This window comes from Pleurodeles waltl, chromosome 5 (assembly GCF_031143425.1).
Source record: "Pleurodeles waltl isolate 20211129_DDA chromosome 5, aPleWal1.hap1.20221129, whole genome shotgun sequence".
NCBI lineage: Eukaryota > Metazoa > Chordata > Amphibia > Caudata > Salamandridae > Pleurodeles > Pleurodeles waltl.
Window position 1 is genome coordinate 1,314,928,845 of NC_090444.1, and position 288,358 is coordinate 1,315,217,202.

General features: G+C 44.1%; 1 protein-coding gene across 1 annotated transcript; it reads right to left on the bottom strand.

Moving 5' to 3' along the window:
• Nucleotides 1–307: 307 nt before the first annotated feature.
• Nucleotides 308–220,774, bottom strand: LOC138297384 (actin-5-like). The gene is made up of 10 exons (XM_069236764.1): nucleotides 220,383–220,774; nucleotides 156,760–156,866; nucleotides 152,165–152,194; nucleotides 109,275–109,287; nucleotides 107,079–107,180; nucleotides 88,702–88,894; nucleotides 54,846–54,970; nucleotides 46,956–47,125; nucleotides 45,549–45,682; nucleotides 308–540 (listed from the first exon to the last, which is right to left on the bottom strand). The coding sequence occupies exons 1-10, from the start codon at nucleotides 220,437–220,439 to the stop codon at nucleotides 308–310; spliced, it is 1,164 nt and encodes a 387-aa protein (XP_069092865.1). The 5' UTR covers nucleotides 220,440–220,774.
• Nucleotides 220,775–288,358: the final 67,584 nt, after the last annotated feature.

Sequence of the window (288,358 nt, forward strand, 5' to 3'; positions counted from 1 at the left end):
CCAACAGCCTACACACTTTATTTCGCTCTTCGCAGTATTTTTGCTGAAGTTTCACATATGGTGCTTCTGCATCTTCTTTTACCTAAGTAGTCCTCTCAATTGTGCATGGCAGTGATTGCATGTATTAGCAAATAAAAAACAGATTCTTGGCAGTAGATGCGGCTGGATGCAAGAATGTGCCAAATTGGTAACATTATTTTCTGGTTATATTTTTTAATTCAAACTGGGTGTTTTCAAATAAATATAAATTATAATATTAAATGGTAAAAACATATATTTGTTTTTTCTAATTAACACAGAGTAACATTTAAAAACATCTTCTGTAGACAATGTCTGAGCCAAACTCATAATATTCGTCTCTGCTGATCCAGGCTGTATCAAAAGAAGGCAACCGTGCCAAAGAGGACCCTCCAATCCATGCAGCAAATTCGTTATCAGGTAGAACTGCAACAGACACAGAGTCCACCAGATCTAGAGGCATCATAGAACAAATTTCATTTTGCAGTCGTAAAGAAAATCCAGGCAGTTGACTGCTTCCGCCTATAGAAAAAGGATGATATAAAACTGAAATCATTAATATCAAGCTTCCATTTCTGCACTAATGCATGCCGCAGAAGCATTTACACATTACTAATCATTCAAAAATATATTTGCATATTTGACATTTTTCCTTGTATCGTGTCACTCACATCCGATTCACAGAGACAATTTATAAATCTGCATATCCTTAGGGGTAAGCCACTTTCCCTGCGGCCCTTAGCACCCCCCCACCGCCACCATGTGTGCGCCGTATTTAAAATACGGTGCACCGTGGCGCAGGGCAGGGGACAATAGTGTCATTTTTCATGCCGATATTGGTGCTACTCCTGCAGAGTACATATGGGCCCATTCTAATGAATGGAAGCCCCCTTTTAACGCCTGCTCTTAGGCACGCATTAAAAGTGCCATAAAAAATGGCACAAGGAAATCTCATAGATTTCCTTATGCCATTTTTCCGGCTCGCCTAATGAGAGAACACTTCCTTTGCATACATTATGCCTGGCGCAGATATAATATAGCGGAAAGGGTTACAGAGTGGCGCAATGCATGCATTGCGCCACTCGGTAAATACAGCGCAGGATTTCAGCCTCGTTGGGCCACATTAACATAAAAATAATTACGTTAATTTTGCGCAAGGTGGCGTTAGGGGACTATAAATATGCCCCCTAATACCTAGCAGCATCCGCTTACATTCAGTAGGAACCTTGCACATTGATACCTGAGGCTCCAGAGGCATAACGCCTGCCCAAGGTGAGGATCCATGGTTGAAGATTAGAATCCCTGCTAATGGTGGGCATCACTGTAATCTGCTGCACCCCCGGTTACATTTGGTAAATGCCATGGCATAAGGTGGGTATTACGGACATCAGGCGCCCACTTGATATTGAGGTAACCATTTTTGGCATAAGGTCATCATTCATGGCACTTGAAGACCCCTCCTCGCAAATGACAGGTATCCCTCACATGTGGTGACATCCCCTACTACTGGTAATCCACCAGCATCCGCGAACACATCAAAATTCTTGTGACCTTCACATGCATATAGTGGGCCTCAATGGCATTTAACATTGACACACGCGAGAAAGTATCTCTAGATGTGGCAAGCAGGAAATGTCCTCATATGATAAAAATGACAAGTGGATATTTGTGTATTAAATTAATGTAGCTACAAAAAAATAAAATAGAATTCAAGGGAAAAATGTGTGTTTATTCAGAAAATGTTGTTTAAGGAAAAATTCGTCTATGTGAAATTTGTAAATAAAAGTTTAATTAGACAAAACAAGCATCTTAATGTGTAAACACTGCGAAATAAGAAACATATTATACATTATCACAATAATTACAATGTATAATTATGCAAATTATTACTTTACTTGGCATCAATCTGTAATAAACCAATTATTTCTTCATTGAACATATTAACTGACTCAGTGAAATAACAAATAGATTTGAGTTAGGAAATAAAGCAGTGTGTCCCTTTTTACCATGCTATACGTTAGAAAAACAGGATTGAGTATCCTGTGACTTGCTGTTCTGAATTTAGTATATTTATCAAATACTAAACATTGCCTTTCCAGAGTGTGTATTTTCAGAAAATGGGAAGTGAAGTTTGAAAGCCCAAATAGATTCACTCTGACCTGGTAAAATATAAACTATTTCTTAAAGAAATTAACCAACCAGTGTGAAACTTGTACTCCAACTGCAAGGCACAAGTGTGATTTGATCTCAGTGGTCAAAAAAGCAGAATAGTCATAACAAACTGAGAGGTCCATTTTCTATATACGTTTTGAAAATCACATGTGACACCATACAAGACGTCACCTTGCACATGCCTCAAGACGAGGGAATAAAAGACCCACACTGGTAGACTAAATTTTTCTTATCACAAAAGCAGAAGACATTTCCAATACCACCTCATAACACAGGAGGGATAAGGACAAATAACAAACTTCCCTTAAGGGAGCTTTCTTTCGCAAAGAAATATACTGAAAGTGTTAGTGGATTTTCCTTCTCTGAAACCCCCAGTAAAAAAGTCTAAATAGGAGTAGTAACTATCATGGCAGAAGAAGCTTCTCGGTGAATTCTCAGGATTGCCAAACTTCTAGGGTATGCAGCTCATGTAACATTTAATTCCAATTGTTTGTGGTGAAAGACATCATTATTGTGCTAAAGTGCGCAGCGTAGAGAGGACATTTCAACTGCCAAGCCAACCAGGGTTCACCCTCATTCTAGAGATTGCCACCAGCATTCCCGTTTCTGATACACGCAAGACGAAATTCAACACAACTAGCCGACAGTTCATAGAAAGAGTTATTTAAACCCCTCTTATTTTATAAAAAAAATCAAAAAATTATAGTTTCAGGGAAAAAGCTGGAAAGTACTGGCCTTGAGGAATATGAACCACACCTCTACCAGCAGTCTCCTTAGGAGGCCATTAGTATTCTAAAAGAGTACCAAAAGTAAAAGAGCATCAGTAACATGCATGTATGCAAGCACAGAAAGCACATTTTGGATATAAATCTTCACCACTGATAAGTATCCTGCACCTATATCAATAAATAAAATCCTCATCTCCGACGAGATTGTTCTTTATGGTACACAGCAGCAACCCCCTAGTAAGTACGATGTTGTTGATCGTGCCAAGTCAGATCCACTAAACTGTCCATGTTCTGGGTTCGCAATGGAATCCATCCCATGTGCTCCTCAGTGCAGATTCTATGAATCAGCCAGAGTCAGAATCGAAATCTGTCAGAAAGTTAACACATTATTTTTGGGCGTCTAAAGGAGATGAAATAACTTTAAGATTACTGTGCTTTCTAGAAGCCTTAACACCGCGAGGCAAAACGTTCAAAACAACATTAAGCTGTCAGCTTCCACGCTTCTACGTACATTAAACAGTAGCTGATAAGTCAGGCATTACGAATCTCGCCTCAGAAGGAATCCACAGTTTCTAGAGGAAGATTCTGCAAAATATTCTCTTTTAGACTTAGTTGGTGCAGGTCATGCCTGACACATAGTTTGTATCATCACAAGGCGCATGACGAACAGTAGAAAATTACTGACCAAAGTTTTGCTTACTTCCAACTAGGTAGAGCCCAATTTACAAAACCTCTAGCAAGCCCTTTTCCTTCAAGCCTCTGCTCGGAGAGCTTTCACATGTTAAGTTTTTTTGGAAAAGCACGTACTTCTATAGGTACGACAGGTCGCTGCTAAGGAACTTTGTACGTTTACTTTTACCTACAGAAAAGCCTTTTCCTACTTCCACTCGTTTTCACCACTGCTGCATGAAGTCTGTCATTGTAGCATTAGTGTAAGTCCACGAAAATATCTGACCAACTCTTATGGATACCTCTCCTGTCTACCGCCTAAGAATATGAAATCTGTGTAACCTTTGGCTTTCCAATCCTTCCTCTTCCACCTAGATCGATCATTATATTGTGAGACTGAGACTCTACTTAAAAGGGCATTCTATTTAAAGAATTCATGAATGCCCCATCAGAACCATTGTGAAACATACAAATTCATAGCCAGTTTGTTTGTACATTGTGCTGTAACTAGCACTATTTAGTTCCATTCACACATTTTCTCAGGGCGAGAATTCCCATTTCTCCTCACACCATAGGGAGGGGTCAACTCTTTTAGAATCTCTCATTTGTACAGAGTAATTTAGGGCAGCTATCTATGTCCCACCATTTTGAAAGTTCACAAACTGCCAGTGGTTTAAGGGTTTACAAACAGAAACAATGAGCAAGAAAAATCCAGTAAGCTCGAGAGAGAAAATTGGTGAATTTGCCAAAAGAGTGCCAAGACATACATTAGACACACCAAACGTCAATGATAGGATATGAAGTTGAGAACCACGCCTGCACAAACAGCAGATGACGGAAAAGGACTACAAAGCACTTAATGGACTGTCAAAAGGACTGCAGCAAAAGCAATGACCAATGATCAACATACACATGAAGTCTAATTTTAAATGCTGCATCAGACATGCCAAAACGCATGAATACACCCATGAAACAATTTAAAAGAAGCCCTGAACTAACAGCCAGGTCCACAAAACTTCATACATGTGTTCAAAGTGGTAGCAATCACAAAATTGACAAAGTCATAGATTATTGTGGGGAAAAGGGTTCTTTAGAAAGCTGCATCTATTATTTTTTGGAATTTATGGGAATAATTATATAGCAAAGAAAGTCACTGGTACATAAAGATCACCCACAATTTTTCCGTTTCCTTTGATCTTTTTAATCATTGGTGTGTATTTAGTTTTAGTCTGGCACAATAACACTCTTTAAATAGCCATCATTCCAGACTAAGTCAAAACATAAATATTTTTGATTGGGCAAACTGTTAAGCCTTTAAATCAACACAGCAAGTTTGAGTGTGAAATTAGAAGAATAAACAAGTAATGTTTATCTTGCTGTCAAGATTATTTACTTTTGTTTATAGTTAATTATGATATAGTCACCACCATTGTTGCTACATGCGATGAAAGTTTTTCTCAGTGTTGCAGATGCGTGTGTGTGTGTATGTGTGTGGTGGGGGGGTAGGGAGTCAGTGTGTGAACAGGGTAGAATGGTGTTTCTTTTATTAAGGTGGTATACACCCTCATGGTAGGAATGGGTAGTATGTACTGTCTGATTTGCTGTGCTGGCTGGTGAAGGCTATGTTTTAGTTTCCTTTATAAAAGTCGGGGAAGCACTTTTTAGAGATTCAAAGTACTTGTAATAAGCAAAATAAGATGCTGGGAATTTCAATTATTATTATTATAATATTTCAATAAACTGACATTAGCACTGGCAGGCCCTAAACTTCCCAAGTCTTGCACAATTACTGCTGTGTCTGGTGAATACAACGCTGGACTTGGGCTTTGTGCAGCCCTGTTTTGCGTCAGCACCCTCAAAGCACAGGAATGCACATGAAAGTCCAAGTTCTGTGTAGAGGTGGCCTCCATCATTGCGCTCTGACTTTTAGCTTACCCGGCAGCTTTACAGTTCTCATAGAGATCTTTTGGGCATGGATACTGTTGGACCTGGCCCTTTTTGCGGGTTCATCCCCAGACTTTTTGCCTCCTTCCACCTATTTTTTTCTGGCCTCTTGCTGTTGGCTCTAGGACTCTGAGCACTTTATCATTGCCGATCAGTTCTAAAGTGCAGGTGCTCTCCCTACTAAAGTTGGTATGATTGACTTATACCTATTTGGAATATTTAATTTGCCTGTAAGTCCTTTGTACAGTGGTATCTCTATACCCATGGCCTGTAAATTAAATGCTACTAGTGGGCCTGCAGCGCTGCTTGCACTACCCACTGAAGTAGTCTTTCAAACCTGTCTCAGGCCTGCTAGTGCAGGGCCTGCGTGCAGTTTGCTGCCACAGGGGCCTGGCATCTAAATTTACTTGCCAGGCCCAGAACTCCCCTTTTACTACATGAAGGTCACCCCTAAGGTAGGCCCTAGCTAGCCCTATGGGCACGGTGCTATGTATGTAGAAGGCAGGACATGTGCCTAGTTGCATGGCCTGTCCTGGTAGTGACAAACAGCCTATTTGGTTTCTCACTACTGTGAGAGCTGCCTTCTCATAGGATTGTATTGCCTTATGTCTAGGGGGTATTGTCTGATTTATGAGGCATAGCGTAGGCATGTTTGGTATGGTTGTAATAGTAGTAAGAAATGTTACTTACTGGTGTAGATGGATATTTTTATCATCATTACAGAAATGCCACTTCTAGAAAGTGACAATTTATCTGTGCTTATGACTGGTGTTGCGCAGCTTGATTCCAATCCACATCTGGGCAGAGTGGCAGTTGGGCTTTGTGCATACTTTTCAGACAGCCTGTACACAGGGAGGGCGGAGGTGTAACTGGGGTGCATCTACATTTTGAATGGTCTTCCTGGGCTGAGAGAAGGGGGAGACGGGGCACACATGCATCTACAAAGGCTGTGCACTGGCCTCACAAAAAGGGCCCGTTTTCCCCCAACTGATGTTTGGAGCCTGTGCTGGAGGAGAGAGGGGGCTCTCTCAGAACCATTTGTAACTGGTTGGAACCTCCTCTCCCCTTCTTTGGTAAACCACTGCAAAACTGAGTATAAGTACATGTGATTTTTCCCCACAATTTGAGACACTCTGGACTTAACTTACTTGAAACTGGATACAGAATGCGGCTGGAGGGACTCACCAGGAACTGCCTTGGACTGTAGCTGCAGTGCTGACCTGTGACCTGCTAGGTCACTTGGAGGAACTGCCACTGTCTGCATCCCTTTGTGCTGGCCTGCTGCTGAGCCCTGCCGCCCTGTGCTCCATCTTTTGTGTCCCCTGGGGCTGGGTGCTGTGGCACCTGAACCTCTGCAACTGCTTGCTGCAGCACGTGAGGAGTGCTGCTCGTGCTCTCTGGTCTGATGGGCGTAGTGCCTGGCAAGCACCTTTTTCGTTTAATTAACTAGCGCATCGAGAAGCGCTTTACTTCTCATAAATATGGCGCCTCAAGTGCGCTGGGTTCCCTTTCCTCTTCGTGCATTGGAGCGCTTTCTGCCTCTCTCTCAAGGGAGTAATCATCGCAGCGACCCGGGTGTTTCTGCACCTGGAGCACGAGGGGAAGAAGGAGAACGGGAGCACAGTGTTGTTGTGCCCCCGGGGACTGGGCCGCTGTAAGGAGTGCCCACGGGGCATGGACAGGCACCACCTTTTGTGGAGATCGCTGCCGCAGCCCTGATAGAGTGCTGCGTCTCAACGAAGGAGTCAGGGAAGAGGGCGGGAGGATCTCCCTGCCAGAGTTCTCTGCTCCCAAGACCGGTGGGCAGAATCCTGGACCGGGCGGGGTCTTGAGCTAGGTGGCTCACCCCCACTCGTCGTGCTGAGACCCAGGATACGCAGTCTCCAGCCCTCAGTAGTGAGACGGGGCTGGCTGGAGCCACCCTTCTTGCCCCATGCTGCACTCCCATGCCAGCGAACCGGGATAAGGAGAACTGACCAGAGGGGAGGCTCCCAGTTTCCCTACTGTGCTAGGGGGCATCTGTTGTCGCTGGGCCCTTGTTGTTGTTGCATCCTTTGCCTCCCCCCTCTGGGAGGGCCAGTCGTGGCTCGAGGGGGGAGGGCCGCATAGACCTTGGGTGCCTGGGTTGAGCGCGGGCCCTAGGAGGGGCCCCATATAAAAACTGGAGGTGGTGTGTGCCACCCCCTCCCCCCAATAATCAGTGTGGCCCCGTTTAGCGCAGAGGAGCACAGGGGGCCCCTAGTTCTTCATGCCACTAGAGGTGCCTCTTACATCATAAGGACAGGTATAACTTTACTGGCAACGTGCCGTTTTGGGGCATCTGTGTTTAGTTTAACTTGCCATATGATGTGCCATTTGCTTGCTAATGTATTTTCTAATGTTCCTTTTATGGGCATTCCAGAATAATATGTTTTAGGACTTGCTATATGTTTTCTAATGTTTCTGGTATGGGCATTTATGATACTTTCATGACGAGTGCATTTTTATAGTAATGTTTTCCTGACTCCTGTTAAGTTTCAGAATAATGAGTAACCTGTGTGTTATATGTGACTACTGCTGATCTCTGCAGAGTAACAGTATTATGTAACGTTCTGACAACTGCTTGGGTAGCAGGGTACTACTGACATGTTGCGTTTGTTCTAATAATGTTGTGTACAATACAGTTTATTTTGATATAACTTGGTGTTGTGTTTCATTTGTGGTGGGGATAGTGCATCACATGTGTTTTGTGTGTTGTGCAAACGCTTTATACACTGCCTCTGGGATAGCCTGACTGTTTGTGCCAAGCTACCAAGGGGGTGAGCAGGGGTTATCTTGGGTGTGCAACTCCCTCTTCCTGACTAGAGTGGGTGGGTTCTGCCTGGCTTAGGTGTATACCCTAGCCAACCAGAAACTCAATTTCTAACAGATACACCTGTGAAGAAGCCAAGGACCCTCTTAGGCACAGTTAAGACCAGTGGCGGCAGCTGCAAAGCTAAGGTGGTGGGACAGGGGTGTTGGGAGAATAATAATAATGAAAATAAAAAAATTAAAACTTACCTGTCGCTCCGGACCTGCTGCCGGCTGCCTAAGTGCTCCTCTCCTCCCGTCAGTCATTGGGGCACAAAGCACTGGCTCCTATTCCAGACGCTGCTCTCATGCTATACCAACCATGAGAGAAGCACCAGGGTTGACCTGAGCGCGCTGGTCTAATGCTCGCTCAGGCACAGGGAGCCTGTGCCATTTTTCAACCTGGCTGTGTAACACAGCTGAGTTGGAGAAACATAAGTGCACATGTCGGTTTGGCCACTCTAAAACGGCCGGCCAAACCAACTTGCTCACTTTACAGTGCTCACCACTCCTCCTCCCTGCCATGGTCCAGCCCCGCTCCGTCCACCCTAGATTCCATGGCTCAGACAGTGATAAATAAAATGATACTAAAATTGTTTGATTATCATTTATTTTTCACTGCCTGACTCTGAGCAGGGAGGGTGACACTCCTCCTCTATTACGGAGGAGCCACCCCTGGTTAAGAACCTACATACTTTATTTCCCTAAATCAGGCCTATTCACCATCCATTTGTTGTGCTGCAGTTGCCATGTACCATTAAAAGAGGGTAGCAGTGTGCTATCCGGGGTGCAGAGAGGCTTAAAGTCTTTTACCATCAAACTGTAGTTCATGCCGTTCTTGGTTAATAGCTGGTGTGAGGGAAGGAGTGATTAAATGTGCGAATAGCTTTCTCCTTTTCAGCTCTAAGCTCAAATGTCCCATTTAGAAACTATTATTATTGACAACCGTAGTAATAATAAGCAATTATTCACATGTATGTATGACAAAGAGGGCATTTGGGAAAGATTGTATTGTAATTGAGCTCATGTATGGAAACAGGTAAGTGAACAAGAGTGAGTATGATCTGAGTCTATCACAGGACCTTTGAAATTGGAATAACAGCGCCCTAGTGCTCCACTGTAGGAGAAACCACACAATATTTACACTTTCCTCCCTGCCCATAAAAAGGAGCACTTCCCTTTACACTGTTTCTGACTGCCCTGATTTGTTGCACGCTACAGGAAGAGTCATATTTGGTTCAGGAGTGTGAACAGCTGGCAATGTTCACTTCTGTCAACTTTCGGAAGCCCTTTAAAAATATTAGCATCTTTAAGAAATTCATAAGATTGGTGAAGTTTTGTTATACATAAAAAAGATTCAATCTCCACGAAGCTGGTTTTGTAGGAGAAAAGTTCTGCTGGAAAGTTGTTCTCAATTTAGCAATTGAGTCCCCAGCCAAGCAAGTGATTACTTTCCGTGGGTTTATTCACTGTCTGTTCTACTCTGAGGATATGGGGGATAGAAAGGACAATGGAGTCCAGCTTGGTGTGCACTGAAATTTCAGCCTATACAAGATGGGGACTGTCCTGGCTACCTTGCATGAGCAGTTACCTGAGATGGATCACATACGTAGGGTCTGGCCCTTTGTTTAGGGCAGTTGTATGATGGAACCACACATGCCGGAACAATGCATGCCGTGGTCGGAACCACGACCGCGTCGTTTCCATGCATGCCTTTACCATGCATGCCTTTATAGCCAATTTCGTTGTAAAAGCATGCCTAGGAAAGGCATATGTGGAAACCGCATGCAAAACAGCATGCGTGGTTCTGTCATACAACCCCACTTCCCTCACCCGCCGTGAGGCCCAAAACTACCCCACCCATAAAAACTAAATTACCCAACCCCCCCAAACCGTGCCCCTAAAAACTAAACTACCCTGACGCCCCTAACCCTAAGCCCTAAATCCACCCCACCACTAAAAACTACCCACCAACCGCGCCCCAACCCCACTTACTTTACCACATCCTCTTCCGATCCTTCCTCTTCCTCTCTCCTCCATCCTCCCACCCTTCATTAAACCTTCCACCACCCCTTTAAAAATAAACTACCCAGCTCCCACTCTAAGCCCTAAATTAAAAAAATACCCAACCACCACTCCAACTCCTAAAAAAATAGCCCGACCCCTCCACCCTAAGCCCTAAAAAAATACCCAAACCCCCTACCCCAACCCGACCCCATACCCACCCAAATCCCTTAATGCACCCCCAACCCTGCCCCAGCCCCACTTACCTCACCGTGTCCTCTCCCCAACAATGCATGCCTTTTTCTGTGCCTTAACCATGCATACGGGTAGTTTAGCACATGCGTGGTTAAGGCACAACAAAGCCATATGGTGTTCGCCATGCGTGGTTACGCTTGCGTGGAAAACATCTGCGTTGTTCGCAAAACGTTATTAAGGACGTTTTCTGTTTAGTGCAGAACCATTTGATCATGAACACTAAGCCAATGAGGAATTTGTGAGTCATACCGTGTGCATAATCACAGCATGCAACCTAAGTAAAAAAGGGGGCATGGATAAATATTACTCCAGCTCTCTGAACACATGCTACATTTATTCGGTTCAGAAGTAAGAGATGCCTTTTGTTCTGAACAGAGTAGATTTTACAGAAATGGCAAATAGGAGTCCTCTTGCAGGGTACATTTAAAAAACATGTGCCACTGAATGCAGAATTACAGTTCCCATAAAGTCAAACCCTCACAATTTCCAAGGAGACAGTGGCCATCTGAGATAAGTGTACATTGTCTCATACTTGACACCTCCTTGCTAGGCAATTGTGGTACAATGTTGCTGGAGCCAGGACTTGCTTCTTGCTACTGGATTCCATTAAGAAGAAAACAGTTGCTTGTCGAGGATTGTTTGTATCAACAAGTGGATCACAGATATGAAACAGTTTTGTTAATGAAAATATATAAATTTGAACTTATGATGAACTTTTGAAACTAGACTTTAATTTACTAAGGAGTCTAGGAGTCTGGCCTGGTGTGTGGTGGGTACCTTACACCTTATACCAGGTCCAGATATCCCTTATTAGTGTAGTGCAGTGCTTAATTTGTGTTTGTTGTTTCCGGTGCTGAGCACCGGCACTTATTTTTGAGGGCCGGGGCTTATTCTTCTGCCTCAAGCATACACATATGAGAAAGACGGAGGATGGGGAAAACGAAAAAGCGTCGCAAAGGGAGAATGTAAAAAGCTGCTAGAGTGAGCTGAAGGGCCAGGGGGTGGCTTTAAATGGATTGAAGAGGCCCGAGATGGCTTCAGGATTACGCCACCTCAGTATTCCGTGTTCCCACATTTAAGTGCAGCAGCTGTGTGTTTAAGAGGAGGGCTTTGAGCACTGGCACGTTTTTATTTACTAATTAAGCACTAGTGTAGTGTATGCAGTAGCTAGAAGCCATGCTCTCTAGAGGGAGCTGTGGATGAGCAGCCAAGGCTTACCTAGGAGACTTGCAAAGCTCATGCAATACCACTGTAGTCACACAGTATTCACACACATGAAAGAAATTACTCACTGTTACAAAAATAAAAGTATTTTATTTTGGTGGCACACATACCAAAAATACCACAGAGACTATACTCCCTTAGGAGGTAAGTAATGCACAAATTATATACACTAGTATGCAGAAATAGGCATAGAAATAGAAAACAGTGCAATTAGTGAAAATCACAATAGGTAGAAATGGGCCCAGGGGGAGCACAAACCATATACTAAGAAAGTGTAATGCAAAAGTTGGTCTCCCACCTAGGCAAGTGTAGTGCATAGAGGGGAGCTGGGAGTACTTAGAAAGTCCAAAGGTAAGTACCAGAACTCACCCAACTGACCAGGAAAGCAGGAGTAAATCACAGCAAGTTTCCTAGAACACACACAGAAGCAAGAAGAATTATGCAAAACCCAGAAGAGACTGCAAGACACCAACAGTGGATTCCTGGACAAGAAGAACTGTGGAAGAAGGGGACCAAGTCCAAGAAGCACAGAAGAGTCCAGAAAGAGCAGAAGCCCCTACTAACCCGGATGAAGGTGCAAAAGAAGAACCACCGGTGGAGAAGAAAAGTCAGTACTGCACCCAAAAAGAAGAAGTTGGGTTCCTGGAGGGTGCAAGTGATGTCCCACGTCGGATGGAGGATTGCAGTTGGGTTTGCATCATCCGAGTCCGCCAACAAGCCTTGGCACACACAAAGCTTGCGGTTACCAGAAAATGGCACAGCCCGGGACCAGGAAGGACCAGGTGGACTCTACACAGGAGGAGGAGTCATAGAGACCTCAGCAGCTCAGAGAGCCCAAAGAAGACCAGGCAGCGCACACAGGAGTCCCACAGCACGAGGACAAGAACAGTGCAAAAGAGGCCCCTGCAGCACTATGACAAAGGCTCCCATGCCGCTGGAGAACCACTCAGGAAGCTGTCCGTCACAGGATAGAATGCTGGGGATGGGAGCTACAAGATGCATGAAGGACTTGGAGGAAGGGTGCCAACAGGCCTTGGCAGCTACAAAAGATGCAGTGCACGGGGTACTGTCTTGCATGGGGAGGCAAGGTCTTACCACTACCAAAGTGGGACAGCTGGAAGAGAGGACCATCGGGACCACTTCAGCCCACCACCTGTGATGCAGGATCCACGCAGCTCTGCAGGAGAGGGGATCCACTCAGCTGGTCGTTGTCTCAGTTGGTGCCTGCTGAAGCAGGGGAGTGACTCCTTCACCCCAAGGGAGATTCCTTCGCTCTTCTGATGGAGGCTGAAGATGGGCTGTATTCAGAGGATGCAAACCGGGAAACTGTTGCAGTTGCTGGCAGGAGCCGGAGATACAATGTTGCAGAAGGCGTCTTGCTTCATTGTTGCAGCTTGTAGAGTTCCTGGAGGGTCCAGATGCAGTTTCTTCAGTGAGAAGTCGAAGTGGAGGATGCAGAGAATTCCTGCTGGAGTCTTGCAATCCGAATCTGAGGAACCACCCAAAGGAGAGACCCTAAAAAGCCCTAAAAGGGGGATTGGTCACTTAACCGGGAAAGCACCCATCAGGGGAGGGCTGTGCCATCACCTGCTGGCACTGGCCACTCAGATGCTTCCAGGTTTCCCTACCAACTGTGAATCCAAGATGGAAAAAACCCAGGGACCCTCTGGAGGAGCTCTGAGCACCACCCCTGGGTGGTGATGGTCCCTCCCCTTTCCTTTGTCCAGTTTTGTGCCAGAGCAGGGACTGGGGGTCCCTGAACCGGTGTAGATTGGTTTACGCAAGGAGGGCACCAAATGTGCCCTTCAAAGCATTTCCAGTGGCTTGAGAAGGTTACCCCTCCCAAGCCTGTATCACCTATTTCCAAAGGGAGAGGGTGTAACACCCCTCTCCCAAAGGAAATATTTTTTTCTGCCGTCCTGGGCTTGAGCTTTTCAACCAACAGGAGGGCAAAAACCTGTCTGTGAGATGAGAGCAGCTGGGGCTATCTGGGAAACCTCAGAAGGCTGTAATGGCAATGCTGGGAGACCTCTAAGGAGCCCCCAAAGTGTATGGAATCATACAACCAATGCTTGCAAAAGCCTTGGGGTATGATTCCAACATGTTTGATACCAAACATGCCAATCTTTGGAGTTACCATTATGTAGCTGGACATAGGTAACTACCTATGTCCAGTACTTGCGTAAAATGGTGTCCCCGCCCTCACGAAGTCCGGGAAAATGGTCCTGGAGTTCGTGGGGGCACCTCTGCTAATGCAGGGGTGCCCTCACACACAGGTACTTTGCACCCTGCCCTCAGGGCTGAAGGGCCTGATGTAGGGGTGACTTATAAGTGACCTGGTGGAGTGAAAATGGCAGTTAAAGGGTGCTTGCACCTTTTCACATAGGCTGCAATGGCAGTCCTGCAGAAGCCTTTTTATGGGCTCTCTATGGGTGGCAAAATATATTCTGCAGTACCTACTTACCATATACTAGGGATTTATAAGGAGGCACCAGTATGCCAATTGTGGGTGAAATACTGTGATAACAGTAACTAACAACCAAATTTAATGGAGAGGGCATAACTACTGGGGTCCTGATTAGCAGGATCCCAGTAGACACAGTCAAACACACTGACAAACAAGCTAAAAGTGGGGATAACCAAGCTAGAGAGAGGCTACTTTCCTACAAGGAGTTACAATGGACACCTTAAAGTTGTATTGTAGAGGAAAACAAATTTGAACTAATTCAGAACTATTGGAACCAGGTTTTAACCTACAAAGAATAGTACAGACTATTCTTAAGGTGTGTTATTGCTAGCAAAAACAAATCCTTGAACTATTCTTGAATGCTTAGTAATTCAGTATTTATTTACATGTTAACAATTTCATGAATAAGGCATTAGAATTTCAGCACCTTATCATTGCTAGATTGAGGAAAACAGGATATTAATAATATCTTTACCTTTCCAGTTTATACAATTAGAGACTATAATTCATGTTAACAAAGTGTGTAGTGACAATACGCATACAGAGATCTATATGTTTGTCAGTTTTGAGATACATATTGCTCCAATGTTTAGTTTTCAAGAATTACCAGTTTCATACATAACTGCAGAGAGTTAGTTACATAATGATATTGTTGAGGTATACATATTCACAACTGTAGTTATGTTGAGTTCTGTGTATGACAGAACACTTAAGATGCCTTGGAGGAACTCACTACATTCACCTTATGGCAGGGAAGAAGGGGCTGAGTGGGGCTAAGCGTCTTGCCTTGGTTTATTCAGAGTTTGTTGCCTCAAACATTTAGAAGTTACCTCAAGGTAAGTTTGAGATTCTACTTAACAATTCAACATTACAGGATTTGGTGGCTTTTTACCCATCAATCAACACTATGATGATTCTCAGTATCATTATTAATGAGAATGTCTAAGTACAATCAGCAGTAACTGCTTCTAGCTACTCAGGCCTTAAAGAGAGTTTGTTAGTGCACTCTCCTCTTTCTCAACTGTGTGTCTATAGTCAACGTACTCGTGTCAACATGCCATCATTGCAGGAAGGCTAATGGCTTCTAAAACTTACTACGATGTCCAGTCCTATTCGTTTATATTTGTGGAATGAACTTTAAGTACCCATAATTGCTCCAGGGCGTGGAGGAGGAACATCATGCCACAAAGAAGCCCTACATGGGCCCTAGGAAAACACCTGAAAAGCTGTCAGGTTCTAACCCAATGTGATCCATGAAATTGCAGAGCTGAAAATGACTCTTACACCTTAACTAGGAACACATGGCAAGAACTCTTCAGAATATGCCCAGAATTGTATTTAGGAACAGATGACAATAACCTCCCCAGAATTGCAGCAGTGGTACATTGGCAAAGTAGTGTTTGCCAATACTTTAGCACATCTATTTTGGAGAAAGAAACTGTAATAAACCTACTGGGCAGTCTGTTTCAGTGTTATAAGGCATCCTTTAATAGTGATTTCCCTAAGAATGTCCTCTTTCCATGACTAAGTGGAAGAATATGAATTTAGTTAAAGGGAAGGCGGATCTGCAAACCTGTCCTTAGGAACCTGGGGTTCACTAGGCAGTGAATCAGGTAGGCCTTAAAAAGTAGATCTTCCAAATGTCCTGGGTTTTGGATTTGATAACCTGACACTGCAGAAGAAAATTCATCATAAGCAGCTAAGTAGCACCCTTTTATGAACGGAGGAAATACCAGCAAGGCATCCAAATCTGATAAATGACTGCATATTTCTAAAGGTCATTGTAGCAAGGAATTCACCCCGTAGTTATGAAAACGGTTACAAGGCTCAACCAAAGCCTGGAACCAAATACTATTGATAAAGAAAGTGGGTAGGAACCTATTCTAGCACTCAGCCTTAATAGCAGAAGCAATATGAGTTAGAGGAAATCCTTGGAAAGAGTCCATGAGGTGGAACCCTCCACATGTTACACTCTCTCAGAGACTGGAAGCAGTTGTCCCAATAATATGAAATTTTGCCACAATCTTAGCAGGCCGAAGTTGAAAAGGGAGGCAAAGTAGTCCAAATCTACACAAGGCATACAGTGGAATTATGGGTCTACCTAAATATACTAAGTAAAGTGAACTATGTATGGTAAAGCCTCCAAACCTGCTGGGAAGGCTACAAACGCAATCCAAACCATCTGAATGAATGGCTGTCCAAGGGAGAAAACAGCTGCAGAACAAAATCTACATCTAAATTATTTTCCATTTCTTTGGAAGTGCACTCTGTCAAGGCAATATGTACCAGATAGTGAAACTCTCTTTTAAGGGACAGGACTACAGGGATCCACTATAGGAGACATGTAGAAAACCTGTTGACTTAATGGCCACCTTTTGGCTGGATGCCAGCACTAGTCAGGAGTCCTTGGGTTTTCTTCTACCAGCAGTCAGCCATAGTCTTCTCCTTCTGTAGATAGGTGGTGGTGATGAGATGCCAGTCTTAATGGTGCAGTAGCCAGTGAATAAAGTATTCCCTTCCCTAATCCTATTCTCTTCCAAATTCCCCATCTCCTTTTCCAACATGTCATCTTTTGGGTTACTATAGACCTTCCCATAAGCCCTAAAACAAAATGACTCCCACTATTCTCCAACTGAAGATGCTCTGGTGCTTCTTCCAGACACTCTCTAAAGAGATGAGGTTTCCATACCTCAGTCTGGCCCACAACCAAAGTTTCCCTCCTACCGGGCGTGGAACCGGAATTTGGCATTCCCAAATGAAGGGAAGAAATGTTAAAACTGCCATTTGTTCTTCGAACTGTTCCTGCATCCTTCACCGCACCAATGGCTAATCCATAACTGGCCACTTGTTGCCAAAACCTCTGCCTTCCTGTGACCATAGTTCAAGCCAGTGTTCTCCAGGTAAAGGGTAATTAGCAGCCACCCCAAGAGATGTATTATGCCTCCAGTGCCGGGCCTTTCTGAAGATGTACTCTCGGTGAGCAACCTCTGACTATGAGTTGCCCTAGACTCCCAAGTTTTAACAGTCTTGGTCTGTCAGTGATAAGGGTGACCCCTTCCAGTAGCTACAATCCTACCAATACTTAAAATCGCATAAGCAGATGGTGCTTTCCAGAAGGAGTCCCAGAGGAGGAAAAATCCCGACGGTGAAAACCCTCTTAATCGCAGAAAAGTTCTACAAACAGTGATAGCCAGAAGATGAACACCATAAGGCAGAAGGCAACAGGAGACACAGGACGAGGAACTTCAGGAATGCTTAACAGGAATCACTAGAGGGAGCAGGAGTGAAGAAAACTACCACAAGAGCGAAGAGGTGTTGCGACTCAAAGAGAAAAAGAAAAAATTGCCTTTTTTACTTGTAGAACAGGAAGTGCATCACAGAAAGGTACAAGGTACAAACGCCATGATGGATTGGGAAGGTATACTAAATGCAGGTGGAGCTGTTATCTTAGATTGGGCTACTCAGTAAACCAGAACTCCTCACTAGAGGACTCTTTGAAGAAGAAGTAGAAGGGAGAATGTTGGGACGCTGCATTCTCTCCCCCCTCCCAAGGAGATGAATGAACTCACGGGAGATGGAACCGGCAGTCTGGCCACCACGAGGTAAGTTAATGTGAAAGGAGATGTGGTGGACTACTGGCCCCTCCCTTGTTGCCCAGAAGCTGCTCCTCATGCGCACCTGCTCGGGAAAAGATCAAGGATTGCTGCTGGGTGGTGTAACAGTGTGCCCCCTCCTCAAGATCCTGGGTTTGTTCAGAAACTGTCGAAAGAAATGACGAACCAGGACAGGGGCATGGACAGGAGACTCATCTTCTCAGGAACATTCACTGGGTGGATAACTTTTCCGGTGGATCCAATACTGAAGCAAGAATCACATTTTTCCTGGACCTCAAACTCACATCTCCATCCACCAGAAGCAATGGGGGTTAATAAAGAGGTGATGAAAAAGATCACTGCGATAGATTTCCAACTGTAAGGAATTGAACAAAGGATGGACATTCCAGGACAACAGCAACTGAAACTTGAAGGTGATTAGACCGATCATCTGCACAATCTTCAAGAGACCATAAAAGCATGGTTTGAACTTATTCTGAGAAAGATGTGCAGGCAGAAATCTGGAAGAGAGCCACACCTTGTACCCAGGGTGGTAAACAGAAGAAGTACACCAATAGGCATCAGCAAAATACTTCATCTTCTGTCTAGATGAATGTAGATTACCCGGAATCTACAGACAAACGATCTAAAGGCATTGAAAGAAACTAGCAGCTGCAGGAACAAAAAAGGGAGGCACTATGAGCAGAGGAAAAGGATCTAGGATGTAGACCATAAAGACAAAAGAAAGTAAAGGTGTGGACTTGGTGGCACTATGGAGAGAGTTATTATAAGAAAATTCTGCCAAGGAGAAAAGATGGACCAATCACTCTGAGTGGAATTACAAAGCAACAGAGATATTGTTCAAGACCTGGTTCAGACGCTCCATTTGCCCATTAGTTTGTGGATTAAATCCAGAGGATGGGGCTACTTCAATTTATAAGAACTTACAAAATGGAAACTGAGGACCTCTGTCTAAGCTGATAACCTGAGGAAACCCATGAAGATGTAAAATCTCCTGCATAAAAATTTAACAAAGGTCTTAGCTGAAGGTAGCTGTTTCAGAGCTGTAAAATGGGCCATCTTTGAAAAGGAGTCACCTGTCACCATAATGACTTGGTTTCTAGATGATGGAGGTACAGCAGTAATGAAATAAGTCGATATTGTGTACTAAGATTCAGAAGAGGCTGGCAAGCGGTGAAGTAGCCTAGAAGGTCAAGTATGAGAAGGCTTATTTTGAGCACAAACGGGAAAGGAGCTAACATAGAGCTTTATGTCATCTTGAACAGAAGCCTACCAAAGGAGCAGGATAGCAGTTCACTGGTAGACTAATGCCTCTTTGGCCAGTAACAAGAGAACCATGACACAATTTTAGTACTTCGAGTCTGAGTGGCTTGTTGGGTATGAAAAGAGATTTCCCCTTGAACAGTAAGTTGTTTCTTTTCCAGAGTTGTCCTAATACTTTGCCTTTCTTGGAAATCTTGAAATAATTAGCTTAATCTCTATTCAGGATATTTGAACAACTCTAACAATTTGTTGTGGAGAAAAGACTTTCAGAATGAGGAGAATGGTGAATGTATACCTTCAAGAGAGAGTGTCTGCTAAAGTGTTCTTAGTGCCAGGAGCGTAGATGATAAAAAAGTTGTATTGATTGAATAAATAAGCCCAGATGGTTTGTTGGCTATTTCTGTGCATTGCATGTTCCAAAGACATTGAAGATTACAGTGATCAGTTCATATTTCAAAGAGTTCCCTGGCCCCTATTAGAAAATGCCTCCATTCGTTGTAGGCCATCTTCATGGCTAGAGTTTCTCGTTTCAGAACTGAATAGTTTTTTTCTGATGCTGATTGACTGTGCCATAGACAGAAGAAGGGATTTTCTAGTCTGTCGCCATCCTGTTGTTGAAAAAGGACAGCCCCAATGGCATGATCAGAAGTATCAGTCTCTATAATGAACTTTTTTGTAGTATCTGAATGTTGGAGTACTGGAGCTTGAGTGAAACCTAACTTTAGCTTGTAAAAGGCAGCTTCTGCTTGATCATCCCACTGAAAGCCATAATGAAGCATCTCCTTAGGGAGTTGACTGATATCACTGGTTAGTAAGGTAAACTTCCTAATGAGCTGACAGTAGAAATTCACAACGCCTAGGAAACACTGTATCTCTTTCACATTAGAGGGAGCAGGCCAGTCAAGTATGGCAGATACTTTTAGATGAGCCATGGATATTCCTGGGTCATTTATTTCTAAGGCTAGATATTCTATTTTAGGCTGGTCAAATTCACACTTCTCCAGTTTACAACACAAATGATTTTGACAGAGCCACTCAAGTACTTGACAGACATGATGATGGTGATGTATTAGATCCTTTGGGTAGACAAAGATATCTTCCAAGTAGATAACAATGAATTAGTTTAAAATGTCGGCAAAAACATGATCCATAAAACATTGAAGGGTTTCTGGGGCGTAACTCAAACTGAAAGGCATTATATGGTATTTGAAGTGTTCAAAAATGTTCAAAATGGGTCCTAAATGCTGTCTGCCACTGTTACCCTCCTTATTCCACAATGGATGGAATGTACCGCAGAGGTCAAAATTAGTGAAAATCTTGGCTCCCCGAACAGATTCTAGAATGTCCTTGATGAGGGGCAATCGATATTGATCTTTGATGGTAATCATATTTAAGATTTACACATGGTCTCTGTTCTTTGTTTTCTCAGGGTCAAAAAACATACAGGCTCCAGTGAGTGAAGAAGAATACTTTATTAGCCCATTCTGTAAATTCTCCTCCGATTATTTTGTCAGGATCTCCTTCTCCGACTCAGATAGGGAATAAATCCAATTGAAGGGATCTATAGCTCCTGGTTCTAAGAGAATGGCAAAATCGAACTCCCACTGTGGTGGTTAGGGCACCTCTTTAGGTTTTTGAAAAAGAGTAGCCTATGCTTGGTCAGGAGCAGGAAGCCCTTGGAGGATGTTGATTGAACTATTATTGCTTCCAGGATTGTTTAGAACTTGTTTGGGAGTCCAATAGCCTTCAGTCGAAAAACAGAACTGGTATCAAATATGGGAGGACAAAGATATGGTTCTTGTTCACAGTTTATAAAAGGGTTATGGCGGACCAGCCATGGAATTCCTAGTATCAATATATGATTAAGAGAGGCAATCAGGTCAAAAACACTATTTCACAATGTTTTCTGAAGATGAGTTTCATATGTGTTGTCATCTCTTTAACTGGACTAGATGCCTGGGTTGTACCATTAACAGTTTGCACGTGTTCTGATGTCTCCTTGGTGATCCTGAAGACCTTTCTTATAAGGACCAAATAGGAATCCAAATATATTCCACTAGCTCTGTTATCAGAAAGGCCAATGTTTGCGTGACCCACGCAGCTGGAAGCTCCAATTACATGGGTAAAAGGAACAGTGAGGCCTGCATGTCTCCAGAGAAAACAATCAAAGGGCTAATAGATGTTCCTAGCCTTTCCTCTTTCAAAAAGGATGGGAACTGAGGTTTCTCAAGGCCTTTTAAGGATGTACTGGACAGCCACGTATCAAATGCTCAGATGAACCACAAAATAGACACAGGCCAGGCCTACGGTGATATTTTCTTTCTGTCTCTGAAAGAGGTCCTAGGTTTAGAGCTATCTGCATGGGTTCTTGTGAGAAAAGACCTCTATTTGACATGGTTAGCCCCCACTTGTTGCCTGGTATGTGATGTAGCCTAGAAGTTGTTAGTGCCCAGGGCCCCTGCTGATCTGGTTCCCTGGGCCAGAGCTCTTTCCATAAAATGTTGTGACGCATTGGCACAATTGGCAACACCTTTAGCTGCCACTATAAGTTCCTAGTAAATGGTACCTAGGTACCCAGGGAATGGGGTATTAAGAGTAAGTCCCTGAGGGCAGCAGCACTGATTGTGCCCAGTCCTACCATTATTGGCTGAGTGTTCTGGTGCAAACCAAAAGCACAAACTGGACATGGCACCTGTATGCCCTGCCCACTATACACTGCATGCACTGTGGGTAAGCCACTCCTCTGGCAGGCCTTCCAGCCCTAAGGCAGCGTGCACCATACTGTATGTGAGGGTGTAGTTGCATGAGCAATATGCCCCCACTGTGTCCTTGCCAAACCTGAGACATAGTGAGTGAACAGAGCAGCCATTTTAATACAAGTGCTGGACACTGGTCAATACGAGTTTCCCAGCTACTTGATGGCCACTATGAACAACTCATCAAACAAATCAAACAACTCAGAATGATTAATCCAAACTGGTACCAGTGTTGGTTTTATTATAAAATATACCCAGGGGTCACCTTAGAGGTGCCCCCTTCAAAAGCTAACTACCCTGGCATGGTTGGTGACTGGTCTTGACCAGCCTGCTACCACCATACACAAATCTGCACCCCTGGGGTGAGGGCCTGTGCCCTCTGGGACGCAGAACAAAGCCCTTCCTGGGTGGAGGTGCTAACACCCCCTCCCTCAGGTATGTGCACTGCCCTGCCAGCGAGCTTCAAAGGACTTACCACCTTTGAAACTCAACTGCCAGGCCTGCTGCTAGCAGCAGATGGCCGCCCTGTCAAGGCCCAATTCCTCGGAGTCTGTGCGTTGATGATTTAGAGGCCCACCTTCAGGCAGCACCAACTCAGAATGCTGTAATAGCACTGATCATTGGAGCGGCCAGGCGGGGGGAAGGGAATTAGGATGGGGAACAGCCAGGAGGGAGACCTAAAAGGAAAAACTGTTAGACTTACCATAGAACAGCAATCACAGTATTTATAAATCAAACAATATAAAATTGTAAATATGTTTTCCATCAAACATATTAAATAAACTAAACTCCCTATTCTCACTTGACAATCTAATAATTGGCACTCCAAACCAACACCATAATGTACCAGAGAGCATATGTCAGAAACTCAGAAACTCAAGAGAAATAGTAAGTCCCAAAATAGAAACCAGGAGATCAAGGGTTAATATCACAAGAAAATTGTTCTAAATAGAAGTCTACTCATTTTCTTTTTAGTGATTACAAGAACGAACGAGATGCTGCAAAGGAAAACGATTACAAGGTCAATTCTCTTATTCTATTTAACATGTGTAAAACAAATAGCACAAGCGATCCAAAAATCAATAAACAAGAACAAATGTTATTCTTTAGCAAAACGGCAGCTATTTGGAAAATCAATAAACAAGAACAAATGTTATTCTTTAGCAAAGCGGCAGCTATTTGGAAAATCAATAAACAAGAACAAATGTTATTCTTTAGCAAAGCGGGCTCACTTTGAATGAGTTGGAACACTCGTTATTAGTTTCTCTAGCAGAGTCTGGAAACGGAGTCAGCTTGATGAAGGCTCCAGAATAGTGTGCACTGGAGATTGGGTGTGGCTGGTCTATATAGCAGAGCCACACCCTAAAAATGGCTAACCTTGAGGGTTGCTGGGATATGTAGTCCCAGATACAATGTGTGAAGGGTGAATGCAAGTCAGCCACCACCTAGTGCTTCCCCCTGGCCAATGAACCTTGTCACAAAGGGGGCGGGAGGAGAACCCTTTGTGTTTAAACAGAATGGAACAAGTACATAGTTTATCCTCCGATAACATGGGATTGAAACCGCGCCAACACCAGTGTCTGACAGTACACCACCTCCCCGAGCGCAGTTGAAAGCCAGGCTTAGTGGGTTGAAGACGATGAAACTGCAGTATCAGTTGCAGAGCATGTACTTGAGTGGCGGGCTCCCAGGAATTTTCTTCAGGTCCAAATCCTTTCCATGCCACTAGATACCATAATGAGGACCCTCGAAATCGAGAATGTAAAATGGCCCGCACTTCATATTCCCATTGCCCTTTCACCAATATTGGAGGTGGACGAAATATGCTAGAGGAATTGGCGGGTTTCAATAAGAATGTAGGAAAGACCGGATGTATTTTTAAAGAGGGTGGTAGTTTCAATTTGTACGTCACTGGGTTGATTTGACGAATCACCTCATACGGACCGATGAATTTAGGATTAAACATGTTATGATCTTTAAACATAAATATTTTTGTAGATAACCCGACTTTGTCCATTTTCTTTATATATTGGACCGATTTGATGTTTCTTATCATATTGCAATTTGTAATCTGCTTTTGCTTGTTGCAAATTGGTTTTTAATCTTGAGTGTATTTTTACCATGTGAGATAATGCATCTTGGACCGCGGGTAGAGTTTGAACTGTGATTGGCAAATCAATTGGCAATATTTTAGGATGTCTACCATATACTCCATAGAAAGGGGTTTCTTTAATGGAAGAATGGTACGAATTATTATATGCCAATTCAGCGAGCCAAAGAAGATCAGGCCACGTTGTAGGGGCGTCAGAAGCGTAACAGCGCAAGTACTGTTTTATAGTTTGGTTTAACCTTTCTGTTTGACCATCAGTCTGTGGATGGTAACTGGTGGGTAGAGCAGAATTTATCTGTAATCCTTTGCACCATGCTTGCCAGAAACGGGCAGAGAATTGTGTTCCTCTATCAGAGAGAATGGTCTTGGGGAGTCCGTGAAGACGGACGACATTTTGGAGGATAAGGGTGGCTAAATGACTAGATGTTGGTAGACCTTTACAAGCGATAAAATGTGCATATTTTATGAAACTGTCTATGACCACTAAAATGGTATTCTGATGACATGCTTCTGGAAGTCCAGTGATGAAGTCCATGCTAATATGTTCCCAAGGATGACTTGGAGTTGGCAAGGGGATTAACAATCCTTTTGGTTTATTGTGAGTGTTTTTACAATGAGCACAAACATCACATGATTGTATGAAAGATTTAATATCTTTAGAAAAAGAGGGCCACCAGAAGTATCGTTTCATGAGATCTATAGTCTTTTGAGGACCTGGATGTCCTGCTATTGAATGGGTATGTAACCACAGAAAGGCAGTTTGTCTTAAATCTAAAGTTGGTAGAAAAACTTGAGATGCATATAATGTTAAGCCTTGTTGGATGGTATACATGGTACCTTGTTGTAACCATTTTTTCCATTCTGTAATATGAAAGTATGAACCAATGAGGTCAAGAAAGTCTTCTGCAGCTATTAAACATAAAACCTTTGTAGGATCTATGATCGGTTGTGGTTTTGTTCTTTCGTGCGAGAGAGAAGAGTCTTGTCTTGTTAAGGCATCTGCTTTTCTATTCTCCGTGCCAGGTCTGAAGGTTACAATAAAATCATATTCTGAGAAAAATAACATCCATCGTAGTTGTCGAGGAGTTAACACCCTAGCTGAGCTCATGAATTGTAAGTTCCGGTGATCAGTGTATACTGTGATTTTATGCTGTGTCCCAGATAAATAATGCCTCCATTCCTTAAAAGCGTCTCGAATTGCTAATAATTCTTTTTCAGCAATAGTGTAGTTTTGTTCAGCAGCATTCAACTTTTGTGACATATAGGTTACAGGATGTAATTGCCCTGTATAGGGATAACGCTGTGATAATATAGCTCCTATTGCCACATCAGAGGCATCTGCTTCTACAATAAAAGGTTCTGTGACTCTAGGGTGGGCTAGAACTGGGGCAGTAGTGAAGGCTTTTTTGAGTTCAATAAAAGCTTCATTGGCTTCAGTAGACCACCGAAAAGGAATGTTTTTACGTAACAATCTAGTGATAGGAGCTACTTTTAAAGAAAAATGGTCTATAAAACGCCGATAAAAATTTGCAAAACCTAGAAAACATTGCACGTCTTTTACTGATTTAGGCGTAGGCCAATCATCTACCGCTTGAATTTTTCGTTCTGTCATCAGCATCCCATCAGGAGTTAGAGTTACACCTAGAAATTCTACCGTTCTGACATGGAATTCACATTTACTTAATTTACAGAATAAACAATGGTTTCGTAAAGTGCGTAATACTTGTATTACATGTTTTCTATGAAGATCATCTGAATCAGAATAAATCAGGATGTCATCAATGTAGACAATCACAAAAATATCAAGATACTCTCTTAGTACATAATTAAGAAAATATTGGAAAGCAGCAGGAGCGTTACACAGTCCGAAAGGCATTACTTGATACTCAAAGAGCCCATAACGAGTTTTAAACGCTGTCTTCCACTCATCTCCCTCGTGTATACGGACCAAATGGTAGGCTCCACGTAAATCCAATTTGGTATAAATCACTGCACTTTTGACTTGGTCTAACAAGACGGGGATTAACGGCAGAGGATATTTATTTATTCTTGACAGTGATTTTATTTATCACTCTGTAGTCTATACATGGTCTTAACTCTCCATTTGCCTTTGGTACAAAAAACAAAGGAGAAGCTGCAGGTGAACGTGAGGGGCGGATTAATTTGTTTTCTAAACATTGATCAAGATATTCTCGCAGATAAGAGTTTTCTTTTTCCGACAAGGCGTATATTCTGCAATTTGGTATGGCAGCACCAGGTAAAAGGTCTATTTGGCAATCGTACGGCCTATGAGGAGGTAAAGTACTTGCAGCTTTCTCGCAGAAAACATCAGCATACTCTGAATATATGTCAGGTAAATCAATAGCTTTTTCTGCTGCAGTGGCTATGTATTGGGGTAATTTTTCTTGTCTATCATGCAAACAATTCTCTAAACAGAATGCAGAGGAAAACTTTAAGGTTTGTTTTTGCCAATCTATGTAAGGATTGTGCAGTATTAACCAAGGCATACCAAGTATAAAGCCATATTGAGGGGCTTGAATTCTATCAAAAAGGAGTTTCTCAGAATGATTATGACCATCAATATCTTGACAAATCGTGCGAATGGAAGAAGTACACATAGTTACTGGTCCTCCGGATAATTCGATCCCATCCACGGCTTGCACAATTTCTGTTAACTTTTTTCGTACACAAGGAAGTTGTAGGGTTTTGACTGTTTGTGAATCTACAAAATTTCCTGTTGCACCAGAATCTATTAAGGCTTGAACTTTTTGCCATTTCCCCAAAACCAGGATTTGCATGGAGATCCATAGATGTCTGATATGGCACTTAGAGTCAGAATGTACTGAAGGGATCATTAAACTACCCAAGAGGTCCCCTTCTTTGATTCTTGGGTGTCCTAGTTTTCCTCTGGATTATCTAACATGGCTATCTTTTTCTGTGGAGTGTTTATAGAATCTGTTTTATTTATTGGTTTGGCTAGACAATCTCTTACAAAATGTCCTTTCTTTCCGCAATAAAGACATTGTCCATTGCGACAACGAAGATCCTTTTCCTCCTTGGTTAATGGTTGACGGAGAGTTCCTATCTCCATAGGTTTTCCCACGTTCCCCGATGATGTTGAAGATAATGGATTTCTGTATCTATCTTGATACCAAGTGTTACGCTCAGGGCGTTTTTTGTTTCCCTTACGTTCAGTAAGTCTATGGTCTAATCTCAAAGTGAGGTTAATTAGATCCGTACATGTTTTGGGTTGTGGATCTATTTGTGCCAGAATGTCTTTTAATTCCTCTTTAAGTCCTTGATAAAAAAGGGCTGATCTCTTCTCCTCTGGCCAAGAAGTCGCTACTACCAAACGATTGAAATGAGATAGATAAGAGATAAGGTCTTTATTACCTTGTTTTAACTCAAGAAGTTCTCTGTCAGCCGACGTGGTAACAGCACGTCGATCAAATACTTTTTCAAATTCTTCAACAAAAAGATGCCAGTTATATAATAATCGACTGTCTTGACGTACCAGAGGGACTGCCCAAGAAGCAGCATCACCAGACAAATACAAAATGAGAAAGGCTATTCTGGACTGTGTATCCGGAAAAGCAGTAGGGCATGTAAAATGCAACTCCACCTGAGTAAGAAAAACCTGCACTTTTGAAGGGTCTCCTGAAAAGCGTTCGGGAGCCGCAAGAGGAATCTGTGTAGGAACATTCACAGATATATTACTAGGAGGTACACGTGGTTGGGGTGTGGTCCCGTCTACTTTGGCTTTTAACTGCGTCACCTTTGTGACTAAGGCCGCTGTGGTGTTTTTAGAGTCTTGGAGTTCTTTTTGTAATTGTGTAATATCTTGCATCACTGTATCTAAGGTGGCCATCTTAAACAACAACCACACAGACCAAGAGGAATGTAAAAACACGTGGGCACACTATTCTGTCAAGGCCCAATTCCTCAGAGTCTGTGCGTTGATGATTTAGAGGCCCACCTCCAGGCAGCACCAACTCAGAATGCTGTAATAGCACTGATGATTGGAGCGGCCAGGTGGGGGGAAGGGAATTAGGATGGGAACAGCCAGGAGGGAGACCTAAAAGGAAAAACTGTTAGACTTACCATAGAACAACAATCACAGTATTTGTAAATCAAACAATATAAAATTGTAGATATGTTTTCCATCAAACATATTAAATAAACTAAACTCCCTATTCTCACTTGACAATCTAATAATTGGCACTCCAAACCAACACCATAATGTACCAGAGAGCATATGTCAGAAACTCAGAAACTCAAGAGAAATAGTAAGTCCCAAAATAGAAACCAGGAAATCAAGAGTTAATATCACAAGAAAATTGTTCTAAATAGAAGTCCACTCATTTTTTTATTTTTAGTGATTACAAGAACAAACAAAATGCCGCAAAGGAAAACTATTACAAGGTCAATTCTCTTATTCTATTTAACATGTGTAAAACAAATAGCACAAGCGATCCAAAAATCAATAAACAAGAACAAATGTTATTCTTTAGCAAAACGGCAGCTATTTGGAAAAATCAATAAACAAGAACAAATGTTATTCTTTAACAAAGCGGCAGCTATTTGGAAAATCAATAAACAAGAACAAATGTTATTCTTTAGCAAAGCGGCAGCTATTTGGAAAATCAATAAACAAGAACAAATGTTATTCTTTAGCAAAGCGGCAGCTATTTGTATTCAAGGCAACATTCTAAACAGTGTTGCCGGTTAAATAAAGCTGCGCGCTAAGTCAACATGCAACTTCTCAACTTCGAAGGTCGGAGATGAGATTGCAACTATTACAGTTGCTTAGTAACTGACACAAACACCATTAGGGAAAACACCAATGGAACGGGCTCACCGTGAACGAGTTGGAACACTCGTTATTAGTTTCTCTAGCAGAGTCTGGAAACTGAGTCAGCTTGATGAAGGCTCCAGAATAGTGTGCACTGGAGATTGGGTGTGGCTGGTTTATATAGCAGAGCCACACCCTAAAAATGGCTAACCTTGAGGGTTGCTGGGACATGTAGTCCCAGATACAATGTGTGAAGGGTGAATGCAAGTCAGCCACCACCTAGTGCTCCCCCCTGGCCAATGAACCTTGCCACAAAGGGGGCGGGAGGAGAACCCTTTGTGTTTAGACAGAATGGAACAAGTACATAGTTTTTCCTCCGATAACATGGGATTGAAACCGCGCCAACACCGGAGTCTGACACGCCCCCATTGCAAACCCCCACTTTTGGTGGAAGCAATGGCGGGAAACTCAAACAAAGGACAGGAGGCATGGCTCTACCTAGCATGCACCACCCTTAAGGTGGTGCATGCAAGGTGGACCTGCCATCTGATTTTCCTCCATCTTTGATGGAAGGAAAATAGCAAATCAGGTGTAGGGAAGTGACCTCTGCCAACCGGAGGTGGTCACTTAGTGGGTGTAGCGACCCTAAAGTAGATGGCCATTGGCCACTACCCGGTTCCCCATAAAATGCCTACTAAATACAGTATTTAGTGGTCATACCTAGACCAAGAACTCAGATTTGACAGACAGAAGAAGACCAGCAACAAGAAGATCCAAAGGCACAAGAACTGTGGACCTGCTGCACTAAGAAAAGTGCCAAACTCTGCCTGCTGCACCCAGGACCCGACAATCGCTGCTGAGGAGCTGCTGGACAACTGGAAAAACTCTGAAGCACCTGAGAGGACCTCCAGGCTTTGCAAATTGCCAGAGAAATCCCTCCAGAGTGGAGGTACAACTCTAATTTCACAAGGAAACAACAAGCCAGTGAGGTGCACTTCACTGACCAGATGCTAACTCTGGAACAGGACATTGCTGCTGGACTAAACTTCACACAAAAGACTGTGAGGACAAACCCTACCAGTGTGCCAAGTTTTCTGGCACTGCACTACTCAGCAGCTAAATCACACCAATACCTTGGGTATTGGCCACCTAGCTTCAGACATCCTGAAAAATAGCCCACCTGTGTGTGTAAAAGGACCAGGAGGAAGCCCCAGTCAAGGGCCTTCAGAAACAACCCTGACCTGTGATGCGTGGTGCGTGGCAACGTCACAGACCATGCTGGCCACCTGGCTTACGCACCTCAGAGGCCCCAAGACGGGTGAGCCTGAGGCGTGTGACTGGCTGGGCAGCGTGGTGGTGCTTGGCGGTGGTGGCTGCCGGTTCCCCCATTCTCTCCCCTCCCCCCTCACCTGACCTCAGGGACATAGAGAAGCCGCCCAGAGCCGGAGGCTGTGGCTCGCAGGTGTTGCACCAACATCAGGGCTGACCAGAGGTGCGGCCTGCTGCGATGGCCCCTCTTGCCTGTGGGAGACGGCATGGGGGCACGGTGAGCGACTGGGGCCCAAATGCCGCTGGTGTGCTGCTGTGATATGGGCTGCATGAAACACATTGGACGACTGTAACAGTGAGCTCACCCCTGGATCCTTTTATTGCTACATACACCATATACATATCAGACATCCAGGACACGCCTGGGGCCAATATTGTGTACTGCTTCTGCTCCATAAGCACCGTTAATCGCACAGCTCCTGGACAAGGGAATCACATTCACTGTTTTTGCCTTGCGGTGGACCAGCACCAAGACTGCAGGCCCTGCTCCGCCTTAGTACACCACGGGCTGATATTGGTGGCACCTAGTGAGCCGAGTACAATGCTGGTGGCGTCCTGTGGCCCCCACTCTCTCCCTGACATGGGCTGTGGTCATCCAAAGCAGCAAAAATTATTATTTCCAAAGCAGGCGCCACCCAACATGGCCACTGCGCCCCGTGGAGGGGAGGGGTGGTGCCAGCGGTGGCCCTTCCTGTGATCAATCAGTGGGTACAGAGGATATATTGGTGGAGCGCCGTGCTGGATTCCGTATTGACACTAGATTTGATTCCCTGACTGCCAGGCTAGATGGTATGGGGAGCAGGCTGGAAAAGCACCAGACCCGCTGGACGGGGCCAAAAGTCGCATCTTTAACATAGAATATGGAACAGTAAATTTATTGAAGCTTCTTGAAACAATGGAGGGTAGGCTAAAAGCGGTAGCATTGAAAAATTAGGACCTGGAGGCGAGGGGGGGGCGCAACAACCTGTGCATTTCTGTAATCTCTGAATCCAATAATACAGGCTGTCTGGACATGTTTGTGGAGAATCTGCCATCGGAATTGCTTGGCCGCCATTTGGGGCCGCGACCCACCCCTGGGACTCCCGCCCGCCTCATCATGGCCTGACTACTGAATTACAGGGACTGTGAAACTCCCCTTCGCCTGGCCGGGGAGAGGGCCCCCCTGCACTATCAAGATGCTGTTGTGTTCATATTCCCTGACTTCACGCCCACGGTACAGGACATTAGACGGAAGTACTTAGAGATCAAGTGGATGCTTCGTAACATATCTGCACTATGGCATGATCTATCCAGCCAGCCTATGAGTGGAGGTGAATGGTAAGCCACGTTACTTTGACAATCCCTGAGATGTTATGGCATTCTGCAAGCTACAAACCAAACATGGCTCTTCTGTCGCATAGGTTCTCATTATCCTAATGAGACTACTGGATTTGGATGGCAGAATCACCTGCATTGTAGGGTCCTGAGTACAATCTTCCACCATGTGACACCTGTCGGCCCAATCTGGGTTTTTTGGCCCACTAGCAGTGCCTCATCTCCACCCGACAGCGGGTATGATTGTGGCAACTGGGCGCATGACAGAGAGGACTCCTCAGGGGAATCTTGGCCCATCAGATCTCATCCCTTTCTCTCAGTTACATTAGTCTCACACAGGCAAAGACAAACAGAAGAAGAGTATAGTTCAATAAGGTTTATTGAAGTAACTGCATCTTAGATAAAATTGCATGTATTGCAGTAACTAGGATGATAAAACATACTAGAAGCAAAATTGTGACAAGAAGAGTGAAACACAAAAACAGTCCCACCTTACTGTCACAAGGAATAATATATATATTTCCTACCTAAGCTATGTTAGAGCACAGCGTGATAAGCCCTAATCTGCCCTTCAGGTTCCCCCCTGGGAATGCATCATCCCCCATACCTGAGCAAGGAAGCCTGTTTTCTAAAAAGACACCGTCCCCATGTAGGCCAGGGATTCGGCAGTCTAAGCAAGCAGCTGTAACAAAGACGTTCAGCAGTCAGCATGCAGTTGTGGTCATCTGGCTGGAATCTCCCTCTAATATGTATGGGACAGAGAAGTGTTTTTATAATAAAACAGTTGATGTTCTAAGAAAAGGTCCCTCTGTAAGGATATATATGTTTCTGTGAATGTCAGAGACAGCATACCACTTTTGCCAGCAACACTATCTGGCTGCAGCCTTGAGGAAAGCACAAAGTGAAATGAATGCTGTGCTAAGAATGTAATGCTTTCCTAAGTGAAAGAACAACCAGATAAATAAAATAAAATAACACGGAAAATGTGGCTAATGATAGAAAAACAAAGCGTTACTGAATAAGACCTAGTTTGCTAAAACAACGTGTCTAACACATAGCTAAAATAGCTATACAACACTTCGCCCAGTGGGACCACGCCACTGTATGAGAGTTTGGAGGCGGGCCCTCCTCTAGCATGGATCTGCTGGGCCTGCCTGGGGAATCATACTCTGCGCTGTCCTGATCTGCCTTTCTGAACTATATAAGACCATAACAATTTGCATTGCTCTGTAACTATATTATATTGTTTACAGTATGCCCGTTTTTTCTCCAATATGCAACTAATCATGTCTTTCTGTCTGGGCTTGCCTTGTGGCTCCGTTACTACACCCACATGGTTTACACAGTGATATCTGTTGTTCTGTTGGGATTCCCCCTGTTTGGGATTAAATGGGAATGACTTGGCAGTTTAAAGCCAGGTGTGGGAGGTGAGTGGCTTATTTTAATTTTGTGGAATATAGTTTAAATGTTTCTTTGGTATGCAATGCAGACCATAGGTTTACCTCTTTATCTCCAAAAGATCACACATTTATTGTGCATGGTGAATAGCATTCCTGTAGCTAAGCAGTCTCAGGACATCACCTTCATGTCACAGAACATTCCTGACCTCAATAACCCGCTTAAGGGCAAGTAGGTGCTGTAACACCTCCATAGGCACAACATGCAGGTGGATTTCCTGCAGGAGACACACCTATTCGTGGGCATTAGGTCCTTGTTAGCTTCCGCCTGGGGCTCACACTGTTATTTTGATAATTATAGCACTCCTGTGGGGTATGCATCTTGGGACACAAGAGTGTCTTATTTCACCTCCTATCATCCTACTCTGACAGGGATGTTAGGTATGTTTTGGTGGCGGGCTACTTGATACTCTTAAGATTTTGTTAGTAGATTTTATGCTCCAAATGATGACGCACCTGATTATTTTCATGATCTCCAATCCCACATTGATCACTTTGCGGTCAATCACATTCTACTTATTGGCGATCTTAATATGGCGATGGACCTTGCACACTTCGGCATCCAAATCTCAGTCCCTCTGTGCTCTAAAAGCCATCTGTGAAACATATGCTCTACATAACCCATGGAGATTATATGGTACTGATTCACTAGCCTATACATTCCACTCAGTGTCCCATGGCACATGGTCGAACATCGACAATTGGCTCCCAACTAATATTGTCGCCCAATGGGTCTCCTCTACCAAGCACCTCCCCCGCACACTGTCAGATCACTTCCCAGTGCTGACAACACTTGCTATTCCAGTGTCTGGGGGTATCGGAAGGTTCTGGCGGTTCCCGGACATGGCACTCCAGGATACACCGTTTTGCACTGACTTGAGCGAAGCAATAACAGAGTTCTTATGATTAAATGAGGGATCGATGGACACTTGGGTGGTGTTCTGGGATGCGTTCAAAGCATACATCAGGGGCATCTCCATATCTAAACACTCTGCTGTATTGTGTGATATTCGCCGGAGTCTCGCATGGGTAGAGGTGCAGCTCACAGATCTTGATCGAGAGATCGGGGCAACTTGGAAGGGAAGAAAATGACATGGGTAAATGCATTTTGGCACACAAATATGGGAAGGGTGACAGACCCGGGAAGACTCCGACTAGACTCATCCATCCATCGTATTTAGCAGTACACATACTCAAACTTAAAAGATCAGACGGCAGTGGGGCCATTGGTACGGCAGAGGTCCAGTCTGAATTCTATACATATTACTCATGGATATACACTGGTCACCCAACAAAGCCATGCCCGGCCTTACATAAATATTTAGATGAGCTAGCTATGGTATGGCTCACCTCTGCTCAGCAGCAATTCCACAGTGAGCCCTTTTCCACGGAAGAGGTCATGCAGGCAATAGATTCCCTGGAGGGGGCACGTGCCACAGGACTTGATGGGGTTACGGGTACATTCTATAAACATTATAAAAACATACTGAGCCCAAGCCTGGTCTCGGTGTATGTGGAGGCACTTGTTGCTGGGGTACCCCCCACAACAATGTGCGAGGTGGTCATTATCATTCTGCTGAAACCCGGCAAAGATCCTCTCTATTGTAAGTCATATTAAACCCCTGTCTATGCTTAATCTTGACAATAAAATGTTGGCCAAAATGATTGCTACCCCTCTCTCTCTTTTATTGGACCAGATTATTTATTCTGCTCAATCTGGCTTTATCCCACATTGTTCTACGTCCTTTAATCTCTGTACTACTTTTGCAGTTTTGCAGTGCTCAATAGAATGTCACCAGAGATACCAGCACCTGTTGCCCTACTGGATGCTGGAAAGGCATTTGACTCTGGAGTGGCCTTTCCTACACGCTGTTCTCCGCAAATTAGGATTTCAGCGCAGATACACTGCATTGATCTCGTTGTTGTACGCGCAGCCTGCAACCACTATACAATTTATATTCCCCATAACGCGGCAGGGATGCCCCTCTCCCATTTGCTTTTCATAATGGCAATGGAGCCCCTTGTGCGTCACCAGCAGGAAGGATATATACAGTTTACTAGCGGGCCACTATTGGTGTCGCTCTATGCAGATGATATATTACTATTCATTCACCACAGACATTAATCTAAAATCCATATTAGATGAGGTAGTCCGTTTTGGCACATTTTCCGGTCTAAACATCAACTGCAGTAAGTTAGAACTTTTCCCGCTTACCTAAAGTACCCTTCCGCCTGTGGTCGAATTTCCCCTCAGATGGTGTGATGGATCCACAAAATTCCTTGGCGTTCACATTCACAGGGACAAGAACCAGGTCATACGGTTAAATTATAGGCCTGCCATTGAGAGGCTGACCACACAGGTGGATAGATGGGTGAAGCTTCCACTGTCTATGGCAGGCCATATATCCCTCATTAAAATGGTGGTTCTCCCACAATTTCTATATCTTTTTCTGAACATCCCCATACCCCTCACAAACTCTTTTTTTGCCCCACTCCGCTGTTTGCTCATTAGGCATGTGTGTTTGGATAGACAGCTGCTCATTTGCTGGGAAATCCTTACTCTCCAGTATGTGCGGGATGGCTTTGGTGTCCCCCACTTTCAAATGTATTATCTCATGGCACAATGCCATTATTCATACCATTATTCATACCACTGGTTCCACCCTGATGCACATATTCCTTACGCTATTCCCGGAACTTGATCTGGCCTCCCCGGTCACCTTATGCTATCTGTCACCTCAGGGTGTGCCGCTCTACCGTAAAGATATTCATACTCTCTCCACCCGAGCTGAGCCAGGCACAGACTGGTTCGCCTGTTTCAGAGCGACAGATTGTACTCCCCAGCACTGACACTGTTAAAAAACCCTATTTTGCCTATCACGCAAGAAACGCATGTTCAATACACCTTCAAATTATTCAGTCTCCACACAATGGGTGATGTATTCCCCAATTACCATATTTTTTCACACAGAGTCGACACACGCTTCGCCAATGGCACTCACTTGCAACACTTCGTACTCTGTTGATTGCAGTGTGCGTTAGGTGCACAGTATACTATTTATCTGCTAGCTCCGGTTGACTTCGCTCCTCTCACTCTGGTCATTGCAGCGGATTCCAGAGCACGATTGGTTTCTAAACTGTACCGTGTTTGTATTGACATCCTTCCTGTCTCCGACAATAAGCTCAGAGAATCCTGGGAAACAGATCTAGGACAACCCTCATCCCTGGAAATTTGGGATGCGTGTTGCGCACAGAGTCATTTTGTCTCTTTTAATCATTGTCATACACATTACAAATTCTTGAGGAGAATTTACGTTACACTGAGTGACATTGCCCGGATTGACCATACTCGTTCCCCTGCTAGCCTAAAGTGCCATGCACCCCTTGCTGACTTCCCACATGACATAGACTTGCCCAAATATCAGGTGCTTTTGGTGTGATATGCTTGACTGTTTGTCTAGTATCGTGGGGTTGCCCTTACACCCAGATCCACTCTTGGCCCTTTTGGGCTATGCTAGAGATCTGCCTAAAAATATTAGGCGCCTCACCACTACCTTCCTTTTGCTGGCCAAGCATGAGATAGCTCTCCTTTCGGGCACCAAGGACACACCATCCGTTACTAAATGGCTTACAGTCTCACATATTGTGATAATACCAGTGAACTTTATGCATCGCTTCAGCCTTAAACATCCAGACTTCAGGATATTTGGCAACCACTGATGGACTACTTGCGCACACTAGCCACTACTCCCCTGACCTCGCAGTCCTCTGCTAAAACATGATGAACCTTTGACACTGCCATAATTTATCAAACCAATTCACCTCTGTGTGACTACTTCACCATTTCTTTATGATACTATTGGATTTCCTGTTCTGCACTGTCATGTTTATGCCATAGACTTTTTGCCATGCTTTCATTGTCTCATTTTATAGTGTGTTCTAGAACAATGATTATCTACTTGAACATGGATCAGATTAGCTGTACTTGCATTGCTATATATCTTTTGAAAAATGTTAAATAAGAGTTACAGAAAATAAACAACCCGGATCTCCCAACAGAGAGCCCCGGTTGTCCTGCAATCAACCCTTGAACCGACTTACCTACTGCTTCTGAGGGCATCCTTGAGCACAGCCTTTGGATCACTGATTCACTCTGAACCAGGCTTCTCTGTGCCCTGCACCAAATAACCAGCTGTGCTTTAAGGGTCCCCCATCCCTTGCAACCTCTGCAATCTAAGGGGACCCCAAGGATTCCCCTTTAAACTTACCTGTGCAGTGCTTTTCCAAGTGATCCCCCGCAGTGGCCGTGCACAAGCTCAACAGACTTTTCCCGCTGCTCCCGCCAAAACCAGGAGCTGCCCGAACTTCTCCATCTGGCACAGTGTGCCCATCAATGGCCTTGACCAACCTGCAAAAGAAGAACCTGGTAAACCTACAGTATGATTTTATATGCATTTTTAAAGGTTATCCTCCATTGATTCCTATGGTCCATAATTACGCACAAAAAGACTATTTTTATTAAACTTTAAAAATTAATATCTCGAAAAGTACTTTCAATTCTGATGATCTAGGTACTAACATTCTCATAAAAATCTGAAGTCATTTTACAAATTGGCCTTGAGGTATTCCTGTGAGTGCATGAGTTGCAAGATTGATGCTGTGAGTACAACAAATGCTTTGCACTTCTCCAAGACTGGCCTAACTGCTCGACCAAGCTACGATAAAAATTAGAGCATTAGTTGGTCTAGTTTGTACCCCTGTAAAACAACGTGTGGTTGCCTGGACTCTGCACAATGCGCCTAGCTTTGCACACTACATAGAGGGCCAACCTCATTCAATTCTTCACTAGAAGAGGCATATGGTTCTCTCAGAATGGCCTCTGACTTCGAGGCAGGTAATCGGGCTCCCTCTAGGCCAGAGGGTAGTCAGGATTTATGTAACTCAGAACTCCTCGCTAGAAAATTCTGGTAAGAAGAAGAACTAGGGAGACTATGGAGATGGTGACTGCGTTCCCCCAACCAAAACCCCCCAAGGAGTGGAATGGACTTGCTGGAGATGGTATTGGTGGGCTGGCTGCCGTGATGTAAGTTTACAGGAACGGAGACGCGGCTGCCCACCGGCCCACCGGCCTCTCCCTCGTTGCCCAGAAGCCATGCATCTTGCCCCCTTGGGACTAGCAAAGCAAAATACAAACGCTGTGGGATAGCGTAACTGGATGGACGAAATGCGGAACCAATCAAACATTCACCCCCAGTCACAGATCTGGGTTTAATCCATCCATTATTTTGCTCACCATGCCACCCCAGTTTGAACCCAGCCATATGCAAATCAGTCTTGACCCTGTTCCACATGGGAACAGTCCAGCCCGAACTGCCAGGCCAGGTTCTCCCTGGACCGGAAACAAGCATCCTGGGACCGGTTTCGGGGTTTCACCCCTCTTCAGCCAGGCTAGCTTGAATCCAGTGGCACAGTGAGCCCGGGACCCACGTCTGGGCATACCCGGCGCACTTAGGGCGGCAAAAGCAAAGCAAAATACAAACGCTGTGGGATAGCGTAACTGGATGGACGGAATGCGGAACCAATCAAACATTCACCCCCAGTCACAGACCTGGGTTTAATCCATCCATTATTTTGCTCACCATGCCACCCCAGTTTGAACCCAGCCATATGCAAATCAGTATTGACCCTGTTCCACATGGGAACAGTCCAGCCCGAACTGCCAGGCCAGGTTCTCCCTGGACCGGAAACAAGCATCCTGGGACCGGTTTCGGGGTTTCACCCCTCTTCAGCCAGGCTAGCTTGAATCCAGTGGCACAGTGAGCCCGGGACCCACGTCTGGGCATACCCGGCGCACTTAGGGCGGCAAAAGCAAAGCAAAATACAAACGCTGTGGGATAGCGTAACTGGATGGACGGAATGCGGAACCAATCAAACATTCACCCCCAGTCACAGATCTGGGTTTAATCCATCCATTATTTTGCTCACCATGCCACCCCAGTTTGAACCCAGCCATATGCAAATCAGTCTTGACCCTGTTCCACATGGGAACAGTCCAGCCCGAACTGCCAGGCCAGGTTCTCCCTGGACCGGAAACAAGCATCCTGGGACCGGTTTCGGGGTTTCACCCCTCTTCAGCCAGGCTAGCTTGAATCCAGTGGCACAGTGAGCCCGGGACCCACGTCTGGGCATACCCGGCGCACTTAGGGCGGCAAAAGCAAAGCAAAATACAAACGCTGTGGGATAGCGTAACTGGATGGACGGAATGCGGAACCAATCAAACATTCACCCCCAGTCACAGATCTGGGTTTAATCCATCCATTATTTTGCTCACCATGCCACCCCAGTTTGAACCCAGCCATATGCAAATCAGTCTTGACCCTGTTCCACATGGGAACAGTCCAGCCCGAACTGCCAGGCCAGGTTCTCCCTGGACCGGAAACAAGCATCCTGGGACCGGTTTCGGGGTTTCACCCCTCTTCAGCCAGGCTAGCTTGAATCCAGTGGCACAGTGAGCCCGGGACCCACGTCTGGGCATACCCGGCGCACTTAGGGCGGCAAAAGCAAAGCAAAATACAAACGCTGTGGGATAGCGTAACTGGATGGACGGAATGCGGAACCAATCAAACATTCACCCCCAGTCACAGATCTGGGTTTAATCCATCCATTATTTTGCTCACCATGCCACCCCAGTTTGAACCCAGCCATATGCAAATCAGTCTTGACCCTGTTCCACATGGGAACAGTCCAGCCCGAACTGCCAGGCCAGGTTCTCCCTGGACCGGAAACAAGCATCCTGGGACCGGTTTCGGGGTTTCACCCCTCTTCAGCCAGGCTAGCTTGAATCCAGTGGCACAGTGAGCCCGGGACCCACGTCTGGGCATACCCGGCGCACTTAGGGCGGCAAAAGCAAAGCAAAATACAAACGCTGTGGGATAGCGTAACTGGATGGACGGAATGCGGAACCAATCAAACATTCACCCCCAGTCACAGATCTGGGTTTAATCCATCCATTATTTTGCTCACCATGCCACCCCAGTTTGAACCCAGCCATATGCAAATCAGTCTTGACCCTGTTCCACATGGGAACAGTCCAGCCCGAACTGCCAGGCCAGGTTCTCCCTGGACCGGAAACAAGCATCCTGGGACCGGTTTCGGGGTTTCACCCCTCTTCAGCCAGGCTAGCTTGAATCCAGTGGCACAGTGAGCCCGGGACCCACGTCTGGGCATACCCGGCGCACTTAGGGCGGCAAAAGCAAAGCAAAATACAAACGCTGTGGGATAGCGTAACCGGTCCCAGGATGCTTGTTTCCGGTCCAGTGAGGACCTGGCTTGGCAGTTCAGTCTGGACTGTTCCCATGAGGAACAGGGTCAAGACTGATTTGCACATGGCTGGGTCCAAACAGGGGTGGCATGGTGAGCAAAAGAACGATGGATTAAACCCAGATCTATGACTGGGGGTGAGTGTTTGACAATGTTCAGCATTCCGTCCTTCACTTGTTGTTTTTGCTTTGTCGCCCTAAGTGGGAAGGGTATGCCCAGACGTGGGTCCCGTGCTTCCCATGCCACTGGATTCAAGCTAGCCTGGCTGATGAGGGGTGAAACCCCGAAACCGGTCCCAGGATGCTTGTTTCCGGTCCAGTGAGGACCTGGCTTGGCAGTTCAGTCTGGACTGTTCCCATGAGGAACAGGGTCAAGACTGATTTGCACATGGCTGGGTCCAAACAGGGGTGGCATGGTGAGCAAAAGAACGATGGATTAAACCCAGATCTATGACTGGGGGTGAGTGTTTGACAATGTTCAGCATTCCGTCCATCACTTGTTGTTTTTGCTTTGTCGCCCTAAGTGGGAAGGGTATGCCCAGACGTGGGTCCCGTGCTTCCCATGCCACTGGATTCAAGCTAGCCTGGCTGATGAGGGGTGAAACCCCGAAACCGGTCCCAGGATGCTTGTTTCCGGTCCAGTGAGGACCTGGCTTGGCAGTTCAGTCTGGACTGTTCCCATGAGGAACAGGGTCAAGACTGATTTGCACATGGCTGGGTCCAAACAGGGGTGGCATGGTGAGCAAAAGAACGATGGATTAAACCCAGATCTATGACTGGGGGTGAGTGTTTGACAATGTTCAGCATTCCGTCCATCACTTGTTGTTTTTGCTTTGTCGCCGTAAGTGGGAAGGGTATGCCCAGACGTGGGTCCCGTGCTTCCCATGCCACTGGATTCAAGCTAGCCTGGCTGATGAGGGGTGAAACCCCGAAACCGGTCCCAGGATGCTTGTTTCCGGTCCAGTGAGGACCTGGCTTGGCAGTTCAGTCTGGACTGTTCCCATGAGGAACAGGGTCAAGACTGATTTGCACATGGCTGGGTCCAAACAGGGGTGGCATGGTGAGCAAAAGAACGATGGATTAAACCCAGATCTATGACTGGGGGTGAGTGTTTGACAATGTTCAGCATTCCGTCCATCACTTGTTGTTTTTGCTTTGTCGCCCTAAGTGGGAAGGGTATGCCCAGACGTGGGTCCCGTGCTTCCCATGCCACTGGATTCAAGCTAGCCTGGCTGATGAGGGGTGAAACCCCGAAACCGGTCCCAGGATGCTTGTTTCCGGTCCAGTGAGGACCTGGCTTGGCAGTTCAGTCTGGACTGTTCCCATGAGGAACAGGGTCAAGACTGATTTGCACATGGCTGGGTCCAAACAGGGGTGGCATGGTGAGCAAAAGAACGATGGATTAAACCCAGATCTATGACTGGGGGTGAGTGTTTGACAATGTTCAGCATTCCGTCCATCACTTGTTGTTTTTGCTTTGTCGCCCTAAGTGGGAAGGGTATGCCCAGACGTGGGTCCCGTGCTTCCCATGCCACTGGATTCAAGCTAGCCTGGCTGATGAGGGGTGAAACCCCGAAACCGGTCCCAGGATGCTTGTTTCCGGTCCAGTGAGGACCTGGCTTGGCAGTTCAGTCTGGACTGTTCCCATGAGGAACAGGGTCAAGACTGATTTGCACATGGCTGGGTCCAAACAGGGGTGGCATGGTGAGCAAAAGAACGATGGATTAAACCCAGATCTATGACTGGGGGTGAGTGTTTGACAATGTTCAGCATTCCGTCCATCACTTGTTGTTTTTGCTTTGTCGCCCTAAGTGGGAAGGGTATGCCCAGACGTGGGTCCCGTGCTTCCCATGCCACTGGATTCAAGCTAGCCTGGCTGATGAGGGGTGAAACCCCGAAACCGGTCCCAGGATGCTTGTTTCCGGTCCAGTGAGGACCTGGCTTGGCAGTTCAGTCTGGACTGTTCCCATGAGGAACAGGGTCAAGACTGATTTGCACATGGCTGGGTCCAAACAGGGGTGGCATGGTGAGCAAAAGAACGATGGATTAAACCCAGATCTATGACTGGGGGTGAGTGTTTGACAATGTTCAGCATTCCGTCCATCACTTGTTGTTTTTGCTTTGTCGCCCTAAGTGGGAAGGGTATGCCCAGACGTGGGTCCCGTGCTTCCCATGCCACTGGATTCAAGCTAGCCTGGCTGATGAGGGGTGAAACCCCGAAACCGGTCCCAGGATGCTTGTTTCCGGTCCAGTGAGGACCTGGCTTGGCAGTTCAGTCTGGACTGTTCCCATGAGGAACAGGGTCAAGACTGATTTGCACATGGCTGGGTCCAAACAGGGGTGGCATGGTGAGCAAAAGAACGATGGATTAAACCCAGATCTATGACTGGGGGTGAGTGTTTGACAATGTTCAGCATTCCGTCCATCACTTGTTGTTTTTGCTTTGTCGCCCTAAGTGGGAAGGGTATGCCCAGACGTGGGTCCCGTGCTTCCCATGCCACTGGATTCAAGCTAGCCTGGCTGATGAGGGGTGAAACCCCGAAACCGGTCCCAGGATGCTTGTTTCCGGTCCAGTGAGGACCTGGCTTGGCAGTTCAGTCTGGACTGTTCCCATGAGGAACAGGGTCAAGACTGATTTGCACATGGCTGGGTCCAAACAGGGGTGGCATGGTGAGCAAAAGAACGATGGATTAAACCCAGATCTATGACTGGGGGTGAGTGTTTGACAATGTTCAGCATTCCGTCCATCACTTGTTGTTTTTGCTTTGTCCCCCTTGGGACTAGGCCAGAGATTGCTGCCGGGTGGGATGCCAGCGCAACATCCACTGAAGGGCTGAGAGGCAAACCAATTCTAAACTGATTTTCTCATAGTCAGCGCAAAGTACACTTTTTAAAAATCAGACAGGGAAAGATGGGGGTGGGAATGACAAAAATGATGATGTCATTTCATACAGTGGTGGAGGGAAGGACCTGATGTGGAGGTTGATTTCAACCCCTAAAGCAAGCTCCACTTAAATAACCAATAGGCCCTCTGAGTGTCCTTCTTCCAGCATTAAGTCAATACATTATCTGAATTGTTTGTCTTTGAAAATGCAATATCTTGCTTCTGACGATAGAGAGTGTAAATCCATGAAATGGCAGCAAGTGAGAGTGCCACAGCACAAATACCTTTGTGGGATATATTGCAATAATTAGGTCTTCATTATGATTCCCATGCATTTAGGTGTGTGAATAATAGGAGGCCAAAAAGAAAATGTGTTACTTACCTGTAACTGTAGTTCTCCAGTATTGGAATCTTTCATAGATTCACATGCTTGAATCATTCCCTGTCATCGAGATGGGAGTCCCCGGTGTATTATAATAGCAATGTAATGATAACTAATGTGTACACAGGCCTAAGGTCTGCCACATTAGTAGTATATCCTTGGAAAAGGATAGTCCCTTCATTCCCTGGATATCAAAAGATGTCTCAAATTTTATCTGGACAGGACAAAAAGTTTTAGGAAAACAAATCAATTATTTGTATCATTCAGTGCTAAAGTCACAAAGCTGCAGGAAAGCCCCTGCGCAGAACATTGCATACATATTCCACTAGAGCTGTCGCAGCATCCACTGCGCTCTTCGCTGGTGTACCCATACAGGACATTTGCAGAGCGGCCAGCTGAAAGTACATGTACACTTTCAAGACAGGCGGTGCTGCGGCATCTGTTCCAGTAACGGTGAGCTGAGTTATTCTCCTTTTTATTCTCCTACCCAGTACAATGCTCATCACATTGTATGATAAATAAGGTTTCTTTCTTTTACAATACATTGGTTGTCGTTTAGTACTGTGTAATAATTGTTTTGTTACCATAGCAATTAATCATTTAAAGCTTTCTTTTCAGTTCATAGATTGCATCTATCAAGGGATAATAATGTGTTCATCATACAATGTGCTTCACTACTGCTTGCTACTCTGATTCAAGCATGCAAATCTATGAAAGTTCCAATACTGGAGTAAGAAAATTAGTTACTTACCTGTAACAGCAGTTCTCCAGTATTGGAATCTTTCATAGATTCACATGCAACCCTCCCTCCTCCCCTGAGAAGCTCACTGTTACAGGTTATATACCTCATTACTTCAGCACTCATGCTTGGGGAAAATCTGAGACACTGGAGCTTCTCACAGGAGTGTTCTAGAGGGAAGGGCAGTCTGATTGGCTGAAATCTGCTTTGGGTCTTTTTTCCCAAATAGACAAGGATAGACTACTAATATGGCAGGCGTTAGGCCTGTATACACTTTAGTTATCATTACATTGCAATTATAATACACCGGGGACTCCCGTCTTGACGACGGGAATGATTCAAACGTGAATCTATGAAAGTTCCAATACTGGAATAACTCTGATTTCCATCGATTGTGTCACACCTATATCTTGGGATACAACATGCATACCTGGGAGTCCTAGGTCTGACTATGCATTAGTGGTTAGTATGGTGTGGAGGAAGATGGGAGGGCAGAGCAGGTGAGGAAAGCACTTGCTACTCCCTTCGTTGTGCAGAAGTGGGATGGGCAGAGGCATGTGCAGCAGCTGTCTGTAGCCCCCGCAGCACAACACAAATCTCTGGAATCTCCAGTCCCAGGACTACTGGGCCTAGTATTTTCCGACCTGGTAACTGTGAACCTGGAAACGCTGAGCTTCTCTGAACAGCCTACAGCCACTCCAGGATACCCACAGCAAGGGACTTGGTCCCTGGGTGAAAGTTTTTTATAATTTGTTATGTAGTTTCCCTTGCGCAAGAGAAGATTCAAAAAGTGTTACTATGGCTATGACTAAAGTAGACAATTACCAGTGGCAATCCATCCATCATTCATTGTGTTGCCTGGGTGACTTTGCCTAAGTGGAAGGGATATGTGTAGACATAGGTCCCGGACTGGCTGTGCCATAGGACTCAGGCTGCACTTTAGTGAGAAAAATAACAGGACTGAAACAGGTTTGAAGATGCTTGTTTTTAGAGTGCATTAGATATTTGGGTTGGGCTGTCCTATTGGAGTGGGAGCAAGACTTTCATAAGGTTGATCCCTGCCTGTAAAAGTTACACAGCTAAACATATTAAAATATATTACAAAACGTGTGTAGAAATTGTGCCCTTCGTTATTCCTAAATCATTGCTGTTTATCCGCTTGCACCAACTTACAATATTGTCTCTGCTTATGAAGGTAACTCACTCTTAATACTGTTTTTCACTTTTTAATTCTGCTGTTTTAGAAAGGGATTAGAAACGAAAAATATGTGCATACTACCTGAGAGAACAATATTTTCTGCAAAGGTCTTCCTTAAGTCTACATCAGAACGAAGAAGGGAGCGAACCAGGCTCTCGTGAACACCATAAGTATGTTTCCCAGTTAGTTGTGGCTTGAAGAAAACTTCAGCTGTTCTACAAAACAAAAACTCAAAAGATTGAGGAAGTTATATTTGTCAGACTTTCAAAATAAATAAAAAGACATTTCTCAGAAAGCAAATTGCTCTGTGTGCACTGCAATAAAAAATAGCAACCCAGTGGCCTCCAGACTTCTACAAGGAGCCAGTAGAAAGGGACTGACTTTTCATAAATACTGTTGCACTAGAAGGACCTGCAGCCCACCCACCACCTGAATACTTGAATGGCTAATGCCCCACATTTTCCTCGTACCTTCAGGATTTGCCTTCTCTATGTATACCTATTCAAGCATGGGGCAATATTCCCAAATACAGACAGATTCTTCTTGGCTCGGATATCCACCTGTTTTTAACCAAAAATCTGCGGGGAGTAACCATCCTTCAAAGCAATGGTAATCTAGTAAGAAGCCCTTTGTCATTAGAAAATGGCTGAATAGGCTTATCCATGGCCAGCTCTGGCTCTAGCCCATTTGCACGTTAGCCTTCAATTTTCTAAAATGATACATTCTTATAAACCCTCACAACTCCCTAGTCGAATGAGGTGGGACACAAGATTATTTTTTAGCTGTGCACTGAATTTTTTTTCATCTGCACCTACCTCTTGAATAGCATAAACATTTTTTGTAATTCTGTTACTATCTCACCACCCTGCAGAAGCCAGCTTTTACAAAGTGTGCTTTCACATTACTTGTTTTTTCACACTTAATCTGGGTTCTGTCCAAGGCCAGAACTTAATCAATACAGTCCCCGTCACCTGATCCTCATCATGCTTATCAAATAGTCCAAAATACCGACAGGCCCTTACTAGGACTGAACATATCCCAGCTAGAGTCCCACCATACCTGTGCACTTAGGGCTGAAGCCAGAGCTCAGAGGCATGCCTCTGACAAGGCTGACTAGGTTTTTTGCATACCGGCTCACAGTTCCTTTGTTTCTGATATGGGTTATTAACCTAACGAGTTCATACACAGAACACCGACTGAGACAGTAGAGCTGTTCCATTTGCGCCGCCCAACAGATACACTGCTCGTTTCTGTGGTTCATGTGATTCAGATAAGCGACCCCTGTCATGGGTGTCATCAGCAGCCTGCTTCTTTTCCTATCATTGACTTACACTACACAGTGATGCAGAATTTGCAATATCAAAAACCTTGTACCTACAGCAACTCATTTATATTTGAAAAGAAAATTAGTAAAGTGGTGTTAGACACCACCAAACCAGGTTCAGATGGCAAAGCATTTTATTGGGAAAAAGAATGTTCAGTAGTTACCTGAAGCGCTCATCACCTAGAATGATGGTTTGTCCATCTGGCAAAGTGTAAGGCACATCAGAAAATGGTTCGACGTCTGCATTTATGGCTACATAACAGCATTTCTCCTTCATTTGCTGGACAATTTCTCGTTTGGCACTTGCTTGTAAGGCACCTTTCTTCTCCAGTAGCTATAATCAATAAAGACAAAAGCTGAAATGAGAATGTGGTTGCCCCACTCTGCCCCTCCCAGTCCTGCCTCAAGGATGCAGAGTCTGGTTGGCTGTAGGGAGTCATGTCAAACTACTATGCAGGTTACATTATTATCATGAAGTAGCCACTTCTCCCAATGGTAGGTGTTTCACAATGTTTTGCACAGGTGGATTGAGGCAAAATAATATAGAAACAGATATAATTGATACAGGTCAGAGGGGATCAGATGTAGATATCCAATTTTCATATAATGCTTAAAACTGGATGCAGGAAGTCCATTCTTCTGTGTGGTTCCCAGACATTTTGCTGCTTTGAAACTAGACACGGGTGTTGTAGGATTCTTTGTGTTGGGAGATTGCTGACTAGACCCAGTGCATGCGTTCTACCTTTAAAATCAAGACAAAAGCACACCTTAAGTAACTTGTCATCAGAATACTCCAGTGTAATTGTGAAAATATATACCACATCTCTGTATAACCCGCTTCCATGACTTAACAGGATACAGGGAATCCCTAAAAGTTAATATTATGAGAAATACGTATTTTTATATAAATAAATTTACATACAACTGTGTTAAAATGACTACCTCAAGCTGTGTCATCATGCTGTCTTTTGTGTAAGACAAATATAGTTTCTATTTAACTGCAACGAACTGAAGACATAAGAACCTCAATAACTTCCTCCGATTCCCTGAACTGGAATGCATACTGGAATATTAATGGCTCATGCAATTGTGCATTAACATTTGTACACATAAAAAATATCCCTTCCGATTCGGTCCTGTTCTGTTACAGGAACTCTGGCTAAACATATAACTTCAGTCTCTAAAGATCAAACAAATGTTCAAAAATAGTTCAAAGGTAATTTTCAAATTGTGCATAACTTCAAGGTACTCTTCTGAGAGGCAAAACATGAATCTTCCAATCCTTAGGGAACTAGAGGCCCTGATACCTGAAAACCAACATCCATGTAGTTAGGTCTGGCATCACAAATTGCCTATAAAGGACTCCAGGCACCCCAAGGAAAGTTATACCTGAAGATCCAAGTCGGGCTCCATCCCTCTCGATGTATGACAGCACCTTTTGCTGCTTCGTAAAGACACCTCAGTTCTGCAAGAGGCAGACTGGGAAAAAACAGGCAGACATCTTCTACTTTTTCCTGGTCTAGTTGTATTCTGATGAACATGTCACATGTGATGGGAATCCATTTCTATGATGTGCAGAAACTTGTGACTGGTGATACCTCCTTATCCAGTCATAACAGAATTCATACAGCCCACCCTGTTATAATTTTACTCTGACTCTTACCTTTCTGCAAGTGACTCCCAGAAGCCCCTACTCTGGGCCCATCCAAAATGGCAGACTCATTGTGCCCATGAACAGTGCTTTGAATTCCCACGAAGAGATTGTCCTAGGGAAATGAGGGGACTAACTTGAAAACCACCCTCGCTGGTTTTAAAACCAAGCTTCAACCAGGTGGTAACTAAGGCAGTTTGAGAGTGAGGCATCTTCAAATGTTCCCTGATATTACATCACTGTTGATGGGAGTGCTTAAACTTGTCTCCCACTACTGACTGAGACCAGCTTATCTAAAAGGCTTCCTTAGCTACCTCAAAGATTTAGGAATGGGCAGGACAAAAATATGAAGTATTTGGGAACGTGGCTGCAGCAGGAGATAGAGAGGTCCGCCTCTCCATTCGATATGTGACTTAAGTCTCCCTAAAAGAATACCAGGAAGCAATTCAGTGTATCAGCCTGGAATGAAATTGACTTTGCCCCTGACCTTCCGGTGACTGTGAGGCAGGACAGTTTACTGGCAGGTGTTTTTTTGCGTTTTTGAGATGTGGCCGGTGTGCCCCTTTGGTTAGGAACTTTCATTACACCATAGTTCTTATGGACATTTTTTAACTGAAAAAAAGTAAAAATTCATATCTACCCTAATCTACTTTTGATCTTAATTTTGCTTTAATCTTTATACTAAACTGATTTGTTTCTTGATTTTAATATCGTTTGGTTTTATTTAAATACTTAGCATACATTTCAGTGGCCCACTGATTAGTTTTTGGACCTTGCAAGGAGCTAGATTAATAGTTTGGCTGGACCCTTCTTCCAAATTAATAATCCAGAATCTCACACTGAGGATTTCTCAGTTTCTAAACCTACCAGTTATTACAGACAAGCAACGTGGAAAACGAGGAGACACCACATTATTTGGTCAAATAGACGGTCTGAATCTAGACCAGGGCATATCCTAAGGTAAACTGATCATAGTCCAGTGTGTGGAGTCAGAGTGCAAAGGCCACAAAGCGCTGCTAAATAGGACTGGCTCCCATGACCTTTTCTGTTTATTTATGATTTAGTTATTAAAAACGATTAAGGGAACCATTTTCTTTCCCATATATTTCTACCCAGTATGCCCATTGTTTGCCTGTATTTGCCACTCAAAACTTTAAAAATTTCCTGACTGAATCACATAAAGCAGTGGTAGATGTACTGAGTTTATGTGGGTCATCATTATTTCTCTGTATTAGGGAGAAGGACCCCTTTCATATAAAGTTCTGCTCCTATGAGAACCCCAGATCCGAATGCTGACATTCTGTGACTGAAGCATGAGTGTGTAGCACATGAATGGTAGAAGGACTCTCTGTGTGGTAAAGGTCTAACTACTGGGACTACTAGGATACATTTTAGATGTCTCCTGGTTTAACATGACATGGGATGGAGGGTTGATACAGCTTCACCACACAGTGGAAGTGTATCAACTACATTCCTGTGGCTGGAGGGTGGAGAGCCTAGATTTTGGAGTGAGAAAAAAGGAAACAGGGCTCCCCTTTGAAATGTAATTAGAACCTTGTTAGTAAAAGAATGCTGATTAGTTCGTCATAAGTACTTCCATTTGGTAGATTGTAGGGCTGTGGGGCTGGACTGTAGTTTCAGTTTTTCAAGGTAAGGACGTTTTTACAAAGGCAATGTCTGTCCTTCTGTACGTTCCTGATTACAGCTTCATGCAAGCTGATGGTGGCAGGGGCAAATATCTCACACTTCACCGTGCCCTTGTTTTGAATACTCCTGTATACCAACATAATTTCTACCTGCTGTAAGAGCCATTACTTTGCACAAGGACTGTGTCTGAGGAAAAAAACAGAAAATTACATTTGAAAGAGAACTGACCCAAACTGGTTCTTAAACCTTTGGCAGTGGGGACATTCTGCCTGGAAAATGTGTATAAAACTAGGATCCCAGACACCCGACTTTGCTGCAGTTCCATGTTCTTTATGACAAATGAAGAGAGTGTTCCTAAGAGTACTTACAGGAGTGCTGCACGATCAGGGCTGGTGTCTGGATGACAGCCAGTCTCCCAGAGGAGAGAGGGTATCACATCAATTGGGCAATTCCCGCTGGAGGATCTGAGGGTCTGCCTAGAGCCTAAGTACATTTGTGCTTTCTGAGAGAGTGAAGGAGTGTATCTGATCCTGCAGGAGGACGAGGTAGTCTATAAAAAGAAGCCCAGAGTGTTCCTGACTTGCTAAAGAAAAATGTGAAGTTTGAATGAACACAAGAATGTGAAGATGCTTTTAGACAAATCAAAGGTTATATAGTTATTGATGTGAATTTGAAACCTTTTAATATGAATGATAGATCAATTTTGGTGACTGATGCCAGCTTGTATGGCTTAGGAGCAGTTTTAATACAGGAGGAAAATGGGGAAAAAAAGAGTATTAGCTTTTGCTTCTCGTACTGTCAAGGGTGCTGAAAAACATACATTGCCATTGAAAAGGAAGCCTTAGCATGGTGGTGGGCATTTGAACATTTCAAGAATTACATGTGGGGTAGCTCCTTTGAATTAAGGACTGGTCATAAACCTTTGGTGGAACTGTTTTCTGCTACAAGGTGCTGGTAGAGCTACACCAAGATTAGCTAAGTGACTTTATTACTTGCAAGAATTTTCCTTTGTTGTTAAATAGATCCCGGGACACATGAATGTTAATGCTGACTGTTTGTCGCGTTTGCCCTTGGAGACTGATGAGTATAATGTTCAACTTGAAGTGGATGAAAGAAATGACATATTTGTAGAATTAGTATCTGAATGTTGTAAAGAAGCCATTGCGAAGAATGACTGGATGTCAGAGACTGGATTGGATGAAGAGATGTTGAAAAATCAAGAAATGTTTGTTTGAAGGTTGGCCAAGGGAAAAATCTAGGGCTTAGTTGTTGGATGGATACAAAGGTATTTGGAGTGAGTCAATGCGTAATAATGACAAATTGTATTGAGGTCACAAATTGGTTGTTCCTGAGACACTGAGGAAGTGATTGGTTGAGTTGTTATAAACTAGGGAACATTTCTGGTTGCCGGGCATGGACTGAATGACTGAGGGACACCTGAGAGATTGCTTACCTTGTAAATGGAGTGATAAGTCTCTCAAATCCCAGGAAACACCAATTACGTACATAGAATTTCCAAAGGGACCATCACAGAAATTACGTTTGGATATTTGTGGCCCATTTTCAGTGAAGGGATGTTCGGGAAAGTATGCTTTAGTATTGATTAATTACTTTTCCATGTGGCCAGAGGTCAAATTTGCGCATTGCGATACTGATACTGTAATGGAATTTCTGGTTGAAGTGTTTATGCGTGAAGGGTGGCCAAAGGAAATAATAACTGATAATGGTCTGCAACTTGTGTCTGTTCAAATGGAGGAATTTTTAAGAAGTAATGGAGTTAAGCATCAACACACAGCTTCATGTCATCCAAGGGAATACGGCTGGGTTGAGAGATTCAATCGAGTGTTAGCGGAAAGTGTGCACTTGATTGTGTTTAGTGATCTGCATTGGAGGAATGAAAATTCAAAAGATGTTGTGGGATTATAGAACCACACCCCATTCAGCTACAGGTGTTAAACCTGTTTATTTATTAAAAGGAAGAAACCCCCATTCCAAAGTGTATCCTGGATGGCCGTTTGGTAACAGAGATTGGTGATGATCTAAATCAAATGAAAGACAGGGTGGTGAGATACCAGTGAAGTTATCAATTAAGACATGAAAGGGGAATTAATTCCAAAATGTGTTCAGTTGAAGAGGGTGGTTGGGTTTGATAGAAGAAATTAAGCATGGGTGGGAAAGGTGATACTTTGTGGTCAATCCTATGCAGAGTATTTAAAGTTAAGGGAAATACCGTGGTATGGGAAGGTGGAGACTTTTGGAATGTAAGGAAATTGACGAAATGTCATCCCACAGAAATGATGGATGCTGTCATGGCATGGATCAATATAATTCCATGTGAGGCAATGTAATTTATTCTAAGTGAATACATTATTTGTAACAATTTAATGTAGGCCAGATACTGTACCTTTAGCTATATTTGTAGGTGTTGCTATTTATGTTTATTTTTTTGTTGGTTATTTTTGATTTTCTTTTTAGGAAAGGAGATATGTTGTATTTAGATATAAGCCATGGGATGTGGAATGGTGGGATAGAATGGAAGGGTGGTGTGGATTCTTGGGGGTGTCAGTAGCTGCTGGAAAGGAGATCTGGATGATGTACTTATGATCTTCAGAAATAAAGATATATATACTTACCATATCTGAGAAGACATAGCCTTAACACTATTTAGCTTTCGTTTTTTTAAAGGTATACCATGTAAAAGACATAGATGGGAAAATTGTAAAGGTTTCTGGCAAAATTAAGGGTACTACTTCACACATTATGGGACATATTTAGAGCTATGGTGCCTTCTGTAAGTGTAGTTCTAAATGATTTGTAGATCAGAAAACTGCATGTTTTGGAAGATTTTTTGGCTACTATCACAGTTAGCGCATTCATTGCAGTAAATACAGAAGCTATAGCAATGTAAACTATGATATTAGAGAACAGCCATGCTTTAGGTATCTTGTTAGGGAAGGAAGGAGTCTGTTGCACGCTTCTTGCTCAGCAATCCTGTACTTATGCGCCAGAGGTAAGTATCCAGATTAACACGTTTATAACTAACATGACAGATATTTCTCATGAGGTATTTTTTGCTGTTACAATTTGTGTAACTTTGAAGGATGCAGATAGAATCTTATATTATTTGCTTTGTGGCACAAGAACATTTTATTTCGAGTCAAGCTGGAGTTCTAATAATTGTTGAATACAATTTTTTTTTCTTCTTTCCCATGTGAATAAATATTTCCCTTTCTTTGTGAATTAATGAAAGGCATATTCAAGAGACACTTGCAGTGTGCAGACTAGTCCATGTATTTTTTGATGTTACAGTTTGTGTAACTTTGAAGGATGCAGATAGAATCTTATATTGTGAGAAACCATGAGAACACATTGAGTTTAATTGTATAATTCTGTTTTAACCTAATTAGACATTCTTTTGAGAACTCGGTGTAGCTGGGTAAAATGTTAGTGTTGTGTTTCTTTAGAGCAGATCAGATTAAAAAACAGCAGAATATTTTTAGGGTGTTCTTTCAGAGGGAGAGGACTCGACTCTCTTTTCCTTTGTTTTTGCCTTTGAGGCTCCTTCCATAATGTTTGATTTAGTTTCATTGCCTATTAATTGATGCATAAGCATTCTGATTATAAATTGCTACTAACTTGACTTTGCCTTCTGTAATTAACATTTAGAAAACCTTCATGATTTGACACTAAAATATTCCCTGTAGCTTTTGTGCAGCCTAATTTGCTTTACCTAAAACTGAATGTATTTATTTGTTGACTAGGTGTAGGTGTGGAGGACCAAAATTCTTAGGGGATTAACACCACTTCTGGTCCATCCAGAGAAGCACTTTACAGCTCTCAAATGTTCATTAAAAAAAAGCCAGCACTAATATGACCAAAATGGGGATGGAGTTAGCCCTTTATGCCAACACAGCAAGGGAGGGACTTTGAAGAACAAGCCTAGTTGTTTGTTTAACACAATGGGTCAAACTCTGTTAATGCTAGGCCAGTGAAGATAGCAGGTTACACTGGGTAATCAGAACATTGTCGGGCAGGCCAGTTTCTTACACTGTCAATGCAGGAATTACTTCTTTTTGCCCTTTAGTTTTCATCAAAAGCTTTAGCAGAGAGGTCATGTGTTTACTCCTGAAACTCTGTTTCCTTTAGTGTGGGGTATCTGAAAACGCCTTTTAAAATATACTTACAAAATAACATAGGAAAGAGTGTAGGAAGTATATCGGGAGTCAATTTTCTAAGGAGATGTGGGTAGAAGGATGATATATTTTATAGAACATGCATCTGCTGGAATTCTGGTGGTTAAAGTACCGAAGATTACCTTAGGTGACTACAGCTCTAATCCTGACGGCCCCAACGAAACAAGCTGTGTGATCGTGGGTAAATGGCTTTATCTCCATATCATTTATTCCCCTAATTTGTAGGAATGCATTGAAATGAATTGCTATAAGGCACTTAAGTGCCCCTGGCTGACCTTTATCGCAGATACCACCACAGAACTTCGGCAAGGTTTCAAAAACATAAAAAGAGAACTTCAGACAACAGCAATACCTACTAACACAAAGGATACATGTATACCATTAATACCATGATTAAAACACTTCTAGGCACAGCATCTAAAAGTCATGCTTTCTTAGCCACAAGCTCCCCTCCTCCCAGTGGAGAAACTGTCTTGTTAATGTTTTTCGTCATGTTTAGATTCAATGCTGATTTTTGTCTCTAGTAACTCATAATACACGTCTGACAACAAACATTTACTAACCTTTCTGAGATAGTTAGTGAGGTCCTGCCCAGCTAAATCCACTCTTTGAACTGCATGATGAAGAGCATAACCTTCATATATAGGAAGTGTATAAGTGACTTCATCGCCTGATGAAAACACAACACCTACAAAACAAAATAGTAAATATGTTTACCCAAAGTGCCTTTCTAAGAAAAGACAGATCTTACTGACAAGTTTATGTTTGTGTCTGCAGAATGAAATATAAATGTGGCATTAAGTAAAAGACGAGCAGGTTCTGTTATTTGACTAAATTCAGGAATAAACTGATCCATTTAGACAATTTTCACAATAGAATCTAAGTATCCAATCACTATTATTTGAAGCACTGACCTTTAGAGCTTCTCCCATTCCAGGCACCAAAATACGATACGTCAGGCATACATTCTGAGATAGGGCATACGAAAGATCCACAATTGATCATGGTAAACATGAATTTGTCAGTCCTTTGAAAACGTGACCCTAGACACCTAATTTCCTTATTTCAAGTGTAAACTGAAAACCTTTATTTTCTAATTCATCAGGACCAGCAGATTGTGCCTAAAGACCTAACTTCTCTATTTCAAGTGTAAGCTGAGAACCTTTGTTTTCTAATTCATTGGAATCAGCAGATTGCACCTAGAGATATGAATGGCTGTAACAGTGCATTAAACATTTTCCTAATTAGTTAATTTGCAACCTGGCTACAAATACACAAGCATCTTTTATTGTTCTGCTATTAGACATTATCTTGGGTATGTCTCTTCTAATGTTTATGTGTATGTATATGAATTTTCTATAGTGCAAACCTAGCCACAATGCAGCACAGGGCTGTACATGGACACAAACAAGCATAAAGTCAACAGGTAGTAGGAGAGGAAGCTGGATTGTGGACGGATAATGAATCTGGATTAAAGAGGAGAGCTGACAACTCTTTCCTACTCTGGAGCATCATTGAGGTGGTGCTGATGGATACAGGGATGAAGATCCAGGTCCTTGGAGCATAGATGGCAAAGGTCTACTGTCTTGTTTTTTTTCATTTTTACACTTCTTAGTCTGCAGTTTGATGGTGCCCAAGCTGCTGGCATGTGACAAGAACCAGCAGAGATGGCAAGTTTGTCGGCAAGATTAGCAGGGAAGCTGATCATGATGGCCTTGTAAATTATGTAGCTGGATTTGAAGATGGTGCAGGATGGCAAGGTCAGCCAATGGAGTTCCATTAGGATGAGAGTGATGTGATCATGTTTCTTCAGGCCCTGGATGAGATGTGCTTTGGTGTTAGGATGCTTTTAAAAAGTGCTGCAGTGTGATCTGGTAGACCATGGAGCACATATAATTACCATCATCTAGATGAGAGAATACTTGCTTGAACAGCAGTTCTGAAGTCTCTGTCTTGTCTCTGTCTATAAAGCAGAGGACTCTTTCAAGTAGAGTTGAGCATCATATGCATACTTGTGGATATTGATGCTATTATCTGTGAGGAGATCACCAAGTGGCTCCATGTTAAGGTTAAAGGAAATATTATGGAACACTAGGGGACTCCACAGATGACAGGGATCTTTTGAGATCTGGTGGTGCCCATCTGAATAAATCCCATTCAAGACTCCATGGTGCTTATGAGGGTGGAATGTCAATGGTTTTGAAGGCAGCTGAGAGCTCCAGTAATGTCAGGAGGTAGGTGTCATCTTCATTTGTGGTGAAGAGGTCATGGTCTACGGTGTGTAAATTAACGGTCTGTGTGCTACTGCACGATCTGAAGTCAGACTGTAGTTGTGCAGCAGGGATCACTGACTTTGGGATAGATTAAGAGGCCGGTGGTGTGAAGACCGCCAGCCTTGCAGCTGTAGCAGACATTACAGGCAGACCTGCCAACCTTCCCCGCCAGGATCAGTGATCCCAACAGGCTGACGGCAGTGCGGGTTGCAATCAGCCAGGGCAGCGATGAAGTCAGCGCTGCCCTGCTGATTACAACCTTGTTCTCTGCCAGCCTTTACATGGTGGTATTACCGCCATGAAAAGGCTACTGGAGAACAAGTGAAGGGGGGCCACAGGTGGCCCCTGCAGTACCCCTGCCCAGCAACCTCGAAATGCACACTGTCTGCTGTTGTAATGGGGCAGCTGGGGAGGTCACATAATCATGGCCCCGTCAGTAGTTTGGCCGACGGGTGTTTCTGTCCGCCAAACTCTTAATGAGCCCCATAACACTAGTGCATAAAATAGCGAAACACAAAAATATTGTTAAAAAAATATTGTTAAAAATATTGCCTTCCTATGCTTCCCTAAGAAAAGCACAAATATGGAGAACGCATACTTCGTTTCTAAAAATATTGATTTCTAATTATATCCAAAACAAAAATATTGAAAACAAAAATATTGTCACCTTTAAATAAACATATAATATGGCAAAAAATGGGTTCACACAATATTGGCTACAATAATATCACCAAAATAATTACAAAATCATTATTCAATAATAAAAAACACTTAGTAAGTGAAACATTTCAAATAAACAAAAACACTTCATAAACATGTTTAAATAAAAAATATACATATTACATCACCAAATTTACCCCGCAAAAAAAAAATCTACATTAATAACAATATAATAAAAAAATTGGAAATAACTATAAACATTTATACATCAACTTGAATATATATATTGGCAGCATACACAGATAGTGAGTAAACACACGTTGGAAATGACTCTGTTTCAACTATGACTGCAGTGCCTTTTGGGATGCATTAAGCTGTGATTGACACACAAAGTACTTCAGTCTGACTTCATTTTCACTTGTTTTCAACGTGCTTTCAGGAAAATGCATTTTTACTAAGATTAATGAATTAAAGGGTGCTTGCTTTTAAAAGCATGAGGTCACTTTATCTTGCAAATGTTGCGCACCTCTGAGAAAGGCTCCTGTGAGAGTCGAAACGCATCAGGACATTAATGAGGCAGCCACTTCGTAATGTGCAATTAAGCGCCATGTCATCTATATATCGAGCATCAGCGCAGTCTTTGGTTTTTTGATATTTGGATTCTCCATTCTTTCAAAAGCTGAGGCTGCCCTGCAGGGAGTTGGGCCCCTGTAACGTGGAGACTTTTGTGCCCTGGAGATATATATACACTCTGACCTCCCGTCGGGATCCATGATCCTGGCGGTGCTGGCTGTCTCCTGGGTGTCCGACGGCCAGGATTGTAATCCGGCAGTCAGACCACTGGCAGCGTGGCGGTCCAACTGCCATGGCGGTCCTCGGACCACCAAACACATAATCAGGCCCTAAATCACATGGGTTACACCTACAACCAAGAAAGCACATTTATCGTGAGGACACTTTTTAGTACCCGGGTTGGGCATCCCTGTTTTAGCTTAATTTCATGGCATGTTCCCTTTATGCATTTATACACATTTTTAATCATGTTTTAGCCAGCCTGCTTTTTAGCAATCTGTTTCAACAACTCCGTTGAGGAGTCAGACAGTCATGTTGAGGTTGTCGTAATCATATTTCACCCTGAAAAGTTTGGAGGTTTTGGTGAGGTACTGTGAGCTAGCCAAGAGTTAGGCCAACAGCTGCCAAGTGGCATGGGTTGCACTCAGTCGCCCATGCTCAGTGAACTGCAGAACACATTGACAAAATGTGAATTAGAAATGTACCAAATATTATTCTAATGCATGCTATGGGAGGATCACTACAAAATATGTTATAATTCATATAAGAGAACACAACCTTACACAAAATGTGATATCAATAGAAGTAAGGGAGGTATTGCAGGATTTAAGAGAGGAAAGCTGTAGCTCCCATGACCCTACAACAAAAATCCTAAAAGATATACTAATGTCTTCAAGTACATCACAGGGCAACTACCATCTATACCCACTTTAAAACATTTAATTGCCTGAACTAAAAAAGCCACCAGCGATACTCCTTCTGTCCTTAGACGATACTGAGACATAAAAATACCTGAACATTTAACAATGATGCCATTAAGAGTAACCTTTCCTTTTATATGATAACCTAAACAATGAGAAATAAGCCCAATATTCTCCACAGCAAATATCTTACTAAAATTAAGCCACTGTCAAACCTAGATGGCCGAAGGGACATTCGAAATGGGCCCCAAACATTCACTCAGAAATACACCATATATGGTGAACATCAAAACACTACTATCTCTTTTATATATGCCCTATTACCAAATAAACAAAGCAGCACTTACTAACTATTAAACCTCATTAATCCCTTCCCCGCCAGGGACGTAATGGTTACGTCCATGGCAGCGCCCGTGTGGCGCCATGGACGTAACCATTACGTCCTGGGACTGGCAGTCGAGGGAAGCGCTAGCGCTTCCCCCGAGGGCCGTCCCCCAACACCCCCAGGCCAGGGCTGAAAGGGGAATCCCTTCCCCTTTCACGCCCACCCCCCCCGCCCACCCCCCCATTACGTCAGCGCGCGATCGCGCGCTGATTTCATGGAAAGGGGGAAAGACGCGCTGGAAGCCATTTGCTTCCAGCGCGTCTAAGGGAGAAGGTGAGTTTTTCACCTTCGTGCGGGGTGGGGGTGCTCTGAGAGAGGCATCGAGGGAAAGGAAAGGGTTTTCCTTTCCCTCGATGTCTCTTTGAGCATTCCTGCTGCCCGATCGCGATGCGATCGGGCAGCAGGAATGCCCACTAGACACCAGGGATTTCACTATGTGTGTGTGTGTTTATTAGTGTGGGGGAGCGACCCCTTGGGCAAGGGTCACTCCCATTTGGGGGCAAATGTATTTTGCGTCGTTTCTGCCCCCCTTGGGGGCAGATTGGCCCTATTTTTAGGCCAATCTGCCCCCAAGGGGGGCAGAAAGCCACTAGACACCAGGGATTTTATTGTTGATTTTTATTTTTTGTGTTGGGGGGCGGCCCCTTGGGCAAGGGTCGCCCCCAGGGGCCCTCATGTATTTTTGGGCAGTTCTGCCCCCCTTGGGGGCAGAGAGGCCTATTTTTTTTAGGCCTTTCTGCCCCCAAGGGGGGCAGAATCCCAATAGCGCCAGAAAGATATGTTTGTATGTGTGCTTTGTGTTGGGGGGTGGCCCCTTGGGCAAGGGTCGCTCCCCCCGGGGGCGCAATGTATTTATCGTCGTTTCTGCCCCCCTTGGGGCAGATTGGCCCTATTTTTAGGCCGATCTGCCCCCAAGGGAGGCAGAAAGCCACTAGACACCAGGGATTTTATTGTTGGTTTTTATTTTATGTGTTGGGGGGCGGTCCCTTGGGCAAGGGTCGCCCCCAGGGGCCCACATGTATTTTTGAGCAGTTCTGCCCCCCTTGGGGGCAGAGAGGCCTATTTTTTTTAGGCCTTTCTGCCCCCAAGGGGGGCAGAATCCCAATAGCGCCAGAAAGATATGTTTGTATGTGTGCTTTGTGTTGGGGGGTGGCCCCTTGGGCAAGGGTCGCTCCCCCCGGGGGCGCAATGTATTTATCGTCGTTTCTGCCCCCCTTGGGGGCAGATTGGCCCTATTTTTAGGCCGATCTGCCCCCAAGGGGGGCAGAAAGCCACTAGACACCAGGGATTTTATTGTTGGTTTTTATTTTTTGTGTTGGGGGGCGGCCCCTTGGGCAAGGGTCGCCCCCAGGGGCCCACATGTATTTTTGGGCAGTTCTGCCACCCTTGGGGACAGATAGGCCTATTTTTTTTAGGCCTTTCTGCCCCCAAGGGGGGCAGAATCCCAATAGCGCCAGAAATATTATGTTTTGTATGTGTGCTTTGTGTTGGGGGTTGGCTCCTTGAGCAAGGGTCGCTCCCCCTGGGGGGGCAATGTATTTATCGTCGTTTCTGCCCCCCTTGGGGGCAGATTGCCCTTATTTTTAGGCCAATCTGTCCCCAAGGGGGGCAGAAAGCCACTAGACACCAGGGATTTTATTGTTGGTTTTTATTTTTTGTATTGGGGGGCGGCCCCTTGGGCAAGGGTCGCCCCCAGGGGCCCACATGTATTTTTGGGCAGTTCTGCCCCCCTTGGGGACAGATAGGCCTAATTTTTTTAGGCCTGGGGCAGAATCCCAATAGCGCCAGAAATATTATGTTTTGCATGTGTGCTTTGTGTTGGGGGTTGGCCCCTTGGGCAAGGGTCGCTCCCCCTAGGGGGGCAATGTATTTATCGTCGTTTCTGCCCCCTTTGGGGGCAGATTGGCCTTATTTTTAGGCCAATCTGTCCCCAAGGGGGGGCAGAAAGCCACTAGACACCAGGGATTTTATTGTTGTTTTTTTTTTTATTTGTGTTGGGGGGCGGCCCCTTGGGCAAGGGTCGGCCCCAGGGGCCCATATGTATTATTGGGCAGTTCTGCCCCCCTTGGGGGCAGATATGCCTATTTTTTAGGCCTTTCTGTCCCCAAGGGGGGCAGAATCTCCATAGCGCCAGGGATACTATATGTGTGTGTGTGTGCTTTGTGTGGGGGTGTGGCCCCTTGGGCAAGGGTCGCCCCCCCAAAGGGTGCAATGTAATCTGGGCGATTTCTGTCCCCTCCCCTTGGGGGTAGATTGGCCTATTTTTTTTTAGGCCCATCTTCCCCCAAGCAGAGAAGACTAGACACAAGGGAAAATGAAAAAATGGTTAGTGGCGGAGTGTTTGTCAACTGGCGAAGTATTTGCTTTTATGATAATAACAGTTTTTCTCCTTTTTGTTCTAGTTCAAAGCTTTTGCTGACTTTGCTGTGGCTTGTTGCAGTTTTGGTAGTAGTTGTTCTGCGGTTTGTGTAGTTGCATGTTTTAGGTAAGTAAATAAATTTACTCCAAGTGAGTATTGTTGCAATGCATGAATGACATGTTTGTAGGTGGTGTACTGAATGCAGGATTGTGTGTGAAATTGTCCTTAGAGTTATGCACAATGATTATTGTGTTGTCTTATGTCTAAGTTGCTTTTTTTTTTCTCTTTTTAGTGGGATATCGTTGGTGATTTCTGTGGCTGTGCAGAGTAGTTGCTGGTGAGTCAAGCTTTTTCAGGCAAGTGAGCAGTATAGTTTTTGAGTTTATAATTCTTAGTGATAAACCTATACTTTGTTACTTATCTTACACAGTGCTGGTTGTTGGTGGTGTATTTGTCCAGTTAATTTTTGTAGGAAGGATCATGGCTAGCCGTAGGATGACCGCTCAGCAGGTTGTTAGTGTGCTTTTTCAGGTTCAGGTCCTGAACTCGCCCCTCACGACCGCAGCACCAACCTGCTGCCTTCTGCCTCTGCCCCACGACCACGCTGCCGTCTGCGTGTTCGAGGCCCTCCTCCACCCGCAGGCATCCTCCTGCGCCTCATCCCTGGTGGCTAGTGGGCTCACTTGACCCGAGTGCCGCTTCCGCCGTCCCGTAAGTTTGTTTTTCAGCTTTTTTCCGCTTTTCTGCGCCTCGCCGCCGGCGCTTTTTGCCCCATTGTGCCCCCCTGATTGCTGTCTCCCCGATCGTATTTAGTGCCAGTATTGTGTCCATATTGTGTTTTTTCCTGCATTTGTGACTGTTTTTGCCCGATTTCTGTGCCTTTCGCCCCTTGTGCGCTCCTCGACCCCAGCCGCTGCTTCCCTGCGGCCCCGCCCCCCTCGCGCCCCCATTTGCCGCTCCCTCCCGCCTCCCGCCTCCCAGCTGCTCCTCCCTCCCCCCTCCCTTCTTAATGGCTGGCGCTGCGCGTCGCCAGTGAGCGAGTTCGGACCTGGTTCAGGTCCTGAACTCGCCCCTCACGACCGCAGCACCAACCTGCTGCCTTCTGCCTCTGCCCCACGACCACGCTGCCGTCTGCGTGTTCGAGGCCCTCCTCCACCCGCAGGCATCCTCCTGCGCCTCATCCCTGGTGGCTAGTGGGCTCACTTGACCCGAGTGCCGCTTCCGCCGTCCCGTAAGTTTGTTTTTCAGCTTTTTTCCGCTTTTCTGCGCCTCGCCGCCGGCGCTTTTTGCCCCATTGTGCCCCCCTGATTGCTGTCTCCCCGATCGTATTTAGTGCCAGTATTGTGTCCATATTGTGTTTTTTCCTGCATTTGTGACTGTTTTTGCCCGATTTCTGTGCCTTTCGCCCCTTGTGCGCTCCTCGACCCCAGCCGCTGCTTCCCTGCGGCCCGCCCCCCTCGCGCCCCCATTTGCCGCTCCCTCCCACCTCCCGCCTCCCAGCTGCTCCTCCCTCCCCCCTCCCTTCTTAATGGCTGGCGCTGCGCGTCGCCAGTGAGCGAGTTCGGACCTGGTTCAGGTCCTGAACTCGCCCCTCACGACCGCAGCGCCAACCTGCTGCCTTCTGCCTCTGCCCCACGACCACGCTGCCGTCTGCGTGTTCGAGGCCCTCCTCCACCCGCAGGCATCCTCCTGCGCCTCATCCCTGGTGGCTAGTGGGCTCACTTGACCCGAGTGCCGCTTCCGCCATCCCGTAAGTTTGTTTTTCAGCTTTTTTCCGCTTTTCTGCGCCTCGCCGCCGGCGCTTTTTGCCCCATTGTGCCCCCCTGATTGCTGTCTCCCCGATCGTATTTAGTGCCAGTATTGTGTCCATATTGTGTTTTTTCCTGCATTTGTGACTGTTTTTGCCCGATTTCTGTGCCTTTCGCCCCTTGTGCGCTCCTCGATCCCAGCCGCTGCTTCCCTGCGGCCCCGCCCCCCTCGCGCCCCCATTTGCCGCTCCCTCCCGCCTCCCGCCTCCCAGCTGCTCCTCCCTCCCCCCTCCCTTCTTAATGGCTGGCGCTGCGCGTCCGCGCCTGGACCGCGCCCAGCGCCACCCCCCCTGGTCCTCGCGCCTCCCGCGCCCACTTCTCGGCCGAAGAGCTCCGCGCCCTCAACCCCGGGCCCTCCACTGAATGCTTCCGGGCATCCCCGAAGCTCACTAAAGGACCTTTCTCCTGTCACATTCAGAAGGCTCCTCAAGACCTGGCTCTTCGACCGCTAAACAGCCTCTCCACCCCCCCCCACCTCAGCGCCTCGAAACCCTAACGGGTACATAGCGCGCTTTATAAATACTATGATTGATTGATTGATTGATTTTTGAGTCATCTTCTGACCATGAATATGAGACTGACTCTGCATCTGAGGCAGAGGAGGAAGTGCAGGATTCTGGAAGTGAATTTTCAGTCAGAGATGAATCATCTGATGATGAAGCCACTCTCAGTGCTGATGAAGGGCCTGTTTTAGAGGAGGACAGTGATGTGCCAATGGTGCAGGAGCCGGCGGCTGAAAGGCTTCCCATTGGAAGACCTGACGCATGGGTTGCACCAAACATGGAGCAGCCACAGTTGCCTGCGTTTACTGGTTTTCCAGGGTGTCGAGTTAATACGGAAAACTTTTTGCCCGTCAACTTTTTTGAGTTGTTTATGGACGATATATTTTTGGAAGAGATTGTTGAGCAGACTAATTTGTATGCAGAGCAGTTTTTGAGGGACAACGCTGCCAGACTTAGGCCACACTCTAGAGCTAGCCGGTGGATTCCCACAAATCTGGAAGAGTTGAAAAAGTTCTTGGGTTTAACTTTTTTGATGGGGCTGATAAGGAAGCCATCGCTGTCTTCATATTGGTCTACTAGTCCCTTGATGGCAACTGCTATATTTCCTGCCATCATGAGTCGTAACCGGTATGAGCTTCTTCTTCGGATGTTGCATTTTGTAGATAATGCTTTAGCCTTGCCACGAGATCATCCTGATTCTGACCGTCTTTTTAAGATTAGACCTGTCCTTGATCATTTGGTAGATCGGTTTTCAGAGATCTATGTTCCAGGGAAAGAAATATCTGTAGATGAGTCTTTGGTCCTGTTCAAGGGTCGTTTGGTTTTTAGGCAGTACATTCCTAGCAAGAGGGCACGTATGGAATTAAATTGTATATGCTGTCAGAAAGTAGTACAGGATATGTTTATAATTTCCGGGTCTACACTGGTAGGGATTCCAATATTGACCCCCCCTGGTTGTCCTCCCACTTTTGGAGTTAGTGAGAAAATTGTGTGGGAACTTGGTAGACGACTGTTTAACAAAGGTCACCATTTATATGTAGATAACTGCTACACTGGAGTTCGGTTGTTCAAGGAGTTGTTCAGAGTGGACACTGTTGCTTGTGGCACAATCCGCTCTAATCGGAAAGGCTATCTAAAAGAGCTTGTCTGTAAAAAACTTGAGAAGGGACAGTGCAGTGCCTTGCGGAATGATGAGCTGCTAGCTCTGAAATTTGTAGACAAGAGGGATGTATACATGCTAAGCACCATCCATGATGAGAGTACTTCACCTGTGGCTGTTTGGGGTCAGGTTGCCGAAGTGCGCAAACCTGTGTGCATCTTAGACTATAATAAGCACATGGGTGGTGTTGATAGAGTAGATCAGAGGTTAGAACCTTACACTGCTGCTCGTAAGTCTTATGTGTGGTATAAGAAATTAGCGCTTCACTTGTTCCACTTGGCAACTTTTAATGCTTTTGTTGTGTTTAAGGATAGTTCTCCAGAGTCAAGGATGACATTTGTGAAATTTCAGGAGTCTATCATAGCTAGCCTTGTTGTGCTGGAACAGGCAAGAGTTCCTAGAGAAGCAGTGGTGGAGGATGTGGCTAGATTGAAAGATCGTCACTTTGCTGAGCACATTCCTCCCACGGCCCAAAAAAACTTTCCTGCTAAGAGATGTAGAGTCTGTGCTCGAAGAGGTATCAGGAAGGAGAGTAGGATGTACTGCCCTGATTGTCCTTCAAAGCCTGGGCTGTGTGTGGGTGGCTGTTTCAGGAGCTACCACACACAGAAGAATTATTGGGAAATTCCGTGAGCGTAAACTGGTGTTTTATATTTTTATATGTTCGGTTTCACGGTTGGCATTAGTCATGTATTCAGTTAGAGCTTTTGTGTTTGTAGTTTTGTACTAATTTATGATTAGTGGTTTCTTTGTTGTTTAAAAACAAAAAAAAGGGGATGGCATGTGTAGGGTGGCGCTTGGCTGGTGGCGTGGGTGGGGTGGCGCTTGGCTGGCGGTGTGTGTGGGGTGGCGCTTGGCTGGCGGTGTGTGTGGGGTGGCGCTTGGCTGGCGGTGTGGGTGTGGTGGCGCTTGGCTGGCGGTGTGGGTGGGGTGGCGCTTGGCTGGCGGTGTGTGTGGGGTGGCGCTTGGCTGGCAGTGTGTGTGGGGTGGCGATTGGCTGGCGGTGTGGGTGGGGTGGTGCTGGGCTGGCGGTGTGGGTGTGGTGGCGCTTGGCTGGCGGTGTGGGTGTGGTGGCGCTCGGCTGGCGGTGTGGGTGGGGTGGCGCTTGGCTGGCGGTGTGTGTGGGGTGGCGCTTGGCTGGCGGTGTGGGTGGGGTGGCGCTGGGCTGGCGGTGTGTGTGGGGTGGCGCTTGGCTGGTGGTGTGGGTGGGGTGGCGCTTGGCTGGCAGTGCCGGCCAAACGCCAGTCCACACACTCATCAGCTGGTGTGATTGCTGTATCAGGCATGTGGGCGTATGAAAGTGATGGGCCCTTGACTGGCGCTGTCTGTGGATCGAGTCTTGTAATGTGCTGGGCCCGTGGCTGGCGGCGTGAATGGTCTAGTGCATGTCATGTATGAAAGGTGTGTGAATGGACTGTAAAGCGGTTGGTGCCTTGTCGTGGCTTTACAGCTCACGAGCTGTGAGACATTGGTTCAGTTTTTTGGCCTTTCAGTTATTACCAGTGCATTTCACTTTTGTGAAATCTCTTGTTAATAAAATTTGATCTACTGAACCATCACTCACCCTCGTACGAAATCCAACCAGTATGTGTGGTACAAATGACAAAACCTGCTCCGCTGTAATCAGGCGTCGCAGCACACTTGAGACACGCTAGGTGACTCGGGTGGGACCCAGATGATGAAGCATGCCACCAACTTGGTTGGTGGGTGAGGGGTCTTCTTCACATAACCTAAGTGTGTTTCTTTTCACAATTTTAGTGTTTGGCACATCACGGACGTATGTGCACACATCAAAGTGATATATTCCAAAAATACCTGTGTTTGGGGGGGAGGGCCCACCTATGTTTTTGGTCCTGGGTGCGGCCGTCATGTAGGGAAACCTACAAAACCCAGAAACTTTTTAAAACTAGGCACCCCAAGGAGTCTAGGGAGGTGTGGCTTGCGTGGCTCCCCCAACATTTTCTTACCCAGACTCCTCTGTAAACCTCAAAATTTGCATAAAAAAGCATATTTTCCTGATTTTTCTTAGTAGGATCACCGCTCCAGCACAAAATTCCTACTCCCCAGTTTTCCCCTCAGTCTCCCAAGTAAAATGACACCTCACTTATGTGGGTCCCCAAAGCAGAGTCCGTCTAAAGATGTATAAAAGAATATGCCCTTATAAACTTGCTGTGCTATCCCTTCTATCCCTTCAGGTTTTGGGCCTTATTCTGTTGCAGGCACCTGGCCCACCCACACAAGTGAGGTATCATTTTTATCGGGAGACTTGGGGGAACGCTGGGTGGAAGGAAATTTGTGGCTCCTCTCAGATTCCAGAACTTTCTGCCACAGAAATGTGAGGAACATGTGTTTTTTTAGCCAAATTTTGAGGTTTGCAAAGGATTCTGGGTAACAGAACCTGGTCCGAGCCCCGCAAGTCACCCCATCTTGAATTCCCCTAGGTCTCTGATTTTCAGAAATGCACAGGTTTGGTAGGTTTCCCTAGGTGCCGGCTGAGCTAGATGCCAAAATCTACAGGTAGGCACTTCGCAAAAAACACCTCTGTTTTCTTCCAAAATTTAGGACGTGTCCACGTTGCGCTTTGGGGTGTTTCCTGTCGCCGGCGCTAGACCTACCCACGCAAGTGAGGTATCATTTTTATCGGGAGACTTGGGGGAACGCTGGGTGGAAGGAAATTTGTGGCTCCTCTCAGATTCCAGAACTTTCTGCCACAGAAATGTGAGGAACATGTGTTTTTTTAGCCAAATTTTGAGGTTTGCAAAGGATTCTGGGTAACAGAACCTGGTCCGAGCCCCGCAAGTCACCCCATCTTGAATTCCCCTAGGTCTCTAGTTTTCAGAAATGCACAGGTTTGGTAGGTTTCCCTAGGTGCCGGCTGAGCTAGAGGCCAAAATCTACAGGTAGGCACTTCGCAAAAAACTACCTCTGTTTTCTTCCAAAATTTAGGACGTGTCCACGTTGCGCTTTGGGGTGTTTCCTGTCGCCGGCGCTAGACCTACCCACGCAAGTGAGGTATCATGTTTATCGGGAGACTTGGGGGAACGCTGGGTGGAAGGAAATTTGTGGCTCCTCTCAGATTCCAGAACTTTCTGCCACAGAAATGTGAGGAACATGTGTTTTTTTAGCCAAATTTTGAGGTATGCAAAGGATTCTGGGTACCAGAACCTGGTCCGAGCCCCACAAGTCACCCCTCCTTGGATTCCCCTAGGTCTCTAGTTTTCAGAAATGCACAGGTTTGGTAGGTTTCCCTAGGTGCCGGCTGAGCTAGAGGCCAAAATCTACAGGTAGGCACTTTGCAAAAAACACCTCTGTTTTCTTCCAAAATTTTGGATGTGTCCACGTTGCGCTTTGGGGTGTTTCCTGTCGCGGGCGCTAGGCCTACCCACGCAAGTGAGGTATCATTTTTATCGGGAGACTTGGGGGAACGCTGGGTGGAAGGAAATTTGTGGCTCCTCTCAGATTCCAGAACTTTCTGCCACAGAAATGTGAGGAACATGTGTTTTTTTAGCCAAATTTTGAGGTTTGCAAAGGATTCTGGTTAACAGAACCTGGTCCGAGCCCCGCAAGTCACCCCATCTTGAATTCCCCTAGGTCTCTAGTTTTCAGAAATGCACAGGTTTGGTAGGTTTCCCTAGGTGCCGGCTGAGCTACAGGCCAAAATCTACAGGTAGGCACTTCACAAAAAACACCTCTGTTTTCTTCCAAAATTTAGGATGTGTCCACGTTGCGCTTTGGGGTGTTTCCTGTCGCGGGCGCTAGGCCTACCCACGCAAGTGAGGTATCATTTTTATCGGGAGACTTGGGGGAACGCTGGGTGGAAGGAAATTTGTGGCTCCTCTCAGATTCCAGAACTTTCTGCCACAGAAATGTGAGGAACATGTGTTTTTTTTAGCCAAATTTTGAGGTTTGCAAAGGATTCTGGGTAACAGAACCTGGTCCGAGCCCCGCAAGTCACCCCTCCTTGGATTCCCCTAGGTCTCTAGTTTTCCGAAATGCACAGGTTTGGTAGTTTTCCCTAGGTGCCGGCTGAGCTAGAGGCCAAAATCTACAGGTAGGCACTTCGCAAAAAACACCTCTGTTTTCTTCCAAAATTTAGGACGTGTCCACGTTGCGCTTTGGGGTGTTTCCTGTCGCCGGCGCTAGGCCTACCCACGCAAGTGAGGTATAATTTTTATCGGGAGACTTGGGGGAACGCTGGGTGGAAGGAAATTCGTGGCTCCTCTTAGATTCCAGAACTTTCTGCCACAGAAATGTGAGGAACATGTGTTTTTTTAGCCAAATTTTGAGGTTTGCAAAGGATTCTGGGTAACAGAACCTGGTCCGAGCCCCGCAAGTAACCCCTCCTTGGATTCCCCTAGGTCCCTAGTTTTCAGAAATGCACAGGTTTGGTAGGTTTCCCTAGGTGCCGGCTGAGCTAGAGGCCAAAATCTACAGGTAGGCACTTCGCAAAAAACACCTCTGTTTTCTTCCAAAATTTTGGATGTGTCCACGTTGCGCTTTGGGGTGTTTCCTGTCGCGGGCGCTAGGCCTACCCACGCAAGTGAGGTATCATTTTTATCGGGAGAGTTGGGGGAACGCTGGGTGGAAGGAAATTTGTGGCTCCTCTCAGATTTCAGAACTTTCTGCCACAGAAAAGTGAGGAACATGTGTTTTTTTAGCCAAATTTTGAGGTTTCCAAAGGATTCTGGGTAACAGAACCTGGTCCGAGCCCCGCAAGTCACCCCATCTTGGATTCCCCTAGGTTTCTAGTTTTCAGAAATGCACAGGTTTGGTAGGTTTCCCTAGGTGCCGGCTGAGCTAGAGGCCAAAATCTACAGGTAGGCACTTCGCAAAAAACACCTCTGTTTTCTTCAAAAATTTTGGATGTGTCCACGTTGCGCATTGGGGTGTTTCCTGTCGCGGGCGCTAGGCCTACCCACGCAAGTGAGGTATCATTTTTATCGGGAGACTTGGGGGAACGCTGGGTGGAAGGAAATTTGTGGCTCCTCTCAGATTCCAGAACTTTCTGCCACAGAAATGTGAGGAACATGTGTTTTTTTAGCAAAATTTTGAGGTTTGCAAAGGATTCTGGGTAACAGAACCTGGTCCGAGCCCCGCAAGTCACCCCTCCTTGGATTCCCCTAGGTCTCTAGTTTTCAGAAATGCACAGGTTTGGTAGGTTTCCCTAGGTGCCGGCTGAGCTAGAGGCCAAAATCTACAGGTAGGCACTTCGCAAAAAACACCTGTTTTCTTCCAAAATTTTGGATGTGTCCACGTTGCGCTTTGGGGTGTTTCCTGTCGCGGGCGCTAGGCCTACCCACGCAAGTGAGGTATCATTTTTATCGGGAGACTTGGGGGAACGCTGGGTGGAAGGAAATTTGTGCCTCCTCTCAGATTCCAGAACTTTCTGCCACAGAAATGTGAGGAACATGTGTTTTTTTAGCCAAATTTTGAGGTTTGCAAAGGATTCTGGGTAACAGAACCTGGTCCGAGCCCCGCAAGTCACCCCATCTTGGATTCCCCTAGGTCTCTAGTTTTCAAAAATGCACAGGTTTGGTAGGTTTCCCTAGGTGCCGGCTGAGCTAGAGGCCAAAATCTACAGGTAGGCACTTCGCAAAAAACACCTCTGTTTTCTTTAAAAAAAATGGGATGTGTCCACGTTGCGTTTTGGGGCGTTTCCTGTCGCGGGCGCTAGGCCTACCCACACAAGTGAGGTATCATTTTTATCGGGAGACTTGGGGGAACATAGATTATCAAAACAAGTGCTATTGTCCCTTGTCTTTCTCTACATTTTTTCCTTCCAAATATAGGAGAGTGTGTAAAAAAGACATCTATTTGAGAAATTCCCTATAATTCACATGCTAGTATGGTCACCCCGGAATTCAGAGATGTGCAAATAACCACTGCTCCTCAGCACCTTATCTTGTGCCCTTTTTGGAAATGCAAAGGTTTTCTTGATAGCAATTTTTTACTCTTTATATTTCAGCAAATGAATTGCTGTCTACCCGGTATAGAATGAAAACGCACTGCAGGGTGCAGCACATTTATTGGCTTTGGGTTCCTCGGGTTCTTGATGATCCTACAAGCCCTATATATCCCCGCAACCAGAGGAGTCCAGCAGACGTAACAGTATATTGCTTTCCATAATCTGACATTGCAGGGAAAAATTACAGAGTAAAACGTAGAGAAAAATTGATGGTTTTTTCACCTCAATTTCAATATTTTTCTTTTTCAGCTGTTATTTTCTGTAGGAAGCCCTTGTAGGATCTACACAAATGACCCCTTGCTGAATTCAGAATTTTGTCTACGTTTTAGAAATGGTTAGGTTTCTGGGATCCAGCATTGTTTTCATGCCCATTCCTGTCACTGACTGGAAGGAGGCTGAAAGCACAAAAAAATGCAAAAATGGGGTATGCCCCAGTAAAATGCCAAAATTGTGTTGAAAAATTGGGTTTTCTGATTCAAGTCTGCCTGTTCCTGAAAGCTAGGGAGCTGCTGAGTTTAGCACTGCAAACCCTTTGTTGATGCCATTTTCAGGGGGAAATCCACAAGCCTTCTTCTGCAGCCACTTTTTCCAATTTTTTTGAAAAAAACGAAATTTTCACTGTATTTTGGCCAATTTCTTGGCCTCCTTCAAGGGAACCCACAAAGTCTGGGTACCTCTAGAATCCCTCGGATGTTGGAAAAAAAGGACGCAAATTTGGCTTGGTTAGCTTATGTGCACAAAAAGTTATGAGGGCCTAAGCGCGAACTGCCCCAAATAGGCAAAAAAAGGCCTGGCACAGGGGGGGGAAAAGGCCTGGCAGCGAAGGGGTTAAACATAAAACAATTAACTATTACCCAACAAAAATAATCATAGAATTTGAACAAGCTATGATTCACACCGTATTAAAAATGTTCCCAAACACTGCTATGCAAGGCTATTACTATTATTTCAATTACAGCATATGAAAACACCTCCAACAATTTGTAGAATATGCTATAAACAGCCAATTTGCATTTGAAATAAAAAAATGATAGCACTAGCCTATGCTCCTGTCACAGAGATAGCTAATTACTGCAATTTACCAATAGAAAGCCCTTTCTATCAACAAAATGAAGACAAACTAAGCCCCCTAATGGATTATTTCAAATACACTTGGATTGGCAGACTGCATCGCTCTTGACACAGATGCCAACTTAAATTCCAAATACCATAGTGGAATGTCTATGACAGCACCTTGACACAGGAAGCCAAAATAAACAATGCAGCGGAATGATGGCACAATACCTTATCAATCCACACTAGGCAGAACCCAACCTACAAATTGAGCAATGTGTTGATAAAATTACACCTAAATGTAGTGAACAAACCATAAAAATGTATGACATGCTACAATTTAACCCCCAGGGTGCCTGGTGCGAGCTGGTCTCATCCTCGGCCATGGTTGCCCTGTGCAGAGGACGAGACCAGCTTGTACTGCACCCAGCCCACGGGGGGAGCACTAGTGCTCCCCCCGTGGGCCTCCCACCCACACCCCCATCAGGGATGGAAGGGGAATCGCTTCCCCTTCCACTCCCCCCACCACCCCAGTGACGTCTGATGACATCAGCACGCAATCACATGTTGACCTCATCAGCGGTCATCTCCCATCAAGCTGGGCTTCCAGCGCGGTAAAAAGAGAAATGCTTTGCATTTCTCTTCCGACCGGGAGGTGGGGCAGGCAGAGGCATGGAAGGAAAGACCTTTCCTTTCCTTTCATGCCTCTGTAAGCATTTCTACAGTCCGATCGTGAAGCTGTCGGGTTGCAGAAATGCCCACCAGGCACCAGGGATTTTTTTTGTTTACTTTCTATTTATGTATTGGGGGAGCAGCCCCTTTGCAAGGGCTGCTCCCCGGGGTGGGCAATTTGTTATTGGGCCTTTTCTGCCCCCTCTGGGGGCAGGTCGGTCTATTTTAATTAAGCCGATCTGCCCTCAGGGGAGGCAGAATCCACTAAACACAGGGATCATTTTTTTTTATTTTATTTACATGTGGGGAGTGATCCCTTAGGCAAGGGTCACTCCCCTGGGGGCAAATTATTTATTGGCCAAAGGATTCTGGGTAACAGAACCTGGTGGGAGTGCAACAAGTCACCCCATCTTGGATTCCCCTAGGTGTCTAGTTTTTAAAAATGCACAGGTTTGGTAGGGAAAGAATTGCTGTTTTTTTCACCTCAATTTCAATTTTTTTTTATTTCAGCTGTTATTTTCTGTAGGAAAACCTTGTAGGATCTACACAAATGACCCTTGCTGAATTTCGAATTGTGTCTACTTTTAAGAATTGTTTAGCTTTCCAAGATCCAGTATTGGCTCACACCCATTTCTGTCACTAACTGGAAGGAGGCTAAAAGCAAAACTAATTGGGTATGTCCCAGTAAAATGCCAAAATTGTGTTGAAAAATGTGGGTTTCTGATTCAAGTCTGCCTGTTCCTGAAATCTGGGAAGAGGGTGATTTTATCACCACAAACCCTTTGTTGATGTCATTTTCATGGAAAAAAACCACAAGCCTTCTTCTGCAGCCCTTTTTTTCCCATTTTATTGTTTAAAAAACAACATTTTTGCTGTATTTTGGTTAATTTCTTGGTCTCCTCCAGAGGAAGCCACAAACTCTGGGTACCTCTATAATCACTAGGATTTTGGAAAACAAGGACAGAAATTTGGCATGGGTAGCTTATTTGGACATGAAATTATGAGGGCCTTAGCGCAAACTGCCCCAAATAGCCAAAAAAAGCCTGCCACTTGAGGGGGAACAAGCCTGGCAGCGAAGGGGTTAAAGTCAAACTCTTCATAAGCAACAAATGAGTAGATTTCGTAGACATAATAGCCAAAAGCATGTTATGAAATAAATAAGTAACCTACAGGAGTCCCAAAGGAATGTCACAAAATCTAAAACAAGATGAGAAATCAATTCGATATAAAGAATAAACATAATATTTTATTACATCAGTCTAAACTTTAACTAAAATGCCAACTTTAACGCAGACTGATATACTAAAATAATATGCAAATTATTTAAATGAAAAATGTGAACGTGACAAACCAGAAAGCTCAAAGAACAAACTCAATACATTCTGTAAAATAAATACAAAACTTTAACTATATATTTCCATATAACAATCATACAAACAGTAAAACATAACATTTCCCACCTGAAAAAAATAAAAATAAATACAACTTACTGTTCAGTAGCTGCAGATCTTCTGTATCTACGCAATCAAAATTAACAATCCACCAAAAATGGAAAACTATTTTCTAAAACAGCCCAAAAAAAATCAAAAATGAAATAAATCCAATAGACATGCCATGAAGCAATCCAAAGTATGTAAGAACCATTAAAAACAATAAAAAATGTTTTTAAAAAAACAGAAACGGTCCCAGAAACCCCCCAAAAAGGAAATCATAGCAAAATAAAAATTGGTTATTATGAACTAAAAGTGATTTATTTAAAAAAATAAAAAAAAAACTCCCACTGCCCATAGGACACGCTCATTGACAAAAACTTGTAAACAAGAAAACTATAAGAGAACAGGCATTTTGCAGGTTCCACTGCCCCCTTTTTTTGCACCAATTTGGACTATTACCTGCTGGTTTTTGACTCAGAGTACACTGTGGTCTGCCAACAAAACCTCAGTGCCAGTGTTCTGACTCAAAGCAAAGTATATGTTAAATTGGATACACCCAATTGGCAAGGCCTGACTTACTTATTAGACCCTAGTATATGTACCCACGGCATGTAAGGCAGAGTGGCCACTCAGGGCTGCAGCTCTATTTTTGCCACCCTTCGTGTGACAAGACCCAATATGGCTCCCAGCCTGCCACTGCAGACTGGAAGGACAGTGTTTTTACTATCAGATTGACTTTGCCATTTAAACAAATGGCAAAGCCCCCCGTCCCTTAACATTATATGTATGTCTTCCCTAAGGAAAGCCCAGAGAGCCCTATTACAGAGAGCTGTATTTTGTAAAGTGAAACATATATGTTTCAATATGTTTGACAACAGCACTTCCAAATTGTCATTTTGCTGTGGATAAAGTTGGTAGCCACATTGACTAACACAGGGTTACTGGGTGACATCCCCACCAAGCTAACTTTTGACTGGGACTACCAAACTGGGTCATGTAGGATATCAAATTAATTGTGACATTAAACGAGATCTGATGCTTAGGTCAAAATTAATGCCACTATTAATAGTTGCACAATTTTAGAAAAGTTACCACTTTATTACTCTGTGCTGTGCTCGTCTAGCACTCTCACAAACACACACAGGCAGCTTTCTTACTGCCTGGGGAGAGGTGTGAATGACTTCCAGGATCAAGGACGAAGGCTGTGGCACAGTAGCGAGGTGTCACCTCCTCTGCCAGAATGTCCACTTAGGGGATTAGCCTGGATATGTGCTTCAAAGGGGAAGCTGCCTTTGATGGGCTGCTTGGCCCAACACCCCTGAGCAGGATGCCTTTTTTCCTTGTAGATAACACAGAGACAGGGCCAGAGGTGGGAACTCACCCCAAGCCGGTTCTACCATGGGTTTGTTGTCCCCAGGTAGCCACACCTTTAGGTTGGATATCCTGCTTCTCACGATTAAGGAAGGGTTGTGCCACCTTGAAGGGGGCAAGAATGTGGCATTCTGGGATAACCAGATTTCACAAATCACAAGAACTTGGTCACTAGGTAAGAGGGGACCCAGTAGCCCATTGGCTACTGACCATGTGGTCTCCTCAGGGCACTTTCCTGGGATAAATATGGCAACCCTGGCATGTGACCCTCAGTACTCGCTGAACCTGGAAAGAGGACAAGAAGGAGACCACTCTCCACTTATTGGAAGTGCACAAGGCGAGGCTACGATGTCGGAATGACTGCATCTGCTGCACTTTGTGCTAGTGGAGTTTGGACCCTGTTCTGCATGCCTAGCTCAGGGAAACACTAATCTCTGACCCCATTCTGAAGCACAGACTCCAAGGGTCAGTTGCCTGCCCCCCCAGAACAGCTCTGGGGACATTAAAGCTTAAGAAGCCCAAGTCGTATCAGTGGTAGCCACCGCTGAAGTCATGCCGCTATCGGACACCGGGTACCCCCAAGGACTATTCGGAAATAGACAAATGGTGCACCCCTGTCTGCTGGACTTGGGAGTGTTGGTTGTGACCGTTTACGTCACCTGACACCAGCCTCCATCAAAGATTTGCACAGTGACCGCTATGTTGCAAAAGCAGGAGGTCTGCATCAGCAACCCTTGAAACCCTGCATAGAGGACTTTGTGGGACCATGAAATCCATGACCAGTGTCATCCCCACTCACATGTGGACTGAGGAGTCGATTGGACTTCACCCGCGCGGTCTGCACAGCATCAGGAGCATCCTTGAGAATCTTTGACACTGCATCCCTCAGAATCAGGACCACTACATTATCATCTATGGCAGTCACTCTGTAAAGTTTGAACTTTGCTCTGAAAAAAATTCTGGTGGGCAAGTGACTGTCCAAAGTACCTTCTCTGGCCCCCTGGACCTCCGTCCCACCAGACTTGTTCACCCAACTCGGGCCGGAGTTGCCGAATTAACTCTTTCAAACTTTTAAAAAGTTTCTAAAGTTTTTGTTGACCAATGCTTGTTTGCATTTGATACTAAAGTTATTTATTCCTTTAAAAATCGACATCTCCAAAACCCTCCGGTGAATTTTGATGGCCAGGTTCTCTAAAGATACATAAAAATCAAATCTATTTTTTTTAACCAGGTGTCTTGTTCCTTTTGTGTCTTGTGGCTTTCTTATTCTGTTTTTTGGTGTTGTTAAATGCTCTACACATTGATTCTTTGCTAAGCCTTACTACTCACAGCCACAGCTACCCCAGGTTGAGCTTAAGGTTGAGTAAACATACCTGACTCGACCCAAGATGGTAGTTGTGAGTGTACTGCACGGTAGGGCTACCCAGCCATACCATACAGTACACACCAAATCCTCACAAAACACCCCCTGTAAAACACATAAAATTCCCAAAAATACATACACATTAAACTTAATCATCATAAAATATGTAACATAACGTAATATAACATAACATATTGAAACATTACTAAAAAAATGTACAAAAACCCCAAACTACACAGTGATAAAAACACTAATATTAATACAACTAAACGTACAAGCCACCCACAAACATCACTATACAAAACCTCTAGACCTCTCCCCTAGCCCCCACCCTAAAAACCGTTTAAAAAACCTTTAAAAATACCTTACCTGTTCCAGCAAGCAGCAGAACCTTACCATGATCTGGATCCCAAAAAATAGACAAAAAATGACACAATTAGACTACATAACAGAAGGTAATGGTAAAACAAACCATAATGGCCGCTAAGTGAGACTATGAGCACGATTACAAGTTTGGCGGTCTGACCTCTGCACTACTGGAAGTATGACCGCCAGATTATAATCCTGGTGATTGGACCACCAGGAGCCCGCAGCCTCTGCCAGAATCAGGGATCCCAACGGTTTAGCAACAGTCGGAATCGTGGTCAGCCTGTCGCGCCGCGTGGTGCGGCGCGAGCCGAATGTTCGGCACAAGCCGGGCGTTCGGCTGGGGCCGCACAGCGCGTTTCTAAAATGCGGCGCGCCCCCAGCCTTTCATGCACTTTTCGAGGCCCCAGGCATTGCATGGGGCCTCGCTCTATCGTTTTCCACCGCCTTGCTGGGGTCTCCTGACCCCCCTTACCTGTTCTTCTTTCTTCCTTCTTGTCCTCTTTCTTTTCTTCTTTCTGGGGTCTTTTTGTTGTACTTTTTTTATGTCTTCTTCCCTTCCCAGGTTACCTTTCTCTTCCCAGCATTCATTGTTCCCTATTCTCTATGGTTTCTATTCTGTTTTGTTCTATGTACCTCTCCCTGTCTAATATGGTGTCCTTTTACTTCCTGTGGGTCACTTCCTGTCTTTTGGTATATAAGGGCTGTGTTTTCTTCATTTCCTTGCGCTGCAACACTTTCTGCTCAGTTACTGTCTTCGCTCCTGATTTCCTCCCCTTTTGGTTCTGGATTTCAGCATTCTGTGTTTCCTGACCTTTGCTCCTTTTGGATTTCTGTTTGTTTGTTCTTGTTTTTTCCAGGAATCTTCCTGTTTGGAGGTTTTCCCCCTTTTCCTAAGGGTTTTTTTCCCTCTGGCGCTATTTTCTGAAGGGCACGGTCTGTTCTTGGCGTCTCCATTGCCTACAGCACCGTGGCTACCAGAAAGAGTCGCCCCTTTTTGGGCCAAAGTCGAACATTGAAGATCCACGCCACCAGATCTGCAAATTCCAGGCGCAAGCAGCACGTGAGTCGTGACAGATTGCAGCGCCCAACCATTCCGACGTCCTCAAACACCATGGATGACTCAGTGGCGGCTGCTGCAGATCCGGAACAATCTCTTTTGACCACGATTCAGCAACAAGCTCAGGAATTGCAACAACTACGCAATGAAAATGCTGCGTTACGACAGGCTTTGGCTCTCCGCACCAGTGATGTTCCAACTATCTCCGCTTCCACCCCTTGTTTCTCTGGTGAACCAACCAAGCTTCGCGAGTTCCTGGATGCATTAACAGTGTACTTCGCCTTCCGACCTACCCAATTCTCCCACGACAGGACCAAGGTGGGTTATCTTATCAGTGCCTTATCCGGTCCAGCCTTGGCCTGGGCAACCCCGATGGTGTCCTCCAACGACCCGGTATTGTCGGACTATTCCACCTTTGTGAGTCGCTTCAAACAGATGTTTAGCCGTCCTGGATTGGAAGCCTCTGCTGAAGAAGCCCTATGTGACATCCAACAAGGCTCGCAAGACGTCCTGCAATATATAACCCGTTTTCGTCAGCTGGCGGCAGAGACCACTTGGGTGGAACGTACTCTGGTAACTTTATTTCGTAGAGGACTCAAAGAAGAAATAAAGGATGAACTAGTACATTCTACCAGAGCAGAAGAGCTTCGTGGCCTGATGGATCAAGCACTGTCCATCGAATATCGTCTTCAGGAACGGAGATCGGAAAAGAAAAGGAGTAGAGGGTTTTCCCAGCCAAGTAGCTCACGAGCTTGCCTACAGCGTTCCGAGGAACCTCGCACTCCTGCTAGAGACATCGAAGGGGAACCCATGTAGGTGGATACTACCCGAGGTCCGCTCTCTGCTAGTGAACGAGAAGACAGACGCAAGAGAGGGTTGTGCCTGTACTGTGGTTCTGCTGGTCACATGCTTCGTACCTGTCCTGTACGTCCGCCCAGGCCTTCGGGAAACGCCACCTCCCGTCCTCTGTAAGAAGGGAGGGGACGGGATCTACAGCTATACCTTCCATCAGCTCCTTTAATGACAATACAACCGCCTTGTTCATTTTTCCTGTCCTGTTACAACTTCCTGACGGTCGTCAAGAAAAGACTATGGCATTACTAGATTGTGGTGCTAGTGGTATATACATGGACAAGACGTGGGCTGCTGCTCACCAAGTTCCTACACAAGCAAAAGAAGTACCCGAACAGGTACACACCGTGGATGGATCCTTGATATCCTCGGGTCCTGTAGACACCACTACCCTGATGTTAAGTCTACAGGTGGGAAACCATCAAGAACACATTTCCTTCGATCTTATCACGTCCCCCAACCATACCATCATTCTTGGAATTCCGTGGTTCATCAGACATAACCCGTATATAAATTGGGTAACCCGGACAGTTTCTTTGTCTTTGCAATTTTGTCATGAGAACTGTTTTACTTCCGACAAGTATTGGTCTCCGAAAAGATCCTTGGATACTGAAGGTGCCACTGGTATGTCCATTAATACGGTCCAAGGGGTCCCAGACCACTATTTGGAGTTTCAGGATGTTTTCCAAAAACCGTCGAAACCTGTGCTACCTCCACATCGAGAATATGATTGTGCTATTCCATTGGAACCCGGCACAATTGTTCCTTTTGGGAGGATGTACTCTCTCACGGAACCCGAAAGAGAAGTTCTAAAAGAGTATCTGGACGAAAATATACAGAGTGGTCTTATTGTTCCATCGTCGTCTCCGGCTGGGGCTCCTCTCTTTTTTGTGCCCAAGAAGACAAAGGATCTTCGTCCTTGCCTGGATTTTCGAGGTCTGAATAAAATAACAATTAAAGATCGTTATCCTTTGCCTCTCATCAGGGACATACTAGAAGCTATCAGAGGGGCTCAACGTTTTACTAAATTAGATTTACGAGGAGCTTACCACCTTTTACGCATAAAAGAAGGCGACGAATGGAAGACAGCTTTCAGGACTCCATTTGGCCATTTTGAATATAGGGTTATGCCGTTTGGCCTCACTAACGCCCCGCAATCTTCCAGAGATTTATGGACTCAGTGTTTTCAGACCTTCTGAATCAGACAGTCGTGATCTACCTAGATGATATTCTTATTTATTCTAGAAATCCTGAACTCCATTCTTCCCATGTGAAACAAGTTCTTCAAAGACTTCGTGCTCATCAACTATTTTGCAAACCAGAAAAATGTGAGTTCGACATGACGGAAGTCAAATATCTGGGCTATCATTTAAGTCCCACTGGCATAGCTATGGATCAAGAAAAGGTACAAGCTATCCTAGAGTGGCCTTCTCCTTCTTCCATAAGAGAAACACAATGTTTCCTAGGGTTAGCAAACTTCTATCGACAATTCATTCTAGACTTTGCCAGACTGACTAGCCACATAACTCACACCTTAAAAAAGGAAAATTTTAAGAAAGGGTTTGTCTGGACCGAGGCGGCTGAAGCAGCCTTTCAAGAATTAAAGAGAGTCTTCACCCAAGCCCCCATCTTGAGACATCCAGATACCACCAAACAATTTATAGTCGTTACTGATGCTTCTGAGAGAGCCATCGGAGCTGTCTTACTCCAACGACAAGAGGATGATGGTCTTGAACATCCTGTTTTCTACTTGTCTCATATCCTTTCCACAGCTGAACAACACTATTCTGTACTGGAAAGGGAATTATTGGCTCTGAAAACAGCCTGCCTTGAGTGGAGACAGTTTCTGATGGGTTCCAAGGAACCATTTGAGGTGAGGACAGACCACCGTAACCTACAATGTTTACGAAATTTTGTATGCCAGAATAGTCGTCAGGCCCGCTGGGCCTTTTTCTTCAGTCAGTACGATTTTTTTATCACATATATTCCTGGATCTCAAAACATTCTGGCTGATGCTCTGTCTCGCCGATATCCAGAGTGTACTCCTTCCTCATCTCAGTATCTTCTGGAACCCCGTAAGATCATTGGAGTGGCTCAGTCTTTCCTGGAAGAAGTACAACTGGAATACGCCAACCTATCGGACCACGACATTGAAGAACTAAGACCATTAATACATAAGAAACAAGGATATTTTTATTATCAAAACCTGATATTCCTCCCCACTAACAAGGTGCAAGAAAAGGCATTACAAATGTGCCATGATTCACCTGTAGCTGGTCATAGAGGCATCAAGGCCACACAAGAACTTCTTTCACGATTTTTCTGGTGGCCTACCTGGAAGCTGGATGTGGAAAGATACGTTCAGGCCTGTCCCATATGTGCCCAAATCAAGATACCCCATACCAGACCGGCAGGATTACTACAGCCTTTGCCTGTTCCACCGGCCCCATGGCATACCATCTCTACTGATTTTATGTGTTCACTCCCACCATCAGCAGGAAACCGGGTCATCATGGTCACGGTGGATTCTTTCACGAAGATGGCTCATTTCACTGCCCTGAAAAGGCTACCCACTTCTCAAGAACTAAGTCAAATATTCATTGATCATATCTTCCGTCTCCATGGACTTCCACATACCATAATATCTGATAGAGGACCTCAGTACATTTCCCGATTTTGGAGGCATTTTTGTAAAACACTAAATATTAATAGAGCCCTGTCTTCAGGATTCCATCCTCAGACCAACGGCCAGACCGAGCGTCTGAACCAAGGACTAGAGCAATATCTTCGATGCTTTTGCAATTCTACCCAAAGTAACTGGAACACTTACCTCTCTATAGCAGAATTTTCCTACAATAACTCAGTCCATAGTGCCTCCAAGGTCACTCCCTTTTTCTGTTCATATGGTTTTCATCCTACCTCTTTTCGTACTTCTCCACAATCCAACTCTCCTCTACCCGCTATTACCTATTTCTCCAAACGCCTTCTCCAAATCCATAGACTAATTCGATCTAATTTGTTACATACCAAGAGATATATGAAGAAGGCTGCTGACAAGAGACGTGCTACCAATCCAGACTATCATCCGCAAGATAAAGTCTGGCTCTCCTCCAAATTCTTACCCTCACGTCTTTCTCAAAATAAGTTCACACCTCGTTACTATGGGCCTTTCCGTATTCTTCAGTTGGTCAATCCTGTCACTGTCCGTCTTCACTTACCTCATACATGGAAGATTCATCCGGTCTTTCATGTTTCTCAGCTTAAACCTTATGTGCCTGACCCTTACTCACGTCAGTTTCCTTGTCCACCTCCTGTACTCGTGGATGATGTTCCTGAATATGAAGTACAGGAAATTTGTGACTCTAGTCTTTTTCACAAACGCCTTCAGTATCTGATTCATTGGAAGGGTTATCCTCTCAGTGAATGCTCTTGGGAAGATGCATCTTCTGTTCACACTTCTCGCCTGATTCAACGCTTTCACCGTTTATTTCCTCTCAAACCTGGCCCTTCGGGAGGGGGACCTACTGTCGCGCCGCGTGGTGCGGCGCGAGCCGAATGTTCGGCACAAGCCGGGCGTTCGGCTGGGGCCGCACAGCGCGTTTCTAAAACGCGGCGCGCCCCCAGCCTTTCATGCACTTTTCGAGGCCCCAGGCATTGCATGGGGCCTCGCTCTATCGTTTTCCACCGCCTTGCTGGGGTCTCCTGACCCCCCTTACCTGTTCTTCTTTCTTCCTTCTTGTCCTCTTTCTTTTCTTCTTTCTGGGGTCTTTTTGTTGTACTTTTTTTATGTCTTCTTCCCTTCCCAGGTTACCTTTCTCTTCCCAGCATTCATTGTTCCCTATTCTCTATGGTTTCTATTCTGTTTTGTTCTATGTACCTCTTCCTGTCTAATATGGTGTCCTTTTACTTCCTGTGGGTCACTTCCTGTCTTTTGGTATATAAGGGCTGTGTTTTCTTCATTTCCTTGCGCTGCAACACTTTCTGCTCAGTTAGTGTCTTCGCTCCTGATTTCCTCCCCTTTTGGTTCTGGATTTCAGCATTCTGTGTTTCCTGACCTTTGCTCCTTTTGGATTCCTGTTTGTTTGTTCTTGTTTTTTCCAGGAATCTTCCTGTTTGGAGGTTTTCCCCCTTTTCCTAAGGGTTTTTTTCCCTCTGGCGCTATTTTCTGAAGGGCACGGTCTGTTCTTGGCGTCTCCATTGCCTACAGCACCGTGGCTACCAGAAAGAGTCGCCCCTTTTTGGGCCAAAGTCGAACATTGAAGATCCACGCCACCAGATCTGCAAATTCCAGGCGCAAGCAGCACGTGAGTCGTGACACAGCCATGGTGGTGCCGAGTTCAGCACTACTGTGCTGCTCACAACTTCCCTTTCCATCATACTTTCCATGGTGGTGGCACTGCCATGAAAAGAATGGTGGAAAGCCAGTGCTGAGTGCCAAGGCACCCTTGGAATGCGCACTGTCTGCTATGCTATGCAGACAGTGTGCATTTTGAGGGTGCTGATGTGCGATGGCATTGGCTTCCGCTCCCTAAAGGAAAGGAGGCCAATGCTGCCACACTGTTTTACCAGGCTGTCCGGTGGAAACGTCGTAATGTGATGTTTCCGCCAGCCAGCCCGGTGGAAACATCGTAATATGACAGGGTGAGGCCGCCGACTTGACGCCAGCCTCATCCCCGTGGCTTTGCGGTCTGACTGCCGGACTGCCAAGGTCGTAATCAGGCCCTGTGTCTCCCTAGAAATGAATGGGGGAAAAAGTAAATATGTTGAACAATTGTATTACAACATGTTAAAAAAATTAAACATGTAAAACATGTCAAAATGTTATAAAAATGTAAATAAATTACAAAGCATAAATTAAATAATAGTATAAAATAAATACAATTATTTAATATATACTAAAAACTTATGTTAAAATGATGTTGAAAATATGTATAAAACAATTAGGAAAAAGTTAAAAATTGGAAAATGTACAACATGTAATGCAATTTAAATATGATTTACATTTTTTATGTAATAATAAAAAAGTAATAATTTTTTTATCTATATATGTTTATTTTTAATTTGAAATATATATTTTTAAAATGTAAAAATAAAAATAACTAAACTTTGAAAACAAATACATTTACAAAAATGTTAGTCTTTATTGTATAAAATATGTAATTAATAAAAAAATCACACTCCAACGTAAACATTTTTTAACAAAGTGTTGGTCACTAAAGGGGTGACATATACTATTCCCGCTGCAATCTATACCAATTTGGGGAAGGTGTTTGACACTTGAAAGGGTGACATTTACTATTCCCACTGCAATCAAGAATTTGGGGAAGGTTTTGGACACTAAAGGGGTGACATATATTATTCACACTCCAATCTATACCAATTTTAGGAATGTGTTGTACGCTAATAGGATAACATTTACTATTAACGCTGAAAACTAAAGCGTTCCTATCTTACAAAGCAAAATCCTGGCCCTTCTCCCAGAGACCAAATCAGAGATGAAACAATAAAGAAAATAGTTATTTTCTTTATATATGACCCTTACTCACTCTAGAAGTGGCATGCTTCATCATCGGTCCATCTCAGCCCCTAAAAGCCAGGGTGGGCTCTACCAACATTCTGGGAGCACTTAAAAAATTTGAGAGCCAACTAATTAAAATTGGTGGACACTAAAGTGCTGTCATTTACTATTCCCACTCCAATCTAAAACAACTTGGGGAAAGTTTTAGACACTAACAGCGTCACATTTCCTATTCCCATTCCAGTCTATACCAATTTATTGAAGGTGTTGGACACTAAAGGGGTGGCACTTACTAGTCCCACTCCAATTTAAACCAATTTGGGAAAGATTTTATACACTAAAATGATAGCTTTTATCCTTCTCTCAAATGTAGAACAATTTGGGGAAGGTGTTGGACACTAAAGGGGTGACATTTATTATTCCCACTCCAATCTAAGCCAAATTGGAGAATGTGTTGGACATGAAAGGGATGAATTTACTCTTTCCACTACCATCTAAAACATTTTATGCAAGATGCTATGAACTAAAAATGTTATGCACACAATCATTACTCCATACACACACAAAATGTAGGATACATAAAAATAAACTGAAGTTTGTTTTAAAAGCACATTGTCAAAACTTCAACCTATATATTTATATTTAGAAATTCAAATCTGAAAAACATTTTTAAATGCTATTAATAATTAATGTATTTTTAAACTATGAACTACCATTCCTAAACTTGGAACCATAAAATAAAAAATAAAATCATAATCCAAAATTAACAATGATAAAATTAAAAAAATAACACCAACCTTTAAAGTATAAATGTAAAACAAATACAATTACATTATAATTGTCAACATAAAAAAACTTGAAATATTTTAATTCCCATTATTTTTATACATTAATACAACTAGAAACACAATTTTTTTAAATGTCATTATGAATAAATCATCTGACTAAAAATTCAAATTAAAAAAAATAACAAACATATAGAATAAAACACACCACAAATTGTTACATACAAAATAACACAATCATTACTCCATACACACACAAAATGTAGGATACATAAAAATAAACTGAAGTTTGTTTTAAAAGCACATTGTCAAAACTTCAACCTATATATTTATATTTAGAAATTCAAATCTGAAAAACATTTTTAAATGCTATTAATAATTAATGTATTTTTAAACTATGAACTACCATTCCTAAACTTGGAACCATAAAATAAAAAATAAAATCATAATCCAAAATTAACAATGATAAAATTAAAAAAATAACACCAACCTTTAAAGTATAAATGTAAAACAAATACAATTACATTATAATTGTCAACATAAAAAAACTTGAAATATTTTAATTCCCATTATTTTTAAAATGTCATTATGAATAAATCATCTGACTAAAAATTCAAATTAAAAAAAATAACAAACATATAGAATAAAACACACCACAAATTGTTACATACAAAATAACACAAACAATATTACATACAACGATTATTCTAGAATGATTATTTTTACAACAATATTAATAATAACATTTAAAATTATAATTTTACCTTCAATATTCCTGTTGATATTTGTGACATTCCAATTTTCTTGACACACTATTTTTGTATCACAGTATTTTGTTTCAGATACTTTGTCCAAACACCATTCAAGACATGGTTATCATTGATGTTATCTTGAAGTTGAGATACTTTTTCAATGGCCTTGCTATTGAATGCTAAGTGAGTGATGGACGAGTAGTGGGCAAGGTAAACAGGGTCTAGTGTAGGTTTCTCTTTGAGTGAAAGCATCTGGCCTGCCTTGAAAGCTTCTGGGAAGATGTATTGAGTGAGGGAGGCATTGATAATGAGAAGTAGAGAGTGTCCCTAGAGAGAGCTTTGATGAAGGACCAGGCTAGGACATAATGGGCCAGATGAACAAAGGGTTTAGCATTTGCAAACCCTCTGCACTGGTAAATCAGAGGGTTTGTAAATGCTAAAACCCTTTTTCCTATGCAATAAACAAATTTAGGGATTTGTAAAAGTGATTCCAAATTGCCTAATGTGTTTAGAAATGGATAGCTATTTCGTATTTGGAAGGACGTTTGTAGGCGTCACTTTCGAATACAGAATAGGTATGCTGTTTATTAATGGTTTGAGACCAAAACCAGGTTGCAAGACATTGATATTTTACAGACACCTCAAAGGAGGTACTAACCCGTTTGCAAAAGTGAAGGGGTCCTCTTGATACCCCAGAGCCCTGGGTGAATTTAAAAAAAGGTTTGTTTAAGAGGGGGCATTGGTCCACTAGAACATTGCCACCTCGTAAGCAAAGAAAAAAAAGAAACTTCTATTTGAGTGCATCCCAGAAAATGTGAATGCATTTAAAAAATAATGATTGCTTCAATTTAAAGCTTAAAGCAATCACAGATGTAGCGGTCTGCAGACCCCAGCAGGTCACCATCCCTGCAATGCTAGCAAATTGGAGTGGGTTGCAATTTATTCATGAGTTAGGTCAAATTGCAACTCACTATGATTTATTTTTTTGCCAACTGACCTATTACTACATAGGTCAGTTAACAAAATACCACACTGGTAGCAAATATAGTGGTCACAAATTGCGACCAGTGTTTTGTGACCAGTGTTTAGTATGCCTTGCCCAATTATTCTTAAGAAATGGCCTTGATGGAGTTGAGTATGTCAGTGAGATATGGGAGGGATAGGACTTTGAAGGTTGACCATCGCAGGATTAAGGGGTGAGTGTAAGAAACAAAACTGGCTTGGTGTTGTCAATGTGCTGTTGGATCTTCTGTCACTACAGGCAGAACTGGTATATAAGGTCTGTCGTGAGAGGTATAGCCGGCAGGGAGCATGCGGTAACTCGATCCAACTGGATCAGATCCCCTTAGAAAAGTGGCCAAGTCTGGAGATGTCTGGCTTTGGGATCTGTGGAGGGAGCCAAACCAGAGGTCCATCTGGCTGTGGAGGACTAACACTGCTCAATAGTCAATGGTTGGTTTGGCAAACAAAGCTGGTGATTCATTCACATCACTCTAGCACATCAGAGGCAATACATCTAGGGCAGAATTTAGGTAGTACTGGGAACAGACGGAACTACTAACACTCATTGACATTGAACGATTGAGTCCCAAGGTATGGCAGCACGGATATACTTATTGTATCTGATTTATTGTTTCATTGGAAGTGTGCATGAAGTAGTTTTGTTCTGGTACTCTTCACGCATCATTTGAAAATATCAACAGAATCTTGTGGGTTATATAAAATCAGAAGTGTTTGGAACACCTTGAAAAGTTATTAAGGTCCTGAAAACGATTTATGTCTAAGAATTGGGCAGCTTTAATACTCAATAGTTTACTTCTCATACTGCCCGCCTAACATCTTGGCCTCTTAATGCGAGAAATAGATGTATGATCAAAGAATGTGTTATACTGAAGGCATGAGCAGAGCAAAATGCTATTTGAATGTTGGTGGTCCAGAAGCAGGCACAGAACACAGGGCCAGCTTTAGTGCTGGTGGCACCCAACATGACAGTCTTTTTTGGCCCCCCACCCCATGACCTCCGCCTCAGATTGCCTCACTACCACCTGACAAAAGTGCCCCTCATCTCTCCATAGCCCTTCTCTCACATTCATTTCATTTTTTTAAAGGGCTGATAAAGGCTGGCTTTACTAATCCACTCAGCTATCCATCTAAAATACAGATATGTTCTTTGTAGGAGGTATAATAACCCTCTGCGCTACTTTATGGTGAGTCAAACTACCACTGGACAAAACTCAGCTCTCTCTCTCTCTAGCAGGAACATTAATAACAAAAGTTATCTTGACATTTTTATTGCTGCCTGAAAGCTGGATGCACAAGGAACTCTGCAGCAGGTGATTTTGAATCGTAAATTGTTGCTAAACACAGCGCCCTCCTGAGGTCAGTGCCCCCCACACCAGGTCGGCGCCCAGGGCGGCCTCACCGGTTATACTGCGCTTAAACCAGCCGACAACAGGCATTTAACAGGACTCTATAAATAAAGCGATTGAAGGAAACAAAGAATGCTCATTTAATGCACAAGAGGGACATGGTTTGGGGCTCACAATCAATTGACGGTATACATACTAGAATAAAAGTTCATCATACTACCTGTGGTTCTTCCAGATGAATACAGAGCCAATGCTGCCTGCACTGCTACAAAAGTAAAGGGGACTTGGAAAACCTCAAACATGACTTCAGCCATCTGCGACTTGCTCTTTCGATCCATGGCCGTCTCCGTGAGCATGACAGGATGTTCTTCAGGATTAACACGGAGCTGGTTATAGAAGGTGTACTGCCAGATCTGCGGAACATATAATCTTTATTTCAGACTTTGTAACTTTGACGATTACGAGAAACCAATAAAGTGATCTAGGGTCAGAGCTCTTTCAATTCTTAATTGAAATAGACACTGGAGCCAGAGGAGAATATTTAAAGCCGTGTTCTTGTTAAGGTGCACTGCATTGCACGTGGAGGTTACCTCTCGCACAGTAAGAATATGGCATTCCCTCTGGTCACTGGACTCCTACAAAAAAGAAAGCCCTTGTCTGTGCATCTGAATACTACAGTGGGGAACTCATTAATATTTATGAGCCTGTTTAAATAGGTCTACAACTGAAGGTTTGCCACGGCTCCACTGGATTATTACTACAGAAAAGTAGTGTGAACAGCACACACATTTCAGATTACTAATAAATAGATTTAGGTGTCAGCACCAAGAACCCTGGTTTCACTAACTACCTCCATGTCCTGACAACATTTCACAGCAGTCTTTAGCACATTTTATGTTTTTTTGGAATTTTATGTCCATCCAAGATTGCACTAGTTGTGCCCATTTTTATGCACTTTTGGCTCAAGATCCTACAAATAATTTTTACAGTATCTTCAGCTCTTCGACTCACAATATTGCCTTTTATGTGTTGTACACACATTGTCCTTAGTTTCACGATAATCCAACAAATGGATAACTTAATGGAGCGGAACTGCTTACTCGTCCTTTTCGTTTCGTTCAATCAGACTGAACGAAACGAAAAGGACGAGGACGCAGTTCCGCGATTCAGATCCAAGACTAGGAGCCCATCAAATAATATAGGGCCCTTCGTGATTTACCAAATGAGTCTGAAAAATAAGTGGACTCCATGAAGTTATCTGTTTGTTGGATTATCGTGAAACTAAAGACAATGTGTGTATAAGCATATGGATCTGGGATGACTGGTTAACCGGTGCCTATTTGACTTATGGTACATGAAGTGTGTACTTTGTGTGATGGAAGCTTGTACTATTTTGGGTTGTTGTCTATGTGGGAGCACAGGGGAAGCTTGCAGTACTACTACAGCACTGCACTTCTCCTGTGTATGTAACTGAGTAATTCAGTGCCACTGTTTGTGTTTACCAGCTCTGTCTAAAAACAAAGAAGCTTGTATTGCAGCAGCCATTGTTGTACCAGTTAATACAACACTCCTGCTGGACTGGAACTACTTTGTGGGTGTTAATAAAGTTTGCGCTGCCATCTATGCTGTCTCCGATGTATGATATTTGGTGAGTCCGCCCTGGTGTAACCCACGCTTTACCTGTGCTCTTTGTGATAATGATGCTTGCATTGCAACTGTCTCTGTTGCACCTATTCTGTGCATGAGGAAAACTGAGACCTCCGCTTCTTGTGTTTGTTTTCCAATCTGACCAATGCTTTCAGTACCACTGAACGTGTCCAAGGTGTTTTCCCTGCCACTGCACCTTGGGTGTATGTGATGGCCATTCGCACTTGGAGTAGCATGGAGGGGTGGCGTTCTGTTTGTGTGTATTTTGATCTGCTGCTTCATGTAGCAAACCTGCTCTGCATACGATGATATAAAAGGAAATGCCATAAAGGAGATGATTTATCAACTTATTCCAAACTCCCCTATATCGGGATCTTTGCACTCACAGGAATCACTGATCAGGACACGCTATTTATGGACCGTGAACCACTACACTGCCTAACTCCCTACAAGTGTTCGCAGAGGTGGGTGTCTACTATGTCTCCATCGCAGCTCAGCTCAACCATTCTCAATACTCATCTTCTCTTATTTCATGAAGAATGGCTTTAGAACAGCGTCAGGATTCTGATCATATTTTTAAAGATTAAACAGCTAATCCACAATGAAGGCACCCTCTTTCTTGCATTATGTGAGTTAGTTTCCCCATAAAATAATGATCAATGCATTCACTCCACAATATGAATGTATGGTGATCGGGGCCTAGTGGGAAGGTTTCTGGGTGGGGTTCAAAGGGTTGGGTTGAAGGCTGGGGTCAGTTAACCAGTATAGAGACAGCGGTAATAGATATGAACTTTCGTTTTGTGATCATGCAATTTTCTTGCCATTGACTGAATGCATTGCTTGCTAAAATGTGTAAGGGTTTTTGCACCATTGCTCCCAGAAGAAGCTGATTGTTATTACGAACAGAATAAAATTACGCCACTTAGTAGTCTTGTGTCCCTTTTAGAACATTTACTTTCAAGAACGGTGCCCTTGACCAAGATTCACATTTTGACTCCCTTGGTTTAATGCAACGCTAACACGCGGACATTAACACGAAAAAACACGAATATTCAAGAAAATATTCTGCTAAGATTCATGCCTTAAGGTGGTGGCTGCAGCTACCTATGGGGTTGAACTGTATGTACATGTGTATCCATTATACAGATGTGAAAATATCTGCCTGGGGTCATTGCTGCACCTGGGTCTTGGTACCCCAACCCCAGTAACTCCGCTAAGGTTAATAGATTGGTGTAAATAGCGTAGTGAACATTGATGCGCGTTGCTCACTTCTGTATTAGCTCAAGCTCCAGAGAATTCCTCCTTCAATGAACTGTCTCTGTGTCATGACGGAGGCGGTCACAGCAAACGGGGCACATGAGGTTGTGTCGTTAAAGCAAGTAGAAAATATCCTCCAAAAGTCTGGATGTTGAGATACTTTTACATTCTATCTTGATAACAGCCCAGACCAGAAATACCTGGTTCAAAACATCCCAGAACAAGCATTTGCAATGCAATATGTCTCACATTCGCCAGAGTTAGCGCTATTGGTGTTGTAAATGATAATGTCTTTTATTGATGTGTTTGGTTTGGATTGTAGGGGATGTCTGTGGTGTGGAGTGGACATTTGTGGTTCGTATTTTAATTGTTATTTGTGGAACTGTGCAGAGTGGAATTGTATGGTACAGAGTGTATTTGTGTAGTGGAATTATGTAGCAGGATGAATATGTTTGGGTGAGAGATACATAAAATAGATAGAAAGGAAGATAGAGAGGGACTGGTAGTTTACTTAGAAACTGGTGCATGCTTCCCTCACACAGATGGTAGAATGCAAGCTTTCCTCGCACAAAAGGTACAATGCAAGGTTCCGTCACACAGAAGGTACAATGCAAGCTTCCCTCACACAGGGGGCACCATGCAAGCTTTCCTCACAGAGAATGTACCATGCAAGCTTCCCTCACACACAGCAGATAGTACAGCCAGCAGCAGTGCATGCTTCCCTCACACACAGCAGATACGGTACAGGCAGCAGTGCATGCTCCCTCACAGAGAAGGTACAATGAAGGCTTTCCTCACACACAGCAGATACGGTACAGGCAGCAGTGCATGCTCCCTCACAGAGAAGGTACAATGAAGGCTTTCCTCACACATAGCAGACACAGTACAGGCAGTAGTGCAAGCTTCACTCACACACAGAGTAGATACAGCACAGGCAGCAGCAGTGCAGGCTTACTTCACACGCAGCAAATACAGCACAGCAGCAGTGCAAGCTTCCCTCACACACAGTGCAGATACAGCACAGCAGTAGTGCAAGCTTCCCTCACACACAGTGCAGATACAGCACAGCAGTAGTGCAAGCTTCCCTCACACACAGCAGATAAGGCACAGTAGCACTGCAAGCTTCCTTCTCAGACAATGTACAATGCAAGCTTCCCTTACATATGGAACATACACATTGCAGGCATTAACCTGGTAGTAATAAAGTTCCACCAATGGGCAGAGAGGATTCCCAGTGTTGAGGATAATGAAGTAATAAAGTGCTGCTGCTACCAAATAGTATGCATTACTCCCCATATTTTGCCTTTTCTTGCTGCACAATTGATTCATTCCTGCCCTATAATTTGTCTTTTGCCAGTCACATATTGTAATCGTACTGAATATACCACTGATTCAAAAAGACTACTAGGGTTGTGAAAGAAGGCATTTGTTTGGCAATTGAATTTGTATAAAAACATAATTCCTAAATGTGCACCTGGAAGATAAATCAAAACACGGAAAACGGTAAAGCACATGGAAGATTAAAAGCACACAGAAAATAAATAAATAAATTAAAGTACAATTTAAAATGTACACATTTATGCTATTGAAAAAGCACAACCAAGCATTCGCACTGAAGAGAAATAAAAACATGGGGCTGATTGAAAAGCGCAAACAAAATAAAAAGCTAAAGTGTTGTTAACTTTGAAAAGTGGATTTTGGTTTATGTAAGCATAAATTATAATCCCTGTTTAAAATGTTGTGTTTTTTTAGGCGACCTACATTTTATATTTTAAACAAAACAAACAACAATAAAACCACAGCCAAACATGCACACAGAAATTATTATTTCTTTCCACTTTAAAAAGAATTTGTTTAATTTTTGGACCTCAACCTTACAATTTAAAGGAATAAATAAAAAGCACAGTTAAAGGTGTGCAGAGAAGACTATTTTTAAATAAAAAGGGCAGAAGTGTACATTGCAAAATCAGGCGCTGGTTGGAGCGGTTGATAATATCTAAATTACTAGTCTATATAACAAAGCAACCTGCTAACCAGACATGCCAATTAAATACTGAGGAGTCTGGTCACAGCAGGGCTGTCTCCACGTGTGGCACCCACCAAACCTGCACTAAGAGGTGTGAACCTTGTAGTAAAGTATGTTTAACATACTGAAAAGCGTGGCTGCCATATAACGCTCAACTGACATCTCCTACTCCGCCAGTTCTCCAATTGGTATTTGGAACGACAGGTATTTTAGAAGGTGTAACGAGTGTAACGAGTGCTCTCGGTATGTATTCGGTACGGTCTTTGTATTTGTAATTTGTATTTGTATTTGTATTTGTATTTGTAAAGGGAGAAGCTCACCCGGCTACGGAAGTAAAACATGCCTGGTGTAACAAGAAATATATCCAGTCAATAACAATGAATTGCAGGTATAGTGGTGCTTCTGGCAGTATTGACTACTAAACATAATAGTGCTCTGGTAGTTCTAAATAAAAATACGTTACTAATAAACAGCCAGTACGGCTGGGAAATAGAGAATTCAGTTTAAAAGTACACTTTTATCTTACCAACCTTAGTCCTAGCTTATAAACAAATAAATCAAAAAGTAAAGATCGAAAAGCACAGAGAACATAAAAAGCAAAAGCCTTAATCATGCAAAAACCATGAGTTGTTGTAAAGGAAGCCTTCCCAAGCAGGAGCTGATATATATGCCAATGCGCAGTAGCTAAAAAGTAAAAGCCTTTTTGCCACACAAAAAGTGATTTTTTTTTTTGAGACGCTGGTAGAACTGCGAAAGTTAAAAGTGGATCGTCTCAGACGGTCCGGTAACTTAAGTCAATGAAATGAATTGTAAGCATAATAATAGTGCTACTGGCAGTTCTAGTTAAAAAACGAGCTGCTAGTAAACGGCCAGTAGGGTTGGGAAATGTAGAATCCACTTTACAACGCACATGGTTATCCTAGCAACCTCCATCGTAGACGCCAAACCAATGAACCCCAAAGCCCAAATTTGGAAAGCACTCGGAAGGTAAACAGCGAAAGCCTTGGTAACCTTCCCAGAGCAGGGGCTGATTTGCAAAGACATGAAAGATCAAAATCGAAAACCGTGTCCCAAACATGTTTATTATTTTAAATAAGCCTAAATTGTAATTCACTTTGATAAGTTTACATTTATTTTTGCGAGCTCAACCTTACATTGTTGTAGAACAAAGAAACCCAAAACAACATCTGGATGTGCAAACGGAGGAGAAATACATTAATTTTAATTACACTTCAAAAAGTAAATCTAATGTCACCAAACATGTTCTTAAATTGTAAACAAATAAATCAATATCAGAAAGTGCACGAAAAAAAGCATTTTAATTAAGCAGAAATTCGAATCCACTTTCAAAAATGTACGTTCATTTAGACGAGCTCAATCTGCTAAATATAAAAATAACTGCATTCTTTTGTGTGCAAGATTAGTACCCATTGTGCATGGCGAAAATCAGGATCTGCCTGGGAGACAGGAGGCCGCGGGCTTTAGGATCATGCCCGGCCACAGGGCCTCCGCCTCTCTGATGGAGACTGCAGCTAATGTGTGAGGCAGAAAAGCCAGGGAGGAGAAAGGAAAGGGAGCCTGGGAGGAGAAAGGAAAGGGAGCCTGGGTGGAGAAAGGAAAGGGAGCCTGGGTGGAGAAAGGAAAGGGAGCCTGGGTGGAGAAAGGAAAGGGAGCCTGGGTGGAGAAAGGAAAGGGAGCCTGGGAGGAGAAAGGAAAGGGAGCCTGGGAGGAGAAAGGAAAGGGAGCCTGGGTGGAGAAAGGAAAGGGAGCCTGGGTGGAGAAAGGAAAGGGAGCCTGGGAGGAGAAAGGAAAGGGAGCCTGGGAGGAGAAAGGAAAGGGAGCCTGGGAGGAGAAAGGAAAGGGAGCCTGGGAGGAGAAAGGAAAGGGAGCCAGGGAGGAGAAAGGAAAGGGAGCCAGGGAGGAGAAAGGAAAGGGAGCCTGGGAGGAGAAAGGAAAGGGAGCCTGGGTGGAGAAAGGAAAGGGAGCCTGGGTGGAGAAAGGAAAGGGAGCCTGGGAGGAGAAAGGAAAGGGAGCCTGGGTGGAGAAAGGAAAGGGAGCCTGGGAGGAGAAAGGAAAGGGAGCCTGGGTGGAGAAAGGAAAGGGAGCCTGGGAGGAGAAAGGAAAGGGAGCCTGGGTGGAGAAAGGAAAGGGAGCCTGGGTGGAGAAAGGAAATTGTGAGTGCAAGGAAGGAGCACGGGGGGGCCGATGGGGAAGGAAAGCGAGGAGGAGAGATAGGAGGGAGGGGGAGCGAAAGAGAGAAGGAGCAGGAATGGAGTGAGTGGGAGGGACATGAGTGAGTGGAAGCAGGGCCGGCTTTAGGACTGGTGGTGCCCTGTGCAACAGTTTATTGTGGTGCCCCCCCCCAACCCCATGTCCTCCTCCTCGGTTTCACTCACTACCACCGGCAAATGTGCCCCTCATCTCTCCACCACTCCCCTTTCACATACATTCATGTGTTTTAAAGCACTTGTAAAGGCTGGCTTTACTAATCCACATAAAATATAGGGGCATATTTAAGAGCCCCTAGCACCATTCTAACGCTACATTAGTGACATTTTATTTACGCTAATTTGGCATTATAAGGCCAAAAGCACTGTGCCATATTTACAAAGTGGCGCAATGCATGCACTTTGTATCCCTTTGCGCTACATTATCCCTGCACCAGGCATAATGTATTCAAAGGTGGCATATCCCATTGGGGGGGGGGGGCAAAAAAAATCACGCACAGCAATCTGACAGTTTTCTTTGCGTCATTTGTTTCTGGCACTTTAATGCTTGCTCAGAGCAGGCATTAAAAGGAGGCGTCTGTCACTAGTCCCCTAACTACCTCCATGTTGTGCCGTATTTTAAATATAGCGCACACATGGTGGCTATGGGGCGCAAGAAAAGTAGTGCAGCACTGTGTGCAGCGCTACTTTTTTCAAATGTGCCCGATAGGGGCATATTTAAGTGCTCCTAGTTCCATTATAATGGCACATTAGTGTAATTTTTTTTAAGCTAATGTGGTGTTAGGAGGTCGAAAATGCTGCCCCATATTTACAAAGTGGCGCAATGCATGCGTTGCACCACTTTGTCAACCTTTGCGTTACATTATGCCTGCACCAGGCATAATGTATGCAAAGGGAGCATCTCCCCGTTACGGGGCCCAAAAAAATGGTGCAAATGAAATCTGACAGATTTCTTTGGATCATTTTTTTGCAGCACTTTTAATGCCTGCTCAGAGCAGGCATTAAAAGGAAGCTTCCATTGGTTACAATAGGCCTCTGGGTGCTTTGCAAGATTAGCCTCAACATTTTTGATGCTAATCTTGCAAAGTGCCGGACTAACATTTAAAATTCTGAAGCTAGTCCTCTAACTACTGCCATGGTGCACCGTATTTTAAATATGACGCACACATGATGGTGTTGGAAGGGCGCCAAGGGGCACAAGAAAAGTGGCGGAGCACTGTGTGCAGCACCACTTTTTTTTAAAGATGCCCCATAGGGCAGGGCTTAATTTGTACAAAAAAAGGCGCTGGTGCCCAAATGCCTCCTCTTAAACATGTGGCTGCTGCTATTTAATGTGTGAACACTTAATACAGAGGCAGCATAATCCTGAAGCCATCTTGGGCCTCTTCAAACCATTTACAGGCACTCCATGCACCTTCAGCTCGCTCTTGCGGATTTCTGCTTTTTCCCCCATTGTGACGCTTTTTCGTTTTTCTATTCCTCCGTCTTTCCTATATGTGTCTTTTTCACGCAGTAAATGTTTGAGGCAGAAAAATAAGTACTGCCTTCAAAAATAAGTGCATATTATGCTTATGCCAGGCATAATGTATGCAAAGGGGGCAAAAAATGACAAATTTCTTTGCGTCATTTTTTTCCAGCACTTTTAACACCTGCTCAGAGCAGGCATAGGTTACAATGGGCCTCTTGGTGCTTTGCAAGATTAGCGTGAAAATTTTGGACGCTAATCCTGGAAAGCACTAGTCCCCTAACTTCCGCCATGGTGCGCCGTATTTTAAATATGACGCACACATGGTGGCATTAGGGGGCAGTAAGGGGTGCACGAAAAGTGGCGCTGCACTGTATGCAGCCCCACTTTTTGTTAAATATGCCCCATAGTTCTATTTTTTGCAGCAGGCATATTAACCCTCTATGCTACTTTATGTTGAGCCAAAGCTGCCACTAGGCAAAACTCCCATCCCTCTTTTTAGCAGGCACATTAATCACGAGCAAGCGGTATTTTGACATTTTAATTGTTTCTTGAAGGCTAAACGCACAAGGAACTTTTCAGCAGGTGCTTTTAAATTGCAAGTTTCGTAAGTAATTGCTAAACACAAAGCCCCCCCCTAAGGTCAGCACCCGGTGCAGTCGCACCGCCGCACCGCCAAAAAGCCGGCCCTGAGTGGAAGGAAAGGTCAGAATGACAAAGGAAAGCCAAGCAGCTGAGAGGGTGCAGAGAACCCACAAAGTCCCAAAGTGACCAAAAAAACCAGCCTGATTTATAGCCCTGTGCACAGCTAAGCTAAACTCAGAGCTAAAATATTCTGCAAATGAAAGGGGCAGCTTCCATAATCAGGAGTAGGAAACAAAAAAACAAAAAAAACAATACCCTGCAGGCCAGATAAGCAGGACAAAGCATCATTTTCAAGTAGTTGGTCCCTGTGCCCATACAGAAGAAAGAGGGACAAAGAGGCATGACTGACCACCAGCAAGCAATGATTTTGAAATGACACTTAAACTAACAAATGAAATAGCTGGAAGCCACAGAAGTATACAAGCTCGCTTATGCTCGACCTAAAAATGAGCAGGTTATACCTTCAGTTTCAAATGGGTACACTACCAGCACATGATTTACAGATAAATTATTCACTTCACCTATGTTAATTAATGAGTCAATGATTGTTCTGTGGGCAGGCAGAGAAACATCCATGTGTGCGCTTTATGCTTCTTTGCCTTACGTCATTTGTGGCTCCAAAAAAGTGCGCAAACCCCTTTATAAACGTTATGAAGTTGTGAAGTTGTTAATTGTCGGGGTACTAGGCCTTTAGGTTTTATAACTACTGTACCAGCGATATAAAATTCACTTGCAACATACAATCTAACTAGAGGGCTTGGAGGATATACTTAAAACGAAGATAGAAACATTCGTGTGAGGTATTAATTGAGGTCTGAGTTTGCAAAACAACACTGATTGGCGTGATATGTATACTGAAGCTGTAAGGGTTTAAGTGGTGATAGAATGTTATATATTATTTATGTACCTTTTATGTTTTTGTACAAATAACTACGAAATATGTTTTGTTTTGGGTATTATAAACCTAAGTGGAAAATCGGTGTTTTTGAACTGTGTTAGCCAAATGAATGTTTTAAGCATGCTTTACCTGTGCTTTCTGCAGAAAGTTGTCAATGGACTTCTATGATATGAGATACTGTTGCTCAAGACTTGTGGCAATTTTGTATCATTATTTCTGAAGTGCAGCAACTAGAGGTATCATTGCTCCGTTGTAGAGAGATTAATATTTACATTTGTATGAGGATTATTTAGGTGTATGAATTAGCGAGAGGGGACATCTATTGTATTTATCTTTGTGTGTCAAAAATTGGCGGTAGTTGTATGTTGTCAGTTTCAAACACTTTGTACTTTCTTTTTTTTGCCATATTTTGCATGTGATCATAATTCATGAACTTTTTTTTGTTGTGGTGTATTGACAAGCACAAAAAATAATTAAATTGATACTTGGTGGAAAAAAAGATGAGGGTGACAACCTCGTCTTCCCGGAGCTCCGTTTTGCCTATTCATTGAAACCAGTAATTGCACCCCTATTACCTGAAGAATAGAGGACTCCATATAAAGACATGTCCTCTATAAAATAGAAGGATGTTGTAATCATCTACACGCATCACTTTTACTGTAAAAATACCAGGACACAACCCTTGCTCATTTAAGTGTCACATTCAAAAAAGCTCACTGGCCTGGTATTCCACCCTTCCATTAGGAATAACCCATTAATTCAGGACTTCTTTGAGCTCATCTGTGACCTCTTTCCTTCTTTAGAGAATATATTAATCAGAAATCTTAACATGTGTTGCCTTTTATTGTTTTGTAGGGCATTTGCAAGGCAAGGGGGCACACTACTCCACGGTAGTGCTTGGTTTGACGATTGCCATCTGTCACCGTTCCTGCAAGTGTAGTGGTTTTATGTCATTTGTGAGAACCAGAGTTGTGCTCATATCGATTTGTCATTGCACTTATATGTGAGTCTGAAACGTAAAGAAGTGAAGGAAAGAATACTTAAGCATTGAAGCAGGTGAGACAATGGGTTAACCATATGTGTACACATTGTGGCCTACGTGGAAATTGTGTTTTTTAACAGAGACGGCTCTGCCCACGTTGACCTGTGTGTGGCGCTGTGCATATGCATTTGTTTTAGGAAATCTGCGAGAGCAGATGTGGGCATGGAGACATGTAGCTACCTACTATCTGAGAGTGGCCTGTATCATACAGTTTAACCAAGTCGAAAGTGAACTAAACCATGGCAAAGTGTGCTTCCTTGACTTAGAATATAAAACCCAGCATTAGCAGAAAGGGTACAATCTATGTGAATACAGATTATATAGTTGGTTGTAGGATGTGCTCTTCTGTGGGCCTCGCCAAGAAGTGGGGATTATGGGCTCAATTACACGGTATCCTGTGGGCGGGTTGCCCCGGTGTAGCCAAGGGCAAGCCAGGTTAGATATTATGCAACCAGCTTTGTTGACCCTTCTAACTGTAAGCAACGTATTAATGGTAAATAACTAAGCCACCACTTGTGGGAGTAGCGTTCTTTATACAGGCATGCAAGTCCTAAAACATATTAACTAGGTTAGATATTATAGCCACGGTTCCTTAGTACGTTTTAGTTTAGGCAATGTTTAACTTGACTAAAGATGTACTGGTAATCCTACAAATGATTATAATTCTTTGTGCCCAACAAAATACTTTCACTGCAGGTGTGCTGCAAGGAGAATTATAAAGATGTGTACATGAATACAATTTTGTGGCTCTACTTATGGGGCCACGTTTATAATCTGTTCATGTCATATGTCTCACGTGGATCTCCTTTTGTTTCAATGCAGAACCTAGCTGCTTTCACAGAGCATGTGATCCCACTGATGAGGTTCTTCCTATGAGTACGCTTTAGCCTGGTGTTGTGCTAGAGCGGAGACAGCTTTATTGTGAATCTCTGTCAGGATACCTGGTCCTCGGAGATGTTTGCAGGGACTGGACAATAGTGCAGGCTAGCTGAGGGTCTCCTGAGTCACGAGGAAGACAGGGTATACTGACCAGATCAGCTTTGCCTCTTTTAGAACCCTAACAATAAAGCCTCATCTCAACTCAAAGCCTTTCTATATAAACACATCCCCCTTCAACACTGCCAGTCCCTTACTCATGACAAAGGCTCCAAACTTGATTGATCATTGCCAGACAGGAAAATATGGAGACCTCAGAACTTCCTACAGTCAAATCAAACTAACATCTTAACCTACGTATCCCCATGCAGCTCTCCACCCTTTTCCATAATCACCTTATGTTCGCCTCTCCCATGTGATACTGAATGCCATTTTGAAATTATATCAAGACTTGATAACGCATGGTGCTTCTCAGAGCAAGGTGTATGTTTTGCAGGCCTGAATGCTTCTGCCACTCTGGACACACCACATTGGGGTGCGGGACACTCCACATTGGGGTGCAGGCAGGGCCCAGGCAAGAACTGGGAAGGGAAGATGCACTGCTTTGTCTTCCTGGGCCCGCCACACAGAAAGGCTCGGAGTCTACCTATCAATTGACCCTCCCTATTCCTGTCCCAGTGAACATCACCTCATGCTTTCTTACATGCTATGCGCAGGAGAGGGCTGTAGCATACCGGTTTCATCAGGAAGCAGCATCCATGACACCTATTACTGACCCTTAGGATCACAGAACTGTCTGGTAAAGTAGTAGAGAACCTACAGAGGCATATGAACAGGATATGGCCATTTAGAACTTTTCATGCGCAGGTGAAACTGTACATGGGCACCAAGATTGCTCTTAGGCATTTGAGTCTATTCCTGATCATCTGAGGTTGTGCCTGGGAATTGGGAGTTGTGCCTGGGAATTTGTACAAATGCCTGTACTTTGACCGTGCATGGGCATTTCCAGCTATGTGTGATTATGTGTGGTGGCATTTGAAGCTGATCCTGGGAAAATTATGGGGGTTACACACATTATAGCTTCTGATCAGGTAACTGAAGCTGTTCCTGGACATTTAAACCAATATTGGGTCTTTTGCATCTATTCCTTCGCAATTGAGGCATCAGTTTGGGCATTTTGGGGTTTTCATGGGCATACACCGTCCCAAGGTATGAGCTCTCTATCCCTATATAAATCATGGGTGCATGTCTGGCATATTAAGGTTATAAGCTGACATATTCCTGATATATCACAACAGTCCGCATGTTTAGATTTGGAAGGTATCTGTGACAGATTTCAATCTTTTTTTATTGCTATTTTACTTTTGTTGCTGCATTTATATAACTTCAGTAATGTTACTTGACGCCATCTCATAATGGTAACATGTTTTGGGATACTGCAGCCTGTGATGTTTTGGGATACTGCAGCATGACCAACGGTCATGTGATGTCTCTTCTGAGGTATCATTGGGGGTCAAACGGCTTACGATGTCACTTCTACTGTTTTGGGCACTTTAGCAAATTGACATCTGTTAGACTAATCCAACACAACAATCTAAAAGGGCCCACAGATGTAAGGCCACTCTGTACCGTGCTTCCGGAAGGAGCATCACCCACCACTCAATTAGGTTTCATGATAGAGTGAGATAGCGACATCAAAGCAGTGGGATTACCGGACTGTAGCATGTTGTTGCCTACACTTACAAGCCTACACTTATATGCACAGTGCCATTGATCATAGGGAGCCTTGCTGATGAAGCAAGATGCTTAAAGGAAGGCTAAAGCCAGTGCCATGCTTTTCTCCAAACTATCATCAGTCTGAACTAGTTAGAGCATCTCTCCATCAAAGGGCACATTGATGAAGCGTACCTCCAAGGCTCATGAAAATCGTGGGGAGTTCATTCAGGCATGTCCATTTAGCACATAACTCAAACGAATGGAGTGGACCTTTGCATCCATTGAATTTGGAGTAATGTACTATTTGTACCAAGATACTTACATGCTGTGATTAAGTATTTGTTAAAAAATATGAAGCTGTTGGGCAGTTATGCTATTTCACACAGGGCATAGGAAATCCGTTGAAAGGTTAAACTACATTGTTAGATAAGAGGAGGGGACCCCACTGGTCCAACCTTCAGGATTCCCTATCCGTGGAAATTGTGAAATGCACTTTAGTTAATTTTTGCCAGGGTCTGAACCACTAGACGTTCTAATGTAGTGTGCACCCTTAAAAAATAACAACGAAAAGAATCAGCAATGCTTTCTGGTCATCTATATATTCTTGCCAAAGCAAAGAAAGCCACCTGCCAAGCCACACGATAAGTCAAAATAGCATAATTTCACAATAAAAGAAGATGTAGTCTCTGTGCAGCACAGCCTAAAATTTCTGTTAATGGTCGTCTCTGCTGTCTACAGGATTTCCAGGGCATCTTGGTTATAAGCAGGGCAAACAGAAGTCCTCTGAAAACCTATGTACTGCACCTGAAATTTTACCTCTGGGGAGCTTTCCAGCTCACCAGCTTTCTGCATGTGAGTGAGCAACAGTAAACTAGAAGAAATTAAAGTAGGATGTAGTTGATTGCTCTTCCAAAAATTGCACTCATTAAAGGGAAGATCTCAAAACAGACAATGGTGTTACTCTCTGGTAAATGCTGGGTCAGGAAAGGACAATGTAAGCCCCTTGGACCTCTTATGCTTTTTAGCCTTCTCCAAGCGATCTTGAGAATGGTAATCACCAGTGCTTTGAACTTTGCCAAGCTCAAACCCGCTGGCAACATCGGCTCTTCCTTCAGCCTAAGTCACCCTGACACCAACAAGGAGCCAGACAATAACACCACTGTAGGTTTCTGTTTGAGAGGTCGGAAGGTGAGGGACCAACACCAAAAGGCAACTGCAACTGGATACCTTGCTGATTTTAGCGTGCAGTGAAGGAGTGATGAAGGTAGGATTAGCATGTAGTGCCATGGTAATGATCACATTGAACACAGACCGCAGGAAAGAGCTCAAATGGTCTCAGATAATGGGAAAAGGGTACCGTATCTAAGAGAGTCTTGTGAAATCATTAGAAAAAAACAAAGACGGTGGAGCTTGACATGCTTCTCATGAGGCCTGTTTTAACTCTGAGTCTTGTTGTTTGGAAGCAGAGAAAGAAATGAGTGAGGCTTGTGGTGTTTGGTTTTTTTATTCTTGTCCGTGGGCTCAGAAAGGTGGGAGAGTCCTTTGTTACCACCATGCCCCTAGACTTGCAGCAAGGCTGGGAGACATGGCCCCAGTACTTGGTAGTCATAATCTTGGCCTCACACGCCGTAAAGCCTCTGCCGACATTCAAAGAAGGACTTTGAGTTTGATTTTACGCACCACACAAACCAATAGAAATAGGGCACTGCAAATACATTTCTGTACCTGACGAAATGGCCAAGTTCACTTGCAAAGTGCTGCTACAATTTTTTTTTCTACAAATATTTGAATAATGACAAATAATTGACATTTATAGTGGCTTTGCGTGTGTCCTACGGTTTCTGGATTACAATAACATTAAAAGTATGTAATGTGTGCCAGCAGTGACTGACCGACCTGTTGTGGCCCATCCAGTGAGGCAATGGGGATCCATGACATGGGACATTTAGGCGCCCCCCAACTCCTATTGATGGGATTTAAAAATTGTGTATCTGGTGCTTACTGGGGATTTTTCTCATAAGATAATGAATCTGCGTGTTGAAGTAGTAAAAGAAAAGATATGTGTGGTATGGCTGAAACATGTCATTATGACTGTGAAAAAATAAAGGATATTGTCCTAACGGTGTCTCTTGTGCACTAAGCAACGAGTGCAGACGATATCCCTAACTTAAGTAGATCAAGAAAGAAGCTATATTGTGAAGGCAATAGGGATGCTTATTATAAGTATAGTTATTTAGGTTCCGATATTTTACAGATAGACAATGATCTCATTTTTGATTAACAAAATAATGGTGTGTGGCCCAGTGCTCTTTCGTAAAAATGGTGCAAACTTAACTCCATATTTATATTTTGAAGCTAGACTAGTCTAGCATCAAAATATAGGAATTAACATCATTTTTTGGATGAGTGAACCCACCTTGCGTCAATGAGATGCAAGGTAGGTATTCCTATCCAAAAAATGACTCTCAGACCGTAGCACCATATTTATCCCCTGTGCAAAAATGGTGCACGGGTGGGCCTTAATAATGGCACTAAGCCTGTTTAGCACCATTATTTAACGCCTGGTTCAGACCAGGTGTTAAGGTACCTTTGGGCACATTTCCATGACCAAACACTATGGAATGGGCCCACAGGTGCCCACCCCAAACCTCAACCTCAGGAACACGCTCACCCACACCAGAGGATGGAGGACCCCATCCCAAGTAAGTAGGGTAAATATAGGTAAGTATTTTTTAAGAAACATATATAGATGGGTCTAGCATCAAAATATAAATATGGAGTTAAGTTTGCGCCATTTTTGTGTAAAAAAAAGATGCACAAACAGCGCAGAGTCTAAATATGTGCCTAAGTTTGCTAAGTTATTAAGAAATAAGAATATGAAAGATGTACTGTGACTTCCCATAAATATGACCAATAAATGCATTAATGATAAAATATAAAATTGTATTTACGTTTGAAGTATGAGTTTTTATTTGCTGACTAGAATGGAAAAAATGTTGCAGCACCACCAATTTGAGAGAATTGGGAAGATCTATTTATCCTGAAGAAAAAGGTATTGAACTAGGAAGATTTCATCAAAATGTGCATCAACATTTTTGACCCTAATAATCACTGTTTTGGTTGTCTAAGAAAAAAGCAGGTCTTTGATGATATCTCTATGATGGCAGGGATTACTGAGTAAAACAGGAACATATGTGTCCGTTTTGTATGAGCATATATATGTAAAGTGTTATTTAAAAAGAAGGAAGTTACGTTTTTTTTCCACATAAATGAACTATCTGTAACAAATCATTTTCCAAATATTTTAATTAAAAAGATTTAAAAATAATCATATTCATTTTGACATAATGAATGTTACAAATGGAAATAAATTCAGAACAATATACTTGCCTATCTTCTAGAAAAACATGAATGGCATGTGACACTCTCACATTTAACCATGATGCTCAAAGGGGAACTGCAAACAACAATGCCCTATTTATCTTACAGTATCGTCAGGTCTGCCAGCTCCTTGTAGCCTTCAAGGTGATATTTTGGCAATGGATGAAAGCTTCTTGCCCAGCTGGGCAAAGAAACCGATGCTGTAGCTCCAGTCACCTTGCTGCGCTTCCGTCCATCAAAGGGAAAGGGCAGGAACGCACCGTATTTAAGCAATACGGCGCATTCCTGTCCTTCCCAACTGTGCTGGCGCTGTTTTGGCTGCCTAGTGCCAACACAGGCTCCCTTGCATCATGGTACAGAATACAGCACATATGGAAAGATGGAAATCACGAGGAGAAATAAGGATACTTCCCCTAGTTGTGCCTCACCCGGGGAGGCATAGGATTTTGGCACATCCTCAGGTTTGCCACAGTTAGTAAATCTGGTGATGCATCAAAACCCATGGGTGTTGCATAGGAACACCCACCATAATGCCCATGGAATGCCACCGGTTGCCAGAGTAAGGCAATGCCGCGATTTGCACTGCCTTGACTTACTAAATCTATGAGACCACTCAAAGCCACACAAAGTGACTTTGCCTGGCTTCATAAATATGTTTCCATGGTTATCACCGCTGTTGCATCAAAAAGAGTGATGCAACGGCAGCACAAGGGGCTCATAAATATGCCCACTTGTTTTCATAGAAACTACTATTTTCCATAATGCTGTTTTTCTTTCCCTATAAATCTAATTGGTTGAGTAGTTAATAGTGGCTGTCTAAAAATCAAAGATCATTAAAAACAAGACCTAAATTGGCCATTGAGGTTTTACTAGTCAATAAGTTGCGCTATGCTGTGTCAAAGAGACTTATAAAACTGTGCCTTGATGAACTGGACAAATAATTAATATTTTGGGAAATACTACAATAGGCTGTTCTAGGCTCATATATGATGGATAAGCAGAATTAGAAATCCCAGAGTGCAAAATAAAAAATATGGACCGGATGAACAACTCATGCACGGACCTGGGAGTCTTGATAGCTCTGCCATTGAACTCAGTTCTACGTTTCTCTCACAGAGCAAGACATTGAGACAAAATCTGTCATTAGGAGTCTGGAGTAATTCATAGATAAATCATAATTCATAGATAATTATAATTCATAGATACCAACCAGAAATAGAGGTATTTTCATCATTTTGCTTACAGTAAATTTTATGTTTTAAAAAATATGCATGATAAACTGTGGACATTTAACAATATCCTTGGCAGTAAATATGTGGATGGGATGGGAATGGAAGCAAAATTGTCTATTGGAAAATGGCCCAACCCCTGACAATTTAGAACAAGGTGAAACAATAGTTTTAATGAACAATGTACCTGCTCAAGGTCAGCCCAATCTGTCACATTGCCATGGTGCATTGGATACTTGAGGGTGAGAGTACTTCTTGCGTGTTGAGCCTCATGCCCGACATAGATCTCCTTGCTGAAACAAGTTGATTCTGTTCCCTAAAAATATCAAAACAATATCCATATATATCCAAAAACGTTCATTAGATCTGTTCTGCCAACGTTAGCTGTCTGCCCGGCCTCTATAACAAAAACATCATAAAATGAATATGTGCATTCTTATGCATACACAGAGGGGAATTGGGCTAGCACTGTTCAGCCACTGGAATGTTCGATGCCTTTCACATCTTGCTTCTGCTCCAGGACAACATTTAGCAAAGGGAAATGGGTTAGGCCACTTCAACCTCTGGCCAATGGGTCAACACATTTCAGCCATAACTTCTGTTGCTTTGTGAGTGATGGCATTTTGTCTTATCACAGTGCAAATGTGTTAAAACAAGTATACTTTATTGGCATGGCTTGTGGGTCACTGCTTTACTTTTCTCAGTGTCTGCCAGATGCCTTGCCGTTCCTTTAGTAGAATAGGAGTGTTAAACCACTCGTCTTCCAATGTTCCCTTCTTTGTTTGCTCCTTTTTATTTTAAGAGAACCTGGCAGTAAGTACCCTAGGTAGTGCTACTGGGCAGCTCAAAGCGCCCAGCAGCTCCCCAGCCAGTGCTGTTTGGCTGCATCATTGGTATGGAGTGAAACACAGATTTTCAGCCCATTATTTGTACATTCCTTGTCATTTTGAAATGGTAATCTGCATACAGTATTATTGTTTTACTATTCCAAAATGGTCACTAACTTAAAATCAGTGGAACAGTAAGATGGAACAGTAAGACAATAATACACTTATGACCATCATGTTGATTCTAAACCTGATAACCATCTTAGAACTATTTAATTATTTACTTACCGTATTTGTGGAGTGCAAACACTTATCTCAAGAGGGACACCACGGTGCTGCATTGTTGCATGTCCAGCCATCTGATGCACTGGGTTTAGTCTACGAAAAGCCAGGTTTTTAGTTTTTTTCCTCAAACTGACCTGGTCGTCGATGAGGCAGAGATCCAGGGGCAGTAAACTGCACTGGGCCGCAGCCAAATAAGTGAATGATCGGCCTCCCATTCTGACTTTTTTGATGCACTTAGTTTTGGCTAGTGGTAAATTTAATGATCTCAGGTTTCGCGCTGGTTTGTAAAATTCCACCTTTGATCATAGAATTACAGGGCCAGAATGGTAGAGAACATTATGGGTGCGGCAGTGAAGTTTGAATCTGTCTCTCTTGCGAATTGGCAGCCAGTGAAGAGTTTTTAAGCACGCCAATGACGAGCTGTATATGTGTTTGTTGCAAATAAGTTTGGTAGCTGCATTTCGTATCATCAGGAATCATGTAAAGACGAATTCAGCCATACCCACATACAGTACATTTCAGTAGTACAACATACTAGTGATCAGGGCCTGGGCTACAGACTACGATTCTGTGCCAGCTGGGATCCAGCGAAAAGGTTTTCTTAAGAGCTTGAGTAGGCTAAATCATTAGCCACAGGTGGCATTAACTTGCTCTTGCATGGATAACGAGTCGAAAACGCCTACATTTTTTTACACTTGTTTAGGCTCAGGTGCAGAGTTCAGAGAAGCAGGACACCAGGAAGAATCCCAGATCTGATGGGCACCACTGAAGAGTAAAGTCTCTGTATTACTGGCATTAAGCTTAATAAAGTACTTAATGTGCTATGTATAAAAGCCTCCCTAAATGTCCACGCTTAATTATTTTTATTCCAAGCAAATGACTGCCACATTTAAGCAGCAACACATTTTCTCTTATTTTCTTTGTCTTTTGTTTGACTTTTTCAGGTGTATACTTGCAATAAAATACGCATGTTTCTCCAAGTCTAGTAAACTCAGATTACCTGTGTTCAAATCCAACATTCATAGCTTTAAATGTCAATGTCCATCATTTTCCTCCTCGATAACCAATCACTACAGAGTTAGCTCAAGGCCTTTTGGTCCCGCTAGCTCAATCTAATCCAGCTTCTATCGTGGGTGGATCCACAGTCATGCAGCATAGAAACAGCGCCAGCCTCCTTCCATGCCACCTCTGGATAGGGCATTGTAGTCCAAGCTTCCTTCCACCTTCTTCCACTGCAGGGGCCACAGTCGCAGGCATTCCACTGCCAATACTCTAGGGACACATCTCCTGCCTCGAGAGACTGATAGTCTAGGTCCGGCATGTTCCACAACTACTGTGGATACATGTGCTTCATACTGTGTGCCCATGACCAGCTGGGTTGTGTATGATGTTATTCCAGTGTGTCAAATGGGTATAATATGTGATATATGATCCTATACGGTATGGATAGGCACTTCTAAAAGTGGACTTCTAACACACTAGAAATAGAATGATAGTGCATAAGGATGGTGATAACTATCTCACATAAACTGTATTGTAGGTAGACACTTGAACAACAGGGCTATTATCAACTGACTGGTTGACAGTTACTACCCAGTAACCACCAAAGTAGAGCATCATAGGAGGTTTAACCGTTTCTACGTATTGGTGTAAAGGGAAAAGGGAAACAATTGGCCGGAAAGAATCACGGAAGGGGAGTCACTGGAGAAGATAAAAAACAAATGCATTTTCAATAAGGCTTACGGCACAGATGCATACAACAGCACCTCATGTTTGCGGATCAGTGGCACACAGTCTGCAGCTTCCCTTGCCAACAGTGAGAAGCGCGGGCCTTGGGCGCAGATAAACAGTGAGAGCCTTGGGATGATAATGCAGAGCTGGCGTTTTGGATTCGAGTATCGAGGAAGATGGCATTGTGTCTAATATATCCTCACAAACAACTCCCACTGAATGGTAGTGCAATCACAACAAGCATTAGTAGGGAGTAATGGCTGTACATCGTTTTCCCGCCCATGCAGAGTTGTTTCTTTGACAGCTCTTCTGAAGACCCCTGCTCTGCAGCTTACCTCGGCGTCCAGGGGGCTCTGGTGGACATTCAGAACGTTTTATCAGAATTAAAACGGTGGTGAGGGGGCTCCGGGGCTTGGCTCTTGTCGGGTGTATGAATAACTACCGGGCTCGAGCCTCTGCCCTAGGGACTGAACTACCGTACCCCAAAGTCAATAAGCTAAGTGCCCAGGAGGAGCAGTCAGACCTTGGGGGGTGACAGCTAGTTGTGCCGTGGCCAATGAAGGGCCTCACCTACATGATGGACATCACAGTTATCGCATTTCAAAGTGTACGCCCTAGAAAAAGATTTAACTTGTGCTAGTCTTTATATAGTTTGAAAGTTGGGCAACTTTAGAAAATTAAGTACAAATGTTGTGGTCTGGAATTTATAGAAGCAGTAAACTATCAAACTCAAGCTTGGGACCCTGTACTATTAGGGTTACGCATTTTGAGGCCTCATTCGAGAAGTTGAATTAGATTTTTTTGGATAAAACTGATTGACAGAATGATGATGGGCTAGGTCCACCGCGACTTTCCCGGGATCTCGGAGCTTGCGAATGGAGAGAACGGAGGTGTGGAAACAGCGTTGGCGGTACTAGTGATGGTATGAGTGATGTTAGGGTTTTGCGCTTGCACAGCTTATTGCCGCAGGGTGTGTGAAAAGGGTGCGAGGGATTTTTTTCTTTAAAGGATAGCGGAGGTGCGACTCCGAGTGTAGAAGTAGAGAAGTCGTCGAACTTCATAGAAATAGCGGAGGTGCGGCTCCGGGTGTGAGAGTAGGGAAGTCGTCGAACTTCATGTGCGTGTGGCGCTTTGTGCATAAAAAGGTCCACGTGGTTGTTGTTGTTGAGACGGGCCCTGCGAGGTCAAGAGACTCCGGAGTATGTTGATCCATGTTGTGGTCTGGGCGGTTTAGTAGGTTGATCGGGCGTGGTCAACGAGTCGGTACGTGTGTTAGGGAGTGAAAGAAACTTCGACTTCGGGCTTTGACAAGATTCTAAGTGCACTAGAACAGATCATTGACAAGTTGAGAGTAGGTCTGCAGGTCAGATTTGCTTGCGAACGTGGGGACCGAGAAAGACGGAATAGCGGCCGAGGCTAGTGAAAGGTCCCTAAGGTCCTGAAGCGATTGTGTTACCCTTCCTGTAGTAAATCGACAGATCTGTTTTAGTTTTTGGTAGCTCGCGATACATGCAAGAAGTTGTTACGAGAGGAGCTGAGTGAAGGAAGACTAGCCGCGAGGCTTTGTCAGCCGCAGTGTGTGTGAGTGTGACGTCACTAGGAGCCGCGCTGGGATAGGTTGGTTGGAGAAAAGGGTCACGCACGGATTGGACGCAGTCCGTGGGGCTCGATTGGAAGGGGAAAGGCAGGCGAAGAGTATTCCGGGAATTAAAGTCACCTATTGATTACAAATTTTGTGGAATAAAAGTGACCTATTGATTATAAACTTTGTGAAATAAAAGACAAGAAAATGAAATTCCTTAAAGCATTTAGGAGCGCGATGAAGGGGGAGTCTTACATCAAAGCGAGCGTAGGAGAGGAGACGCCGCCCGAGGGCACACCAGCTTACACTGTAATGGAGGAAAAAGGGGTAGCTCCGTGTCTTTGGCTAAAGCAATGGCACAAACTGACAGAGAAACATGGGAGCGTAGCGTTCCCGATACATGGGACATTCAATATAAGGATCCTAGAGAATTTGAGATTCACGATGTATGACATGAAGGTGCCTCCAAGGCCAGCACAGTTTGAGGCTCTAGCAATCTGGGAATTAATGGCTAGACAGCAACAGAAGAATAAGTTTGAAACAAGGATGAGGAAGGTAGAAAAGACACTAGCGGATGCTAGGTGGGATAATGCGCAGAAGGTGTGGAGGTCAGATGTATTGCAGGGGATAAAATTGTTTCCCGCAGTTACTAAGGAAGAAGAGGAGACAGGTAAGAAAGCTACCTGTAAGACAGACAGGAAGTGTTCCAAGGATAGAGAGGACGAGGAAAAATTGAGAAGAGAAGAGGAGTTAGAGGATGAGGAGTTAATAATGCAATTGCTGAACGACCGTCCACCACCTTATGCGGAGAATGGACAAGGTCCAAGTACCAGTTCTGCCCCTCCGGCACCGGTACAGATCAGTGAAACCCAGAGTTCAGGAGCGTCATCGGGGTCTAAGGACCCGAGTTTACTGTTCACCCCGCAGATACCGCAGGTTAGGAGAATATATCCAGATGTGCCCATAATGAAACCAGCAGAAAATTATCAACCGCAGATGCCAGGGTACTACAGCAGTGACAATAGTGGAGTAATGGTTCTAGAACAAACAGTAAGGGGAGTACAGAATGGTCACAACCCAACAATGATACAGGCTGGATCAACTCAGTTTATGATGCCTCAAAAGCAGATGCAGGGAGGAAACGCACATGCTCAGATGACGGGGAGTCAGATGGGCATGCCGGCAATGATGACCCATAGTATGGGAATGAACATGCCTCAGAACATGGGAAATGGACAGAACCCAGACGCAATATCACTACCCATTACTGTAGGTCCACCGGTACCTCTGTACAGTCAGCCTAACTTAGGTATGAGCGGTCAGGGATCAATACTGCAGAAGGGGACAGAAAGGAGGTGCATAGAGAACACTCCAGGGATAACTCCTATAGCGGCTCAGCCAAATGGATCTGGATCCTTGATGGAGTTTAGTCCCATATGTGCTCAGTCTACACTGGTGAGGTCGAGTCCCCCACTGATAATACCTTTAACATCGAATACTGAAAAGTTGCCGCAACCATCAATGGCAGTCGATGTGAATGCTACACTGATGGGGGTAAATGCGCAACAGCTGACACAGTGGTTCAACAGCTTGAATTCCACACAAAGTTCAGACAGTGGGAAAGGAGAAGATTACTTGAATAGGATGAGGCTGAACATGGAAGCACAAGAATTGGTGGAAGGGAATATGGGTGTGAATAGGTTAGAGTCCTACACGGAAGAGGAGCTGAGGTATCTATGTCCAAAGATCACGAAAGAAGTGAACAAGGTACATAAAAGTTTGCAGGAAGTAGCGGACAGAAACGGGATTGACATAGGCAAGACGAAACACTTGAGCAGGAGCTATAGGTTGGATTTTGGGACCACAGATTTTGAACACATGAGGTCAGCAGGTATGAAGGCACACCTTAGAGAATTGTTGCAGAGTGCCCAAGTGTGGAGGTGCTTAGACAAGTGGGAAAGCAGGTGGGTAAAGAGGAAGGATAAGAGGAGGGACAGTGCTACAGAGCACAACGAGAAAAGACCGCAGAGCAGCGAGACAGTAACCATGTTACCAATGAGGGAGACAGCAGGTGGAAAATTAATACATGTACCATGGCACAGAAGCGACATTCAGTCATTTACGGATGATTTTCCCAAACTGAGAGAGAAGCCGATTGAATGGTATCAACAGACTGATAGGTTTGTGAAGCTTGCAAAATGTCTCTGGGAAGACCTGAACACTCTCTTTGAGATCGTGGTTCCGGCAGATTTGTGGGAGGATTGCAAAAGAGCTGTAGGTTGGCCGACAAGTGAACCAGAGAGAGACAGGGAGACGGGTGCACCATCACCTATGGTGATGAGTTTGTACTATAAGGTGATTGAGCATTTGAAGACGAAGGTGGCCGCGAAAAATGTGGATTGGCAGAAGATTGATCGAACTGCCCAAGAGGCTAAAGAATCGATTCATAGTTACTATGAGAGGTTGTTGAAGGCGTTTAAGAACTACAGTGGCACGGAAACAATCGAGGCGAAAGATATGCTTCATTTTGTGTTCAGATTTGTGGAAGGGCTGAGACCGGAGATAGGTCAGATGATAAAGTCGCATTTGATTTGCTGGCAGTCGAAACCGATTGATGAAGTCTTGAATTATGCGAAATATTGTAGCGACGAGATTGAGGTGAAACAGAAGAAGCTGAAAGAGAAGGTGATGATGATGCAACTTAAAGCAGCTCAGACAGGTCTGCAAGGTTTGCAAGGGATGCAAGGGTTCCAACAGCAGGTACCGCAGCCGCAGCCGCAGTTGCAGGGAAACATGCCGTTTCAGCCACAGGCTAGAGGCAGAGGCAGAGGAGGTTTTGTGAATAACGGTCCGGATTTAAACACTGTTGTAACGGGTGTGCAGGCAATGAAGAAGGTGATGCCGTGTCACGTGCGCGGAATTGTAGGTCATTGGAAACGCGAGTGCCCGATGGTGGTGCAGGAAGGTGCAGGTGGAGGTGTAGGTGTTGGTCAGCAAAACAATGATGTCAATGCATTTCAGACAATGAGGGGACCGAAAATGAGAAGTCCAAACCCAAATTTTCAGACCATAAATCAATTGCAGGGATTACAACCTATGCAGCCGCAGCAGATGCAGATGCCTCGTATGCAGATGACGCAAATGCAGCCGATGCAACAGCTGTTACCCATGGTACCTAATCAGCAAATGCAAATACCTTTGGCACCAATGAGTCAGCAGCAAGTGATGGTTCCTCCACAGGTCTCGGGTCAGGTAATGAGTACAAATGGCACCGTACAACAGTTCCCATTACACAGTGAGAGTGGAATAAACAATGTATGGGAGAGTGAAAGCTCAGAAGAGGAAGGAGATTGTGTGCTTGCAGCATCCTTAGAAGTTGATCAAAAGGGTCCGTACGTAGAGGGAAGAGTATTGGGTCATCGTGTTTCATTCTTGGTGGACACGGGAGCCACACGTTCAACTGTTAAGAGTAGTGAAGTACCGAATTTGCCACTCTCAAGGAGGACAGTTCAAGTGGTGGGAGTAGCAAACAGACATCTGACGAACCCAATAACAGATCCGGTACCAGTCAGCATCGGTAACTATCAAGGGGTGCATCAGTTTGTGATATGTGACTCAAGCCCAATAGCACTGTTAGGGAGAGACCTATTGTGCAAATTTGGATGTTCGATCATGTGTTCGAACGAAGGAATAACGATACAGACGAGCAGTGATGGGGAAGAAGAGGACAGTGTAGAGGCAGATGAGATGGAAACGGTAGATGAAGAATATCCTCTGATTTGTCTTTTCCCGATGATAACTGAAGAAGATATTCCAGCTGAATTACGGGAAACAGTCGGAAAAGAGGTGTGGGACATGACAGGGAAAGAGGTGGGATTGATGAAAGGAGTGGAACCAGTGAAAGTGACGGTAAAGCCCAATGCGATCTTTCCCCAGACCCCACAATACCACATGGCACAAGATACCCTCATGAAAGTTGCCCAACTCATTGACAAATTTGTAAAACAGTGGGTACTGAAAGAAGTGTTAAGCAGTCCATGTAATTCACCAATAATGGGACTAATAAAGCCAAGTGGAAAGGTCCGACTTGTGCAAGACTTGAGGAAAATAAATGACATCATAGTCAAATGCTGCCCAGTAGTACCGAATCCAGCTGTGATAATGTTTCAAATTCCTTGCGATGCCGAATGGTTCTCGGTCATCGATTTGTCACAAGCATTCTTTTCTGTGCCTCTTCATGAGGACAGCCAATTTCTCTTTTGTTTCAAATTCCTAGACAGAGTGTACAGTTGGTGTCGAATTCCTCAAGGGTTTTCTGAGTCACCGTCGATATTCAATCAGGTTCTAAAGAAAGACTTGGAAGAGTTAGAGTTGCCATTCGAGTCAACCCTAGTACAGTACATTGACGACTTACTGGTTGCATCAAAGACAGAAAGTGGCTGCACAGCCGATACCATTGCTCTGTTGAACCATTTGGGAAGGAATGGACACAAGGTGTCTCCTTCCAAATTACAGTTCTGCCAGAAGAAAGTGAAATACTTGGGTCACCAAATAGAGAAAGGGTCACGGAGAATAATGAAGGAAAGAATTACAAGTGTACTTCAGATGAGTCCGCCCAAGACGAGAAAGGAGGTGAGGAAGTTCTTGGGAATGGTGGGCTACTGTCGACAGTGGATTCCCAACTTCTCGACTCTAGCGAAGCCTTTACTGAAACTGACCCAGAAGGATGCTTTGGATCAAATTGAGCTGAAAGGAGATGAGATGGATGCCTTTGTTGAATTGAAAGAATGCATGTGTAGGGCTCCAGCTTTAGGTATGCCTGATTACACAAAGCCTTTCACATTGTTTTGCCATGAACGTGATGCATGTTCTTTGTCTGTCTTGACTCAAGCCCATGGTGGCGTAAACAGACCAGTAGCGTATTTTTCAGCTACTTTGGATCCGGTCGCAGCAGCACTCCCAGGGTGTTTGCGCGCCGTAGCAGCAGTTGGTATCAGCCTCACTCAGAGTGAAGGAATAGTGATGGGACACCCAGTAACAGTCATGGTCCCACACTCAGTTGAGATACTTTTGACCCGCTCCCAAACGCAACACATGACCGGAGCAAGACTCACAAGGTATGAAACGATTATTCTGGGCTCACCGAATGTGCAACTGAAAAGGTGCACTACGTTGAATCCAGCAACCTTGCTTCCTGGAGAAAATGTCGAAATTGAGAACGCTGAAGACGTCGAGCATGACTGCCTTCAGGTGACTGAATTTTGCACAAAACCCCGACCGGACATTAAGGATACGAAGCTTGATGAAAATGACCAAATTCTTTTTGTTGAATGTTCATGTCTAAGAGACGGGATGGGGATTTTGAAAGCAGGATACGCTGTATGCACTGTAACAGGGGTCTTGGAAGCGGGATGGCTCCAAGGAGTCTATTCTGCACAAGTAGCAGAACTTGTAGCCCTCACCAGAGCATGTCAACTGTCTGCATTGATGAAAGTCACCATTTACACTGATAGCCAATATGGGTTTGGGATTGTGCACGACTTTGGACAATTATGGTCACAGAGAGGGTTCCTGACTTCTTCAGGATCCCCAGTGAAGAACGGGGAGAGAATAAGGGAATTGTTACACGCTATTCAAGTGCCAGCCGAAGTTGCAGTGGTAAAGTGCAGTGCTCACACGAAAGGACAGGACTATGTTTCTCTGGGAAATGCATATGCGGATCAAGTCGCAAGATTTTGTGCCTTGAACTGTATATTACTGAGAGATGAATGGAACTCAATAAGTGAGCCAGAACTCGAACCAGCTGAAGCATTTGCCTTGAAGGTCATAGATACAATAGAGGAACTAAAAGCACTACAGAATAATGTCAGAGAGGATGAAAGAGATTCCTGGATTAAATCACAATGTATAAAGAGACAAGACGAGTTATGGGTTTCACATGAGGGAAAATTTGTTTTGCCAAACAGTCTCCTATCACAGCTTGCGCGGTTCTATCATGGGCAAGCTCACCTAGGGAGAGATGCCATGATAAGATTGTTCAAAACTGATTGGTTTAACCCCAGATTTCGTCAAGCTGCAGAAGCAGTTTACCATCGATGTGTCACTTGCCAGCAGATGAACCCAGGAAAGGGAACAGTTGTGAACGCGAGTCACATTGGGAGGGCAAGCGGGCCTTTTAGTCGTATGCAGATGGACTTCATTGAGATGCCTGTGCATGGAGGTCTGAAATATGTGTTGGTGATTGTGTGCATTTTTAGTCACTGGATTGAGGCATACCCCACACGTAGAAATGACAGCCTTACAGTTGCCAAGCTATTATTGAGAGAGTTGATACCACGTTTCGGATTCCCGATCTCTTTAGAATCAGATAGGGGAAGTCACTTCAACAACGAGGTGATAAAGTTACTTTGCGAAGCGCTGAACATTGAGCAGAAACTGCATTGTAGCTATCGCCCTGAAGCATCAGGACTGGTGGAGCAGATGAATGGTACACTGAAATCAAGAATGGCGAAAATATGTGCATCGACAAATTTGAAATGGCCTGATGCATTGCCCTTAGTGCTAATGTCAATGAGAAACACCCCTGATAGAAAAACTGGATTGTCTCCGCACGAAATTCTCATGGGCAGGGCTATGAGACTTCCTGCAGTTCCCGCAAACGCGCTTTTGAATATTACAGATGATATGGTGTTAGACTACTGCAAAGGTCTGGCTGACGTGGTTCGCTCTTTCTCTCACCAGGTGGAAGCAACCACCTTGCCACCGATCCAAGGTCCAGGACACGCACTGAAAGCAGGTGACTGGGTCGTGGTAAAGAAGCACGTGAGAAAGTCGTGTCTGGAACCCCGTTGGAAAGGCCCTTTCCAAGTGATCCTGATGACAACTACCGCTGTGAAGTGTGCGGGGGTTCCCAACTGGATTCACGCCAGTCACACAAAGAAGGTGTTGTGTCCCACAGATGAGGAAGTTGAAGCGCTGAAATTGCCAGTGCCTGATAAAACAGTGCCGAGTGCTGAGACAGAACAAAACCGAACTGAAAGCGGACAGGCAGAAGCAGGAGAGAGAGAGATATTATTGGAGAACGAAGAGTCCGACTCACTTGGGGAAGACCAAGGAGAAAGTTCAGACAGCGACGAAGAAGCTACAGGTGACAAAGAACCTGAAGCAGCTGAGGGTAGCAAAAAGCCTGAAGCAGCTGAAGGTGACAAAGAACCTGAAGCCGCCGAAAGTGATACAGAGCCTGACGAAAGTAACGGTGAGGAAGGGCTCGAGAAAGGTGAAAAAGCAGGAGAGCCTGATCAGAAGAGGGCTTTCCCAGAAACAGACGATACAGAAAAAGAAAAGGAGAACGTGATCGATTCCCCTGAAGGAGGGGACAAGGCAGAGCAGAACGAAAAAGTTCAAACCTCTACAGAAAAGGTCGCAGGTCCATCAAATGGACATGGTGCAAAGAGGAGATTAAGTATATCACCAGTAAAACAAAGGTCCGGAGAAGGTTTGAACGACGGAGGAAGACCAAAAGTAAAAGAGAAAAGAAAAGAAGTGTCTGTCGTGATACCAACCTCGAGTGAAGAAAAAGACTTGACAAAAGAGGAAAGTACCAGCGAGGCAGAATCGAAAAGAGAAGCAAAATTGAAAAGGAAAAGGATACCGAACAGAAGGTATTCCGGTCCAGAATGGGCATATGCAGTCAATGACGATTGGACTGACGAGTTTGTATCTCTAAGCATCGAGAACGAAGAAGAGGAAGAGATACCAATAGAAAAGAAACGTTTTATGGACAGTGTTGATTGAAAGGGTGATAAATGATATTGCTTGCTACAATCTAACGTGAAACAAACAACCAGCTGAGACATTGCTAAACCGGATGAGACATTTGCTAAACCGATAAAGACTGAGTTATTGCCGAATTGAGACAAGTGCTGCTAACCGATAAGCGTCTGGCCTCTTGAAGAAGACGGTGTGAACATTGCGCTCGCTCAGCTTTGTAACTGAATTGCTAAATAAGTATCATTTATAAGTACTTCTAGCTCTCTGATTCTATACAGATCATGAGGCAAAGCAATAGAAAGAAATATTGTAAATATGTGTGTATAGGCTTGGTAATTACATGTGTACTAATAGTAATGGCAATTGTGCTTGGAATGCATGGAAAGGGTGAGAATGAGAATATTGAGGCTTCTACTTTTGCTCCTGTTACTGTCACTGAACTAACCGCATTGAAAAGGCTAGCGCTGGATGAAAGACTCTTGCATGATAGGAAAGAGCTTTCGTATAATGTTTTCTATCGCTTACTAACAGAATATGTTGAGACAATGGATGCGAAAGATTGTTATGTGTGTACCCAGATACCGACATCAGTGAAGGAAGGGGTGACATATCACCACATGCCTCTTACATACGGGATTACATGTAGTATAGTAATGTCTAGGTTTTATGGTCAAACTAACATACAGTATTTTTACTCAAATTATGATGTTACCTTTGCTTACGTTCCTATAATAGCGCAGCTAAGCCAGATTGCTAAAGATTGGGATGCAAAAATTATGAGGGAATTTTTCGAGCCAATGCTACCTTTTGAAACGGCTCACGCTCATAGGGAAAATCTTACCTGCTCGCTCTCTGCAGTAGAAATAAGCTTTTTAGATCGCACAGATGATAGAAGGGCTCAAATGAAGGCGAAATTAGAAAAGGAGTTACATAAGAGGACTTCAGTAGATAATTATGATTTTGCTGCAATAAAGACACAAGGGAAAATTGCTTTAGATGCTTGGCATGTAGGGAAATTTTGTATATATCGAGGTGAATCTTATTATGACAACATTTTTGTAGGAGCGAGTGAGTGTAAACACACGTTTATCTTTAAGGCCAAATGGACATTCATGATGGACGGACTTGACCCTGTCATTCCAGGGGTATATTACATTTGTGGGTATAATGCCTATTATCGTCTTCCAAAGGGATGATGGGGAAGATGTTATTTGGGTATAGTGTTCCCAAAGGTTTATCAACTGGATGACCTATCGATGATTCAAAAGACATCTGGATCCCATCGTATCCAGAAAAGAGAGACCGCAGCTGCTGTGGTAGGTGATATATTTGGAGCCATGATTCCTTCATTGGGAGTTGTGCTGAATTCCATCAAAATAAGAAAGTTGTCTACTATAGTGGATAACATGTTGACAAAGTTTTCAGGTGCTATAATCCTGATAGATGCTGAACTTGCAGCGGAAAGAGCTATGACTCTTCAAAATAGGCTTGCTTTAGACATTCTTTTAGCAAAGGATGGTGGTGTTTGCAAAATTCTTGGTGCAAGACACTGTTGTACCTATATACCTGACAATAGTGTGAAAATTAAAACTATGCTTGCTAATCTAACAAAAGAAAGTGCAGATTTGAAGGAACTGAAAGAACCAGGAGTGTGGGAGAAGGTTGGAAAAGGACTTGCTTCAGTGGGACATTGGATTGGGGGAATTTGGAATGGAATATTGATAAAAATAATAGAGGGAATTTTAATAGTGATAATTTGTGTATTTGGAATTTGGGGAATAAAAAGGGGAATAATAATGATTATGGAAAGAATTAAAAGAAGAAAAGAGGAGAAAATTATGAAAAGAATGGCAGAAGAATACAAAGCGCAAACTAGGGGAACTAAAAGGAAAAGAGAACTGACAGAATTTTAATGGAATAAAATTTGTGGGGTTAATTTGTGTGATGACAAGTAGTCATCAGAGGAGGGATTGATGAAGCAGAAAATGAAGGTTTTGATTTATTAACGCATAAACGTAGTGTGAAATAATCATGTGTGACATTAACCGAACTAATAAAGATTGTACGGGGACAAAATGTGCCCTCAGAGTAGTTTGCCAACATTTATACGCGTGCTTTATGTAACGTGGTGTATTAGAATTGCACAAATCTGACATAATCATAAACGTGTGCTACGATTTGCTTGTTTGAAATGCGTTAGCTTAGCATTACTTTAGAGGAGGCTTTGGCCTAGTGGCCTGGTCTCACGGTTTAGATGCTCGTATTTTTCCAATGTGCTATTAAACGTGTATTTCTGCTTGAAGCTGTACTTTTCCACAGAAACTGTTCACATGCTTATCTTAAACTTTCGTGCCAGCCTGGCATATTTTCCCTTTACTTCAAGGTCCACTTGCAGGTGCGGACAATGGAGTCTCTGAAAGTGAGCTAATTGGTAGACAATGTTGCAACTTGCGTACCCATCTCCAAGGATAATGTATGCTTAAGTAAAAGCTTGAGAACTGTCGTTTTTGATTGGACAATTTGAAGCTAACCTATGAACCCTCCAATGGAGACCCTACTGGACTCAAACTGTTGTCTATAAAAACCAGGTGCACGAGAAGAAAGTAGCTATTACCAGCTCGATACCCGCCATTTTGCAGACTTCGTAGCTATTATGGCCCACTTTGCTGCGACGCCATTTTGAGAGACTTTGATGCTTTCTCTAATCGAGAGAAAGAGACTTTAATGATTCTTGCCCTAGAGACTTTAACTTTGATTTGTCCCTTTGCATGAAGTAGTAGTTTTACCTTGCCGCCGTGAGGCAATTGCCCGTCCACCCTGCCCCTTTGTCCCGTCCCATGCTGATCGAAGAACGGTACCTGTGAGACGAAGACTTCCTTGTATGCTGATCGTAATTGGTAAATATGAAAGGAAATTGTAAAATTGCATTGTGTTTCTTTTAGGTAACCAACTGCTGATTTTGATAAGAGCCCTAGCTAGGAGTTTTTTCTAAATTTATGTTGCTAAATTGTTTTTGCATGAAGTCCCACATGCCGATGCTAATTTGAAGTTAGATGAGGATTCCACATGTTGCACGATGCAATCTGAGATCTTGTTATGCTGACTAAATGTACGCAATTAGTTCATTACAGATTATCGTATTAGTGCTTTGCATTGCTATTATCGAATGCCTTGTGATTCAAATGCTACATAGATTACACTTGTTTCGACGTTATGGACAGCTATTAATGTTCATTTATGTTTATCATTTGGTGTTGAGACACATCTATATCGTGCTAGCTTTGTTAATATAGGGAAATAAATTCACTAACTTTGCAATAAACTGGTGTGGTTATTCCTGACTGAAAGGTCAGGGTTCGCCGAAATGTATTCTGGATTAATCGTTAAGTGTTATGTTGATCAAGGTATTGCTTATGTTCGTTATTGATTATTGATTTCAGGAAATTGATCGATTAAGAGTACAGAGAGTTCCCACTTAGTCAAAAGATTCATCGGCCTAAAGAGCGTCCGAACACAGGTAAATTGTTACTACGGTTCGCTCTATCAAGACCAAACACTCTCAAAGCTGCTTACAACTCCCTAGAGAGGAGAAAGGATTTACACCATGACCAGCTTGTGCAGGCATCAATCAGGAACTCTATTAAGCACAACTTTAAGCCTGGAAATAAGCATGTGTCTGCAGAGAGATTATCAAGCGGTATATATGTGTCACAAGAAGTACTGGTTGCCGAGGAGGTCGCTGTTAATCTCAAACATTGTCACCCCATGATTACTGCCAATTAAACTTTTACGTTTTTAGAGACCAATGCACGGAGCTTCGCATGCTGGGCAAGCAGGCCCACGTGAAATGTCCTTAAACAGGAGCTTTATTTTTGAATAGCTGTGGTGAGACCTTGAGTAATGCTAACTTAATTGATGTTAAGAGGGCTATCCCTGGGAAGCACAGAGCTGTGGGAAGAATTGCAATTGATTACATCATGCTGTCTGGCAGAGGTTTCCCTGCATTTAATTGTACAAACAATGTTAATAATACAAACTATGTTTTCTGCCAATCTTGATACATTAATTAAGTCTTCTAAGAAACATGCATTCCTCATTATAGCCTACTTAAAATTGAGAAAAAAATGGGATCTGTGCCCATGTTTAATGGTTTCAAATTCAGGGATGCCTTGGGAAATGAAATTGTGTTTGTTTTTTGGCTACCCTATTGCATAATTAAACGTATGCATAAATCACACAAAAAGCATGGAAGGCTACTTTAAAAAGTCCCTCCCAAAAATTGTTCAAACGAAGGAATTTAAAAGGCCCTATACTGAAACACCTTTGTGAGGATTTAGTAATGTATCTTCAGGAGTAGGCAATGATAACCATCTAAACTCTCAGAATAGGAAGTTGTCTGTGACTTATTTGATGCATACTTAGGAGCAGGAAGCCCTCCCCTCCCCCACAACAGAATCTCCATCAACGACACTATAGTGACTGAAGAGGGAGGAGCTTCACAAATACAGTGGCAGGAACAACGCAAAGGCGGAAAACTTAGTAGAAAATAACCTATGTTTGAACTGTGCGGTGGAAGTCCCCCTCTCTCCTATGCAAAATCATCATTTGGGAAGACATATCATATTACCTCCTCCTCCTTTAAGTAGTGTAAGGAGAAAACAAACAGCTTAGAAGGTAGTGTGGGTGAGATTTCCCATAAGGAAGGTCCTCAGTGTGGCTGGAATTCAGCTGTAACAACTCTTTGTCTCACCTCTCTTAGAAACCTTAATCATAGCACCCTATTAACCCAATTATTATTTTTATTATTATTATTGGGTTGGAGTTTGAGTAAAACTCGTTTAATTTTGAAACTACAGCCATTGAAATGTATTCCACCCTGCCTTGTAAAAAGGTTTGGAAGGAGGAGCATTTAAGACAGAGAAAGGGTGCGTCTACATAACGTATTGACAATGTACATTTTCTTAGCTCCACAAACAATACGCAATTGAGTTCAGAGATGCTTTAATGTAGACAGATATCTAAAACAGTTTAACAATAACTCAATTGGTGTATACGATTACATCTATGGCAGAAATAATAAGGAAATAGATAATATTATGATAATGTGACAAAGGGTGCTGGACTCTTTAATATTAGAAATGAAAAAATCGTGGGAGCGAGGGTGAATAATAATGTCCTTTCAGTCCCTTTTGGTAATTTGACAGGAGAAAAGGTACTCACTAGACCAAAGGCTCTACCTAGTGGATTAATGCTGAAATAGTTTCTTGGTTTTTCTTGGCTTTCATAGATGAACTAGGCAAGCTGATATTGACTGAATAATTCAAAGCTCTATGATTTTGGTACAGCAGGAAGCTGGGTGTGTCACCCCCTCAGGCATGACATTTTTTTATTTGTTTTTCTGAATTAGGTCTTGTTGCTGAACACAGAAGAGTGGTAAGAAGTGTAACCAATGTTGTCACTAGAAAGAAGGGAGTAGACTGAAAAAATAAAATACCCCCCAAACTGAGCCACATGGAACAAAATATCTTAGGTAAGTGAGCGATCCCTCAGGGACCGTTGCACACAGCACCCTCGGAATGCTCACTGTTTGCCACAGCAGACAGTACGCATTCCGCGGGGGCTGACAGGGCCCCTGTGGCCTCCAACTCAGCCTTCCCGCCATCCTTTTCATGGAGGGGACGCCGCCATGAAAAGATTGGCGGAAAGGAAAGTCGTGATCAGCACAGCCCTGCTGTGGTTGACCACGACTTTCACCGCCGCCAACCCGTCAGGATCCCTGACCTCAGCAGAGGTGGAGGTGGCAGTCTCCTGCCGGTCCAACCGCCAAGATCGTAATCTGGCAGACGGACCGTCACCGCAAGTTTGGTAATCTCAGGACTGCCAAACTCGAAATGAGGACCCATGTCCTGTAGCATTATCAGTCTTGGGAAAGACCGTTCTGTGTCAGAACATGTGGACATGAAACCATGCTTTAATAAAAAACTTTAATTGCACTTTCCTGGAGTGCCTGCTTTTCCTTGTGGCAAAAGAATTGACGTTTGGAAATGTATAAATGTAAATACAAATATAATTATTATTAAATCATTAAAAAATTAATTTGAAAAACAATTCTAAATTAATATATGATAAACACATTATGAAAAAAATAAAATTAGTAAATAAAAAACATTTGAATAATAGTTTCTATTATTAAAAGGCCATAATATAGCAATATGTATCATTAATCAATTACAAAAATAATAATTAATTATGCTATTAAGTATTAAAAATAAATTAAATATGAATATTTCTCAAACAATAAAACACACAAAGTAATCTAAAAAATAACCAAAGTAAACTAAAAATACAATATTTTAATAACTATATCCTGCACAATCAAACAAAACAAAAATATTAAAACAATTTAAAAAAAAACAATATTGAACTCAAAAATATTTCAAAACATATTCACATATACCCCTGAAAAACAGTCTTATAAATGCTATAAGAAAATGATGCACAGGTTTGTAATTCCAATCTAATAAACACAAAAAAACATACATTTATAACTGCATATGAGCAACAATTATAAAAAAAACACATACAGCAGATAAAAATTACATTTACTATTCCAAATACCACTCAAACAACATTAGCTAAAGTGGTAAACTATTGAAGGCTCAATATACTATTCCCACTCCAAACCAAACAAAAATGGGGTAAGTGGTGGACTCTGGAAAAGTGAGATTTACTATTCTCTCTCCAATCTGAACAACAGTTGGGAAAGTGATGGACTTTGGAGGAGTCAGATTTACTAATCCCACTCCAACCTGAGCAATAGTAGGGAAAGTGTTGGCATTTGGATTAAACAGGTGTAATAATCACTTCGAAACTCAACAAAATTGGGAAACGTGTTGGAATTTGGAGGGGTCAGATTTACTATTTCAATCCAACCTAAGCAACAGCGGAGAAAGTGTTGAGATTTGAAGGGGTTAGATTTCATATTCCCACTCCAACTCGAGCCATAATAGGAAAAAAGGTGGACTTTGAAGGGGCCAGGTTTACTATTGCTACTCTAACCAGGGCAACAGTATGGGCAATGATGGACTTCAAAGGGGTCAGATTTTTTTTCCTACCCCAACCTGAGCAACTGTAAGAAGTGTTGGAATTCAGAGAGGCCAGGTTTACTATTCCTAGTTCAAATATTAAAAATGGAGGAAAGTGTTGGACTTTGGATGGGTCAGATGTAGTATTCAAATTCCAAGTTTGTTTTAAAAAACATATTTTATCACATTTTCTTTTGTAAACAAGGGACTAGTCAGAAATCTTGGTTAGAGGCATACATAGTGGTGTGGTCAAGCATTGCCCTGGACAATAAGCATTTTTAGTAGCATGTGTACAAAAACTGCAACAGTATATACATGTTCTAGGCAACACCATGACCACTTATGTAGGAATATGAAAAATAAACAAAGAAAAGCGAAATTCAACATTAACCGTCTTATTTACCCCTAACCCCTCTCACACCCCAACCGCCTTTGTACCGTCATGCCTCTGTAAATCTTTAATACACTAAGGGGGTCATTCCAAGTCTGGCGGGCGGCGGTAGCCGCCTGCCAGGCGGGAACCGCCATTTGGCCGCCACGCGGCCAAAATAGCGCTTCCGGCATTCCAACCTTCCCGCTGGGCCGGCGGGCGCTAACCATGTTAGCGCCCGCCGGCCCAGCGGGAAGGAGGCCTGCAACACAGAAGCCGGCTCCGAATGGAGCCGGCGGTGTTGCGGGCGTGCGACGGATGCAGTTGCACCCGTCGCGCTTTTCACTGTCTGCTAGGCAGACAGTGAAAAGCTTCATGGGGCCCTGTTAGGGGGCCCCTGCATTGCCCATGCCAGTGGCATGGGCAGTGCAGAGGCCCCCAGGGGCCCCAGGACACCCGTTACCGCCAGCCTCTTCCTGGCGGTGAAAACCGCCAGAAACAGGCTGGCGGTAAGGGGGTCAGAATCCCCATGGCAGCGCTGCTTGCAGCGCTGCCATGGCGGATTCGCCCAGCCGGGGGAAAAACGGCGGGAAACCGCCGGCCCCTGTTTTCTGACCGCGGCATTACCGCTGCGGTCAGAATGGGCTTGGAAGCACCGCCAGCCTGTTGGCGGTGCTTCCGTCATTCGCGACCCTGGCGGTGTTGGACCGCCAGGGTCAGAATGACCTCCTAAGTGGGATTAGTCTGCATCTGTAGAATCCTTGAACAAGTAGTTGCGAGTGGATAATTCATATCACCGGAATGTGTGTGATGTCAATGGTGTGGGGGTATCATCACCAAAGTGTGGATGGTGATTATAGATCATCTCCCTCCTGGGATTTAAACTGCTCCAGTAGGTCATCCCACACCATTGCTATAGGCTGTTTCCTTAGCCTGCGGTACTCCTCCCTGCGCAAGGCATAGCTCTCTGCCATACCACATCGAGCAACCTCCTCGCGCAGGCCTGAGACAAATGGGCCCTGGGGTTTTTCCAATGCTTTGTGATTTGTCTCTTAGCTAGAAGGAGCGGCAAGTCCACAAACCATGCCATGGTTTTAGGATTCTTAGGTCAGGTATTTATGCCAAGACACAGTGTTCCACAGTATCCCAGTGGGGAAGCCCCATTAGTGTTGAAAGTGAGCTTCTGATATACCCCCAATATGAGGATGGTGAGGGGCCCTCAGCATATGCAATAAGACTGCAGTATCTGTCTGACACCAGGGGCAATTGGGTGATGCCATTGAGAAGATTTAATGAAGTCTTAAGGGTGTCATCTTCACTCTAAAAGTGAGAATTGAATGAATTTAAAGCAGGAATTGTCGGATATCACACAGGGGTATTCACGGAGAAAGTGCAATCCCTTATTGTGTAGGTTGTGGCGTAGATCAGTTTTCCACTGGGTCCTGAAAAGGTCTAATGATGTGCACAAATGGACTTGTAATCCCCTATAGATCCACTTGACAATATATCTACCAATACCCATTTCATAGATCGTCTGAATCAGTGTGTGTTTCTGGTTCAGTTCCAGCTTGTGCCCAGAGGGTATTAACGTATCACAAAATGTTGGCATGTGTTAAAAAAAGAGAATTTGGGAGGCCAAGATACTGTATGAAATCGTGATGGGTCAACCGCTCTTCCTTTGTGAATAGATCCCAACTGCTGAGACCCTTGCAGTTTCCCAGAGCAGCAGCCTTTACAGACGATAGTGTGACCGCTGGGTTGAGCATAATGATATAATAGGAGCATACTGGAGTGGAGAGTTTGTATTTGGAAGCACACTCCTTCAGTATGTGATCAAATTATTCAACAATAATGAAAGATGAGGGGGCTGCACAACTCCTGGCAGTAATAATCTTTGCAGCATGCCTATGTGCAACATGTGAGGGCTATAGCCAATCTCATTTAGGTGGAACCCTGCTATCCAGTCAATAGCCATTGTAACTGTCCCGCTAAGCAGTAGGCTTTAAATTCTGGAGCCCCCATTCCCCACTCTCCGGGTGGCAGCTGCATCTTGTTTAGGCCAGCCCTACATCTGCCTGATCCCCAAATTAGTTCAACCATAAATGTGTTAAATGTTTGAAAGACGACCACAGGGACAACATCTGGCAGATTAACAAAACAGTACAGTAGACTGGTAACACAACCATTTTCGCCAATGCAATCCAGCCCATCACCGATGAAAGCAGCATAATCCAGAATTGTATTTGGGATTTCAGTGATGAAATGGCTTTTGTAAGTTTCCGATAAGTAAATCAGTATCAGTACTATAGCTTTGGATACCAGTTACTGGAATGCATGATGTGCCATACTGATGGCTTGGGTGCCAAAAGGTAGTGTATCTCGGGCTGTAGTGTCTTGGAAGAAGAATATTTGGGAGTTATCATAATAAATACAGAGCCCTCATATGACACCAAAGGATTGAAGTAGAGTAGGTAGTGTTGTTAATTCTGCCTGTAGGACTTGAGTATGCACAATCACATCATCTGCATACATAGAGACCATGTGAACCTGAGGTCCGTGTGGGAACCCTCAGTCAACAACCATTTACCGAAGGCGTTGTGGTAAGGGTTCTACTGCTAACACGAACAACTGTGGGGACAATGGCCATCCCTGTCTGGTTCCACAGGATATTGAGTACTGTTAAGATATGTATCCTCCCATTCTTGCTCTCGCAGTGGGATTGGTATATATGAGCCCGACCCAGTGAATGAAAGTTGTAGGAATATTGAACTCAGCTAACGTTGAGAATATATACACCCACCCCAAGATATGAAATACCTTTTGGAGATATAGGGAAAGGCAGCCCGATGCTGGGTGATGCTCTCTAGCCACTTCCATGACTTGTTAAAGTTGTATTATGTTCAAGGAGGTACTCCATCACAGTATGAAGCCACATTGATCTGTATGAACGAATTCAGGGAGTAAAGATAGGAGACGAGTCACTAATACCTCTATAGGAAGGTAGGTCTTCTGGATTACACCCTGGTTTAAGCAGGGACATAACTATGGCTAGCCATGTGGTAAAGGTGCCAGCCTCAAATGAGGCATTGTAGAGCCTTTCCAATTGTGGAAATAACTAGGAGGCAAAAGTAGCATAAACTTGAATCGGTAAACCAACCACTCTGGGCATCTTATTACACACCATTTCTCCAATTGTGAGATGCAACTCACCCAATGTCAGTGGGGGTCCCAGTTTATTCCCTATTGAGAGCTGAGACCTGTGACAACGTCAGTCCCTGGAGGAAGGCATTGATATCGCCAGAGGTCTGGAGGGATAAGCGCCATAGAGCTCAGCATAATATTCCAAAAATGCCCTGTTAATATCTAACTGAGTTGTGCAACAGACTTCAGAGGGTGTAAACATTCAGAAAATCGGTGTAGGGGACGGTATAGCTGAATCACACAGGCCAAAAGCGTGCCATACTTTTCAGCTTCAGTGTGCAATTTCTGTGTGTAAGCATTATGATCCAGTACCCTCAGACGTTCCAGGAGCTCTGTATTTTGATTCTGGTGTCTTGAAATGTGTCTACATGTGCATCATCACGTGCTGCTATACTTTCAAGTGGTAGTAGCTTGGTTCAGGACACTGGAGGTCTTGCATAGCAAATTTGTCGCACTTCGGTGAAGGTGGTAATGGGCTAGGGCATCTTTAAAGACAACGTCCCTCGAGCAGAGACGATTGAAAGTGCCAAGTCAGAATTGGAATTGGGACAAGCTAAAAGGGATTATAATCTGATAGTTTTTTAGCCAGGTAGGTGGCATTTGTAATTGTTGTTGTATTTGGGGCAGAGGATCTGATGCAGATGTGCATGTCATTTATGTGTGGGGGAGTAAACAGAATATTCTCTCATCCCCCACATTGTGCGCCCTCCATGCATCAGACAAAGACCAACCCCATACCCAGTAACGTAGGGCCCTGGCCTGTTTGATCGAGCCAGCACTCGGTAGGGGAGGGTGTGAACGGTCCAAATATATATCCAGGACTGCACAAAAATGTCCATCAATTAACCATGGAAGGTGTGGTCATTATGCTAGTACAGTAGACAGGTGTGTCAGGAAAACATCTTGGTCCACGTTTGGGGCATAAACACTTCCCAGTACTATGACTTCTCCATCCAGCAACCCATGGACAAATACATATCTAACATTTGTATCTACTTTAGTGTTCTTGACTTCAAATGGTACTCCAGTTCCCAACCATAGGGCCACCCTAGGTGCAAATGCCGAATAGACTGTAGTAAATAATTGGCATCTACATTTGTCTGGAGTTTAACTGTGTCAGAGGCAGAAAGATGAGTTTCCTGCAAGTAAACTATATGTGTCTTACGACGATTAGGCTGAGCAAGTATTCTGTGGCATTCATGAACATACCCCTTCCCCTTGACATTCCAGGTTAATAGTTTATAGCTTTGGATAACCGTTGAGATTTAACAATATAGCAAAAAATACAGCTAAATAATTTCCACAGCACAGACAGTATGCAACATAAAATCAGTAGACACATACAGCACAGAAAACAAAAGAACAATTTCCCAATACTAGGTCCAGCAAAGAATGATCATTCGACCAAACTGTAAAATCATAAGAACAAAGGTAGTAACATATGTATCTGCATTGGGGGTAAACTAACTAGGCTCAGAAGGGAAAATGAGATGACCAAAGCAACAAAGGTGCAGTACCCCAAGTGGGATGTGTCAAAACCCCATTAATAGGGAGATACGATGGCAGGACACCGGTGTGTAGAATGTAAGGAATATATGTCTGTCAGGAGAAGGGATAAGGGGCACACCATGTCTGCATCTTTTTAAGCCCCTGTAATGCTATTTGTATTTGACCACCAACTTCATCTTGACCACTGACTCCATTTTGTGCTTAGCTTCAGGTGCCGTCACAGTGGCGGCGCAGGGTTTTTTCCACAACAAGTTTGTTTTCTACACAGAATATGTTTGCGCTCTTCTTCCCTGCACAGGGTTACACTGTGAACTGGGAACAAAACAAGGTTGGAAGGTAGACCTCATAAGAGAGCCTCAGCATGGGAATGTTTTAATCAAGGAAAAGTAGAGCTCCTCTGTCTCTGGAAAGCTTACTGGGGCAGGGCCCGTTCCTTTGCATGTTTTTGACGCAGACAAAGTACAGCCAGCACTTGAATTTCACAATCGAAGGGTGGGGGAGATTGCCAGAATCTTCCTCTTGAGTTTGCTTAAGGTATATAAGGGGGGAAACTTGGCACTGAGGCAGAAGGAGCTTGCCTAACCGTGGACCCACTGTTCAGGGCCCCATGTTGGGAAGACCTCCTGCCTCAGCCATCCAGGGTTCCTCGGCTTGATGATGCTGGCAAAGATGAAGAATTCCACCCCCATGGTAATGCATTAATTATCTAGCTTAACTAAGCATATATATATAATACCATATATATATATCTTCCTAACCAAAGTCCACTAAATAATGCCGAACTTTTGACGGGTGCATCCATTATGTGCAAGTGGCAGCACATTATTCATTTAAAACAAGAAGAAGAAATGGAGCACTCACGGGTACTTTAGATTCAATTTATTGCGCCACAGACGCGTTTCAGCATTCTTTGCCTTTCTCAATGTGGTTTGCGCAAAAATGAAAGAAAAACAGTCACCTGAGCAGCCTTTAAATAGATTACTCCATGCTTTAAGTGAAAAGACAGATGACGGACTCGCATTTCCTTCTTCAAACCTTGTCATCACGGTACCGCCATCACACTCTGTGTTGTACTCATTATTTCAAATGTAATGCCAGTGCTTTAATATTCTGCAGTAGAGGTCACCCCTTTAAATGGGTACAGGTCATTACACAGTGCCAAGTTTACAAAAAGCCCAGAGAAATAATGCTTTCCACTTTGACCAGCAGTTCGAGGTTTTCTTATTTGTCAAGTTGATATATAACAGAATCAAACATCCCTCGTTTGCCGCAAATTGCCTCTTTAGGAACATCACATGCCTCAAAGCGCCAATTTAGTAATCAGAGCCTTCACATTATAGTAATGTGTGACCTTATGTCAGTCGATATGGCATTCCTTTAGCAAGCGGTGGTTCTGGCATTGTTAATTTGAATTCCTAACCAAAGTCCACTAAATAATGCCGAACTCTTGACGGGTGCATCCATTATGTGCAAGTGGCAGCACATTATTCATTTAAAACAAGAAGAAGAAATGGGGCACTATACTATACTAGTGTATATATTCTTTACACCAGTTTAACACTAAGGTTAAAGATGCAGCACTCACAGGATTCCATCAATCTTCTTTTATTTGATAAAAGAAAACCCCACCAACTAACACCAATGCGTTTTGACCTTCCCGGTCTTGATCACGGTAATTCATCAATCCATTACATGCACTATTTATACTCAACCTCTAAACCATGCCCTTATGTGGCATTCTGGGATAGGTAGTTTTTGCAATATCCATTGTGCTAAAAACCCCGCCAAGAACCTAAACGATCCCCGTGTGTACTACTGATATAAAAGAAAAACTAAAAATACAAATACATCAGTCTAAAGTCTCAGTGCAACCAAACAGAAAAAAGGCAAACTCATAACTACTACAACAGCTACTCTACTCATCATTGTCATTTGTGATAATATTCCACTGTCCTTACTATTTACACTTTCAACTCAGAGATTTACATTTAACCTTTTACAATATTTCAACCTATATTTCCTCATTTCACCATAGGGATACTTCTCCCTATTTTTTAAAACTATGATTATTTCATATTTTTTAGCTGTTGATTTTTACAATGACAGTGAAATCTTATTCATATTATACATTCAAAATCAGAGATGACAATATAATTCTTCATCATAATTAATCCCATATGGCATCTTGGTTTTCAATTTGATAATATATCTAGACTCCAACCGTCTCAATCTCAGGACCCTATCACCCCCACGTTCGTGTTTTTGTATTGTTGCAATACCGTAATATTTCATGGACAACCAATCCAATTCTGAATGAGTTTTCAAATGTTTAGTCATGGTATAAGTGGTATCCTCATTTTGCACTGCCCTTATGTGTAAAATACGCTTTTTCAAGGGGCATATGGTACTGCCCACGTATCTCAGGCCACATCGACATTCCACTTGATGTGAAATAGAGGTGTACAGTCAGAATTGGAAAAAAATGAGATTAGATTAATATTGGATTATAGTAAAGAAAACCAACAAATTGTGAAAATATTGAAGAAATATTGGCACCGGATTCCAAAAGATAGTGACATTGGGCAACTGGTGGCCCCTCAATTACATATCGAAAAGTACCATCTTTAAAAATATGTTAGTAAAAAGTCATTTTGAGATGCCTAAAACTCCTAATTGGTTATCAGTGGGGAATAAGGGTTTCTTTTGTTGTAGAAAATGTAAAGCATGCCAAATTGGATGTAGCAGAAAGTCCATAACAGACTTTAGAGATAGAGAAATTGTGATCAAAGAAAGAATTACGTGTGACACATCTTTTGTTGTATATGTCTTGGAATGTCGATGTGGCCTGAGATACGTGGGCAGTACCATTTGCCCCTTGAGAAAGCGCAAAGTGTGAAGCAACAGCAGGTCTAGGCCGCCATCCATTCCCGCCAGGAAGGTGCCAATCTCTCAGCCTGAAAAACACCACACCTAACCAACAGATCCTCCAAGAGGTGTGAGAGGATCAAAGTACAGAAGAGTGAAACGGGGAGGCATCCCACAGGGGCGACCATCCAATGTTCAGCAAATATGGCGGTGAGGGTCTACATCTGTGACACCCCATTGCACAACATTGGGGCTGAACACTGCTCCTGGCCATGGGAGGGCTCTCTCATAGTGTGTTGCTAATCTCTGGGTGGGGGCAGCTTTTGTGGCTCACCTGCGCACTGATGGGCTGACGTGCCCAGCACAGTGCCCTACCCATATCTTCTCACAGGCTAGGGAGGAGAGAAGGTGGTTAAGGGTATCCTGCAGTGTTTCCCAGTCTCCTCAGCGAATACAAAAAGAACATCATCTGTTCTTTTTACTACTGTTTCCACACCGGGCACAACACCAGACATGTGGAATTCCTGTAGGCCGACTCAGTATGACCACTTAGGTCTAAGCTGTGGGTGCTTGTTTCACGGACCACCTGGCCTCGTAGCAGTGCAGGCGGGATCTGACAGACCATCCTGGTCCCGCAGTAGACTAAGGTCACCCTCACCCACTTTGAGAGGTGATGTCTCTGGGCTGACACCCGGGCTCAGGTTCATGAACCATTGGGAGGGAAGTAAGCCCCCAAGCAGCACTGCGCAGATGCAGCAGCCATCCTCCTTGCAGCCTGCTTGGGTTGTCTATCCTCGCTGGCTTCTGCAGTGTTATACGGTGTTCGAGTTGCCCCCAGGTGGGCACAGGGGGTACTCTCACGCAGGGACTGTGTTTTATCCCCTTACATAGGGAGGATGATAGCATCAATGGGAACTCTACGGAGATGTGTCTGCCATCTTCGACGGTTGGCCACACCTCCTCCCGTTCAAAGTTAATAGGAAAAAAAAAGACATAGAATCTGAAATGTAAATATGTATATTTATATAAATATACACTAAATATAGAATAAAAAATGTAAATATGTATATTTATATAAATATACACAAAACAAATACAATTAGAAAAAATACAAATTATTTTTATAAGTGCTATCACACTCATTAAATGAAACATTTGAATAAAATGTTTAATAATATAGAAATAAGTTCATATTTATATTCACAGAATAAAAATAATAAAAAACAATTAATTAAATAATTTTTTATTTACAAATATATTAATATAATTTATTATAAACATAACATATGCCATATTAAAAAAATATATGTATGAAATATGATAACGAAAATGTATAAACACACAATGAGTGAAAAAGAATAAACAATTCTACCAATTAATAATTAATTTAAGAAATTAATACAAATATATTTTAAGACACCTGTTTTGCTACTTCCGTTATATCACACAAATAAAATGTTATATTTTAAAATATTCCCTTATGCAAATAATAAAAACTACCATGTAATATTTACAAAAATAACCAAATATGTATATTTTATGAAAGATAATTGAAAATGCTTTACTTAATACACTAATTAACGAATTAAGAATTAATAAATCAATTTGCAAATTGAAAATCATATTTCAGAATACTTATCGCTCTACTTTCCTACAAACTCAAAAGCCCGTCACAGAAGTGCAAAATAATATTTTTTTAAAATAACTCTAATATTTTATGACATAGAAGCACACACATTACACTGTGTAAAAACAGTTTATTAGTTAATAAAAACCAAAAACATAAACAAAACATTTGACATTACCATCTAATCATTTTTTGTTAAATAAAACAAAACATCACATCTGGCCCCCCCTTTCTTCCCTTCCTGTAAAAAGCTGATAAAAGCCCAATGTGGCTAAGATCCCGTAAAGTGCATGGTGCCTTACCATAGTTCCCCAGCAGCGCCTCCCAAGAATGCCTAGAGCGGTGGGAGCTAGACTGCATAAAGGCCTGGCACTACTGCTTCACTTCCTTGCCTAGTATAAGATGATACTGAGAGGGGCCAGCCTGATTAACGTCAGGTGGGGTCTAAGTAGATAGTGTAGTAAAGTACATAGCCAAACGCATTTAAGGCCTAATCATAGCAAGAAAAGGGGGTAGCTGGGGTGCCTAGAGAGCTAGATGCTACTGCTGCATTTTCTATCTGTGGGAGGCTGGCCTGGTTTGTAGTGGGTACCTTGAGTACTTACACCTTATACCAGGTCCAGTTATCCCTTATTAGTGAAGTAGTAGTGTTTTAGCAGCTTAGGCTGATAGAGGTAGCTATAGCAGAGCAGCTTAGGCTGAACTAGGAGACATGCAAAGCTCATGCAACACCACGTATAGTTACACAGTACTTATACACAAGTAAAGACAATACTCAGTGTTACCAAAAATAAAGGTATTTATTTGGGTGGCACAGTACCAAAAATATCTTAGAGACAATACTCCTTCTGGAGGTAAGTATTATACACAATATATACACTAGACACCAAAATTAGACAAGTAAATAGTCATAGAACAATACAGTAGGAAATCCTATAGAATGCAATGGGAGAAAATAGGTCTAGGGGAAACACAAACCATATACTAAAAAAGTGGAATGTGAATCACAAATTCCCCCCTAGACAAGTGTAGTGTGTGCAGAATCGCTGTGAGAGTAAGAATACAGTAAAGGTAAGTAAATTACCCCACCCCAGAGGCCAGAAAAGCAGGAGTAAAGTACTGCAAGTTTCCTTAGCACACACTACACATCGTTTTTGGGATTTTGAAGCAGCCAACCAAGTCTGCAAAGAACAACTGCTGGATTATTAGACCTAAAGATTTGCAAAGGAAGGGGACCAAGTCCAGAAGTCGAAAGAAGTTCCAGGAAGGGCAGGAGCCCCTGCCAACCAAGAAGAGGGTGCAAAAAAAGAGTCCACAGTTAGTTGAAGACTGCAGAAATGCACCCTAGGAAGATACCAATGGGTTCCTGCATGATGCAAAAGATGTCCCACGGTGTGAAGATTGTTGCAGATGAGATTTCGTGTTGGAGGGCGCCAACAAGCCTTGGCTACAGCAAAAGTGTGTTTTTCGTCAAAGTGGTGCTGGATGGACCGAGGAGGTACCTGGGGGCCTCAACTCTATGTGAGGAGGAAGAAGGGGCTCTCAGCACTTTAGAGAGCCCTCAGGATGCCAGCCAGCACCCCAGAAGCCGCAGGATCTGGGTTCAAAGGAGGTACAAAATGAGGTTGTTGCAGCACAACAAAAGAAGGCCCCATGCCGCCGGAGAACAACTCAGCGAGTTGAGCGTCACAAGGCGGAGTGCCGGGGACCTGGGCCAGGCTGTGCACAAAATAATGTTGCAAAGAGTGCACAGAGGCCTCAGGAGGTGAAGAAGACACAGCACACAGGGGTACTGTTGTTCTCAGGGAAGGCAAGGTCTTACCTCCCCCCAATTGCGTCCCCTATGTCGATGATGTCCACCCTCTGTGTCCTTAGGAGCAAACTCGTTGTTGTGAGAGGAGTCCCAGGGTACCGGTCGTTGTCTTGGAAGGTGCCTGCTTGGAGCAGGGGAGTGACTCCATCACTCCACAGGATATTTCTTCGGTTCTTCTGGTGCAGGATGAAGACAGGGAGTCCCCAGAGCGTGCACACCATGGAAACTGTTGCAGTTGCTGACTTGGAGCCGAGGTTGCTGAAGAAAAGTGTCTCTTGTTGACACTTTGTTGCAGTTACAGCGTTTCTTAGAGAAGGCTGTGGTTTATCCGAGGTCAGAAGAGTCTGAAGTTGTTGCTGAGGATTCCTGAAGGAAACTTGCAAGCAGAATCTGAAGAGAACCCACAAGAGAGACTCTAAATAGCCCTGAGAGTGGGATTGGCTTCCTTATCAGGCATGGACCTATCAGGAGGGGTCTCTGATGTCACCTGCTGGCACTGGCCACTCAGAGCCCTCCAGAGTGCCCCCACACCTTGCAAAGCAAGATGGCTGAAGTCTGGGACACACTGGAGGAGATCTGGGCACCACCCTTGGCGTGGTGATGGACAGGGGAGTGGTCACTCCCCTTTTCTTTGTCCAGTTTCCCGCCAGAGCAGGGGAGAAGGGCTCCCTGAACCGGTGTAGACTGGTTAATGCAAGGAGGGCACCATCTGTGCACTTCAGAGCATTCCCAGAGGCTGGGGGAGGCTACCCCTCCACAGCCTGTAGCACCTATTTCCAAAGGGAGAGGGTGTACACCCCGCTCTCAGAGGAAATACTTTGTTCTGCCTTCCTGGGACTGGGCTGCCTAGACCCCAGGAGGGCAGAACCCTGCCTGTGAGGTGGCAGCAGCTGTAGCTGCAGTGCAAGCCTCATAGTGCTGGTTTGGCAGTACCGGGGGTCCATGGTGGAGCCCCCAGGATGTATGGAATTGGCTCCCCAATACCAGATTTGGAATGGGGGGGACAATTCCATGATCTTGACATGTTACATGGCCATATTCGGAGTTACCATTGTGAAGCTACATATAGATATTGACCTATATATAGTCCAAACGTGTAATGGCGTCTCCGCACTCACAAAGTCCAGGGAAATGGCCCTGAACTATGTGGGGCCACCTTTGCTAGTGCAAGGATGCCCTCACATTTAGTAACTTTGCACCTAACCTTCAGCAAGTGAAGGTTAGACATAAAGGTGACTTATAAGTTACTTAAGTGCAGTGAAAATGGCTGTGAAATAGTGTATTTTACGCAGACTGCAATGGCAGTCCTGTGTAAGGGTTAGTCTGAGCTCCCTGTGGGTGGCAAAAGAAATGCTGCAGCCCATATGGATCTCCTGGAACCCCAATGCCCTGGGTACCTAGATACCACATACTAGGGACTTATAAGGGGGGGTCCAGTGTGCCAATTGAGATTGGTAAATGAAGTCACTGGCCTAAAGTGACAAATTTAAAAGCAGAGAGAGCATACGCACTGAGGTTCTGATTCGCAGAGCCTCAGTGACACAGTTAGGCACTACACAGGCATAAACATTAGGCCACAAACTATGAGCACTGGGGTCCTGGCTAGCAGGATCCCAGTGAGACAGGGAAAACACACTGACATATATGTTTTTATCTATGAGCACTGGGGTCCTGGCTAGCAGGATCCCAGTGACAGAGTAAAAACACACTGACACACTCACAAACAGGCCAAAAGTGAGGGTAACCATGCTAGAATGAGGCTACTTTCCTACACCATCTAGACATGTATTGCTAAAAGGGACCAACTTCGATGGCACCTGCTGGAGGGCAAAAAACATGGAGTGACAAAGTGCATAGTACATAACCAGCATGTGTTCAGGGCCTGATCGCTAAGGGATGGGCATAGCTACATAGAGAGCCAGGCGCTATTGCATCACTTTCCAAACTAAACTAAAACATTGCTAAAAAAAAAAACAGAGGTCAACCGGTTTAATGTCAAATGGAGGCCGCAATACATTAAGTGCTGTGGTGCATGCTCCATAGCCTGCATGTAGCCAAGACCTAAACAAGGCAGGGTAGGGCATTGTTGTTCGTACTGCATCCCTAGCAGTCCACTGTTCTGTGCAAGCCATTCCAGGTGTTCCGATGGGGTGATGACAATTCCCCAATCCCAATGAAGACTAATGTGACCGGGATGAAGAGTACATTGCCCTCTCCCAAGTCCTCAAGGGAAGTAGGTTTTCGGAAGAGAAAGAGAGAAAATACCAGCTTCTTTTTGCTTCGTGGACTGTTGGACCCTGGACTGCGTGTCGTGTTGGGCATCAGGACTTCTGATTTCTCAAAATACTGGGTTCTTGTTTTTTAGGATTCTGGGCTGCAAAAGAATTACTTCATTAATACATTGAACTTGCATAAACTACTGCCGAATTATAAATTGCATAATGTCAGTTATTGTTGACACATATGTTTCTATAAGGCTGAACAAATCTCTTCCTCTTTTTACAATACTGTCAGAGTCTCTGAAGCAATGTCCAAACTCAAAAACAATCAACTTGACTAAAGGGCTTCTTTGTGTTCTAGCGTAATCTCCTGCCAATTATAGTTTTGATTCACTTGCTCTCTTTCCGATCTCCTAATTCTCAGGGGAGCGCTTGTTACAGGAAATACATCTTTCCTTAATGTCTGTTTAGCGGTATCTTGGAATCCCACCCAAATTATAAATCACGCTAGTTCTTATTGTCATAAATTATTTAAAAGACAAGAGCTCTGTTTTGTTTTATTTAAATAATTAATCTTTCTTTACCTTGAAATTAAGTTACTTGCTTGAAAATTTCAGAAGAACCCAAACTGGGATTTTTCACATTTTCTTATTTTCTCTCTTTTACAGGAAATTTGGGATCTTTGGCAGAAGACAGAAAAGGAGAGCAAGGACTCTGCAGGAAGCCAACCGGAGGGCAATGATTGCCGGAACTTGACTGGAGGCCTTCCGGAGGACGAGAAATGCTGGAACTAGACTGGAAGCTGGTCAGAGAATGAGGAACACTGGAACTCGACTGGAGGCAGGCTACAGGACAAGGAACTGGATTTAACTGGAAATAGGTGAACAGAGCAATAGGTACGAAGGCAGGCAAGACCTCAGACTCACAAGCATCCTTAAATTATCAATGGGCAAATGTGCCTTTTGGCAGTTGATTGCTTGTTAAGGAAATAAGCAGTTATCCTTCTGATTGTGCACAAGAGCACATGTTTTGGCAGTTGCAGTTGGAGCAGGTGGAAAGGCAGTTGGTTGCTTGTTAAGGAAATTAGTAAATATCCTCCTGATTGTAGCCCATGTCTCAACACAGACCACCTTGTGAACAGCACATGTTTTGGTAGTGACAGTCGGCACAAGTTTATCAGGTGGGATACAATGTGCATAATCGACAAGCATTGGTTATAATAAATGAGACATTTAACAAACATTGGTTATTGCAAACTTGATATTCAAGGATGTAATGAATATACCCAACTAAGTCTGAATGTTGCAAGAAACAGCACCTTGCTGTAAACAAGCTTTTGGATGTGCTGGTGCACCCACAACACCCACCTTTGGCCTAGGCATGGTGGGATAGGAAATAGGAGCATTGTTATTCTTATTGCACCCCTAGCTGACCACATGTGGGGTGCCATCCATACACCCCCACTGCCCATCAACTGCCCTTGCCTCAGCTTTCTTATGGTTGAACTAATTGTCATCGGCATACACCGCTAAGCGGATAATTAATCTTTGAAGCCCTACTCAAGTATTGCTGAGGAGAAGCAGGTCGTCTGCATTAAGGGGAAAACCACCAAGGTGTGGGGCGTTGGATGCCAATTCGTCAAGAGCAGTAGAGAGGTCTGAGATGTACAGATTGAATAAGAGGGGGTGAGGACAAACCCCTATTTTAGACCAATCACTGTCCTCACGTCCATCTCCGACCTTGATCCTAACCCAGGTATTTGCACTGAGCAGTCTGATTGGCCTCAATAAGTTGTGTGGAATCCCCCACCGCTGAAGTTTTCCCACGGCTTGTCTTGTGGTACACAGACCAATGCCACATTAGTGTCGACAAAACACACATACAGCGGCATGCAGGCGTCCTTTGCTCTTTTCATAATTAGTCCTACAGCCATCAAGTTTGAAATTTCACTCTAAACTGAACAATACTAATTACCTAAACACAGGTAGGTTTATACATTTAATAATTGAATGGACCAAATAACTCTTTACATATAAACATTAATTACTTTATATCATTGATAATCTAATTAGCAAACTAAAATAATAATGAACAATATAAAAATATATATTTAAAAACACTTCTCATCCTACTACCCCTAGACAAACAACAACCCATCAAAAATAAAAAATATTCACAATTCGTTAAAATAAACAAAAACAAACAACCAAACAAAAAATAAACTCTACTAAAAAATATAAATACTTAAAGTTTAAATGCTAATAACATATAACACTCCAACTAATAAAATGTTTTTAAGAAGCATCTCCAGGCACAGCGGTGTCCCAACTGCCTGCTGCAGCATTACTATACAGGCTAATAAATGCACCTATGTGCGCCATGCAAGGCCCTGCAAGTAAATGTGCTATTCAGCATCTAGTACTTGGAAGGCAAGGCAAGGAGAAGGTGCAGCTTCAGGAGAACATTTGTATGACACAACAGGGTCCAATACTATCATTTGAAAGGACACCAGAAGGAAGTGCAAAGGTGCTTCTTGACCATAAGGAGAGTAAATATCAGTGCATAAGCTGCCCACAACAAGGGCAGGGCAGGTTGTGAACAAAGGCCTTATTTTAGACAGAAGCACCATGAACCAAATAACAAGGGGAGAGCAGCACTCACCACAACAACTAATATGCAGTAAGTCAAGCTGTGAATCAGGACTGGGTGGCAGACTCAGGACAGGCAAGTGGGTAAGAAGCGAGACTGGTTCAGGTCGCATCAAGCTTCAGGACACACTCTACCCAAAGACAGACCTAACAACAACAGCATGAGTCTATTGGCAAGTTTTACATATGACGATGCGATCTATGTGTCAGATGTTGCACTGAAGATGAACAATGAAAGAAGTGGAAACACATCTTATCTTAGGATGCAGCTAATGTGCGCAAATGCAACAAATCCAGGTATAATGCTGGACATGATACTGAGGCTGGGGGGACTGTATGACATGCCAGATGTAAGAGCAGAACAGATGCAGCCAGACCTCATCAAGATGTCTTTAAAAAAAGAACCAGAAATGTAGTCTATCACCATGGTAGAAATGGATGAAGACATCACAGGGGGGCAATTCCAGAGGTGGAGACTGCATACCTAGCAATTATGAGAATGAACTCCACAACCGTGGATATTGTAAGGCAGAACTAGACACCTTGGCCCAATGTCCAGTTGCCCAGCACAAGGGAAGTAATTCTCCAATTGTGGCAAGCCTAATCACCTTGACCGTGTATGCTGTGGGGGATGAGGAGATTGTGGCTCACACAGTCATACAATCAAATCAAAAACATTACCATTAGAGTCATAGTAGATTACAAGGAATAGCCCTGTTCAACTATACCACCAGCATTGGCCAAGTATGGTGATGACAAGGTCACAGAGATATGCCTCATCTCCTTCACACCCAGAAAACAAGCCAATAAAAACAATCTTAAAAGTACAAGTAAAAGGACCAAGTTATTATAAACACCCTTAGCAATATAGGGAGTTTCTGTAAAAGTAATGGATCTGAAATAATTCAAGCGATTGGGACTACACTCAAAGTTGTGTCCCACCAAAACGCCCATTTATGTGTCTGGAGGTGCGGAACTGATCCTGTTAGCTCACAAATTCATGATAGGCTAGTTGCATGGTACGTTGACACTACACACAAAAGTATTCATCACTCAAGCAGGCACTGGTACCTTGGTCAGTTGAACATCAGCAAAAGAACTGAAACTAATCTCCTTCATATGCAACATGAACACAGATTGTGTCAAAACCCTGCTATCAAACTTCCAAAGACTGTGGCGTCTCCTATTGAAACTGACCCAATTGCACATAGAACACAATATTAAACTCTGGTCCCTAGTGAAGGAGGAACTACAAAAGCTGGAAGCCCTCAACGTCATTGAGAAAGTCTCTGGACCAACACCCTGGGTTGTTCCCACAGTCAAACCCAAAGAGCCCAATGTAGTCACACGTGCATCAACATGGGCATGCCCAACAAAGTAATCAAAAGATAATAATATCTGACCCCCGTAATTGACAATATCCTCAATGACCTCAACAGGGCCCATTATTTCTTGAAACTAGACTTAAATTTGGGGTAGCACCAACTTCGTCTAGATGAGGACAGCAGCTCTATGACTACTTTTTCTCACATGTAGACCTGCACCAGCACAACTGTCTTAAGTTCGGAATATCATGGCAGCAGAGGTATTCCACAACACAATCACAGAAACACACTCAGAGCTTGAGGGCATGTTAAATGTAAGCAGTGACATCCTTATCCAGGTTAAGACAATCACAGAGCACCAGGCTACCTTACAAATAATATCTAACAGTAGCCTTCCACTGCACCAACAGAAATGTGCTTTTCTCCCAGACTCCATAAACATCTATGATTATGTGTTCTCCTGTCACAGAGTAAGTGTTGATCCCCAAAAAGGCAAATGACATCAAAGATTACCAAGCCTAACAAAATGAAACCTAAGTGAGGAGTTTCTTCGTAATGGGTGATTCATTCTGGATTTCACTAAAATGATAGAAAAAATGTGAAAATAAAAAAATCTAGATGCCCCTGGGTATGAATAGAGGTACACCAAAAATAATTCTCACAAGTAAAAGGTGCCTTGATAAACAATGCCATGATAATAAATTTCAACAATTTTCAACCCAGTCTAAAACTAGAACTTGAGGTTGATGCAAGACCTCCTGGCCTGGGGGCAGTACTTCTCCAAGGACAATGTATTGATGCGTGGGCGCCAATAGCATTCACAAGTTGAGCCCTCTCAGAGACATAAGTCCCTCAGACAGAGAAAGAAGTGCTTGTAATCAAGTTGGGCTGTGCCCATTTGCTCCTGTATTTGTACTAATAGTAATGATAGATCACAAGCCATTGATACATCTCTTTGCCGGAGCATTCCTTCACCCCCCGTTGACTGAAGATTGGGTTCTACAGCTACAAAAGTATCTATTCAATGTGACATACCACCTGGTTGTGAGCTTCCAGCTGACTTACTCTTGCAACATCCAGGGAACTGAACACTCACTCCTGCAAGCTGAAGAACATGACATTTTTGTAGCACACATTTCCCTGCAAACAAAAGCCATAACTGATGACACATCTCACCTCACACTTGAAGCATCAAAGAACAACAATAGGAAAATATTCTTATCAAATGAAGGGACAGAGACCCCTTCAGCCAATAAACCCTCAAAGCCCTCTTGAGAATCTGCTGTAAAATAAGTGCAACAAGTGGAGGTCTTTATCTCTTTAGGTATAGCACAAAAGAATGTTAACGTTATCATTTTCTTGTAAACATTAAAATAATTCTACTTGAAAACATAATTGGAGGTTTGCCATCACAAAATGGTGAACTTGCTGGTCCTGAGAAAGTGGTCGTTATAGAATAACAACACCGAAATGCTGCTTTAATGGATTGTTTGGATTACTGAGAACAAGATGTATATGTGTTGCACACTACGCATTGATGTGTTTGTAACAGAATCTATATATAAAGATAAATGACAATTTAGACATAAGAGAGACATGTCCATTTATTTATTGTGATTTAATATTGAATCAATTTTGACAAATGTTTTTAAGGAATAAATCACTGCTATGACTTTCAACAAAATTCTGAATTTTGTGTTGTGTGCATTGATTCAACTTAGATTACCTTAAATGAGTTCTTGTCTGTGGAAAGTTTTATACGTGCAGAGGCCACAAAATCAGTTTCTCTGTCACTCAGCAGGAAAGTTACTCAGCTTGCACATTAAGGTCACCAAGGCACAGTAAAGAGCAAGGCAAGGCTCGGTGAGAAGTTGTTGTACAGTGACACAGATGGTCAAGTCGAAGAGACAGGCAAAACTGTGTCCTGTGTTAAGCCATGGGTTGCCCTAAACAGGCAGCACTGCTCGCCACAAACGAAGCCTGTGAATCCCAGGACACCGACCCCAGTGCAGATTTCAGTGTTGGGGACAATCTATTGTTGTCACCAATGGCTGGTAGGGTAGACCCTGTAGGAGAAATTAGTCAAATCACAGCATTTGAGGATGCTTATCGCTAACTTGAAAACAAATAATTGCAGCGTATGGTAACCCTAAAGTGATGAAAACAGGCAGCAAACCACCAACTAGTGTAATTTGGAGCTAGAAATCTTTCAATGGAAGATCACCTCTTGTTTCGATGTGTACCCCCAACAAAACACTTTGGATAAAGGTAGAGCAGAACAATGTCAAATTGGTTAGCCATCACTTTGTAAGAGTGAACTGTACCAGCCAACCAAGGGCTCGAAAGGGCAGTGGGAGATGGCATCTCAGCAGCATTGCACTAGATCTCATTAATGCTGAATGTTTAATGAAGCCAGAAAATAAAAAAACCTGAAATAACAACTATGCCAGCAAGGTGCCACAATCAGAAGTCAGTCACATTCAACCAGGTAACGTACCCTGAAGGCAAGTTCAAGATACCATTCAAATGTGGCCCCCGGAACATCACTGCAGGGAAGCGACAACAGTCAATGCCAGACAAGGAGGTGAAACGGAACCTGGGTAGTCTCAATGTTTTAACACAAGAGAAGATGGCTCACTATCCAGACCCCCAAGTCCTTTCGACCTAAGCAAAAAGAAGCCCTAAAGTTGTAATGTCCAGAAGAAGTCTGCTCAAGCCCTGACCGTGTGTTCTCTGTACCCATCTCCATCTGGTTCTGAGCAGCAGCATGGAAACAGCCTCCGAACCACAAAAGAATAACACCAGCAGCTCCAGGTACAATCTGTGGCAAAACTCGAGACTGTCTGAGAGACCACTTTTGCTAAATTTGATGCACAGTCCACATCCAGGTAGACTCTTGGCTTTCTCTTTAGTCTGGGTGGAGAAGGGATGTAGTGCGCCACCTGGCACACATGTCATGATGTCACATACATGTACTCCCTCATACACCAGGTGCAGCTGACCAAGAAAATAAACAGGATCTTGCACCAGTCACAAGTGTACCTTGTTGTCCAGGATTGTGTGTCCTGCTGCCATGATCTAGGCTGCACCTGCATTCATTGCTGCGCTGCACCACTCCACAGTGCCCATCTTATTGATCTGTTTATTGACCGTTTTCTCTGGCTCTTTTTATACAAGACTCATATACCTCAATGTTTGGATTGATTTAATGAGCTTAATCAATGTTGTTTTCTTTTCATATATATCTCTCCAACGCTCAACGCACCTTGGGTTTTAGCTGGATACACCATAGTGCTTTTGGGAAATCTCAGACACACAATTTACCCAATCTCACTGTATGAGATATGCCTCTCGTCCAGGGCCCAAAATAGCTAGCGTTCAAAGCAGCAGCGCAGAAGCTGAAAGCACAACAGCAAATGACAGAACAAGGAGGACTCATGCAGAAGTGTGAGCCATCTTATGTAGTGAACTAATGTAGAACTGCACCTTTTTGTTTCATAGTTCTGGACTCTATAGCATATATAACCAGATAAAGATTTCCAATATAGACTGATTGTTAGAAATTGAGTTTCTGGTTGGCAGAGGTATGCACCCTGTTCAAGCAAGAACCGCAACCCTAGTCAGGGTAAGCCAGATACACACCATAAATTAACCTGTGCTCACCCTCTTCTAGCTTGGCACAGAGCAGGAAGGCTTAACTTAAGGGGCAATGTGTGAACTATTTGTGCAACACTTCAAACAGTACAACAGTGAAAATACCACACAAAAAACACTACAGATTAAATGCAATATAGTGCTTAAAAGCATAGAGCTCCAAGCTGGGCTATCTAGGTGGGTAGACCGGGTGAAATCCAAAAGTTTATGCTGAATGCAATGGAGCACGGGTTTGCGGGGAAGAAGTCCACTGGGTGCAAAGAGAGTGTTGCAGGTGGTAGTCTGCAGGTGCAAGGAGTCAGCCGTATGTCATGGACGAGTGGACTGGAACCTCACGGTCACGTGCAGTGATGTTTGCTGTGTGAAGAGATTAATTTGCGGTGGCTTGCACTGATACTTTGTGAGAGCAGTACGGTTTCGGTGTGAGTGGGCCAGTTTGCGGTCGCAAAGGATCCAAAGCTTGATTTCAGGAATCACAAAAACAGTTTCAATGCCAAGTTGATGTGAGAGTCAAATTGCACACAATGGCTCTGCAGTGGAAGGCCTGAGACGTGTAAAGGATACTTAAGTAGGTGGCACAATCAGTGCTGCCGGCCCACTAGTAGTATTTAGTTTGCATGCCCGGGGCACATATAGTGCATTTTACTGGGGACTTGTAAGTAAATTACATATACCAGTTGTGGATACACTAATGCTACCATGTGTTAGGGGAGTGAACACTTGCACTTTAGCACTGATTAGCAGTGGTAAAGTGCCCAAAGTCCTAAGGCCAACAAAAACAGATCAGCAAAAAGTGAGGCAAAGCAAGCAAAACGTTTGGGGAGGACTACCCTAAGGCTGACATGTCTAACACTGATACTTAATGAAGAAATGTTTACTGTATAACTTGTTGAATATTACACCACAGTGATCTTACACCCAGTACATCAAATCACACAGCAGGTAATCGGATTGTGGAGGCATATCAAAAGGATGGGTGTGGATAAAGCAGAACAAGATTAATATTTTCTCTCAGACTCTTCCATTCCCTTTTCACCATCCTATGGATGTTGCTCTCCCTTTCATAGTTTTTGGCTGTAGATGCAAATGAGTGAGTGTGTGATGGGTGCATTTTGCTGCTAAAGGACCGCCAATTAGGCCAGATAGGTTAGTGCATTTTTTGCATCAAATGGTAGCATGGAGTTGTGAGGCTCATCCCCGTCTTCTTTCTTCTCTCCATCTTCTCCAACAAGGATACTCTCAGATTCTCAATTCTCTTCCATATGCCTCCTTTTGAGTGATCTGTTAGAAGCAACTCGGGCAATATCTGTTGAGTGATGCATCCCCGCTTTCTATTTTCCTTCGATTTAGTTTCAGTGCCTAATGTCTGTCTTTGATTGAAGCTGTCTATCAGTACTGACCGCCACCTGATGAGTGTATGAAGAAGGTGAAAGCAGTGAGTGAGAAGTCTTGCCAGACCTCATTCGACCAATCTATACCACATTTAAAATGCCAAGATGCCGAAATTTAAAGGCTCTGTGGCCCATGTTTGTTGAGAATTACACAGGGCACAAAGTTATTCAAGCTGGAAAAATGTGTGCATGTCTCCATCTATTACCACTGTTGAATATGAAGAAGGCCCATGACTCATGAAAGGCGAAGGACTAGGGCTGGTCCCCTTGTGTTATGCTGCAAACATGTTATAGAATGGTACAAATTGTGTTCTGGGGTTTCTTCCAAAGTTTGCATGTATTAGTGCTAGCATGGCATACTCAAAATGGCTGTGCATTTTTCTACTTCATTTGGGAGCAGAAGTACATGCTTCCAAAGTTCACAACTACTCTGCTTTGTTTCACAAGGACTTCAACTGACTCCTGCTTCACGGACAGAGGTATTTCGATTACTGCAAGGCTGGCAGCATTTGATTGCTTTGAGGATTAAATTCACTGCCTCTTAGGAGCCAGCCGGATCTTGTTTATTTATTGATTAAATTCACAGTCCTAACTCTGGACGAGTTTTCCAGGTTGCTCCCCATCCAGTAAGGGTATCCAATCCTGATAAAGACCCGCATTTTGGCTTAGATTGCCCCCAACTTCCCCATAACCTGCGGGGTCGAAATGTCAACATTCCATACAACCTGGATTGGAAATTATTTTCACAAAGGGGTGATTATGAATAATATGATTACCTCTGGCTTGATGAGAATATTCTTATGCTGCATAATAAATATACACAACCAGGCTACTATGTAAATAGGATGATAAATGTAATTGGTCTATTTTCTCTTTTTTTTTTCGTCTAAAATACTTTACGCATGAACACTTCTCTTCTGACCACCCCTTCACGTACTTCTTTGGAGCAATCAGATGTGTATATAATGTATTTATATTTGTTGTTTTTCGGGACACAGAAACATGTATACATTTAAATGTGCTTTCTTGGTGTGTGATGTTAAGTTTACAGTAATATCATAAACTCTCCCTTAAAGGCAGTAATAGCACCTATCCCCATTTTTGAGTTATATGGGTGGGATATGTGAAAAATCATTAGGATAGGTTTATTCATTAAGACCTTATCCAATGAGTGGATTTTACAGAGGGGTCCACTGTTGTTATGTATCAGGTTGCGCGAATAGCAGTTAGAGAGTTGCCAGAGTGGCTGGAAGCTCCAAAAAAACTTCAAATCCACGTAGACAGTGAGGGGAACTAAATGGGGCTTTTATGTTGGCTCTTTCTCGTTGCCAGGCAAGTGCCAGACAGGTGATTTTGAAGGGATGTGAATTCTGGATTAACCCCTATCCTCAGGTGCAGAATTGGGAGGTACATCATTTTGTAAAAACAACTCTCCTTTTGATATGGCCTTTTGTGTAAGTATGACACAAGTTTAAATATCCAACACAAGGATGTGCTATTTTCACATGTTAAGAATGAACAGAAATTAAAGGTGTCAAGAATACAAAGGTCAAAAAACTGTCTGGAAGAATGGCAACCAGTACACCTGATGCAGTGATTAAGGGATTTAATGAACTTTATCTTCAACCATGACATACATGATTTGGATTGTGAACAATTGTAACAATATTGTAGGCTCAAAGATATGAACTAAGAAGATAATTATCAGGCCTCAACTCATCCGGTTTCTGTGGTCGCCAGTATCTGCTTCAGTATGGCAGATGTGCTGAGTGAGTAGGTAAGTAGGCAGATTTATTAGGTGCTCTGTTTTCCACAACCATTTTTCTTTAGTTGTTCTTTGTGGTTAGTTAAAAGGTAATATATATATATATATATATATATATATATATATATATATATATATATATAAACACTCTCCTTCGGCGTAGTCACTCCGCTCCTGATCGCCGGTGGTGCTGCTACATGAACGCGCGCCACCGCGTTCTATGAACCGCCACTATCCTCCGTCTCATTCAAGAAGGAACAGCACTCCAGAGCTTGTATTCATTAATTTATTTCGCTATCCCAACAGGAACGCGTTTCGGCCATTATGCCTTCATCGGCCTGTTGGCCACCATTTTGTATTACTATTCATACACAATACGTTGTCTTTCTTCACTTATTCAACGACATCGTAATTAATTCCTATAATCACTTCAATCAGCTTGAAATTCCGTTATTCAATTTAACATTCAGATTGCATATTGATTGTGCATCATGCAACAGATAAGAAATTTCAATAAAATAACCGTAGTTAAATAACCCAAACAATCGTCATAATGACAGCGATTGTTCTACAATTTTCTTATGCACATTTTCTAACGCACATTTTTAGCATTGCTTTGCACTTAAAAAGTGTAATACACAATTCAGCGGTAAATGCGCTGTATGTACTCATTGCATCCTCTTACTTCACTTATGCATCGATATCATGATCAATTTCTATAATCACTTAAATTTTACTTAAGATTTCATTATTCAATTCAATATTCAATATTCACATTATATATTGTTATATTATTATATCTTGTACATTGTAGTAACATTGACAAAATGTCCCAAACTTGCATCGTAATCACTGCAAATATTTTACATCTCTAGACAATTTTTCACTTAAATAGTGTTGTTCACAATTTAGCGTTGCATGCGCTCGTATATTTATCAGTCTAAAAAATGGAATACTCGCTATTGGTACCTATCATTCCACTAAGTACCTTCAATAGTGAACTGTGCACTGTTCATTTTCAACAGCTAATTACGAATGTAAAAATTAATGTCGGTGTTTCTGACTTTACTATCTTTGATATGATGCTCCCTTGAAGAAACTTTATGATCATGAACTGCTTTCCCATTTTACTTCAAAAGAACAGATATTACCTAATCAAGTGCAACACTTACTGTATCAGTATTTGATAATTTCTATATCTGTTATTAGTGCATGATTCAAATATTCAAATGCGCATGTAACTCTTCACTTTTATTTAGTCCATTTGGTTCCTGGTATCTAACATCAAAATATATCTTGACTCCAATGTTCTCAGCTTTTTTTCTCTATCGCCTCCTCTGTGTTCCTTTGGTATCCCATCTAACACACTATATTTGAGATTTGTGATGTCACCTCCATGGACTTCCCGAATATGCCTTGCTACTGGATATGAATCGTCCTCATTATGCACTGCTCTAAGATGCTGTAAAATATGCTTGAGAACTTGCAATTTTTCACTGCCCAGACACATCTTAGGACAGCTGCATTTCAGTGAATAGATAACATATTCACTTTTACAAGTGTATAATCCCTTAATTTTATGTATGGATTTTCCACTGATCTTTACCGATTTAATACTCTCTCCATTTTTACACGCCTTACATTTTGTACATTTGATAAAACCATCTATCGGTGTTAGCCACATTGGTTTAATATCACCTTGTCTGATGTCACTTCTCACAAGTAAATCTTGCATAGATTTACCTCTTCTATATGTTATCTGAGGATTCTTCCCCATCTCCTTACCTATGATTGGGTCACTTTTGAGTATATGCCAATGTTTCTGTAACAACATGCAAATTTTGGAATGTGCCACATTATATGTGGTTATAAATCTAACTATAGCTTGCTTCGTATCCTTCGTATTAGCACTTTTGGGTGTACCAAATAATACAATGTCTCTAGTGCGCTTACCCACTTTCTTCTTGCCTCACTGATGGTATTATTTGAGTATCCCCTTTCCTTAAAACGTGCTGTCATCTGTTTTTCAATTTCTGCAAATCTGTTCTCAGTACTGCAAATCCGTTTTGCTCTTAATAATTCTCCACAGGGGATGCTCTCTTTTTGCGGTATAGGATGATAGCTGTGTGCATGCAATAGGCTATTCCCTGCTGTTGGTTTTCTATTTAGGGAGGTTTGTAGCCTTGCATTCTCTATGGTGATCTTCACATCCAAAAATTCTATTTCTTGAATATTTATATTGGCTGTAAATCTAAGATTCAAATAATTCTCATTTATCTCTTTTACAAACTTTTCAGCACTTGAAATATTGCCTTTCCATATCACAAATATATCATCTATAAAACGCAACCATAAAATAATATGATCATTCCATCTATTTAGTGGTGGTTTATTGAGAACCTGTTCTTCCCACCACCCCATATATAGATTAGCATAACTTGGGGCAAAACATGTACCCATTGCTGTACCTTGTATTTGTTCAAAGATCTCATTATTGAAAAAGAAAATATTATGTGTGAGGCACCATCTCATCATGTTGACTAACATTACGCCATGTTTGTAAAATCTTATAGGTCTCGCACGTAAAAAATATTCTGTTGATCTAATGCCATCTTCATGTGGAATGCTAGTGTATAATGAAGTAACATCTAGCGTGATGAGAAGCATGTCTGCATCCCAACTCATGTCAAACACTCTCTTTAGAAAATCTGTAGTATCTTTAAGGTAAGACGGTAGATAAATCACTAAAGGTTTTAGAAAATGATCTATATATTGTGATACAAATTCAAACAGACTTCCTTGGGCTGCTATTATCGGTCTGCCCGGAGGTTTTGCAGCATCTTTATGTATTTGGGGAATAAGATAGAAGACAGGTAATCTCGGACAATCAACTTGCATATATCTATATTCCTGATCACTGATCACCTTCTGTTCTTTCCATATCAGCAATTCTTGCGCAAACTGCCTTTCAATGTTGTACACATTTTCAATATCAACACGCTTATAGCAGCTCACATCACACCATTGTTTATATGCTTCTTCCATATAATCATCAATTGGCCAAATTACTATATTGCCTCCTTTATCTGAACTTCTAATCACTAATCCTGCATCTGCTGAGAGCTTTCGGATCGTTTGTTGAAAACTTTTCCTATGTATTAATCTCTGCTGCTGGACACTTTATTTCCCATATCTTTCTCTCTTAGGTTTTTCAGTTCCTGGGTAGCTACTTTTGCAAACTGGTCTATCAAATCTCCACAGTATACGGGTAAAGCTGCACATTTGGGTTTAAATTTAGAACCTCCTTCTTCTCTCATTAGTACCCCTTCCGCTTCTAATCTATCAACCACTTCTTGTTCATCCATTGGCTGTACCGCATCTTCCTGGGGCTCCCACAGTTCTTTCATCAGAAAGATATCATCTATCAATAGATTGCCATATTCCTTAGTAGTTTCCATACTTTGTTTTTTTATCCCATGATCATCTTTAATTTTATGTATCTTCATCAATTTTAATTTTTTAATAAAAAGGAACAGGTCAATTCGCGCTTGTGTAAAAAATGTAAAAATGTAAATTATCACTTGTATAGCGCACTACTCACCCGTTAGGGTCTCAAGGCGCTGTACTCATACCGCTATGGAACCCCTCCTGGCTTTTTCCCTGTGAGGCGCCCACTCCTGAGCACCCCCAGGGTGAAGCCAGGCATCCAAGCGCTGTTGGGGCCGTTGTGGAGATTAAGCAAGCTATTGCCCAGAGTTGCAGAGTGGGACCCATGAATTAGATTAGGCACCGAGGCGAGAATTATCTGGTCAAGGGGAATTGAGCCCAAGACCTGCCGAAGCGGGACTTGAACCCTGGTCTTGAGCCAGATCTCTGCTTCAGGGTCTGCCGCTCTAACCATTGAGCCACACTTCTCCACTTGTGTGTAGTCAAGGTTGCGAGCTCCGCAGTATGAGAGGCCTAATTTCAAATTTCTCTCATCTTCCTCAGTCAGCTCAACATTGGACAAGTTGCAAATTGTCTTACAATCACTTAATATCGTCTGTTGCTGTGTGTCATCTTTTTCTGTGTTTCTCTGAAATCGTCTTGCTCTCTTGCCTCCTTGCCTTTTCTTCCTCTGCCTCTTCCTCTTGACCTGTTCCCTCCTCGCCAAGGCCTCTGGTTTGTTTGTCGGTCTCTTCGTAAAAAATCAAACTCATCTTGTAACGATGTGTGTGCGACTACACGTGAAAATTAAACCAATGTGGCTAACACCGATAGATGGTTTTATCAAATGTACAAAATGTAAGGGGTGTAAAAATGGAGAGAGTATTAAATCGGTAAAGACCAGTGGAAAATCCATACATAAAATTAAGGGATTATACACGTGTAAAAGTGAATATATTATCTATTCACTGAAATGCAGCTGTCCTAAGATGTATATAGGCAGTACAAAACTGCAAGTTCACAAGCGTGTCTTACAGCATCTGAGAGCAGTGCATAATGAGGACGATTCATATCCAGTAGCAAGGCATATTCGGGAAGTCCATGGAGGTGACATCACAAATCTCAAATATGGTGTGTTAGATGGGATACCAAAGGACCGCAGAGGAGGCGATAGAGAAAAAAAGCTGAGAACATTGGAGTCAAGATATATTTTGATGTTAGATACCAAGGAACCAAATGGACTAAATAAAAGTGAAGAGTTACATGAGCATTTGAATATTTGAATCATGCACTAACAACAGATATAGAAATTATTGAATACTGATACAGTAAGTGTTGCACTTGATTAGGTAATATCTGTTCTTTTGAAGTAAAATGGGAAAGCAGTTCATGATCATAAAGTTTCTTCAAGGGAGCGTCATATCAAAGATAATAAAGTCAGAGACACCGACATTAATTTTTATATTCGTAATTAGCTGTTGAAAATGAACAGTGCACAGTTCACTATTGAAGGTACTTAGTGGAATGATAGGTACCAATAGCGAGCATTCCATTTTTTAGACTGATAAATATACGAGCGCATGCAACGCTGAATTGTGAACAACACTATTTAAGTGAAAAATTGTCTAGAGATGTAAAATAATTGCAGTGATTACGATGCAAGTTTGGGACATTTTGTCAATGTTACTACAATGTACAAGATATAATAATATAACAATATATAATGTGAATATTGAATTGAATAATGAAATCTTAAGTAAAATTGAAGTGAATATAGAAATTGATCATGATATCGATGCATAAGTGAAGTACGAGGATGCAATGAGTACATACAGAGCATTTACCGCTGAATTGTGTATTACACTTTTTAAGTGCAAAGCAATGCTGTAAATGTGCGTTAGAAAGTGTGCGTAAGAAAATTGTAGAACAATTGCTGTCATTATGACGATTGTTTGGGTTATTTAACTACGGTTATTTTATTGAGATTTCTTATCTGTTGCATGATGCACAATCAATATGCAATCTGAATGTTGAATTGAATAACGGAATTTCAAGCTGATTGAAGTGATTATAGGAATTAATTACGATGTCGTTGAAGTGAAGAAAGACAACGTATTGTGTATAAATAGTAATACAAAATGGCGGCCAACAGGCCGATGAAGGCATAATAGCCAAAACGCGTTCCTGTTGGGATAGCGAAATAAATTAATGAATACAAGCTCTGGAGTGTTGTTCCTTCTTGAATGAGACGGAGGATAGTGGCGATATATATATATATGTGTGTGTGTGTGTATAGATTAATTAAAAGTCCTAAATTGCAACCGATCATCTGCAATACTATGCTTAGTAACATTCTTATTTGTTCTATTTGTAAAACAACGATTAAAACATATTGCATACAATATATTCTGAAGTAAAAATCAGTTAAAAGCAAATTTCAGGTTGGTTTACCAGAAGAAACATGAATAGCTCTCCAAATGAGAAAGAACAAATGTGTTTGTCGTGATCAGACGCTGACCGAGAGCAAGAATAAGAAAAGAGAGAAGGAAGGCAGGAGAAAATACAAGAAAAAAGGGGCAAATGGAAAAAGAAAGGACGAAAAGGAAGATGGAAGAGGGGGATGAAGTTGCTGGAAGAGGGGGGCCAGTGGAAGCTCAAACTAAGCACGAATCCTGACACATTACTACCATGAAGTTTCACTGTTTATTTTAATTCAGCACATATTCTACTAGAAAGGTATAATGTACTGCCACAATTACCTTCTCTTTGGTGAACCCCACAACAGGAGGAAAGACAGTGATGGGTAAATCATGTCCGGCAAAGCCTGCTTTCATCAATCCCGATCCTACGTCCAGTACCACAGGCGTTTTGAAATCACTGAGCTGTGAATGAACAAATTCCTTTAGTTTAGCTATTTGGAAGGTCCCCCACATATGAATTACCTAGCAACAAAATGTCAAATAAAAACAGAAAAAAAGAAAATCAGCCATGGGTCATGGTAGTATGGAATTGTCACGAAGGGTCTTCATCTGCCAATGGGCATTGATCCATGAATAGAGAATGCAAAAGGGATATCTTCTTTATACACAATAAACAACAATTAAAGTTCGACAACAGCAATGATGCAGTTACATGTGTTGCTCAGATATCAGTGATTTTCAATTCAACGTTTTAGGATTAGAAAGCTTAAAATCCGTGGTGGGACCTTATCATAAAAAATATCTTACACTTGTTTCATATTGAAATTATACGAGATACAGGAATTTGACTTCAGTAAGCTAATTGTTAACCTATTTATGTTTTTAAAGTTTGCCAGTGTAAAAGGACAATGTTTTTTGAACGTGCAATGATTTTTCTTAGCCTGTAATATGTCTTGGGATTCAATAGACAGCATAAAGAGCGGGTCAATCAGTTCTGAAGACACAATTGACAGCTTTTACTCAGTAGCTCTAGGCCAAAGAATGTCCTTAGAAGAGGGGAGTAGGGTCATTAAATTAACCAACAAAATGATCCGCCATTAAAATCAATGCCAAAACACATATGCTTAGTACAAGTGGAAGTTGCTGAAAAATAAAAGCATTGCTAGAACAAAGGAACTCACTGTGGCTTTAATAAACTAATTCACACTACGAATAATATGTATTTGTGATTTGTTTAGCGCTGTGCACCGCTCACACTCCATTCCACAGCACTAAATAGAGACCTTGCATGTACTATATACAGAGACAAGAAAATCCGTGTTACCTCAGAGCTGAACGTGAATTTTTATATCATTTTTAGCAATTTATTCTAAATCACACAATTAATCAATTTGTCCACCAAATAACCATACATTCACCTGCAGTCTTCATTTCAGTGATGTAGCGAAACTGGAGCCCCTCCCCCCCCGAATTCACTCAGGCCAAGTGATGAGCTCAGGGTCCCTCCTTGGAGCTCAGGCCTCCCCCCTCACCACCCCACACCACAGGAGCCTTTGCTACGCCACTGCTTCATTCATTGATGTTTTACTAATAATCTATCCAGTTTGTTAATTCAGAATTCCATGAAAGTACTTCTTCTGTATTATATTACTGAATACTATAAGACGTTGAGCGTAATGTCTCAAATCACATCTATACAATCTGAAGGTATAGATTTTCTGTATGAAATATTCTGTGTTGTTTCCAATGCATTGATTTTTGCACTTCACTGTACAAATGCACCTGTACACAAAAGAATATAAATGGTTAATGAAGTGTTGTTCATTGTGTCACATTAAGACACACAGCTGTCTAAATTAAATCTCTCATATTGCAAGACATTTGTGTTCTAGATACATTCATGTAAAGCCTCTATAATTCTCTATTGATGTCTGTGTAATTATAACATGTTGCTGTAGCTCTCCATGCTCGAATGCATAGTTTCACCTGGATGTACATGCCAGTCAAGTCATCATTGCTACCAATCACTGGCAAATACGATCATTTATATCACGCAAATCTGCTCCCTTTCTAGTATTAATAATTTTAATTGAAAATACACTCTATGATACATTTGTTCTGCTCATCAAATAACTATGTATTTTTCTCTCCCAACATCATTAATCGTTATCCACGTCATTTCTCAGCATCCTCTTAGAAGTATAATTTCCGTGATTACATTTCTGTGCAGTCCACTGCTATAATATTGCCATATGAGAGCCATATTTACTTAGGAAACTCCATCTGCACACACAGATTCAGCCTACACCTGGGCAGAAATCTCCACCCGGACAGTATTAACCACTTCAGTGTGGAAATATCTGTCCAGTGGTAGGATTTATAAATCAGGTTAGCACGTCAGCATGCTGGCATGCCGCACACATGAGGGGAGGAGAGGATGAGAGAGGAGCACAGCAGGCATGGTCATGAGAGGCAACGCGAGAGGAGGTGGGCCGTGGGCTGCAGGGCCATGGGCCGTGGATTGGGCGAAGCTGTGTAAGGCCATGCAAGTGGGGCAGGTAGGCGTGCCATTGAGCAGTAGATCTTCGGACCCTGTGCACGATGCCCACTGCCGCATCTCCCAGTCCTGGTCACTACTGGGCCCTGTTAAAGACCCGTTGCCTGCCGCCCGTTGTTGCTGCGGCTGCCATATTTGCCATTGCCACCGCCAGCCCAGTAGCTCACAGTCAGCACAGCCCTCCCAGAAGCAAGAGGAGTAAGGATTTGTGGAAGAGTGGTGAGATAGGGAGACATCTTTAAGGCTTAGAGCCCCGGGTTCTGCCGAGGGGCGCGGAGATGGCCGGCAGGTGGCAGGTGTGGCTTGCACCCATGATGGGCCTGTCTTGCTGCCATACCCCTCCACGCTCGGCCCCATTTGACCTGGGAGCTCGGAGCCTATTGCTGAGCACTAGCTGGCCACTGCTTATCAGTTTGATGTCCTGGGGACCACTGTCTATGGCTTGGGCTCGTTGGGCCCAAGCCATAGACCATGGCCGGGGAGGTTCGCAAGCAGATGGACTAACAGTACTTAATAAACAGTTGGGCCACCAGTGTGCTTAGTCATTGATCACCAGTAGGAAGCGCTGTGCAAGGGCACTTTCCATCACGCTGCTGGCACCCAAGATATTGACATTGCTTACAGGGCTTAATGTCCAGGCCCATAATTGTTTTATCTTGTCTTGATACCTTGTCCTTTTACCTTCTTCCCAAGATGTGCACGCTCATGCCCCCTCCCCCAATAATAACTCTAACCTGGCAGGGTGTGGCAGCGTTGTCTAGTGGACTCCAATTATTGCCCCCAGGGGCACCTGCCGGTGGACTTTTGACTCCGGCAGGTGCCCGTGGGGGCAATGATTCCATCACGATGATAACATTACTTTAACACTCATTGGCTGCCCTCCGTCTCTAATCATTGCAGCACCAATATGAGCTCTGGCAAGGTGTGTGGCACAATCAAATCCATCAAGAAACATGGGGCTACGGTTAAAGCCAAATCAACAGATCTCCTAGGAATCAGTGAGTCTTCCCTTGCTACACCAATCATAATTACAAATGGCCCCAGGAAGGCAAAAATTAAAGACTTCCTAAAATCGCCAATGACTCCAGTGGTGTTACAGCAAGGTAGTGCGCCTAGAAGATTCTGATCATAACCGGAGCTGATTGAGGAGGAGATCAGCCAGTCAATTAGCCACATCAACTTTTAGTTAAAGCCCAAGTACACCTAAGTGAAAATGAGCAACCATTCAGGGGGGTGCAACCTTGCTCAATCATTGATAAAGTCTCCCTCTTTGGTCCTCGACTCCAGTCAGGGCAACTTTTCACTAGAAAATCCTTTGGCAGCCCCAGTGACATGGCAGGAGCTCCTATTGAGCCTTTTTGAAGACATCCACAATGGCTCAAGGGAGCAGCTTAATACCACAGCCAACTCTGGACCCAAAAATGATTATAACATCTTGCTTTCTATATTTAAGCTTCAGCAGTCCAACAGCAAAATGCAAGCCGAAACCAGCCCAAAGGCCAAGTCAAGCACCAGCCCTCAGGTCAAACTTAGCCATGCAGGATGACTCAAGCCTAACATCAGCTCTTCTTTTGACAAGGTGATGATGAGAGAGGCTGATATCCACGCCTACAGCAACACTATGGGCAACAGTGCACTTGTACCACCTTCCCTGTGCTCCTTTCCTGAACATAATGGAGGTGATTTCATTGGCTCTATCACTCCACTCAGAAAAGCTTGAAATCCAAGTAGACTTATTGAACTCTTTAGCTACCCACATTGTCGCCATTGATCAAAAACTCCAGGACCTAAACTCTTTGATCAGGCAGGGGCAAAAAGATTCTGATACTGCCTATCAATTATGTCAATGTTCTTCTTTCTTGGACCATCTAAAAAAGCTGCCAAAAAGGCTAAGGCAGGCACTAAGCATGGATACATTCCAGTAGGCATCCTCACTCAACCCCTACCAGCAGGACCATCAGCTCACAGAAAAGGAAGCTGTGCCAAATATTAAGGCAGAGGAAGTTGCAGAAATATCTGATAAACAGATAAATGGGGAACTTAAGCCATCATTGGTGCACCACAGCATGGATTGTCTCAAATTTCAAAACCGTTCTTGATAAAAAAGAGTGCAGAAACCTCTATAGAAAGTGAGGAACACCAAGCAGAAAAGACAAGCAGATGCTCCACAAAGCTCTTCTCAGCATCTCTCCATTCAATCTGGATCAGAGAGCCCACTGACCCCAAAAAAAGTGAAACCCCAGCAGGAGTCACTTCTTGTTTATCCATTATTCCAAAAAAAAGTACACTTCCCCGACCACCTCAAACGAAAAGACGCTGGTCATTCCAGTCAAGAAATAAGGGCACTTCCTTCAATTGATTAAAACAAGTACTCATCTGCTTCTGCCAGCACACCTGATAAGGTGTCCTCCATGCCTACTTGCACCAAGAGGCTGCACAATGGCGATCAAGGTTCTAGCATTATCCCTAACGGTCAACAGGATGAAATAATCCCTTCAATTACCACCTGGGATTCCTCAAGCCAAGTCTCTCCTCCACATGCTAGATTGCTAGCTCATTCCATTAATACTGCCATAACGGGTCTTAGAGAAGAGGAGTAAGGCCAGCATCTCAAGCCATCGATGCAAAAACAAAAGAATCCAGTCCACTTCAACTGGTTATCTTTGCCAGGACCAATAACTTCGTCCCACTTGATTTCACCACTATCAGGAGTTTTATCAAATCAACAAGTCAGGAGGGCCTCACTTGAACAAAGTCAGCAGCTAGCGCATAATACAGGACTAAGAGAATTCCAGCATCGTTTGGAACAAGGACCTGGGTTTGTCACCCTGCCCAGGCATGAGGTCTATTCTCGATCCGAAGTGGTCTTAAAAGACGACTCACTGACATTTGACAAGATCCCATGTTACAGGACCAGGGGACTGCATGACATTTTAAATAGGGCTGCCGTTCTAAAATTGGCCCGGTCCCTAGAGAACCTCAAATGTTTGAACTCAGAGCACATTGAACGCATATAGTTTAACCCAACTCATGTCCCATTGGTAGCAAAATAATGGTAGTCACATGGTCTTATGCAAGAACTGCCACAAATGTATTGCAACATAGGGAGACTTTTCTAAGATGAATTGAGAAGGCCATGTGCAGAACCTTATCCCAGCAATCTTCTTTCACAGCAGAGTCAAAAAATTAAAGGTGGTACATCTAAAATTGATGTGTTACAGGGAGAAATTGGCCCTACAGGGAGAAATTGGCCCTACAGAGCCTGCCTGCTGCCCGCGGCAGAATCTGAACATCCAACAAGTCACTGCTCCAGGAGCCCCAAAATATACAAGGCAAATCTCCCAATATACAGAATTGGGTTCTGTGGTGGGAGGGCATGAGGGCAGTTTGAATGCAAAATTGCACGGGAGGTAGCAAAGGACTGCAATCTTTAACTCTGAGCTCCTAGAACGTGTCTGGCCTTAGTAGCAAAGTGGGTGAGAAGGATTTGATCTCCTACCTTCAAAACTTTGATATCCTGTTTTTGCAGGAAACCCGGATGGGAAGGCCGACTCCAATTACTGGTTTTAAGGAATATCACTTAGAGGCGACAAACATTTGACAGGGAGGTAGAGCCTCTGGAGGACTGTATCCTTACATCAGATCTTATCTTGAATGGCACCAAGAACAAATTGACCTGGGATTAACATGGACACAATGAGTGAAACTCACCACTACGAACTATAGACAGTGACTTTAGGGCCAGATGTATCAAAATCCCATTATGCAGTACCATAAATAGAGAATTTCACAAAATCGCTATTTAGGGGATTCACAATGGTATGTAACAAAATAGCAAATCCCTAATAGTGATTCCTACAGAATCGCAATTAGGGAATCGCTATTTGAGATTGTGACTCCATTCGTTCCTCTTGGCCCATATGTGTGAATGGTTTTGCATTACTTAAATTTCGATTTCGTTTAAGGAAATCGCAAAATTGGGAAATGCAAAACCAAGAGTGCTGAGGGCCTAAAGCGCCCTTTGATGCATCCCGAAAATAATTTGTGCATGTGTAAAGCGCACACAAGCACTAAAGACATGTATGCGCCACATGGCACTTTAAAAGTGCATTTCAATGCATTTTTTAAAATTGCACATGGTTACCACCAACTTGGAGTTGGTGGTAATAGCATTTCCTAAATGCCCATTTCACATTTAGGAAATGCTTGTTACATGTGCTTAGGGAATCGCTAATTGCGATTCCCAATTTGGAGTCGCAATTTTAGGGAATTGCAAAAAGACTGCGATTCCCTAAAATGGGACTGTCAATGCCTTTCATACATTTGGAAAGGTACTTTTGCATTCTCAAAAGGTGGAATTTAGCGATTTGCACTGTTTGAGAATGCAAAAGCCTTTGATACATGTGGACCTTGGTGTTTTAATTTGCAATGTATATATTCCCCCGAACAAGAAGATCAAGGCGGGAAGTCAGAAAGTTTAACAGTAATCCTCAAATCTCTACAGTATACTTTTCCCTAAGCACCCTTGGTGCTGTCAGGGGACTCCACTATGCACTTATTACAAGCTAAAATCCAATTAAGCAAAAATCCTTTAAAGAGCTCTATTAAAAAAATACCACCAGTTTTTACAACCTTCAGTAGAGTCAACCAATATGGGAAAGCATGTGCCATGGTCCGGGCAAACATGGATCTTTACTCGCTCAATGGGTGCATCTTGCAAGACCAACCAGCAGCCTTCACCAGGATATCTAACAAACCTAGTTCAATCTTGGACTAAACATTTATTGATGCAGAGCTCTTATCTATCGTCACTCATTATAGTGTAACAGCAAGAGTAGAGAGTGATCATAGTAGAGAGTAGAGAGTGATTTTCTCCACATGTGAAGATGCTGCTTTGTCCATCCAGAGCCACTCAAGCAAATGATTTGTCCATGATATCGAATGCTTATAATCTGCGGGGCTTTGCTTGGAAAGGAAACAGGGTGGAGTCGATTATGCACTTCATCTCAACCCTCATTTTTCAACAGAGCTCCAACAAGAGTCATCTTTGTTTCAGTCTTGGGAGAACTTGACTTCTGCACTTATAGCACATGTTTCAGCAAATACCACCCAATACCACAATTAACATGAAAAGGGGCAGTGTGGTATTCAACATCACTCTTTCTGAAAAAAAGAGAAATAAACAGAGGGATAAGAAAGCTCTGGAAAACAGCTGACACACAGCCAAGCCGTGGGGAAGCAAATTGCAAACCTAAGGTTAATTTACAGGAAAGCCATCTTGTCAGCAAAACAAACATATTTGACCATAGTATGGTTAAAGCTTCTCCAGTCAACGAGAATGAAAAATAGAAAGTCTTTTTGGGCTAATATCAAATGCAGGTATTTGTGAAGCGGACTGGATAAACCACATCACCTCTGTGCACTTGGGGCATCCGGCAGTAAATATGACATCAACAGCCTCCAGAAATGTTGGTAGCTCTTTTGCACCATCTCCCGCATCAACCCTTACAGAGGGTGCATGGCTGAAAGAATCACAACTAAAGTTGACCCTTAAGAAATTGAGATCAGATGGGGCTCTCGGTCCGAACACCTCCCCAATACCCTGTTCAAACAGGAACAACAATTTTGGGCCAGTTACTTTACTCCCCTGTTCCACCAGGCTTTTTCTACCAACTCCATTCTGACATCCTGGAGAGGCAGCATCCTGCATCCTGTATTCAAATCTGGCTCACGGTCTGACCAAGTTAATTATAGATTAATTGCCCTTATTGATGTTGAGGCTAAGATCTTTGCCCCCAATTTGTAAATGGACCTGGAAGCCTGAGCTGCAGTAAAAAAGATCATTCCAAAAACATAGAAGGCTTCAGGGCGCGAATGAACACAATGATTAATCTTCTAGCAGTTACTCTTCTCACCGAAAAAGCCATAAACAAATGTGCTAATCTTTATGCCTGCTTTGTTGATCTGAAAGCTGCATTCAACAGGGTCCTGAGACATCTGCTATGGGCAAAGATGGCCAGTCGGGGAGTTCCACCTAAGTTATTGGGGGTCGTGATTAACCTGTACTCAGACATCTGAGTACAGGTTAAAATTGGCAAGAGTGACAGAACCACCCGGAAGATAGCAACGCACCCCCGCCTTAAGCAGCGGTGCGTTCTTGCGCCAATCTTATTTACCATCTACACGGTGGACTTAGTCACATGCTTGTCGGAAGTTGAAAGTGACCTACCCAAGTTAGCAGGGGAACCAGTCTGATGCATACAATATGCGGATGACATTGTGCTATTAAGGCAGACGCCGATCGGCCTTCAGCGTTCAATCTCTAAGCTGGCCGAATACATTAAAACTCTGGACCTGAAACTCAAATATAATAAAACAAAATAAATCCGCATCTCAGCCAATTCACGTGCTCCCCATCACAAATATAGATGGAAAACCACCAGAAATCATTTGGAGCTGTTTAAGTCCTATGAATATCTGGGAGTCGTTCTGGATGCAAGATTATCATATAAGGAACACTTACTCCATAGGAGAGCATTGTCCAAGTAATTACGATTTGCATTTAGCTTATTACAAAAAAAGCTTGGAAATACATCTCAGGACTATCTACTCCAGGTTATCAGGGCTACATTGTTTCCCTTTCAAACCTATGGATCTGAATTATTGAAAGGGCATGAAGCATCCATCTTAAATCAGCTTCAATCGGTTTTGTTCAAATGCATTTTCCACCTTCCACAACACATCTCACAAGCACAGGTGAGATTGGAGTCCAGCCTCTTTGATCAAGCCTCGGTCAGGCTGGGAGCAATCTTAAAATTGTGCAGGAAGCTTAAATCGGCATGAACAGATTCATTGGCCACTCAGTGCTGGCTGAAAATAGAGTCCCTGCCCAAGCAAAAAAAATAATGTCCAACTGTAATCCAAAAAGCATTGGCCAGCTTAAATCTGACCAGCACTTGGGATTCACAAATCGGTTTTACAAAGTTTTTAAAAATTGCACTCTTGGGCATCAGATAAAGCTGAGTTGTCCGCAAAGGGGCATGGATGGACAGTTCTCCAGTCGTGGAATCAACAACCGTATCTTGTTAACCATATCTCATCACCCATTCAACATTCCCCTCTTTTATTGTGTATGGGCGCATTTCCATCAAAGGACCAAGGGCCAGATGTAGCAAAGGTTTTTCCCCATTCTGTGTCTATGGGAAAAAGTGTTTGTACATATGGCCCCAAGTTCCAACCTGGAAGCAAACTTGGTTAGACCCCTATTGCTGCCTATTCGGTTTACTAGAAGAAAGCATACTCCACTTTTTGTGCATCTGCACGACTGTCACCCGTTTTAGACAGCAGCTGATATGTCCTTCACCGAGGGCGATTCAGATTAATTCATGCAACCCTGCAGTGTTGGCGCTTTTAAATGGGTATAATATCCAGCTTGCTTGCCGGGCAACAAAATTCTTAGTGCAAGTCAGAAAGCTGCTTCTAACGCAATCAGCGCGGGCCGACGAAGCTTAACGTTTGGCTCTATGTGACATCTTTTAGAGTATTGGCCCTGCTTTGCGAGCCCCTAAAGAGCTGTTGTGTGCGGGCCTTGTATAGTAAGCTGATGATGGATCCAGTACAAAAATTGGCCCCCGGCACTATTTTTGCACTTCAGTACTTGGCCTCAGCTGTTATTATTGCAAACGGTCAAATTTTCATTCCACATTTTATAGGGTATTTCAGCGAGTATTGATTGATGGATGACAACACAGGTCTAATTGCAAGCTAAAAAGTGGCCTTCAAAGCTAATAGCGAGCTTAACACAATATAAGCCTTGGCCTTTACTATTTTTGCACTTTAGTGTTCAGTTATATCGGCTAATATTTTAAATTGTCATTGTTAGACCTGACAGCCTTAGGGTAGTCACCCCTAACTTTTTGCCTGCCTCCCTCCTCGTTTTGGATACTGTTTTGCTGGTTTTTAGACTCTGCGCACTTTACCACTGCTAACCAGTGATAAAGTGTATATGCTCTCTCTCTGTAAACATGGTAACTTTGGATCATACCTGATTGAACTATTTAATCTACTTATAAGTCCCCAGTCATGTGCACTCCAGGTGCCTAGGGCATATAGATTAAATGCTACTAGTGGACCTGCAGCACGGATTGTGCCACCCACTTAAGTAGCCCCTTTTCCTTGTCTCAGGCCTACCATTGCTAGGCCTGGGTGTGCAGTTTCACTGCCACCTCGACTTGGCATTTAAAAGTACTTGCCAAGCCTAGAACTCCCCTTTTTCTGCATATAAGTCACCCTTAATGTGTGCCCTGGGTATCCCCTAGAGCAGGGTGCTGTGTAGGTAAAAGGCAGGACATGTACCTGTGTAGTTATATGTCCTGGTAGTGTAAAACTCCTAAATTCGTTTTTGCACTACTGGGAGACCTGCTCCCTTCATAGGCTAACATTGGGGCTGCCCTCATACACTGTTGAAGTGGCAGCTGCTGATCTGAAAGGAGCAGGGAGGTCATATTTAGTATGGCCAGAATGGTAATACAAAATCCTACTGACTGGTGAAGTCGGATTTAATATTACTATTCTAGAAATGCCACTTTTAGAAAGTGAGCATTTCTTTGCACTTAAATCCTTCTGTGCCTTACAATCCACGTCTGGCTAGGTTTAGTTGACAGCTCCTTGTGCATTCACTCAGACACACCCCAAACACAGGGTACTCAGCCTCACTTGCATACATCTGCATTTTGAATGGGTCTTCCTGGGCTGGGAGGGTGGAGGGCCTGCCCTCACACAAAGGACTGCCACACCCCCTACTGGGACCCTGGCAGACAGGATTGAACTGAAAGGGGACCTGGTGCACTTCTTAGCCTCTCTTTGAAGTCTCCCCCACTTCAAAGGCACATTTGGGTATAAAGCAGGGCCTCTGCCCTACCTCATCAGACACTTGCTGGAGAAGAAACCGGAACCAGAAACTACATCCTGCCAAGAAGAACTGCCTGGCTGCTCAAAGGACTCACCTGTCTGCTTTCTACAAAGGACTGCTGTCTTGCTGTTGCCCTGCTGCCTTGCTGAACTCTTGTCTGGCTGTGAAAGTGCTCTCCAAGGGCTTGGATAGAGCTTGCCTCCTGTTCCTTGAAGTCTCAGGACCAAAAAGACTTCTTCCTTTCACTTGGACGCTCCGTGCGCCGAAAATTTCGACGCACAGCTTGTTTCGCGGCGAGAAAAACGCCGCACACCGACGCTGATCGACGCGACCCCCTCGGGACGATCGAGACTTCGACGCACAACCTCGCAAGGACAAAGCCGCTCGACTTTCCAGGAGAAATCGACGCGACGCCCACCGTGAGTGCGAAACTTTGACGCACGGCCTCGCAAGGACAACGCCGCCCGACTTCCAAGGAGAAATCGACGCGACGCCTGCCGTGAGACCAAACTTTCGACGCACGGCCTCGCAAGGACAACGCCGCCCGACTTCCAAGGAGAAATCGACGCGACGCCTACCGTGAGATCGAAACTTCGACGCGCAGCCCCGCAGAACGACGCGCAGCCGGAAAACAAGCAGGAGAATCCACGCACAGACCCGGGACATCTGGTAATCCCCACGATCCACAAAAGAGACTGTCTGCGCGCCGGAAAACGACGCCCGACTTCCCCGCGTGGAAAAGACCGACGCAAGTCTGTGTGTGCTGAGGAGAAATCGACGCACACACCCCTTTTTCCACGCATCTCTTCTCCTGTGGCCCTCTGAGGAGATTTTCAACCAGAAACCAGGTACTTTGTGCTTGAAAGACACTGTATTGCATTCTAAAGACTTAAGACACTTTATATCACTTCCCTGTGATATTTCTACAATTTTCCATTGCAACTTTATTCTTTTTGACCTACAATTATCCTGATAAATATTATATATTTTTCTAAACACTGTGTGGTGTAGTTTTGTGGTGCTATATGGTGGTATTGTATGATTTATTGCACAAATACTTTACACATTGCCTTCTAAGTTAAGCCTGACTGCTCGTGCCAAGCTACCAGAGGGTGGGCACAGGATAATCTTGGATAGTGTGTGACTTACCCTGACTAGAGTGAGGGCTTTTGCTTGGACAGGAGGTAACCTGACTGCCAACCAAAAACCCCATTTCTAACATTGGTGATCAGCGGTGAGGATAGGACTTGTATTTGTGCAGTGACATACAGTAGCTAAGTATCTCACTACCTACCCACAGTTGAAGGTCAACTTGGTTTTTATCTCTTTTTGAAAATCCGTTTTTTCCTGACAATTTTCAAAAACTAAATCCTCACTCAACATGTCTCTGACTGGGTCTCAGACAGGGGACTTTGACCTAGTCCAGTTGGATACATACACGGTCAAACAACTAAGAGGATTCTGCAGGGCATTGAGGGTACCCACCCAAGGGGCCTCCAGAAAGGAGGACTTTCAAGTGGCGCTGAGGGCCTGGGCAGAAGCCCATTTAGAGGATGATGAGGAAGGGGAGCCAGAAAATGGCCCCTCAGAAGGATTTTCACTATCTATGGATGGTGTTACCACTGCAATTGTGCACCCTTCCAGACCAGGGAGCAGTGTCTCCATGCAAAGCCTGACCGCAGAGGAAAGGAGAGAGGAAAGGGAGTTCCAATTGCAAATGGCAAAACTGAAAATTGAGGCGCAACAGGAGGAGAGGAGGGCAGAAAGAGAAGCCAAACAAGCTGAGGCTGAAAGAGCAGCCAAACAGATTGAAGCTGAAAGGACAGCCAAACAGATTCAAGCAGAAGCTGAAAGGGCAGCCAAACAAGCAGAAGCTGAAAGAGCAGCCAAACAAGTGGAAGCTGAAAGAGCTTTGGCTGAAAAGAAACTATTGTTGGCTCATGAACTGAGTCTCAAGGAGCTGGAGATCAAGGCAAGACAGTCTGAATCCAGCAATAATGGTGGCAGCATACAGACAGGACCTGCTGGAGAAAAGAAGGTTCGTATACCCAAAAATGTGGTGCCCAGTTTTGTGGTGGGAGATGACATAGATAAATGGTTAGCTGCTTATGAAGTTGCACTAAGGGCTCATGAGGTTCCTGAAGGGCAATGGGAGGTAGCTATGTGGGGTTATGTGCCGCCATTGGGGAGGGACACACTTCTCACATTGGATCCCCCGGATCAAAACACATACCCACTCCAGAAAGCCACTTTACTTGCCAAGTTTGGGCTGACCCCTGAGGGATACCGTCAGAGGTTCAGGGACAGCACCAAACAAACCACACAAACATGGGTAGATTTCTTTGATTTCGTTAGTAAGGCACTGAATGGATGGGTGCGGGGCAACAAAGTAGCAGATTATAAAAGTTTATATGATTTGATCCTGAGAGAGCATATGCTTAATGTTACTTATACAGATTTGCGCCAGCACCTAGTGGATAGTAAGCTGACTGATCCCAGGAAGCTTGCTGAGGAGGCGGACCTCTGGGTTAGCACCAGAGTGTCCAAAAAGGTACCTGGGGGGGACTCCCACAAAGGTGGTCAGGGTTCCCAACAGAAGAAAGAGGGGGGAGATAAACTTACAGATAAGGAACTCTCTAAAGGCCCCCAAAAGAATTCCCAGGGAGGGGGTGGCAACCCTTCCTTTTCCAAATTTGGGAGAAAGCCAGGGACATTTGACAAGTCAGGAAAATCTAGCCCCAAATGCATGGAATGTTACCAATATGGTCACTACAAAGGCGATCCTCAGTGCCCCAAGAGGGCACCGTCCACTACCGGACAGGCACCTGGGTTGACTAGTGTAGCACTCGGGGGGGAGATGGACCCAACTAGCTTTGGGGAACAGGTAGAGATTTCCCTAGTGTCCCTGGGAGAAGGAGAAATGGTGCCCAAGGCCCACATGCCTAGAAATACTTCCAAGTACCGGCAGTGGGTCACCATTGATGGGCAGAGGGTGGAGGCTCTGCGTGACACAGGAGCCAGTATGACTACTATCAAGAGTCAGCTGGTGTCAGCAGAGCAGATAATGCCTAATACATTCCACCAGGTCAGAGTAGCTGACAATCGCGAGAGTCACCTACCGGTGGCTCTGGTTCCCTTTGAGTGGGGGGGGGTCTCTGGTACTCTGAAAGTAGCTGTGAGTCCTGCCATGCCTGTAGATTGTCTGTTAGGCAATGACCTTGAGCACACTGCTTGGAAAGAAGTGGAGCTCAGGTCTCACCTGGAGATGTTAGGGTTACCTGAGTGGGTCTGCATGACCACACGGTCCATGGCTGACCGAGAGGGAAGTCAAGGGCATCTGGAGCCTGGAACGATGGCCCAGAGAGCTGCCAGGAGGAGGGACCAGGGGTGCGGGAAACCGGCCCCCGCTGTTCCCACAGTGGCTGACGGGGCTCCTGAGGAGGAGGCTTCCGAGCCAACTGGGGAAGACATCGCCGCCCTAGGTGACTTACCTGAGCTTGCTGGTTGGCAAGTTGAGGGTGGACCCACCAGGGAGGACTTCTGCAAGGCGCAGAAAGAATGTCCCACTCTAGAAGGTTTGAGGAAACAAGCCTCAAACCAGGCAGCCGGCGACGCCTCTGGCGATCACCACCTATATTGGGAGAATGATCTCCTTTACAGTGAGCCTAAGGTTCCGGGCTTTGGGGCAGCACGTGTGCTGGTGGTCCCCCAATGTTACCGAACCTTCCTACTGGGTCTGGCTCACGACATTCCCCTGGCAGGACATTTGGGGCAGGGCAAGACCTTTAACAGGCTTGTCACCCACTTTTATTGGCCCAAAATGAGGACACACTCAGACAAGTTCTGCAGATCCTGTCCTACCTGCCAGGCCAGTGGTAAAGCAGGAAAAAGGGTTAAAACCCCCCTGATTCCACTTCCTGTCGTTGGCACCCCCTTTGAAAGGGTGGGCATCGACATTGTTGGCCCCTTGGACCCCAAAACTGCCTTAGGCAACAGGTTCATCCTGGTTTTGGTGGACCATGCCACCCGTTACCCAGAGGCAATCCCTCTAAGGACAGTAACTGCACCGGTGGTGGCCAGAACCCTGATGGGGATATTTACCCGTGTGGGGTTCCCCAAGGAAATAGTGTCTGACAGAGGCACTAACTTCATGTCCGCATACATGAAGTCGCTGTGGGATGCGTGTGGTGTAACTTACAAGTTCACCACACCCTATCACCCCCAGACGAACGGTCTTGTGGAGAGATTCAACAAGACCCTGAAAGGCATGATTGGTGGCCTTCCTGAGGCCATGAGGCGTAAGTGGGACGTCCTCTTACCATGCCTTCTCTTTGCTTACAGAGAGGTCCCCCAGAGAGGGGTAGGGTTCAGTCCCTTTGAACTTCTCTATGGGTACCCTGTCAGGGGACCCTTAAGCATTGTCCAGGAGGGATTGGAGAAAGCTCCAAAGGCACCCCCTCAGGATGTGGTCAGCTATATGTTGGCCCTCCGCAACCAGATGACCCGCTTCTGGAAAGAAGCCCAAGATAACCTTGAGGCCAGTCAAGAGGTGATGAAACAATGGTATGACCAGAAGGCCACCCTGGTAGAGTTTCAACCTGGAGACAAAGTGTGGGTAATGGAGCCAGTAGAGCCCAGAGCTCTCCAGGACCGCTGGTCTGGCCCATTTGAAATAAAGGAGCGGAAAGGGGAGGCCACTTACCTAGTGGACCTCAAAACCCCTAGGAATCCCCTAAGGGTGCTCCATGTGAACCGACTAAAAGCTCATTGTGAGAGGTCGGAGATCAACATGCTTCTGGTCACAGATGAAGGAACGGAAGAGGAGAGTGAACCTCTCCCCGACCTCCTCTCTGCCCAAGAAGGTGATGGGTCAGTAAGCGGGGTCATTCTGTCTGGCACCCTGACTCTAAATCAGAAAGGAGACTGTTATGAGCTGTTGGAGCAGTTCTCCCCCCTGTTCTCCCTTACTCCTGGGCTGACCCACCTCTGTGTTCATGATATTGACACCGGTGACAGTCTCCCTGTGAAAAACAAAATTTACAGGTTGTCGGATAAGGTGAAGGCCAGCATCAAGGAGGAGGTCTCCAAGATGTTGACTCTAGGGGTCATTGAGAAATCCAGTAGTCCCTGGGCCAGCCCAGTGGTATTGGTCCCTAAGGCTACTGCCCCAGGTGCGAAGCCAGAGCTCCGGTTCTGTGTGGACTACCGGGGTCTCAACTCAGTCACCCGGACTGATGCTCACCCCATCCCCCGAGCTGATGAGCTCGTGGACAGGCTAGGCGCTGCCAAGTTCCTGAGTACGTTTGATCTTACTTCAGGGTACTGGCAGATCGCCCTGACTGAGGGGGCTAAGGAAAGGTCCGCCTTTTCCACCCCTGACGGCCATTACCAGTTCCGAGTGATGCCGTTTGGATTAAAAAATGCCCCCGCTACCTTCCAACGGTTGGTTAACGGGGTCCTGGCTGGCAAGGATGCCTTCTGTGCAGCCTACCTGGATGACATAGCTGTCTACAGTTCCAGCTGGGAGGAACACCTGCTCCACCTCAAGGAGGTGCTTCAGGCCCTGCAACAGGCAGGCCTGACCATCAAGGCTAGTAAGTGCCAGATTGGGCAGGGTTCCGTGGTGTACTTGGGACACCTAGTAGGTGGTGGCAAGGTGCAGCCACTCCAGGCCAAGATCGAAACTATCAAGGCCTGGCAACCACCTCGAACCCAGACTGAGGTGAGAGCCTTTTTAGGCCTCACCGGATACTACCGCAGGTTTGTCAAGGGCTATGGTACCATTGTGTCCCCTTTGACAGAACTCACGTCCAAGAAGCAACCTAGGTTGGTGAATTGGACAGAGGCTTGTCAGAAAGCCTTTGACGCCCTAAAGGAAGCCATGTGCACGGCCCCCGTGCTCAAGGCCCCTGACTACTCCCAGGAATTTATCGTGCAGACAGACGCTTCAGAGCATGGCATAGGGGCAGTCCTAGCACAGCTAAATGAGGAGGGCCAAGATCAACCGGTAGTCTTTATTAGCAGAAGGCTATTACCACGGGAACAGAGGTGGAGTGCTATTGAAAGAGAAGCTTTTGCTGTGGTCTGGGCCCTGAAGAAGCTGAGGCCCTACCTGTTTGGGACTCACTTCCTAGTTCAGACAGACCACAGACCCCTCAGATGGCTCATGCAGATGAGGGGTGAGAATCCAAAACTTCTGAGGTGGTCCATTTCCCTACAGGGGATGGACTTTACGGTGGAACATCGCCCAGGGGTTGACCACGCCAATGCTGATGGTCTCTCCAGGTACTTCCGCCTTAGCGATGAGAGCTCCCAGGAGGTCGGGTAGCTCTCCCCACTTTCAGCTGGGGGGGACACATGTTAGACCTGACAGCCTTAGGGTAGTCACCCCTAACTTTTTGCCTGCCTCCCTCCTCGTTTTGGATACTGTTTTGCTGGTTTTTAGACTCTGCGCACTTTACCACTGCTAACCAGTGATAAAGTGTATATGCTCTCTCTCTGTAAACATGGTAACTTTGGATCATACCTGATTGAACTATTTAATCTACTTATAAGTCCCCAGTCATGTGCACTCCAGGTGCCTAGGGCATATAGATTAAATGCTACTAGTGGACCTGCAGCACGGATTGTGCCACCCACTTAAGTAGCCCCTTTTCCTTGTCTCAGGCCTACCATTGCTAGGCCTGGGTGTGCAGTTTCACTGCCACCTCGACTTGGCATTTAAAAGTACTTGCCAAGCCTAGAACTCCCCTTTTTCTGCATATAAGTCACCCTTAATGTGTGCCCTGGGTATCCCCTAGAGCAGGGTGCTGTGTAGGTAAAAGGCAGGACATGTACCTGTGTAGTTATATGTCCTGGTAGTGTAAAACTCCTAAATTCGTTTTTGCACTACTGGGAGACCTGCTCCCTTCATAGGCTAACATTGGGGCTGCCCTCATACACTGTTGAAGTGGCAGCTGCTGATCTGAAAGGAGCAGGGAGGTCATATTTAGTATGGCCAGAATGGTAATACAAAATCCTACTGACTGGTGAAGTCGGATTTAATATTACTATTCTAGAAATGCCACTTTTAGAAAGTGAGCATTTCTTTGCACTTAAATCCTTCTGTGCCTTACAATCCACGTCTGGCTAGGTTTAGTTGACAGCTCCTTGTGCATTCACTCAGACACACCCCAAACACAGGGTACTCAGCCTCACTTGCATACATCTGCATTTTGAATGGGTCTTCCTGGGCTGGGAGGGTGGAGGGCCTGCCCTCACACAAAGGACTGCCACACCCCCTACTGGGACCCTGGCAGACAGGATTGAACTGAAAGGGGACCTGGTGCACTTCTTAGCCTCTCTTTGAAGTCTCCCCCACTTCAAAGGCACATTTGGGTATAAAGCAGGGCCTCTGCCCTACCTCATCAGACACTTGCTGGAGAAGAAACCGGAACCAGAAACTACATCCTGCCAAGAAGAACTGCCTGGCTGCTCAAAGGACTCACCTGTCTGCTTTCTACAAAGGACTGCTGTCTTGCTGTTGCCCTGCTGCCTTGCTGAACTCTTGTCTGGCTGTGAAAGTGCTCTCCAAGGGCTTGGATAGAGCTTGCCTCCTGTTCCTTGAAGTCTCAGGACCAAAAAGACTTCTTCCTTTCACTTGGACGCTCCGTGCGCCGAAAATTTCGACGCACAGCTTGTTTCGCGGCGAGAAAAACGCCGCACACCGACGCTGATCGACGCGACCCCCTCGGGACGATCGAGACTTCGACGCACAACCTCGCAAGGACAAAGCCGCTCGACTTTCCAGGAGAAATCGACGCGACGCCCACCGTGAGTGCGAAACTTTGACGCACGGCCTCGCAAGGACAACGCCGCCCGACTTCCAAGGAGAAATCGACGCGACGCCTGCCGTGAGACCAAACTTTCGACGCACGGCCTCGCAAGGACAACGCCGCCCGACTTCCAAGGAGAAATCGACGCGACGCCTACCGTGAGATCGAAACTTCGACGCGCAGCCCCGCAGAACGACGCGCAGCCGGAAAACAAGCAGGAGAATCCACGCACAGACCCGGGACATCTGGTAATCCCCACGATCCACAAAAGAGACTGTCTGCGCGCCGGAAAACGACGCCCGACTTCCCCGCGTGGAAAAGACCGACGCAAGTCTGTGTGTGCTGAGGAGAAATCGACGCACACACCCCTTTTTCCACGCATCTCTTCTCCTGTGGCCCTCTGAGGAGATTTTCAACCAGAAACCAGGTACTTTGTGCTTGAAAGACACTGTATTGCATTCTAAAGACTTAAGACACTTTATATCACTTCCCTGTGATATTTCTACAATTTTCCATTGCAACTTTATTCTTTTTGACCTACAATTATCCTGATAAATATTATATATTTTTCTAAACACTGTGTGGTGTAGTTTTGTGGTGCTATATGGTGGTATTGTATGATTTATTGCACAAATACTTTACACATTGCCTTCTAAGTTAAGCCTGACTGCTCGTGCCAAGCTACCAGAGGGTGGGCACAGGATAATCTTGGATAGTGTGTGACTTACCCTGACTAGAGTGAGGGCTTTTGCTTGGACAGGAGGTAACCTGACTGCCAACCAAAAACCCCATTTCTAACATTCATCTTATGTTTAACCACTAAATACCGGTTTATAAAGTCGTTTAGTGAATACTGATAGGTGCATGACAATATAGGCTCAATTGCTAGCTAGAAAGTGTCTCCTAACACAAACAGTCAGCTAACATAATATAAATCTAGGCTTAAAATGGCAATAGAGCTGGGTATTCATCACTGTGTGACCTAGCATGCCCCTGGCCTCATTTTATCCGGCACTTTAGTGTGCAGCCACAGCGGACACCTTTGCAAATTATGACTGTGTACACAACTACGAACTCTTACTCTGATAGTGCACTTTAAAGTTGTTTTTTTGTTTGTGTTATTTCATTTGATTTTAATAACTGATTTTTTTTTGGTTACAGAGCTCAAGTGCAAATTAGGTCCTAATATTTCTGTGCACTTCGGAGCATTTATTGTTATAATAATGAGTTTTAGATGCCGTATTTTTATTACTGTAGTTTATAATTGCATTACTGTTTATTAATCTGCAATAAAGAATAAAGCACTCCCTAAGCAGACTCTTACAACTAAGTTACTACTAGTAAGTGAAGGACAGGATTCTAGATGTCCACTTATATGTGGACATCTCTGCAGCGGAGTAGTAGACGCCCACCTCTGTATGGAAAACTCAGAATGGGTAATAAATGTTTCATTAGCTGTTGTGTGATCTATTCCAATTAATGCTCATCCAGTTGCTTCTACTCCTCCAAAATGACAAATGAATGTATATAAACTTGAAATATTCAAAATAAAAACAGAGTTCTTCCAATGGCAATTTCAATGAGTGAATGTGTGAAACAAAGCTCTCAAGGTACGCAGCTGAGGAGCATTTCACTAGACATTGTAGGCAATCATCTATCCATCTATCTATCTATCTATCTATCTATCTATCTATCTATCTATCTATCTATCTATCTATCCATGTATATATATATATATATATATATATATATATATATATATATATATATATATATATATATTTTACATAGTAGGGGTCGCCACTAGGTAGTTATAGTTAGAACCATGTTACCATAGAAAAAGTGTTTTTTGACTTGCCTTTATCTTTGGCACTGTTTGACGAATCTTCACAACATTTTCCAAAAAAAAGCATGCTAGTGATTCTTGTTGCGCACAAAAAGTTTAGGGGTGATCTGTTAAGTGGGGGCCAAGAAAAAGGGAGGGTAAAAACATCTGGGTTTCCCACGTTAATTCCCATATGACCTTTAGACATGACTACAGCCCAAACCACTGGACACAATTGCACCAAATTTGGCAGAAAGCTAGCTTTCGGTACACGGACTGTGCTTTCACTTATGTGGTGTTGCTCCGTTCAGTAGTTTTGGAGATATTAAAGGGAAAATAAATTTGTATATCTCTGGCTGCGATTATTTCGTGAAAAAAGAAGAGCTCCTGCAGGGAAATGCACAGTTATGATTGGCTGCCAACACTTCAAACCAGGAACTGTTGGCAGCCACCTTGGGACTTAGCTTCAGCCGAGTTCCACAAAAATGTAACAAAAAAAAACAAGGCGCCAGGCTAGAGGCACCCTGACCCCTTAGCTCTGGTGCTGGGGTTCCAGAGTGACCTCCGAAAGATAAAAATCTTTTTTTTAATTAAACTTTTGCCACAATTTGCGGTGAATCTGCGGATGTGACAATATTTAAAAAAAGAAGCACAAGCTCCCGTGCTTCATTATTCTGAAGCCCCGGGTGGGCCAAGTCCCGGGGGCAGGGTCAATTTAATGTGGGAGGGCCCCCCAGCAGACCCAGTGACCACCACCTCTCAGGGCTTTACTGAACTATGGTGCGGGGGGCACACACACCCACATCCCCCACCTCCCAGCCCTGGGGAGCACCACCTTCCCAGAGCTATAATAAAAAATTAAGAGGGTCCGTTTCAGACTCCCAAGCCCTGAAGACCACCCCATCCCCAGGGCTATGTAACATTGGAGGTGGGTAGTGTGGCCCCCATCGGGGAGCCAAAGATGGTCCTGGGGACCGCCACCCCCCAGGGCTGGCACCTGCTATGTTCTTGGGTGCCCACCCCCGGGACATAGCTGTTTGCTTTTGCTTGGCGGGGGCTGTCAGCAAACAAAGTCTGCTTGGAGCTGTCAAACAGCTCCCACTGTCAGAAGGCAGTGTTCATCTGTCTTCCTTGGATGCAAATATGTGTGCAGGGAAGACAGTTGAAAACATGGCTCCCACAAGCAGGGAACTGCTATTTAAAGTTTAAAGCAGCTCCCTGCTTCTGGAAGCAATATCGGCTTCTGCAGGACGCGGGGAGCAGGCTAGGACCGCGGGGGCGTTCAGGCTCCTCCGCAGTCCTATCACACACTCTCTCTCTCTCTCTCTTCCATCCCAGAATGGGATGGAAGAGAGAGAGAGATTGTCATTGCATGGTCTCTCTATGCAACGACTTACATGAGTTAGACTAGCAAGATGTTTGGTACGAAGGTTATAGCTACATTTGGATGCAGAGCAGAACAAAGTCACTGCTGGCCTAATGGTCAAGTTCTTGTACTGTCACTCCTGTGGGCTGAAGGTTCAAATCTGAGTATCGATTGGCAGTATTTTTGTTTGTTTAGAAGTGTTTTGACTGTTAAACCTTCCTAGTAATGGAACATTCATGTTTCTTTCCTTGCAGATGTGTGGGTTGCATGTCATAGGTATGTCTGGAAACAGCCCATCAAGGAGTCACTTGTGGCCTAATGGTTAAAGTCACAGATGCGACAGTTGAAGGTTCTACTACAGGTCTGTCCATGACCATCTTCCTTCTTTCATTTCTTTTAATATTCAAAAGTTTAAGGTTCATACTGAAAGGTGATCTCACTCTTTTTAATTGACAAATACAATTTTCTTTTAAATTTGTCCAGAAATATCTCATTCTCAGAATATCATACATGAAAGCCTAAAAACCCCTCTATCTCTTTCTCTCTCTCTCTCTTTCAAGCTCTTTCTACCACTTACACACCCACTCATACCCTTACGAACCCACTCACAGATCCACTCAGACCCGTGTGCACCCACTCACAACCCCACTCAGACCATCACTCACTCAATCAATCAAATAATTTCTTAAGTGCACTACTCACCCGGTACGGTCTCAAGGCGCTGGGGTGGGTGGGGAGGCATTGGGCAGTTACTGCTCAAAAAGCCATGTTTTTAGGTGCTTTTTGAAGGTTAGGAGGTCCTGGGTCTTGCATAGGTTGGTGGAGAGGGAGTTCCAGGTCTTGGTGGCGAGGTGAGAGAAGGATCTGCCGCTAAAGGTGGTGCGTTGGATGCAGGGAACTGTAGCGAGGGCGAGGGCAGCGGAGCGGAGCTGGCGAGTTGGTATGTGGAAGTTGACTCGTTCGTTGAGGTAGGCCGCTCCAGTGTCATGGAGAGCTTTGTGAGCATGGACAAGGATTTTGAAAATGATCCTTTTGCTGATGGGCAGCCAGTGTAGGGATCTGACGTGGGTGGATATGTGTTCATGGCAAAGGAGGTTAAGGATAAGTCATGCGGCTGCGTTCTGGATTCGCGGGAGTTTTCTTTGAAGCTTGGCTGTGGTCCCTGCGTAGAGGGCGTTGCCATAGTCCAGTCTGCTGCTTATGAGGGCATGGGTGACTGTTTTTCTTGTTTCTAAAGGGATACATTTGAAAGTCTTGCGTAGCATGCAAAGGGTGTTGAAGCAGGAGGATGATATGGTGTTGATTTGCTGGGTCATGGAGAGAGACGAGCACAGTATGATGCCAAGGTTGCGTGCGTGGGTGTTGGGTGTTGGGGGTGGTGGGCCACTAAGGAGTCGTTCCATGCTGTCTTGTTGGGGCCAAAGATAATGATCTCTGTTTTGTCTGAGTTCAATTTGAGGTGGCTTGCTGTCATCCATTTGGCGATGTCGAGGAATCCGGCGTGCAGGTTATTCTTGGCGGTGGCTGGGTTACTAGTGAGGGAGATGATAAGCTGGGTGTCGTCAGCATATGAAATTATGGTGATGTTGTGGGGGCGGAGGATGTTGTCCCACTCACAGCCCCACTCAGACACTCACACACCCACTCACACACCCACTCAGACTCTCACACACCCACTCACAACCCACTGACACCCTCATGCACCCACTCACAGACCTGCGGAGACACTGACGCACCCACTAAGACACTGATGCACGCACTCTCACACCCAGACAGAGACTCTCACAGTCACTCTCATCCTCAGATACACCCTCTCACACCTATTCTCACACCCAAAAAGAAAGGCTGAGGCCAACTCCCGCTCCACTGGGCCAAAGGGCCGTGAGCAATGTAGATTTGGGTGATTGGCTGCAGGGTCTGGCTGCAAGCCAGGCCCTGTGGGCAACCCCTGCTGTGCATGGGTGAAGGCTGTGCATGGTGCAAGGTTGGGTGCTTATATGGAGCTGGCCTTAGGCCCTGTGGCCAACTGCTGCTGGGCACGGCTGAAGTTGGATTAACGTATAGTAACGTAATTTACTATACATTAAAAATAATAATAAATCAATGTAATATTTGCAGTAACATTTTTGATGAAAAAACTGTGCATGACGGGGCGCAAGTTATAGTTACTTGAGATAACACTAACAGGTGAATTTCCATAGTTTTGAACGTTCAAAATGTGAGGCTAACTATAAATTCCCTGTAACCTTTGTTTTTGTAAGTGAATATATATATATATATATATATATATATATATATATATATATATATATATATATATATGTATATATATATATATATATATATATATATATATATATATATATATATATGTATATATATTACCTAGTGGTGGTCCCCACCAGGCAGTTATAGTTAGGGCCATCTTTCCATAGAAAAAGCATTTTTTGACATGTCTATATCTTTGGCGCCGTTTGATGAATCTTCACAAAATTTTCCCAAAAAAGGTTTTGCAGTAATTCTTGTTGCACATGGAAAGTTTTGTGGTGAACCGTCAAGCGCGGGCCAAGATAAAAGGGGAGTCAAAAATGTTGTGCTTCCCATGTTAATTCCCATAGGACCTTTAGACACGAGTACAGCCCGAACCGCTGGGCGGAATTACACCAAAGCTAGCAGAAAGCTAGCTTTCGGTACGCAGATTGTGCTTTCACTTATTTGGTGTAAATCCATTGAGTAGTTTTTGAGAAATTAAAGGGGAAACTATTTTGGCTATCTCTGGCCGCAGGGCCTTCGTGATTATTTAGTGAAAGTGTGTGAATTTTTGCAAATACACGTTCGAAAAGAAGTGCTGTAATAGGTGTACATTTAGGTCATTTCTATTTTTTCTTGCAAACATATACATGCCATCTTGAGGCAGCAGCATTAACTTTTCATTACTTTTATTCTCTTTGATTTACTGGTGTTGCAAGTAAAGGATTTGAACCATATGGAGGAAATCACAATTCCACAGTATTGTCAGAAAAAAACTACTCAAAGGAGAAACAGACTCTGCCTGTACGCTGATCTTTAAAAATGCTCCCGGTTTAGCTCGCAAGAGGATGGATCCATTGTAGCTCATAGACATAAAATCAGCATGCTGAAATATTGTGGAATGGGTTGGTCAAGAATTCTAATCTGTGCAAGGTAAATGTCAAAAAGTCATGAGTTGCCTCTTCGGTAAGGAAGCAATATGAGTGTGGAGTAGTGGAGGCGAATGGAAACACAGATGAGGGTGAACAGGTAATGGGAGGGGCATGCAATGACAGAGGCCCTTGTCTGGTGGTGAGCCAACATGTGATTAACAAAGTCTCAAGCCAATGGCTGGAAGAGACTGGCAAAAAAACGCTAATGCCTGAAAGGTGTGGACCCAAAGTCCATTCTATGGACGTTATAAATAATTGGCACTGCCAAACCTATTCCTAAAAACTCAAGTTAGATTTTTGGAAGATAGTCAGTCAGCTGAATCCAAGCTTGGATATGTCTTGCTTCCCCATGGCGTTATCTTAGGGTGGCATATTTGTACAAAACTTCTAAGATTCAGATTTCATTATGTCAATACTTCAGCTGCAAGGACTAACTGGTATACTGGGAGGGAGATATGCCTATGGGGACTGTAATTTAAATGAAAACACAGTTCCACATTTCACTAGGCCTTTTCCAGGAGTGTAGGTTATGCAGCATGTGTATTTTAGAAATAAAGAAATAAGAAATGCATAAAATTGCCAAAGTTGTCAAATATTTTGACAAGGGTTCAGCATTTGTAGCAAGTATGAATATAGGATTGGTGTCAGAAAGTTGGCTATTCATTTAGGAATGGGGCCCTTACCAGTTTAATTAACATAGCCTGGTTAGGCCTCAACACAAGCCTCAGTGGCTGCTTAACCCCCACTAGCAATTGCACAAGCAGGACTGCACATTAAATGTAAAGAACACCAACAATGTAAAAAAGAAAGCACAACAAAATACATTTCCAAACCAATTTAGAAACATATCTAAAATTTTATGAATGAAAGACACCAAAACACTTAAAATCACAAAAAACATCTAGAAAAAGTAACACATCACTGAAAAACAACAGTTTGTGGTTGACCATAACCTGGGTGCAATTTCAGACTGATTCTAATGGAGAGAAGGATTTTACCCCAAACGGGTGATCCCAGTTAAACGTTTTACATTAGGAGTTAGTCTCTGAATTGGAAACAAATCCTTCAAGAGCCAAAGTTCAAGGCTGGGGCTGATGGGGGTCCCCCAAGTTCAAATATGTTGTTGTCAAGCTCTAGCTGAAGCCGCTAGCACTTCATAGCTGCTAAGGTTGCTTTGTAACTGGGATGGAGCTGCTGCCTCATCTCCGTCTAAGGTCTAAAGTCCAAGGTCTTACTTTTGAGCTAAGTCACATTAAGTTTCTCAAAATCTTTAATTGGGACAAGACTGAAAGCTGTAGCTGGGCAGGACTCAACCCTGCTACATACCTTCACCTGAAGGCTCCTCTAAACCGGCATTCAACAAGATGAACAGGGTTTTCTTGTCCATCTTGAGTGAAACCTCTTTCGGCAAGGCCCAGTATTTTGGCCAAATCCTATTTAGGTTCAGCTATAACCTTCCAGATCCAAGAAAGTTTTGGAGAGGCGGTGGTGAAGTGCCTTATCCTGTGCACTAGTCAGTAAATTTTCTTTACCCAGTCCTATATACTATCTCACCCTATGCCTGTCTCCTTGACAAGAATTCCTCTACACTTTACTGGAGAGGAACCCCTAAATTCAATGTGGCTGAATCTTTCTTATCTTTGGAAGTCCACTATTCACTTCCCCATTTAGATGAGGCCACCACCACTTTTTCAGAGTTCAAACCTGCTCTACCTCCTGTGAGAGGTGGAGCTAAAAGTTCTAAGAGCACTCTGGGAATGAAAGGAAACAGTTTCTGTCAGCCCTTTTTATCAAATTCAAAGAAAAAGTGTTAAGCATGGCCTTTGTTTTGGATGCTATTCTGGACCTCTCCCTGATGGCTAATTCCAATGAAGCCAGTTGTCAACACTCCTACCTTCCTGGGTCCAGGGACTAAACCATTGTCCTGTGGAGACAAGACTGTTAACTCCAACCAGGAATGTGTTTTAACATCTGGGGGTGTGATGCATGGCAGAGCTGGTTTTAAAAATCTGATGTCTATATTAAATCAGATTTAGACAATAGTAATGAAAAATACATTTCAATTACTATCTAGTATTTTCCCAAGAGGAGATGTTACGTTTTATGCATTTGGCACTCTGCCCTGTGAGCTTACGAGGCACACTTTAAGGGCGATTTAATAATATATAAAAATACGTTTTTCTACATGGCCAAAATGCCTTTCCATGCCAGGTGTTACTGAAGTGCCTATAAACTGCAGCCCAGTCAGTGCACCTGGCAGCATCTTTTGTTGTTGTACATGTGGGTGGTGTAAATCATACTGCAGCCCCCATGTCGCATTCCTGCTGCATGATGCATTTGCGACATTATTTATTATGGTCCTACAGTGGATTTAAATAAGCCAATTTGCGGACTCCAATTAAAAGTATTAATTTTATGGGGAAAGGACAGATGCAATCCTACTGTTGATTATTGGTATAACTCATAGAGCCCTACAGTCAGCAAAGACAGACACCAAAAAATGTAGGGTCAGGAGGATGTGGCTAAAAGTATGCACTTTCTTACAACTGCAACTGGAAAATAATGTGGGCTGATATTTGCAGTGTCAAACCATTATTTTAGATTCTGCATATTTCATCCATCTGTTTTTTGTGTGATTTAGGATTATGTTTGCTTAAAGTATTATATGTATTGCAATAAATAAAATATATTTAAGAGAGAGAAAAAGCTCACTTCACATGTAAGACCAAACTCTCTATACCTAGATGATAATCTGTGTATTTGCTGGACAACAAACGGAGTCAATGAAAACAAGAAAATGCCAACAAGAACTGTTGTCAGGGGAAGAAAGAGAAAGACTTCTCAAAGATTCTCTTTTCTCCTTATGTAGACATTGTGACAGCTGGATAAGCACTAGTGCGGTTTGTCTGCAGTTGGGAAGTGAGAAGTCTCTACACTGAGATTGATATATAACTTGAGTAATTAACCTCATATTACTACTACACACTTGCTACATCATTTTATTCATGCTACCTATCTATTCCTGGAGGTAAGGAGCACTACGACCGAATATAGCCAAATCCTACTTAAAAGGAACAACAATTATTTCAAGTTTGCTGAAGATGCGAGTGCACACCCTCTATTCTCAGGACCAGTGACTCAAAGTCCCTTTGCTTTGGTGATGAAGTACAGTATCCATCTAGAAGCTATTCTATTCAGAAACATTAGAGCCCCTCCATTTGCATATTCATGGGCTTACATTGTTTGGTTCAGCATAAAAAGAATGGAAGAAATACACAAGTACCCTGGATTTGATTCATTGTTACCAGCATTGTTTTGATCAATCGATTAATGAATCCACAGGTGGTATATCTCATTAATCATCATAAGAATATATTGATTTAAATTGACATCTTTAGGGAAAAAGTGGATAATAAACTTTTACCCAACAGTCACTATGATTGACTGTTGAATGACATACATAACCGCTACCTTTGTATTGCACTTGATGTGAACGATTTGTCAAGCATACCAAAAAAGAAAGTACTTCTTAAATAAGCACCAGTAGGTTTTTATTTAAAAAAAAGAATGTTGGGACATGAGGGAAGAGTTTTCCCTGTGTCTCAAGATAATATTTTTTTCAATCAATGTAAAACAGGTTTGTACCATGGGGCAGTGGGTTTGGCGATAATAAGGACTAGGATGCTTGGGTGGGTGAGAATCAGTGACTTTATTTCAAGTTCTTTATGGATATGTGATTTGTTCAAGAATATATGGGTGGTGTGCTCTTCATAATAGAATGTCTCTTCTCTCTCTTTTCCAGATCCCCTCTTGACTGGCGAAGATGTTCTTCTCGGGCTCCCAGACGCACCGGAAATAAGAGGAACGGAGATAAGGGTAAGTCGGGATGGTACAGAGGTAGAAGTCTTATTAATAGTACAGGAGAGAGAGAGAGAGAAAGAGAGAGAGAGAGAGAGAGAGAGAGAGAGAGAGAGAGAGAGAGAGAGAGAGAGAGAGAGAGAGAGAGAGAGAGAGACCCCTTTTGAAAGTGTGTTGAGTTTTGAAAACAGCGGGTGCAGAAACAATCACCTCTTAGTGTCCTCTTAGAACTAGATTTCTGTCCCTGAGTGCTCTTTAAGTCTTGCTGAGTAGTGTTCTTTGGTTCTGTAATTTTACTCTTTTTCTTAGGGTTGTCTTATTTCTTCAGACTCTTCTTTCACCCTAGTACTGCCCTTCTTCTCCCTGTCCTCTTCAGATTCCCCCTCCCGTCTCCCTGTACTATCCCTCCCCTCCCCTCTCCCGCCGTCACTCTCCCCTTTCTGATAGAATTTGTCCTTTAGGAAGGACCGTACCTTGGTTAGCCACGTCCCTCCTGGGACGTGGCAGAGTTCGCGTCCTTCGGCTCTCCTCCCGGCCCAAGGTTGGCTGTTTGTCTCCAGGGTATCCTTGCTGTTTCTGTTTCTTCTCAGGTCTTTCGTTCCTTCGTCTGCTTTCTTTTCGTCTCCGTCGGCGTTTTCTCCTTGTTCTGCGCGCCACCCGCAAAGTCCGTCTTCCTTTTCTATTCTGTCGGGAACCCGGATATCCGGGTTCCCTAGGCGTTTTCCGGCGTCACCGTTGCCATGGTATCTGGGCGCGTCGTCGTCTGCGCAGCAGAATCGGTACACCGTTCCCGATTCTGGGACGCCAGGAGCCGGGATATCTGATAGCCGGCTACACACCCCATCCCAAGATCGGGACTGATACAGTGCCGAAGAATCCGGAAAGCGAGACAGGTAGTCAGCAGGCCCTGGGAGAGTACCCGGAATATGACGGATCTGAAAAGAGAAGGGCTGAAGTTCCATAAACCACCGAAGTATTCGGGAGTTGGAATCCTTATTGGAAGCTAACCAAGTCAAAGGAGCATGGTCTGTAAACAGCACGAAAGGGCGGCCCAGTAGAAAATATCTCAGATTGTCCACAGCCCACTTGATAGCCAAACACTCACGTTCAATAATCGGGTAATTACATTCTCTGGGTAGTAATTTCCTACTAATGTAAACAATGGGGTGGTCCTGCCCATCGTCGTCGGGTTGTGAGAGCACTGCCCCTAACCCCACATCCGAGGCATCCGTATGGAGATGGAAAACCTTGGAAAAGTCGGGACATTGTAAGACTGGTTCAGTAGTGAGGCATGCTTTCAAGTGGTGAAAACTAGTCAATTGTTTGTCAGATAGAGAAGGTATTTTTGAAGGGAAGTTTTTCTTGAGGAGATCAGTGAGGGGGGCGGCTAAGGTAGAATATTGAGGTATAAAGCTATGATAATACCCAACTAACCCCAGGAAGGAGAGAAGCTCCCGCTTAGTAGTGGGTGTAGGAACTTGCTGAATGGCCTCGATCTTGCTTTTCTGTGGTCGGAGCTGGCCCTTCCCTATAAAATACCCCAGGTATGCAATGTGGTCATATCCCAGATTGCATTTCTTTGGGTTGGCTGTGAGACCGGCCATATGTAGTGCTCGGAATATTTCATGGAGGTGGGTAAGATGGTCTTCCCAGGTGTTGCTGAAAACCACAATATCATCTAAATATGCTGCAGCATATTTTTGAAAAGGTCTCAAAAGGTGGTCCATTAGTCTTTGGAATGTGGCTGGGGCCCCGTGGAGCCCAAATGGAAGCACCGTAAAATGGTAGAGCCCTGACTGAGTGGAGAAAGCAGTTTTTTCTTTATCAGCCGGCGCGAGGGGTATTTGCCAGTACCCCTTTGTTAAATCTAGGGTTGACATATAGCGGGCTTTTCCCAACTTTTCCAGTAAGTCATCCACTGTGGGTATTGGATATGTATCGAATAGTGAAATTTCATTTAGTCAGCGGAAGTCAATACAGAATCGTATTGAACCGTCAGGCTTTGGGACTATGACAACTGGGGAAAACCAAGGGCTTGTCAATGGTTCTATTACTTTCAATTTTAGCATAGCCTGTACTTCTTCCTCAATTAAATGTCAGCGGGCTTCGGGAATACGGTAGGGTCGTAACCTTATTACTTTTCCCTCAGGGGTTCTTATATGATGTTGGATTTGGTTGGTTTTCCCCGGAATTCCCGAGAAAAACTGTTTATAATGTTTTAACAAGTTCTCTAGTTGGTTCATCTGATCTCCTGTGAGGTCGGTATTGATATGGGGAGTCTCAATTTTATCCTTGGTGTTTGTAGGATACAACTCTATGTCTAGTGGTTCCTCAGGGGTTACTAGGAAACCTGTAGCTGATTGGTTTGGTGCTGTTGTGGGCTCTTCCCATTTTTTTAACAGGTTGACATAGTAAATTTGAGTTCTTTTGGGGTGTTTGGATAATTCTATCAAGTAAGTAACAGGGGATATGACTTTTAAGATAGTGTACGGACCCTGCCATCTAGTTAGGAGTTTATTATCGGAGCAAGGCCTTAATATAAGAACCTTATCATTCGGTTGGAAATATCGGGTTTTTGTTCCTTGATCATAATACTTCTTTTGGATACTTTGAGACTTTTCTAGATGTTTACGCACGTCTTCCCATACGGATTTTAGGTGATTTTTAATTTTATGTCTGTATTCTAATAGAGGTTTTTCCTCCTCTCCCTCTTCTTCCCATAATTCCACTGCCATGTCTAACAGACTACGGTGTTGTCGCCCGAAGACCAGCTCGAAGGTGCTGTGTCCTGTTGAAGCCTGTTCATGTGTTCTTATGGCATATAGGACTAAAGGGAGCTTTTGATCCCAATCCCGTCCAGATTCAGAGACTGTTTTCCGTAACAGCGTTTTTATAGTATGGTTATACCGCTCAACCAAACCATCCGTCTGGGGGTGACAAAATGAGGTCTTGATTTGCTTGATCCCAAGGATCTTACAGATATTATTCATTAGTGAAGACATAAAGGGTGTTCCCTGATCCGTCAGGATTTCCTGAGGAAACCCGACTCTAGAAAATAAAGTGATCATAGCTTGTGCTACAGTTTTAGAGGTCATACTAGAAAGGGGTATAGCCTCAGGATACCTTGTAGCATAATCTACTAACACTAGAATATATGTGTGTCCTTTTGTGGAGGGCAAGACGGGACCTACCAAGTCCATACTGATCCGAGAGAAAGGGACTTCAATGATAGGAAGAGGTTGAAGTGGCGCTTTTCTTTGGGGTCCCGGATCTATTAGTTGACACCGGGGACACTGGGCACAGTATTGTCGAAGTTGTGCATAAACTCTGGGCCAATAAAATCTCCTCAGTAAATATTCTTCGGTCTTTTCCCTACTATAGTGTCCCCCTCCCGGTTGGTTGTGGGCCAAAAAGAGTACCTGTAAGCGATAGGGTTCAGGTACTACTAATTGTCGTTTCTCGATGTTATTATGTTTTACGACCCGATAAAGGAGATTATTTTGGACAATGAAGTAGGGACCCACCTCATTAGTAGACTCAGATTTCGCTGTTCTCCAAGCATTACATAGTGACGGATCTTCTCGTTGACTGACTCTGAAGGACGGTGGAGGGACTGTAATGTTGGCCACTACCTTCTCTATGTTCTTTCCCTTTTCAGAAGTCCAATATTGTTGTTTTATTTGTCTCTTCTCCCATCTAGTGGGTTTAGGACGACATGGTTTGTCTTCAATATGACTATCGTGAAATGGGGCTTTTGCCCACCAGGCCTCTGAAGTAGTTCGCGATCTTACCCTTTTTAACAGCTCGGGGAACCGTATATAGTCCGTTCCCAATATACAGTCCTCCACTAAGCGGTCCATAACCCCTACTGGCAGTAAGTCATGGTTATCTTCCCACTCTATGCTTACGAGGGACAGGGGGTAGTTGTTTTTGTCCCCGTGTATACAGCAGATCGATACCCATTGGTTGGAGTTTTGTTCTGAGGGGTTCAGCACATCAGCTCTTACCACAGATTGGCTACATCCCGAGTCTATAAGGGCCAGGAGCACCTTTCCATTTATTTTAACTTTTTGTTTGTATCTGGGATCACCCCCACCGGTACACAAGACTCTTCCTCTAGTAACCCCGATCTCCATGGGTTCAGGTTTTTCCTCTTTCCGGGGACTTAGTCGAGCTATATGTCCCCACTCGCCACAGCTATAACACTGTGGCTGCTGCATAGGTGGGTTTTCCCCGAGTCTGGGATGTCCTGCTTCTTCTAGGGGTTTCCGGGGAAAGTTTCTTAAAGGCACAGCTCTGGGTCTAGGCGATGTCTTAGAGCTTAGGTTCTTGAAGTCGATTGATCGGTGGTAAGCACAAGCTAAGTCCACGGCCATATCGGTATTGACGTTCGGGTGCTGTCTTATCCAACTCCGAGTGGAGGGGGGAAGAGATTCCAAATATTGTTCTAAGATTACTGCCTTTATAATTTCCTCCCTCTCTGTCCCTATAGGCCCCAGCCATTTCAATCCCTGGTCCTTGACTTTATAATAAAATGTCCGGGGATCCTCTGCCTGTCCCCATTTGATCTTCTGGAATCGTAGGCGGTAGTACTCGGAATCGTGACCTACTCTCTCCAATATGCTCCTTTTAATGTCTTTGTAGGGTGTGGTACCATCCGGATTAGCGGCCTGATAAGCCGTTTGGAGGATACCTGTCAATAAGGGTGCTATATATTGGCCCCAACAGTCTTCTGGCCATTGGGCAGAGGAGGCCACTCTTTCAAAGTTAGTAAAGAAAGCGTCGGGATCCTCTCCGTCCTGGTACTTCTGGAGAACTGAGCTAGGTACATTGGGGTGGACCTTGCTAGCTGCGATGGTATCCGTGAGCTTTTGGAGGGCCGTGTCATGCACTAATTGATTATTGGCCATGATGGTGGCTTGGCTTTTTAACGCACTCTGTAGTGCCTCTTGGGCCTCCCATACTAGCTGAAGGTGTCATTGTCCTTCAGCTAGCTGCTGTATCATGTCCTCCAGAGTGGGTTTGTCCCCCATTGTCCCCTTACTAACTTTGTCCTTTTATCACCTTTCAAAATCCCACTTCTGACACCATTGTGGCAGTGGGTTTGGCGATAATAAGGACTAGGATGCTTGGGTGGGTGAGAATCAGTGACTTTATTTAAAGTTCCTTATGGATATGTGATTTGTTCAAGAATATATGGGTGGTGTGCTCTTCATAATAGAATGTCTCTTCTCTCTCTTTTCCAGATCCCCTCTTGACTGGCGAAGATGTTCTTCTCGGGCTCCCAGACGCACCGGAAATAAGAGGAACGGAGATAAGGGTAAGTCTCGATGGTAAAGAGGTAGAAGTCTTATTAATAGTACAGGAGAGAGAGAGAGAGAGAGAGAGACAGACAGAGAGAGAGAGAGAGAGAGAGAAAGAGAGAGAGAGAGAGAGAGCCCTTTTGAAAGTGTGTTGAGTTTTGAAAACAGCAGGTGCAGAAACAATCACCTCTTAGTGTTCTCTTAGAACCAGATTTCTGTCCCTGAGTGCTCTTTAAGTCTTGCTGAGTAGTGTTCTTTGGTTCTGTAATTTTACTCTTTTTCTTAGGGTTGTCTTATTTCTTCAGACTCTTCTTTCACCCTAGTACTGCCCTTCTTCTCCCTGTCCTCTTCAGATTCCCCCTCCCGTCTCCCTGTACTATCCCTCCCCTCCCCTCTCCCGCCGTCACTCTCCCCTTTCTGATAGAATTTGTCCTTTAGGAAGGACCGTACCTTGGTTAGCCACGTCCCTCCTGGGACGTGGCAGAGTTCGCGTCCTTCGGCTCTCCTCCCGGCCCGAGGTTGGCTGTTTGTCTCCAGGGTATCCTCGCTGTTCCCGTTTCTTCTCAGGTCTTTCGTTCCTTCGTCTGCTTTCCTTTCGTCTCCGTCGGCGTTTCCTCCTTCTTCTGCGCGACGCGCGCAAAGTCCGTCTTCCTTTTCTATTCTGTCGGGAACCCGGATATCCGGGTGCCCTAGGCATTTTCCGGCGTCACCGTTGCCATGGTATCTGGGCGCGTCGTCGTCTCCGCAGCAGAATCAGGACACCGTTCCCGATTCTGGGACGCCACGAGCCGGGATATCTGATAGCCGGCTACATACCATTAGCTTCTGCTGGTTTCACTTTGATTGGAGCTCAGGTGCATAACTCTGTCTCTGAACACCGATCTAGGAAGGAGAGGTGCTTGTGTGGCTCAGTTTAACATCAGTGTTTTTATCAGGAGAAGTGTTGGACACTGGGTGTTGGGAATTTTCCGAATTCCACAGATTCCAGACCTTTCCTTCACACAAGTTTCAGAAAAATTCATGATTTTAGCCAATATTTCTGGTTTGCAGGAGATTCTAGATAAGAAAGTCATGGAATCCATAAAAGTCATACCCAACTGGACTCTGCTGGATACCTAGTGTTCAGAGATAACTATGTTTAGTAGCTTTCTGGCGTTTGAACTTGGGACCAAATATGGAAGCTACCCACATCACCACAATGGATCAATTTGCTAGGCAAATAGTTTGATGTCTCTAAGTTGCATTTTGGGGCCTGTCCTATTACTGGCAATGAACCCAGCCACGCAGGTGCTGTATCATTTTTATAAGGAGAAGTGTGGGAATAGAGAGTAGTAGAACATTTGTTATTACCAATTGAATTTCTCTCCGTTTTGCCTTTTAAATGTAAGCCAGTGAGCAAGAAAGAACACATTTTCAAAATGTCCTCTGAATCACATGATAGTAGAAAGGGTTTTACAAATAGCCATATCTTAAACTCAGCATATTGGAGACATTTAAACCAATGTATAAGGTTCCTTTCACCATTTTTCATTCATTAGATTTTACCATAGGAATCGCTACATGGTTGGTACACAATGATAAAATAGTATAAATTGGAACTTAAAAAGTAGTTACTAGCTGAGGAGGTAATATACCCATCTTAAATAATGCTCACAATCCCTGTCAGGGTGAACCACTAAAGTCACTAAATAAAACTAAGCTTCCCCTAGGAGCTATGGCACATAACAGACAGGCTTAACTTGGAGACAGTATGTATGTAGGCTCAAAACAGCAATAAAATTGAAATGCAAAACAATAAAAATCCCATCCCATTTTAGAAGTAGAAGAAATAGAGTAAATGTAATAAACAAAATGACACCAAAATGACAAAAATACAATAAGGGTAATAGAAGATATGATTTTATTTTTAAGTAGAACTAACACCAAAAGCACAATGTACCAATGACAGTCAATTGATGTGGTAGAACAGGACCTAGGCGCTATTTGACGCTGAGATGGAGAGTGAGTTGGATAAACTAACTAGGTTTGTACCAGTCAAAGATTTTACCTATCGACGTTGGTCCTTTGAGTTCCAATCCAGCAAAGGAGTACACTTCTAAAGCCACCAAGACATCAGCGGAGGTGCTTAGAGACTCACGGGGCGGCAGGCAGAAGCCAACAAGAGGTTCCTGTTCAGATCCAGTTGCTATTGGTCAGATGGGAAATTGTACGAAAAGGCCATCTAGCCTTCTAGCTTGATGTGTCCTTGTAGATTTAACAGAATGTCAATCTTATGATCCTTGGAGTCCACTTCTTTGTACTTAGGTGCAAGATGGAGAGCAGGTCCAGTCTTCTAGGTACTTTTCAGGTCTCAGACAGCAAATTCAGTCCCCTACTGATGTTTCTCAGATCCATGACTGTACTGGAGTGGATGTCTGGTGATACCACATTTATCCCTGGCATAACCTAGTGGATGGAAATGACCCCTTGGGGCAACCTAACCAATGCGGTAAAGGTCCTCAGGGATAACGCTACCCACTTTAGGCATTTCCAAGATGGTTAAAGTCTTTGGCCACACCTAAACTGAGCTTTGAGGGCTGGGGGTGTGCATGGGGAGTGTGCCATGGTAATCCTAGTGTCTCACATCTGAAAAACACTTCCTTTTGGTCCTCAGGTTGATGGCTGCAGGAATTGGGTACTCTGCCAAAAGTAAAAAATCTTGGTATCCTTTTTGACAAAAGCAAAACCAAGATGTGACCTCTTCAACCTTTTTTAATTTGAAAATTCTGAGGAAAGTGTTCCCTTATATTCCACTGGACTTACAGAAAATGGATGTTAACACTATTGTGCTTTTCAAACTGGATTATTGTAACATCTTATTTAACAACTTGGAGCAAAACCTTTTAAACACATTGCAAGTGCTGTAGAATGTGGCAGCCCGTCTGCTGATTGGGATCCCGAGGCATCAGTCTGCATCACAGGCTTTAATCCAGTTACATTGTTTAGCAGTTAGAAAGCGCACAGTCTTCAAAGCTTCATTCACTAGCTTCAAAGCTCTCCATGATTCAGGTCCTGATGATTTGAAATGGAATTTTACATGGTACACTCCTTCAAGGACTCTGCATTCTTCCTCAGTCTACAATGTGGCCACTCCTAAGTTTAGAAGATCTCACTGGGAGGCAGAAGTTTTGTAGTTTGTACTGCAAAATTGTGGAACTATCTTCTGCTTCAGTTAAAGAAATGCAAAGGTATTATTTTTTAGAAAGGCCTCCTAATATAGAACATTGACTTATGAACTGGCATGAAAGAATGGCATTCAAACTGCATAGTATAAGTTAGGATGTTATGTTTTTTCCCAGTCTTTCATTATTTATTCCTAATGTTTCTATAAAGGGTTAATTTGGGTAGATGTACATTCTCATTAGTAAAGTCAACAGAAAGCAGTGCTTTAAAACAAATGAAATGTATGTGAGAGAGGGCTATGGAGAGATGAGGTGTACTGTTGCAGTGCGGTAGTGACGGAATCTGTGGAGGAGGTCACTGGCGGGGGAGGGGCACCAAAAGGGGTTCTTGCACCAGGCGCCACCAACACTAAAGCTGACCATGCCTCTACCTACAACAACCTTAGACAGAAAAGTCTGATAGGACAAAGCTGAAGTTTCAGAAACCAGACACATAATACACAGTGATTGTTTTGGCATCCTTCCTTCCCCCTTTGAAGTGCACCCCAAATGTTATATGTGAACCAGACAGATCTCTCAATCAGGCTATGAACGCTGTAGTGTTAGCTAACATTTGCTTGTGGCAGGTTAGACCTATTTGAAAAGCACTCTAAGTGTCATATGAAAAACTCCAGCAGACCTGTTAAGAAGGATGTGGCATTCAAGCAGGACATAACACTTTAATATCAAAAAGGATATTCCCGGCTGTTAGACCTACCAGCATTAGAGTGGTCATCCCCCAACTTTTTGCCTGCCTCCCTCCACTTCTCTGACACTATTTTTGCTGGTTTTAGGACTCTGCGCACTTTACCACTGCTAACCAGTGCTGAAGTGCATGTGCACTTTCCCTTAAACATGGTAACATTGGTTCATCCCCAACTGGCATATTTGATTTACTTGGTAAAAGAGGGGTAGGAGCACACTGCCTCATATCCAGGGGCCATCACCCCTTTGCATGCTGGTCAACGTAGTACATATTTTCACTCTAATTTCAAAGCTCATCAAAATGTTTACCAAAATTGGTGCAGCCATTGCTGTATCTCTAGACACATGTTTCTGGATTATTCAGTCATCAGTAGAGAATAAATCTGGGGTTGCAGGACATGCTGCCACAAATTTCTTCAGGTACCAATACCACTCTGGGCACACAGGAGCTCCAAAGCTCGTCAGCTTATAGGCTCCCTGGAGCCTTTTTAAACAGTAAAAGGGGGGTAGAAGCACACTGCCTCATATCCGCAGGCCATTATCCCTTTGCAAGCTGGTCAACGTTGTGCATATTTTTACGCTAATTTCAAAGTTCATCAAAATGTTTACCGAAATTGGTGCAGCCATTGCTGTATCTCTAGACACATGTTTCTGGATTATTCTGTCATCAGTAGAGAATAATTTTGGGGTTGCTGCCACAAATTTCTTCAGGTAGCAATACCACTCCGGGCAATACCACTCCGGGCATGCATATTTGATTTACTTATGGGTCCCTAGTAAAGTGCGCTACATGTGCCCAGGTCCTGTAAATTAAATGCTACTAGTGGTCCTGCAGCACTGATGGTGCCAACCACATAAGTAGCCCCTTAACCATGTTTCAGGCCTGCCATTGCAAGGCCTTTGTGTGCATTTTCACTGCCACTTCAACTTGGCATTTAAAAGTACTTGCCAAGCCTTCAACGTCCCTTTTTCTACAGGTCACCCTTAAGGGAGGCCCTAGGTAACCCATAGGGCAGGGTGCTATGTAGGTAAAAGGCAGGACATGGATATACGTATTTTATATTTTCTGGTAGTGAAAAACTTCTACATTAAATTTCCACTACTGCGAGGCCTGCTCCTTTCATAGACTAGCATTTGGACTGACCTCATATACGTTTTGAGTGGTAGATTCTGAAGGGTAACCAAGTCATATTTAGTATGGCAAGAATGGTAATAGAAAATCCTGCTTATTGGTGAAGTTGGATTCAATATTACTATTTTAGAAATACCACTTTGAGAAAGTGAGCATTTCTCTGCACTTAAAACCATCTGTGCCTTGCAGCCTGTGTCCCATCGACTTCTGGTCTGTGCTGGTTGGCAGCTGCCTTGTGCATTTCACCCAGACAACCACAAACATAGGACACTCAGTCACATCTGCATTCATCTGCATACTGAATGGGTCTTCCTGGGCTGGAAAGGTGGAGGGCCTGACACTTACATTTCAAAGGCCAGTGCCCTGTCCTCACACAAAGGACAGATAACCCCTACTGGGACCCTGGCAGACAGGACTGAGCTGAAAGGGGTACTTGTGCCCTTCAAAACCACTCTTTGAAGTCACCCCCACTTCAAAGGCATTTTTGGGTATATGAACTGGGTCTCTGACCCCACCAACTCAGACACTTCTGGACCTTCACCTGCTTCCTGTCAGAGGAGCTGCATGGCTGCCCAAAGGACATATCTGGACTGCTTAGCTGGAAAGGACTGCTGCCCAGCTGTTGCCCTGCTGCCCTGCTGGCCTCTGACTTAGCTGGAAGGATTCTGCCTTTCCCAAAAGGGCTCTCCAAGGGCTTGTATTGAGCTTGTCTCCTGTTTCTGAAGTCTCAGAGCCAACAAAGACTTCACCTCTACAAGAAATTCCTTGTGCTTCGAAAATCAACGCAACACCTGCTGAAATTGATGCAAAGCCTGCATTGAGGCCGAGAAATCGCCGCAGAGCCGACCGAAACAAATCAGCCCAGACTTGCTGACTGGAAATTCAATGCAGCGGCTACCATGCAACAGAAAATCTGATGCATCGCCTACTGGATCGACGCAGCACCGGTGCCTTCTTCAAGTGCATCAAGGATTTTCAACGCATCGTCCCTGGGTGTCAAAATATCTCTGCTTAGCAGTTGGAAGCAAGACTGCATGCGGAAAAATGACACAAACCCCTTGCAGCATGGAAAGAAACGATTCATCATCTGTGCCTCCTCGGAAACTTGAATGCAACATCGTATTTTTCCATGCATCTCCTCCTCTGCTGTCTCCGTGCGATGCTAGTTTTGATACATACCAGGTACTGTGCATAACAAAGAGACAACTTTTTATTTCTAAGGATTGAGACTCTTTTAAACCTTTTAAAAGTGATATTTCAACTAGTGCTTATTGGATCTTTGTCATTTTGACCTTATTTTATTCAGATAAATATTATCTATTTTTCTAAACCTGTGTGGTGCATTTTTGTGGTGTTTTCAATGTGCTAATGTATGATTTATTGCACGAAAACTGTACACATTGCCTTCTAAGTTAAGCCTGACTCATCAGTGCCAAACTACTGTAGGGTGGGCATAGGATAATTTGGACTGTGTTGTGACTTACCCTGACTAGGATTGTGGTCCCTACTTCGACAAGGGTGTATACGTCTGCCAACTTGAAACCCCCATTTCTAAAACCGGCCTGTCAAAAGGGTTCATTCTGACAGCTTGAATTTGCAGTCAACACCTGCACATCCAGGCTATTGGCGGCAGGCCTGAGGTGATGTTTACATTGTCATATTTGGATTGCACAATGGGTGCTGACATTTAACTCACAGGCCCTGGGTGCATGTTGGAGTCATATAACAGGGACTTATAGGTATGTTAAATATACCAATCAGAGATATGTCAATTTAAACATATTTAAGAGGGGAGCACAGCACTTTAGCTCTGGTGAGCAGGGGTGAAATGCACATGTTCTATGGACAACAAAAACAGTCAAGGCAAAAGTCTGAGGAAATATGATGCAAAAGATAGTCATTTCTTAGTTGTTGCCGCTGGCTCTCGCATATTTTTGGTCAACCAACTAATATGATATAGCTTTGCGACCAGAAGGGTCTGAGAGATAAAACAGTAGATTACTTTTGTAAATTGGCCATCAAAAAGTTACAGACAAAAACATTGTCATCAGTTTCTATTTTCTCACACATATTTTCAGCATTTTTTATTTCAACAATTAGCTTATTTAGGAAAACAAATAACAAACAACAGAAATGAGCTCTTTCTAAATCTGAAATTTGGTCCCCGTTTCAGAAATGTACACAAGGTTCACAAGTGGATTTTCACACATTTCCACCATGTGAGAAATTGATTTGTTGGTTGAATGGGGGGTGACCCCTGTCAAGCAACAGCCACAATCCCTGTAAGAGTGAACCACAACAGTCACTAAATTAACCTGTGTTTAACCCTTGATAGCTTGGCATGAACAGTAGTCATGCTGAACTTAGAGACAATGCATAAAGTATTTATGAAGCACACAAAAAGCAATACCGTGAAAACACAATACAAGAAAAATTCCTTATCAATTTAGAGAACTAGAGTACATTTTAATAAATTATTTTACACCAAATTGACAAAAATAGAATCAGTAGAACCGGAGTTATCAATTTTTAAAGTGAAATCTAGGGCCTAAATGATCAAAGTGCCAACCGTGGGCATCTAGTCACTGGGACCAGGGCAAAGTTGAAAAATGGACGATGGTGCATGGTTCAGATACAAGAAGTGGATTGGACCCAGTCAGCGCTTCCCTTTGGAATTTGAAGAAATTCTGAAAAACATGTCAAGAGAAGATAAAGTTCAGCAGAGCAAGGCTGCAGGCGATATCTGAGGAGGAGGGGTTGTGCCGTCGGGCAGCTGCTTGACAAAGTTGCAGTTAAAATTTCTACATTTGGATTTAGGGCCTGATTTAGGTCTTGGCGGATGGAAATACACTGTCACAATTGGGACAGATATCCCGTCCGCCTTATTATGATCCCATGATATGCTATGGAGATCGTAATAAGGTGGATGGGATATCTGCCACATAGGTGAACGAGAATTCCCACCACCAAGATCTAAATCAGGCGCTTAGACTCTTTTGTGGAAGTACAAAATCTTCTGTGGGACAAGTAGTCGATGACAGTTCCAGAAGCCCAGATACCCCTTTGGCGAAGGACTGCTGAACAGAATTTGCTGCTGCGGAGAAGAATGTAGCAGGAACTTCAGCAAAATAAGGCAGACCGGTGATACACCCTGAGTGGATAGACAAGAAGGTTGGTCCTGGTCTTTCCACCTTTCTCAGAGCAGATTTTAGCCAAAAAATGTTTTAAGTCCCAAGTTTTGGATCTTGCCTATCTGGGCACCTTTAGCACTAGCACCAAGGGTCAAGGACTGGAGGGGCACCATTTGAGGGGTTAAGACTCACTCCGCTTGGGTCCAGGTGCAAGTTCAAGATAGCTGAAGCATTTTATGCCACTGAGGCTCTAATCAATGGGCCAGCAAACTGGCCTTTAGGGTCACTCTTGTGGTCCTGGGTTCAAATAATGAAGCACTGCTGAAGCAGCAGGGCAGGCCTCTGAGGGTCCATAGCAGTCCCTAGGCAACAAAACAGTTCTTTTTAGGAGCAGCAGAGTAGTTTTGTGGAGTGCACAGCATGCCACAGCAGTAGGCAGTCCTCTAAGACATGTCTAGAAAGTGAACCGAAGAGTGGTCCTTAGGGACCCTTTTTTATACCTTTCTAGAAATGTCCCTTTGAAGTGCTCGAATTTTCCTGACTCCCCTGCTATGGCTCCAAGATGGCTGCATGAAAAATGCAGGAGTAACAAGTCCTTTGTGTGAAGGCAGAGCACAGCCTAGTCAGCTCCAAGTTGTGCTGTGTCTAGCTCACCCCTCCATCCTGCCAGTTGATAGCCCATCCAGGCACATCTAATCCCTCTATTGTGTGTCTGTCTGGGAGGAATAAACAAAGTCGAGCTGCCGGCTACACCCAGTCATGTGACACAGGATAGACTGCAGACAGCAAATAGTTAGGACAGTAAAATACCAACTTTCTCAAAAGTGGCATTTTCAAAATTTTAACTTAAAATCCAACTTTACTATTAAGGAGGACTTTTAATTACAATTTCTCAGATACCAAACATTAAACGCTTACCTGTTCCCAATCAAACGTTAGCATTTATTAAATGTAATAAGACAACCTAATGTTATCCTATGGGAGTGGTATGCATCACAGCAGTGAAAAACTAATTTGGGAGTTCTTCAAACCGTAACTTGTTAAACTTAAAAGTACATGTCCAACCTTTTAATTGCAATTCACCCTGCCTTACATGGCATATGGGCCCTAACTTTTGGGTCACATATGCAATAAAAGGGGTGTTTAAGGTCTGGCGGGGGGGGTTTATATTGCCAATTCGAATTGGCAGTTTAAAACTGCTTTCAGGATGCAATGGCAAGCTTAGGACGTTTTAAGGGGGTAATTAAGTGAGTGGTACAATACGTACTGTAAGCCGACCAGTAGTATTTAGTTTACAGGCCCTGGGTATATGGTGTACCACTTTACTAGGGACTTATAAGTAAATTAAATATGCCAGTCAGGTATAAGCCAATGTTACCATGTTTTAGGGAGTGAGCACAAGCACGTTGGCACTGGTTAGCAGTGGTAAATTGACAGAGTCCTAAGGCCTGCAAAAATGATTTAGCAAAAACAGGAGGGTTGAAGGCAAAAGGTTTGGGGTTCACCCTGCAGAGAAGGCCAGGTCAAACACACCAAAAACAGCTAGTATGTAGAAATCCCAATTAATAGAATGTGTGGACTACAACTTAGTAAACTGTATTTAATGAGGTACAAGAAATGATAATATAGCAAAGCAAATGTTTTTTAATGTCAGTTTTGGCAAAAAATATATTTTCTTGCACATCACTCTTTTTCAATTTTTTCCCCAAATCATCAACAATTTACTATATTTTGGCTGTTTTGTGGGTTCTCTCTGTGGGCATCTGCACTACTTTCCCTTTAAGAGAGGCAAGAAATGCTTTCAACGCAAGCCTGATCGCCTGGAGCTCCAGAAGATTGATATAGAGCCCAGACTCCGCCGGAGACCAGAGGCCTCTGATCTCCGCCTCTCCCATGTGGCCGCCCCAACCCAGAAGTGAAGCATCTGTCACTATAGAGAGATATGGTTGGGGAAGGGATAGGGATCTGCCGTGGACCCAAAGAGGATTCAAAAGCCACCAATGCAGGTGTTTTGCAGTCCCCTTCGAGATCTGGACCATATCGGAGAGATTCCCCTGATGCTGAGCCCACTGAAACTTCACGTCCCACTGCAGAGCCCGCATATGCCATCTGGCAGGGGTGTTACTAGCAGGATGCAGGAGGCCATGAGGCCCAACAGCCTCAGAGTCAGTCTCACCGAAACCCAAGACCGAGGCCGAAAGATCGGAATCATAGCCTGAATGTCTTGGACTCGCTTTTCGGGAGGATAAGCCCAAAACTGCACTGTGTCCAGAAAAGCTCTGATGAGGGAGTCAGGTGTGACTTTGGCACGTTTATAGTGAACCCCAGCATGTGAAGTTGGGAGATGGTGGGAGATGACATTCTCTGGCACAGTCTGCCTTCAACAGCCAGTCGTCGAGGTAGGGGAAGACTGACACCCCTAACCTGTGCAGATGAGCTGCAACCACTGCCATCAATTTTATGAACACCCAAGGGGCGCTGGTAAGGCTGAAGGGGAGCACGGTAAAATGAAAGTGCTCGTGACATACCACGAATCGTAGGTAACATCTGTGGGGAGGCAGGATGGGAATGTGGAAATAAGCGTCCTGCAAGTCCAATGCTACCATCCAGCCTTCTGGGTCCAAGGCAGACAGAACCTGAGCCAGTGTGAGCATTTTGAATTTCTCCTTCTTGAGGAAGTTGTTCATGTCCTGAAGGTCTAGGATAGGACGTAAGCCCTTGTCCTTTTTCGGCACCAGAAAGTAGCGGGAATAAGAACCACAACCTACTTCGGGCACAGGGACCTTTTCTATAGCTCCCTTAGCCAAGAGAGCTGTGACTTCCTGGCGCAGAAGTGCCAAATGATCCTCTGTAAAGTGACTGAAGGATGGAGGCATGGCTGGTGGAGCAGATTCAAAAGGGAGGAAATAGCCCTTGTGAACGATCTGTAAAAGTCACCTGTCCGCAGTGATGGATTCCCAGCGGGGCAGGTGATGGCGAATCCTGCCGCCAACTAGATGGGAGTGAGGGGACGGACTAGAAAGGTTTGGAGGCTGCAGCAGGTGGACTAGGCAGACCCGTGGTTCCCTGTCCCACACCCACATGGGATTCTGCGTCCCCGGTCACGCAGAGGCTGGACTACATGAGTGGCATGGTAGCTGGGTGGAGGACGCATCAGGGAGCCTCTTCTGTGGCCACGAAAGGGGCAAAAAGCATACTGCGGGAGCGAGGGGCAGAGGAAAGACCAAGGGACCGAGCTGTTGCCCGGGAATCCTTTAATCTCTCCATGGCCGAGTCCGTTGATCTCCAAAGAGACAGGAGCCATCAAAGGGCATGTCCATGAGTGACTGTTGGACATCCCCAGAAAAACAAGAAGTACGCAACCAGGAGTGGCGTCTCAAGGCCACCGTCGTAGCAACCGATCTGCCCAGAGAGTCGGTTGTGTCCAGCCCACAACGGATTGTGAACTTTGCTGCATCTCTCCCATCGTTCACAGCTTGGGAGACGATAGCACGGGACTCCTCTGGTATCTGCGGCAGGACGTGCGCAACCGTATCCCACAAAGAGTGGGCGTCGGGGCCAAAAAGGCATGCAGCGTTCACAGACCGCAGCGCGAGACTGGATGAAAAAAACAACTTCTTACCAAACTGTTTCAGCCTTTTGATTCCCTGTCCGGGGGTGCGGAAGGGAATGAGCCTGAAGAAGAGGAAGCCTGGATGACAAGACTCTCAGGCGTGGGATGTCGGGACAGGAATTTAGGGTCGTTCGGAGCGGGCCGATGGCGGCTTGCGATAGTCCTATTCACAGGAGCCCCTGTGTTGGGTTTGGACCAAGTACTCAAAAGGACATCGGTGAGGGATTCATTGAATGGCAAAAGGGGTTCTGAAGTGCAAGCCCCAGGCTGAAGCACCTCAGTCAGGAGATTAGACCTGACCTCTCCAGTAGGAAGCTCAAGGCCAAGGACCTCAGCTACCCTAGTGACCACCATACCATAAGTCGCTCCCTCCACCGTAGCCACGGTAGGAGGAGACAGCATGCCAGCATCAGGAGAAGTATCCAGACCACTGGTGTCACCCAATTCCTGAGCCCAGTCCAAAGATGGGTCATCCTGGTATTCATTAGGGTCCAGGGACCCCTCAAATCCCTCCCCGAATCGGCACTACCGGCGTCGGGAGCGTTGACAATCGACCCAGCACCAGGGAAGGTCTCAAGGGTGCAACCGGCACCGGTGTGGATCCGCGAACAGATCCGGAAGTGACCTCGGTGGCTGAAGCCGCCAGCGCGGAACCTGAAGGCCCCTCAACTGAACCCCTTAGGCCCGAAGGCGCTGTATCAGGGTCAGTCCGCCCAAAGATGAGGCCTATGGCCTCATAGAACTCTTTAAGCTTGGCGGGAGTTGCTCCGGCTCTGGGAAACTCGGGAAAGCACGGAGCCGACCCAGACGCAGGCTCTGAGGATGGAGGCCTTGAGCGTCGAGGCTCTTCCCGCGTCAGTCGAGCAACGGGGCGAAGTCAGAGAGCGATGGGACCTCTTCGACTTCTTCTTCTTCTTACCTGTACCCGAAGATTTAGAAGAAGATGAGTGGTGATGGCTCCGCGATCGGTCTTGAGACTTTCCTCTCGATCGAGACCGTGACTTACACAGAGTTGAGTGCCGGGCCGCCATTAGCTTTAGGTACTGCTCCCTCAAAGCCTTCAGGTACATGGCCCGGCACACGGAGCACAACTTCGGGTCGTGGTCACGCTCAAGACACCACAGACAAACCCGTTGAGGATCCATCACCGACATCGTGCAGTGGCAGTCCTCGCACAGCTTGAAACTGGTCTTCGTGGACATCCTCGACGCACCAAAAGTCTCTCAAAATCTCAACAAAACGGTTGAAGTCGGTCAAAAACAGACCAGGGTAGCTCTTCCCCAGATCAGCGCGTGGCGCGGAAAGAAAAGAACTGACGTCTTTGCACGAAGGCAGCATCTATATACTACTCCCGATGTCATCATGGCGACTACGACGCTAACGACGCCCGCAGAGTCGACCGACGCCACCTACCGACGTGCAAGGGTATTGCTCGAAGAAAAATCTCCAGATGCAGTCTGACGCCTGGGGGAAATTCTAAGGTAAGGAATCTGCAACTAGAAGTCTCTATCAGATAAGATGAGTTGTGAAAGGTGTGGAACTAAGGAGACCTCTCAAAACTTGTTATGTTTCTTTCTGGGATGTCAGCTTAATTTTCAAACTTTTTACTTTTTGGTCAGGTAATGATTTCCTTTCTCCTAAACAAATTTTGTTAAAGTTTGAAACCTTAATTTATCTTTTTTTTTTTTAGAAGAGTTTCAGAGATTAAAGCTTTAGACTTATCTAACGGGTTAATTCCCAAGAAGGAGTACATTTTGACATATGGAAAAGAACAAAAACAATGTCTGAATAAGTCTTTTACCCTTTCTTTCATGATTGTGAAAAGTTATGTGTACTGCATTGAATGAGGATGTATGAGAGCAGGATTCTGGAGTTCGGAGCGCACGGTGTTGAACAGTTGCTGTTGTCATATTTCACACCTCATAAAGCAGTATCTACAGCTATGATAGGCAGTTGGGTTTGTATGATTATGAATGAAGCTGGTGTGGATCTTTTAAGATTTGGTGCCAATTCTTTTAGGGGTGCTATGGCTAGCAAGGTCCTTTGGGCTGGTGAATCATTGTCTGAAATCTTAAAATCAGCAGATTGGTCAAATACAAACACTTTTGGCAAGTTTTATTTAAGATCTGTAGAACATATAAGTTGTGCAGCAATGGGTTGCTTTAAACATGCATAATGGTAGCTTCTGGTCTTGTAATGAAATGACAATTTTCCAGTTAACAGGCAGAGAGAATCTTGATTTCATTTAAGACAACAGAGGCTAACATTATCCCACCCTCTACCCCCTTTGAGGAGAAGTAAGAAAGGAGAAATTTTAGTTGAACAACAAATACATAATTTAAGATTCAAAGGTTTAATTACTATTTTAATTGATTTCTTATAGTTTATTCTCATTTGAGTTTGCTTTTATCATATTTTGTTGTGCTTCATAAATTCATTTTAAATCTTATATTGTCAGAAAACTAAATATAACGATTCACAGAGAAAGAGGATGTTTTCCTGTTTCGTCACAGCTGAAAGAGGAAGGGGACTGACTCACTGGATGTTTATTCTTTACTGAACATTCTAATGTTTTATGATGTAACTATATCCTTTAAAGGGCTGCATATTGGGGCAGCAATAAAAGGTTATTGCATAATGTTAGCCTTGGTTGTCTTTAATGAATTTAAGATTCTCCTTTCATGTTAATTGGAGATTCCTCATTCTGAGCTGAAACTCAGTATGGCAGCCCAAGAGGCCTTGCTGCAATATTTTGCAAAATTTGTAAATGGGTTAAATGACTTTTTTATATTCTCATATGCACAGTTTTCCTATGGTCCAGGCACGATGTCACATTTTCAAAAACAAGGGACTTTTTTTGTAATGGGAGCATTGGAAGCATTTTGCATAGTAGTCTCAGGCACAAAACACAGTTGGAAGCTAGCTATTTTAGGAGTGAGGCATGTGAGGAGCAGAGTGGAACTAAAGAGGTTGATACTGGAGGGAACTGAGTGCATAGAGATTGTCGGCCTCTAGGTATCGGTCCAGAGACCTGAAGTGCCATTAAACATGAAGACTTTTTTCTTGTCATTATTTAGTTACACTGAGTTGCAATTCATCCACTACTGTTGGGCATTGATAGTATCTGATCTGAGGGTGTAATCAATGGAGCAAAAGAGAGAGTAGCCAAACGTTTGAATAAGAAAGGGGCCATGGATATGTATTAAACAGTGTGGAGCTGAAAAAGGAACCCAGGAACATCAAGATAACAAAGGCAGAGCTTAAGATCAATCAGAAATAAATCATGCAGACACTCTAGAGCACTGTCTTTGAATCTGGCCTCTCACAAACGTTCACAGAAGACAGGATATAAGACAGTATAAATGGCAGCGGAGATTTAGAAAATAAACACAGAGCTACCTCAGGCTCCCAGCACCAGCCTTTAGTCAGCCACTAGCATGGATTCAATGCTGCTTGTGACTGGCAAGCTGTTCTGTTTGCAGAACAGAGAACATTCATAATTAGGTGCAAGTATTTTGGCAGGGGATGGCAGCAGTGAAACAGATCTCTAGCTGGCTACATTTGGTGAGCTAGTTGGTTAGTAGTTGGAGTGGGAGATGGTTGTGTGCTTGGTATATTGTGAGAGGGTTGGAATGATGTGGTGGATGCATGTTGGAAAAATGAGGCGGAAGTGGAATGCGGGGTAGTTGAAACCATAGCAATAAAAAATAATTAAAACCATATTGAACAAAATTCAAGAGAGATTGTGGTAAGGTGGTGAAACAAAGCTGAACGCTATACTAGAAGTGACAATAAGTATTGAGGAATCAGAGAAGTATATTCTGCAAAAGAGACAATGAAATGCATGTTACCGTAAGTGCAATATCTAAAAATATGAAAGATACCAAGGACAAGGTCAGAAGGGATGAATGAAAAACTAGAATGTATGACAATGACTGTGTTAGACCTGTCATCCTTGTTTGGTCTTCATCCAAACTATTTGCCTTCACCGCTCCTTTTTTCTGAATTTAGTATTTGTTGGTTTTAGGACTCACTGCAGTTAACCACTGCTGACCAGTGCTGAATTGCTTCTGCTCTCACCCTTAAACATGGTGCAATTGGCTTATAACTGACTGGATATTTAATGTACTTACAAGCCCCTAGTATATGGTGCTACATGTACCCCAGGCCTATACATTAAATGCTACTAGTAGGCCTACAGCGCTCATTGCCTACTCACTTAAGTAGAACTATAAAACATGTCTTAGGTTTGCTGTTGCAGCCAGTAGTGTAGTTATAAAATGGCCAATTTGACCTGGCAAATTAAAACTTCTGCCAGACCTAAACCTTCCTTTTTAATAATTATACGTCACCCCTAGTGTAAGCCCTGGAAAGCCCACAGTACATGGTACATTGTATTTAAAAAGTAGGACACATGTTTCAAGTTTTATATTTCCTGGGTCTGAAAAACTCCTACATTAGTTTTTTACTACTTTAAGGCTTATTTCTCCCATTGGGTAACACTGAGTTCCCTTATTCCATTTAATAAGTGCTAACGTTTGACTGGCAGCAGGTACAGATGCCATGTTTGGACTCAAATGAACATTAATTTAAAATCCTCGTTAACTCAGATCTTAAGTCACAATTTTGCAAATGCTGCTTTTAAAAACTTGCCATTTTCTTGCCCTAACATTTAATGCTTGTTGGTAGTGTGCTGGGTCACATGGCTGTGAATAACTTAGCTGTTAGCCATTGTGTATTACTCCCAGACAGTGAGACAAAGTGGAGCTAGAGGTTGGCGGGATGGTCCATCCTGCCAGGATGGTTGAGGGCAGAGCTGTTTCCAAACCCACTTACATTTCAAATGGCTTGCCTCCATCACTTATAAAAGAACCTGACACCAGTCTTTTGTCACCTGCAGACGTCTTGGAGCCTTGACAGGGGAAGAGAAGAACTTTCTAGAACCTGATGTGATGGTAGGCTAGATGATTCTCTGAGTTCGAAGGCTGGCACGAGGTATAAATATTGAACTTTTCAGTACATTCCTTGATGGGAAAAAGACTTTAGAAGGGCTGCCTTGAACCAGCAGAGGACTGCCCGCTGCTACCAGAGGAAAGGCCTGGTGCTTGAGGCCTGCCTTGCTGCTTGAACCCAGGACTACTAGAGTGACGCTAAGGGCTAGTTCACTGGCCTCCTGTGTGAGCTACAGGAGTCTAACAAGCTTGAGGGACCTTGAGCCCTGCACCTAGTCTCTGCTGGAGTGGGCCCTATATCCCCAAATGGTGCCCCTGGATCCTGAACCCTTAGAAGTGGTGTTAGAGGTGCTGCTCCTACCTAACCCTAAAAGTTAAGACTTGAAAATTTTCACCAGAAAGTGTTACAAGAACTGACTGAAAACTATGACCTATCAGCCAGCTAATCTGCCCAAAGTGCATCGCCAGTTGCCCTGACTTTGCAGTAGCTCCCACTATGCTCTTCTCAACAGCAGCAAATCCTGTTCAGTAAGACCTCAGAGCGATGGTGTCCGGTCTCATGGAGCCCCGTTTGGCCTCAGCTTGCAACTTCCTCCTGCTGGGGTTTTTACAATTTCCAAAAAGTTGCCTAAGTCTGAAGGTAAAAATCTTCACTGGGCTCGACTGCGAAAGACTCCCTAACGAGGACCTCCTTGGCCTGGAAATCCAGCTTCTCAGGTTCTGAGCATTTTTTGTTCAAAATGTCTTCTAAGTCTGAAGGTAAGCTGAAACCAGAGCCAACCCACCTTGTGTATCCGATCTGCGATCCATCGTGGTTGGCCTTAACTTTCAACATTGCCCCGGTCTCGCAATACCAAAATACCCATGGTCGGCTCTTTGATCTTTAGGTGCTGAAAACTTTAAAGAGGTATAACTCCAGTTCTACTGACTGGATTTGATTCATTTTGCTGTAATTTTATTTATTCAATTTTCCTTTGTTTTTCTAAAATGGTGTGGTATTTTTCTTGTGTTGTCTCTTCACTTTATTTCTTATTGTGTGTTGTATAAATACTTTACATAGTGCATTAAAGTCAAGCCCAACTACATTTGTGCAGCAACTACCAGAGGGTTAAGCACTGGTTAATTTAGTGTCTTTTGTGGTTCACCCTGACAAGGATTGTGTTTGTTGCCTGAATAGGATTTCTACCCTCCTCAACAAAAAAACCAATTTCTTACGTACACGCTGGATTGTTTTAAGGCAAATGAGTAACTGTTTGATCATTGGTACACCAATGGCACTGCTTTCAGCGTGGTGTGATCTCACACAAGTGTCTGATAAAAAGAAACATATGGTAAACTCAGAAGAGTTAGACAAAGGCAATTTGTCTGGCTTAGTATGCTGACGTGTGAGTTGCACACATGCTGAATTGGTGATATTGATCACTATCTGGTAATTGTTTACTGCTGGTTACAGTGAGTGAGATACTTGTAGCTGCATTATGTGGTTCCACGCAGGTGTGTGATGAAGAGCAGCATGTGGTTCCCCCTCATAAGTTAAACAAAGGCGCTACTTAAGGAATAGCATGCTGGCACACATGATAACGATAGCGGCACACAGGATGGGCAACCTGCAGCATGTGTGGTGACATAGCATATGCATTCCTCAGAGCTTTGAGACCCTCATAAGTGAGTAGCCACGCTTTACAAATATTGATTGATTGATGGATTAATTCGGAGACTACCACTTCAAAGTCAACTCCGCACCATTTTCTTGCAGAGTACTATGCAATATTGAACTCCTATGTATACCTTGGATACACAACAAGTTCAATAGGTTAGGCAAATGGCCATACACTGAGCAAAGATTATAATAATTAATGGGCCTCTTACTCTTTTCTCTTGCAGGATCCATTGGTTGAAGTCTCGAAGACTGAGAACAAATCTTGAGCCACCTCCCTTCTTTTCAACAATGAAAATGGAACTTATAAAACCTTGTGGGTGATGCTCGGATTCTTCTATTACATCTTTCAACAAAAGTGTTTGGAGTTCTGAATCTATAAAAGTTTGATCTAGTTTGGAAAAACACATCAGGCGCAGCATACTTGATTGAATAGGAGTTTTGTAAAACTTCAGCCTATAACCCTGGATGGTTTCGAGAACCCATGGGTCCTGTGAAATCTTTTGCCAATTGTGTTCTAACAGTTGGGTTCTTCACCCCAAAGACATTTCTGAACATGGAATAACTCTCGCCTGAAGTGTTGAAGTCCTGGAAGGAACTCGAACAGCTCCTAAATTATCCTTTCTGGAATTGTCCCCTGAAGTCAGGAGATCTGGTGGGGTAGAAGGTGGAAGCTTGGTCCTGGTAGCCACCTCTGCCCCTTTGGAAATGGTATCTTGAGGAGCCTTAAGAACAACCTTGGCCAAACACTCGTCCCCTGAGGCACCCAGCCCTTCCAAGAAGTGGCCTGAGAACCTTTCTAATGAAACCTTGGGCCTTATCCAAGGTAGAATAAGTTGAGACAAATTTGGACAATTCTTTCAGGAATGGAGTCCGAATAAGAGGCCTTGTGCTGCTGGGCCTTACTCTGAAGAGGCTAGGTCTGCAAGTTTGTGATCTAATTTCATTAGAATGGATTGGCGGCGTTTGTTAGATATCGCACAATTGGTATTACCCAATTGGCATATGGTCTGTTGGACGCAGTTGGTCAGGACCACAGCATCTATGGGTACGTTAGACTCCTTGGAGTGATAAGCCATCTCCGGAATCTTTGTCAATGGATCTGTCATATTTAAAAGCTTATCCTGGCATGATTTCCATGTCCTTTCCAGCCCCTTCTGCAGATTCTTTGTATATTTCTTGAGGTACATCACCATGGTGGGGTCCACCTTAGGGGTGTTCACTACCTTGTGAGGCAACTCATGTCTAGGACACTCAGTACGGAGGCAAGCTGGAACGCCCTTGTCGAAATCTTGTCATAGGTGAGTTTTGACATAGTCTACAACCTCTAGAGGAGGGACCCATGCAGTAAATCTGGGGTGCATAATGTCATCCGGTTCAAAAGTCAGGACCTTTTGCTGATTGCTAGTGGATGTGTGGTGCGACTTAGCTTTGAGTTTGCATGGGCCCTGGATATCTTCTTAAGAATAACTCAGAGAGGCAACAGAATCTGAATGATCAGAGATGGTGTCAGCACGGAAGCCAGATGAGATACTGTAGGTATGTTCACTAGCCAGGGAGGCGGCCAGACGTTCAAACGCCTCTCAATGTTGCTCCCTACTTTGTTTGCTCTTAGGTTTGTCACTTCCATCAATCAAACCTGACGGTGGGGGTAGCCAGCCCTGTTGCTGGGCGAAACCATAGAGGTGTTGTTTCAGAGGACCAATAGCTTTTACAAGTGCCTCATTAACTTTTCTCAAACACCTGCGCCCAGGGGGTGGACTAAATTGTGTTCAAAAGACCTAGACTGTCCCTGGTCATACTATAACTCTCCTCACCTTCCTGCTATTCATCAACCATTTCAAAGCCACCAAAGAAGTACTCAGGAAATAATTGAAAAAAATGGCCTAGCCAGAACCAATAAATTTGTATTATAGCCCCAGGAAGGGTATCAGGGGGGATCTCGAGGACTCTAAGACAATGGATCACACCCCAGCACAGGCCAATACAAAAATCTTTGGAGAGAGGACCTGTGTAAAAACCGTTCTGGGCAATGCCTCTGATATAATTGTATAACCCTGGAGAACTCAGTCGAACCAGGGTGTCAATGGGAGCAGAGTTGCTGATAGATGCTTGATTAACACTCAGCGTCCTTCTCCGGAGTGGCAAGACCTGTGTGGAGAAGCTCGCCGAGACGCACATGCATGTCACATCCTGATGGTCAGCAATAGAAGAAGGACTGTGGCCGAATGCCACGAAGTCCTCGCTCACAAAACTCCCTCTCCACAAAAGTATACACGAAAACGGCACACTGCCTCATTTGGAGGGCGTGAACTGCTCCAACTAATAGCTTTAATACCCACTGTAATGGAGTTAACCTTAAAATAAAAAATCACCTCAAAGATCACTTTGTCGGATCAGTGGCTAGCAGTAAGTAGTGCGGCTGTATGACGCTAGCTCAACTATGCACATGCACAGATCTGCAATAATATATATCACAAATTCAACTTTAATGTAAGCAAAGGATATAAAAAGGTGTACTTAACTGGCTGCAGAACAGCAAAGAAGGAGGAAGTGTTTTGATGTCGACAGGTTTTATAGGGAGATACTCTTTGGTTGGTCATGTGATTATGATGCTTTTACAGGGAAGTGTAGTGTTTAAATACTTTCACTTTATTGGCTGCTGAGAAAATAAAGCATAGAAATAGAAGCATAATCGGAGCCTCCGGTCTTGACATAGAATTGTATGCAGCACTGAGCTTATCCAGAGGAGCATGCTTGCCCCAGAACTATTTATTCATATTTTAGTGTTCTCAGTGATCATCTTCTCAAATGAGGATTGGGCAAAGCATATGTATCAGCCTATTCCTACATGGATTACAGGGGAGTCGTAAATCTCTGGCTTTAGCAGCTACAGCGGAGGTGGTGTTCTTGATGAGCATCTTCTGTCAGCACCTCAGCAAGTCTCTAAAGTAACGTGATACGAAGGGAGGGTGGGTGGGTGGCTGGGTGAACGGATGGATGCATGGAGGTGTGAGTGAAAAGATGGATGGATGAATGAGTGAAAGGATGGGTGTAAGGAGGTAACATAAAAAAATACATTGGTGAGTGAAAGGAAGGATTGACGGATAGATAGAAACCTGTATAAAAGTGTGGCTGGATGGATGAGTGAAAGGTTGGGTGAAGGGGCGTTGTGAAGCCCTCACTTTAGCAGCTACAGCAGGGATGAAGTTTTTGATGGGCTCTTTGATCTGCAACTTGGCAGTGATAGAATGGATGGATGAGTGAAAGAGGGTGGATGGATGGATTAAAGGGTCGATGGATGGAGAAGTGAAAGAATGGATGGGTGAGTGAAAGGGACAGTGAATAAATTGATGAAAGGTTGGATTGGTGGATGAGTGACTGAATGAGAGAAAAGATGGATGGATGAGTGAGTGAAAGAATGGATGGCTGAGTGAAAGATAGATGGATGAGTGAAAGGATGGATGATGAGTCAAAGAGAGGATGGATGGATGGATGTTGGATGGAGTGAAAGAGTGGTTGGACTGATGAGCGAAAGGATGGATGAGAGAAAGGATGGATGGATGCATGAAAGGATGAATGGTTGAAAATATGGATGGATGAGTGAGAGGGTGGATGAGTGGGTGGAAGGATGAAATGGTGGATTGATGGATGAGTGAAAGGAAGGGTGGATGGATAAAGGGAGGATGAATGAGTGAAAACAATGGATGGATGAGTGAAAGGGTGGGTGGATGGATGAGTGAAAGTGTGGAAAGAAGACTGCGTGAAAGGATGGATGAATTAGTGGAAGAATTAATTAATGGATGGGTGAGTAGATGGATAGATGGGTGGAAGAGGCATCAGAAGGTGGAATTCTTGATGGGCCTCTTCTGTCTTCAGCTCGGCAGGCAAAGGCTCATAATTACCATGAATGAGTGAGTGAAAGGATGGATGGATGCATGAGTGAATGGAGTGAAAGCGTGGATTGGTAGACAAATGAATGAATGAGTAAAAGGTTGGATGTCAGGATGGGTGAGTGAAAGAATGGATGAATGAGTAAAGTAGATGGATGAAAGGGTGGATGTAAGGATGAGTAAATGGATGGCTGAGTGAAAGGATGGATGGATGAATGAGTAAAAGGGAAGATGGTCGGATGATGGCTTGATTGATAGAATGAAGGGGTGGATGGATGGATGGAGTGAAAGTGTGGATGAGGGAAAGGATGGAGGGGTGAATGAAAGGATGGATGTAAGAATAGATGAGTAAAAGGATGGATGGATGGGTGGATGGATGAATGAGTGGATGAATGGGTGAAAGAATGGATGGATTAATGAAAGGGAGTGTGAATGGGTGGATGGATAATTGAAAGCATGGATGGCTGAGTGAGTAAAAGGATCAGTGAAAGAATGGATGGATTAAGTGAAAGGGTAGATGGATGCATGATGGATGGATGGATGAGTGAAAGGGTGAATGGGTGGAGTGAAAGGATGGATGATGAGTGAAAAAGTGGATGGAAAGGTTTGTGAAAAAATGGTTGGATGGAATGGAAGGATGGATGGATGATTGAAAGGATGGATGGAGTGAATGGGTGGTGGATGGATGAAGTGAAAGGATGAAAGGGTGGATAGAGGAATGGAAGGGAAAATGGATGGATGGATGGATAGATGGATGGATGGAATTGATGGATAGGTTTGGCGATGGATCGATAGGTTTGGATATGAACTGGCGGACGTGCGGAATAGTAAAAAACTAACTGATGGATGAAAGAATGAATGGATGACAATGTAAAGCTGAAATGGTAGATATCAGCGAGTGAATGGAATGATGAACAGCAAGATGCTTGAGTGGAGGAGACAAGAGAGCTCTTCTGGGGAGGGTTATGATTACTCGCTTTGCTTGCTTGAAGCCATAGGAGCATTGGTTCAAAGTGGGGGGGTGTTTTAATTTTCTATCCACTCCCTTAATGGATTACATTATTCTTTTGGGTTTTAGTGCCCTATAACAGTATTCAGAAGGATATATTTTAACATAGATATGAAAACAACAAAAACTTTGGCAAAAGGAATTCTGGTGACTCAAGGGTGATGAAGGTGGATGAAGACCGGTATCTGGGTCCTTCCACTGTCATCACTCTTGAGTCACCCAGACGTAACCTGACCTCAGCTTCTCGACAGGAGAGACATGCCTGCCAATAGTCTTATGAGTGACTTCAGATAAAGTATTTGGGTGGCACTTGCTGACACCTCTAAATATATCTGGGCTTCATTCTAGCTGGACTTTGTAACTGGTAAACTACAGGATCTGTTATTTCATTACTGAGGAACTTGGTGCCTATTGACGACTACACTAAGACTAGTTTTCTCCTGCGCTCAAACATTCTATACAGGTGTAACTTTATACCATCTTTTCAACAGCATTTAAGAGTATGTGCTAAATATGTGGTAATGTGTAACTTTTACATGTGTATGGTTTAACTTAGGCCTCAAACCTAGAACTTTGGAAACCTGCATCTGGAGAGTATAAAAGTGGTAGAGCCAGGGGTGGGTTTTCCATATATGTTGCTGTTAAATTAAAAGGACGAATCACGCCACTTATCCTGGGTACAAGACATTAAGGGGCTGATTCTAACCCCGGCGGTCGGCGGGAGCACCGCCGACAGGCCGGCGGTGCCCCGCAGGGCATTCTGACCGCGGCGCTTTGGCCGCGGTCAGAAAGGGTAAACCGGCGGTCTCCCGCCGGTTTACCGCTGCCCTCAGAATCCCCCATGGCGGCGCAGCTTGCTGCGCCGCCATGGGGGATTCTGACCCCCCCTACCGCCATCCTGTTCATGGCGGGAAAGCCGCCATGAACAGGATGGCGGTAGGGGGGGTCGCGGGGCCCCTGGGGGCCCCGCAAGGTATTTCAGTGTCTGCCTTGCAGACACTGAAATACGCGACGGGTGCTACTGCACCCGTCGCACCTTCCCACTCCGCCGGCTCGATTACGAGCCGGCATCCTCGTGGGAAGGGAGTTTTGCCCTGGGCTGGCGGGCGGTCTTTTGGAGACCGCCCGCCAGCCCAGGGAAAAACTCATAATACCCTCCGCGGTCTTCTGACCGCGGAGCGGTATTATGGGGGCGGAATTCTGGCGGGCGGCCTCCGCCGCCCGCCAGAATTAGAATCACCCCCTAAGATCGTAACTGGAGATTGCAGCAAACCCTCCTCTTGATAAATGTTTACATCAATCCAGAAGCAAAGGTAAAAAGAGGAAAGTTGAACTGTCTGATTCAAATTTTGGGTGACCTTGTTAGTGATCAGCCCAATGCTGACTGTTTGGTAACAGGGGATTATAATACAAATTATTTCAAGACTCTACTAAAGTTCTTGACGGACCCGATCTTTGCTATCATCTGTTGGTGCCTGAACAGTCCAAACTAAGGGGATGCCCTTGCAACTCCTTGGGTGAATATATGGTGCTGCATGTAAACAACATGAGATATAAAGTATTGAATGGCTGTCTGCCGCAAGACATTTCTCTGAGTTGGACAAGGTCTGATGGGCGGACACGTTCCTTCCTGGACTAGACCATTTGTAATGTGGAAATGTTACCGTTTATCGAAAAATTCTTAATATCTCCTCGGTCTGAGAGTGACCATCTTCCCCAGACTATTGTTATAAAATCTAGCCTCCATCATCATGCTGTGGCTCAGGCTGTCGGTGATGTAACGTGTTGAGACTTTAAAGCATATAAAATGGAGCTCCACCATCAGTGATGCAGCAACGGCAGAATGTGTTCAATATTTAGACTTTTACAAGGCTAGCAACATGTCTCCAATTAAGTTATGGGCCAGGCTTGTTTCTGCTCTATGGTCAAGATTCCATCAACCAGTTAATAATTCTACTTCAACCACATAGTTTATCACCTCAAGGGAGATACAGGAGTTAAAGAAAGCCCATAATAAAGCTGCTAGAGCAACCCGTAAGAGTCCAGGTTCAAAGGTCAAATTGACTATGTTTAAGGAAACTCAGAAGGCTTACAGGAAGGCCATTTATGAGGAGAAACGGAGACGCTCAGACTTTTTCTGGGCAAGGCTCGTCTGTGCCAGTAAGGACTCGAACTCAAGAAAATGTTGGTCCCTTATTAATAAATCAGCAAATGAGCAAAGGGGGTATGGCAGCATTAACATACCGTAAGGAGAGCGAGCATCTTTTTTGGCCAGCCATTTTTCTTTCAGCAAGTTTGAAGGCTATCTGCTGGACAAGGGGGCGCAGAGTGCCATTGTAGTATTGTCCAATTTCTCACACTTACACCTGGAGACCTTTTACTTTCAGTCCGAAGCCATGATTCCCTCTTCTCATCAACTTTGCAGTATTATCTCCAGGGCAAAACAGGATGCGGCACCAGGCCCCATTAACCACCCACAAGTGCGGTTTGAGCAGGAAATTACCTTTAGGGCAGATCGGCTTACAAACCTCTTTGACTATTGTTTGAAGTCCTCCAGAATTCCTGAATCGCGGTGTGGTGCTATAACTCATCCATTACATAAAGTTGGCTCTAGGTTGGATCCAGCCAACTGCAGACTAATAGAATTACTTGATAATGAGGCTAAGTATTACGCTAGTCTCCTGTTAGAAGACTTGCGGACTTGAGCTGAGCTGAAGGGGTTAATTCCAATATGTCAAACAGGGTTTATTGCTAAATTTGGTACATCAACCAGTTTAATAGCTCTATCTGTTTTGATGGAAAAGGTAATGTTATCACGTTCTGTGCTGCATTGCTGTTTTGTGGATTTTAAGACAGCGTTTGATCGAGCCCCTAGGGGTCTTTGTGGGGCAAATGACAAAACAGGGAATATCACATGTGCTCTTGGGGGCTATATTAGAGTTGTATACTGAGACTTGGGTCTGCATTAGACTTGGAGATGGTCACTCCCTCTCGAGGAAAATCCCCACATTCTGTGGTGTGAAGCAGGGGTGTGTGCTTGCTCCCTTGCTTTTCAATATTTTTATTGCCGATCTGTCAATTCTTCTTGATACTACTAATTGCCATCCCCCCAATTAGATTGGTGGTCTACGGATCAGTCACTTGCTTCACGCTAATAATCTCGCAATGTTTAGCCACAGAAGGGTAGGCTGACGGAGGCTGCTCAACCAGCTGTCTCTCTATACAGCTTCCAATATTCTGGAAGTGAATCTGTTACAAACAAAGGTGGTCTCCTGTGGTAGAAAAAAGGCTTTTGGGAGGTAGCTGGTATTATAACAGTAACAAAATAACTTCAGACTACTGTTACAAATATTTAGGGGTGCATATTGATGCCAGGCAGCTTTGTAAAACAGAGAAAAGAGGTTGGGGTAAAAGCATTGGCCTTGCAGGTGTCTCTCTAGAAACTATTTAAATCTCTTAGGGGGCCAAATTTATCACCACTGCTGGAAGTCATGAGAGCAAAGATCACATGCTCACTGATTTATGGCCAGGAAGTTATGTTGGGTAAAGATAGTTGTATGCTAAATAACTTGGTCATTAAGATTTATAAGAGGGTTTTTCATCTGCCGAAATCATCATCTCCTGCCAAGGTTTGGCTTGAATTTGGCCTCTTTGATCAGCGGGTAGCAGGTGCTGGTGCCTTCCTGAAATTGTCTCATAAGTTACGGATGGCAAAAGAGGGCATTCTGGAGTAACGTTTATGGCTTGAAATTAATTCCACTGAGACAAAAAGGTGACACTTTCGCTTTTTGGATGATTGTAAGCGGTTACTGAGAGTACAGGCTCTTTGGGCTAACAACCCATCTCAGTCACTGTTTAAAATCTGTATCAAAAAGAGCATGCAGCTATGGTCCTTTCACTCAGACAGAGCCTTTCTTGCTAAACGTAAGCACGCTTGGACAGTAATCAATACTTATCAGCCAGCCTCCCCCGCTGGCTATTTTTCAAGTACTTATGATATTCATATGAGAGAGAAATTCAAGGCCCTTAGGTTGGGAGACTGGGCTTTTTTTAAGCATCTTCCCAACCGGCTGCAGCCAGTGGATGGTGTAACATGCAGGGGCTGTGGCAGTTGGGAGGAATCTCTCGAACAAGCGGGGTAAGTGGAATGAACTGGGGCTCCGCTCCTGTCGGCAAGCCATAATTGTGTCTTTGGACCCAGATAATATGATGTTGAGGGGCATATTTATACTCCGTTTGCGCCAAATTTGCGTCGTTTTTTTCGACGCAAATTTGGCGCAATACTAACGCCATATTTATACTTTGGCGTTAGACGCGTCTAGCGCCAAACTATGAGTAAAGAGCGTAATTTTTTGGCGTGAACGCCTTCCTTGCGTTAATGAGATGCAAGGTAGGCGTTCCCGTCTAAAAAAATGACTGCGACGCAAATGCGTCGTATTTATACTCCCGGGCAAAAATGATGCCCGGGAGTGGGCGGGGCAAAAAACCCCGCATTTGCGCCGGATTTTAGCACCTGGGTCAGGGCAGGCGTTAAGGGACCTGTGGGCTCAAAATGAGCCCACAGCTGCCCTCCCATGCCCCCAGGGACCCCCCCTGCCACCCTTGCCCACCCCAGGAGGACACCCAAGGCTGGAGGGACCCACCCCAGGGACATTCAGGTAAGTTCAGGTAAGTATAATTTTTTTTTTTTTATATATTTTTTTTGGCATAGGGGGGCCTGATTTGTGCCCCCCTACATGCCACAATGCCCAATGACCATGCCCATGGGACATAAGTCCCCTGGGCATGGCCATTGGGCAAGGGGGCATGACTCCTGTCTTTACTAAGACAGGAGTCATGTAAATGGCGCCTGGGCGTCGTTAAAAATGGCGCAAATCGGGTGGAGGCGATTTTTTGCGTCAACCTGACTTGCACCATTTTTAAGACGCCCTAGCGCCATTTTTCCCAACGCCGGCGCTGCCTGGTGTACGTGTTTTTTTTCCACGCACACCAGGCAGCGCCGGTCTGCTTGCGCCGGCTAACGCCATTCAATAAATACGGCGCCCGCATGGTGCTTCAGAATGGCGTTAGCCGGCGCAAAAATTTTTGGCGCTAAACTGCGTTAGCGCAGTTTAGCGTCAAAAAGTATAAATACGGGCCTGAATGTTTTGCTGACCAAATTTATTAATGTTGCACTAATTAGGCTTACTAGGAGCACTGCGAGCAGAGGCTAATGGCCTATATAAATTTACTTTGCTCTTGCTCCTCTGTTTTTTTTAATACGATAATGTGATAATGTTTTATTCTTGTAAAGTACAGGGGTTTTAGATTTTTATTGTTGCTGTCCTATTGGTGGTTTAACTAAAACAAGCAAGCACTTTAAGGATTCATGCAGATGTTTTAGCAACGCACATGTGCATTAGTACGTGAATGTTTCACCTTCCCTGAGAGATGGAACACGGCAGGCATGCAAGCACTTTAAGAACTCATGCAGTTGTTAAAGCAATTAATATGTGAAATTTGTTTTTTTTCTTTAACTGTCCACAATTTATAGTCTGGTTTTTTTGGTATTATTGAAGTGTACCCTCTTGACGCAAATGTATTGCTCTTTTGCGATGGCAAACTTTTTGCTGCTCCTATGCGTGCGTAATTAATGTAATTGAGTTTTTATTGTGATCATATTGTTTGGTATTAGTACTGTGTTTTAATGACAATACGGGGCTTTCAAATTGTGCACGTGTCATGAAGTGGGTGTTTATGAGTTGTTGTAACTGATTGATATTGGTTTTAAAGTGTAATGGATTTTAATATCTATACAATTAAAAAAATATGTTAATATGTTATATGCCTCAAACAAACGTTTACATTTGTAAAACATAAAAATGAATCACCTTCACAGAGGATACTTGGAAGTGAGATCTTTCCAGACCTGGAATTTTCGGGGGCATTTTTAAGCAAGATTCAACAGTGGCGTTTTCGTGTGAGTCTCTCACTTCGTGTTCCTTTAAATCCAAGCAGGCATCTCCCCGAGAATCCTTTGGTCTGCTTTGGCTGGAATGAATATCAGCTACATTAGGATGCTCACATATTGTATTGGCCCTGTCTTTCAAAGGCTCCTGTTTCTTGCAGACTTGAGGCAAACTACCCTCTGTACTTGTGATCAGGTAGGTCAGATCTAACCCATCCTGTGAGCTATGAGCAACTTCATCGTTTTCAATAGTAACAGATTTTTCAGATGAGCTACAATTATTGTTTTCTTGTTGGTACTTGCATGGAGTACTAGTGTAGGGACTTCTAAGTTTGGGGTCAGAGCCATTATCTGGGAGCGCATCTTCTTTTGGAAGATCTAATGATGAAACATTTCCTGTGACTTCAGCATTTACTTTAGTTCCTTTGAGGTTACCTTGAGCGCTACAAATATGCAAAGGTTCATGAATTGCATGGTCTTCAGGCTTTAAGTTATTGCAAAGTGGGAATACCAGTTTTTTAAGTACAGGCGTGCAAGGCTTTCCAACCATTGCTTTTCTTGGTTTTGCAATGGGACCACAAAGTTTATCAGTAGCATATTTGTTTGTGTCTTCAAAAGATGATGGTGGTGGCCTTATGTTACCTTTTATTATGCTACTTAGTGAGCTGGATACCTCTTCTTCATCGCACTCACTGCCTTCTACTATTCTGCTTTCTTGTTTGCATGCAGTGCTAGTCAGAACAACCATTTTAATTTCTTCTTGGTTAACTGGTTTATTCTCGATCTGTAGCACTGTAGCCTGCACAGAGTCAGACATGCCTGCTTTATGTGAACCTTGATCATGACCACCATTGTGTCCCATGCAGCTTTTAAAGCGAGAGCACATTCTGGAATTGGGTGCATCCAGAGCGCCCACTAAAGGATTGATAGGTTTTGAAGCTTCTATGCCACTAGATTTGGACATAAAATGTTTATGATGGCTTTTTATTTTGTTTATATCAGGCATTTTTCTCACTTTCCTCTTCTTTAACAAATCCTCCTTGGCTAAGCTCTGCTCCAGTTTTTCGACCTCAATTCTTTCCCTCTGCAATTCCGCCAAGAAAGATAGTCGGTCTTTAGTTTGGTGAAGAAAAGAGTTGTGGTCTTTTACTTTCCCTCTTCGTTCAAGCTCGCGGAGCTGTTCAATTTTCAGATTTTCATCCCAAATTTTCGTCTCAATGGCATAAAGCTCCTTAAGTTCCATAAGCAACTTAGAGGAGTGTTGTGGCTTTGGAGCTACTCTGTTGACTTCAGGGAACATGCATCCTGGCCCTACCAGTGCACGGTCCCTATCCACAAATGTGCCACTGAAATAATTCAATTTCTCTTGCTGGATCCCATCTGCTTCAGTTCCAAATACTCCAGAATTAGACAGTTCTTTTGGAGACATAGCCTAAAATAAAACAAAAAAGGGAACATTGTAAATTTATTTTACCACTTGCTGTTGATACCATCCAAAATGCTCTCCCAGATGCTAATTTACAGCTCATTCTTTACAGGTACTTCCCAGTTCATCTCACAGTATTCTGTAGTCTCAGTTCTTGATTATATGGACAATTTATTTTACATTAAATTTGTGAACCACAAAATTGCTCATCTGCATATGTTGAAAACAAGGGACCCTGTGTAATTATGAAGCAAAAATGGAAGGACCGCATGCAGCACTCCCTTCCCTTCTTCATCGGTTCCCTGCTCAACAGAATACTCAATTAAATACACTGACTGTAGCAAACAAGGCCATTACAGGAAAAGACAGTCCAAACGAATTGAACAGTTTAGTACTAGAGAAGAAAACTCTCCACTGGGCATATATTCATTGATTTAATATCATGTGAAGAACAAACTCTTCGGGAAGAGGGACTAGGCTTTCAGCACTAGCTCCAATGTTTTGGAAAGTTCTACCAATAAACCTTAGTCCACCCAAAAATCATATTAGCTTCCACAAAGCTTAGAAAACTCATATATTCAGACACACTCAAGAGCAACAAAACACAGCATAACTGTGTTTGGACCCAACTTTGATTCATTCCCCCAAATTATGCCATGTGACAGGAAGAATTTAGAGTACAGGTATGAAAAGAATTGGAAGGTGTAGCTATAAGAAAGATAACCAGAGACTTACTCTGTATGGAAATTACTTGTTTAAACAAATGAGGAGACTGGCTCAAATTGTTTCCTAGGTGCTGCCAAATGCTGAGAATGCTAAAAATACCAAGGCTACTTACTGCCTCATTACGAGGCTTAGTGGTCCTAGGACCGCCAGCCTCGCAGTAGCGGTCTGAAGGCAGCACTCCAGGTGGTCTGACCGCCAAATTACAAGCTTGGCTGGAAACCTGCCTGAAAACCACCCTCTCCACCAGGAAAATGGTTCCCGACGTGGAGATGGTGGTATGGGTTGTAACCTTCCAGGGCAGCTCTGAACTCAGCGCCTCCTGGCTGATTACAACCCATCGCATGGGCAGTGCAGGGGCCCCCCTACCCAGCACCATCAGAATGCTTTGTAGACAGTGCGCATTCTGAGGGTGCTGGAGTGCTAGGATGTTGGCCTCGGCTCCCTTAAAGGAACCAAGGCCAATACCCTATCACTGTTCCTGCCGGTCAGCCCGGTAGGCTAATTCTAATATGCTCGGGGTCGACGTCACCTCCATGGCGGTGGTGACTCCCTGCAGCTTTGGCGGTCCCGAAGTCATAATTAGGGCCTTAGTCTTGATTTCACCTCAGGCCCTTTTCCTTCACCACACTTTAGCTTTCACGTTTTCACTTTCCATTTTTTTTATTCTGGTGAGGTTTTGTCAGTGTTTCAAATGTTTTTAAACACCATTGGTTTCTATTTTTGTGGCATAAAACATCATGAGGGATGCTGTTTTATCAGTGATTATAAAAAATATGCTTTTGGTCCTTTTACCTTCATGAACCAACATTCCATAATATATAGAGAGCATATATGACACTCTCTTGGGACCAAACACCTCTAGGAACAATGGCAATCCTTCGGATTACCTTTCCAGTGTAGCACAACAAGCTCTTTGACATGTTTAAACCACCTAGTTAAAGTGCATATATGGTGAAAAAATGTTTGTGAAACTGCACAGAACATCCCCCTTGTTCAAAAGTCTTCGAGGGAAATCAGGACTTTGGGCCTCATTACGAGTCTGGCAGTCAACAAATCGCCAGACTCGCGGTGGCGGTCATGTCCGCCGCCGGTTTGGCAGTCCGACCGTCAAATTAAGTTTGGTGGTCGGACTCCTAAACGACCACCGTCGCTGCCGGGAACAATGTTCCCAACAGGCTGATGGTGGTGCAGGTCTTAATCAGCCAGGGCGGCGCTGAAGTCTGCGCCGCCCTTCTGATTACGATCTGGTTCTCCACCAGACTTTTCATGGCTGTTTCACTGCCATGAAAAGGCTGGTGGAAAACAGGTGCAGGGGGCCACAGGGAGCACCTGCACTGGCAATGCCCATGGCATGGGCAGTGCAGGGGTCCCTCTGCCCAGCACCCTTGTAATGCGCACTGTCTGCTGTACAAGCAATCGGACCCTCTGACTGGGAAACTGCTTTAATGTACTCAAATAATTAAATGAAATTTCATAGTATCTTAAACCTGTACCTACAAGGATAGTGAAAACAGGCAAATGAGGCAGAAGTTGCTAAAACTCACCTCACATTAGCATAGTACATCTGCAAACTAGATTTCAGTCATAAATCAATGCAAAACGCTGTGAACATTTATACATCCAGAAATGTAAGCACTCTGAAATGACATATTGGCAGCATAAAGAGCTATGCAAACAAGGAACTTAAAATATCTATTTTGTTGTTCACAACCAATCAAGTCTCTTCTAACAGACCTTCTGCTGATATCCTTATTCCGATTTAGTAACTATCCTCCTGACTTTTTTCATCCTCCTTAAATATTTTTGGAGACTGGTGAGAAGAGCTAAATACTTGTCACTGAGATATGCAGTAATTTGCAGGTCCTGGGATTGAATCTCAGCAAATAAACTGTTTACCATACATTTTGGAACACTTTCCGGCTGTGACCCAGATCTATGAATGTTTCCAGATCCTCTCTTTCAGGTGACAGCTGATTCGCTGTTTGGAGGCAGCTGATTCGAAGTGTGGTAGGCTGTTGATAGTTGATATGTGTAAATAATGTGGGAGGAAAGTGTGGTTGTGCGACCTCATCATGTTTAGTTATGAGACCTCACCAAATAATACACTCATGATACCAAAGTGGGTTTATTCAGGCTTGTTTCTTAAATCTTAGCTCAGCACTGGGTAGCTGTTGCTTTTAGCAGTTAGGCATAAACAAATGCACAAGTTTAAAGCATTTAGAAGCACCAAAACAATGAAAGAAGAAAGTCATGCAACACGAAAAAATCTGACATTTATAAATATAGATCTTATGTTTATGAATTATTTGACACCAAAACAGACACAATCGACTGGAGGGTTCTAGAGATATAGATTTTTAAGTAAATCATAAACCACTGTTTTGCATGCAAAATTCCAACAAGCACAGATTAGCGGAAAAGTTGCATTCGGCTGTTCCGGCCATCTTCGGGTGACCAACTCCGGCAGGCAGAAGTTCAAAGGGGCCAGTAAGGAGTTGAGAGAGAAGTTTCCTTATTACCAAAGCAGACTCAAGTCCAGTTCCAGGTTCTAAGGGCGAACCGCCATAGACTTTAACAGAGTGGTCCTGAGGCATGCAATACAGAAGGTGTTTGGACAAAAACTCTAATAAAAAATATTGTGATACATAAATATAAATATGGTGTCAAGAATACCATGATGATAAAAATATCGTTGATAGGAATATCGAAGGTAAGAATATCGTTTAAAGTGTTGTTTTTAATATTGTTATAAAAATAATGTTTGTGGAATTATTGCCTTATATAATATCGTTTTTATGGGTTAATTTATATGAAATGTTTGTAATGTGTTTTATTTTAGTTGTTTGGTAATTGTTATCCTGGTATGTTCCATCCTTTTTTTAGTTATTTTTACAAATGTACAAAAATTATTTTATTATAAAGTTTAGTAATGTTTATAATTAATGTATAAGTAATAAAGTTTCAGTGACTAGATGCTGGGTTTTTAGGGGTGAAGCGTGGGGAGATTATAAAAAATGTGAATATTAATTTGCTTATATGCTAAATTTTATAGAAAATATTATTTTTTATTTTTATTACACTTTTTTACATGTATTATATTATTTACACATTTTTACACGTGTTAAACTTTTTTCAAACCTTTTTTAATTTAATTCCCTTTGTTATCTATAGGGAGATAGTCTTTTTTTTTACTTTCATTTAGTGGCCATTTTTTTACCACTAAGTTAACTTTTGTAGTCTATTAGTTTTATTTTTGGTTCATTTTCCTGGAATTAAGTCGTGGGAAGGCGCTGCTGTTCGTCGTACCAGGTAAGACCTTTTTTAAGGTTGTTTAGGGTTTTGACAGTAAGAAGGATGGAGAGAATATTAGTTAATAGTGGTATTTGGAAGGTGCATTAGCATTTTTAGTTATTTCGTTTACCAAGGGTTTGTGTTTGGCCTAGGTAGAATTTGTTAGTAATGTATTTGTTATTTTTAAATAATATTATTATATCATGTGCTTTGTATAGATTAATTGTGATGTTTAAGTTTCGTTTGAAGTTACTGCTTTTTGTGGTTAGTGGTTAGTGTTTCTTATTTACAATTTTATATGGATGTTTGCATTTTTCTTAAAGGAAATCATTTTGGTTTCTAGTAAACCAACATTTTTAATTTGAATTCCCTTTGTTTTATCGGGTTTCAGGAGAATTTCTTTTGTTAACAATTTGTAGTTTCTTTTATGGTTTGTTAAGGCTTTGGATTACTTTGATGGATTTCTGATGGACCTGTTTTATTTTTGCATTTTTGGGGCTTTTTGGAAATTATTTCTCCTTTTTGGTGGATTATATTTTTGAAAAATAGATATGGCAAAAGATATGCAGCTACAGAACAGTAAGTTTTATTCAAGTTATTTTTTGTGTGTGTTTTATTATGTATGTGTATTTGATTTTAGTTTTAATTTATTTTCAGATATTGTTTTTTATGATGAATGCCAATTCATGTTTATTTGATAATGTTGACTATATATTGAAATATTTTTGTTTTAATTTGAATGTATCATTCATGTATATATTTATATTCGTTTTTGTTTAATGTTTAAATGTTAGTACTTAGATAGTATTTTCTGGGGTTAATTTATGCTTAATTTAGTAGGGGAAAATCGTTATATTGCTGTTAGAATATTTTATAATAATGTATTGAACACTGAGTGTCACAATATGTGTGACTATTTATATGTTTATTTGAAGGTCAAGATGTTTCTGTTTCCGTTATTTTTGTTATCAAAATAAGTCATAGTAGATATTTTTGACAGCAATAATTTGGTTATAGATATTTGTGTTTTATTAGGTATAGAAATGCGATATTTTTCAAAAAATATTTATTTTCTGATATTTTCGTAAATGCTGACAATCCTGGAAGAGCTGAGGATGCTGTGTGGTTGTCAGGGGGCTTTCTGGTGCTATGCCTTGGTCCACCGTCCAGGTTGGTCCACTTTAGCCACAGGGGTCAATGTCCCTCGAAGTTCTCCTGAGAACAGCAAAAGTCCAGTTGCCACTGGACTACTGGTCTCTGGTCATGGTGAAGCCAGTGGTTCCCTTTGGTGAAGGCTAGTGTCCATCTTGGGCAACCAAACTGCACTCAAATGGCTCTCCCTGGTCCAGCAGATTCAGAGGCAGTTTTTGAGTGTCGGGGTCTTGATCTTCCCAGCTGCACATTGCTGGCCAATGGTGATCAGGTGATTGTGGCTACTGAATAGCCACATCAGATTTCTTCAGCTTTTGTGGCACTGGTTTCTGACTCTTGGAGATCACCTCTTCTGTCTGGGGCTCGGGAGCAACTTTTCCATTAGCCAGGGACCAAAGGCACAGTCCCCTCTTTGCTAGTCCAGGGATCAGCAGGTGCAGTCTAACAGTTGGTGCAGCTTCTCTTGTCAGGGCCAGGGAACAGCAGGGCAGTCCTTCTTCTGTAGTCTCTCCAAGCCAGAAGTGATCTGAAATCTGAGTGCCAGGTGTGCCATATGTATGCCCAGCAAGTGCCCTTGGGGGATGCAATGGTGACTAGCCACTGGGCTATTAGGATATTTCCTGTCTGATGATGACTTCCTGCAATTTGTGGCATCTAACTATCCCAGCATGCATTATTCTGTCCACTACCATGATGACAGATATCTCTGTGTGGACCTTAGTAGCCCACCCTAGAGATGTGGATACCTGGGGGCTCAATGCTTATGGAAAAAAAGGTTTTGCAACTGGTCTCCCCTCTCCGTCCCCAATTCCAACCCCCCTCTACCTGAACAAAAGATGAGCCTCTCTCATCAGTGCCCACCATTTGTTCTTCAAAGGCGGCTTACCATTTGAAGCTCACTTTCTGGGCTCACATCCTGTGTGGCTTCCTGCCAGGGAGGGGTACCACCTCTTCCAATGACAGTTCCCACGTCTGGGAGTGATTCACACTTCTCCCCAGGAAGGCAGAAAGTTGTCTGGTGGCCAACATCTGTGAATGACCATTAGAAAACTGGGGCAACAGAAAGGCAAATTTCCAAAAGTTGCAGTTCTTTAAAAAGTACATTAAATTCAACTTGGGCATCAAATCAGGTTTAATGTAATGATTATTTTGATAACAAGAAGTATAAACTCTAGTAGTCTGCAGGAAATTGGATTATTAGTTGTGCAGGTGTGAGGCCTGTGCACGTGAAAGGTCTACAGTTTCACTTTACCTGGAACCAGGCACCCAATTGTAGCGCTTGGGGTAGAGAAGCAGAGCACTTCAAGGCATTCTGAAGGGAAGTGGCGTGGACTAGTCATCACCATTCACTGGCACGTAATAACAGCACTCAATAAATGATTGTACAATCAGTGCTTTTCTTTGTAAAAGAAAAGTATATTTATTACACACACACACACACTACTAAGTACTATGAATTAATTTATAAATGTATACATAAGGCAAATTATAAATGCAATACATGTCATTCTGAAATCACATTTGACACCTAAACAGTCATGACCCTCAAATCACAGTACTGACCCCATTTATACCAGATATCACATCACAATATAAGGGGTTATTACTTTAAATACAATAGTCCTATTGATGTTGTCAAGGGTCTCCACAATAAAAGACAAAAACGGCACATGTTAAAATCACAATCTTATCAGTAATCAATAATATCCATATGCAAATGCAATAATTACTATCAAGAACACAGTTCAACATAAATGGTTAATAGAGCCTTGAAAATAAACATAACATGTTTCTCTGTCTTTTTTATACACTTTTGGACCACATACAATACAGCAATAACACAAGCCCCTAGCGGGTGTTAGACTACCAGCTGAACAGCAAATATTCCAGAATTGAGAGTGCTTGATATACATCCAGAAAGCCCGGGGGTCATAGTTTTGAGTGCCACTGCACTCCAGCAGTCCCCATCACCAGTTTAAATACACTGGTTGTGCCTCTGTTTGTTTTGGGGCCACCCCAAAGCACTATTGTGAGCTCAAAACAAGCCCAGCAGGGCATTATGGGGTGCTACCTTGCAGAGCATTATTATTCTATTAGGGCCTCCAGCTCCATTCCTGGCCCGCCACGTGGCTTCTTTTGGTTTTCTTGGGTTGGGTTGGGGGTGCCCAGTCCCACCTTGGCACCCTTGCGTTCCTTTAGGGTGGGGGCAGCTTAGGGAGCCCACCTCAAGCTGACCCTGCTAGCCCCTCGCCCAGCTGGCATACTCCATTGCCGGCACGGCAGCCGGCAGCTTGCTTCACCCCTGCCCGCTTCATGTGAAAATGGTGTCTTTGTGTGGTGACTGTTCTGCTCCCCCCAGCACTGGTAGCAGGGGTGAGCCCAACACAGTTGGAGGGAGCAAGACACGCTCCCCCTTGTTGCTTCGATGTTGGGGGCCTGGAGCTGGGGTCCTAGACCCATTTCTTTTATGTTGGGTGGGACTCAACAGCACTCCCCCGGTGTCTGTGCATCAGCCCCCAGGAAATGGGGGTTCCCATGTGCAACTGGAGCCAAGGGGAGAGGATCCCACGCTTGTCCCCTCCTGAGAAATATTAATAAAGTAACCTTGCACTGACTACTGGGCCCTGATCCACCCCAGGCCTAATTTTTCTTAGGTGTCCATCCTCGCTAGGGGTCATTGTTACGCCGCGGGCACCCACAGCATCTCCTGCTCAGGCCGCGGCTGGGTCGGTGGTCCGTTTTGGGACCGCGGTGCGAATTATTGCCTGCGGTGAGGTCAGAGGCCCAGGGCTGGGCATTGGGCCTCACCGCGTTCAACGCGTGGCCGTGGGGCTCCCACACCCCCCGGCCTTTTACGCACCTGGTGTCTGGTCCTGGGGCTTTCTTCCTCTTCTGTTTCTTCTACTTGGGGGGCATGTTTTCTTCTTCCAAGGATTCAATTATTTTTCCCTGCATGCACCAAGTTCCTTTTTTCTTACCTTTCTAAAATGGTGCTTTTTCCTGCTTTTTCCTATGGCTCCTTCCCAATCCAAGATGGTGTTCTTCCTCCTTTCTGCATGTCGCTTCCTGTTTAGTAGTACACAAAGAGCCAAATTCTTGCTCTCTTTTGCTCTCGATTCAAGCTAGCCTGGCTGATGAGGGGTGAAACCCCGAAACCGGTCCCAGGATGCTTGTTTCCAGTCCAGGGAAGACCTGGCCTAGCAGTTCGGGCTGGACTGTTCCCATGGGGAACAGGGTCAAGACTGATTTGCATATGGCTGGGTCCAAACTGGAATGGCATGGGCAGCAAAAAAACGATGGATTAAACCCAGATCTGTGACTGGGGGTGAATGTTTGACAATGTTCAGCATTCCGTCCATCACTTGTTGTTTTTGCATTTGTTGCCCTAAGTGGGAAGGGTATGCCCAGACGTGGGTCCCGTGCTTCCCATGCCACTGGATTCAAGCTAGCCTGGCTGATGAGGGGTGAAACCCCGAAACCGGTCCCAGGATGCTTGTTTCCAGTCCAGGGAAGACCTGGCCTAGCAGTTCGGGCTGGACTGTTCCCATGGGGAACAGGGTCAAGACTGATTTGCATATGGCTGGGTCCAAACTGGAATGGCATGGGCAGCAAAAAAACGATGGATTAAACCCAGATCTGTGACTGGGGGTGAATGTTTGACAATGTTCAGCATTCCGTCCATCACTTGTTGTTTTTGCATTTGTTGCCCTAAGTGGGAAGGGTATGCCCAGACGTGGGTCCCGTGCTTCCCATGCCACTGGATTCAAGCTAGCCTGGCTGATGAGGGGTGAAACCCCGAAACCGGTCCCAGGATGCTTGTTTCCAGTCCAGGGAAGACCTGGCCTAGCAGTTCGGGCTGGACTGTTCCCATGGGGAACAGGGTCAAGACTGATTTGCATATGGCTGGGTCCAAACTGGAATGGCATGGGCAGCAAAAAAACAATGGATTAAACCCAGATCTGTGACTGGGGGTGAATGTTTGACAATGTTCAGCATTCCGTCCATCACTTGTTGTTTTTGCATTTGTTGCCCTAAGTGGGAAGGGTATGCCCAGACGTGGGTCCCGTGCTTCCCATGCCACTGGATTCAAGCTAGCCTGGCTGATGAGGGGTGAAACCCTGAAACCGGTCCCAGGATGCTTGTTTCCAGTCCAGGGAAGACCTGGCCTAGCAGTTCGGGCTGGACTGTTCCCATGGGGAACAGGGTCAAGACTGATTTGCATATGGCTGGGTCCAAACTGGAATGGCATGGGCAGCAAGAAAACGATGGATTAAACCCAGATCTGTGACTGGGGGTGAATGTTTGACAATGTTCAGCATTCCGTCCATCACTTGTTGTTTTTGCATTTGTTGCCCTAAGTGGGAAGGGTATGCCCAGACGTGGGTCCCGTGCTTCCCATGCCACTGGATTCAAGCTAGCCTGGCTGATGAGGGGTGAAACCCCGAAACCGGTCCCAGGATGCTTGTTTCCAGTCCAGGGAAGACCTGGCCTAGCAGTTCGGGCTGGACTGTTCCCATGGGGAACAGGGTCAAGACTGATTTGCATATGGCTGGGTCCAAACTGGAATGGCATGGGCAGCAAAAAAACTATGGATTAAACCCAGATCTGTGACTGGGGGTGAATGTTTGACAATGTTCAGCATTCCGTCCATCACTTGTTGTTTTTGCTCTTTGCGTTGCAACAGTTCCCTTTGGTGGTGGTCCTCGCTCCGGCTTGCTATCCTTGTTGAGTCCAGTCCTGTTCCTGTTTTCTTCAGATACCACCTGCTTACTGTTTTCCAGCCTTTGAAGGCCTGGTGCCTTGAAGTGTCCTTTCTCTGATCCAGGGAGTTCCTGCTAAAGAGGTTTTTTTCCCTTTGAGTTTTTCCTCTGGGACTCCTTCTGGAGGGCACGGACTGCTGTGGCATTCCCTTGTCAGCAGCACCGTGGCTACCGGAAGGGGTCATCCCTATCTTGGCTAGAGCAGAACCTACAAGAATCAAGGTCGCACTCCAGCTTCATCTGACCAGGGCGGTAAGCAAAAGGCAGAACGTGACACTCATAGGTCACCAATCTTAAAAAGGCCATAACTTGGTCCTTGTTGGGTCAATTTGGACAATCCTGGTCTCATTGTACTCCTGAGGGTGAGCCCTAGTCAGTTACAAACGACTTTCTGACCTACAAAGGGCACATTCTTGCAAGGAGCAGACTCTACACGTCTTCTTGTGCCAGCTTTTTTCCTGGTCTTTATCCTCTAGAGCTCCTCTCCTCCACTTGGGCTGGAAGTCCAGCTCTTTCCCCCAATTGGTTCTCTGTGGGTCTAACGAGCCAGTCTCACTGGTCCTTGGAGAGACCCACTGGTCCTGATGTTAACTGGTGGTAGAGTCCTAGTCATTTAGGGCACCAGGGGGTTTGCCCTTCCACTTGTCCATGTCTGTTGCTGCCATCCAATTCCAGTAAAACATACAGCAAAAAAGCACCCTCTATCCCTTGTGCCAAAATTGTTAAATGGGGGTGAAAGGTTCTTAAAAGCCAGGCGCTCCTGGCCAATTGTTTGGTGCCACATTTCCTCTCTTCGCCTGTCCCAAACCTCCAACAGAACATCCTGGGACATTTCAAGATGGTGCCGTCCAGAAGTCATTGGTCACATCTCCTCTGGGAGCATCAGCTAAGCCCCTCAGTGACATCACTGTTGGGGCTTTTCCCACCAAAACTTCAAAGAGGAGCTCCGTCCTGTGTTGGCTCCAGTTGTCTGGGCTTCCTCCTTTGTTCAGTGGACCTAGGCTGTCCCAGCCCTGGTACAGGGTGACAACTAATTAACAGATGCAGAGGCACCCGGTGACAGAAGCACCAGGAGCACCTCTGGGCTTTCAAAGCCAGCCTCTATTTGATCCATTTGGAATAAAATGCCTGTTTGGCCCTGGCTTTATTTGGTATTGTCAGGTGGCTTGAGTTGCACTGTGGTTTTCAATTTTCCTTTTTCCTATTATGAAATGAACCAGTACATATAAAAAAAAAAGCTGTGCCATAGTTCATCGATGTGAAGACATATTCTGTGTAAAGTTATGTCAGGATTTTGCAGAGAATAAACTTTGAACATTTTGCAGAACTGAATACTGAACATAATCAACCAAAGAGGCCGAACAAAATCTTTGTAGTTGAGGGGGTAATTCTCAGGACTGAGTAGAGTTTATGTTGCTGTAGGAAAGTGCCCCTTTTGGATTGGTTACCCCCCCTTTTGCACGATATTGATGCTGACTTGACTGAGATCTTGCTAACCAGGCCCCAGCACCAGTGTTCTTTCCCTAAAAATGTACCATTGCTTCCACAATTGGCACACCCCTGGCACACAGTTAAGTCCGTTGTAGAAGGTGCCCATGGTACCAAGGGCCCTGTGGCCATGGAAGGTCCCCAAAGGCCACAGCAGGTATTATGCCTCCCTGGGGGACCCCTCTCCAGGCACATGCACACTGCCATTGCAGTTTGTGTGTGCTGGTGTGGAGAAAAAAGCAAAGTCGACATGGCACCCCCTCCGGCTACAATACCCACAAACCACTGCCTGTGGCACATGTAAGTCACCCCTCTAGCAGGCTTTACAGCCCTAAGGCAGGGTGCACTAAACCACAGGTGAGGGCATAGTTGCATAAGCAATATGCCCCTACAGTGTCTAAGTCAATTCTTCGACATTGAAAGTGGTCATACTGAGTATATGGGCTGGGAGTTTGCCATTACGAACTCTACAGCTCCATAATGGCTTCACTGAAGTCTGGGAAGTTTGCTATCAAACTTCTCAGCACAATGTGGGCGGAGTTTGCTGCCAACAAAGATGGCCACGCTCTCATCGAGCTCCAGCGCAGCCGGAGTATATAACCCCCAAAATCTGACAATATCCTGCCAACAGTGGGCCCAGGGCATGCCTTGATCCCACGACCCTGGAAGCACCGGCCCGGCCCTTGACAAGGCTGGCTGAGGGCTGCAGGCGGTGAAGCAGCTCGACTGCCTCCATACAAAATGCCGGATGGAGCGAAGCAGGCCTGAAGTGTTGGGGAGAGAGACACCAGCCCTGATTACAGCGAGACGCCCGAAACGAGAAGGCCCTTGTTGCTGCCTCGCCATCCCCCCCTGCACGGCGGTAGAACTGCCCAGGCATTGAAAAGGCGACCGGGAGCAGAGATCCGGATACCTGGCTAAGGACATTGTGGGCCACGCAGTGATTGTGTGAGTGGCACCCTCCCCGCGGCCTGCACCCTGTGGTCCCCCAAAGAGTGAGAGGGGGTGTGCGACCTGCAACCTGTGGCCTCCCAGAGAGTGAGTGAGGGACAAACCTAAAGGTGGGTGGGACCAGCGGAACAGAGAGGCAGGCCATCGGGAGCCCCCCCAGACAACAGTGGCAACACCCAGGGACCCACTCGAAGAAGCCCAGGCAGCAGAGAAGAAGGGCATAAATAAAGGAGAGCGCAATCTGGCGCAGCCGGGTGGCGGCATGAGGAGTGACATGCGGTCTTAATACTGTGGACACCCCCCCCAAAAGCGAGAAGGGGGTGCTGGCTGGATTGCCACCGGAACCTCCAAAGTGGGGGGTGCCGGAAACCGGGAGCCACCAGACAGAGGCAGCACAGTGAGGCCCTGGGGACACAAATGATGACGTCAATACAGCAGATAGAGGGGATCCAACAGTGGAGGTGGGAGCTGATGTAGACCAGATGGCGGTGTGGTGAGCAACGCTTCTCACTGCCTGAATCCTGGGGATACCCCCCAGAGAATTAGAACCATCAGACTGCAGTGGGGTCAAACGGTGAGGAAGAACAGGACCCCAGGAGCCTCTGAATAAATGAAGCACAACAGTGAAGGCCCCTGGCGGCACAACTAAAGATGCACATGCGATGAGCCTGAGAGAGACCTGGGCACACACATAGTGGAGAGTGGGGGAGCACCCAGTGGAAAGAGCAAGCTAGCAGGAGCAGCACCGCAAGCACCTGATCAGCGAGGCATTTCAAAGTGGACAGCAGGGAGGCGCACAGCCTTGGCGTGTGCCCATAAAAGTGAGATACCAACGACGGAGACCATGGTCAAAGGGCGCACTCTCAAACAGCTACAAACAAACAGCCTGGATAGGTACACAGTATGAATGGAGGTGGCAGGGAGCTCCTCCAAAGGGGGGGGGGATGGTGTAACCCCCAGAGGAGACCCAAGTCCAGGGACGGCACCCTCATTGAGAACAATCATGGCAGCCATACAGGACCTTCAGGGCTCCATTGCCCCCCTCGAACCGAAACTAGACACAGTCCAGATTGATGTTAACCTCCTCAGGGCGAACATGGGCAAGATCTCTGTGAAAGTAGCAACTGCAGAAACCCTAGATGTCCTACAGGCTACAACAAAACGACTAGAGGAGCATGTCCGATCATTCAACAAAAAGAGCGAAATAATGGAAGCCAGGCTGGAAGATCAGGAGGAACGATCCCAAAGGAACAATGTGATGGTGGTGGGAGTGCCAGAGGGCATGGAAGGCCTGAGCACAGACCTCTTCGTGGAGGACTTAGTCCTAAACAAGCTCAAACCAAAACGCCTGTGTAACTTTTTTTCGGGAGAAAGGGCACACAGGGTACCTGGTCCCCTGCCAAAACCAAGAGCCCCGTCACAGACAATAGTCACCAGGATCCTTAACTATAGAGATGCCATATTACAGGTGGCTAGAACCTTTGGGCACCTGCGACAAGACAATACTGCCATCCGCTTCTTTCCGGATTTTAACCTCCAGGTACAGCACCAATAGGAAAACTTTGAGGAAGTAAAAAGAGTGCTGACGGCCAAGGAATTGAGATATATGATGCTATTCCCAGCTAGACTGAGAGTGGAAGCTGGGGGAAAAACTTGGTACTTTGACACCCCCAAAGAGTCGTGGGACTGGCTGGAGAGCTGGAGACCAGGAAACCAGCAGGGGAGTGGAAGGAGAGCTCACTCCAATGGCGCAACGGGAACGGGGAAAATCGGGCCAGAAGGGAAGAATGGAAAGCACCCAATTCAAGAAGGGGACCGAGAACAATCTGATCATGCAGACACTGAAGTGACTAAATTCCTTCGTGCAGAAGGATTTGATAAGGAAGGTTGGAGTGCATCTCGATTTATAGCAACATGGGTCATGGTAAACAGCCAGTGCAAAGGGGGGTGACTTTGGGAGTGTGCCCACATAAGATCCGTTGAGTGACACCTCATAGGCGGCACACCCCTGGCCAAGCTTAGTTTGTTTAGGGCTACAGGCACTCTGCAAGTTGGGGGGTGGGCAGTTCAGAGCTCACTGCGCAGAGTAGCAGGGAGGGGGGAGTTGGGGATGCAAGCGGTTTCAAGTAAGGACTTAGATATAGTTATGTTCTTAGAGCCTCACATTGGAGGCATCTGGGGTTCACACAACACGGTTCAAAGGGAGGGATCTCCCAGGCAGCGGGTAGGAGGATGCATCAAGAGGCGGGAGGGTCAGACTCTTAACAGAATCAACGTGGTGAGATGGGTGGTCCGATACAAAACTTGACCATATGGTCCTCAAACATAAATGGGCTGGGGAGCAGATAAAGTGCACTTTAGTATTACAACTTATAATGCTCCATTCCCCAGACATGGCCCTACTTCAGGAGACACACCTAAGAGGCAATCACTATAAGGCACTGGACAGTTTTGACTACACCCTCAAAGCACACGCAGGGTCCACTACTGAAGCTAGGAGAGTGGGCATTCTGGAAAAAAAACGATACCCCTTATCATCCACCAGCTGGGCTGCTCAGTGGCTCTGTTGGGTACCTGGGCTGGCATTACGCTCAACCTGTGCGCCATCTACCTTCCCCCTCGACCACAGGCAATAACCCTTGCTGAGATGGGGGATCTGCTGCTACACCTACTCTCAGGGATCCTTATTTTGCGTGGCGACCTGAATCAGACCTTGAACTCGGAGTTAGACAGATCCGGGACTTCCGGAAGAAGGAAGGCTCAGAGAGACTCTCCCAGTTTGCCAGGTGCTTAGTCTGACTGACCTCTGGAGGGAAGGCCACCAGCAAACAAGACAGTACACATACTTTTCAGTGGCCCACAGGAGTTTCTCCAGATTGGACTACATTTTCATTCTGTGTGCTCACTCTCACCAGTTCCCCGATGCAACTATTTATGTGAGGGGCTTCTCGATCATTACCCGGTTGGGGTTAAACTGCTGGCCCCACAACGGGATTACATGCTGCGGGCAGACTGGATTCTAGGGACTGAGGTACCTGGGGGTTAGAGGAAACCTGCGGGAGGGGGCAACCCTTTACTTCTTAAAGAATCGGTGTTTAGTATCGCCAGCGGGGATGTTATGGGAAGCCTTCACAACAGTTCTGAGGGGACAAGCGCAAGCAATCCTGGGGGTGGCAAAGAGGAGGATGCATTTAGCATGCACTACCATAGAAAAAGACATAGTCAGTCTGGAAGCGACAGCTCTGGCTTCCAACAATCCAGAAGATCATGAGAAATTGCCACTGCAACAATCGGAGCTGAGAGCTCTGTGCCATAGCGGTCCAGCGTAGGCTGTACGATGTGGGCGACAAGGCGGGCAAGTTGTTAGCATGGCTCAAGCGGAGGGTCAGAGAAAGTACATGGGCACTGAGGGTGGAGAAGTTAGGGTGGGTCACACAAACGACTGGGGCAGCCATAGCAGAGACCTTCACAGACTACTATGAAAACTTGTATGCCTCCAGGACAGGAATGTCCGCAGAGGATTGTAAGGATTTCCTCAGGGATATCCAACTTCCTGAACTGAAGAAAGACGACAGAGACGCACTGGAAGCCATGATGATGGAGGAAGAAGTGACCCTGGCATTGAAGACTTGCAGACATGGAAGGCCGCGGGCCCAAATGGGATCCCAGTCAAACTGTGCAAGGGAATGGCCACTGTAATTGCCAGTCCACTACTGGAAATGTTTAAGGAAGCCAGGGACAAGGGCTGCCTACCAGCAGACCAAAGGGCAGCGACAATTGTGGTGATTCATAAGGGAGGGAAGCCTCCCTATGTGTGTAGCTCATATAGACCAATATCCCTCCTTAATATGGAAGCCAAGGTACTAGGCAAAGTGTTAGTCAATAGGTTGTGGGGAATAATAGGATCCCTAGAGGGTTATTACAACTTTGGAGGAGGTGTTAATCCATCCCAAAAGTGACGGTAAAGTGACAGATATACCACCAGCCGTATTACGAGTCCATTATATCCTATGGAACTCGTAATACGGCTGGTGGTATATCCGTCACTTTACCGTCACTTTTGGGACGGATCAACACCTCCTCCAAAGTTGTAATAACCCCCCTAGTGCATTCGGATCAGTCGGGCTTTATGCCGGACAGAAGTACGAGTCGTAATGTTCGGCGCTTGTTTGGTGTGCTACACCTGACTGCGGAGACAGAGGCAGATCAGGTGGCCCTGATGGTGCTGGACGCCAAAATGGCGTTTGACTCCCTGGAGTGGAACTATATGTTTGCTGTCCTGGAGAGACTGGGGTTTGGGCTGCAGTTCTGTGAAAAAAACAGAATGCTGTATGCCGCCCCCATGTCCGAGTGAAGGTTAATGCAACAGTGTCACGAGAATTTGAGTTGGGGAGGGGTACCAGGCAGGGTTGCCACCTGTCCCCCCTGCTCTTTGCTCTTGCATTGGAGCCACTGACAACATGGATCCATCAGGATCCTTTGGTGAAGGGTATCCAAACTTCGGGAGGCTGGGAGGAACGTATAGCCTTATATGCGGATGATATCCTGCTTTATGTCTCACGGCCCTCACTGATGATAGGCAGGATCATGCAAATATTTTGAATCTTAGGTGACCACTTTGGATACACAATAAATTGGTCCAAGTCTGTGGTATATCCCCTGGCTGGCGGGGAACCCAGCCTCCCGGGAGACTGTGGGGCCCCGGTGGTGACGGAGGAATTTCACTACTTAGGAACATATGTAACCAGAGACCCCGGAGACTTCCTGAGGAAAAAGCTGACTGTACAACTGGAGAGACTTAAGGGAGATGTGACACACTGGCATGACCTCCCTTGGACCTTGATGGGAAAAGCTGCGATCTATAAGATGATGAGCCTGCCGGACCTCCTCTATGTTCTGCAAAACACCCTGTATAGCATTCCGCGTGCAGTGTTTGGCACAATCGCCTTGGAGGTGCTGAAATTGCTCTGGGGGCAGGGGACACCGAGGATTGCCCTAACCAAGCTACAGAAGGGACCATAAGAGGGGGGTTTGGCAATACCAGATATTCAGAAATACTACTGGGCATTGCACCTTTTGGTGGTCAATGGCTGGAAGTTTGGGGACCAACAGGACCCGGCATATAGGTTAGAAAGACATATGATGGAGCGGGGGGTCCTGAGGCCCTGCTACATGACACTCAACAGGAGCGGGCACTGCCGCTTCACACGAGGGCAGTGACCCAGGCCTGGAAAGAGGCAGCTAAACACTTGGGGTGGTTGGGGAAGCTCACTGACCTTACCCTGCTGTGGCACTGTGACGAGATATCAAAGGTATGAGACTTATCGGGATTCAGGAGATGGGAGACGATTGGCAAAGAACACCTGGGTGATGTGTGGAGGGTCGGGCATTAGTTAGTTTTGAGACACTCAGAGAGGAGTACGCACTGACACCCAGTAAACACTTTTGATTCATGCACCTCGGACATGCGTTAAGGAGACACATTGGGGAAGTGGATAGCATGCCGGATGCTTACCCGTTGGAAGATCAAATCCTACTGGAGCCAATTCATAGGCAAGGCACTTCTGTAATTTACAAAAAACGAATTAACATCTCCCTGACCCGTTGCACAACTTGAAGGAGAAATGGGAAACAGACTTGGGACCATTAGAGAAAGAGGAGTGGGGGGAGGCCATTGGCAGCACCAAGGACATAGCCATCAGGGATAGATCCAGACTAGTACAATTAAAAATCCTTCACAGAGTATACTACCCACGTACTCTGCTAATTAAGATTGGCAGGGCGGAGATTCCACCTTGTATGAGGGACTGTGGAAAAAGATGGAATATTTATGCATTTATTATGGGAATGTCCTCACAGAAAGGAATATTGGGCAGGAATGGTCGGAGAGATGCCACGCATCACTGCACTGGAAATTCCGTTAGATCCTAAATGGTTAATTCTAGGAATATCAGGGGAATACACCTGGCCCAGATATACAGAAATATGGCTGACACTGGTAGCCGGAGTGGTGACACGTAACATTGCAAGAGCCTAGGGGACCACGGTTGCCCCACAAATATCAGATTGGCAACACAATCTGGACTGGTGCCAGTAGATTGAGAAGGCCATATGTGAGCTGCCCCAAGAAATGAGAAAAAGTATGGGGAGCTTGGGCAACTGTTCGGGGCTCAGGCAGAGACTGAGGCATGTGGGAGGGTAGGAAGGGTGGACAATGAGGTGGAGAATCATTCCTTCATCTAGATAGCGAGAGGACTGGTGAAGGGCCACAAAAGACTTGATGATATGCTTTTGATAATGAGGCATGATGCTAAGTAACTCATGTATGTACCCTCTATGCATTGCTTGATGCAACAATGTGAACCTTGTTTATGGTTTGAAAAAACAATAAAAATAATTTAAAAATACAAAAAGAACTTCTCACCACAATAAACCCACACAGATGCCAGTGTTGGATGTGTTGAAAAATGCACCAAGAGGGCATTTTAGAGGTATCCCCTGCATTTTAGCCAAACTTCTGGTTGAGGACTAACCAGTCTGTGCCAGCCTGCCACTTCCAGACGAGTTTCTAACAACATGGGGTGAGAGCCTTTCTGCTCCCTGTGGTCAGAAACAAAGCCTGCACTGGGTGGAGGTGCTTCCCACCTCCCCCCTGCAAGAACTGTAACACCTGGTGGTAAGCCTCAAAGGCTCAAGCCTCTTGTTACAGCTAGTGGAAATGCCCGCCCCCCCAGACAAAGCTCCACTTTTAGTGGCAAGTCCAGTGAGAAAATTAGGGAAAACAAGGAGGAGTGACCACTTCAGCTGGGACCACCACTAAGGTGCCCAGAGCTGAAGTGACTTCCTCCACCTTGGTTTGGAGGACAGGGACCAATAGAGTTAGGTCTGTGTCCCCCTTGCCAAAGGGAGTGGACACCAGAAGGGTGTAGTCAACCTCAGGGACAGTAGCCATTGGCTACTGCCCTCTGACCCCTGTAATGCCCCTAAATCCAGGATTTAAGGGCTCCCCTGAACCTAGCTTGTCAGATTCCTGGCAACCACAACAAGACAACAAGGAGAAAGAAAAAGGAATGCTAAGCTGACCCCAGCAGAGAAGACTGAAGACACCAACTGACTCGACCCCAGCCCTACAGGCCTCTCTCCAGCTTCTAAAGCCCTGCTACAAAAAGGTAACACATCCTGCAGGACCAGCAACATCTTAAAAGCCTCAAGGGTACTGCCTCCACCCCAGAGGACCAAGATCTCCCATGGACAGCAGCCCTGTCCAGAAAAAACTCCAGCAAAGTAATCCAGCACCACCCTGGATCTGTGAGTCCTGCCCACTCTGCACTCAATGCCCACGGCCCGTGTCCAGGTGGTCCAACCACCTAGAGCTGGTCCCCAGGCAATTCTGACCTAGTGTCCACCCTGGGTTAACCCCTCCAGTCCAACATGATGACGTCTGCAGCCTAAATCTGGAGGTCCCCCCTGACCGCGAGAGAACCGGACGAAGGTTCTCGATGCCTAAAGGTCCCCCTGCACCTGAGGCCCCCTGGCCTTGGGGAATCTAACTATCGGCCCAGTAACGTTCAGCATGCGGCCCTCCTATTTGTCCTGCCCGTGGTTTTCCAGAACAGGGGTTGAATCATCATTATTAGAATTCTTGAACTATATCAATATAAATGATTTCAATATAAAGATGACATATGAATACAATAAAGATCAAATAAATTTTTTGGATTTGGAAATATTTATTGAGAATAACCATGTCCATTCAATCTTATATTGTAAACCTACTGCTTGTAATGCATTATTACATGTAGAAAGCTCTCACCCCAAAACTCAAATAAATACTATCCCCTTTGGGGAAATGATTCGGACCAAAAGAAATTGTAGCAAATCAGATCTCTGGGAATTAGAACTAGATAATTTAGAGAATAGATTCATTCATAGGGGATATTCAAAACAAATTATAAGGACAGCTAGAATTAAAGTCAATAAATTATCGAGATCATCTCTCCTAATGAATCGAAATAAGAATAAAATCTAGCATCACAGAGATCGATATCTTTTTGTACACCCTACAGCCAGAATAGTCAGGATATTTACAAAATCCTCTCCAAACATTGGAATGTTCTACATACTGATGACACTTTGAAACAAATACTACCTTCCAAACCCAAAATGATCCATAAAAAGGGCACTACCATCAGAAATTTAGTCTGTAAGAGTTATTTACCACCAGTTAGGGAAAAATCAGAAACATGGCTTCCCGCTAAGCCAATTGGTTTTTTCAACTGCAGTAAATGTAACATGTGCAATATAGCTCTACACAGAACTCTCACGTTCAATTTTAATGGTAGTAAAACATATAAGATTCCGACTTTCATTAATTGCAACACCAAGTTTGTAGTTTACATATTGGTGTGCGATTGTAACAAAATTTGTGGGAAGTACCATCAGATCTTTAAAGGAGAGGATTCAAGAACATATGCGTGCTTTAAGGAATAATGATTTATCATCACCTATAGTCCGTCATGTTAATAAGGAACATCCCACGATGGAGATACTAAAAATTAGATTCATGGGTATTAGCCAGACTGTGGCACACCCCAGAGGTGGCAATCGTGAATATTGAACTCAGAAGAAATGAGGTAAAGTGGATAATCAGACTTAAGAGCATAGAACTGGGTATGAATTTGGATCATGAAATGCACTATTTTCTATAATTTTATATAAGCACAATATCATGATCTTTTGTTATATGTTCAAAAGTATGTTTTATAATATGGACTAAATTACTGCGATAATGATAAACATGTATTGTTTTCACAATACTACCATTTTATAAACTAATGTATTTAACCATACATAAGCACAGTATGATTCTTCCATGGTCTCTGCTCTCTTATTGCACTTCCTCTCTTTTTCTTCTTATAATTTTCCACACTGATATATGGAATAAAAGTCTTCATTATGGATATACAGTCTCCAATATTAGTGTATTGGATGATATTTGATCGATTATTAATAGATAATGGATCACTAATTAGATATTTATGTTTCACATTATGCCTTAGACATCTTCTGACATTAGTGGCCTTTTTCCTTCTCTTTAAGTTTGGTTTTGCATGACTGTAATTAGAATAACGATCCCCTTTTTAAAATGGCCGCCGTATTTGGGAACTAATACATATAGGCATCTTTGCATTGGTAGCTACAGCCGCTTATGTTCTGTGATTATTCAGGTTTACTATAGAAAAGCTGCATTGTATGGATATTGATTCAACAAACATTTGGAGACGGAGAGGTTATATGCAAATTTTCTGATTGTTGGTCATTATTGCCTTCGTTAGTGGCGAGATGAAGGATTAATTCAATACTGCTGTTATGCTTGGGCGGACTTTCTAGACAAGTTTATAAACAGATTAGAATCATTTTTCGTGAACTGGGTAGATGTTGCTAATGAAGACAAATCGGCTGTGGGTATGCCTATTATATGTAATTGATCGTTTAAAGATGGCACCCATAGATAAATACGATGTCTAACGACGTGCTTGCACATACACGTGAGATCGCGCCCTCCTTTTTCCATTTCTATTCTCTATGTGAGGACGCTGTGTGCTAGTTACGAGCTGATTGACGCTGAACATGGATGCCGTCAGTTCTCTGTGACACTCTGCAGTTCATTAAGGTAATTGGATGCAATATCTTTTATTCAGTGTTTCAAGGTGCTATTAAGTACATTGCACAAAGGCTAATGTAACATTTGGAGGTCTGATATGGAGTTAACTTATCTGGTTGTTTTTTTAAAATAAATTTTGGATTATGATTTCTTTACTATAATTGGTAGAAGAGGGGACTAAATAACGAGTGTCAATTATATGGTCTGAGGACGAACACACAGTTATATAGGGTCCTCGATGGTATGATGCTATGATTATATTTACTAATAATGTGGTTCCCACTTGGTTTATTTCAGATGTGTCTCGTGTTAGATGTTTGAGGATTATTGGGTGATGTGAATTTTTCCTTACAACTGTGAATTTTGGCGTATACAGGGAGTGCTGAATTATTAGGCAAGTTGTATTTTTGAGGATTAATTTTATTATTGAACAACAACCATGTTCTCAATGAACCCAGAAAACTCATTAATATCAAAGCTGAATATTTTTGGAAGTAGTTTTTAGTTTGTTTTTAGTTTTTGCTATGTTAGGGGGATATCTGTGTGTGCAGGTGACTATTACTGTGCATAATTATTAGGCAACTTAACAAAAAAAAATATATACCCATTTCAATTATTTATTATTACCAGTGAAACCAATATAACATCTCAACATTCACAAATATACATTTCTGACATTCAAAAACAAAACAAAAACAAATCAGTGACCAATATAGCCACCTTTCTTTGCAAGGACACTCAAAAGCCTGCCATCCATGGATTCTGTCAGTGTTTTGATCTGTTCACCATCAACATTGCGTGCAGCAGCAACCACAGCCTCCCAGACACTGTTCAGAGAGGTGTACTGTTTTCCCTCCTTGTAAATCTCACATTTGATGATGGACCACAGGTTCTCAATGGGGTTCAGATCAGGTGAACAAGGAGGCCATGTTATTAGATTTCCTTCTTTTATACCCTTTCTTGCCAGCCACGCTGTGGAGTACTTGGACGCGTGTGATGGAGCATTGTCCTGCATGAAAATCATGTTTTTCTTGAAGGATGCAGACTTCTTCCTGTACCACTGCTTGAAGAAGGTGTCTTCCAGGAACTGGCAGTAGGACTGGGAGTTGAGCTTGACTCCATCCTCAACCCGAAAAGGCCCCACAAGCTCATCTTTGATGATACCAGCCCAAACCAGTACTCCACCTCCACCTTGCTGGCGTCTGAGTCGGACTGGAGCTCTCTGCCCTTTACCAATCCAGCCACGGGCCCATCCATCTGACCCATCAAGACTCACTCTCATTTCATCAGTCCATAAAACCTTAGAAAAATCAGTCTTGAGATATTTCTTGGCCCAGTCTTGACGTTTCAGCTTGTGTGTCTTGTTCAGTGGTGGTCGTCTTTCAGCCTTTCTTACCTTGGCCATGTCTCTGAGTATTGCACACCTTGTGCTTTTGGGCACTCCAGTGATGTTGCAGCTCTGAAATATGGCCAAACTGGTGGCAAGTGGCATCGTGGCAGCTGCATGCTTGACTTTTCTCAGTTCATGGGCAGTTATTTTGCGCCTTGGTTTTTCCACACGCTTCTTGCGACCCTGTTGACTATTTTGAATGAAACGCTTGATTGTTCGATGATCACGCTTCAGAAGCTTTGCAATTTTAAGAGTGCTGCATCCCTCTGCAAGATATCTCACTATTTTTTACTTTTCTGAGCCTGTCAAGTCCTTCTTTTGACCCATTTTGCCAAAAGAAAGGAAGTTGCCTAATAATTATGCACACCTGATATAGGGTGTTGATGTCATTAGACCACACCCCTTCTCATTACAGAGATGCACATCACCTAATATGCTTAATTGGTAGTAGGCTTTCGAGCCTATACAGCTTGGAGTTAGACAACATGCATAAAGAGGATGATGTGGTCAAAATACTCATTTGCCTAATAATTCTGCACTCCCTGTATATGAAAAATACCTACCATACATAAAATTCTACATATACAGGTTTGTGGTAATTATGAACTAAATACTTTGCAGTATCCCAACTTCTCAGCACTCTATGACAGTTTAACTTCTTTTTGTATACCCTTAGTGACTTTTTAGAATCTCATGGATTATACTATCTTTAAGGATGTACGAATATTATCTTTAATTCATGTCGGTGTGGAACTCTGTTACTCATGAAATCGCTTTCCTGTTCACACTTTCAATATACGGCATTGTTCACGTTATCTTTTTTTCTAGATCCTTCATCCCTCTTTTATACATTTTTCTTGGTCACTATTTTTATTTCATTTGGTACATTAGGTTGGAGGTTTTGTTTGGATTGGAGATCACATATAATGTGGTGATGGTTATGGTTATGGTGTGTGGCCTGTCTTTTTAAACAGCTCTCGATTGTTGCTAACTTGACACCTGTATTGTCACTTATGGTGTCAATATATTGAGAGGATGTAATTTTTATAATGTTTGGTGATTTGGAATTATATTGTTTGTAAGAATATTTTTATTGTTGTTTAATCAGCCTTGATAAAGTCCGTAACAGGACGCAACACGTGTCAGCTGAATTCTACAAATACAAGCAAGACTGTTCTTGGATGGATCTATTTGGAAACCAATGGTTTTTTCTTTGTTTGAATTGTGTGTATATACGTGTATCAGTATGGTAATGGCCCAATTGTTGAGTCATTTGTTCAAACAGGTTGGTTTTTATACCAACAGATTTCAAAGTTGTTGAATTATGGTCATCATGGGATGTATTTTGAAATGTAAATATTTATGTTAATTAAATACATTTTATGTATACTTGCCACATACTAGTTATATCATCTGCTTATTTTTCTATTTTCATTTCATATTTGATTATTTGTAAAATTTGTTATTGATTGTAGACTCTTATATCCGTCATACTAGATAAGTCAAGTACTTTCATATTTGTGCGCTCCACAAGTTGTTTTTGTATGGTTGTATTACCTGGTATAGGTTTATTCCTATCCCAGTATACGTATTTTAGCAACAGAGACGTTTATCAGTGTATGAGCACCTTTGTTATACTTATTATAAAGTACAGGAAGGTGCTGCCATTGTAGGGTCGTTGTTGCCATATTTGGCCCTCCTATTTGTCCTGCCTCTGGTTTTCCAGAACTGACACCCTGGATCTAGCCTTCAGCATCTTTGTGAACCCCGGGCTCCCCCTATTGAAAAGCATTGGGAGCCTGACGCTGTGTTTGCACACTGAACCCAGCCACCTCTGTACCGCTGAGGGTGTGTTTGGTGCCTACCTGTGCCCCCCCACTGTTCACCTAAACCCCCCAGGTCTACGCTCCGAAGACGTGGGTACTTACCTGCAAGCAGGGCTAATTCCGAGTGCCTCTGGCTTCATAGGAGCCCATTTTAAATCTACCACAACTTTGACCTCTGCACCCGGCTGGCCTAGTGTTGCTGATGGTTGGTGTTTGGGGTTCACTTGAACTCCAACCTGTGGACAGCCTAACCCCCGGAGATTGGAACTGTAAGTCTTGAGCCTCAAAACTGTACTAACATTTCTTCCCCCAGAACTGTTTCTAAAAATTGCTGTGTCAACTTTTAAAACAGATACTTGTTATTTTCTTGAAAACCAAATTGAAACAAAGTGGTATTGATACATTTGTTGGATACTTACTTGCAAATGTACTTATCTGCAACTTGAATCGTGTGGTTCTAGAAATAAAGTAATAAAATATATTTTTGCTGCATAAAAACAATTGGCCTGGAGTTAGTCATTGAATGTGTGCTTCATTTATTGCCTGTGCGTGTACAACAAATGCTTTGCACTACCCTCTGATAAGCCTAACTGCTTGACCACACTACCACAAAACATTAGTATTATCTACTTTGGCCTCTGTTAAGCCTCTCAGGATCCCCGGGACTCTGCACACTATATCTCATTTTGATATAGTATATACAGAGGCAGCTTCCTACAGTTAGCAAAAAGCAAATGTTTTTTTTGCCTCCATGCTGTAATTATTTAAAAGGTAGTTTCAGAGATTTCAAGTGTTCACTTCTACCGAATGAATTACGTTTGTAATTTTTTTTTTTATTCCTCGATCCTACAACATAGACATTGGGGATAAGCATATCATGCCGAGGTTAGGGAAGCAGCAATGGTTCAGTACTAGACGAAAGCAGGAGTTGGTGACCTGCAGCAAGGACTGAGATCCAGAGTAGGGTGGACTCTCCTCCCCAGCTGCCACCTGCCCCTTCCCCACCTCGACCTATGCCAGATCTGCCTATATTTCACCCTCACAAACTCCATGGAGTATGCAGTCTTAATGTTCCTAAAACCACAGTGATGGATGTTCTTTTCACACTGTTTAAAGAGTCACAGAGAAGCATCATGACTACAAAACACTTGCATAACAAACATAGGGATTACCATTGGTATTGGGGTTAGAGGGGCAGATCTGGACATTACAATGGCCACTTAAGCCAGTCTGGGAAGCAAGTGTCACTGCCTGCACCATCTGCCCCCAGTCATCACTAGATCTCTGCCTCCATCATTTATCCTGTGCCACGACCAGACTCTGACTATTACCAGAGTCCTGCACAGGGTTAAAAAATATGTGGTGTTTAAAGAAATCAAAAAGGGTCAGCTTCATGGGCACATTACACTTTGTCACCTGACCCCGTAGGTCCACGTGCTGTGCCCGTCCTCAACCCCGTCACTCTCTGCCCCTGGAAATACATGTGACTCAGGCTGATGCATGCCTCCATATCATCTGCATTATTTGGGATTGGGATTAGGGCATGTCTACTGTGCTTCAAAAGGCACTAACCAGGTGGATGTCACTCGCCACAGCGCAGGTGTGATGCTATTGGGGGAGCAGGAATAAAGTGGGGACAAATTGTCTTTTAGCTTGATAAACATCCTCAGCCAATTAACAAAATAAACGACAGAGGGGGCTAGAGTGAAACACTCACATTGAGGATTCCAGGATTACCTTTTGTGGAGGGTTCTTGCCAGTGCTTAATTTGTAAAAGAATAAGTGCTGGTGTCCAAAGTTCTGTTCTTAAGTTCACGGCTGGCACTTTGGAAAGTCAGGCTTCCGAGAACCAATGCTGCATAGTCTTGATTCCAATTTATTCCTCTTTGATCCTTCTCCAGACTCCCTCTCTGTCTCTTTATCTCACTCTTGCAGGCTTTTTTCATCCCTGCTTTCTCCATTTGTAACTGTTTTCTGTCTTTCTCTCCCCCGTTCTTGTTGCTTTTTTCTTTTTTCTGTCTTGCTCTGGATCAAAAGCTTCTTGAAAAAAATAAGTGCTGGTCCCCAAAAATAAGTGCCAGTGGTCTCCACCTGCATCCACGGGCTCAAATCAAGCACTAGTTCTTGCCAACAGGATAATCCTATTGGGCGGGTGGGCCGAATTCACCTTGAGGAAGAGAAGGTGTGAGGTTAAATTTAACCTCTCGGGTGCCTTGGACGAGGTCACCTCATCCTACACCCGGGAACTGGGGGGAGCGCTAGCGCTCCCCCTGAGCTCCCCACCCACCCCCCCAAGGCAGGGATGGAAGGGGAAGCCCTTCCCCTTCCACCCCGACCCCCCCACCTCCCCTGTGACGTCAGCGCGCAATCGCACGCTGATTTGTCACAGGGCCTCCTCCCATCGCGCTGGAAGCTCAGCTTCCATTGTGATCGACTCTTTTGATCACGTGGGGGAGGCCCAGAGAGGCTTCAAAGGGAAGGAAATGTATTTCCTTCCCTTTGAAGTCTCTCTGAGCGTTTCAAAAGCCGGATTGCTTGCAATCTGGCTTTTGAAACGCCCACTAGACACCAGGGATTTTTTTGTGTGGTTGAAATTGCCATTAAGGAGTGACCCCTTGGGCAAGGGTCGCTCCAAATGGGGGGCACCTTTTTGGAAGGCCTTTTCTGGGCCCCCTGGGGGCTGATCTGCCTATTATTAGGCCGATCTGCCCCCAGGGGGGGCAGAAACCTCTAGGCACCAGGGATCAATTATTTTTTTTTTTTTTTTTTTGAGGTGGGGAGCGACCCCTTAGGCAAGGGTCGCTCCCCCAGGGGACAAATTATATTTATGCCATTTCTGTCCCCCTTGGGGGCAAATTGGCCTATTTTGATGAGGCCAATCTGCACCCAAGGGGGACAGAAACCACTAGACACCAGGGAGTTTGTTTTTTAACGTGAATTTCATGCAAGGGGAGCGAACCCTTAGGCAAGGGTCGCTCCCATTGAGGGAAACTTTATTTTAGGCCATTTCTGCCTATTTTGATGAGGCCGATCTGCCCCCCAAACCACTAGGCACCGGGGATTTTTTTTATTTTTTTGTTTTACAGATGGTGACAAGGGTCACTCCCCTGGAGGGGAAAATTGTATTTAGGCCATTTCTGCCCCCTTTGGGGGCAGATCGGGACGATTTTTGCCACCCCAATCTGCCCCCAAGGGGGGCAGAAGCTACTAGGCACCGGGGATTTTTTTTTTGCGCCAATGTCACACAGGGGGAGCGACCCCGTAGGCAAGGGTCGCTCCCAGGGGTGGGGGTTGAGGGAGTGGGCAAATTTATTTTAGGCCATTTCTGCCCCCCCTGGGCCGGCTGAGCTAGAGGCCAAAATCCACAGGTAGGCACTTTGCAAAAAACACCTCTGTTTTCTGTGAAAAAATGTGATGTGTCCACGTTGTGTTTTGGGCCATTTCCTTTCGTGGGCGCTAGGCCTACCCACACAAGTGAGGTACCATTTTTATCGGGAGACTTGGGGGATCGCTGGGTGGAAGGAAATTTGTGGTTCCTCTCAGATTCCAGAACTTTCTGTCACCGAAATGAGAGGAAAAAGTGTTTTTTTGGCCAAGTTTTGATGTTTGCAAAGGATTCTGGGTGACAGAACCTGGTCACAGCCCCACAAATCACCCCATCTTGGATTCCCATAGGTCTCAAGTTTTCAAAAATGCACAGGTTTGGTAGGTTTCCCTAGGTGGCGGCTGAGCTAGAGGCCAAAAGCTACAGGTAGGCACTTTGCAAAAAACACCTCTGTTTTCTTTCAAAAAATGTGATGTGTCCACGTTGTGTTTTGGGGCATTTCCTGTCACGGGTGCTAGGCCTACCCACACAAGTGAGGTATAATTTTTATCTGGAGACTTGGGGGAACGCTGGGTGGAAGGAAATTTGTGGGTCCTCTCAGATTCCAGAACTTTCTGTCACCGAAATGTGAGGAAAACATGTTTTTTTAGCCAAATTTTGAGGTTTGCAAAGGATTCTGGGTAACAGAACCTGGTCAAAGCCCCACAAGTCACCCCATCTTGGATTCCCCTAGGTCTCTAGTTTTCAAAAATGCACGGGTTTGGTAGCTTTTCCTAGGTGCCGGATGAGCTAGAGGCCAAAATCTACAGGTAGGCACTTTGCAAAACACACCTCGGTTTTCTGTCAAAAATTGTGATGTGTCCACGTTGTGTTTAGGGGCATCTCCTGTCGTGGGCGCTAGGCCTACCCAAACAAGTGGGGTATCAGTTTTATCGGGAGGCTTGGGGGAACGCTGGGTGGAAGGAAATTTGTGGCTCCTCTCAGATTCCAGAACTTTCTGTCACCAAAATGTGAGGAAAATGTGTTTTTTTAACCAAATTTTGAGGTTTGCAAAGGATTCTGGGTAACAGAACCTGGTCAGAGCCCCACAAGTCACCCCATCTTGGATTCCCCTAGGTCTCTAGTTTTCAAAAATGCACAGGTTTGGTAGGTTTCCCTAGGTGCCGGCTGAGCTAGAGGCCAAAATCTACAGGTAGGCACTTTGCATAAAACACCTCTGTTTTCTTTCAAAAAATGTGATGTGTCCACATTGTGTTTTGGGGCATTTCCAGTCGCGGGCGCTAGGCCTACTCACACAAGTGAGGTATCATTTTTATCGGGAGACTTGGGGGAACATAGAATAGCAAAATAAGTGTTATTGCCCATTGTCTTTCCCTACATTTTTTCCTTCCAAACATAAGAGAGTGTGTAAAAAAGACGTCTATTTGAGAAATGCCCTGTAATTCACATCCTAGTATGGTCACCCCGGAATTCAGAGATGTGCAAATAACCACTGCTCCTCAACACCTTATCTTGTGCCCATTTTGGAAATACAAAGGTTTTCTTGATAGCTATTTTTCACTCTTTATATTTCAGCAAATGAATTGCTGTATACCGGGTATAGAATGAAAACGCACTGCAGGGTGCAGCTCATTTATTGGCTCTGGGTACCTAGGGTTCTTGATGAACCTACAAGCCCTATATATCCCCGCAACCAGAGGAGTCCAGCAGACGTAACGGTATATTGATTTCGAAAATCTGACATTGCAGGAAAAAGTTACAGAGTAAAACGTAGAGAAAAATTGCTGTTTTTTTCACCTCAATTTCAATATTTTTCTTTTTCAGTTGTTATTTTCTGTAGGAAACCCTTGTAGGATCTACACAAATGACCCCTTGCTGAATTCAGACTTTCGTCTACTTTTCAGAAATGTTTATGTTTCTGGGATCCAGCATTGGTTTCATGCCCATTTCTGTCACTGACTGGAAGGAGGCTGAAAGCACAAAAAATTGTAAAAATGGGGTATGTCCCAGTAAAATGCCAAATTTGTGTTAAAAAATTGGGTTTTCTGATTCAAGTCTGCCTGTTCCTGAAAGCTGAGAAGCTGGTGATTTTTGCACCGCAAACCCTTTGTTGATGCCATTTTCAGGGAAAAAACCACAAGCCTTCTTCTGCAGCCACGTTTTCCCATTTGTTTGAAAAAAATGACATTTTCACAGTATTTTGGCTAATTTCTTGGCCTCCTTCAGGGGAACCCACAAAGTCTGGGTACCTCTAGAATCCCTAGGATGTTGGAAAAAAAGGAAGCAAATTTGGCTTGGCTAGCTTATGTGGACAAAAAGTTATGAGGGCCTAAGCGCGAACTGCCCCAAATAGCCAAAAAAATGCCTGGCACAGGAGGGGGAAAGGCCTGGCAGCGAAGGGGTTAAAGGGCCGACACAACAATATAAATTTAGTGACCTGACTACCTGCATATACACTGCTTTGGTGCCCTGACGTGTCAAAGCAAGCAACTGCAGATATGTGGAAATAATGGTGTAGGAATATCAGTAGTTTTTTTAGGTCGATCCTAGGCAGCGTATGCCATGTCTCTTTGAGACATACTATATCTACTCTATGGGCTTTTGTCACGCACACTGCTTTTCATTGGTTCCTTGATGTGCCTTTCAAAGTTCCTTTCTTTTCATTGGTGAAATGTTATTATTTGTCCCGCCTTTGGGTGTGTTTTTAATTTTCGTGCCAACTGGCACTGTTATATGTCCTCCTACTCTTTTGTTTATTTATGGTTTGTTGGCGATTCTTTTTTCTTTCTTCACCCCTACACGTTTATGAAGGACTTCTTTGTTCACCTGATCCTGTACGCTTCATTAACAGAGTTCAACCATTGCTTTATTATGGCTTTGTTTCCTTTCCATATTTTGTTTTTGACTTGCTGTAGTTCAACCATTGCTGTAGTACGGCATTGTTTTCTTCCCTATTTTGTTTTGATATTGTTTAATTTGATTTGTTATGATCTGGGAGAGCTGACGCCCAGACTTGAACCCTGTTCTCCCGGGAGCCAAAGTTGACAGCTCAGTATGTTGCGCGATAGTTCCTATTTGTAACATGCTGTATTGTTATGCTTTACTGGTATTTCTTTTTATGTCATATTGTGTTTCTTTATTTGTGTTTGTTCACTTTTGGTTTCTCTCGTGCCCTGTCTGCGTCAGCAAACATTCAGAGTTCGAGAAGTCGAGCCATTGGCAGTTGCCGACAGACTCTTGACTTGGATGGTTGTGTTGCTTACGCCATCGTGGGTCCTCGTATCGGAATAAATATTCTTGAAACTACTTCTTCGCATCGGACCTTTTTATTCATGTTTACACCCATATTCACTCCTATATTTTATGGTACCAGGAGTGGGGTGAAGGGTGTATTCTCGGAGGACAGACATTTTTGCGAGGATTCACCGACCCAACCTTCTGTACGGGGCAGAATATCGGCACAAGAAGTAAGAAACGAGGATGTTGCGTGAGTAAAACAGTTTCCGGTTGCCTGAAGCACTTGATGAGCGCTTAATTTTCAATCTTTGCATTGTGCTCTTTATTTTGAGATCTGTTCTAGAACTTTCGCAGAGCGTTTTGTGCTTCACATTTTAAATCGTGTAATTTGCTCAAGAATTCATTGAACATCTCCAAGAGCAGCGCACTAGGAGCTGTGTTGTCTTCATAAACTATTATTTTCCTCTAGCACCTCAGAGGCTTCTGTCAAAGGACAATATTATAGTGCATTTCACACATTCCTTGTTTTGCAAGACTGTTGTTCAGGACATTTCAGGATAATCTTAATCCTTGTATGCGTTTTAACTGTTACCTACGCGCACCTTTTCCCACATCCTCGCCAATCTTGAGTTGGATTTACATATAGTTATTTTTACAACCATGGCGTCTTCTCAAGATGTTGTCCAGCCTCCGCCCTTTTTACAGAAGGGTGGGAAGCCTGATTTGAAATGGTCTGAGTGGCTGAGAATTTTTGAGAATTATCTCACAGCCATTGATGCCATCGAGTTCTCACCAGCAAGTAAAATGGCCTTGCTGTTTAACCACTTGGGGGTAGCGGGTCAACAAGTTTTTGACAATTTACCACCCATACCTACGCCTCCATCGATGGTGCAGTGTGGAATGTATTTGAGGAGGGGAAAGTTAGAATGATGAGACAGTATACTGATGAATCTAGAGTGCTATTAGAGAGATTCAATTTACCATGTGTAAGCAGTCAGCTGACGAGTCTGTGGAAGAATATGCTGCTATGTTACGTGTGCTAGCATCTAAATGTGATTTTGGTGCCAATGTATATATAAGAGATCAATTTGTCTTTTATTGCTTCTCGAAGAAAATTCAAGAGCGCCTATTAGCTTGCTGCAATCCAACATTGGACAAGACTATTGATATCTCTAAAAGTATTGAAAGATCTATAGTCTCTTCTAACATTCTTTCCAACCATAATCCTCATTTGGCAGTCAGCTGTGTGTCAGGGGAGGATTCTGTTTGTACTATCAGCGACAAATCTCAAAGAAACAGGAGGAATCCAGGTCAGAGTACTGGCACCGCTGTTTGTTACAGATGTGGTTCTTATAATCGCATTGGGAATTGCCCATCATGTCCTGCTTTAAACAAGAAATGCTTGAAGTGTCGTAAAGTGGGTCATTTAAAAAAAAATTGCAGAATAAGCAAATTCAAGCCTGGTTTGGGCAACGATGTATCTAAATTGCGAATCAGTAACGCATATATGAATGAGTCCGAAGAGGATGTTTCTGAGCGTGTTGGAAGATTGTCTAATGTAGTACTGACTGTGGATATACATAACGAATTGGACACCAAAGTAGAGAGTATTAAGGGACCCATATGTGAGGCAAGCATTGATGGGAAGCAGTTAGTTGTCATGGCCGATTCAGGAGCTCCAGTGACCATAATAGCAGATAAAACTTACTTTTCATTATGGCCACAGTCAAATAGTTTGGAATGTCCCGATATCAATCCCAAAGCTTTTGGTGATCAAGATATAGACTTGTCGAGATATTTCTGGCCAGAATTTACAATCTTAGGGAAACGTGTGCACATTAAAGTGTATGTAGCTGTTAATGGGAGCAATATCGTGGGTTGGAGGGATTTGGCCAAACTAGGTACTGTTTTACGTCCTGGCCATGACGCAACCATTGCACTAGCAGATGTGCCAGAAAGTTGCAGCTCTGTTATGGCAGTGTTGTCGTTCGAGTCAGTCCTTGAAGAATTAAAACTCCAATTTCCTAAAGTATTTCTAGATAAAGTTGGTAATGTTAGAGGTTTTGAACACTGCATTAAACTCAAAAAAGGAGCTTTTCCCGTGATTCACAAGGTTAGACCAGTACCTTTGAGCATCAGACATAACTTGAGAGAACTACTGGATAGATTGATTGATGAAGGTATAATCTCCCCTACTGACTCTTCTGAGTGGGTCTCACCCATCGTTCTTACTAAGAAGAGATAAGGGGATTTGAGATTATGTGTGGACTTAAGATCACTTAACATAAACACACTAATTGACTGCCATCCCCTTCCTCACATACATGAGTTAATTACTAGCATAGGTAACTCTAAATGCTTTTCTACCATTGACCTACACTCATCATACCATCAGATACCTTTGAGTGAAGAGTCCCAAACACACACCACTTTCGTAAATCCTTTTGGTGCATATAAGTATTACAGGCTTCCATTCGGGTTGGCTTCTGCAGCCAGTGTATTCCAAAAAATGATGGACACTTTGTTTAGCAGTTTGGACAACGTTGTGGCTTTCCAAGATGATATTTTGGTTCACACGGTTACACCAGAGGAGCATATTACAGTTTTGGGCAAAGTTTTTAGTATATTACAATCATATGGCATGACGGTAAAAGCAGAGAAGTGCAAAATTATGGTTGAACAGGTAGAGTATCTTGGTCACACGATTTCTGCTGACGGAATAAAACCAAAACTCTGCAATTTGGAAGCCATCAAAAATGCCCCTGCCCCTTCAGATAAGGATGCACTGTGTTCATTTATGGGACTGTGCGAATACTATGCACGCTTTGTACCCGGGTATGCGTTAATAGTCCAACCTTTGAGATCCATTCTCAAGAAGGGTGAAAGGTTCATTTGGAATGAGCAAATTGATGTAACTTTCCAGAAAGTGAAGGATTTGGTGTTAACTGCACCTTCACTAAAACCTTTTGTCCCTTCAGGAGAATCGTTCATAGCTGTGGATGCTAGCTTAAAAGGTTTAGGAGCCGTCTTCGGGCAGTTAGTTGATGGGAAAGAAAACACTGTGGCTTTTGCTTCTAGGTCTCTTTCGGAAGCAGAGAATAATTACAGCACTATAGAAAGAGAAGCTCTAGTTTGTGCGTGGGCTGTAGAAAAATTCAAGACGTACATATAGGGTAGAAAATGTGATGTGTTAACCAACCACAAGCCGTTAGTGTAGCTTCTAAGCGGTAATGGTCTAGGAAAAGCTTCTGCTCGTTTGGCGCAAATTTTATCTAAATTACAGGAGTACAATTTGAGTGTCAAATACATACAAGGAGGAAAGAACATTCGTGCTGACTGTTTGTCCCGTATGCTGTTACAATCTCCCAGTGGGGAAACAGAGAGTCATGAGAATGAGTGTGTGGTTGGTTTGGTTGAAGCTGTCTCAGCTTGTGATGGCAGAATTACTGTTGATGAATGGAAGACAGCCATGGCGGAAGACAAAGTGCTGTCTTGTGTGTCTCACTTCGTCAACAGTGGTTGGCCTTCAGAGAAGACTTTAGATAGTGAAATGAGAACTTTCAAACAAGTGGCGGGTGAATTATCATCTGAAAATGATGTTTGTATTAGAGGTGATTTCTTTATTCCTCCTAACAGACTTCGAAATAAAATTATGAAAATTGCCCAACTTGGGCATTTGGGGATTTCGACTATGGTAAAAAAACTGAAAGCATCATATTGGTGGCCTGGTTTAAACAAGCAAGTTTCGCACTTTGTTGAAAATTGTAATCATTGTGCTGTATCTGACAAGCACTGGAAGAATCACACCAAACCTTTACATCCTGTCCCTTTTCCTAGTAAAGCATGGGACAGCTTAGCCATTGATTATTCAGGTCCATTTTACATTTTACCTAGAGAAATGAGGTTCTTAATTGTACTTTTTGACTATTTCTCAAAATGGATCTATTATTCATTTGTTGAATCTTCAGATTCTGAATTTGCTATAGCATTTTTGGAGAGAATATTCCATCAAGAAGGTACACCAACATCTATAATAACTGATAATGGAGTACATTTTACGTCCCATAAGATGGAAGCTTTTCTTGAAAAATATGGCATTAAGCACTCACAGGTAGCACTGTACAGTCCTACATCTAATGGTTTGGTGGGAAGGGCCAACTGCATTTTAAAAGAGGGGATACAGACAGCTGTTGCCATGAATGTAAATGTTGCACATTTTGTTCAAGAAAAAATTTGGGCGTCTTCTAGATTTAGTGATTACCTGATGAATTTACTTTCCTTTCATTATTAGGAGGGAAGGTGATGTATCATGCTGTATTGTTATGCTTTACTGGTATTTCTTTTTATGTCATATTGTGTTTCTTTATTTTTGTTCGTTCACTTTTGGTTTCTCTCGTGCCCTGTCTGCGTCAGCAAACATTCCGAGTTCGAGAAGTTGAGCCATTGGCAGTTGCCGACAGACTCTCGACTTGGATGGTTGTGTTGCTTACGCTGTCATGGGTCCTTGTATCAGAATAAATATTCTTGAAACTACTTCATTGCATCTGACCTTTTTATTCATGTTTACACCCATATTCAGTCCTACACTATTGTCTTTCAATTTTGTTTAATTTCATTTGTTACGATCAGGGAGAGCAGATGCCGAGACTCGATTCCGGTTCCCCAGTCTAAAAGTTGGCAGCTCTGTATGTTGCGCCACATTTCCTATTTTGTTTCGATATTGTTTTATTTTATTTGTTACAATCGTCGATAGCTGACACGCTGATTTGAAACTGGTTGCCCAGTCCCAAAGTCGGCAGCTTCATATTTTGCGCCACATTCAACCCCTCCCACCATATTATTTGTTGATCAACTGCTGCCAACATTGTACCTGGCAAGTGTCAATCCTTGTGTGGGTTACGGAAAATTAGTAACATATCTTACTTTATGCGAGATGTAAGCACTCTGCAGAGCTATCCATGGCAGGGCTCAGAAACAACACCGATCATATAAATAAGTCAATCCTATTTGCAACTGCTAGGTTGACACCTCTGCAACCACATCTGGTACCACCCTCTTCCCACCCACATCCCATCCAGAATCGGGTAGCATCAGGGCATTTTCTCTTCCTCATCCTGTACACGTTCATGAAGGGTTTCTTTGTTCACCTGATCCTGTACGCTTAATGAAGGGAGTTCAACAATTGCTGTAGTACGGTATTGTTTCCTACCGTATTTTGATTTGATTCACCGGAGTTCAACCATCGATATAGTAAGGCATTGTTTCCTTTCCTATTTTGTTTCAATATTGTTTATGCAGCTACATTTAAGCACGTATATTTACTCTCTATACTGTAGTCAAATTAATCTTTGGTTCATAAACTGCAGATGCTGAGGGGATGTAAAACATGCCACAAGCATCTGGCGGTTTGTGCTCAGCTCTATTTCAGTGCAATCAATGGCCTGCCAAAAATAGGGCTGCACTGCACCTATGAAACATTGTGAAGTCTGCATTCCCCTAGTTTACAAGTGTAAACAATAAAGATAAAAGGGGTCATCTGTAATGCAGGTGGAGCCGTTTAATACATTAGAGAATGTTAATTTATGTGCAATATTTGGTAACAATGTAATCAGTTGCAGAACAAGATGCATTGGTATATCATAAGAATGTAGTAAACTGTGGTAGTCGATGACTATTGTTTGGTTATTGTCACTTTAATACTCTCAAAATAACAAATAAAATGGGCTACTCTGTTTGGCATGTATGTGCCTGGAACGGGAAGCAAAGCACACCTGTAAAAACAGAGCGACACATTGTAGATCGTGCATTGGTTTATGTATGAAATAGTCTGAGACAGCTGCTCTTATTAGGGGCTTGCTGAAACACACTGCATGACCCAGTGTGAAGTAATTGCATAGCTCTCCAATTCTTGGTGGCACAGCACCCAGTATAATGTGCTGCATGGCTAAACACTTATAAGGTGCATAACCCAGTGTGTAGTAATTGTATAGCACTTCAATTTCTGGTTGCAAAGCACCCAGGATAATGTGCTGCATGGCTAAACACTTATAAGACCCCACAGGCGAGACCTATTGGCTATGTCAATGCTTAGCTAGGAGATTATAAGTTTAACCCCTTCGCTGCCAGGCCTTTTCCCCCTCCTGTGCCGAGCCTTTTTTTGGCTATTTGGGGCAGTTCGCGCTTAGGACATCCTAGGGATTCTAGAGGTACCCAGACTTTGTGGGTTCCCCTGAAGGAGACCAAGAAATTAGCCAAAATACAGTGAAATTTTTGTTTTTTTCAAAAATATTGGAAAAAAGGGCTGCAGAAGGCAGCTTGTGTTTTTTTCCCTGAAAATGGCATCAACAAAGGGTTTGCGGTGGCAAGATCACCATCTTCCCAGCTTTCAGTAACAGGCAGACTTGAATTGGAAAACCCAATTTTTCAATACAATTTTGACATTTTACTGGGACATACCCCATTTTTACTATTTTTTGTGCTTCCAGCCTCCTTCCAGTTAGTGACCAAAATGGGTGAGAAACCAATGCTGGATCCCAGAAAGCTAAACATTTCTGAAAGGTAGACACAATTCTGAATTCAGCAAGGGGTCATTTGTGTACATCCTACAAGTGTTTCCTACAGAAAATAACAGCTGAAATAAAACAAATTGAAATTGAGGTAAAAAAAACAGCAATTTTTCTCCACATTTTACTCTGTAACTTTTTCGTGCGATCTCAGATTTTTTAAAGCAATATACCGATACGTCAGCTGGACTCTTCTGGTTGCGGGGATATATGGGGCTTGTAGGTTCATCAAGAACTCTAGGTACCCAGAGCCAATATAAGAGCTGCACCTTGCAATGGGTTTTTATTCTATACCGGGTATACAGCAATTATTTGCTGAAATATACAAAGGGAAAAATAGGTATCAAGAAACCCTTTGTATTTCCAAAATGGCCACAAGATAAGGTGTTGAGAAGCAGTGGTTATTTGCACATCTCTGAATTCCGGGGTGCCCATACTAGCATGTGAATTGCAGGGCATTTCTCAAATAGACGTCTTTTTTACACACTGCCTTACATTTGGAAGGACACAATGTAGAGAAAGACAAGGGGCAATAACACTTGTTTTGCTATTCTGTGTTCCCCCAAGTCTCCCGATAAAAATGGTACCTCACTTGTGTGGGTAGGCCTAGCGCCCACGAAAGGAAATGGCTCAAAACACAACATGGACACATCACATTTTTTCACAGAAAACACAGGTGTTTTTGCAAAGTGCCTACCTGTGGATTTTGGCCTCTAGCTCAGTCGGCACCTGGGGAAACCTAGCAAACCAGCACATTTTTTAAAACTGGACACCTAGGGGAATCCAAGATGGGGTGATTTGTGGGGCTCTGACCAGGTTCTGTTACTGAGAATCCTTTGCAAACCACAAAATTTGACCAGAAAAACACTTTTCCCTCTCATTTCGGGGACAGAAAGTTCTGGAATCTGAGAGGAGCCACAAATTTCCTTCCACCCAGCGTTCCCCCAAGTCTCCCAATAAAAATGGTACCTCACTTGTGTGGGTAGGCCTAGCGCCCACAAAAGGAAATGGCCCAAAACACAACGTGGACACATCACATTTTTTCACAGAAAACAGAGGTTTTTTTTACAAAGTGCCTACCTGTGGACTTTGGCCTCTATCTCAGCCGGCACCTGGGGAAACCTAGCAAACCAGAGCATTTTTTAAAACTAGACAACAAGGGGAATCCAAAATGGGGTGACTTGTGGGGCTCTGACCAGGTTCTGTTACCCAGAATCCTTTGAAACCTCAAAATGTGGCTAAAAAAACACTTTTTCCTCACATTCCTGTGACAGAAAGTTCTGGAATCTGAAAGGAGCCACAAATTTCCTTCCACCCAGCGTTCCCCCAAGTCTCCCGATAAAAATGGTACCTCACTTGTGTGGGTAGGCCTAGCGCCCACGAAAGGAAATGGCCCAAAACACAACGTGGACACATCACATTTTTTCAAGGAAAACAGAGGTGTTTTTCACAAAGTGCTTACCTGTGGATTTTGGCCTCTAGCTCAGCTGGCACCTAGGGAAACCTAGCAAACCAGCACATTTTTGAAGACTAGACACCAAGGGGAATCCAAGATGGGGTGACTTGTGGGGCTCTGACCAGGTTCTGTAACCCAGAATCCTTTGAAACCTCAAGATGTGGCTAAAAAAACACTTTTTCCTCACATTACGGTGACAGAAAGTTCTGGAATCTGAGAGGAGCCACAAATTTCCTTTCACCCAGCGTTCCCCCAAGTCTCCCGATAAAAATGGTACCTCACTTGTGTGGGTAGGCCTAGCGCCCACGAAAGGAAATGGCCCAAAACACAACATGGACACATCACATTTTTTCAAGGAAAACAGAGGTGTTTTTCACAAAGTGCCTACCTGTGGATTTTGGCCTCTAGCTCAGCTGGCACCTAGGGAAACCTAGCAAACCAGCACATTTTTGAAGACTAGACACCAAGGGGAATCCAAGATGGGGTGACTTGTGGGGCTCTGACCAGGTTCTGTAACCCAGAATCCTTTGAAACCTCAAGATGTGGCTAAAAAAACACTTTTTCCTCACATTACGGTGACAGAAAGTTCTGGAATCTGAGAGGAGCCACAAATTTCCTTTCACCCAGCGTTCCCCCAAGTCTCCCGATAAAAATGGTACCTCACTTGTGTGGGTAGGCCTAGCGCCCACGAAAGGAGATGGCCCAAAACACAACGTGGACACATCACATTTTTCACAGAAAACAGAGGTGTTTTTTACAAAGTGCCTAACTGTGGATTTTGGCCTCTAGCTCAGCCGGCACCTGGGGAAACCTAGCAAACCAGCGCATTTTTGAAAACTAGACACCTAGGGGAATCCAAGATGGGGTGACTTGTGGGGCTCTGACCAGGTTCTGTTACCCAGAATCCTTTGCAAACCTCAAAATGTGACAAAAGAAACACTTTTTCCTCTCATTTCGGTGACAGAAAGTTCTGGAATCTGAGAGGAGCCACACATTTCCTTCCACCCAGCGTTCCCCCAAGTCTCCCAATAAAAATGGTACCTCACTTGTGTGGGTAGGCCTAGCGCCCACGAAAGGAAATGGCCCACAACACAACGTGGACACATCACATTTTTTCACAGAAAATAGAGGTGTTTTTTTACAAACTGCCTACCTGTGGATTTTGGCCTCTAGCTCAGCCGACACCTGGGGAAACCTTCAAACCAGAGCATTTTTTAAAACTAGACACCTAGGGGAATCCAAGATGGGGTGACTTGTGGGGCTCTGACCAGGTTCTGTTACCCAGAATCCTTTGCAAACCTCAAAATTTGGCCAAAAAAACCACTTTTTCCTCTCATTTCGGTGACAGAAAGTTCTGGAATCTGAGAGGAGCCACAAATTTCCTTCCACCCAGCGTTCCCCCAAGTCTCTCGATAAAAATGGTACCTCACTTGTGTGGGTAGGCCTAGCGCCCACAAAAAGAAATGGCCCAAAACACAACGTGGACACATCACATTTTTTCACAGAAAACAGAGATGTTTTTTACAAAGTGCCTACCTGTGGATTTTGGCCTCTAGCTCAGCCGGCACCTAGGGAAACCTAGCAAACCAGCAAATCTTTGAAAAACTAGACACCTAGTGGAATCCAAGATGGGGTGACTTGTGGGGCTCTGACAAGGTTCTGTTACCCAGAATCCTTTGCAAACCTCAAAACCTGACAAAAAAAACACTTTTTCCTCTCATTTCGGTGACAGAAAGTTCTGGAATCTGAGAGGAGCCACAAATTTCCTTCCACCCAGCGTTACCCCAAGTCTCCCAATAAAAATGGTACCTCACTTGTGTGGGTAGGCCTAGCGCCCACAAAAGGAAATGCCCCAAATCACTATCTGGACACATCAAAATTATCAAATACAAAACTACCTGTTTTTGCAGGGGGGCACCTGCGTTTTTGGTCCTGGGCTCAGCAGCCTTCTAGGGAAACCTACCAAACCCAGACATTTCTGAAAACTAGACACCCGAGGGAGTCCAGTGAGGTGTGACTTGCGTGGATCCCCCAATGTTTTCTTACCCGGAATCCTCAGCAAACCTCAAATTGAGCTAACAAATCACATTTTTCCCACATTTCTTTGTGGGATCACCACACTGGGACACACCCAATGTTCCCCTCAGTCTCCCGGTAAAAATGATACCTCATTTGTGTAGGTGGGCCAAGTGCTTGTGAAAGGGAAGAGACAAAAACATGTTGACATTGAGGGGGAACAAAGGGGGTCCAAAAGGGCAGTTTGCAAAAAAACATTTTTAGGCTGACAAGTGCAGCAGAATTTTTATCGGTATGGATGAGACAATGCTGGGTGGTAGGAATTTTGTGGATTCCTGCAGATTCCGGAAGGTTCCATCACAAAAATGTGGGAAAAATGTGTGATTTCCAGCAAAGTTGGAGGTTTGCAGGGGATTGTGGGTACAGAAATGGTGCGGGGTACATGTGGAACACACCATCCTGGAATCACCCAGATGTTTAGTTTTCAGATGTGTCTAGGTCTTGTGGATTTTTCTACATGGCAGCGTCCCAAAGTCCATAAAGTGCAGCCCTCACCATTCCAAGTGGGATGATTTTGAGAGTAAGCCAAGTTCTCATGGCCCAAATGTAAAACTAAAACCTAAAATAATCAAATGTCTTCTTGCTTGCTGTGGGATAAGATGTTTTAGAGTGCAGGGCAGAGCTGAAAGACTGTTACCCCCTTCAGTTGAGGTGGGGGCGTAACCAGGCCCATACTGGTTGGTAGCCACCACCCCAATATTTTTAGTTTTTTTAAATTCCCTGGCATCTAGTAGACTTTCAGCCCCCCGGGGTGTGGATCAGGGGTAATTGCCCCATCTGCCCACTGGTGGGCGGAGCAACTTTGGCCCCATTTATTTGGGGTGGGGGTATGGCCATACCCCCACCCTCTTATTTTTGAAAAAAAAACTTCCCTGGCCTCTGGTGGGCTTTCTGCCCCCCCGGGGGCAGATGGACCTTCCAAAAATAGGCCCATCTGCCCCCTATGGGGGCAGATATGGCCAACAGTAATGTGCCCCCATGGGGAGCAACCCTTACCCAAGGGGCTGCCCCCCTAAAGAAAACACATGCATACACACACACCAATCCCTGGTGCCTAAGTGGTTTCTGCCCCCATGGGGGCAGATTGGCCTGACAAAAATCGCCCGATCTGCCCCCAAGGGAGGCAGAAATGGTCTAAATACAATTTGCCCCCAGGGGAGCGACCCTTGCCTAATGGGTCGCTCCCCATATCTAAAAAAACAAACAAAAAAAAACAACAAAATTAGCCCGGGCGCCTAGAGGTTTCTGCCCCCCCTGGGGGCAGATCGGCCTAATACCAATAGGTAGATCTGCCCCCATGGGGGGCAGAAATGGCCTAAAATAAATTTGCCCCCCCAAACCCCTCGGGGAGCGACCCTTGCCTACGGGGTCACTCCCCTTGCGTGACATTGGCGGAAAAAAAAATCCCTGGTGCCTAGTTGTTTCTGTCCCCCTTGGGGGCAGATTGACCTAAAATCGGCCGATCTGCCCCGAAGGGGGGCATAAATGGTCTAAATACAATTTGCCCCCCAGGGGAGCGACCCTTGCCTAATGGGTCGCTCCCCATCTCTAAAAAAACAAACACAAAAAAAAAAACACCAAAAAAAAATTTGCCCTGGCGCCTAGAGGTTTCTGCCCCCCCGGGCTCTCTCTGTGTCTCACTCTTGCAGGTTCTTTTTCATCCTTTCTTTCTCCCTGATTTTTCATCTTTTCATTCTCCCTAATTTTCACGTCATCCTTCTTTCTCCCTTTCCTGTCTGTCTCTCATTTGCTCCAAGTCAAGGTCTGATTATGAAAAATAAGTTCAGGTCCCCTAAAATGAATGCTGGGGCTCACCACCTGCATCCACCAAGCACAAAATAAGCACTGGGTTCCTACCTTTTGGTGGCCTTAGAACCCACTAGGCGTACTAATGAAGCTTCCTTTCAAGTGGGTCAATTTACATTGGGGCTTGTCCAGTTGGGCCAGAAAACTAATCTTCTTGAGCTGCACCCAGTCTCCTTTTTCCCGATCATTCAATTCTAAGAGTACACTAATACCAGGTACCCCAAAACATGAGACACTTCAGTATATGGAAATAATGTTGCATGCTATCTCAAAAATGTCCTGTATAATCCTATAGTCTGCATGGAACACTGATCTTTATTTAAAACTTCTGATATTCTCCTCTCCTTTTTCATTTTAATGGCTCTTTACTTTCTCTCTATCCTCCGCATGTCACTTTACTCAGATAACAACCTTCGCTAAGTCACGATTTATTTTTGCTTTAATATCTAATAATGCATTTCTGCAAATATCCCACAGCTCATTTTTAAGATCAGAACCTCTTTTTTTGCTAAGCTAACAGTACCCAATCTCTTCTAGCTAAACTACTAACCTCACCAAACATTTGCATAAACTCACATATCCTCTTTTTTCCACTAATGATCACTACTAACTACTATTAATCTAACCTACTACAAGGTACTCTGAGTGAATGCATGGAATGGTCTGCTTTAGCACATGAGAGTAATCTTAATTGTAGAAAAGTGGTATATTTTGTTGTGAGGCTGGGTAAGTCTCACTATGCAATAATTTCACAATACCAAAAGTGGGTCCTTTGTATTCACACTAATACATCCATAGCTCAGTCCTGGTAATGTGGCAAAGAACAGTCAGGCTTTACTAGAGGAACATGTGTAAGGCATTTCAGAGTACCAACATGGACAATAAGTGAATGACACGACTTGAAAGAAATCGGACACCAATTTATAAAAATAGAGCAGATTTTATAATTATTTAGACACCAAAACAAAATCAATCAGATACATGTAACCAGATTGATAGTGTCTGGGGTGCCCCTTAAATCTTAGATATAGGGGCATTATGGGTGTGAGGAAGGGGCTACTAGTCCCTGCCTGTAGTCTGGCCCTGAGGTAACCACATCCGGGGGTTGTGTGTCACTTTTCCTACCCAGAAACCTCTATTTTGCCACTTTTCAAGATGGCAAACGGCATCCGCGGCACTACACACCAGCAGCCCACTCTAGAGGTGTGGCTAGCCTTCTGGGGTTATACGCCTGCTGACTACCTAATTTTCCCACCTGCCTGGGTGCAATTGTGCCTGGGGACAGGGGGATGGTTCTGTCCTCCTCTGGGGGACGGCCTACTTGCATATCAGAGGTGGTGTGCCCTTTAAAGCTCACCACCTTTACGTGCCACTTCACTGTCTTCGTGCCAGGAAGGGAGGTGACACCTCTCACCTAGGCAGGCCATTGCTTAGTCGTAGGACTCTTACCATGGGATTAGGACTGTTGGGTTACGGGTGGCAGCACCACTGTATGTGGGTGACTGAGTCAGTCCCACACTGACTGGAAGCTGTCAGCAATGATTTTCTCGGCTACCTAGCAGCACCTCACCCAAACCTAGAAAGTAAAGGTGATTTGTGGCACCCTAAAAACATGACACTCAGACACCTCAGGGAAGTCGAGGTGGAACAGATCTTACCCCTTTCCCTCATTTGCACAAGTATCACATATGTGAAGACAGATAGAGAAATGCAGGATTAGTTTCAATACATTTATTGAAGAAACTGCATTCTATGATAAAAGCCATTAGCTACAATTATTAGGAAGATGAAACATAATACAGTGATGATTGTGACCATTAGAGTAACACATATAAACAGTCCCAGCATCTTGACATAATCATGAATCTAAGAATTCCTACCTATACTTCCAGCATCTAACATGAGAGCATAGCAGTGGTAGCCCTTCTGCCCGTACTAGTCCATGAAAGGAGCCCCCTCAACCCCATACCTGGAAAGCAAGGGTCTGCCTGTGGGCTGCGTGCAGTCCTCCCTGTTGGCTGGAGAGACAAGGCCAAGATGAGCGAAGCTGTCAACAAAGTGTCACACAGCATAAGATGGCTAGCTGGAATTCCGCTTTAACCTTCTTCCGCTTGTGTGATGTTTATATAATAAAATGTTTTCTGTTCTGCGAACAGGCCTGATGTGATAATATGTATATTGCTAGAAGGTTGACTCAGTAACTCTCGGACTGAAAATACCAAGTAAACTATTGTGTGCAATGACAGCCTTGAGCAGGGTACAGGCCGAAATGTTGTCACAAATGCTTTCGCAGAAAGACAGCTCATTACAATATGAAAACAGACCTGCTTTAAAGCAAGCGGTACCGAAATAAAATAAAATAAATTAACAAATGAAATGTGTATATAGGTAAAAAGGCACAGGCCGTAGGCCAGAAGCTAAAATAAAGGTGTACATTCTATGCGCTAAAAGGGAACCCAGGACACCTTCCCCATTCACGGTACAAGAGTGTAAGGTCCAAGCTCTAAAATAGACTATGCTAATCTTACTACTTAAAAGCAGGCAAAAAATATAAATAAAAGAAATCAAAATGTCCCCGCTGACAAGCAGATCAGGTTGATACGTGCAGCCAAATTCAAACAGGATAATTTAAGAATTTTGTAAACCCAAATGCCATATTAACAAGCGTATCAATGGGTAGGGAATCCAGGATGGACCCCACTTCGGTATAAATACTGCAGCTCGTCACATAAAAGGTGGAAGGAGCACACATGTTCCATTGCCTCAGCCACAGATCCAGACGAGGAACCAACTTTCTGCCCAGTGCCACTTGTTGAAGCAACAGGAGCCTGCAAATCCATAAAAAGCGGTCATAGAAGGTATCCCTCAACAACCATATTCTCATTGGACACTTTCCACAATGAGCCCTCATCAAGAACACCATCATATTTACATCCATATATGGTACATGTTGTAAGGCAAAAAACACATCCAGTGCAGTTCCGAAAGAGCACCACAAGCAGCGAAAGACGGGCTGCACACAATTAAGAATGGGTCAAAATGACAGTGACCAGTTCCTGTCTAGCTCTTCCAAGAGTGATGCTCCAAAGTACTGCATCGTGCATTCACAACAGAGGTTGGCTGGTGAGAGCTCCATCATTTCTCATTGTTGAGATGAGGCAGCCATTTCAAATCAAAAATAGCAACAGCAGAAAACTGCCAATTGATGCCAATCAGAAATCCTTCATAAACACTTGAAAAAAGTGAGTGGGTGGCTGAAGGTATTACTCCAAAGACGGTCTGGAAAGTACTGACAAAACCAGAACCTACAGCCTTAAAAAAGTGTACAATTCCAGCAGTGTTAGACGCATTAAAAATGCAACCTATTAATTCACTGAAATGTTTAGGGAAGTTGGTATTTTAAAAGGGACTGCATTTCTGCGGATGACCTTCTCCCTTGGAGATGATAGGTTTCACAGGGTGCTGTGAGAGCCACATATTTTTTAAACAAAAGAGCCTTCAGTCTGCTTAGCTTGTCAAAATTTACATTATAAGTAGCAATGTGAGGCCACATATCTTCTACTTTTATCTCATGCCGGGGGTAAAAGTAAGTTCGGCAGCAAGTCACATTTTTAGAGACTGAAATTACATAAAGAACACCTAGCTTCATCCCACAGCAGCCTTGATCACTCAGCATTAAAGTAACTTTCATTGAAAGGTAACTGAAACACTGGATGAATCAATGGCACATCAATACTCTTCAGATAGCAGGCCTAAATTGTGATGGAAGCATTGCATGCTCTGTGCAAGGACACCTGCTTACAAATCATAGAAGGGCTTTCAGAAGTCTCGAATTAGCTACCGCTAAACAAGCCTTCTTTTACACTGCTAAAGCATTTGTAATTGAAAGGTAACTCCCACACCTCATGAATAAGACTGTCTTCTAGCTGTTCGAATCTGCCTACAGGAAAATGTTTCAAACATGAAGTGAATTGGAATGTTGAAATGGGCAGATTAATCACTCCATGTGTTAACCACACTGACAATGGTATTTCCGCCACAGTAAAAGGCAACTTTTCTAACTTTTCACTGTTAAGCAAAATGTAACTAGATTCTTTCCTAGTCATTATCTGTTGTTTCTGGGTCAAAATAAATGTGGGAAATATCTCCACAGAGTTAATGTGCTGCCAAGGCACACAGCCATTTTTAAGAACCTGTAGTGTCCAAATCAACTGCATAATGCACCTAAGTTGACTCTGTCCATGGTGCAAAAGTGCTATGTCCATTTCAATAATGTTAATTGCAGAAGACACGCTGTTGTTTAATGTGTAAATGCGGTTGGACAGTGAGTTCATACCATTAAAGATAATGTTTAGAGCTTTCTCTAAATTCTCCTTATCTATTTGCCTTAAAAGGGCTGTAGCTTCCATTTGTGAAAGCTTCCAAATTTCTTTATATATTGCATATAAAAAACGTTTTGAGAGTGGTATTCTGGGACCTAACAAGAAATCTTGTAAGTCTACATCTTCTGAAAGGAAACTAATATGTTCTTTTACAGTTGTTAACCCCTTCGGTGCCATAGATGTAATGGTTATGCCCTGTGGCACAGCACTTGTGTACCACGGAAGTAACCATTGCGTCCTGGTATCGGCCCACAAGGGGCAGCACTAGCCTGTGGGTCACCCACCCACACCCACCCGGCATGGATGGCAGGGGAATCACTTCCGCTGCCACCCTTGACCCCCCCGGGGCATCTGATGACGTTAGCACGCTATTACGCACTGACCTCATCAGAGATCACCCCTGACGTTTTGGAAGCATATAAGCACAGCTTACAGCGCGTCCAAGGAGAATCTGATTTATTTCTCCTCAGAATGGGGGAAGGGGAGGTCAGAGTGGCATGAAAAGGAAAGGAAAGGCTTTTCCTTTCTTTCATGTATCTCTGAGCATTCCTGCAGCACGATCACGTGGGGATCGTGCTGCAGGAATGCCCACTAGACACCAGGGAGTTGTTTTTTTGTTGTTTATGTATAAGGGGAGTAGCCCCTTGGGCAAGGGTCGCTCCCTAAGGGGGGCAGATTTTGTTAAGGCCATTTCTGCCCCCCGGGGGGGCAGATTGGCCTATTTTAATTAGGCACATCTGCCCCCAACGGGGGCAGAAACCTCTAGACACCAGGGATAGTTTTTATTTTATTTATTTACATAAAGAGAGTGGCCCTTTAGACAAGGGTTGCGCCCCAGGGGGGCATTAGGTATTAGGCTATTTCTGCCCCCCTTGGGGGCAGATCGGCCTATTTTAATTAGGCTCATCTGCCCCAGAGGGGGTCAGAAACCACTTAGGCATCAGGGATTGTTACCCCCACCCCAAATAAATGGGGACAAAGTTGTTCTGCCCACCGGTGGGCAGATAGGGTAATTACCCCCCGATCTACTACCCGGGGGGACAGAAAGCCCACTAGATGCCAGGGAATTAAAAAAAGAAAATAAAGGGATGGGGGCTGCCAACCAGTATGGGCATGGTTATGTCCCCCACCCCAACTGAACGGGGTAACAGTCTTTCAGCCCCCCTGTCCTATCCCAACAGTAAGCAAGAGGATATTTGATTATTTTGTGTTCTGATTTTACATTTGGGCCACGAGAGCTTAGCTAACTCCCAATGTCATCCCACTTAGAATGGTGAGCGGCTGCATTTTTTGGACTTTGGGGCGCTGCCACCTAGAAAAATCTACCAGACCTAAACATCTCATTGAGTCCAGAGTGGTGTGCTTCACATGTACCCCACACCATTTTCTTACCCACAATGCCCTGCAAATCTCCAACTTTGTTGAATCACGCATTTTCCCTCTATTTTTGTGATGGAACCTGCTGGAATCTGCGGGAATCCACAAAATTCCTACCACCCAGCATTGCATTACCTATATCGATAAAACTTCTGCCCCACTTGTCAGCCTCAAACTGCCATTTTGGACCTGCTTTGGTTCCCTCTCAATTTTGACATGTTTTTGTCCCTTCCCTGTCACAGGCACTTGGCTCACCTACACAAGTGAGGTATCATTTTTATCGGGAGACTGAGGGAAATGTTGGGTTGTAGGAAATTTGTGCTGGTTTGGTGATCCCACACAGAAATGTGAGGAAAATGTGATTTTGTTAGCTAAATTTGAGGTTTGCAGGGGATTCTGGGTAAGAAAGCACTGGGAGATCCATGCAAGTCACACCTCCCTGGACTCCCTCGGGTGTATAGGTTTCAGAAATGTCTAGGTTTGGTAGGTTTCCCTAGATGGTTGCTGAGCCCAGGAACAAAAACATAGGTGACCCCTTGCAAAAACAGGTACTTTAGTAATCAATCATTTTGATGTGTCCATGTTGTGTTTTGGACCCTTTCCTGTCGCTGGCACTAGGCCGAAGCCCACAAGTGATGTACCATTTTTTATTGGGGGATGGGGGAATGCTGGGTGGAAGGAAGTTTGTGGCTCCCCTCAGATTCCAGTACTTTGCAGCACCGAAATGAGAGGAGAAAGTATATTTTTTTGCCACATTTTGAGATTTGCAAAGGAGTATGGGTAACAGAACCCAGTGAGAGCCCCACAAGGATTTTCCTAGGTGGCTAGTTTAAATGCACAGGTTTGCTAGGTTTCCCTAGTTGCCATCTGAGCTAGAGGCTGAAATCCACAGCTAGGCACTTTGCAAAAACAGGTCAGTTTTCATTAGAGAAATGTGATCTGTTCAGGTTGTGTTTTGGGGCCTTTCCTGTTGCGGGCACTATGCCTACCCACACAAGTGAGGTACCATTTTTATTAAGAGACTCGGGGGAATGCTGGGTGGAAGGAAGTATGTGGCTCCTCTCAGATTCCAGAACTTTCCATCACCGAAATGTGAGGAAAAAGTGTTTTGCCAAATTTTGAGGTGTCAAGGGATTCTGGGTAACAGAACCTGGTGAGAGCACCACAAGTTACTCCATCCTGGATTCCCCTAGGTATCTAGTTTTCAAAAATGCACATGTTTGGTAGGTTTCCCTAAGTGCCGGCTGAGCTACAGCCCAAAATCCACAGCTAGGCATGTCCAAAAAACACTTCAGTTTTCAATGTAAAAAGTTGATGATTCCATGTTGCACTAGGCCTACCCACACAGGTGAGGTACCATTTTTTTTGGAAGGCTTGGGAGAATGCTGGGTGGAAGGAAGTTTGTGGCTACTCTCAGATTCCAGAACTTTGTAGCCCCAAAATGTGAGGGAAAAGTGTTTTTTTAGACACATTTTGAGGTTTTCAAAGAATTCTGGGTGCCAGAGCCTGCTGAGAGCCCCACAAGTCACTGCATTCTAGATTCCCCTAGGTGTCTAGTTTTCAAAAATGTATAGGTTTGCTAGGTTTCTCTAGGTGTCTGCTGAGCTAGAGGCCAAAATCCACAGCTGGGCACTTTCCAAAAAACACTTTAGATTTCAATGTAAAAATGTGATGTGTCCATGATACGTTTTGGGACGTTTCCTGTTGCGGGCACTAGGCCTTCCCACGCAAGTGAGGTACCATTTTTAGCGAGAGACTTGGGGGAATACAAAATAGAAGAATAAGGGCCTGATTCTAACTTTGGAGGACGGTGTTAAACCGTCCCAAAAGTGGCGGATATACCACCTACCGTATTACGAGTCCATTATACCCTATGGAACTCGTAATACGGTAGGTGGTATATCCGCCACTTTTGGGACGGTTTAACACCGTCCTCCAAAGTTAGAATCAGGCCCTAAGTGTTATTTCCCATTGTCTTGCTCTACTTTTTTCCCTTCCAAATTTAAGACAGTGTGTAAGAAAGAAGCATATTTGAGAAATGCCCTTTAATTGACATGGTAGTAGGGGGACACCCGAATTCAGAGATGTGCAAATAATGACTGCTTCTCAACACCTTATCTTGTGCCCATTTTGGAAATACAAAGGTTTCCTTGATACTTATTTTTCACTCTATATTTTACCAAATGAGTTGCTGTATACCGGTATACAATGAAAACCCATTGCAAGGTGCAGTTCATTTATTGGCTCTGGGTTCCCTGGGTACTTGATGAACCTACAAGCCCTACATATCCACACAATCAGAAGAGTTCCATAACGGTATATTACTTTAAAAAATCTGCCATAGTTGGAAAAAGTTACAGAAGAAAACGTAGACAGAAATGGCTGGTTTTTTTTCAACTCAATTTCAATATTTTTTTATTTCAGCTGTTACGTTCTGTAGGGAAACCTTGAAGGATCTACACAAATGACCCCTTGCTGAATTCAGAATTTTGTCTACTTTTCAGAAATGTTTAGCTGTCCACCATTGGTTTCACACCCATTTCTGTCACTAACTGGAAGGACGGTGAAAGCTCAAAAAACAGTAAAAATGGGGTATGTCCCAGTAAAATGCTGAAACTGTGTTGAAAAATTTAGCTTTCTGATTCAAGTCTGCCTGTTCTTGAAAGCTGGGAAGATGGTGATTTTAGCACTGCAAACCCTTTGTTGATGCCATTTGCAGGGTAAAAAAACATACGCTTTCTTCTGCAGCACTTTTTTCCCATTTTTCCCAAACAACACACATTTTAGCTGTATTTTGGCTAATTTCTTGGTCTCCTCCAGGGGAACCCACAAACTCTGGGTACCTTTACAATCCCTAGGATGTTGGAAAAAAAGGATGCAAATTTGTCGTGGATAGCTTATGGGGACAAAAAGTTAAGAGGGCCAAAGCGCAAACTACCCTAAATAGCCAAAAAAAAGGAGTGGCACAGGAGGGGAAAAGGGCTGGTAGCGAAGGGGTTAATGTGGAAGATTTTAACCATTGTTGAGAAAGTTTGCCCACGCTGTATGTTGTCACAATACCAGAGTGTTATGTGATTACATAACGTGGGTCAGATCTGCTTGCTCTAAAACCCATGTGGAGTTCACAAAATGACAACACCCGTTGGGACCTGAAAGTGTTGAATTAACCCCTTCGCTGCCAGGCCTTTTCCCCCTCCTGTGCCAGGCTTTTTTTTGCCTATTTGGAATAGTTCTCGCTTAGGCCCTGATAACTTTTTGTCCACATAAGCTACCCACGCCAAATTTGCGTCCTTTTTTTCCAACATCCTAGGGATTCTAGAGAGATCCAGACTTTGTGGAGACCAAGAAATTAGCCAAAATACAGTGCAAATTTAGTTTTTTTTAAATAAATTGGGAAAAAGGGCTGCAGACGAAGGCTTGTGTTTTTTTTCCTGAAATTGGCATCAACAAAGGGTTTGTAGCACTAAAACCACCATCTTCCCAGCTTTCAGGAACAGGCAGACTTGAATCAGAAAACCCAATTTTTCGACACAATTTTGGCATTTTTCTGGGACATACCCCATTTTTACGATTTTTTTGTGCTTTCAGCCTCCTTCCAATCAGTGACAGAAATGGGTGTGAAACCAATGCTGGATCCCAGAAACCTAAACATTTCTGAACAGTAGACACAATTCTGAATTCAGCAATGGGTAATTTGTGTAGATCCTACAAGGGTTTCCTACAGAAAATAACAACTGAAATAAAAAAAATATTGAAATTGAGGTGAAAACAAACAGCAATTTTTCTCTACGTTTTACTCTGTAACTTTTTCCTGCGATGTCAGATATTTGAAACCAATATACCGTTACGTCTGCTGGACTCTTCTGGTTGCAGGGATATATAGGGCTTGTAGGTTCATCAAGAATCCTAGGTACCCAAAGCCAATAAATGAGCTGCACCTTGCAGTAGGTTTTCATTCTATACCGGGTATACAGCAATTCATTTGCTGAAATATAAAGAGTCAAAAATAGGTGTCAAGAAAACCTTTGTATTTCCAAAATGGGCACAAGATAAGGTATTGAGAAGCAGTGGTTATTTGCACATCTCTGAATTCTGGGGTGCCCATACTAGCATGTGAATTACAGGGCATTTCTCAAATAGACGTATTTTTTACACACTGCCTTATATTTGGAAGGAAAAAATGTAGAGACAGACAAGGGGCAATAACACTTGTTTTGCTATTCTATGTTACCCCAAGTCTCCCGATAAAAATGGTACCTCACTTGTGTGGGTTGGCCTAGAGACCTAGGGGAATCCAAGAGGGGGTGACTTGTGAGGCTCTCACTAGGTTCTGTTAACCAGAATCCTTTGCAAACCTCAAAATGTGGCTAAAAAAATACTTTTTCCTCACATTTCGGTGACAGAAAGTTGTGGAATCTGAGAGGAGCCACAAATTTCCTTCCACCCAGCGTTCCCCCAAGTCTCCTGATAAAAATGGTACCTCACTTGTGTGGGTAGGCCTAGTGCCCGCAACAGGAAATGCCCCAAAACACAAAGTGGACACATCACATTTTCTCAAAGAAAACAGAGGTGTTTTTTGCAAAGTGCATACCTGTGGATATTGGCCTCTAGCTCAGCTGCCACCTAGGGAAACCTACCAAACCTGTGCATTTTTGAAAACTACAGACCTAGGGCAATCCAAAATGGGGTGACTTGTCGGGCCCTCACCAGGTTCTGTTACCCAGAATCCTTTGCAAACCTCAAAATGTGGCTAAAAAAAACCTTTTTCCTCATATTTCTGTGACAGAAAGTTCTGGAATCTGAGAGGAGCCACAAAGTTCCTTCCACCTAGCGTTCCCCCAAGTCTCCTGATAAAAACAGTACCTCACTTGTGTGGGTAGGCCTTGTGCTCGCAACAGGAAATGCCCCAAAACACTATCTGGACACAACAAAATGATCAAATAGAAAACTACCTGTTTTTGGTCCTGGGCTCAGCAGCCATCTAGGGAAACCTACCAAACCCAGACATTTCTGAAAACTAGACACCCGAGGGAGTCAAGGGAGATGTCACTTGCGTGGATCCCCCAATATTTTCTTACCCAGAATCCTCAGCAAACCACAAATTCAGCTAAAAAAATCTCATTTTTCCCACATTTCTGTGTGGGATCACTGCACCGGGACAAATTTCCTACCAGCCAACAGTCCTCTCTGTCTCCCGGTAAAAATGATACCTTACTTGTGTAGGTGGGCCAAGTGTTTGTGACAGGGAAGAGACAAAAACACTTCGAAATTGAGGGGGAACCAAAGTGGGTCCAAAAGGGCAGTTTGAAAAAAAATATTTTTAGGCCGACAAGTGCAGCAGAAATTGTATCGGTATAGATGAGACAATGCTGGGTGGTAGGAATTTTGTGGATTACTGCAGATTCCGTAAGGTTCCATCACAAAAATGTGGGAAAATGTGTGCTTTCCAGCAAAGTTGCAGGTTTGCAGGGCATTGTGGGTAAGGAAATGGTGCGGGGTGCATGTGAAGCACACCACCCTGGAATCAACTAGATGTTTAGTTTTCAGATGTGTCTAGGTCTTGTGGATTTTTCTACATTGAAAAAAGTGCAGCCCTCACCATTCTAAGTGGGACGATTTTGAGAGTTACCAAGCTCTCATGGCCCAAATGTAAAACAAAAACCAAAAATAATCAAATGTCCTCTTGCTTGCCATGGGATAAGATGTTTTAGTGTGCAGGGGAGAGCTGAAAGACTGTTAGCCCCTTCAGTTCGGGTGGGGGCATAACCAGGCCCATACTGGTTGGTAGCCACCACCCCACTATTTTCTTTTATTTTTTTAAATCCCTGGCATCTAGTAGACTTTCTGTCCCCCCAGGGTGTGGATCGGGTGTAATTGCCCAATCTGCCCTCTGGTGGGCAGAACAACTTTGGCCCCATTTATTTGGGGTGGGGGTATGGCCATACCCCCAACCTCTTATTTTGAAAAAAAAATCTTCCCTGGTCTCTGATGGGCTTTCTGCCCCCCTTGGGTGCAGATGGGCCTTTCCGAAATAGGCCAATCTGCCCCTAAGGGGGGCAGTTATGGCCAACAGTAATGTGCCCTTATGGGGAGAAACCCTTGCCCAAGGGGCTGCCGCCTCCAAACAAAACACACACATACACACCAATCCATGGTGTCTAGAGGTTTCTGCCTTCTTTGGGGGCAGATTGGCCTAACAAAAATAGGCTTATCTGCCCCAAGGGGGGCAGAAATGGCCTAAATACAATTCCCCCCCCAGGGGAGCAACCCTTGTCTGAAGGGTCGCTCCCCTTACATAAAAACATAAAGTAAATAAAAAAATATATATATTGCTGATGTCTAGAGGTTTCTGCCCCCCCGGGGGCAGATCCGCCTAATTATATTAGGCCGATCTGCCTCCGGGGCGGCAGAAAAGGCCTAAAAATATTTTGCCCCCCACCCCCGGGGAGTGGCTTTTGCCAAAGGGGCCACTCCCATTATGCGTTAGTATTAAAAAAATAAAAAAATCTGTGGTGTCTTGTGGCCTAATAATAATTTGCACCCCCTGGGAGCGACCCTTGCCTAACGGGTCGCTCCCAAACATAAAAAAATAAAAGTAAACAAAAAAAATGTAGCCCTGGTGTCTAGTGGTTTTCTGCCCCCCCCACCCCCCCAGATCGGCCTAATAACATTAGGCCGATCTGTCCCCGGGGGGGGAGGGGGGGGCAGAAATGGCCTAGAAATAATTTGCCTCCCGAGGAGCGGCCCTTGCCCAAGGGGCCACTCCCCTTACTTGAAATAGCCCACACAAAAAAATATTCCCTGGTGTCTAGTGGTTTCTGCCCCCCCTGGTAGCAGATCGCAAGGCCAATCTGCCCCCAGGGGGTGCAGAAATGGCCTAATAATGATTTGCCCCTCCCGGAGCGACCCTTGCCCAAGGGGTCGCTCCCAAAACATAAAAAAAATAAAAAAAAATAAAAAAAAATTATCCCTGGTGTCTAGTGGATTTCTGCCCCCCCCCCTGGGCCTAGAAATAATTTGCCCCCGAGGAGCAGCCCCTGCCCAAGGGGCTGCTCCCCTTACTTCAAATAGCCCACAAAAAAATATATTCCCTGGTGTCTAGTGGTTTCTGCCCCCCGGGGGTGCAGAAATGGCCTAATAATAATTCCCCCCCCGGAGCAACCCTTGGTCACTCCCCAAACATAAAAAAAAAAAATAATAATATTTTTCCTGGTGTCTAGTGGATTTCTGCCCCCCTGGGGGCAGATCGGCCTAATAATATTAGGCTGATTAGGCAGAGAAGAATGAAAGGAGAGGAAAGGCCTTTCCTCTCCTTTCAGGCTTCTCTGCCCCCTCGACATGATCGGAGGAGAAATGCTTTTGCATTTCTCCTCCGATCGGCGGGGGGAAGGCCTCTGATGAGGTCAGCAAGCGAAAGCATGCTGACGTCATCAGACACCACAGGGGGACTACGGGGGGCGGGGGTGGAAGGGGATGCGATTCCCATTCCATCCCTGCCCAGGGGAGGGGGTGCCTGGCCATCGGGGAGCGCTAGCGATCCCACCGGGGTCCCATAGCAGGACGAGGTGGTCTCGTCCTCGGCACCGGGGTACCGGCACCAAGGACGAGATCACCTCGTCCTGGTCACCCAAGGGGTTAAAGGTCCCGCTCTGAACCCAACCATTGAGCTGTTCTTCAGTGACATTTAAAATCTTTTGCCAGTTATCAAATTTAGCTGGTGAGGGAATACTGGGTGCATTCATTTATTTTATTTTCACTAAGCCTAAACACGTTTTTTGTTGTATAGTGTCATTAAAAAATATAATTGTTAACGGAATAAGGCATGCTCTAAATAAGACCTCCGTACCTTGTATTTGCCAATCTTTTGTTCATCACACATTCTTCAAATCAATCAACTTCATCCAATACCTGTAACCTTCCATAGCTAACTGGGAAACAAAGGAATCCGAATAAATTAATGTGGTGCCTGTCAGCAATGTTTTCCTTGCTTTTGTAGGTGGTACTTTAAAATAATAAGACTCAGCATATTTGATATAATGCCCAGTAAAATAAGAAAGCTTTTCTACATATAGTTTTGAACTCCACACTGGTGGAATTGGGCAATATTCACATTGTGTATAATTATAAACTAATTTGGGGTACCATCTCTGAATAAAAAATGATGTCAATAATGTAGATACCAAAACATTTCCACATCATTTGCTGTGTTCATGTAAACATACTCACTTTCAAATACAGTATAATATTCACATTCAGAAAGCATAGAATCAACTGTTTTTACATCCTAGTCATCAGAGACAACCCTTGGTGTAATAATATCATTCACTGATACTTTAAAAATATATGGAATTTGAATCAATTCTGCAGGGCTGAAGATATCAAATGGCACTTTATCCCAAATAACCCCATCAGGAACTGTAACAGCTGAAATGTTCACAAGGGACAAGTCTCTTCAGACTTTATGTGAGGATAGGTACGTTTTTCAAACCTCATCCACCAGTTCAACAGGAGAGCATTCAGAAAGATAATGGCCATGTATCAGCAGAAACAGAACAATGACAAAACCAATCCAAAACAGAAAGCCATGGAGAATCCAAATAGTTATGTTTAAGCCATATGTAAAGCTTATGTGCTTTTGATATAGGTTCTGTAGATTAAGCTGAAGATTTTGAAGAAAAGTCGTCAATGTCTGCAAACTAACAAGAAGCAGTCTCTGCAAAAACTGGAGCCGCGCAGGTGAAAAGGAACGGCAGATGTATCCACTGATGGCTCGCAATAAACGATTCCATCTGTTTGTGTTGCATTAGAAGAGTGCAAATTAAAATTTTGGATGTTTCTTGTCAATTATGTGGTGATAGGAATCAACAAAAGTTCATTCTCTGCCCTCCCCATGCTCTGGGAAATAATCTGGGCCTTGTTAAATGCTTGTAGAGGTACATCCTGAATGGTAGTGAGAGGGGTACGTGAACTACCCAGGAGTCCTTGTGGTCTACTGTGCAGTATTGGCCACATGTTGCAATTTGATGTTGTCAATTGAAAGAAAGCGTTTTTTTTCTCTAGAACAAGGCAGCAGTGGTAGAATGACAGTTCTGGTACTGTGTATTCTAAGGGCTGGAACCAGCCCTCTGTAGGTTGGGCCAAACTCCTTCTTAACATTTATCTTTTCACGAACTAGATCCCCAACTTTAGGAATCCTGCCTGTGGTTGGTGGCAAATCCCTCATTCCCAAGGTGGTGTCATGTGCAAGTGAATTTTCATCACAGAACTGTTGTAATTCCTGCAAGATAGTGACAAGTTCATTTATGTCAAAAGGCTTTTCTGCCGCCACCATCCAGGGCCATCAAGATCTGGGACATCCATAGGTATCCCAAACAGGAAACATAGGGGTAACGTCTTCTCAAAGACCTTCTGAGCAGATAATTTAGTGCTCTCTGGACTCTATACAGGTGATGAAGACAACTGCGGCCTGAACCTATTGCTCTAGCTGTTAAGGATTACTTTAAGTCTTGGTTTTTCCTCTTCACAATCGTGTTTCCCTCAAGATGATATGGAGATGAGAAATGCAATTCAACACCCATCATTGCCAGTGTGCCCCTGAATGCCCTGGAGGCAAAGGCAGAGCCCCGGTCAGAAGAGAATGCTGCAACTGCATATGTCCCGATGAAGACCTGAAAATCTTTAATAACAGTTCGAGCCTCAGCCAATGATTGTGACCACCCATAGAAATGTGGAATGTGAATCAACAGCAACTAGAATAAATTTGTATGCACCATCAGGTTGTAAGGGATCGCAGTGGTCCAGGTGCACACATTGTAATCGTTTGTTGGAAACTAAGAGGGGTGCCTGCAGTGGTCGTTTGAAGGTAGACTCTTTAATGTGTTGGCAAATGTCACAACTAAGGACATAATGCGTGGTCTATTTGTATAGTCCACGCCATCAATAGAATTTTTGCAGTAGTGAGATGGTAGCCGCCACACCAGCATGGGCAGAAGCAACCAATTCATGAGCTGGTTTGATAAGAACTAATCTTTGGTCTTGGTTGGGGATCCCACAATCACCCACCCCTAGTATTGTTGTAAATGCAATGTTTTGGGCAATTAATGGGCAGGAGTATTTTGCAGGATATGCTTTTGGTAAGAGCTTGCCATCAGCTGAATCTTGCATGGCAGCCAATGCTTCATCTTCCACCCTCGTATGGGAATGAGTAATTGCAGCAACAGAAGCATTACTTACTGCAGACTTGGCTGATTCATCAGTCAAAGTGTTTCCTACAACATGCATTCCAACACACTGGTGACCAAATGTAATTACTAAATGAGCCCGTGGCAGCTTATCTTTGAGACCTGCTACCTTCTCTCACAAGAATTTGTGTTCTACGTGTTCCCTTGGAGTTTCTGAGCCCATTTAGGCACCAGTACTGTAAGTCTTCATTAAAGGACTGGACATATTATTACAAATCACACATAGTCAATTTTGAACGTTCAGGATCCTTGTGTTCCAGTGCCAAGTTTAGAGCCTTAAGCTCTGCAAGTTGTGTTGTGCTGTCCCCTAGGGGCTGTGTGTAGGTTTGTTGAGGCTGGATCTGACCATCTCTCATAATCCCCGAAAACAGCTGTGCAAGCAGTAGAATATTGGTGGTTGATTCCTACAGCTGGTCGAGCTGAACCACTGGTGTAAATGTGATTCCATATTGTTCAAGAGGTAATATGTTGGTGGACATGGGGCATTTAAGTTCATATTGAAGGAATACGTGGGTCTGGAGTTTCAGATCAAAAATATAATCAACATCAGTTGCAGTCAGGGAGGTAGCCCATTGAAACAAAATTTGATGTAATGCTTTCGTGCTTGGAATGCTTGCTTTGGTGATAGCCTCAAGGGCTGGTATAGGGCTAACGACATAAATGTATTTCCCTTGGACTAGTAGTCTCTCCTTTATGACAGCCATTTGGACAGCAGTCAGTAGTTTTATGGGGGTGCAAAATGCTATTCAGCATTGGAGTACAAATGATATTTACATATTATGGGTGGTGTCACCTTCTTTGAATGTAACATAGGTGAAACCGATGGCACCAGGAATTACTCGGATTTGTTTTGTTGTCACTAGTGTGAAAGTGTTTTGCTTCAAGCATGTCTATCTGCAATGCTCTGAGAGTATGTGTGTGTTCGGGTGTCCAATGTTAACTTGAGAAATCTAGACAAATTAAATCATAAAGTGGTTTTGTACATTGTGCATATTCTGTAATGTAAGTTCTGCCAAAATTGAAGAAACCCAGCAAAGACTATAGTTTATAGATGGTATTTGATGTAATTGTAATTGTGCACATTACTCTAGGAATTGTGGTGCCAGGCTCCCTCCCTCACTTGATAGTTCATATCCTAAAAATAGGACATTTAGAAAATACATTTTTGTTTTCTTGAAATTGAATTTGTAGCCCTGTGCAGCGAATCCCAAAACAATGTGTCTTGAGATAGTCATCTGTCAGATAGATCCCATTGACATAAGACAATGCCTCAGGATTAATATCATGCTATATTGATGTTAAATGGGCTGAGAACAATCCTGGACTGTTCTTCTTCCCTTGAGGGTGTCTACAACTCTGAAGACGCTTAAATCCCTGCTCTCAGGTACTAGATTTTAGCAGAAAAAAACATTGGAATGTTGTTAATAAGTGCTGTATTATGTGAATTTGGTATTGCAAATGTTTGTGTGCGACAGTTTAGGTGTCTGTAATCTAAGACTATTCTATATCAATGGTCCGGCTTAGCTACGGGAAGCAAAGGGTTATTCATTGGAGATACGCAGGGTTCAATTACTCGCTGGTGCTCAATTTGTGAGAGACTTTCTCTCACTGGTGCTATAGCCTCATGTTGAATGGGATATTGCGATTGTATATGTGGAGTGGACCATATTGGTATCGCATGGTAAGCATAATCCCTATCCCTTCCCACATCGTTGTGGTATAGCTTTGGTCCTTGCGCCAATGCCCAATCTGCAGCATAATCTTCTTTTACTGTGTCTGGAACAAGGACTGAGAAAGTTGGCAAAATCACATCTTCCCTTTGTGGGGGATTACAGACAAATTCAGGTGGGCAATCTCTTTCTGCCAATTTTGACAATTCTGACAATTCAGTTGTAATTTAGTGTTAATCTTCCCCAGAAGATCACTTTAATGGTGCACTCAATGTCCCCCTCAATTTGAATTTTTAATTTGTAAATCCTATCGGATGGGGAGACGCACCTGTCCACAGTTTTGAATTCAAGGAAGTCGTTAGTTGCTGTAACATCCAGAAGTTCTAAAAGAGTCTGGCGAACTATTGTGACCTCTGTTACGCTGTCTAGCAGAGTCACTGCCTACGTCCTGTTCTTCAACAAGGTTCTCACTATGTGTGGCATGTTTAGCCGAAACTGCTGCAACCTTTTTCTTTTTGAATTGGGGTTTTTGTTGTGGAAGTTTCTCTTCCTTTTTAACCAAAACTTCTGATGAGCATTGTGACTCCTTTCTCGCTTTCACATACTCGTTTCGGTGATCTGACCGCACTCCTCTCTCACTGCATTTGTCTGGTGAGTCCTGAAAGGAACGAGATGGGCGAGTATCAATATACTGATATCTGTCAGGAGTTTTGAAAGATTCTCTATTTCTAAGATTGTAGCGCTTTTCTGAGGTCTCCGAATACAGAGATTCTCCTCTTTGCTTTTATTTATCTTTATTATTTTTCTGTTTATACCAGCGTTTTTTAGAACCCTCTTGTGCATGTTTGGTACTATCCTTACTGAATATACCTTTTGTAATTGTGGTGTACCTGGTCTGACTTCTAGACTATCCTGACCTATACTGGTATAAGTCTCAGCAATGATCTTGCGTACCTGTTGAGGACCATCAAGGAGCTGTTGGCATACTGCCAATGCTACTGCACCCTCTTTAAGATTACTTAATATAATTGAGGACTCTGTGCCAAAATTGCCAATTAATTGCATCCCCAAATCCAAGCCTAGGGTTGCCCTGTTTTCATCATGAGTTTGTTCTAACACTTCCGGAAGATTTACAAGTGTTGGTGTACCGTGTGCAGTAGTGTAAATTGCAGCAAATGCTGCACCCCATGTGGCACAGTTATCTACTGAGGGAACCATCCCAAAGGAGAAGAACATTGTGCAAATGCTATGTTTATCTTAGGGTCCCATATGGGAAAACACTGCTTCCAGCATGTTTATTTTTTGTGCTAACCAAAACTGAATTTCTTTACTTCTGGTGGGTACTTTACTAATTATTGAAAGCACAGTCACAGGATTTATCCTGGTTGTAGTCAAATATGGTGTTGCTGGAGCAGCCCTCGCTGGGGCAGTGCTTAAAATCCTCATTACAAATTGTATTAAGCACATATATATCTACTAAATTATTATATAAGTGGCTTATTTTCGTTACTGGCATATTTGCTACATTGGGGTGTGGTATATGTATGGCTAATTCTGGCCATGTTACTCCTTCATTACTTAAGGGACCTAATCTAATATTTTAGGCAAAGTGCGGTAGGGCGCCTTCAAACCAATTTTGATGTTCTTGATAAGATAGTGGAATTTAAAAAAATGCATGAGCTCTGTGTTGTGGAGTTGCATTTGCTATTGTGTAGTTATGGAAAAAGTGTGTGTTTCCATCTGCTGCTGGAAATCAATCAATCAAAAAAATATTATAGAGCGCGCTACTCACCCGTGAGGGTCTCAAGGTGCTGGGGGGGGGAGGATAAAAAAAAAGAGGGGGAGGGGGGCAGGGAGGGTCACTGTTCGAACAGCCATGTCTTGAGGCTCTTTCTGAAGAGCAGGAGGTCTTTGGTTTTGCGAAGGTTGGTGGGGAGGTAGTTCCAGGTTTTGGGGGCGAGGTAGGAGAAGGACCTGCCTCCTATGGTGGTGCGTTGGATGCGGGGGACTGTGGCTAGGACGAGGTCGGCTGATCGGAGGTTGCGCGTGGGAGTGCAGAAGTTCACTCTTTCGTTGAGGTAGGTTGGGCCGGTGTTGTGGAGGGATTTGTGAGCGTGGATGAGGATCTTGAATGTGATTCTCTTGTCTATGGGGAGCCAGTGAAGGGATTTGAGGTGTGGTGAGATATGTTCGTGGCGGGGGAGGCGTGTGGCTGTGTTCTGGATTCTCTGGAGTTTGCGTTTGAGTTTGAGTGTGGTGCCGGCGTAGAGGGCGTTACCGTAGTCTAGTCTGCTGCTGATGAGTGCATGGGTGACTGTCTTCCTGGTCCCTGGGGGAATCCATTTAAAGGATTGTGTGGAAGCAGGAGGAGGTTAGGGCATTGATTTGCTCTGTCATGGAGAGGGAGGGGTCTAGGATGATGCTGAGGTTGCGTGCGTGGTTTGCGGGGGTGGGTGCGGGGCCTAGGCCGGTGGGCCACCAGGAGTCGTCCCATGTGGTTTTGTTGGGGCCAAAGATGATGATCTTGGTTTTGTTGGAGTTAAGCTTGAGGTGGTTAGTAGTCATCCAGTTGGCGGTGTCGAGGAGAGCAGTGTGTAGGTTGGTTTTGGCGGTGGTGGGGTTGCGGGTGAGGGAGAGGATGAGTTGGGTGTCATCTGCGTAGGAGAGGATAGTGATTCCGTGTGCTCGTAGGATGTTGGCTAGGGGGATCATGTAGATGTTGAAGAGTGTGGGGCTGAGGGAGGACCCTTAGGGGACTCCGCAGATGATCTTGGAAGTGGTGGAGTGAAAAGGTGGGAGGCGGACACTCTGGGTCCGGTCGGTGAGGAAGGAGGTGAGCCAGTCTAAGGCTTTGTGGCGAATTCCTATGTTGTGGAGGCGTGTGCGGAGTGTGTGGTGGCAGACGGTGTCAAAGGCTGCGGAGAGGTCAAGGAGGATGAGTGCGACGGTCTCGCCTTTGTCGACTTTGGTCCTGATGTCGTCAGTGCATGCAATGAGGGCGGTTTCTGTGCTGTGGTTCTTGCGGAACCCGGATTGTGAGGGGTCAAGAGTGTTGTTTGCTTCGAGGAAGTGGGATAGGCGGGCGTTGACTAGTTTCTCGGCAACCTTGGCGGGGAAAGGGAGGAGGGAGATGGGGCGATAGTTGGAGAGGATCTCCGGGTCAGCTTTGTTTTTTTTTAGGAGAGCAGTGATTTCCGCGTGCTTCCAGGGGTCTGGGTAGGTGGCGGAGTCGAAAGAGGAATTGATTATGTCGCAGAGTATGGGGGCGATGGTTGGGCTGGCTTTGTTGTATATGCGATGGGGACAGGGGTCGGAGGGGGATCCGGAGTGGATGGAGTTCATGGTTTTTTCAGTTTCTTCGTGTGTGGTGGGGGTCCAGGTGGTGAGTGTGGTGGGGGGGTCATGAGTGGGGGTTGGGTTGGGTGAGTGAGGGGTGTGTGTGGTGGGTGTGTGTGGTATGAAGCTGCTGTAGATGTCCAGGATTTTGTGGTGGAAGTGGTTGGAGAGGGCGTCACATAGAGGCTGTGTGTGTGAGGGGTCTATGTTGCTGGCTTTGGGTTTGGCAAGTTCGTTAATGATGGTGAAGAGTTCTTTGCTGTTTTGAAAGTTGTTGTCAAGGTGTGTCTTGTAGTGATCTCTTTTGGCGGTGCGTATGAGTTGGTGATGGGTTCGAATGGTGGTTTTTAGGGTGGAGAAGTTGGTTGTGGAGGGTTCTACTCACCATATTTTCTCTGCTTGGCGGCATTTGCGCTTTGAGTCTTGGAGTTCGGGGGTGAACCATGGGGCGTTCTTGATGTTGCGGGTGGCAATGTGTTTTCTGAGGGGGGCTAGTGTGTCTGCGCAGGTGGTGATCCATTTGGAGAGGTTGTGTGCTCCTGTGTTGGGGTCGTTGGCGTGGGGGGGGTTGTGAGCCAGTTGGGAGTTTAGTCGTTCTGTGGGGATCTTGTCCCACATGTGGTAGGGTGTGGTGTGTTGATGGTGGTGTGTGGGGGGTTTGGTGAAGGAGAATGGGACGCAGTGGTGGTCAATCCAGAGGAGTTCGGTGGTGTGGCTGTAGTCTATGTGTTGGCTTGATGTGAAAATTGCGTCGAGCGTGTGTCCTGCTGAGTGGGTGGGTGCAGTGACCAGTTGTTTGAGTCCGAGGTTGGTGAGGTTGTCTATGAGGGAGATAGAGTTGTGGTCTTGTAGGTTTTCCAAGTGAAAGTTGAAATCACCGAGGAGGATATAGTCTGTGGAGGTGAGGGCGTGAGAGCTGATGGTGTTGGCGATGGTGTTGCAGAAGGCGGGGCGTGGTCCTGGTGGTCTTAGATTAAGGTACCTCTGAGGGTGGAGTTGTTGTTAATGTGGATCAGGAAGTGCATGTGTTCTGTGTTGTTGATAGTGTCTTGGGAGCTGGTGGTGAAGTTGATGGTGTCCCTATGTAGGATGGCGATGCCACCGCCTGGCCTGTTGAGGCGGTCTTTGCGTTGGAGTTTGTTTCCCTTGGGGGTGGCGATGGCTATGTCGGGTTCGGAGGAGGGGTTGGTCCAGGTTTCCGTGAGGAAGGTGATGTCAGGTGAGTAAGATGTGATGAGGTCCCAGAGTTCTATGGCATGTTTGTGAAGAGAGCGGGTGTTGAGGAGCAGGCAGTTGAGATGGTTGTGGTGGGCGGTATTGGTGTGGTGCATGAGGGTGTTGTTGCGGGATGTGTTCTGGTTGTGGGCTGGTGTGCGGCAGGGTTGGTTGGTGGGGGTGGGGGCAGAGCAGGTGAGTATTGCGTTGGGGGTGTTGTGTTTGTTGAAAGGGGGGGTCCCTATAGTTGGTGTGTGGTGTGAGGGATGTGGAGCAGGAGAAATGACAGGTGTGGCAGGTGAAGGGGACGTGAGTGTGTGTGGGGCTGGAAGGGGTGCACGTGGGGCAGGGGCCTGGGTTGAGCGAGTGGAGGGTGAGGGGGGAGTAGGTTTGTCTGAGAGGGCCAGGGGGACTGGCGCTGGGCGTGGTCTTGGCGCGGACGGGCACCGTGGCTGCCATAAGAGGAGGGGAGTGGCAGCTGGGAGGGCTGGTCGAATGGGAAGGCTAGGGGGGTGGGGCCGCAGGGGAAGGCAGCGGCTGG

What these genes read in the sequence shown, in the direction of transcription:
- LOC138297384 (XM_069236764.1), bottom strand. Translation starts at nt 220,439, where the DNA reads ATGCCCCCGAAAATTCCAGGTCTGGAAAGATCTCACTTCCAAGTATCC. An exon ending in GTCTTTCCTCCTGTTGTGGG is followed by an intron (nt 152,195 to 156,759) that starts GTTCACCAAAGA and finishes ACAAAATGTAAG; the next exon opens with GCGTGTAAAAATGGAGAGAG. An exon ending in CTAGGTGATGAGCGCTTCAG is followed by an intron (nt 45,683 to 46,955) that starts GTAACTACTGAA and finishes TTTGTTTTGTAG; the next exon opens with AACAGCTGAAGTTTTCTTCA.